This window comes from Capricornis sumatraensis, chromosome 1 (assembly GCF_032405125.1).
Source record: "Capricornis sumatraensis isolate serow.1 chromosome 1, serow.2, whole genome shotgun sequence".
Lineage (NCBI taxonomy): Eukaryota > Metazoa > Chordata > Mammalia > Artiodactyla > Bovidae > Capricornis > Capricornis sumatraensis.
In genome coordinates this window covers 158,892,718-159,181,075 of record NC_091069.1, presented here as the reverse complement: position 1 = coordinate 159,181,075, position 288,358 = coordinate 158,892,718, and the positions used below count along the sequence as shown (strand labels likewise).

Below are 288,358 nucleotides of genomic sequence, written 5' to 3'. Positions count from 1 at the left end.
CTAGCGGATGTTGACAATTTGATCTCTGGTTCCTCTGCCTTTTCTAAAACCCGCTTGAACATCAGGAAGTTCATGTTTCACGTATTGCTGAAGCCTGGCTTGGAGAATTTTGAGCATTACTTTACTAGCATGTGAGATGAGTGCAATTGTGTGGTAGTTTGAGCATTCTTTGGCATTGCCTTTCTTTGGGATTGGAATGAAAACTGACTTTTTCCAGTCCTGTGGTCACTGCTGAGTTTTCCAGATTTGCTGGCATATTGAGTGCAGCACTTTCACAGCATCATCTTTCAGGATTTGAAATAGCTCAACTGGGATTCCATCACCTCCACTAGCTTTGTTCATAGTGATGCTTTCTAAGGCCCACTTGACTTCCCATTCCAGGATGTCTGGCTCTAGGTGAGTGATCACACCATCGTGATTTTCTGGGTCATGAAGATCTTTTTCATACAGTTCTTCTGTGTATTCTTGCCACCTCTTCTTAATATCTTCTGCTTCTGTTAGTTCCATACCATTTCTATCCTTTCTCGAGCCCATCTTTGCATGAAATGTTCCCTTGGTATCTCTAATTTTCTTGAAGAGATCTCTAGTCTTTCCCATTCTGTTCTTTTCCTCTATTTCTTTGCACTGATCACTGAAGAAGGCTTTCTTATCTCTTCTTGCTATTCTCTGGAACTCTACATTCAAATGCTTATATCTCTCCTTTTCTCCTTTGCTTTTCACCTCTCTTCTTTTCACAGCTATTTGTAAGGCCTCCCCAGACAGCCATTTTGCTTTTTTGCATTTCTTTTCCATGGGGATGATCTTGATCCCTGTCTCCTGTACAATGTCATGAACCGCATTCCATAGTTCATCAGGCACTCTATCTATCAGATCTAGGCCCTTAAATCTATTTCTCACTTCCACTGTATAATCATAAGGGATTTGATTTAGGTTGTACCTGAATGGTCTAGCGGTTTTCCCTACTTTCTTCAATTTGAGTCTGAATTTGGTAATAAGGAGTTCATGATCTGAGCCATAGTCAGCTCCTGGTCTTGTTTTTGTTGACTGTATAGTGCTTCTCCATCTTTGGCTGCAAAGAATATAATTAATCTGATTTTGGTGTTGACCATCTGGTGATGTCCATATGTAGAGTCTTCTCTTGTGTTGTTGGAAGAGGGTGTTTGCTATGACCAGTGCATTTTCTTGGCAAAACTCTATTAGTCTTTGTCCGGCTTCATTCCACATTCCAAGGCCAAATTTGCCTGTTACTCCAGGTGTTTCTTGACTTCCTACTTTTGCATTCCAGTCCCCTATAATGAAAAGGACATCTCTTTGGGTGTTAGTTCTAAAAGGTCTTGTAGGTCTTCATAGAACTGTTCAACTTCAGCTTCTTCAGCATTACTGGTTGGGGCATAGACTTGGATAACTGTGATATTGAATGGTTTGCCTTGGAGACGAACAGAGATCATTCTGTCGTTTTTGAGACTGCATCCAAGTACTGCATTTCGGACTCTTTTGTTGACCATGATGGCTACTCCATTTCTTCTGAGGGATTCCTGCCCGCAATAGTGGATATAATGGTTATATGAGTTAAATTCACCCATTCCAGTCCATTGTAGTTCCCTGATTCCTAGAATGTCGACGTTCACTCTTGCCATCTCTTGTTTGACCACTTCCAATTTGCCTTGATTCACGGACCTGACATTCCAGGTTCCTATGCAAGATTGCTCTTTACAGCATCGGACCTTGCTTCTATCACCAGTCACATCCACAACTGGGTATTGTTTTTGCTTTGGCTCCATTCCTTCATTCCTTCTGGAGTTATTTCTCCATTAATTTCCAGTAGTGTGTTGGGCACCTACTGACCTGGGGAGTTCCTCTTTCAGTATCCTATCATTTTGCCTTTTCATATTGTTCATGGGGTTCTCAAGGCAAGAATACTGAAGTGGTTTGCCATTCCCTTCTCCAATGGACCACATTGTGTCAGACCTCTCCACCATGACCCGCCCATCTTGGGTTGCCCCGTGGACATGGCTTAGTTTCATTGAGTTAGACAAGGCTGTGGTCCTAGTGTGATTAGATTAACTAGTTTTCTGTGAGTATGGTTTCAGTGTGTCTGCTCTCTGATGCCCTCCTGCAACATCTACCATCTTACTTGGGTTTCTCTTACCTTGGGCGTGGGGTATCTCTTCACGGCTGCTCCAGCAAAGCGCCGCCGCTGCTCCTTACCTTGGATGAAGGGTACCTCCTCACCGCCACCCTTCCTGACCTTCACCATGGGATAGCTCCTCTAGGCCCTCCTGCTATTCAGTTCAGTTCAGTCGCTCAGTCGTGTCCAACTCTTTGTGACCCCATGAATCGCAGCACGCCAGGCCTCCCTGTCCATCACCAACCCCCGGAGTTCACACAGACTCACGTCCATCGAGTCAGTGATGCCATCCAGCCATCTCATCCTCTGTCGTCCCCTTCTCCTCCTGTCCCCAGACCCTCCCAGCATCAGAGTCTTTTCCAATGAGTCAACTCTTTGCATGAGGTGGCCAAAGTACTGGAGTTTCAGCTTTAGCATCATTCCTTCCAAAGAAATCCCAGGGCTGATCTCCTTCAGAATGGACTGGTTGGATCTCCTTGCAGTCCAAGGGATTCTCAAGAGTCTTCTCCAACTCCACAGTTCAAAAGCATCAATTCTTCGGTGCTCAGCTTTCTTCACAGTCCAACTCTCACATCCGTACACGACCACTGGAAAAACCATAGCCTTGACTAGATGGACCTTTTTAGGCAAAGTAATGTCTCTGCTTTTGAATATGCTATCTAGGTTGGTCATAACTTTAGGGAAGCTCAAATTCACCCTGAAAGTGAAGTCACTCAGTCATGTCCAACTCTTCGAGACCCCATGAACTGGGGCCTACCAGGATCCTCTATCCGTGGGATTTTCCAGGCAAGAGTACTGGAGTGGGTTGCCATTTCCTTCTCCATGGGATCTCCCGACCCAGGGATTGAACCCATGTCTCCTGCATTGTAGGTGGACACTTTACCATCTGAGCCACCAGGGAAACCCAAATTCACCCTAACTATGACATAATACTGAAAGGGAGGTGGGTTTAAGGACATCCTTTTAGCCAGTTCAGATAATTGCTGAGCCTGAATAGAAAATTAACCTTTAAAAATTGTTCATTTCTAGTGGGAAACATACATTGGCACAAACCTTCTGAAGAGCATTAAAAAACTTAAAATTTGAATACTCTATATCTCAGCCATCTCTTAACTGTGAATTTATCTTATGAAAAGAATTAGAGATGTGTGAAAAGATGTACATCTAAGATGCTTTATCAAATTTATTTATAGTACTGAAAACCTGGAAGAGCCTTAATGTCCAACAATAAGCTACTAGTTAAGTAAAATATGTACATTTAAATGATGGAAAGCTGTGCATACATTAAAAATTATGTCATGGAAGACTGTATAGTGACATGGACAAATGTTTCTGATATGTAGCCCAGTGAAAATAGCAAACTGCAACACAGTATATTATAAAAATACTATTCACATATAATTATGACAGACTGAGGTGTACCAATGCAAAATTTTTTATATGAAGCTTGTTGCTATATTCTCAAATCTTTGATTTTCCAATCTACCAATCCAATATGTATACCATCATGCAGGGTATACATATTTTTGGCCTATTCTTTGTTAAATCTTAGTCTGGTCCCCTGATGTTTATAATCCAATCTGGTTATTAGAGTCCTAGGCTCTCTTGTTGACTTTTTTTTTTCAAAATACAGTATTATTAGCTGTCACTGTTCATAATTTCAAGCTTTCTCTCTCTGAACCAACACCCTCTACTCCATCTGCACCAACTCCAAGCAGGGCAGAGGAGAGAAATCCTCTTTTTGTTTCTGCCTGAGAGCACAGTAGTGGGAGAAGGCTTGGTTCGGACCTGGGGCCACCAAGTATTTTCACAGCTCCTGCTGCTCTGGAGTTTCAGTATGAGCCAGATGCATGTTTTCCTGAGACCGTGTTGCATCCCACACTAGCCCCTTCACAGAATACTCCTTCACCGTGTAGGGACAGCTGTGTGTCCTTTCGGCCCACACTCAGGAAGCTCTACACTTCCTACCTGTCCATTAATCTCTGTGCTCCCGTAAGACCATGGGATCTTCTTCCATGTCCTCCTCATGGAGAACTGGGAAAGGCGTGTCTCCTTCCTCCTCTCCCTTCCAGGAACACTCCAAGATCTGTCTGAGTTCTACTAGCATTGATCATCTAATCACCTGATTTCCTGAGTAGGAGCCCCCATCTTTAAGGGTTACATGTCAAATAGCTACCTTGCCCCCCTGAGATGGGATGGGATGGGATGGTAGAAGGGCCATGGAGCCAGGAAGACAATTTGTCATCCCTGAAGGATCTCAGAGAATCATCCTCAGAACTCCAGTCAAGGGTTCTCAATTAAAAAAAAGCTTCAAGTATATTTACATAAGATAAAATGCTCCATGGTAACTGTACAGTTTGATGAGTGTTACCAAATGCAGACATCCATGTAATAATCACAATCAAGATACAGAATATTTCATGGATCCAAAAAGTCCTCTCTTCCCTCTTCAAAGTCAATTGCTGCTCCCTTGTCTTAGGAAACTGCTGATCTGCTTTCTGTCCCTTGAGATTTGCTAGAATTTCATGTAAGTGCTATAATACAACATGTATTTTCTTTGGCTAAGCACAGTATTTCTGAGATTCATCATGTTTTTGTTGTAATTTGTTTCTTTTCATTGGCAATATTTCATTATGTGGATATATCATAATTTGCTCTTCTGTTCACTTGTTGATGGATATTTGGGTTGTTTCCAGTTTGGAGCTATTTCAAATAAAGCTGCAATAAACATTCATGTACAAGTCTTTGTGTGAATATATGTACTCGTCTCTCTTGGGTAAATACCTAGGAGTGGAATGATTTGGTCATAGGATAGTGTATGTATAAATTTATAAAACTGCCCAACTGTTTTCCAAAGTAGTTGTACCATTTTTTTTTCATTCTTATTAGAAGTGCATAAAAATTCTAATTTCTCTACATCATTGTCAATACTTCTTTTTGTCAGTCTTTATAATTTCAGCCTTTCTAGCAAATGTATAGTGGCATCCCACTGTGGTTTTAATTTGCATTTTCTGATGACTAGTGATGTTGAACATCATTTCGTGTGCTTATTAGCCATTTGTGTGTCTTCTTTGGTGAAGTATCTGTTCAAATCTGTTGCCTATTTTTTTAATAGAATTTTTATTTTATAATAGTTTTTTTATTTATAGAAAAGTTACAAAGATAGCGCAAAAGAGTTCCTATATTCCACACACCTAGTTTCCTCTACTGCTAACATCTTACGTTAGTATGTTTCATTTGCTACAACTAAGCCAATATTGGTATATTATTGTTTACTGAAGTTCGTATTATACTCAGATTTCCTTTTTTCTCACTTAATGTCCTTTGTCCTCCCAGGATCCCACCTATGATACTACATTAAGCATAGTTGTCATGTTTCCCTGAGCTCCTCTAGACTGTTCATTTCTCAGGCTTTCCTTGCTTTTGAAGTCTTAACCATTTGGGGGAATATTGGCTAGCTTTTTTACAGGAGGTCCTTGCCTAGAGTTTATCTGGTATCTTTCACATGATTAGACTGGGGCTGTGAGTTTTTTGGGAAAAGACCAGAGAGTGGAAGTACCATTCTCGTCTTGTCAGTCATATCAAGGGTGCCTGCATGCTGTGCCCAGCTGCTTCAGTCACGTTGGATGTTTTGTGACCCTAAGGACTGTAGCCTGCCGAGGTTCCTCTTTCCATGGAATTCTCCAGACAGGAGTACTAGAGTGGGTTGCCATGCCCTTCTCCAGGGGATCTTCCCACCCAGGGATCAAACCCAGGTCTCCTGCACTGCAGGTGTGTTCTTTACTGCTGAGCCACTAGGGAAGCCCCCATATCAAGGTCACATGCTACCAACATAACTGATCACTCTTTTTTTTTTTTTAAACTGATCATTCTTGATGTTAACCTTGAACACATGGCCAAGGTTAGGTCAGCCTTTTCCATTGTACTTATTTTTTTTTCTCTGCCTCCCCTAAGATATTTTGTGGGAAGAAGTCACTATGCACAAACCACACTTAAGGGATGGGGGATAATACTGCACCTCCCTGAGGTAAAGTATCTGAATAAATCATTTGGAATACTTCTGTATGGGAGACTTGCCTGTTGGCCCCATTTATTTACTCATTCAAGCATTTATTTATATCAGTATAAACTCACAGACATTTAGTTTCAACTTTGGATTATATTCCAATACTACATTACTCATTTTGTTGTCCAAACTGTTTTATCAGTAGTCTTCCAGTTAGCTCCTGTGTCCATCTGGTATACCGCCATGACTTTGGTTGTTTGTTTGTTTGTTTTTCCCAAGCACTTCTTTTCTGAAATGACAAGATATATCTGGGAGAAAAGGTTTGGTATATGAATTAATTTGCCTTTTCTCCTACCCACGTGCTTGCAAGACTCAGATCTTCCCATACTCTGTCACTGTTGGATCCTTTCCGTGTGTTCCCCACTCCCCACAGACGCCATCTTTTGTTTGGAGAATGTAGGGCAAGATGTGTAGAGAAACATTTCCTTACATGCCTGAAGGGTGCTTGAGTGGTGTATATAGGGAAAGAGGTTACGGTAATTGGTAGCCCCACGACAACAGTGAGTATAAGATTGTGCATGTGCAGGCACCAGTGTGTCCTGTAGGAACTACACGGTGTGTGTGGTATGCAATACCCTCTAAAGCAAAGTTTGAACAGTGGTACCAAGTGGAGGAATGTAAGTAGGTCAACACAAACAAGTGACTGCCCATTCTGTGTTTAAAAATCTGCAATGGAACACCTCAGTCAACCATTCCAATGTTTAAATAACTTCTTCCTCTGGTTACAATGTATCAGTGGTCAAAAAACTATAGCCCATAGGACAAATTCAACCCACTGTCTACTTTTGTAAATAAAGTTTTATTGGCACACTCATTTGTGAGTTGTTTATGCCTACTCTCACATTCAAATGGCAGAGGTGAGTAATTGCAAAGCTTAAAGAAATACTTCTCTGACTCTTTACAGAAAAGGTTTCCTGACCACTGCTCTATTTCATGACTAGCCTAAATTTTACACAACAATAAAGGGTCATGTTTGTGCATTACAGCCTACATGGGGACAGAGAACCATCTGTCAGTGCCATCTCTTCAAGTAACCTTCATATAAGAAGTCTTAAGTACTAACTTGTAAAATGAAAACTCTGCTTGTCTAATCCCCTTGCTTTGACCTTCTCTATCTCATCTAAAACCAAAATTCACAATTATGCTTAATTGCTAAACAGGCTCACGGGTTAGGAATACATATGCAGAAGCCTAAAATGTTGATCAAATAACTTTCAGAAATTTACAAGGGAGAAAACTTTCTGCTTAACCAGAAGCTGTCAGGCATTTAGAAAAGGGAAGAGCACCTAGGTATCTTGTGGGACTTGGATCTTTTCCACTTATCTGCTTTTCTAAATTCAGGCCTTTGTATTGATCTACAGAAAGGCTTTGGGCAATGGGTGTGGAGAGGTGGAACACAGGGTAACACAGGTGTAACAAAGGCTTCCAAAATGAAATGCAAATTGTGTTTTAAAGACGTGCAACTATTGCAAAACCATGAAGAGATCAGGAAATGTTTTGCTCTACCTGCTTGACCTGGGAGAGTTTTATTTTATTTACTTGATTTTCTTCTATGTACACATTTCTTTTTTAAGAAATGCAGAGACTACTGAGAATGGTTATGAGAGCTCTGAAGGAAGATGAACTGGGAGACTGCGATTGACATATATACATTACTATGTACAAAACAGATAACGAAAGAGAGCCTACTATATAGCATAGAGAGCTCAGTACTCTGTGGTGACCTAAATGGGAAGGAAAACCAAAAGAAGAGGGGAGATTATATGTGTGTGTGTGTGTGTGTGTGTGTATATATATATATATATATATACAATATATAAAATGACTTCCCTGGTGGCTCAGATGGTAAACAATCTGCCTGCAATGCAGGAGACCCAGGTTTGATCCCTGGGCTGGGAAGATCCCCTGGAGAAGAAAATAGCAACCCACTTCAGTATTCCTGCCTAGAGAATTTCATGGACAGAGGAGCCCAGCAGGCTAGAGCCCACAGGATCCCAGAGTTGGACATGACTGAGCGACTCACTTTCACTTTCATGTATACGATGTGTAACTGATTCACTTTGCTCAACAGTAGAACTAATACAACTTTGTAAAGCAACTACACACCAATAAAAGTTAATTTTTCTTAAATAAAAGGGCTAAGTGGCCGAGTAGCTGTTCTAACTTAAGGACAAAGTGGCTGCCTGGGAACTCTGTTGCTCAAGCTTGGCTGAAAGTGTGTTTGTAAACAGGTGGTGTTGTCTCGTGGGAAGACACCCTTTCTGGCCTTGGCTTCTGGTTCAGCCACCCTTGGCTTTGTGACTTAAGCAAATTCTGTCGTCTCTCTGAGCCTAATCTGTAAAACAGGGATTGTGTGTGCCTCGCAGAGTTATTATGAGGATGTGGAATAATAGATGTATGTACAGTGTATCAGTTCAGATCAGTTCAGTCGCTCAGTCATGTCTGACTCTTTGCGACTCCATGGACTGCAGCACGCCAGGCTTCCCTGTCCATCACTCACTCCCGGAGCTTGCTCAAGCTCCTGTCCATCGGTGTATGGCACTTGATAAATACTAGTTTCAATGACTTATTATTTCCAGGACACTGTACTGCTACATACACCAAGAGTAAGGGTGTCAGAGAGTAAAGTGAGATGAGACAGACCACAGGCATTCTGGAATAATCACAGTGATCATCTTGGCTCCAAGAACCCTTTCATGTTTACAGTTTCCTTGGGCCTGGAGAAGGTTAAGGAGAGCCCTGCAATAATCTCGATCCTACTCCCTTTTCATTCCTCCTTCTGCCTGCACAGAAACTCAGGGACAATCATGACAAGCTGCAGACATCCTTGGAGGAAAAGCAGACTCCATCATAACAGAGACTCAGAGCACAGGGAGTCTGCAAGCATGTGATACCCTGGCTGCGCCCAGCCTCTGGTCCCAAAGTCCATTTTCTCTAGCCCCAGGGAAACGATCTAGGATCAAACTCTGAGTTTTCTTTGACTTCTCTTCTGATTCTCTTCATAATGGATGGGCCCTTGGTTTAATCCTGAAGGTGCCCAGGCAGGTCCACATTGTGTTTATCTGTCTCTGAATGGTCAGGAGGCCCCTGAGGTCATGAACTCCAGGTTCCACAAGAGGCCAGACCTGGGGATGAAGCAGCAACAAAGATATGCTGCAGAGTTGAGTCACCAGTGGGATTGGAGTCAGGCAGGGGTGGAGGAGGTGACTGCCTGCACCTTGTGATTGGGGTGAGGATGGTCAAGACTATGTTCACTTACTAGGGCTGCCATTACAAATGGGGCAGCTTCAAACAGCAGACTCTTATTGCCTCACAGTTCCAGAGACTAGAAGTTCCAAATCAAGGTGTTGGCAGGGTCCTGCTCCCTCTGCAGCCTGAAGAGGAGCATCCTTCCTTGTCTCTTCTGTGCTGTGCTGTGCTGAGTCATGTCCAACTCTTTGTGACCAGGCTCCTCTGTCCGTGGGGATTCTCTAGGCAAGAATACTGGGGTGGGTTTCCATGCTTTCCTCCAGGAGATCTTCCCAACCCAGGGATCAAACCCAGGTCTGTCTCTTCCAGCTTTTGGCATTTGTCAGTGATCCTTGGTATTTCTTTGGGCTTTCCAGGTGGTGCAGTGGTAAAGAATCTGCCTGACAAAGCAAGAGACTCATGTTCCTTTCTTGGGTTAGGACAATCCCCTGGAGGAGGAAATGGTAACCCATTCCAGCATTCTTACCTGGAAAATTCCATGGACAGAGGAGATTGGTGGGCTACAGTCCAAGGGGTCATGTCATAAAGAGTCGGGCATGACTGAGTGACTGCGTAAGCACGCACAACACGTGGTATTCCTTTATAGCCATGCTCCATTCCCTGCCACCGTGGTTACCTGCCACTATTCTCCCTGCTCATCTTCATCATCTCCCTGAAACCGAGAAGGACACTGTGGGGCTCCTGGGCCCAGAAGACTGTCTGTATCCCCTGTTTCTTATTTGCAGGGAATAGGCTTCAGCCTCCATGACCTTCCCTGAGTTCCAAAGGGTAGGTTCAAATAGTTGCTAATCAGGGCACGGAAGGGGTGTGCATGATCTGAGCTTTATCAGAAACCGCACCTTGAACCACTGCTATAAAACTCCTCACCAAATGCCCCCAGGTTGGGACGCATAGTTTTGAGGACACGAGCTGCTGTGTCCCCCTTTGTTTGGCAAAGCAATAAAGTTATACTTTCCTACTTCCCCCAAAACTCTGTCTCCAAGATTCCATTGGGCACCAGTGCACAGAGGCCAAGCTTCGTCATCATTCCTTCTGTGTCTGTCCCTGCATCTCTTCTCTTAAGGACAAGCCCTGCGGCACCAGGGCTCACTCTGCTCCACCATGATCTCACCTTGGGGTTTGGGTCTTTGATTACATCTGGAAAAAAAGTGAAAGTGTCAGTCACTCAGTCATGTCTGACTCTTTGTGACCCGATGGACTGTAGAGCCCACCTGCCAGTCTCCTCTATCCATAGAATTCTCCAGGCAAGAATACTGGAGTACATTGCCATTCCTTTCTCCTCGGGATCTTCCTGACCCAGGAGTCAAACCTGGATTGCCTGCATTGCAGGCAGATTTTTTACTGTCTGACCTACCAGGGATACCCTTGATTACATGTGCAAAGACCCAGTTCCCCAATAAGGTCACATTCACAGGTTTAGGGGGTTAGGGCTTTAACTTATCTTTGGGGGATAAGTTTGTCCTGCAATAGGGGGGTGTGAGGGAAGCAGCAGACCAGTTCCTTCCAAACCAATCACTTCTCCCAGTGGGAAGACCTGTAGAGCTTCACACCTTTGACCTTCAGCCAGATTTTTCCAACTGTGGCAAGCAGCACTGCAAACCCCTGAGGGCTCTTGCTCACAGTATAGATTCCTGGGGTAGTGATGTACAGTCAGAAGATCTGCAACCTTAGAATTGACATTTTTTAGCCAACCTGAGAACCACAGCCTTCAGTAAAAAACAAAGCAAAAATTAAAACCAGGATGTTTGCTCTATTACCAGCTACTTTCACTATATGGTGAAGAGATTTCAGATTCTTTTGGATAAAGCAAAGGAAAAAGAGGTTTGAGGAACTTGGTAAAGAGAAAAGAAGACTGAAAAAAGAATGCTGGGTATCTTAAGGGAAAAAACCTCCCTCTACTCTGTTTTGCTAACAATTGGCCCTGGACACCAGCCTTTACATGAGAAAGCCAAGAGAATCATCATTGAGCCGTGTAATTTATCACATCTGCAGTGTTGCTTCTATCCCCATGCCTGTTGGGGGTGGTTAGTCCTGCAGGCCAGGGCCCAGGTTCCCCATTCCTCCAGACTCATGGGGCACAAACTGATCCTCAGTCAGAATACCACCACCTGAATAGGCCCTGCTTATTTCTTTTCTTTCAGGAGAGTCCTCTTCAACCCTTGAGAGGAGGGTTCCAGTCCCAGCACAGATGAGGTGCATCCAGTTGGGAATGAGCCTTATTTAGGAACCCCTCCAAGAGAAGAGTTGCTGCAGCTTGTCCTCTGCCCTCTCTGGGCAACAGAACTGTCATTCAAACAACAGGTGGTGGAGGCAGTGGCAGGGGCAGGGTGGGGGGGTTGGGGGTGGGGGCGGGTAGGGAGTGTGGTCAAACCAGCTCAATACCTCTCCTTTGTAATATCTGAAGATGCTGTTTTCCCTGGAACTTGATGAAAGCAATAAAAAGGTAAACCGAGAGTTACTGAACCAGAATAATGAAATGGATTATTAACCATTCACTAAATATACAACATTTTATAAATAACACAGAGTTATATCCTTAGTATACCTCTGATGCTTCCTGTTAGAAAAGGTTCTGGCCTCCCAAATATATGAAGGAGCCCCCACGTCCCTCTTCTTCAGCCTTCATAGGAATTTAGCTTCCTGGGCTTGTGGCTCTAGGCTAGAGGAGAAATGTATAGGAATGTATTCAGGAAATGAATCAATGGTCTTGAGCAAAGTAGAGAAAAGATGTCCCAGGAAGAGATTTAAAACAGGACCAATAGATTTTGCATTCCCAGGAGGAACAGTAATAGTCACGTTCTGTACAAATGAACAAAGGAAATGGGAAAAGGAGAAGAATTCCATGACCACTCACAGGAGGGGTTGGACTAGGAGTAAAGTTGTCTGTGTCCATCAGGGAAGGAGACTTTTAGGGAGGAAGAGAAACAGCTTTTACGTTTCTACGTTTTAGGCCTAGAACACTGGGATATGGCTCTGTTTCCCACAGTTGACAAATTGATACTTGGTGTACTTGAACAAAGCTGAACTTGAACAAAGGGAGTTAGGAAACTCTGGGCTCCCTTTGTCTCTAAGCCGGCCCGTGGTGGTGGGATTTCTTCAGCTGGAAGTGCTCTTTCAGTGTAAAAAAAAGTGTTCACAGACATCAGTGCCCCAAACTGTTACTGTTTTAAAGAGTTTGTGTTCATCTGTACTTCATATACACTGTGATTTGCTCCAAACATCACCTGTTTTGTGCTGTGCTTTGCTTAGTCTATCAGTTGTGTCTGACTCTTTGCAACCCCATAGACTGTAGACCCCCAGACTCCTCTGTCCATGGGGATTCTCCAGGCAAGAATACTGGAGTGGGTTGCCGTGCCCTGCTCCAGAGGATTTTTCCAACCCGGGAATCAAACCCAAGTCTCTGGCAGTGCAGGTGATCTGAGCCACCAGGGAAGCCTTGTTTTAGTTTCCTCCAAAGTCAAATCTCCATCCTCAAACTACTTCCTCCCATTTAAGACATTTTCTTCTCAAGACTCCTGTAAAATGCAAATATCTTCTAAGAAAGGTAACTCACTGGCAACATTCCATAGTTCGTCAGATTCCCATCAATACACTTCAGTAGCAAGGTCGCAAGAGCACTAAATTAGTCTGTAAAAGAGAGAGAGGTATGATGTGATAAGGAGAAAAGGCCTTCTTCCCAGCAGGCTCCATCCGTGCAGGCATGTGAGCTGCAGAGAGGCTGGCCATGGGTGTACCTACAGTGCTGGGACCCTGGCAGTCGTGGACCATCAGATGAGGGCTGGTGGCAGACGACCGGTGGTCTTGGGAAACACCAAAGATACAATCAATTTAATGGCAGAGGGCCTTCATGAGAAATACTGTTTGGTTTTCATTTCTAAAGGCATACTTTGTGTTTTAGGTACTTTCTAATTTTTTACAATATGGAAGAACATGTTTTCCCTAAGCAACACTATACCAAAGATGACATTGCTCAGGCTGTTAAAGTTGATGTGCAGACATTGTACTTGAAAAGAATATACTTCAGTTCCTTTGCTTACTTTAAGAAGCCTGGGACTTCCCTGGTGGTTTAGTGGTTAAGACTGTGCTTCTACTGCAGGGGGTGCTTATTCGAATCCCAGTCAGGAAAGTAAGACTCCACATGTCCCATGGCATAGTCAAAAAATAAACAACAGCAACAATGACAACAGATGAAGCCCTGAGATGGGCACTGCAGGTCTCCTGGGTTTCCTTTCTTTCTGGGGTGTGATGCTTTCCTCCTTGTTGATGCACACCCTAGCCCTGGGGCTCTTCTCCCTTCTGCGCAGAGCACCCCTAAATGCTTGGTTCCCTCTATCTTTTCTAAATAAGACTGTTTAACCTGAAATTTTATTGTGCATTTTGAATTCTACTTTTTTAAAAGAATGAAGCTAATGACAAAATAGCAACTTTATAGGGCTAAGATGAAATGCACATAAAGCATAGAATAATGAAACAAACACAATACAGTCCCTTTTAAAACTGTCTTTAAGTTTTTGCAGATCTCTGCTTTAGGATAAGTTGAGAAGTTCTTTTCTTTTCTATGTAAAAGTAGGCAGCAGGGCAAGACTGGGAAATCTATGAACTTTGAGCCTAGACAGACATGAATTTGGACCAACTCTGCCTTTTGTAAAGTGTGGTCAGACAAGTTTTTTGTAAGTCCTCTCTGAGCTGTACCCATTAAGCATGGATAGAAATTGCTATGTTGTAGAGCTGTAAGGATTAGAAGTAATTCTTATATCCTAAAGGCTGTTTCAAGGACTAAATGAGTTAATGTATGCCAAGTAATTAGCACTTAGCAAAAACTCTATAAATGCTGTGTAGTCTTACTAAGTTATTAAAAAAAGTAAGATATTCATAAGAAAACTAGAGATGACAAATCAAGTCAGACAATGGAATATTATTCAGTACTAAAGAGAAATGCATTTTATCAAGCCATGAAAAGACATGGAGGAAACCTAAATGCAAATTACTAAGTGAAAGAAGTAAAAAGGCTATTAATATATCCCAACTACATTCTGGAAAAGGCAAAGTCATGGAGACAGTAAAAAGACCAATGGTTGCTAGGGGTTTGGTGTGAGGGCAGTGGAGGGAAAATAGGAAAACACAAAGGATTTTTAAGGCAGTGACAATACTCTGTATGATACCATAATGATGGATACATGTCACTATACCTTTATCCAAGCATGTAGAAAGTATAATACCAAGAATGAACCTTAGGATGAACCATGGACTTTGGATGATAATGATGTGTCAGTGTCGGTTCATCCACTGTAACAAATGGACCACTCTGATGGGGATGTTGATAAGAGGGAGGCTATGCATGAATGGGTCAGGAGGTATATGGGAAACCTCTGTACTTCCATCTCAATTTTGCTGTGAATTGCTCTAAAACTGCTCTAAAAAATAAAGTCTAAAAAACTTAGCCAGACTAGGAAGAAAGAAGAAACAACTGAGCAGTGAGACATAAGGTTGCATTCTTTCCCCCTGAGTTAAGGTCCTGACTTTTCAGCTCTGTAAATCCAGCAGTGGAAGAAAGATGAGGGCCACTGGAGGAGGGAAGATGCAACCTGAAGGAAGATGACAGGAGAGGAAGGGAACACACAGGCTTTCAGGCAGCTACAGTCTCACAGCATTTGGTAATAGCTTGAAATGGAAGATGCCATTATCATAAAAGCATACAAACAAGAAAGTGGAGAAGTACTCATTGTTTTAAAGTCACTTAGTCAATAACATTTATTTTTTTGTCTGATTTTGAAAGTAGTGTATGTTCATATTGAAAAATTAGAATAAAGAGAAAAACACAAAGACAAAAATGAAACTAATCTGTAACAGAGAGAAGACTATCCATCACTTAGGGTTAGTCCTTGCAGTCTTTAATATACAGGTTTTTTCCTTCTACAAATTCAGGCTTATTTTATAAAAGTAGCATATCTACCTTTTCAGTTCATGATATAATGTGAACATTGTCTCATGTCGTTAAATAATTTTCTAGCGCATTTTTGAAAAATGTACTATTAAAATTTTTAAATATGTATTTTATGTTTATTGCTTATAAAAATAGCACAAAAGCAGATTTCTGTTAGATATTAGAAGCCTAAGCCAACCAACAAACAAACAAACCTAATATATTTACTGGCTCCAATCAAAGCATGCATACTCACTTACCAAGCAAAGAATAATTTGACATATGAAAATATAGAGTTCAGAATAATGAACCTACATCTATTCATCACTCTGATACAATTAACAACTCATAACCAGTTTTCTTTTATCCATACACTGTCCACTTCTTCCATCCAACCTTTTGATTTTCCTGAATTTCATATATAAATATTTTAGTATAATGTCTCTCTAGAAGACAGAAGTATTCTTTTAGAAATATAATTGTGATAATATTATCACATCTAAAAATAGTAATAATTCCTTAATATCATCAAATTACATTCAATGTTTACTATTTCCTGGTTGTCATATTTTAACTGACTCATGATCAGACTTGGGTATGTGAGATACTGTAAGAACTCTGAGTTTAAATTTGAAGTATTGATATGAACTCACATGTATTTTTATTTAAAACCAAAACACATTCTCAAAAACTCTGTACATCAAAAAGGCCTAGAAACAATGACTAATCCAGTAGCAAAGAACACTTCCAGTGCCAAGGTTATAGGCTCTCAATATGATTTTCCACTAAGAAAAACTAGTTTCTTGGAGAAATGTCAGATTCCAAGTCTGGGGCAGAAAATGAACAAGATCTTATCCCCAAAAGCAAAGAAAGTGTGCACACGCCCCAGAGTCATGTCCAAAGGACTCAGGAACTAGAACAGCACCGCCCCCCATGAACCAATGATGTGATCATTTACTGAGGATGACATCAAAAGTACTCACAGGCCACTTTGAAAGATAGTAGGAAACAAGCCAATTCAAGAGAACGCATCAAATATTCACTTCCCTTCTCAGTGGCTCAGATAGTAAAAGTCTGCCTGCAATGCAGGAGACCCAGGTTCAATTCCTGGGTCTGGAAGATCCCCCTGGAGCAGGCAATGGCTACCCACTCAAGTTTTCTTGCCATGGATAGAGTAGCCTGAGGTCACAAAAAGTTGGACACGACTGACTGATTTTCACCTTCCTTTACAAATGATACCTTAAGATGAATGGTTAATGAGGAGAAGTTTCTTTTTATATTAAATTCCAACTCCAGATTTAAAAAAAATGTAGGGTTAGAATAGCACCATTTTGTAGGCTTTATATGTAAGGTTTCTAACATCACCAATAAACAAACAAGCAAAACAAACTACTTAACTTCTATTTGTTTGTAATCATTCATCTCTCCAAGCTTGTCCTGATCTCATAGCACGCCCCAGTGACACTGACCTTGGTCACGAGACTGGCTTTGAATAAGAGAATGTGAACAAAGCTGACATAGGCCACCTCCACACAGAAGCAAGTGCAACTGCATGGTTCAGCTCTTCTTCCCCTGAGTTTCTGTCCTCAGCCATGGAAATGGCCAGCACCAGGTGGTGCCTGCTTCCTCACTCTGAGTGCCAGAATGAGAATTCACAGAGAGAAGAAGCGCTGATCTGCAAAAACTGTGAGCAAGATATAGTATCAGCTCGAGCAAGCTGCTGAGATCTGAGGAGTTTGCTAGTGTGGTTTGCTAGGAGTTTGCTAGTTTGCCAAAAGCGTCAAACTTGACTCTGAGCAAGTTACCATCCTCAGCAATGACAGGACATACACAGGTTGGAGCCACATGTTAAATGACCTCATGGGATCAGCTAAAGCCAGATTGAGAAAACCTACATGATAAAAATTCCAGTTTCTTTTAAAAACAAAAAGAAGAAGAAGGAATAAAAAGGAGATAGAATGAAAAGAGACTTAAAGACATGCATGTATTCTATAACTTTAACCTAATAAATATCTTTAATGGGACATCCCTAGATCCAAGAGTGGTCAAGGGGTGACCACTTGCAGGTGGAGGTTGGAGGGTTATGGACAGAATTTTATTGTACCCTAAGTGTTCACACACATACCTCCTTGGCCCTTTGTGGTGGGATAAGTTGAGAAGAGAAAGCAGGTGAACCAGAGACTTTATCTGTACTCTTATTCCAGTGCTACAAATATTAGTGAGTATCAGCCCTAAAGAGGATGGATGGCTAGGGGTGGGAAGGGAAGCAAGCAGCTCAGCTGAGAGGCTCCTGCAGTAACATAAACAAAAAAGACGTGTGGAACTTCCCTGGTGGCCCAGTGGCTAAGACCCTGTGCTCCTAATGCAGGGGCTTGGGTTCCATGCCTGGTCAGGGAACTGGGTCCCACAAGCCACAGCTAGGAGTTCACCTGCAACAATTAAACCTGCCGTATGCCACAACCAAAACTGAAGACTCCGCATGCCGCTAAGACCCGGTACAGCCAAATAAATTTTTTTTTTTTTTAAAAGCAATATGTTAGTCAGGATGGGATGGAATGAGAAATATGAGAAAAAATTCAGGCACCATTACATTGCATGCTGACAGAATCTCCACATCTGAAAAATTATAGTATTGCTCAAACATTCCCAGGTCATGAGATGATGATAGTAACTATATTCAAGAATCAAATTTTAAATGTTGAATTCTGTACCTACTTATGGTTTCAAAGGAGGGAAGTTGGGCAGAAGTGAAAGTGTTGAATCAGGAGAGAACCCAGTGTGACGGCTGCAATAAAGGGTGCCTTACCAGCTGGGTATACACATTGGTAAGAGAAAGCTAACCGTGAAATTATGGTGATGGGGAAAAGGGAATTTTCAGCAAAGGAGATGGAAGGCAGATGGGGGTACTGTGAAATTAAAGAAGGAGGCAGGGTAGTTATTCATAGCTATTCTTCTGTTATACCTCTTAAATATGTGTGCTTCAAGAGTGAATAGAAAGTAATTTGATTTGAAATAGAAAAGCATTAAAGCTTGGAAATATGAAAACATGAGAAATGACCTCAAATTAAATGTGTTTAAAATGGTTTTTAGGGCTTTCTTTGGTCCATATAAGTCACCTTAACAAAACATTTTAATAAAGCGCTTCAAAAAAATAATGGACTTTTTGGAAGAATATGTCCCCACTGATTCAAGGCAAATTGTATGGCTAAAATTTATGAAAATTAATACAGAGCTCCAAAAGCCAGCTCTTTTCCCAAGGTGGATGCTGATTTTTATTCTGTACCAGAGGTTTCTCCCCGTCCCTAGTCAGGTTTCCTTGATCCAGTTCCTGAAATGAGTGACGTCACTGAATGCACTTCTCTAGAGAAGAGGATTGCCATGGTCACCGGCCAACACTGCAGCCCCTGGGGAAAAGTGTGCCAGCTTCGGGGGCAGGTCTTGGGGGCATTGAGACCACCCAAGACACCATCTAATCACTTTCCACCCAGAGACCCATCAGATAGCAACAAAAAGTACACTTTCATCAAAATCAAAACTGAAAGACAGTGAGGCAGCTCAATGCCGAGAATCCCTTTGATGGAGCTGGCACACTCAGACAAAGGTTTGTCTTCCACCCAAGTTGTGAGACTTGGGGCAAATTATGCAGCCTTCCCTAGCTTGTTTCTCCATTCGTAAAATTGGGAAAAAATTTAAATGCCGATTCTGAGTCCTGCTGCTGCTGCTGCTGCTAAGTCGCTTCAGTCGTGTCCGACTCTGTGCGACCCCACAGACGGCAGCCCACCAGGCTCCCCCGTCCTTGGGATTCTCCAGGCAAGAACAGTGGAGTGGGCTGCCATTTCCTTCTCCAATGCATGAAAGTGAAAAGTGAAAGTGAAGATGCTCAGTCGTATCCGACCCTTAGAGACCCCATGGACTGCAGCCTACCAGGCTCCTCCGTCCATGGGATTTTCCAGGCAAGAGTCCTAGTAGAAAATAAATATGATATACATAGAATATATTTACATATGATATACTAGTGAATCACATATTCATTTTTATACTAATAGAAAAAATTGTGTAATGCTGTCCTCTAAGGCTACCTGTAAGTGATGGGTGAGGGCCGTTGTCATACAGAGAAGCATAACTGGTTGCAAAGAGCAGAGACCTTGGAGTCAGGCTACTTTGGGCTACCCCTTATCACTAGAATGGGGTTAAATGAAAACCTACCTCAGAAGGTTTCTTTGAGAATTAATTGACCTAACCTATGAAATCGTCTCAAACAGTGCCTGGTATGCTGTAAGGGTAATAAAACTGTTAGCTATTTATATTGTTTTATTTGGTTTATTCCTGTTTTCTAATTTTTCTACACTGATTAAATATTGGTTTTACAATATGAAAAATGTATGAAGCCTAAAAGAAAGGTTCTTCGTGATATATTGAATATTAACTGTTACTGACAGACATTTTAATTAATTTCTATTCTAAACGAAACTAAAATAATGAACACTGCTAAAGTGATATATCAAACAGGGAACCAGGGCCGTAAGCTTTCTACTACTCCATTCCAGGAAATAAAGCCTCTTAGGAGTGAGGTTTATATATTTGCGTGAGTTTTCGCCACCGTTTTCTTTATCTTGCACTTTGCACAGCGGTGGGCACCTCAAGTCCTGTGTTGTGTACTGCTTTGTTCACAGCCAACTCTACGTAGATGCAACATCAGTATTTCCCCATCAATGGTGGGGGTAACCTTGCTTAGTTGTCCGAGCTGTGCGTGGCTGTTTCTTTTTTAAAGAGTATGAAAAGGCAACAGCAGCTGTCTCACTTACCGGAGACAAACGCATACAAAATGGCGGACTCGTCAGCAACTCCCGACAGACTCTAAGCCCTGTGGACAACAAAGCTCTCCAGAGACCAGACATCTCGGTCACAGCCTCCTGTTGTTAGGGTCACATGCAAACTCAGCACCATCTCCACATTCAGGGCGTCTCTTGCCCGAGGGGTGGGTTCAGGACAATCAACTGCTGTTTTATTCGAAATATTCAGCTGCCTGCGCCAGACCAATATTGAAGAAATTTATTATTTGAATTGTTCAATTCCCTGAGAATTTTCCTCTTACTGTTCAGGAAGAATGAGGAAATGGCAGTGTCACACACAGACAGACACGCGCGCGCGCGCGCATGAGCTTTAGGTCAAATTATCATCAAGAAGCCAGTAGGATACCACTTCAAATGCGCTGGTGCAATCACACTGTCAATCCGGCCACCACACTTTGCAGGTAATTGCAAGCCAGGGGCAAGCCACAAAGACCATTAAATACAGACATTACCGTTCCTGACCCCCATGAGCACCATCACGATAATGAACTAGCCGCAGACTAGGACTCCAGATCACATGGACTATACATTTCACAAGAGCTTTTAAAGTCCAGACTAAGGGAGGAATTCTCCAGGCTATAAAGTTTCTTTGGAGACAACATGAATTCAGAAGGAGAAAGTTAACTGAGGTAAAGCAAAAATAGTGATGGATTTTCTTCTAAATTTAGAGAGCAGAAAGGTTTCTCTCTTTTGGTTCAACTCTTTTTTTCCCCCAAAGTTTCTTTCTGTCCTTCTCCAGTGAGTCTATTAGCATGACTCTCTAAACCTAATTGGCAAACAGAAATAAATGAATCACAGGCACACACCCAAGCATTTTGAGGGAATTTATAGCTGGCGTGTGTACATATGGATCAAAATGGGCATCCTGCCATTGTTGATAAGGACCTTGGCAGACACACCTCAGAAAACTGAGCAAAATTATAATACCATAAACTGTAGAATCACTGAACATTTCAGCATGTATCACAAATAAAGCAATACAGTTTCTATCAGAGGAAATTATTCCTGATAGAGCTGCCAGCCTGTTTTGGGGTACTGGGCATGAAAATGTGAGATGCTAGGCAACTTGCTTTATTTCCATATTTTTAAAACCTTCAGCAAGGTTTTATTTCAAAGATAATGTAAATCAGCACATCCTGAGTTGGGTGGGGACACACTAAGGGGCATTTTTTTAAGAAATACCAATTTTGAGACAGAAATCAAAGTTTAGAGGCAAACAAGTGCTTCTCTGGTTAAAGAAACGTAAGTAGCAGAGTCTCTAGGAGAGAATGCCATTTAACCTATTTCATAAATGCTCAAGAAGTGGGAATACAAAAACAAGTACTTTTAGGGACATAAAGACATTACAGAATTCCCTCATAGCTCAGTCAGTAAAGAATCTGTCTGCTATGCAGGATACCTGGGTTTGATTCCTGGGTCAGGAAGATCCCCTGGAGAAGGAGATGGCAATCCTCTCCAGTATTCTTGCCTGGAAAATCCCATGGATAGAGGAACCTGATGGGCTACAGTCCATGGGATCACAAGAGTTGGACACGACTTAGCAACTAAACACTTTTTATTTTTATTTTTTATAGTTTTGTGGCAGACTAAAACTGAACTGAACTAAAAAGACCCGATTGATTCTGTATGGGACATAATATGATGTTTGAGCATCAGAATGGGTAAATCAAGAGGAAATATCTTCAAGAAAAAAGAGAACAAAAATTACTTGTAAAATTATGACCTGTCCAAATAAGGAATATTCAGTGTCTTTTTTGTACAAAGTACATGTATGGTAATTCTAGAGAAAAAGAAAGGTGCATGATAAAGTTTTCCATGGATGTGGGACCAATGCATGGCTGGAAAATAAGCTCTAGGTGTCATTAAAATGAGAATTAGAAACAAAATGAAAAGTGCTCTTCAACCTTTGTGGAAGTCCTATTGAACTTGCTCCAGAAAATTACTTCAATACTGGACATCAAGAAACCCAGTGAAGCCACTGAGGAGGGAAAATCTACTGGGGGGACGAAAGGCCTGATTCACACATAAGGAGAGACACACATCTTGAATATTAGGATAAGAAGAACTGGATACTCATTCAATGAAATTCTGAGAGGTATTGAAATGCTCCATATGGGCTTAATTCCTATGCTTCCTTTCTGGTTCAAACTTCTTGATATATATATATAATGTTTGAAATTTTTATTTTCTCACCTATTTCAGTCTTCAATCATTAAATCAAACATCTGCACTCATTACTCCAGATAAACAACTCCTTCTAAAGGAATTAAAAATTCCCTAATTCCAGATCTAATAGAGAATTTCTTCTCATTGACTTGATCTTTCTTCCCTGGTCATTTCTTTATTGAAACTCTCTCCGCCCATCGCTACTATAATGCCGCCTCCCTGGTTTCCTTTCTGCCTCCCTCTTTCTTGTCACTCCACCAGCTTCACTCTCTCTATCTGTACCTTCAATTAGGTTGCCCTTGCCTCTTCTGAAGCTGCATACCCACCCATGATCTTCACCATGCCCAGACTTCAATTACAACCTATTCTCCAATTATTTCCCAAATTCTCCTCTGTCCCCATCATCTCTCCCCCTGAATTCTTGATCCATATTTTCAATTGTCCATTGGACAGCCCAGGTGAATGTCCTTCACAAATACAAAGACAACATGCCTAACATCAAACTCCAGAGTTCTCCCTGCACTCCTAACCCACTCCTCAATCTCAGTCCCACAGCCGGAGTTATTACATTGGGTCTTGGGGAGATTACAAAAGACATCTTTCCCTAGGCTAATTCAGCCCTATGCCAGACTGCACCCTGGCACTCAGGGGAGACTTGAGCCCTTACACCTCCTCTGAAGACTGTTCTTGGTGGAAAGTACAGCCTGCATGACTGTTTGAAGTAGGTAGTCTGTATCAGGGAGGGAAAATTTCCCTCTACCTGTCCTGATTCTTTTGGCGTGTCTAATAGTTCAGTTCAGTTCAGTCACTCAGTCGTGTCTGACTCTGTGACCCATGGACTGCAGCACACCAGGCCTCCCTGTCCATCACCAACTCCCAGTGTTCACCCAAACCCATGTCCATTGAGTCTGTGATGCCATCCAACCATCTTATACTCTGTCATCCCTTTCTCCTCCTGCCCTCAATCTTTCCCAGCATAAGGGTCTTTTCCAAGGAGTCAGCTCTTTGCATCAGGTGGCCAAAGTATTGGAGTTTCAGCTTCAGCATCAGTCCTTCCAAAGAACACCCAGGACTGATCTCCTTTAGGATGGACTGGTTGGATCTCCTCGCAGTCCAAGGGACTCTCAAGAGTCTTCTCCAAAACCACAGTTCAAAAGCATCAATTCTTTGGCGCTCAGCTTTCTTTATAGTCCAACTCTCACATCCATACATGACTACTGGAAAAACCATAGGCTTGACTAGACAGACCTTTGTTGACAGAGTAATGTCTCTGCTTTTTAATATGCTGTCTAGGTTGGTCATAACTTTCCTTCCAAGGAGTAAGTGTCTTTTAATGTCATGGCTGCAATCACCATCTGCAGTGATTTTAAGCTGACAAAAACCAGAGTAACAGGAGGGGAAAAAATTGATTTTGTATGCATGGAGGTCTTATAAATATAGGACTCAAAGAAATCACCAAAGCAGGCAGTTTTTATATGTTTTAAACAAAAAAAAATGATACATTCATGAAAAATTGATAGACAACACAGTTTGGGCTTGAGATAGTAACTAATAAAGAAGTAACAAGGTTTGTTTATACAGCCTTCTCAGCCCTAATTTCCTGTCTCTGGTGGTAAGGATGTCTCTCTAGGAAAGGGGGGGGGGGTTCCTTTCCTATGAGAGATTTATTTCTTCCTTTCAGAGGGACAAAGGAGGGTCAGAGTGTCCTTTTTGTACTGGCTGTTTCCTAAATAAATTTAATTCAAAATGATCAATATGTCAAAGTGATATAATTGGGAGCAGCCTGCCCTGAACCCCATCACCTGCCATCTTCTTATCACTCAAAGTTAGAATTTCAGAGTTATCATCTTTATAACTATTCAGGCATCAAAATCTGTCCATTTTATCTTAAAAATAGCTCTACTATATAAGAAATATTTTTATCTAATATACTTGCTGTCACCAGGGCTTCCCTGGTAGCTCAGATGGTAAAGAATCTGCCTGCAATGCAGGGGACCTAGGTTTGATCCCTGGGTTGGGAAGATCCACTGGAGAAGGGTATGGCAACCCACTCCAGTATTCTTGCCTGGGAAATCCCATGGACGGAGAAGTCTGGTGGGCTACAGTCTACAGGGTTGCAAAGAGTTGGACATGACTGAGCAACCAACATTTGCTCTCAGTTCATATAGTTATATTAGTAAGGCTTAATTTCTTATTTGTTAAAATATTAATAAATAAAAATTCTAACATTTTGTTTTAGTCTATCTAGATTGCTATAACAAAATACCATAAACAGGATGGCTTAAATAACAAACATTTATTTCTTCCAGCTCTGGAGGTTGGAGATCTGAAATCAAGGTATCAACATGGACCGGTTCTTGGTAAGGGCCCTCTTCTGGGTTGCTAATTGCCAATTTCTCACTGTATCCCTACATGGCAGAAAGACAGCAGAAGCAGGCTTTCTCATGACTCTTATAAGCGCACCAATCCCATTCTTTAGGGCTCCCCCCTCATGACCTCTTCTAATCCTAATTACTTCCGTAAGACCTCACCTCTTAATACTACTGTACTAGGGGTAGAGCTTCAACATATGAATCTGGGGGGAACACAAACATTCAGTCCATAACATCTTTCTTTGTTGTTGCTGTTTTAAAGAATTTATTTATTAATTTTTGGCTGCATTGGGTCTTTGTTGAGGCACATGAACTCTCTTGATGCCCTGTGGCATGTGGGTTCTTAGTTTTCCAACCAAGCATCAAACCCACGTCCTCTGCATTGAAAAGCAGATTCTTAACCTCTAGGCCACCAGGGAAGTCCCCATAACATCTTTCTTTTCTCAGTGCAGTAGATAACTCACTAGGGTAGATTTATCCCACTTTGGAGATTATGTTTAGAAAGATTATACTGCATAGCATACTGTACAAGATCTTTCTTAAAATTAATTTTTATTGGAGTATAGTTGCTTCACATTGTGTTAGTTTCTGCTGTACAGCAAACTCAATTAGCTATATGACTGATTCTTTTTTAGATTTCCTTCCCATTTATATCACCACAGAGCATTGAGTAGAGTTCCCTGTGCTATACAATAGGTTCTCATTAGTTATCTATTTTATACATAATATCAATAGCAGTGTACAAAACCTTTAACAACCAGCCACAAAATGTGTTTTCAGCCCTGTGTTTTAGTCCTCCGTTCTTGCTCCACTCAGATAGAAGTACTTGGTATTTCTTGAATGAATCCACATGGCTTCCTGCCTCTGTACATTTATACATTCCCTGGTTCTTTCTGGAATCGCCTTACCTCTGCTTTTCCTAATGTGCTCTTCCTCATCTTTCAAATTTTAACTCAAAGGTTACTTTTTCCATCAAACTTCCTCCAATCCTTATTCCACCGTCTCCCACTCCAGCCTTCATATGTTGAAACTCTACCCCCAGTACAGTAGTATTAGGAGGTGAGGTCTTAGGGAAGTAATTGGGATTAGAAGAGGCCATGAGGGTGGAGCCCTAATGAATGGGATTGGTGCGCTTATAAGAATCATGAGAAAGCTTGCCTCTGCTGTCTTTCTGCCACGTAAGGAAGAGTTATCACCTCCCCCTGCAGTGACACCAAAGCTCCTTCTACATGAAATATGTACTGCAACCCTCTCGTGCTAGCTGGTTATTTTTTTATATGACTTTTTCCGCCATTGGATTTTACTCTCTCTGAAGTAGAAGTCATGTCTTATTCATTTTGTATACTAAAGGCTTAGGATTGTTTGACATATTGTAGGTGCTTTGTGAAGGTTGAAGGACTGAATAAACAAAATGGATGAATATTTTAAATTGAAGTTCCCTTTCCCTGTGTCCAAGCAGAGGCTGGTAGAAGGGATTTAAATATTGACTAGATGCATAGTCTAGATATTCTCTAACACACGTAAACAACGTGTGTGTGAGTTTCCTGAGCCATACAGCAAGTTCCCGTTGGCTATCCATTTTACAGATGGTAATGTAAGTTCCCATGTTACCCTTTCCATGCATCTCACCCTCTCCTCCCCTCTCCCATGTCTGTAAGTCTATCCTCTATGTCTGTTTCTCCATTGCTGCCCTGTAAATAAATTCTTCAGTACCACTTTTCTAGGTTTGTATATATGCGTTAGAATACAATATTTAACTTTCTCCTTCTGACTCTCTTCAAACTCAAACAGGGGCTCTGTATCAATCTAGAGGGGTGGGATGGGATGGGAGATGGAAAGGAGGTTCCAAAAGGAGGGGATATATGTCTACCTATTGCTGATTCATGTTGCGGTTTGACAGAAAACAACACAATTCTGTAAAGCAATTATCCTCCAAAAAAAAAAATAAATTAAAAAGAAAAAAATGTGTATGACAGTAAGCCCCTTCTGACTTCAAAATGTCATGTTACACACCCCTCCTCTTCAGCAGGACACCTTCAGTGTCTGCAGAAAGAACTGAGGTTCTGTAAATCCGCATTTATTTTCACCAGGCACTAAATGTGCTAAAAAATATTTCTGTCTCCTAATTCTACTGTTCATTGTAGTGGTTTTACAACATGTACACAAATTTTTGCTATTCTTTTCTTAAAAAGTGAGCCTAATCTTCCTCTCCTTGAATGTGGGCTGGACTTTCAGGTCCCCTTCCAAGAAATAAAATCAAGAGTGGCGGTGGGGGTGGGGGGATGGTGGTGGTGTGAGACATCAGAGTTTAGAATTTTAGATCACAAAAGGCACTTCAGCTTTCCACTCCCTCGCTTGCACTCTCTTGGACTGCTTACTCTGGAGGAGCCAGCAGACATGTGAGGGCATTCAGGTTCCCTGCAGAGAACACCCTGTGGTGTGGAACCCCAGAATGCTGCCACCAGTCATGTGAGGAGCTTGGAAGCAAACCCTCCAACCCCAGTCAAGCCCTCGGATGACTGCAACTCTGGAACTTCTCAACTATACCTTGAGACCCTGACCCACACCTCAGAAACCTTGTGTGACAATGAATACTTGTTTTGTTAAACTGCTAAACTGAGATAATTTATTAGACAGCCAAAGTTAAATAATACATGCATAGACTATCTTTGTTTTGAACAATTCCCAGAATATTAGAAATAGGCTCTCCTACCTCTCTGCAATCCTCTGGAAAAGGCAAAAAACAAAAAGGAACTAGTGTTTGCCAAGGCCCAAAGTAAATTTCTGGAACCCATAACCCATGAGTTGTAATAGCTTGGATGTATTTCTAGGTTCAAGAAGGGCTTAGCTACACTTTTATGAATGATATTCATTTACTCATTTATTCATAAGTCACTTAAAAGCACCTGTTCTGTGTTAGTCACTGGGCCTGATGATGGTAGGATCCTACTTGGTTATCAAGGAAAATGATTTATGATGTGGGGAGGCATCTGGCCCTCTGAGGTTAAGAGAGATGTCCACGCCTTCCTTCAAAGGGCACCAGAGTCACCCTGAGGGAGAGGAAGTGAGCCATGAACCACAGACCAAGAAGAGGATTATTTATGCCCTTGTAGTTAGGGTTGCCGAGTTGATCACTCACTGACTTCTACGTGACAAACCCATGGTTTTCATCTCCACAGCATCCAGTGAAGTTCTCATTTTCAGAGCCTGAGTGTCCCTCTGCACAGTGCTGCAGACATGAAATGGAAAGGCTGCCCAGCATAGAACATCAGCAGAGCTCCAGACCTATAGTCATGCTTTTCCCAGCCAGAAATTTTTAGACACTTCAACAGGAAACTTGTGGCATAGACGGAAAATAAATTGCATCTGTTCAGCAGAGTAAATGGGAGTGGGGGGGACTTCAAAGATCAAAAATCTGTGTAAGAGATACTCTGAGGACCCAGATTATATAAATGCTCGTAAGCTATGAGTGTTTTCATACAGTGCTATTAAGAAACCTGCAATTAAGGTGCTGGAGGTTTTTCTTAAACACACACGCACACATACCCTCGCAGGGAAATCAATCCCCTCTCATAAAAGAACACTGGTAGGTGTTCGGAGCAGTTTCCGTGCCCCAGGCAGGCACAGCACTTGGAGACAGTCAGTCTAACCTGTGGGAAGATACCATTTGATGTACCATCAAGAGCTAGAAGACAGCAGTGCCTCCCTGGGAGCCTGCTACTTCTCCTACAAACCTCAAACCAAGGTATATGGAAGACCCTGCCCCTAGAGGCGGGGGAGGAGGGGAATGAGGAGTGGGGGAGATGTGCTTTTCTCCAGAGCCAGGTAGGGCATTTGTGAGACTGTCCTGCCATCTCCTAACTAGGTAGGCACGTGGGCTTCACACCTGCAGCATCTGGAATCAAGCCGTCCTGCTTCTGTTCAGCTTGGTTCCATAAAGGGCACAGATGGAACCCTGACATTTTAACGAGGCCAATGCCATCACCGGTGCTCTTTTCTCAGGGCTGACTCACAATTACAGTATTTGAATAATTTAGACCCATTGCCATCTGAAAAACAAAAAACAAAACAAAACAAAAACAGTCCAGGCTATTTAACTTTAGTACTTGAGACCCAACCAGAAAAAGTGTGGTGTGGGTAGAACCAGGCGAAACCAGGAAGTCTTATCTTTTCTTTAGGAAATGATTCTCAGGTGTGGTCGCTGGAATAGCAGCATTGCTATCACCTGGAACTGGTTAGAAATGAAAGTTCTCAGGCCCCATCCAGACTTCCTGAAACGAGACCCCAGGAAGGGAGCCTAACCACATGTGTGTTAATACAGCTTCCAGGGGTCTTGGCAACATGAAAGTTTGAAAACCACTGTCTCAGAGGGGTAGGTCATAATCTCATTCTGTGTTTATTTATGGAATCTTACAAATGGTAGAGGAGAATGGATTGGGTTGCATTCAGGTGAGAATTTCTGGCTTCTTGTCTTTCCTGACTTGTCTCAGGAGCCACGGTGAAAAATCCAAGGATACTTCCATCTGCGTGTTAGGGTGATCGCTGCTGTGCAGTTTGGGAGGGCTCCATCAGCAGGTCTTACACTTTCTCAATTTGCATTACACCCAAGTCTAATTTATCCTATTTCATATTGCAATAATGCTTTCCTAAAAAAAGCAGACAAATGCTGTGTACGTTGATATCAGGTAGCTGTGTTTGGGCTGTGAAAGTACACAGAGGCCCACATAGAGAAAAATTTGGGCTAGCAACAAACAACTACTGCTGAACGTCACAGAATCACGCTGGATTCAGGGCAGGGGCAGGCAGAAGATGGAGATGTTATGACGTCATTCTCTTCTGTCACTCAGACTTCATTTAGAAAACGTGGGCCTCCTTCAGAATTAAAAGGGGGGGAGGATCTATAACTTCCACTTAAATAGCCCCTCTGTTTAAGGCTCTCATAGTTATTAAACTAATGTTAGCACAGTACTTCTGGCCTCACCAGTGTAAGAAGCTAAATAACTGCATGGGTACTACGATTATCAGCAACTGGAAGCAATAGTGTCAGGGCATGCAAGAGCCACAAATCAAATATCTCATTGTTCTCCTTGACAGGCTTCCTCTGTTCCACAGATGTCATTAGTCCCAGGGAGCTGACCTGCAATCTCTCTAATCATAACCATCCAGTATTAGAGCTCCAAGAGTGAGATGTTTTTCTCCTAAAGTTTAGTGAAAGAGATTTTTACAATCATGTTTCTTATGCATGGCAGTCAGAAAATGATAAAATGCTGTTCTGAGGTATTTTGAGATGCCATGTAATTTAATACATGACTGTCATCATGTTTTTCATTGGGTTATTTTTCCAAGAGAAGATTCCAGAATTTCTTGTAGGGGGTAATTATCAGCGTACAGGCTATCTGTTGAGCAGCTCTGTAAAGGTGAAGAAGTGGGAGAGGGCTGTAGACTATTAATAGAATAAGCTCCCGGGGAAATAAGCCTTAGTTCTCAACCTCATGAAAGGTATTACCATCTCACTATCTCTAGAATAGGCCTGGAAGACAAAACAGAATTTAAAATTCTGATCTGACTCTCTCAGCAACATTATGATTTCTGTAAATGCTGCACTATAATTTCCCAAACTTTCAGTTCAGTTCAGTTCAGTCACTCAGTCGTGTCCGACTCTTTGCAACCCCATGAATTGCAGCACGCCAGGCCTCCCTGTCCATCACCAGCTCCCGGAGTTCACTCACACTCACGTCCATTGAGTCAGTGATGCCATCCAGCCATCTCATCCTCGGTCGTCCCCTTCTCCTCCTGCCCCCAATCCCTCCCAGCATCAGAGTCTTTTCCAATGAGTCAACTCTTCGCATGAGGTGGCCAAAGTACTGGAGTTTCAGCTTTAGCATCATTCCCTCCAAAGAAATCCCAGGCTGATCTCCCTCAGAATGGACTGGTTGGATCTCCTTGCAGTCCAAAGGTCTCTCAAGAGTCTTCTCCAACACCACAGTTCAAAGGCATCAATTCTTTGGCACTCAGCCTTCTTCATAGTCCAACTCTCACATCCATACATGACCACAGGAAAAACCATAGCCTTGACTAAACAGACCTTAGTTGGCAAAGTAATGTCTCTGCTTTTGAATATGCTATCTAGGTTGGCCATAACTTTTCTTCCAAGGAGTAAGCGTCTTTTAATTTCATGGCTGCAATCACCATCTGCAGTGATTTTGGAGCCCAAAAAATAAAATCCTCTACTTAAGCCCCTATGTCTACTGTGGTAGATCATGTATCAAATAGCTTCCCAAAGCATCTCAATCTCTGTCCTGTTCTCATGTAGTGGGTACAAGATCACTCATGTATGCTGAGTCACTTCAATTGTGTCCAACTCTTCACAACCATAGCCCATCAGGCTTCTCTGTCCATTGGATTCTCTAGGCAAAAGTACTGGAGTGGGTTGCCTTGCCCTCCTCCAGGGGATCTTCACAACCCAGAGATCAAACCCTCATCTCTCGTGTCATTGGCAGGTGTGTTCTTTACCACTGGTGCCACCTGGGAAGCCCATGAGATCATAGAAAACATATATGTTGGTCTCTGCCCTTGGTTCCTGCCATAGAGTTTCTGAAACCCTTGTAACAACCTGGATGATAGGATGGGTTTTCTCTAATAAGATGACTCTGGTTGGGCTTGTGGATGTGGATGGGTCACTGGAAAGGCCAAGACATGATTAGGAACTGGAAATCTTCAGCCCTGCCCCTCATTCTCTTGAGAAGGGAGAAGGACTGAAAATGGAGTTTTTGATTGGTCATGCCTACATGATGAAGCCTCCATAAAATTCTAAAAGGAAGGAGCACTGGAGAGTTTTCAGGTTGGTGAACAGGTGGAACGTCTAGGAGAGTGGCATGCCCAGAAAGGGCATGGATGCTCTGCATCCCTTCCCATATACCTCACCATATGTGTCTTCTCATCTGGCTGTTCATCTGTTACCTTTCACTGCATCATTTGGTATACTGGTAAGCAGAAGGAAGTACTTCCTTGAGTTCTGTGAGCTCTTGGAGCTAAATTAATCAAAGCCAAGGAAAGGGTGGTGGAACCCTCCTTTGTAAGAAAAGTCAGACAGAAGTCTGACTGGTGACCCACTATGTGCAATTAGCTCTGAGGTAGGGTGGGGACAGTCTTGTGGGGCTGCATCAGATGAGCCAAATACTGGAGTTTCAGCTTTAGCATCAGTCCTTCCAGTGAATATTCAGGGTTGATCTCCCTTAATATTGACTAGCCTGATTTCCTTGCTGTCCAGGGGACTTTCCAGCTGTCTTCTCCAGCACCACAGTTCGAAGACATCAATTCTTTGGTGTTCTGCCTTCTTTATGGTCCAGCTCTCACAACCGTACGTGATCACTGGGAAGATCACAGAGTTGACAATGTGGACCTTTGTCAGCTGAATAATGTCTCTGCTTTTCAACACACTGTCTAGGTTTGCCATCACTTTCCTGCCAAGAAGCAATTGTCTTCTGATTTCATGGCTGCAGTCACCATCCGCACTGATTTTGGAGCCCAAGAAGAGGAAATCTGTCACTACTTCCACATTTTAGCCTTCTGTTTGCCATGCAGTAACGGGGCCAGATGCCATGATCTTAGTTTTTTTTTTAATATTTATTCTTAAGCCAGCTTTTTCACCCTCCTCCTTCTCCCTCATCAAGAGGTTCTTTGGTTCCTCTTCACTTTCTGCCCTTAGAGTGGTATCATCCGCATATCTGAGGTTGTTGATGTCTCTCCCACCTATCTTGATTTTAGCTTGTAACTCATCAGCCCTGGCATTTCTAATGATGTGCTCAGTATATGGATTAAGCAAGCAGGGTGACAGCAGACGGCCCTGTCGTGCTCCTTTCTCAATCTTAAACCAATCAGTTGTTCCATACAGGGTTTTAACTGTTCCTTCTTAACTCATACACAGGTTTCTCAGGGGACAGGTAAGATGGTCTGGGATCTTGGCTCATAAAGCATCATAAAAATTCTTGGCTTGTAAAACATCAATTTACCATGGCTAATCAATAAGTCACATCAAAAGCCTCCTCATATGTTACTCTCTTACCAGTCATGTTTTTACCTTACTTGATATGCAGATACAAACCTGTTGTTTGGGACTGAATGTTCGTGTCCCCCTACCAAGTTTATATGCTAAAGTCCCAACCACCAATGTGTGAGTATTTGAAATTGGGGCCTTTGGGGAGTAATCAGGATTAGGTGAGATTGTGAGAGTAGAGCCTTGGTCCCATGAGATTAGTGCCCTCATAAGAAGAGATGCCAGGGAATTTGGTTTCTCTCCTTTCACCATGGAAGGGCACAGTGAGAAGGCAGTCTTTTGTGAGCCAAGAAGAGAGCCCTCACCAGAAACCAACCAGCCTGGCACCTTCATCTCAGACTTCTAGCCTCCAGAACTGTAAGAAATAAATTTTTGTTTAAGCTACTTAGTCTATGGTGTTGTGTTAATATACATGTTTTGGCCTAGTAATCTTTTTATTAGAAAATTTAGTATTCATGTATTTTTTGGCTTTGCTGTGCAGTCTGCAGATTGTTAGTTCCCATACCAGGGATTGAAGCTGAGCCTTTGGCAGTGAAAGTGCAGAGCCCTAACCACTGGACCACCAGGGAATTCCCAAGTATTAATTTTTATTTTGAAGACATTACAAATAACAAATGAAGAAAAAATAAAATACTTATTGATCAATTTGTATATATCAGGAGCTGAAATAACAATAATTATTATTATTATCAATAATATTATTATTACAAATGAAGAAACTGAAGTCTAGAAATGTTAAGTAATAATAGGTCCAAGATCTCTTTAATAAGAATCAGTCAGGATAAACCCCATGACTTGTCTTCTGGGAATGACTATGCTCTTTCCTTCTCATCCAAATCCTCTTTCTCCTGTATTCTAAGAGAACTTAAGTCTGTTCCATTCATGAAACCCTTTATATATTGTCTTTCAATACAGGTATTTGTAAGAAAAGTATATATATATAATCATTGAATATAATAAATACATGGTCAAAATATTATTTTTTACATACCTTTTATCGTTTTACAAGTTGAGACCTTGAGGTCAGGAACTGCAGACCTGAGAAATTATGTCTCTATACAGAGTACCAACAGTTTGAATATTTGTTGCTTGATGAAGAACTTAATTTCTGCTATGAAAAGCTTAAGTTTATAATCATTACTCTGAGTTAAGCTTTTTTATAACAAAGACTACATAAAAATTATAGAACTGTTCATTTTAAAAATTATGAAATAAAACCTTAGTGGAAGACTAAGGTAAACAGTTGGGAATGAGATATTTTGTGAAACTGAGTTATTTTCTCACCATTAAGAATGATGGGATATAGGATATCCAATATGTTCTTGAATAAAGCATATTGAATAATATCAGTATGTTCTCTGAGTAGAAATTTGCCATGTTAGAGATTCTATAAAACTCTTGGTACACTGAGGACATTTGACAGATGTTAATTGTTATTATCACATAAAAATACCAGTGATGAGATTATTAGACATACTGTCTAATCTAAATCCTAGTTAAAAAGAAAATTAACTAATGTAAAAAGTACTTCAAAATTATGTTATTTGCTAAGGTAATCTAAAAGGCTTACTGTATATTTAAATATATATATTTATTTAAATATATTTATACATATAATAACAATTGAGCTAAAAAATAAAAATTCAAACTCTCATTTCTTTAGAAACGATTGGTATCATTTTAGGTGGATGAACACAAGTGTGAAAAATAAAACCTTCAGCTTGAACACTCTGGTACTTTATAAAAAACCACCTATCCTTTGTTCTGACTGCCAAAAAATAAAAATGATTTAGGAGCAAGAAGGTTTGAAACAATCTTTGAGTCAAGTAGTATATAAAAGCAATTATGAGGAGTGGCATGTTCTATGCTATGCGGGAAAAAGTATATAAAAATGTCAAAATAGTAGCAATAAAAAGACTATAAACTTCATCCTCGTGTCCAGTCAGGAAAGGAGAGCTCTTTGTAACAGGCCGTGCTTTGGAAAAGTTAAAGTGCTCTGAGGGTTAAAGACATTATAGGACCTGTAGGACCGGGTCACTACTAGTTCCCAGAAAGGATAAGGGGGAGAACGTACACATGACGTAAAAGTGGTTGTTCTAGAACTTTCTTTCCTTTTCTTTGTACATGAGGGAAATAAAAGGCAGACATGTTTCTTCCGGCCCAGAGAAGCTCCGGATAAAGTACGGGCGCGGCCGCTCGTTCGCCCCTCCGTCACGTTCCTGCGCTTCTCCCGCGCGCGCTGTGCGCCCCTTCCCTCTGCGTGCTTCAGGGCCGCTTCAGAGTCGCCCTCTGTGGACCCCACCTCGACCAGCAGCTGTCCGCCCTGAACGCCATTCTCCAGAGCTTTGCTAGGTGTTGCCAACTAGATAAACAATAAAAGCTAAACTCTTTCTCGCTGATAAATGGCAGAGTATGTTATCCAGACTGAAAGACATTTCATTTTAATGCCTCCAGCCAGGAGGAAAGCGGCATATACATTTCTGCTAAGGTCAATAGAGGAAAACTCTGGGCCTTTGACTTTTCTCCCATATAAACCATTTCACCACATTTTTAAGATCTCCCTGCAGTCATCCAAGATGGAGCCTTCCAGTCTCACTGCCTACTTTCATCAGGAAAGTCCCCCAAATACCCTCTTATATCCTAAGACATCCTTATGTTAAAGATGCCTACACACACACACATATACACACACATAGAGAATTTAATAAATTGAGTCTTTGAGCGTGAGTAGAACTTTTATCTATGTGATTGTATTAGCTTTCATGGCTGCATAACAAATACCAGCAAGAGAGTAAAGCATCATCCACGTATTAGCTCCCATTTCTGTGGATCAGTGTCTGGGTAGGCTCACCTCAGTACTCTGCTTAGGTTCTCACAAGGCTGAAACCGAGGCATCAGTCCAACTGAGTTCCTAATTGGAGCCCCTCTTCAAGCGTTCAGATTGCTGGAGAATTCAGTTCCTTGTAGTTGTAGGGCTGAGGTACCCACTTCCTTGGTGGTGGTCACTTAGGACCATGCTGAGTTTCTAGAGTCCACTCTCAGGTGTTTGCTCTGAAACTCCTCCCATCCCAGCAACAGCTTCCTTCTCATTCATCCCTACTCAGGCTTTTGATCTTCCTGTCTCTTTCACCAGCCAGAAAAAACTCTACTTTTAAAGGGCTCTTGTGATGAGGTTAGTCCATATGGATAACCTCCCTATCTATGGTCAATTGATTGATAACCTTATTTACAAGTGAAAAACTTTCTTTCATCATGTTGTTGTTCAATCGCTAAGTCGTGTCTGACTTTTTGTGACCCAATGAACTGCAGCATGCCAGGTTTCCTTGTCCTTCACTATTTCCTAGAGTTTTCCCAAACTCATGTTGATTAAGTCAGTGAGGCCATCCCACTAGCTCATCCTCTGTTGTCCCCTTCCCCTCCTGCCTTCAATCTTTCCCAGCATCAGGGTCTTTTTCAAAGAGTTGGCTCTTTGCATCAGGTGGCCAAAGTATTGGAGCTTCAGCATCAGTCCTTCCATTGAATATTCAGGGTTGAATTCCTTTAGGATTGACTGGTTTAATCTCCTTGATGCCCAAAGGACTCTCAAGAGTCTTCTCCAGCACCACAGCTTGAAAGCATCAATGCTTCGGTGCTCAGCCTTCTTTAGGTAAAACAACAGCAGGAGTTACGCTGAGAGCAATATTCATAGGGGCCATTTTAGAATTCTGTCAGCTACAGGGATCTCATAGATATTTGCTTATAAAGTTTTTACAGCAGTCTTTAGTTTTGCCCATTTTATGGGTGACTTATGTAGATGCCTTAGCTGTCTCCAATAGAAAAATAACTCTTTAGAGCAGAGATGTTTTCTTTCTCAGTAAATTACTGTGGAAGAGAGACAAGTGAGGCAAAGAAAAAATAAAATATAAAAGGGTGCCATATTTGTTATGTCTAGTCAGACTATAAGGAGATAAGTTGCAGTTTAGGTAAGGGATTCAGAATTATGTATATGGAAATCAAATAATAAAAATTTGCAAATTTGGGTCAGGATGAAACTCAAAAGACACAAAAAGACATGTGATATACTGGATTATGAAACTAAATTTTATCCCAGCTGAAAATTGCAAGCTGGGAGTCTTCCAGGGATAAAGCTGCTAAAACCAGATTGTAAGAAGGGATTCAGAGGATGTGACTCAGGTAGCAGCATCCTTGAAGAGGTACCTGGGTGCTGTGTCCAGACCACATTCCTTGCCTGAACCTGAAGCAGTCCCCTTCCTGTGGTTCTAAGTTGTTACCCAGTGAATGCAACATGCTTTCTCTCTTTTTTCCCAGTTTTACAATCGACAGACAAAATTGTATCTATTTAGAGTATACAGTATCCCTGGACTGGAAAACGTCAGTTTTCATTCCAATCCCAAAGAAAGGCAATGCCAAAGAATATTCAAACCACTGCACAATTGAGTTCATCTCACACGCTAGTAAAGTAATTCTCAAAATTCTCCAAGCCAGGCTTCAACAGTATGTGAACTGTGAACTTCCAGGTGTTCAAGCTGCTTTTAGAAAAGGCAGAGGAACCAGAAATCAAATTGCCAACATCTGTTGGATCATCAATAAAGCAAAAGAGTTCCAGAAAATTATCTATTTCTGCTTTTTTGACTACACTAAAGCCTTTGACTGTGTGGATCACGATAAACTGTGGAAAATTCTGAAAGAGATGGGAATACCAGACCACCTGACCTGCCTCTTAAGAAATCTGTATGCAGGTCAGGAAGCAACAGTTAGAACTGGACTTGGAACAACAGACTGGTTCCAAATAGGAAAAGGAGTACGTCAAGGCTGTATATTGTCACCCTGCTTATTGAACTTCTATGCAGAGTACATCATGAGAAGCGCTGAGCTGGAGGAAGCACAAACTGGAATCAAGATTGCTGGGAGAAATATCAATAACTTCAGATATGCAGATGACACCACCCATATGGCAGAAAGTGAAGAAGAACTAAAGAGTCTCTTGATGAAAGTGAAAGAGGGGAGTGAAAAAGTTGGCTTAAAAACTCAACATTCAGAAAACGAAGATCATGGCATCTGGTCCCATCACTTCATGGCAAATAGACGGGGAAACAGTGACAGACTTTATTTTGGGGGGGGCTCCAAAATCACTGCAGATGGTGACTGCAGCCATGAAATTAAAAGACACTTACTCCTTGGAAGAAAAGCTATGACCACCTAGACAGCATATTGAAAAGCAGAGACATTACTTTGCCAACAAAGGTCCGTCTCTTCAAGGCTATGGTTTTTCCTGTGGTCATGTATGGATGTGAGAGTTGGACTATAAAGAAAGCTGAGCGCAGAAGAATTGATGCGTTTGAACTGTGGTGTTGGAGAAGACTCTTGAGTCCCTTGGACTGCAAGGAGATCCAATCAGTCCATCCTAAAGGAGATCAGTCCTGAATATTCATTGGAAGGACTGATGTTGATGTTGAAACTCCAATACTTTGGCCACCTGATACGAAGAACTGACTCACTTGAAAAGACCCTGATGCTGGGAAAGATTGAAGGCAGGAGGAGAAGGGGCCCACAGAGGATGAGATGGTTGGATGGCATCACCGACTCAATGGACATGAGTTTGAGTAAACTCCAGGAGTTGGTGCTGGACAGGGAGGCCTGGCATGCTGCAGTCCATGGGGTCACAAAGAGCCGGACACGACTGAGCAACTGAACTGAACTGAAGTGTCCCTGGAAAAGAAAGTGTCAGCCCTCTCCAGTATTCTTGCCTGAGAAATCCCATGGACAGAGGAGCCTGGCAGGCTATTGTCCATGGGGTCACAAAGAGTCAACCACAGCTTAGCAGCTAAGCAATAAAGTGTACAGTGTAATGACTTGATATGCACGTACTTTGTGAAATGACTACCACAGTCAGATTAACAAACGCATTCCTAAGCTCACATAGTTATCTTTGTTTATGTGTGTGTGTGTGTGTGTGTGTGTGTGTGTGTGTGTGCACTTAAGATCTATTCTTTTAGCCAACTTCAAGTATACAATACAGCACTGTAAACCTTGGCCACTACACTGTACATTAGATCCTCAAATTTATTCATGTTATAACTGAAGGCTTCTACCCACTGACCAGCATGCCTCCCCTGTTATTCCCACCCCCAGACCCTGGCAACCACCCTTCTATTCTGTTTCTGAAAGGTTGGCTTTGTAAACATTTTTTAAGAGCCCACATATAGATGAGACCACACAGCATTTGTCCTTCTCTGTCACACACAGCAGGCTCTTGACGGTCATCTGTACCCTTTCGTTGGGTGACTGAGTGCGCTACTGCAAAAAAGGATGAATTCAAACAGAGTTCATCTCTTTGTGTAAGCTGCTCTGTAGTCATTATGCTGCTTTTATGTGCTTTATCTACTGTAAGATGTTCGAAGTGGATATGAGCATCCAATTTATTGAACTTATAAATCTGATTTACTAAATTTAGAGGAGTTTTATAAAGATTATAGGTATCTCACATGTTTGTAAGTTTGCCATATCAGGTGAAATACTTGAGAGAATCAATTTATCAAATTGGCAATAAAAGAGTGAAATATCTAAGAAAATCTAGTTCATACATTTTCTAAACGATGTTAACATTTAAAGCATTTAATCCCTCAAATCTATAAGCTGATTGGGCATTAATTAAATAACAAATTAACTGTTTAAAATTATAACACAGTAACAGTTGTAAATATATTAACAAGATTTGTGAGTTAAAAGTAAAGGCTTATATAAATTAAGCTATAAAATTTATACTTTTTATAAATTGAATATTAGCGCAAGCATATGGAGAACTACAACTATGGTCTTCTGCACCAAAAAAAGCAGCTTTGGGTACTAAAAACTCAATTACCATTATTAAACATTGATGAGTAATATAACTATACTGGATATCAATCACAGTAGTTACCATTTATTACCTCCAACTACATATCAGTTCTGCGATATACATCAAATTTATTCTTTTTTTTTGTTTTTGCTCTTTAAGTGTGTTGACAATCTTTTAATGAGCTCACAATATTTTAAAATCTAAAAATATAATTTTACATACTAGTTGCAATTCCTTTGGTCACAAGTAGCAGAAAAGAACTGAAGTCAAATTGTTTCAATAATAATAATGATAACAGCAGTAACAGTGATAAAAGACAGGGATTTGGTGGGTCAAATAACTTAAGAAGTCCAAAGGTAGAGGAGTTACACCACGTGGATCTTCTTTCCAAAAAGGATGGACTGTCAACTGTGAGAGTGGAGGTAACTGTCAGCCACCAGCCACTGGGCATTAGGGTTCCCATAGTCTTGATCTGGGACCACACTCTTTCCGGACAGCCCTGGTCAGTAAGCACAGGTGGATTACCAGGGCCTGAGCCTTTCTGTCAGTGTGAGACTCCTCCAACAATCATGTCTTACTCTAAATCTCCCTGTTGGGTTGGCCAATAGTTTATAAAATCTGCATTGCAATCTGGGCTCCCCTTGCCCAATCCTGAGTTCTTTCCCTTTGCTTTCACAGATGTCACTGTCCAACATGCTTCTTCCACTTTTTTCTTCCACTGGCATTACCCCTAATAAATCCTGGTCACTGGGCAGCTCCATCTCCAAGTTGCTTACTGAAGGGCATGAATGGCCTCTTAGGCAAAGTCTGGCCCAGTAGTTTAGTGATGCCACAGGGCCCACTTTGTATCTGACTCTCTGCTCTGCCTTGCTGAGCGTAGAACTGCCCTAAAACTGTCAGTCTTCATGACAGCACCATGCCACAAGAACCAGCTGGAGCTAACTGCTTTCCTTTCACAACCAGTGGGAGAAGGGAGCATCTTCTGGTAACATTCACATGAGAGAGAATAATTTTATTTTCCAGCTGTTCTTCATCAAACATCTCCTTTATGGCCCTTTGACACAGCTTGAATCATCCTATCCAACCACTGAGACTGTGGTCCACTCCTTCAGCTCCTGTGAGATCAGTTCCAACCAATCTGCAAAGCTGGGAAGCTCTAGGTCCCATTAGAAAGGAGACAGAAAGAATGAATGCTGGGGAGGCAACAATGCATTTCCTTGAGAGGTTTGTTTTAATGTAATTTCTTCTAAGATGATGAAGCAATTCATATCACCCAGGAAAGTAAAATTCTGGAATGGATTCTGTCTTCCACAGATCCATTGCAATTAACCTAATGTGAGATCACCATCAAAGTTGGCTGCACAAAATACTCTTGTAAACATCTGTGCAGGTGTTAGGCAGAACACTTACTTTACTATTACTGGGGGAATGACACTCTTGCACTATTAACAAACTGTCTCTGTTTTTGTTTCACAGACATTGAGCCTCAGGTCACCATAGTTATCCTATTTTCCTCTGGAGTAAGCAGTATGCCCCAGTTTTATTGTGCAAGATTTCTTTATGTGATTCATCTATTTGCAGCTTTTTTTTTTTCTAACGGTGCCATATCAGTTAAGTTTTTCAGTTCCAGATTCAAAGGATAAGCATTCTTGAACACTACCCAGTATCATACCACAGAATTATTCCCGTGAGAGCACTGCTGCTACTAGCCATGAGCTTGAGCTCTAGCGTATACACTGCTAATAATGCAGGCACGCAAGTCAGACGCTGCCACTGGAACTCTGACCACTGCAGTTTCTGGAAGCTGGATGTCCTGGTGCCTCTGCCCACAGACTTGCCAGAGTGAATTCTATAGAGTTCTTCCTTCTCCAAAACACTGGGTTCCCCTTCAAACAGGGGCCAGAGCACCTGATGAGCAGAGCCCACATCCTGAGCCTTGGCTGTAAGGGAACAGCAGGTGAACAGTTTCTACCAATTTCAACTTCTAGAATGGGAGATGAGCTCTGCCTCCCAAGGTAGAAGATTCCAGATTCTGGATTCCTTGCATTTACTTTTGTTCTTCTAAAGTCTGCAGTGAGTAATCCTGAAAAGGATTTTATAAGTTTTCCTTAGTACGTAAAGCCTTTGAGAAAAGAATACACTGGTATTTATATGTCTTACGAGCCAAGTGTCACTCATAATTGTCAACAACCCCATTAAGCTTGGACTTCTTGGGGAAGCTGGTTACAGCATTCAAAGTACATTTGTATTCCATTTTTGTTTTGTTAGTAAGACGAGAATATATTGCCTTTATTAATGCTAAACCCACAGACTTTACAGAGAGTACTTGTCACTATTATCTCACCATTCCTATAAACATTCATCTTGGAAAGATTAAATTCAACTCGGCAGATGTTTATTCAGCTCATAATAAATGCAAGACTTTGTGCTAGGGACTGGGGCATGACAAATTTGCCTTAAACTGTCACGGTGGTGACTACTTATTTTAATTCCTTCATCATAGAAAAATTGAGTATTAACCATTTATGATCTACTTTTATATTTTACTGTCAACTTTCTATTATTTCCAATTCTACAGAAGAGCTCAAAAATCACAATACATTTTTAGAGGTTAATCTTCATTACAATTTCTCTCTTGTTTGTGTTATGAATATCATTTTGAAATCCAAGCAATATATATTTGAAGATAAAATGCAATTGATTAAGATGTTATTATTCATATACTTAAGTTATGTTATTCCTATCATTATTGTGCAAAAAGAACATTAGAAATCCACAAATGTGAGTGTGTGTTTGAGGAGACATATTGTTTACGCTTGCTTGTGTCTAACATGATGTTTAGTAGGTGTTATCAGCAGAGGAGCCTTATGAGAAGACATTGATCAGAGTTCTGTTTCAGTGATGGAGGTTGGCACAAGCCTATAGTATTTGAACTGGCTAAAAAGGTAAAGGTCATGACTCATCTTTGAATTGAGTTTTGAATTGAGCCTCATTGTCAGCTGCCTATTTTTGTCGCTTTATGATCCATTCCTTCAGTTTCTGCAATCAAACAAGCCTGAGTTCCTTCCCACAGACCGCATGAAAAGTGCAAGTGTTAGTCGCTAAGTCGAGTTCATCCCTTCATGACCCCATGAACTGTAGCCCACCAGGCTCCTCTGTCCATGGAATTTTCCAGGCAAGAACACTGGAGTGGGTTGCCATTCCCTTCCTCAGGGGATCTTCCTAAACCCAGGGATTGAACCCGGGTCTCCTGCATTACAGGCAGATTCTTTACCATCTGAGCCACCAGGGAAGCCTCACAGACCACATACTTTTAGGCAGTTATGTAACCTCTGTATATCCTAGTTTTCATGTCTAAAGAGGAACTGAAAACAATACTTTCACAAATGGCTGTTGGTGAGAATTAAATGACACACTGTATTTAAAACTCTTAGTCATATCACCCAGTAATCCCAATCCTAGATATTTACTGAAAAGAAATAAAGATGCATGCCACCCAAAACCTATACCGGATGACCATTACAAATAGCAATGTTGTTGATCAGATATGAATTGATATGTAAAGTGTTGTGTGCAGTGCCAGCTCTGAGGGAGGCCTTTGAGGAGTTATTAGGGTCCTTTCCCACTGGTTAGAATTGCACTTTGAGGAAATCAATATTTATCAGTTTACTATGAGATGACAGGGTTACAGGAGACTGATTTACTGTAACTAGTCTCGTACCCCATTGAAATATAAAGGCGATAGAACTTGTCAACAGAATTAGTAGGGTCAGCACAGTCCTGTGCCCTGGTCCTGCCATTGCAATTTCTCCTTGTGGGCAGGAGATACATATCAGGGTAGACTTAGACATATCAGCTTCCTGGGTGGTCAGGGGGTCAGCAGAGGGAGAGAAGTTAGTTCAAAAGGTCATACCAACCAGGTCCTAAGAAGAGCTCTGTCAATAATTCCTGTTTTCACAATTCACCAGAATCCATATCTTTGTTGAACAGTGTGGGATAAAAACCCATAAAATCTTGTTGGCAGCTCTCCATGCTCCTGCTACTCAGTCTTTCTCCAGATCTGGTTCATCACCCTTGACAGAAGCAACTTTCAGCTGCTCTTTCCTCTGAGATGTTATGCTTATTAAATTTGGTGTTCCCAGGTTGCCTTCACCTCACGAGAGCTAGTATTTCCTTGGCAAGTAGTTAATGCCATCCTTTTAGGGATTGCTTTTGCCAGTTTCACAATGAAAGCACAAGTAAAACTTTGGTTATCTGTTGCTCCATAACAAACCAACCCAAGGAGTAGTGGTGTAGAACAATGGCAATCGTCTTATTATTAACTCTCCTGGTTTGGGGTGTTGAGTAGGCTCAGTCAGGTGGTTTCCCTCAGGGTGTCTCCTGTAGTTACAGTCAGCCAATGGACTGTGCTGGAATACTCTGAATGACATGAGAGATTAATAGGAAAAAAATAAAATTTCATTTTATATATTTATATTGGGACTCTATAAGATATGATAAGTTCTTTTAGAACTAATACCCAAAAAAGATGTCCTTTTCATTATAGGGGACTGGAATGCAAAAGTAGGATGTCAAGAAACACCTGGATTAACAGGCAAATTTGGCCTTGGAGTACAGAATGAAGCGGGATAAAGGCTAATAGAGTTTTACCAAGAGAATGCACTGGTCCTAGCAACCATCCTCTTTCAATAACACAAGAGAAGACTCTATACATGGACATCACCAGATGGCCAACACCAAAATAAGATTGATTATATTCTTTGCAGCCAAGGGTGGAGAAACTCTATACAGTCAGCAAAACAAGACCAGGAGCTGACTGTGGCTCAGATCATGAACTCCTTATTACCAAATTCAAACTCAAATTGAAGAAAGTAGGGAAAACCACTAGGCCATTCAAGTATGACCTAAATCAAATCCCTTATGATTATGCAGTAGAAGTGAGAAATAGATTTAAGGGACTAGATCTGATAGAGTACATGATGAACTATGGACGGAGGTTCGTGACATTGTACAGGAGACAGGGATCAAGAGCTTCCCCAAGAAAAAGAAATCAAAAAAGCAAAATGGCTGTCTGAGGGGGCCTTACAAATAGCTGTGAAAAGAAGAGAAGTGAAAAGCAAAGGAGAAAAGGAAAGATATACCCATTTAAATGCAGAGTTCCAAAGAATAGCAAGGAGAGATAATAAAGCCTACCTCAGTGATCAGTGCAAAGAAATAGAGGAAAACAACAGAATGGGGAAGACTAGAGATCTCTTCAAGAAAATCAGAGATACCAAGGGAACATTTCATGCAAAGATGGACTTATAAAGAAAAGAAATGGTATGGACCTAACAGAAGCAGAAGATATTAAGAAGAGGTGGCAAGAATACACAGAACTGTACAAAAAAATCTTCATGACCCAGATAATCACAATAGTGTGATCACTCACCTAGAGCCAGACAAACTGGAATGTGAAGTCAAGTGGGCCTTAGGAAGCATCACTAAACTACGAACAAAGCTAGTGGAGGTGATGGAATTCCAGTTGAGCACCATCATCAAAGATGATGCTGTGAAAGTGCTACACTCAATATGCCAGCAAATTTGAAAAACTCAGCAGTAGCCACAGGACTGGAAAAGGTCAATTTTCATTCCAATCCCAAAGAAAGGCAATGCCAAAGAATGCTCAAACTACCACACAATTGCACTCATCTCACACACTAGTAAAGTAATGCTCAAAATTCTCCAAGCCAGCAATATGTGTACCGTGAACTTCCTGATGTTCAAGCTGGTTTTAGAAAAGGCAGAGGAACCAGAAATCAAATTGCCAACATCCACTGGATCATGGAAAAAGCAAGAGAATTCCGGAAAAACATCTATTTCTGCTTTATTGACTATGCCAAAGCCTTTGACTGTGTGGATCACTACAAACCATGGAAAATTCTGAGAGAGACGGGAATACCAGACCACCTGACCTGCCTCTTGAGAAATCTGTATGCAGGTCAGGAAGCAACAGTTAGAACTGGACATGGAACAACAGACTGGTTCCAAACAGGGAAAGGAGTATGTCAAGGCTGTATATTGTCACCCTGCTTATTTAACTTCTATGCAGAGTACATCATGAGAAACGCTGGGCTGGAGGAAGCACAAGCTGGAATCAAAATTGCTGGGAGAAGTATCAATAACCTCAGATATGCAGATGACACTACCCTTATGGCAGAAAGTAAAGAACTAAAGAGCCTCTTGATGAAAGTGAAAGAGTTAGAGTGAAAAAGTTGGCTTAAAGCTCAACATTCAGAAAACTAAGATCATGGCATTTGGTCCCATCAGTTCAGTTCAGTTCAGTCACTCAGTTGTGTCCAACTCTTTGCAGCCTCATGAGTCGCAGCATGCCAGGCCTCCCTGTCCATCACCAACTCCCAGAGTTCACACAGACTCACGTCCATTGAGTCACTGATGTCATCCAGCCATCTCATCCTCTGTCATCCCCTTCTCCTGCCTCCTATCCCTCCCAGCATCAGAGTCTTTTCCAATCAGTCAACTCTTTGCATGAGGTGGCCAAAGTACTGGAGTTTCAGCTTTAGCATCATTCCCTCCAAAGAAATCCCAGGGCTGATCTCCTTCGGAACGGACTGGTTGGATCTCCTTGCAGTCCAAGGGACTCTCAACAGTCTTCTCCAACACCACAGTTCAAAAGCATCAATTCTTGGGTGCTCAGCTTTCTTCACAGTCCAACTCTCACATCCATACATGACTACTGAAAAAACCATAGCCTTGACTAGATGGACCTTGTTGGCAAAGCAATGTCTCTGCTTTTGAATATGCTATCTAGATTGGTCATAACTTTTCTTCCAAGGAGTAAGCATCTTTTAATTTCATGGCTGCAATCACCATCTGCAGTGATTTTGGCACTTCATGGCAAATAGGGAAATAGTGGAAACTGGTTGACTTATTTTTCTGGGCTCCAAAATCACTGCAGATGGTGATTGCAGCCATGAAATTAAAAGACGCTTACTCCTTGGAAGAAACATTATGACCAACCTAGACAGCATATTAAAAAGCAGAGACATTACTTTGTCAACAAAGGTCCATCTAGTCAAGGCTATGGTTTTTCCAGTGGTCATGTATGGTATGTGAGAATTGGACTGTAAAGAAAGCTGAGCACCGAAGAATTGATGCTTTTAAACTGCGGTGTTGGAGAAGACTCTTGAGAGTCCCTTGGACTGCAAGAAGATCCAATCAGTCCATTCTATATGAGATTGGTCCTGGGTGTTCATTGGAAGGACTGATGCTGAAGCTGAAACTCCAATACTTTGGCCACCTGATGCGAAGAGCTGTCTCCTTGGAAAAGACCCTGATGCTGGGAAAGATTGAAGGCAGGAGGGGAAGGGGCCTATGGAGGATGAAATGGTTGAATGGCATCACCAACTCAATGGTTATGAGTTTGAGTAAACTCGAGTGTTGGTGATGGGCAGGGAGTCCTGGTGTGCTGCGGTCCATGGGGTGCAAAGAGTTGGACACGACTGAGCAACTGAACTTATAAGATATGAGGCCCAAGGAGAAGTTAGGCAATTGAGGTTTATGTTATCTGATAAAAGGGGAAGGAGATAAGGGTGTAGGACTTCAAAGGGAAGGAAGACCCTCACAAAAGAAGATGAAAAACAAGCAATATTTAGTAAACAAACATTTGCTGGGCCATGTAGATATCATGGGAAGCTGAGAGAAATTTTCACAAACAGACATTACCAGTTCCTCCCTGGCTACCAAACCAATTCATATTCCAGTTCCCGTTATTCTGTGGTTATCCATGATGATATCTCCCTTTCTAGAACAAGTTATATGTAAATTCTTTTAGGCAGGATAATGGGCAAGGACAAAGCTTCTTCTGCATCTTTTTAGCTTGAAGTAATTGATTGTTTTTAGCTCAAAATAATCCCCATGCTAAAGAGACACATTTTGGGGTGGCAAGTTTTGCTCCCATACAATTACATTAATCCACAAATATCCGATTTGAAGACAGTGAAATTCCCCAGGCTGCATGATTCAATGTACACCTTATCATTTAGGGGAACTATTTGCTATTTGTACTAGATAGGGCTTTCCTAGGTTCTCAGACCGTAAAGAATCCACCTGCAGTGCAGGAGACCCAGGTTCAGTCCCTGAATCAGGAAGATCCCCTGGAGAAGGGAATGGCAACTGACCCAAGTATTCTCTCCAGAGAGGAGCCTGGTGGGCTACAGTCCATGGAATCACAAAGAGTTGGATACAACTGAGTGACTAACACTTTCACTTTACTTTTGCACTTTGTACTAGAAACCAGGGTTCAGAAATGGAGAGTTTTACCACATTGATGTCAGTGGGCAAAATCACACCATTTGCACTGAGCACCCCCAACACACACCCACCCCCTTCAGGCCTACATTTGAGGCTTGGAAGAAAACCAACAGATTTAAAATCTTTACACATGGCCACTAAATGTTCTTTAATCTTTGAAACTAAACCACTGAGCACTTGCCAGCCTACTCTTGCTAGGTTTTCACACAGGCTGTGAATATGAGCTGCAGCCATGTGGTGACCTAACCCACATTCTCCTCCCCTAATCTAATGAAACTATGTCTCCTCTTGTCCAAGATAACTGTTAGTAGGGCTGTAGCAACAATCGCTGCTTGATAAGTCCTAAAACAGAGCCTGCATGGGATGTTCAGTGAATTCCCCTGATTATACATCACAGAGGAGACCATAGGAGTCAGTGAAAATTTGCTAAACTGACAAGGCCCATCCTCTGTTGGTGCTATGCTAAACTGTAAGCTCCCCTCCAGCAAATTACACAGACATGCAGTCAGGGAAGACTGTTTTTTGTTTCTTTGAAATTTTATTTATTTATTTTTTAATTATAGTTGCTTTACAATGTTGCATTAGTTTCTACTGTACAGCAAAGTGAATCAGCTCTGTGCATACATATATCCCCTCTTTTTTGGTTTTCTTTGTAGCAGTTCTTCAAGAACAGAGCTGGTTCCTGAATAAATTACCTTGCTGCTGCTGCTGCTGCTAAGTCGCTTCAGTCGTGTCCGACTCTGTGCGACCCCATAGACGGCAGCCCACCAGGCTCCCCTGTCCCTGGGATTCTCCAGGCAAGAACACTGGAGTGGGTTGCCATTTCCTTCTCCAATGCATGGAAGTGAAAAGTGAGAGTGAAGTAGCTCAGTCGTGTCCGACTCTCAGCGACCCGATGGACACTGCAGCCTACCAGGCTCCTCCGTCCATGGGATTTTCCAGGCAAGAGTACTGGAGTAGGGTACCACCTCTTAGCAACACTTAGTTTTTTTCCTCTTAGCTTATTTCTCACCTGCTCTGAACGAGGGATGCCCAGACCAGATACTGTAATGTGGCCAACTCGATCAAAGAGCAGAGTCTCATGGCAGAGAGTGGAGTCACTGGTGAACTCATGACAACAAGCAGTATAACTGCACTTTAATTGGTCTCCATTGTCTAACTCCACAATTACTTTTGATTAGGATATGTTTACAGCAAGAAGAGAGTCTAAGCAATTCCACCAAGGATGATATATATTATTCACATGGGTCTGAAAAATTAAATATACCCTCAGAATTATTCACAACCAACAAAGCTAATTGTTCCCAGAATGGTAATCAGCAATTACATTACAAAGACAGGAAAGGAAACATCCACATTATAGCTTTGCTTCAATGACTTAGAAATTTTCTCACAGGTAACATTTATATACATTCTCATTTAACCCTACTTTATGGCTCATTAAATATTTAAGAAGAAAATTAAAAAGGAAAGAACAGAAAACTTTTTTTTCCAGAAAAATTAAAGAGACTATCACTTCCAGAAGCCAAATTTACAGAGAAAATGCTCTTATTTCCTTTACTTATATATTAATTTATTCAAAACACATTTGTTAAACTCTCACACACTACTGGGAGTAAAATTTGGTACAACCATTTTGGAAAACTGGTGATTTTTATTGTAAAAAAATTAATAAACAGAAACCTCAGTTAAGCCAGAAAACCAGAAGGGGGAACTTTCATGCCCTATGATGACAGCAGAGCCCAATAGGGAGAAGAAAGACTTCTTTCCAGGCAAGGACTCAGCCAATGAAAAGTCATGGATTCTTGGTTTACTACAGTCCCCCCAACTTCCTTTCCCTTCTATAGAAGTGTTCTTTTCCCTTGTGTGGGGACTTGCATGTGATTCACCAAACTGAAAATTCTCTGCTGGTCCCAAATAAACGTATCTTTGCTGGAGGAATATTTGGTGGTCTATTTGCTTCAGGTCAACACCAAGAAAGGTGAAAATATGCAAAACTTATGATTCGTCACTTTTTCTCTTAGAAGTGCAAATACACATGCACCAAAACACACGTATGAGCATGTTCACATCAACACTGTTCTTAACAGCCCCAAACTGGAGACTTAAATGCCCAGGAGTAGACCAAATAAATTATGGTATACTTACACAATGGAATATTGTCAAGCTAGGAAAATAAGTTAACTAGAGCTGTACCTATAACAATACTTGGAAGAATCTTCTGTACAGTAGGAAAAATGATTTTCCCTCTCCCCTTCTGTGTTCTTGACTGAGACCCCCTGTAATAAAAGACATGTTCACAACAGAAAAAAAAAAAAGTTTATTTATATGTATACTTCATGTGTATGAGAGAGATACCCAGGAAAAATGAGTTACTTTCCAAGATGGTACAAACTACCACATCAACTACCATCTTCATCTAAAGACAAAAGAAGGGAGGGACATTTATGAGAAATTATCAGGAAAAGCATGAAAAACAAAGATTTTTTATGTGGATTTAGGTCTTGCCTTCTCCACTGACAACAGTTTCTCATGAGTCATCTGTATCTTCTGGTACAGAGTAGGAGATACCCTTACAGATAGAGATTTCCTTAACAAATGTAAATTTCCTTTACAAAAGGGTAATTTCCCTATTTTCAGAGCTTCTTTGTGTCTGTTGTTTCTCAAAATAATCCTTAAGCCAAAGAGGAATATTTGGGGGTGGCATATTCCACAGCTTCAAGCTTATATGGGATAGGTTGTTGTTGCTTAGTTGGTAAGTTGTGTCTGACTCCTTTGCAACCCCACGGACTGTAGCCCACCAGGCTCCTCTGTCCATGGGATTTCCCAGGCAAGAATAATGGAGAGGGGTGCCGTTTCCTTTTCCAGGGGATCTTCCTGACCCAGGGATTGAACCTGCATCCCCTGTGCATCTCCTGCATTGCAGAAGATTCTTTACCACTGAGCCACCTGGACAGCTGGACTATAAAGAAAGCTGAGCACCGAAGAATTGATGCTTTTGAACTGTGGTGTTGGAGAAGACTCTTGAGGGTCCCTTGGACTGCAAGGAGATCCAGCCAGTCAATCAGTCAATCCTAAAGGAAATCAGTCCTGAATATTCATTTGAAGGACTGATGCTGAAGCTGAAATTCCAATACTTTGGCCATCTTATGCAAAGAGCTGACTCCTTGGACAAACCCTGATGCTGGGAAAGATTGAAGGCAGGAGGAGAAGGGGATGATAGAGGATGAGATGGCTGGATGGCATCACCAACTCAATGGACATGAGTTTGAGTGAACTCCGGGAGTTGGTGATGAACAGGGAAACCTGGCATGCTGCAGTCCATGGGGTCGCAAAGAGTTGGACCTGCCTGAGGAACTGAACTGAACTGAACAGAACTGAACCAAAGTCCATATGCGATAGATTTCAAGATTTGTGTGGAAATACAAAAAACCTCAAATAGCCAAAGCAATCTTGAGAAAGAAGAATGGAACTGGAGGAATCAACTTGCCTGACTTCAGGCTCTACTACAAAGCCACAGTCATCAAGACAGTATGGTACTGGCACAAAGACAGAAATATAGATCAATGGAACAAAACAGAAAGCCCAGAGATAAATCCACGCACCTATGGACACCTTATCTTCGACAAAGGAGGCAAGAATATACAATGGAGTAAAGACAATCTCTTTAACAAGTGGTGCTGGGAAAACTGGTCAACCACTTGTAAAAGAATGAAACTAGATCACTTTCTAACACCACACACAAAAATAAACTCAAAATGGATTAAAGATCTAAATGTAAGACCAGAAACTATAAAACTCCTAGAGGAGAACATAGGCAAAACACTCTCAGACATAAATCACAGCAGGATCCTCTATGATCCACCTCCCAGAATTCTGGAAATAAAAGCAAAAATAAATAAATGGGATCTAGTTAAAATTAAAAGCTTCTGCACAACAAAGGAAAATATACGCAAGGTGAAAAGATTGCCTTCTGAATGGGAGAAAACAATAGCAAATGAAGCAACTGACAAACAACTAATCTCAAAAATATATAAGCAACTTATGCAGCTCAATTCTAGAAAAATAAACGACCCAATCAAAACATAGGCCAAAGAACTAAATAGACATTTCTCCAAAGAAGACATATAGATGGCTAACAAACACATGAAAATATGCTCAACATCACTCATTATCAGAGAAATGCAAATCAAGACCACAATGAGGTACCACTTCACACCAGTCAGAATGGCTGCGATCCAAAAGTCTACAAGCAATAAATGCTTGGGAGGGTGTGGAGAAAAGGGAACCCTCTTACACTGTTGGTGGGAATGCAAACTAGTACAGCCACTATGGAGAACAGTGTGGAGATTCCTTAAAAAATTGCAAATAGAACTGCCTTATGACCCAGCAATCCCACTGCTGGGCATACACACTGAGGAAACCAGAACTGAAAGAGACACATGTACCCCAATGTTCATTGCAGCATGGTTTATAATAGCCAGGACATGGAAGCAACCTAGATGTCCATCAGCAGATGAACGGATAAGAAAGCTGTGGTACATATACACAATGGAGTATTACTCAGCCATTAAAAAGAATACATTTGAATCAGTTCTAGTGAGATGGATGAAACTGGAGCCGATTATACAGAGTGAAGTAAGCCAGAAAGAAAAACACCAATACAGTATATTAACACCTATATATGGAATTTAGAAAGATGGTAGTGATAACCCTGTATGTGAGACAGCAAAAGAGACACAGATGTATAGAACGGACTTTTGGACTCTGAGGGAGAGGGAGAGGGTGGGATGATGTGGGAGAATGGCATTGAAACATGTATACTATCATGTAAGAAACAAATGGCCAGTCTATGTTCGATATAGGATACAGGATGCTTGGGGGTGGTGCACGGGGATGATCCAGAGAGATGATATGGGGTGGGAGGTGGGAGGGGGGTTCAGGATTGGGAACTCATGTACACCCGTGGCAGATTCATGTCAATGTATGGCAAAACCAATACAGTATTATAAAGTAAAATAAGGTAAAAATTAAAATTAAAAAAACTTTTAATTAATTATTACATTTTAAATTAATATTTTTAATTTTTAATTAATATTAAATTTAATAATTTTAAAATATCTAAGACACAATATTTAAAAGTTCTTCTCCCTCTCCTACTGTTAAAGTAATCAGGTTAGGCCTGGTTAGGTAAAAGTCTTAGTCTCTCAGTCAAGTCCAACTCTTCGTGACCCCATGGACTATAGTCCCCTAAGCTCCTCTGTCCATGGAATTCTCCAGGCCAGAATACTGGAGTGGGTAGCCTTTCCCTTCTGCAGGGGATCTTCCTAACCCAGGGACTGAACCCAGGTCTCCTGCGTTGCAAGCAGATTCCTTACCAGCTGAGCCACCAAGGAAGCCCCAAAGAAAGTGAAAGCCACTCTAGGCAAAGGGGAGATGAAAGCAATAAAGTCCTAATTTCATTGAAGTTTACCTTTCTACAAGTTAGTTCTGGGAAAAGTCTGGTCAACAAAAAGCTGAAGTCCAGCTGCCAGCACAAAAGAAAAGTCCCTTGTTGCTATAGCTCACTGCTAGGGAATGGAAATGCTTGTTTTGAAGGGCAAGATCATCTTCTTCTCAGGGACACTCCACAGTTTTCACCACTGCCGACACCACTGCCAACAAACTGTCACTTTGCCCAAGTAGGAGCTGATGCATCAAGATCTTCGAGGACTATTTACATGAGCAAAGGTTCAGTTCACCTCAGTCGCTCAGTCGTGTCTGACTCTTTGAGATCCCATGGACTGCAGCACGCCAGGCTTCCCTGTCCATCACCAACTCCAGGAGCTTACTCAAACTCATGTCCCTCAAGTCGGACATGAGCAAAGGTTAGCCCTGCCCAGACTCAACATTCCCAAGCTGCAGGTCAAACCTCTTGGTATTTAAAGCTGAAACATCCCTTAGCCATAGTCTCTTTCTGCATATTCTTATTGATAAGTCCCCAGCAGTGCTCATCGATAGCTATGCTACTGAGTGCTGATCAACAACCTCAAATGTCAATGACGACATCCTGGTGCAGCTTCCCAGTGTAAACAACATCACCCTTAGGACAAAACAGCTTCATTCTTAGATTAAAAAAGAAAAAACAAAAACCTGGATTTGAAATCATATCAAATCAGTACACAACACATTTGTTTGCTCCATACAAAGAAAGTAACCCTGCCTCAACCAATCAGCAAACGCTATGTACGACTTCCTCGTTCCTCATCACGAAAGCTCTCGACCTTGTTGAATCCTTCCGAGCTCCTCTCTGTCTGCCAGGTTGGATGCCGCCCCATTTGTGGATCGCTGAACAAGAGAGCCTCCTAGATCAGTAAGTTGGAAAATGTTCTGTGGAGAATGGTAGCTGTGATGAATTATTGGAGGCTGAGTATGAAATAACATGAGGATAAGAAACTCCTGGAAGACACATTTTTGGGAAGGAGGGGCACAGTTTCATGGTCTTTACCTCCAGGAACTCTACCAGACTCTAATGGTGAAGAGTCAAGAGAGATCCCCTTTATTCTGGCAGGGGGAGAGAAAGGGTAATCATTCTGAAATATATCTAGAGACCTCCTCTCCTGGGGAAGAGACTTGGCCAGAGCCTTATCCCAACTTGGAAAAGTACATTCTCCTCTTTCTGCCTCACATAACTGGGAGGACAGTGTAGTCAACAGAGGTCAAGGTCTTAAGAAAATAGATTGGGAACACAACAGCCAGGGAGAAGAGTTTGGGATGGGGAAAAAGCTATGCCACTGGAGAAATATTTCTGAAGGTGACTCAAGTCACAAGCTCACTAGGGGACTGAGATTTGATTGGAAGATTATAGAATGCTTTCTGTCTCGCATACCTTAACACCACATCATGGGGCTCAAGTAAAACAGTGGATACTGCAGAAAGATTTGCCAAACGTATACTCTCTCTGAGGAGGAATACAAAGAAGTCAAGAGAGGAGACGAAAACAAGGAATTTGGAACCTCTGACACCTGAAGCTACAAAAAAGATTAAACACACACAACTCTTAGCCAGATAAACAGAAATCTTCATACAGATTCATTTTCTGTATGAATAATTTCTATCATCCAATATAACATGTCCAGCTTTCAACAAAAGGTTATAAGGAATATCAAAAGACATAAAAACACAACTGAAAGAGATGACATAATCATCAGAACCATACCTAAATATGAAACAATGTTGGAATTATAGAATAGGAAACAAAATAACTTTCACTGGGACTTCCCTGGTGATCCAGTGGTTAAGACGCCACTCTTCTGCTGCAGGATTCGATCCCTGATCAGGGAACAAGGATCCTGCATGTCTTACTGTGCATCCAAGAAAAGGAAGAACATAACTGTGGCTAATATTTAAGGGCTCTAATGGAAAGAGTAGACAACACACAAGAACTATCATGTGTGAAATAGATAGCTAGTGGGAAGCTGCTCTATAACACGGGGAGCTCAGCCTGGCGCAAAGTGAGAGGGAGGCTCAAGAAGGAGGAGATGGTTGTGACTGATTTGCATTGTTGCAGAAACAAACACAACATTGTAAAGCAATTATCCTCCAATTAAAAAATTAAAAAAGAACTAACTTAAAACTACCATACAATAAATTTTCATACAGTAATTTAAAAATAAAGTATATTCATATAATTTATCCTCTTTGCAGATTAAAAAAGAAAACCATACAATCTGTCAGTAGATGTGAATAAAAGCACATGATAAAATTTAGTGTATTTTTATTGTAAAAACTTGGCAAAATAAGAAGAAAATTTTCTAAATCTCACAGAAGGTATCTATGACAAGAACTCACAAAAATCAACAGTTGGCATAATTCTTAAAGCATTAGAAGCATTCCCTTTATCGTCAGAAATAAGCCAAGGATTTCCATTACCCTGGATTTTATTAAACATTATACTGGAAGTCCTATACAATACAGTAAGACAAAAAAAAAAAAAAGGTTGCAAAACTTATAAATATCTTTATAAGAAAATAAAATACCATCACTATTTACAAGTAGTGTCAAATTAAATCTAAAAGAATCTACACAAGCTCTCTTAGAGCTAACAAGAAAATTTGGCAAGGTTGTTGGACACAAAGTCAACCACTGAAATTGATTTTCTTCTTATGGATCAGCAACAAATTAGTTTCGGCCCTGGCTGCAAGTTAAAATCCTCTAGGGAAGTTTTTCTAAATGTTAATGTACCCGGCAAATTCATTGAGTCAGACCTCATGCGGGTGGAATCTGGCATCTAGTGGGGAACTACAGGACTCAAGTGAAGAGAAAATTCAGAAATACCTAATTTGGTAATTTTAAAAATAATTATTTTTAAGTTGTTGGAGCCTTTTTTCAAAATCCAGTTAAAGCAAACTTAAGTATATAAAATGTGGACTGTGCTGGCTTAGTCAAGGTGGGGAGGACAGTGTTGGGGCTGGGAAGATGGTGTCCACAGTCCTGCCTGCTCACACACCCTGTCCTGCTCTCTGCCCTCCCAGATCCTAAGTGGTTCTGGACTCCTTGGAGCCAAGTTTAAAAACTTATCATCTGAAAGTTTCAAATGTTTTATTTGGCAGATTCAGAAGTGAAGACCCAAATGCTGCTCATTAGTGCCTAGGAATAGATTAATCGTCTTTTCAGATGTCTAGAGAGAAAAAAATATCACAACAAAGTGCAAGCCTGAAAATGTTCACAAAATCTCTTGTAAAGAGCTTTATAATGAGAGGTCATTTGTCCACATTGATTTAAATACAAAGTCAGTGAAATGGAGATGAACTCACATGATTCCATTTTCAGATCTGCTGTTCTACCCATCAGCTGTTTAGCCAGCTTTTTTCCAGCAGAGGAGGACTAAGGCTACTGTTGAAAAACAATTCTTCTCTTAATATATTAGCTTAAGCAGTTAATTACTGTTGCTGTTTAATGATTCATTTATGATAATTAATGTATTAATTCTTTGTACTTGTACCCTCAAGCAATTCTGTGCAGGAGGCAAGTTTAAAAATTCAACAAATGTAAATAACAAGCAGTAACTGTCCAAGCAGTAGCATTTAAGTGCTATTTCATGAATTATAATATTTCAATTCCATTAAGTTAAAAGGATTAGCTTCCAAGGTATTGTTGTCCTCTGATCCTATTTCATGTTAATTACTCTTGCAATACAAATAGCATTTGCTCAGCATCTTTCTTTCATGGGATCTTTATTCATAGTGATAGCAAGAGTATAAAAAAGAGAGATACGGAATACTCCAATTCAATTAAATTCAACAACTATTTATAGAATGCCTTCTATGTGCTGGATTCTGAGACAGCTACAAAGATAGGTGAGTTTTTATGGTCTGTTTTAATCTTCATGACAATGGTGCAGTTCAGTTCAGTTGCTCAGTCATGTCCGATTCTTTGCTACCCCATGAACTGCAGCACGCCAGGCCTCCCTGTCCATCGCCAACTCCCGGAGTCCACCCAAACGCATGTCCATTGTGTCAGTGATGCCATCCAACCATCTCATCTTCTGTTGTGCCCTTCTTCTCCTGCCCTCAATCTTTCCCAGGGTCTTTTCCAATGAGTCAGCTCTTTGCATGAGGTGGCCAAAGTATTGGAGTTTCAGCTTCAACATCCTTCCAAAGAACACCCAGGACTGATCTCCTTTAGGATGGACTCCTTGCAGTCCAAGGGACTCTCAAGAGTCTTCTCCAACACTACAGTTCAAAAGCATCATTCTTCAGCACTCAGCTTTCTTCACAGTCCAACTCTCACATCCATACATTACCACTGGAAAAACCATAGCCTTGACTGGATGGACCTTTGTTGGCAAAGTAATGTCTCTGCTTTTGAATATGCTATCTAGGTTGGTCATAACTTTCCTTCCAAGGAGTAAGTGTCTTTTAATTTCATGGCTGTAATCACCATCTGCAGTGATTTTGGAGCCCCCCAAAATAAAGTCTGATACTGTTTCCACTGTTTCCCCATCTATTTCCCATGAAGTGATGGGACCAGATGGCATGATCTTAACTTTCTAAATGTTGAGCTTTAAGCCAACTTTTGCACTCTCCTCTTTCACTTTCATCAAGGGGCTCTATAGTTCTTCTTCACTTTCTGCCATAAGGGTGGTGTCATCTGCATATCTGAGGTTATTGATATTTCTCCCAGCAATCTTGATTCCAGCTTGTGCTTCATCCAGCCCAGAGTTTCTCATGATGTACTCTGCATATAAGTTCAATAAGCAGGGTGACAATATACAGCCTTGACGTACTCCTTTTCCTATTTGGAACCAGTCTGTTGTTCCATGTCCAGTTCTAACTTGCTTCCTGAGTTGCATACAGGTTTCTCAAGAGGCAGGTTAGGTGGTCTGGTATTCCCATCTCTTTCAGAATTTTCCAGTTTATTGTGATCCACACAGTCAAAGGCTTTGGCATAGTCAATAAAGCAGAAATAGATATTTTTCTGGAATTCTCTTGCTTTTTCCATGATCCAGCGGATGTTGGCAATTTGATCTCTGCTTCCTCTGCCTTTTCTAAAACCAGCTTGAGTATCTGAAAGTTTACAGTTCATGTATTGCTGAAGCCTGGCTTGGAGAATTTTAAGCATTACTTTACTAGCGTGTGAGATGAGTGCAATTATGCAGTAGTTTGAGCATTCCTTGACATCACCTTTCTTTGGGATTGGAATGAAAACTGACCTTTTCCAGTCCTGTGGCCACGGCTGAGTTTTCCAAATTTGCTGGCATATTGAGTGCAGCACTTTCTCAGCATCATCTTTCAGGATTTGAAATAACTCAAATGGAATTCCATCACCTCCACTAGCTTTGTTCGTAGTGATGCTTCCTAAGACCCACTTGACTTCACATTCCAGGATGTCTGGCTCTAGGTGAGTGATCACACCATCGATGCAGGGTAGGATTTATAGTCTCTATTTTACAGATAATGAAAGGTAAAGAATTAAATGACATACTCACAGCCACCCAGCTAGTAGTGGTAGAGCCAGCATTTAAACCCAAGGATGACTTGCTGGAAAATCTGCATTTTCCTAGTAGAACTCATAATCAAGAGACTCCAGCCAAAATGTTGAAGTAGCCAATGCTTGCCTATGGTCTTCCTGCCACTCCCCATTTTTTGTGATCTCATTTTTCAGTTGGAGCCCATGCACTCTTCCATGCCTTTTCTAGTGCTTTCTTTGTTGATCTTTGGATTCTAAGCACAACATAGAAGCAGTCCATTGAAATATCCTCTCTCCATTAAGTCCTGTCTACTATCCAATAAAAGACCAGTGATGTCCAATAAAATTTTTAGCAATAATAGAAATATTCTATATCTGCACCATCTGATATGGTAGCCACTAACTACATGTGGTTTTTTAGCACTTGAAATGTAGCTAGCGTGACTAAATGACTGAATTATTTATTTCATTTTAATTGATTTAAATTTGAATTTAAGTTTAAGAATCCACACTTGGCTAGTGTCCATTGCATTGGACAACACAGTTGTAAAACATTCTCAACTCACTTTTATTTAAAAAATTTTCCCATGTTTGATTTTCCAAAGCCTGTTCAGCTAGGACACAGTATCACTGCATTTAGTACACTGATGGTAATTAATTTGCATGTGTGTCTCCCAGAAAAAAAATGTTGCATTTAAACAAGGGTATTATGGACATGAAAATGCAAATTTTCAGATGTGATGATAAGACACCTGGGGATTTTTTTTTTTATCACAAGGATCTTTGAATCTCATTAATCCTATAATGTGAACAGCCAGATGCTGGTGCTGCACAATATTTTTTGTCACATTCACCTTTTACAATAATCAAGCAATTTGTATCACATATCTCAATACAGAGTTCAATTCAGTTCGCTCAGTCGTGTCCGACTCTTTGCGACACGACTCATTGCAGCACGCCAGGCCTCCCTGTCCATCACCAACTCCCGCAGTTCACCCAACCTCATGTCCATCAAGTCGGTGATGCCATCCAGCCATCTCATCCTCTGTCGTCCCTTTCTCCTCCTGCCCCCAATCCCTCCCAGCATCAGGGTCTTTTCCAATGAGTCAGCTTTTCGCATGAGGTGGCCAAAGTATTGGAGTTCTGGCTTTAGCATCAGTCCTTCCAAAGAACACCCAGGACTGATCTCCTTTAGAATGGACTGGTTGAATCTCCTTGCAGTCCAAGGGATTCTCAAGAGTCTTCTCCAACACCACAGTTCAAAAGCATCAATTCTTGGGTGCTCAGCTTTCTTCACAGTCCAACTCTCACATCCATACATGACCACTGGAAAAACCATAGCCTTGACTAGATGGACCTTTGTTGGCAAAGTAATGTCTCTGCTTTTGAATATGCTATCTAGGTTGGTCATAACTTTCCTTCTAAGGAATACAGAGCTCAGATGTTTTCAAACATTTGCAAAGTACTCTTCCCAGTGAACATTTTATTCTGTTTTCTGATTTCTTTCTATCTCAGAGCCCAGAAACATAACACCAAATGGAGAACCCAATTTCATGAAAAATACTGCTGCCAGGAGCCTAAAGGCAGCAGCCGCAACCTGTCCTACCCTTGGAACAGGTGTCTGGGAGGTGCAAGGGAGGTGACAAGTGACTCTCCATTCCAGAGATATCACATTTGCACCTCCCCAGCCCCTGCACCAGAGTTACAAAATTGAAAGCTTTCAGTTACAAAAGTGAAGGCTTTCAGAATACAAAATTGAGGAGGAGCAAAGTATATAACAGAAACACCAGCAGACAATAGAAGCTTACCTCATTCCATCAAGAGGCTTTGGGAGGAAAAAAAATGATGCACAGGGCTGGAGGACTGTAGGTCAGGGATCAAACTGAAAGCGGAAATCCAAGGACCAAATAAGACAACTCCACATCATGCCCCAGGTGAGAGGGACCAGGCTCTGCGGAGCCTAGAAAACAATGCAAGTTCTTCAAGGTCGTGGATCTGAGAGTGCCTTGGCTTTCCTGGAGGTTTTCCATCTGACAGCCAGGTGGTCACCTGGCCTTACCTAGTCTTAAAGCAGCCTGACAGGAGGTTGTGTGAGGAACTGCCTTGCCCTAATGCACACAGATATAGTGCAGATCCCTGGATGGGCTATATCCTGTTGGCCTTTAACTTTAGGTAGATGTGAAATAATAAGAAATATACACTGGCCTTTACTCCTGGTTCCTGATAATATTTGGTCTTTGACCCCATTTCCTGACACAGAGCTTGTAAATCCCTTGGAATTTCCCAGATGACAGGAGTATCTTTTGTTCAAATGAGGTGGCTCTGGGTGGGCTCCTGGATGGGGCCTGGTCACCAGAAAAATCAAGCCATGATTAGAAGCATGGAATCAAGATTGCTGGAAGAAGTATCAGCAACCTCAGATGTGCAGATGAGATGGTTAGATGGCATCATCATCAACTCAAAGGACCTGAGTTTGAACAAACTCTGGGAGATAGTGACAGACAGCGAAGCCTGGCGTGCTGCAGTCCATGGGGTCACAAAGAGTCGGACATGACTTAGTGACTGAACAACATCAGAAGCTCGAAACTTTCAGCTCCATCCTCCACCCTCCAGAAAGAAGAGATGGGCTGGAGGCGGAGGTGATGACCCATCATGCCCCCATGATGCAGCCTCCAGAAAAATCTATAAAGTAACTCAAGTGCAGGATGTGTTGCTGAGCACAACCGCATCCTGGAAGGGAGGTGTACTGTAGCTCCTAGGGACAGATGTCTGATACTTAAGACCCTTCCAGACCTGGTTTTAGGTATCTTTTAGTTATCTGACTGTCAATCTGTATCTGTTATTATATTTTTTATAATAGACCAGTAGATGCATTTCCTTGAGTTCTCTGAGCCTTTCTAGCAAACTATCAAATCCCAGAAGAGGGTCATGGAGAGCCAGTTTATAGCCAGTTGGTCAGAAGTACAGGTGACAATCTGGGATTTGCACTTGCTGTCTCAGGTTGGGGCACTCCTGAGTCTCGCCCCTTAACCTGTAAGATCCACATGAACTCCAGGTAAACAAAGTCAGAAATGAATTGTAGGACATCCTGCCGATGTCAGAGTATTGGTCAGTGTGGGGGAAAAAACCCTCAAATCTGGTGGCAGAAGTAGGAGAGTAAAGGCAAACACAGGAGCTGGGTGACATGGAAAGAAAGGTGGGGATCCACAGAAAACAACCAACCAAACACCTCCAAATTTTCACTCAAAAACAAGTCAGGGAAAACCACCCTTGTCAGTGTTTATTCTCAGAGATGTTTTAACTCTTTCATTCACAATCAGTTAGCCTTTACTCTGGGCTCTTCATGTAAAATCACCATGTGGCTCAGCTTTCATTGGAATGAGAGGGCTGCCCTCTGGGAAGAGCATTGAAAAGCATTACAATTTGTATTTCTATCCATTAGAGATGGCTCTTCAGGTACCCAGAGCCTCTCCCTTCAGGGACACAGCATCACAGCATTAAGTTAGCAGATGTGAAGTACCATGATTTCCAATGAAAATAATAGTAATTTGGCTAAGTAAAATAAAACATCTTTTTAGGGAGCTCACAACCATTCATTTTCTGTCTCTTGAAGATGACTTCCTCAGTCTTTTAGGCAGATGGCACATTCTTTGGATTCAACACCAGGGCTGAGAAGAGCGTGCAGTCTCTATTCCAAGGCTGTTTCTTGTAACAGGGCCTCACGGAGCCTTTGGGAAAGGTGACTCTATTGTGTTCACCACATGAACTCTTCAGGTTTTTCTGCATACATATTAAAAAGAGCTTATTCTCCCTGACAGAGCCTTTCTGATTTGACAGAACAGTGTAAGATATGCTCACTCAAGTGAGAAAAAAAGGAAATTGAGGTCTGTTTGTATTTCCTTTAGGCCATAAGTTTCCTAAGCTGAGACATTCACATTTTTGCTCATTAGTGGACTGTAACGATAGCATGAGTTTCTGCATCTAATTAGTCATTTCATTAATTTGTTGGAACCACGATGTTGACCACCAGCCTAATTCAAAAGAATCACCCTTGGCTTCTAGGCTTAAAGAGAGCCCTTGTAGTGGAGAGAGAGAAGATGCACTTGACAAAAAAATAAAAATAAAAATACCTGTGCACTGCCATCACTGCTATCTCCGCTTTGCATTTCTCATATCCTTCAGTCTCTGTCTGCCGAGGTCCTGCCTGAGAAGTGTTGGCAAGGAGGGTGCTCACAACCCCCCACAGGAGCGGGAGGGGACCCGGGTGCCACTATGCTGTGATTTGTGGTTGCTTGGTATTGGGTGAGAGCTTTATCAATGAATTATTGTTTTTAAATTAAATGTACACATTTTAAAATTATAATTTGAATATATGTATTGTGTATGTATAACTATACATTATACATATATGTGTCTGTGTGTAACTATATATATTTTATTTAAAAGACAGTACTCTTAAAAAGGATCACAACTGCTTAAGAACTTTTACCGGATTTATAATCTACATAATGGTGAATATTCAAACTATTTACCTAACAGAAGCAGAAGATATTAAGAAGAGGTGGCAGGAATACACAGAAGAACTGTATAAAAAAGACCTTCATGACCCAGATAATCATGATGGTGTGATCATCCACCTAGAACCAGACATCCTGGAATGTGAAGTCAAGTGCACCTTAGGAAGCATCACTATGAACAAAGCTAGTGGAGGTGATGGAATTCCAGTTGAGCTATTTCAAATCCTGAAAGATGATGCTGTGAAAGTGCTGCACTCAATATGCCAGCAAATTTGGAAAACTCATCAGTGACCATAGGACTGGAAAAGGTCAGTTTTCATTCCAGTTCCAAAGAAAGGCAATGCCAAAGAATGCTCGAACTACTGCACAAATGCACTCATCTCACATGCTAGCAAAGTAATGCTCAAAATTCTGTTCAAGCTGGTTTTAGAAAAGTCAGAGGAACCAGAGATCAAATTGCCAACATCTGCTGGATCATCGAAAAAGCAAGAAAGTTCCAGAAAAACTTCTGCTTTATTGACTACACTAAAGCCTTTGATTGTGTGGATCACAACAAACTGTGGAACATTCTTCAGGAGATGGGAATACCACACTACCTGACCTGCCTCTTGAGAAATCTGTATGCAGGTCAAGAAGCAACATGGAACAAATAGAACCAGACATGGAACAACAGATTGGTTCTGAATAGGGAAAGGAGTATGTCAAGGCTATATAGTGTCACCCCGCTTATTTAACTTTTAGGCAGAGTACATCATGCAAAATGCTGGACTGAATAAAGCACAAGCTGGAATCAAGATTGCTGGGAGAAATATCAATAACTTCAGATATGCAGATGACACCAACCTTATGGCAGAAAGTGAAGAGGAACTAAAGAGCCTCTTGATGAAAGTGAAAGAGGAAAGTGAAAAAGTTGGCTTAAAACTCAACATTCAGAAAACTAAGATCATGCCATCTGGTCCCATCCCTTCATGGCAAATAGATGGGGAAACAATGGAAACAGTGGCTGACTTTATTTTGGGGGGGCTCCAAAATCACTGCAGATGGTGACTGCATCATGAAATTAAAAGACTCTTGCTCCTTGGAAGGAAAGTTATGACCAACCTAGATAGCATATTAAAAAGCAGAGACATTACTTTGCCAACAAAGATCCTTTTAGTCAAAGCTATGGTTTTTTCCAGGAGTCATGCATGGATGTGAGAGTTGGACCATAAATAAAATGAGCACTGAAGAATTGATGCTTTTGTATTGTGGTGTTGGAGAAGACTCTTGAGAGTCCCTTGAAGTCCCAGTCCATCCTAAAGGAAATCAGTCCTGAATATTCATTGGAAGGACTGATGTTGAAGCTGAAACTCTAATACTTTGGCCACCTGATGTGAAGAACTGACTCATCTGAAAAGACCCTGATGCAGGGAAAGATTGAGGGCAGAAGGAGAAGGGGATGACAGAGGATGAGATGGTTGGATGGCATCACCAACTTGATGGACATGAGTTTGAGGAAGTTCCAGGAGTTGATGATGGACAGAGAAGCCCGGTGTACTGCAGTCCATGGGATCACAAAGAGTCGGACATGACTGAGCAACTGAACTGAACTGACCCCCCAAACACATTTTAATTTTTCAAGCTCTTTTAAGCTCTCATGATAAGCATCTGCCCACACCTGGGGAAGTTTTCCTATTGTGTCCAGTCCATCCCAATTCCAGGGCTATGAATAAAAGGAGATTTCATTTTCACAGCTCAGAGAGTTTATTTTTCCTGCCAGAGTTTATTTTCAGAAGCCAGCTCCCACCCCCAGTTTTCTCTAACAATTCATTATAAAAAGCCGACTTAAAGAACAAATGTTTAAGCAGGAAGATTTGGTTGTCCTCATGTTTGCAGTTTTATACTCCCTGTTTAAATTTTCTGGTGAAAGCACAATTAACATTTGAGTCTGCCTAACCATGAAAAAACAGCGATTACTGTTTTTATTGAAAATAATTCCTTTTGGTGTCTTTTCACTTCCTGGTTGCCTAATCCTTCTAAGGTTCCTCTTCTCCATGACAACCCATCCAGCACGGCTTTCTTCCTGCCCTGGTGTTTTATTTACTACATGTAAGTGAAGACTCCTTTATGTGCTGCTTGGTATATTTTTGCCAAAAGGAAAAGAAAAATTGTTGAGGACAGGGACTGGATTATATGCAGTATTTTTTAGAAGCCCATTCAGAATCTAAAACAATCCATGGTACATAGAGGACCCTCCATAAATATTTGCTAAAATGTAACTAGAAACAAATGTTAAATCAAGCTCAAATCCATGAATCACTGTGGCTATTAATCATCTTTTAGGAAGAATTTGAATAATTTCTCAGCTATTGCCTTAAATCACTGAGAAACCATTTTTCTGACTTTTGCCTTTGCTACTCAACCACGTATCTCTCAAATAGATTTTTACCCAAACCCATAAGTCTGGACTTAGAAGGAAATCTTAGATTATACTTCTAGGCCTGTTCAGCAGCAGGATTTTCTTTTCAATGAAAATGTCCAAATTTTTCCTATTTGAAAGCAATGAGATATTCTCCAGCTCACAAATTCATTTGTGACCATATAATAAAATGGGTGCCTGCTGACTGATCGTCCTGGAAGAGAAAACTGGCATTTTGCTGTCTTATATAGTGGCAGTCTCCTGGTCAAATCAATAGCCTTCTCCTGGTACCATCTTGTGCCTTCTGTACTGTGACTAAGAGAAAGCACCCTCTAGGTTCACCATCATCACCTGCTTAGTCGCTCAGTGGGTCCAACTCTGCCACCTCATGGACTGTAGCCCATCAGGCTCCTCTGTCCATGGGTATTTTCCAGGCAAGAGGTGGGTTGCCATTCCCTTCCCCAGGGGATCTTTCCAACCTGGAATCAAACCAACGTCTCCAGCATTGCAGGCAGATTCTTTACCAGGTGAGCTACCAGGGAAGCCACACATTAAACCCCAAATACACCAGGCAACATGGCCCTTCTTAAAGGCAAGGATGATGTCTCTTTCACCCTGGTGTTTCAGGGCAATGTTATTTCAGGTGCTTTCTCTCAGTTATCACCACAGTCCAACCAGTAGTCATGCTTATATCCCTTTTAGAGATGAAATATCTTTTGAATTGGAAATGTAATACCTAGATTCAAAGATTTTAAAATACGTAAACATGAAGATGAATAATTTGGCTTCCCTCATCTCCCACCTACTCAGTTCTCTTTCTCCCAGCCCCTATCCTGCTTGTTGTTGGTTTCTATGAATCCTTCCAGAGTTCATTGATGCATAAAAAGTAAAAAGTGAACATATAATCTTATCCCCTTTGTTTACTAAAAAGAAATGTTAGTATGCTACCATACAGCTTGTGCCTTCATAGTAAAAATTTTAATCCAATCCTACTGGGCTTCAAAGCTCAAAGTTTCTATACACTGAGAAACTGCTTTCTTAAGTACAGAGAAGCTGGAAAAAACATTTTGGATCTTGGTCCATATTTCTACCCGGACAGTCTCCTTGTCTCAGCTAGTCAAAGTTTTCAACTCTCTCTAGGACTGATGATGAGCTGAGAAGTGCTGAGAGGATCATATGAACTTAGCAGAACTTTTAGCTTTGCTGGTTTCGAGGTTTGAATCAGGTATGGTGAAGGCAGGAGAAGAAAAATAAATGATCCATGGTCCAGAATATTTTCTGACCATGATACTTCTATTCAGCTTGCACTCCAATTCAAGATCTGTCTTTTTATATCAAAAGTAGCATGTTTTACTGATGGTAGGATGTCTAGGGTGAGTAATACAGAACCAACCCAGGTCATGGAAGCAAGGATTAGGGAGTAGGAGAGAAAGGGAATTTAACTCTTACTAAACCTGGAATCAAGATTGCCAGAAATATCAATAACCTCAGATATGCAGATGATACCACCCTTATGGCAGAAAGTGAAGAGGAACTAAAGAGCCTCTTGATGAAAGTGAAAGAGGATAGTGAAAAAGTTGGCTTAAAGCTCAACATTCAGAAAATGAAGATCATGGCATCTGGTCCCATCACTTCATGGGAAGTAGATGGGGAAACAGTGGAAACAGTGTCAGACTTTATTTTGGGGGGCTCCAAAATCACTGCAGATGGTGATTGCAGCCATGAAATTAAAAGACGCTTATTCCTTGGAAGGGAAATTATGGTCAACCTAGATAGCATATTGAAAAGCAGAGACATTACTTTGCCAACAAAGGTCCATCTAGTCAAGGATATGGTTTTACCAGTAGTCATGTGCGGATGTGAGACTTGGACTATGAAGAAAGCTGAGCGCCAAAGAATTGATGTTTTTGAACTGTGGTGTTGGAGAAGACTCTTGAAAGTCCCTTGAACTGCAAGGAGATCCAACCAGTCCATCCTAAAGGAGATCAGTCCTGGGTGTTCATTGGAAGGACTGATATTGAAGCTGAAACTCCAATACTTCGGCCACTTCATGCGAAGAGCTGACTCATTGGAAAAGACTCTGATGCTGGGAGGGATTGAGGCCAGGAGAAGGGGACGACAGACGATGAGATGGCTGGATGGCATCACTGACTTGATGGACATGAGTTTGGGTGAACTGCGGGAGTTGGTGATGGACAGTGAGGCCTGGCATGCTGCGATTCATGGGGTCGCAGAGTCGGACATGACTGAGCGACTGAACTGAACTGAACTGAAACTCCCAGTGGACAAGGAGCCCAAAGGGAATCATTTTAAAATGCAAATGGTTGCAACAATATGGATGGAACTAGAGATTAGCATATTAAGTGAAATAAGCCAGAAAAAGACAAATATCATTTGATATTTCTTATAAGTGGAATCTTAAAAAATGATACAAATGAACATTTACAAAATAGAAATAGAGTCACAGTCATAGAAAACAAGCTTATGGTTACTGAAGGAGTGGGAGGGAGAAGGGATATTTTAGGGGTTTGGGATTAAATTATACACACTACTGGATATAAAATAGATAACCAATAAGAACCTACTGTATAGCAGAGGGAAATAGACTCAGTATCTTTTAATAGCCTATAATGAAAGAAGAATGTGAAAAAATATTATAAATTTTTATATATTTCCAACAATCACTTTGCTGTATAGCTGAAATTAACACAGCATTGTAAATAAACTATATTTCAATAAAAATAAAAAGAAACAATTTCTTTCTTGTTGAAAAAAAGTAAAGAATAAAATACAAATCGTATCCTATCACTCTGTCTTAAAATCAATCAATGACTCCCATTATCTTTAGATGAAAAGTCTAAAGTCTTGGGTTCTAGTCATAGTACCCAAGGCCCTTGATTTCTTTCGGGCCTCCTGTGTCCTGACGCTCACACCTCTCTGGCCATGCATAAAGTTCAAGGTGTACTCTTGGCTTCCAATGCCCTTCCATGCCCTTTCCCAGTTAATTCACATTTGTTTTTCAAGAAGCAGATCTGACTTCAACTTCTCCAGAAAACCTTTCCAGACCTTATTCTGGATTTGCTGCCCCTCCTATGCGTACCTGCTGAAAGTTTGCTTATCTAATAACGCCACCCATCACACCATATCCTCATTCTGTTTCCCCTACCAATGGGGAGGTCAGTCCTACACTTAACAGGGGCTTTTTTATAAAGTTTAATAGCCCAGGAACAAGATTTCCTGAGTTTGTACTTCATCTCTGCCACTCATGGGACTTTGAGAGGTTGTGTAGAGTGATTTACCCTCTCTGTCCTTCATTTTCCTCATTTGTAACATTAAATGAAGAGTAGTACCCACATGGGTTGTTCTGATAATTAAATGATATGGTGTAATTAAGTGCTTAGCACAGTGTAGAAAGAGAGTCATTAGCTTGTTCATTTATTTGTTTACTTTTTATCATTTTTTCTTTCCTCTCTGGAATGCAAACTCCAGGAGCACAAGGAGCTTATCTGGTTTGTTCACGGCTCTATTCTTAGCACCAAGAACAATCCCCAGGAGCCCAGTGCATAATTATAGACTGTGTGTTGAATGGATGTATTGATGAATGATGTGTGAGTTAGTCATGGTATGTTTAAGCTTGCAGGCCGTTCACTTTCCTCCTTGCATGATCCCTGGACATATTAGCTGCTCAACAAATATCCGTGCCTTGTTCTTCATGTTGTCAGCCACAGTTTCTTACGTGAGAATGAGACCTTTTGGCAATATCCACATAGAGTTTGGTGACAGTGACAAACATAAGTACAGATATCAGCAATCACGATCTCTCTTTCAGACATGCACATGTGTGCCCTTGCTGATAATGACGACAAGTCATTACAACTGTTTCAAAACAACTCAGAAAGAGCAACTTCCTTGTTATCACTCGTATCTGTACAGATATTGGAATCCAAGTCTTTGTAGAGTTTATAGCATTAACCAGAAATTCATATTTTGTAGTCACTGACATCACCATTGAACAAACAAGAACTCGACATTTTCAGTGTAGAAGTGTATTTGTGACTCCCTTTTCTCTGTAGAAGAAATTTTTTAAGCATCTGAAAGTAAGGAGAGAATCATAAATAAACACTTTGGGGGTGGGGGTTGAGGGCTATTTTTATAAATAGAGTTTGGGGGACATAATTAAATTCATCAAAATTTATGCTTTTTTTGTTCAAGCTAGCTGGCAATGCAGTCTATAGTGAATAAAGAAACCAGTCTTTACTTACTATAGACCAGGCTACTCAATGTGCACATATGTGCCTGTGTCATCTTGAATAATCACTCTATTTCTTACTGTACATGCAGGAGCATTGAACAGGTGATCTCCAAAGTCCTCCTAGTCCTATCCTCTGGGTGTCTTCAGCTGACGCAGTCCTAGCAACTCTACATCGGATGAAACAATCGTGGAATGACTCCCTGATTTGACTCTGTGCAAAAACATAGGAAATAATGCATAAGTCTCTGAAAGCTTTCCAAGTCAATAATATTTAAGAACAATGGGACAAGTGGGACAGACGTTGAAAGCAAAGCAGTTCTCTGTCCCATTGCTTTTTCTTTTAAGTACACACATTAAATTGTTTTAAAATATTATTTTAAAAAACCATGCTAAAGAAGTCATGAAATTTTTTTGTGGTTATCATAGCGAAAGTGCAGAGGAACTAAAAAGCCTCTTGATGAGAGTGAAAGAGGAGAGTGAAAAAATTGGCTTAAAGCTCAACATTCAGAAAGCGAAGATCATGGCATCTGGTCCCTTCACTTCATGGGAAATAGATGGGGAAATAGTGGAAAGGGTGTCAGACTTTATTTTGGGGAGCTCTAAAATCACTGCAGATGGTGATTGCAGCCATGAAATTAAAAGACGCTTACTCCTTGGAAGGAAAGTTATGACCAACCTAGATAGCATATTCAAAAGCAGACATTACTTCGCCAAGATAGGTCCGTCTAGTCAAGGCTATGGTTTTTCCTGTGGTCATGTATGGATGTGAGAGTTGGACTGTGAAGAAAGCTGAGCACTGAAGAATTGATGCTTTTAAACTGTGGTGTTGGAGAAGACTCTTGAGAGTCCCTTGGACTGCAAGGAGATCCAACCAGTCCATCCTAAAGGAGATCAGTCCTGTGTGTTCACTGGAAGGACTGATGTTGAAGCTGAAACTCCAATACTTTGGCCACCTCATGCGAAGAGTTGACTCATTGCAAAAGACTTTGATCCTGGGAGGGATTGGGGGCAGGAGGAGAAGGGGACGACAGAGGATGAGATGGCTGGATGGCATCACCAACTCGATGGACAGGAGTTTGGGTAAACTCCGGGAGTTGGTGATGGACAGGGAGGCCTGACGTACTGCAGTTCATGGGGTCGCAAAGTGTCAGACACGACTGAGCGACTGAACTGAACTGAACTAGGGAAGGGATTCAAAAAGTGGTGGGTGGGTTGGGGGAAAAGATGGTGGAGGGATGGGTTGAAATGACTGATAAGCACTGGTCCAGTGAAACAGGATATAGGTGTCAGCTATGAGGTGTTGGACACATGCCTTGTCTCTCACCCCAGTTTCCAGCAGCCTCATCTATGACATGAGCATAACACCCTTCCTGCCTACCTCCCACACTTCTAGGGAAGATTCCATTTCTCACAAGTTCATGGAAATGCGTTGACATGGTAAAATCTACAACGTACATTTAATCATTCTAACACGGACAGAGGAGGCTAGGGATAAGTAACACTGTACGACATGAACCTTCTGCATAATTCAAAGGTACAAAAACATAGTTGATGGTCTCCCACTAAATTCAATGTTTGTTTCAAGCCTAAACACCTTGGCCCTTGTGACAAAACCTTGGTCACTCTTACACTCAGAGTGGAGTGTGAACCCTGGGGTCTGGAGGAGCACAGGTGAGTATGGGGGGTGGGGTGCCTGGCTTCCAGTGCCCCACAGATGCCTGTGGGGGCCACTGGGTGTCCTCACTGTTGCCACACCAGTTGCCAGTGACCTATCCTTTCTTTCTGTCTGACTGGCACCTTAGACCCTATACCCCTCACCGCTGTGTCCACACATCCTTGGAGATATGGAGGTTTCCTGAGAGGCTGTGTAAGGACCCTCTTCCTCTATTTAACAAATTCTCTCTCTGTGGTCTTCAGATAATAATGGGAGCCCATCTGTCACCCAGTTCTAAGACTGTCTGTCAGGTTCCTATTTACTAACAGGAAGGAAACATCTGTCCATACTTGCTGGTCTCCTTACTGGTTCCAGGGAAATGCCTTCCAGGCCTGGAGGAGTTGTCTTCCCTTATAATCCCTTGTGACAGTCTCCTTCCCGGATTCAGCTTTTTCCCAAAGGCTCCATCATTCCTGGAGGCCTTGGGTTTATTTTGCCTGTGATTCCTTTCCTCTCTTCTTCCTTCAAGATAATGAGCACAGAATTGCCAATCGACATGAAGCAATGGAGATAGGAGTGGAAACTACCAACATGATCATAGAATGTTCAGTTAACATTTTATACAACAAAATATTTTATACAAGTTAATATCCCACTACTGCTACCAACATAATCATGGGTGTGCGTAAATAGAACCAAGTAAGTCGAGTTTGAGACAGTCCCCCCAGCCAAAAAACAAAAAAAAGGTAGAGGTTTCAGAAAAGAAGAAAAGAGAAAATAACATAAGGTCTTTGTAGCATGATTCCTTTTTTTTAAGCAGATCAGTGCTGTGTGTGGGATCTTAGTTTCCGGACCAGGGATCAAACCCACAACCCCTGCATTGGATATGTGCATTCTTAACCAGTGGATCACCAGAGAAGTCCCCCATGATTGCTTTTGAACTTACTGGATTCATGGTGAGCAGCATCGTTTTATCACGTGACTCTCCTGCCTCTCTCCTGAGTCCAAGCCCTTCCCTGAGGCCAGTCTGTAGTCAGAAGGACACACCTGTTTCATGTCCTCAGGTGTTCAGGCGGCCCCAGGTCTGTGACCTGAAAGCTAGCATTCACTGTACCCCACAGGCGTAAGGAGCAAGTTTCCCCCTCCTCCCCACTCCATCCTCACACACCCACTCCAGCCTGTCACTCCTGCTAACCTGTCAGGCTGCGTTTTCAATTACTATCTTTGAAAAATGTCCAGGTGGACCCATTAAATCAATGAATGCAATGAGCTCAACACAAGATGATAGCAATTCTGTGGCCTTCCTTGGGATAATTGGTGATACCAGGGGTGTTAAAAATCTAAGCCGGAAAATCATTGCTTTGAAGGAAGGAAGGACAACTGAGCCATTTTTTTCTATTAAAATGCATGAAATTTAAATAATGTCCCCTTTCTTCTGGGTGCCCATCAACCTTCCATTTTTTATGCACTGAAAAGTCTAAATATTTATTAACCTCAATTTACAGAATTTATTATAGCTGTCTTCAGCCAGGGCATGTATGTGTTTTAAAAATACATGGCACTTTAAAATTAGCATCATTTATAAATAATTAGGAAATAATTGTGTTCTATTTTAAAGATACAAGATACTTAGCTCAATGAAATAACAGAAAAAAAGAGTGGTTCTTGCTGGCTGACCCCTAGTCAGCAGGTTTCTATTCCTTGAATCAGCTGGATACAGCTGGCATCATAGACAAAGCAGAGTCGGTGGCATTTGAGGAAGTGCTAGCTGGCCCGCTTTCACTGGTCCACTGTCAGAGGGAGCCGAGAAAGTCTCCCCAGAAAGTGCTTGTAGCCACGTTCCGGGCTATCTGGTTGTGCTCTTCTGTGAATTCAGAAAGCTGGTTTTGTGCTCTTGTGGAGGTAGATGAGATCTCATCCTTAGGAGGATCACCTTTTCAGGTGGCCACACTGCAAAGATGGGGGGCTGTGGGAGAGGGGAAACTTTGGCCATAATCTCTATAATCACCGTCCTGTTTTTGACCCAGAGAGAGTTGGAATTGATACTGTCTCTGTCTTATTTGGAAGGCTCTGACAGCTTCAGCCTGCCCCTCCCAGCAGATACCTATAAAGATGTTCTGAAATTGCCTGTGTGTGTTTCTTAATGGCCATTTCCCACAAAAACTGCAAGTGATGAAGAGGATGCTATGTCTTTCCTCCCTGTCCCCTTCATCACCATGCTTTGTTATCAACTAACACAGTTTTTGGAGATAATATTACGGGGAAAAAGCCAACAAAGGACTGTAATTTGAAATTCCACCGTGCAGAGAAAACCACTTTTCCTAGGGAATATAGACCGCTTTCAATTTATGCAATCATCTAGTTTTCAAAGGTCTGGAGTAAATCACATTTCGTAAACATTGAAATGCTTTAGATTTGCTTCCACTACTTTTGTATCAGCACCAGCAGTGTTACCATTCCCTTTTAAAAATATTTTTTTTACAGAAAAAGACAAGATCTTTGGAACTATTGAACCACCTGTGACTAGCCACAAACTTTGTACGAAGGACGAAGTATTTTTTTTTCTTTCATGCCTTTAAATAGACTGCTAGCCTCTGCCTTATCACCGCTGTGCAGCTGCAATTAGAATGCAGTAAAGGAAAATGGCACAAACAACAGGGGCCAAGCGGTCGACTCCTAGGATCCCATGGGCAGCAGGACCAGGCGTGGCAGCTGCTGTGGGCTGACTGGCACTCCCCACAGTTTGTCTGCGTGCTGGGCTACTTTGTGTTGTACCCTGGGTGTAAGAGTGTCCAGTCTCTAACATTAAACTTCGTCCCTTATGGAGTAATTTGCATGAAACAATTTTGCATCCACTCTGTGTCCCACAACCTGGTGAACATGTGTATACTCAACAGCTTTCTTTAAAAAAAGGAAAGAAGAAATGCATAGCATACATACCACGTGGTAACTCACTTTTTTGTTGGCAAACGTTTTTACATCCATAAATAAGCACTGCTGCTGCTGCTAAGTCGCTTCAGTCGTGTCCGACTCTGTGCAACCATATAGATGGCAGCCCACCGGGCTCCCCCGTCCCTGGGATTCTCCAGGCAAGAACACTGGAGTGGGTTGTCATTTCCTTCTCCAATGCATGAAAGTGAAAGTGAAGTCGCTCAGTTGTGTCAGACTCCTAGCGACCCCATGGACTGCAGCCTACCAGGCTCCTCCATCCATGGGATTTTCCAGGCAAGAGTACTGGAGTGGGGTGCCATTGACTTCTCCGATAAATAAACACAGACATCATTAAAAAAATATTCCATTGTACGAATCTATGACAATTTGTTTAAACAGCCTCTAATTAAATGGGCATTTGGGTGTTTTCATTTTGGGCTGTAGTGATGTCTCTGTTTCCCAGGGTCATGCTCCTTGATGGACCTACCTCTGGTTGCAGCCCCAACTGCAGTGGTGAAGTGTCAGGGGAGTGCAGACTCACCGGGAGCTGATAGCCAAGCCCAAGGCAGCATGGGCTTTCCAGTGCTGAAGGAGCCCAGAAGCAGAGGAGAGGGCACTGTGCCCCTGCCCCCAGACACCCTTCAGCCAGTGGAGAACTGAGCTGGTGAATAAATGCTCCAAATGCCTGTCCTTCAAGAGGAAAATTCCAGAGGCCCATGAGGGTACAATGCAGGAGGCCAGAATTCAATCCTTCAGTCAAGAAGAGCCCCTGGAGAAGGAAATGGCAACCCACTCCAGGATTCTTGCCTGGAGAATTCCATGGACAGAGGGGACTGGCAGGATACAGTCCATGGGGTCGCAGAGTTGGACACGACTGAGAGACTACCATTTTCAGCTTCAACAGGGTAGGGTGGAGTCTAGCCCCGGGAACCCAAAGTATCCACCTTATTATATTTGTTTTTCCTTCTTTCCTACTCTCTCTCTCTCCTGCTTTTGGGATCATCTTGGAAATAAACTACCTGTATCCAGGTAAGTCCTGCTCTCGGGCTTGGAATCAAAATAGAGACTATGATAAACAGTGACACGTAAAATGTCCTTAAGCGTACATCTTGGCCATTGACTTATCCTTAGGATAAATTCCTAGAAATACACACTACTGAATCAAATGGCAAGAACTTTTAAAACCAAGTTCAAACTAGTGCTCTGTGTAACGGGGCTGCCAAGTGTGAGGGAATTGATTTTATTTTATTTGCCTGTGCCTATTCAATCCCAGAGCTATCATGAAGCCGACCCTTCCATCAAGAAGTGAAGCATTGATACTAACTTCCTGAAGTCTTTTAAGCCACCCTCCCTGGAGGCCCTGCAAATCCCTGCCTTATGCTACCCTAAAATCATGATGAATGGAGTAATTGGAATGCACACCCACTGTCTCCCAAATAGACATCTCACTTTATTGCTTGGTAGTTATTAAGAATGAGTAGTAATTTTGCTGCTGAAAAGACTACTTATGGGGAAAGTAAGAAATAAGAAAAACATTCACTCATAATTTAAGCCACAAGGAAATAAAACCAACCACAAGATAAAATATCTGTTTCCCAATCTTTATATCATGGTAGCAGCAAAAGTCTTAATTATAGATAGTGAAGTCTCTGGATTTTATTTCTTACCCAGCATCAGTGGTAAGAAAAGTATAAAAGTAACTGCTTGGCGTCGTGCAGAAGGAGCTCTATATGCAGGCACTTACACGGGGGTGGGGGTGGGGGGAGGACAGCAGAATCCTGTTGCTAGAGAGAGGACCATGGAAAGACAGTGTCAGCACCAAATTGGATAAGCAACAGCCTTTCCATGAGGAGAACTGCTGAGCATATGTTTGCATGTATAATTTATATAAACACATATGTGATTATTTTTAAAAATAAATGAACTATTCATACATCATTTAAAGAGGCAATGTACCTTTCTGACATCCCTCAGGAAGTCTATTTTATTTTACTTTTGTATTTTTTGGACAGAGAGAAGTTCTATTTGACTTTTGAAGGCAAGTAGTACACAGCATACCAGATTCTAATGTACACTCCCCGCCTTCTTTTTTCCCCTTCTGCATTGTGAAATCTCAGCTCCTCATGAAGTCTATTTTAAAAGGGTATGTGAAATCTTTCTCTTGGCAAACACTTGCAGGTTCCGCCCTCTTGAATGGTTTCCTTAAAAAGAAAAAGAAAAAAATAAAAAGCTTTCCTTGGCCGTGTTTGCCATCAACATCAATAACCGAGGCAAGGCATTCTGACTGCTATTTATTCTGTCATAATTACTATCACGAAACTTCCATGATTACAGCGCTAGTAATTCTGTTGATTATAAATAGCACTAATGCTGTAATACATCAGCAAAGACTGGCAGCATTATGGAGACGTGGTCCATACGCACATGGATAGTTGGACCTTGGAGGATTATAATTGAAACATTTCCCAGAAAGCGTTATCCCCACATGGCCTCTCTTTCCAATCGCTCCAATAAACGCTTCCTTTCAACATTACTACCCTGCTCCCTGCTCAGTGTCTCGGGCCTTCTCGAACGGCCTTCATGCAGTCTGGGCTGCGCTTTGTATTCAAAAGATAATCCCTTGATAGTATATGGGCCTAGTAATGTCTTGGTTTCCTGCATTTGCTAAGAGCAAGGGCAGTGGATTGTGAAAGCACTCTAGACTCAGCTCTATTTCTGTTTTAACAGCGATGTATCTTCCTTTTGGCAAGAGGTTTATTGAGTGAATTCTTGTAGCATTAGACCCTTCTCTGCTGTGAGGTTCATTTGGTTCTTGTTTGAGGGAGGAGGGCAAAGGGTACAATTAGACTTTTACTCAAAATACCCATGTGTTGCAGAGGGACTCTGCATTTACTATGCAATTTCAGTTTTCAGAGTCTTTGCAAAGGGTCACCTGGGTGAAGAGAATTCCCCTGTGGAATGATGTGTTTCCACCTTCCCTGAAGCGTACTCTTCTCTGAGGAATGATGCTTTCCTTTAAAATGGTGTGTACCAAATAAAGCTGACAAATTTCCTGTTTTCAGCTGTCTACCTAGTTCTTGAGGGCACTTTTTTTTTTAAACATAAATCTTTCTTTATTGATTCAGAACTAGAAAAATGTATAATGCAGTAGTAACATTTATTAACAAAGAAGTATGCTTTTTGGAAATTCTCTAGTTCATGGCATGAATGTGTATGAGTCTGTGTATATAAAAACTCCTTTGATTCATCTTAAGGCAAGTTAAAAAACACAGAACTATATAAATTAGTATGCTGGTAATCAAGGCTACAGTTTGATATTTTATGAGGTCATTTTCTGCTCATATTTGGATTCAGTGGCCTTATATCTAGAAGTTTTCAAAGATAATAAAAATTCCAAATATTCTGTTCTGGTGTTAGATCATTTGTCCTGATCTGACGGCACAGAAAAGACGCCACCTTAGGTAAGAACTGAAGACAAGATAATTGTAAAACATGATAAAAAATACACAGACTGTAGGAACTCTTATCCCAACCTTTCTTTCAAAATATGTGTTTATTCTACTTGAAAGAATTTTGAAGTAAATAAATCTTTTGTCTCCTAAGTTTATTTCAGATTAAATTTATATCCTGCCTAAACTTCTAAGCAGGTATATGCCGACCCCAAATAGTTGCAAATTCTGAAGTATATTGACAACTAGCTGTCATGTGCAGACCCAACTTAAACAAAAAGTGGTAGATTTTCAGTCTGTAATTCTATTTTGAAAGGAAGCCAATCGCACTGTGCTTAGTGCTCACAAATAAGTCCTAGCTTATTTGTAGTATAAATTTATCGTCTTAACAAATAAAATCAATCTCCTACCTTACTTGACGGTTCCCCAAGTTGAATAGAGGCCCTCCGGCAAGATTACTGAACATTTTCTAAATAGCCACAGACTTCAAATTCTTGCATTAATTGCTACAAATGTCAGGTAGAGAGATTCTGATTTGCATTTTTCTTAGACCTACTGTAACTATGAAAAGGCTCTTGATGAGGCTTAGAAAGTTGGATGAAAAGTAGAGTAGAATATATCCAGTGACTCCAGCAGCTGCTTAGGCCCCCAGGCCAAGGCAATGAGTTGGTTTTTATTTCATATTTGCTCTGAGTGAAGATCACATGACTTAAAAGAAGGATGTATTATATTGATTCCAATGCTTCCAGAATATTTATATGTCCCTAGAGAAAAGAGGAAGAAAAAGAGCCTTTCTTGAGAGTCACATGGTGCTCACTTTTTTTTTTTTTCAATTTGAGGAGTGTTTGCTCTGTGTGGGGCTCATCTTCAAATCCGAATGATCACAAGAAGATTTGATTACAAATTTAAACACCCCAGAAGGCACAGCCTGCCCAGAAGGTAGGCAGGTCAGGCTGCACTGGTTTGACTCAATCCTCTGGTGGCTCAGATACAACTTAAGCATGATTAAACTTTAGAACAAGATGCCAAGAAGATTGTGAAATCTTCATCCCTAAAATTAGGAGTGACAATCATTTGGCTCAGATGGTTTATGAAGACAAAGGTTTGAGCTGGATTAGTAATTTCTAAATGTTGGTCCCTGTCCCCATGCTGGACCACTATGAGAACACCATTCCTCAGCAAAATGAGAAAAATGAATAATATATCATGTTTTTCCATAAGTTAAATTTGTTCCTTTTTCATTATACATTTTATCTGTAATAGAACTCCCTTTGTTTGTAACATCACATTGTTGCTGGTAGCTGGAAATTAATTTTCCCATGCCTTAGCTTAGAAAAATAAAAAGTAATCAGCTCCATATCAATTCCAATTTCCTTTTAAATGTTTTAATGAGCTTTGAAATCCAAAATTCTGCTAACCACTGGTCTAGATAATCTTCATTCAACAAATGTTCCTTCATCTGCGTGTTCTTATGTCATACAAAGGAAAAATAATAACTTTGTCCCATAAGAGAACGAAAATGATAAAATCACACGACACCATGATAAGTGCCCTAGGTACATTATTTTATTTAATTTTTGCAATATTCTGCAGACAAAGATACTCAAACAAAAGCAGTGAAGTGCTATGCCAGTCACCTCTGGCATAGGATCCCATAACTGACCTGTTTTTGTTCTTATCCTCCTAAGAAAACAAACTATTAATGGTACTTGCAAGAAGGTACTTGGGTCGGGAAGGTCTCCTGGAGAAGGAAATGGCAACCCACTCTAGTGTTCTTGCCTGGAGAATCCCAGGGACGGGGAAGCCTGGTGGGCTGCCGTCCATGGGGTCGCACAGAGTCAGACACAACTGAAGCGACTTAGCAGCAGCAGCAGCAAGAAGGTAGCATGTTACCAGAGAAATACTTGAAAGTTTTAAATGTATTGCTTTTTATGAAACCAAAGCTCGAGCAGTGAGGTAGGTAAAAACAAAAGAAAAGGGTGGATATTATAAAAACTAGTAGAATGCTTTGATGTAGGGAACCCTTTCAATCAGTCAGTTTTCAATAATCAGAGACCATGTATCCAGAAGGCCTGATCTTCCAGTCTCAGCTTCAAGTGGCATCTGCTTTCATCCCCTAGATTCATGTGAGCACTTCTGCATATGCTGAAGCACTAAACAAGAGATGAACAGGAATTGGCATTGAGCTCATTGTGAAGATCAGTTATAGAAAGATAGTAATTTTCTTTTGATCAAGCCACTTTAACATTAATTCCAAATTCAAGATCAAGAACAGGAAGGCAGGTATATGCCAAAGCCATCTGAAACTGCTAATACACCCAATCCATAAGTCACAAAGCCCTAAACTGGATGAGTTGAGTCATCATTTTCACACTACTTTTCATATGTAGAGTGAGATGCCATGGGTAGGGTCTATGACCCCTAAAAGATAATCAGGTAGCTGTTACCATCGAAAGCTAGTATCATGTCTCTCTCGCCTGAAAATCATGTACTGGAGCTCTAAACCCCAGTGTGATAGTGTTTGGAGGTGTAGACTTTGGTAAGTAGTCAGATTTAGATGAGGTCATGAGGGTGGGGCCCGTGTGGTGGGATTAGTGCCCTTATAAGAAGGAAACATAAAAGCACTCTCTTCACTATGTGAGGATGCAGCAAGAACGTGACTTTCTGCAAACCAGGAAGAGAGTTCTCACCACAACCCAGCATGGTGCCCTGATCTCAGACCTCCAGAACCATGAGAAAATAAATCTCTGTTGTTTAAGTTACCCAGCCTATGGTATTTTGTAGGCAGCAGAGCTAAGTGCTGTCCTTAGAACTGTGAGGAGATAACTCAATTGCAGTGGAAAGAAGTAATCAGCACATTTTGACTGAGATTTGAAAAAGGAAAAGCAACCTGATCCCAAGATACCTGAGTCTTTGGGGAAGAGAGGGAAGAAGGGTCTGCATGCCAGATGTCTGGCCTGATTCTGACACAGTTCTGACCTAGAGAGCTGTGATGTCAGCAAGCAAGCAAGGAGTGTTGTCATCATCTCTGACACAGAGAGTGTCTGGGCCATCCCAGAGAGCAGAGACCACGCCAGTGCTAGCTCAGTCTATTGTGATGCTGTGATGGCTCAGCCGAGGGCCAGTTTCCAGGAAAGCCAATGGGCAATAGCAGAATACAGTAGCAGGAATGGTGACAGAGAACTTTAATACCTCCTCCACGATTCCACGGAGAAGGCAATGGCACCCCACTCCAGTGCTCTTGCCTAGAAAACCCCATAGATGGAGGAGCCTGGTGGGCTGCAGTCCATGGGGTGGCGAAGAGTCGGACACGACTGAGCGACTTCACTTTCACTTTTCACTTTCATGCATTGGAGAAGGAAGGGGCAACCCATTCCATTGCTCTTGCCTGGAGAATCCCAGGGACGGCGGAGCCTGGTGGGCTGGCGTCTATCCGGTCACACAGAGTCGGAGACGACTGAAGCGACTTAGCAGCAGCAGCAGCAGCAGCAGCCATGATTCCATGTAGCTAACTCCTCATATGTCATGTGCAGCCTGTAGTCTGAGACAGCTCAGTGGAAGAGGAACACTCAAAAGGGAGATAACAGATTTGTTGACCATCTGGCACAGGGAAACCTAAGCTTGTTTGTATTTTTAATGGGAGAAATAGAGATTTGTGTATGTGCATGTATATATACATGTATTTAATTTATATTTGAGGCTTCCCAGGTGGTGCTAGTGGTAAAGAACACTAGCCAATGCAGGAGACATAAATAGACACAGGTTCAATCCCTGGATCAGGAAGGTCTCCTGGAGGAGGGCATGGCAACCCACTCCTGTATTCTTGCCTGGAGAATTCCGTGAACAGAGGAGCCTGGAGGGTTACAGTATAAAGGGTTGTGAAGAGTCAGACACGACTGAAGCAACTTAGCACGCACACACACACACACACACAATCTATATTGGTACCTTTTGTTTATTGAGCTGTTATAATATAAAGGAAATGTTTAGAAATAATAAAAATATTTTGATATAATAGAAATAAAGGAAAAAATGGCTTTCTTTTTTTTTTTTTAGGACAATCATCAACTCTGACTCTGAAAGTTCCAGAGGGGCAGTACAATGTGGTGCTTCAGAGCCTGGGCCTGGCACCAAGTCCCCTGGGTTGGAACCCCAGCCCTGCCGATTCACTATCTGTGTAACATGAAGCAAATTCTTTTGTCTCCAAGTGCCTCATCTGTTATGTGGATATAATGCTAATGCCTTCCTTCAGGAGTCACAGTGAGCGTTAAGCGTTAAGTATTCAAAACTACACCTTCGACAAAATTCATTCTTAATATTATTGCCAAAACTAGTATTTTATGGAACAAGTTGCCAGGACTCAGAAATAAATCCCTGAGGTCACAAAGCAATTTAGTGTCATTGCTATCACTAGCATATTAGGGTGGCCACCCACCCCCCTTTCCCAGGAGTATCTTGATTTTGGCATTAAAAGTCCTGTGTTCTGAGCAAAGTTGGATATTTGGTCATTCTCCCTGTGATGAGGAGAAAGTCGCCTGGAGAGGTATCAGCTGAAGAAGGTCCTAACCATTGGAGAGATTTTCTTTCAGAAGGGAGCAACATTACCACTGAAGCTGTAACTCCAAATCTGAGTGCCTGGTGTGAGACTCTGATAACAGTTAAGAAAGTATCTGTTGAGTTGTGTGTGACCATACAAAGCAAAGTTTCCCTAATAATGTGTTAGTCTGGTGGTCAGGAATTTTCCAGACAGGCTTTCTATTCTCTGGGTGACTTCTAGACATGCTCATGTGGTCTGGTCTCATAAGCTGGAGTTCTGTCCTGATATTTACCGAATGGAATTCTGAATAATAATCTAAGATTGCATTTGTAGAATATTTATCTCCAAGGAGCTCGGTGTTCTTGGCAGTCATTATTTAATTAATCCTTGCCCTGTCTCTGTGCGACATAGAGCAGGCAGGCATAATTATCTCTGTTTTGCAGATTACGTGACTTGGAGTCGTGCCTGATTACAAGGTGCCTTGGAAAGAGATGTTCCACTCTGATACCGGGTTTGATTTGGTTCCCAATCTTTTTAGGGAGACCGAGACTTGATGTGACTCTAGGGAACCCTACATGAACACTGCAAATGTATTCCATCTCTCTGTGCTTGTCACATGCTTTGTTTGGTCACTGTGTTGGACAGCTTGTGCCCCACAGGCAAGACATTCAACCTCTAGAGATCAGTCAACTCAGTCCATTCCCTGCATGAAAGACGTTCATGCTATCCTTTTGTGTAAACTGTGAGATCTTTACTGACTGATTAAATAATGGATTAATAATTGAGAAATGCCATATAACTCAGCCCACACCTTTGCCTTGGGAGCAGTCAGTCCAAATAGGAAGGGAATCTGTGAGGGCAGGAATTGATTTCCCCATCAGAAGAGCTGGGGTCACAAAGGTCATGATAAGAATAACAAAATGGAATAATTGTCAACATGCACTGAATTCTTAAGGCACACCAAGCATTTCATATGTATCGGTGCTATGGACTCAGTGTTTGTGCCCCCCCAACTTCCCAAATTCAAATGTGGGAACCTAATCCCCAATGTGACGGTACCAGGAGGTGGGGACTCTGGGAGGTGATTGGGGTGAGTGTCCTGATAAAAGATGCCCCCGTTTGCTCCCTTGCCCCTTGCATGTGAGGTCACAGAAGATGGATGTCTATGAAGCAGGCTGCAGGTCTTTACCATATGTCGAATCTTCCATCAGCTTGATTTGGGACTTCCCAGTCTTGGGAAATGTGAGAAAGAAATGTTGGGCAAGTCACCCAATCTGTGGTAGTTTGTTAAAGCAGTCCAAACTGACTCAGGTAACCAATTCATTTAATCCTCACCAACAAGGCAGGAGCTACTTTTTCAGATAAGAAAACTGAGGCACAGAGAAATAAAATAATTTGTGAAAGGTTACAGTGCTAGCAGGTGTCAGCACTGGGATCTGAACCCAGGCATGCTGCCCTCAGAGACCCCAGAGGTAACTACCATGCTTTGTGACAGCAGAGATCAAACATTTCAAAGATAATTTTCTCCTGATTAAATGAAATGCATGTGCTGCCTAAAGGATAAACCCACCAGCCACATGTCTGAGGGATCTTCACCTCCTCTGACTAGTGGGGGGAGGGTGTGACCAGCGAGGAGAAAGTTTTATCTTTCTAACCTGAGCCCAGAAGGGGTGACAGTAATAGGCATAGCAGTAAGTTTGCCAGTATCGAAGGCCTTTCTTGGTTTAACTAGTTTTCCAAACTTGTCACTCAGGCTAATCGGAAATCAACATAATTATTCTATGCCCAGCACCTCCACATTTATCATGGTTTGTTCCAGGGGCACAAGCTCATCATTTATTGTGATGTCAGCTACAGCACCTTTGTTTGTCCTTGTGCAAGTCAGGGAAGGTAGAGTGGGGAATCCAGAGAGAAAAAAGATTTTGGAGGTGCTCAGATAGGAAGGCGAAGGCTGTTTCATTTTGGAATATTTTGCACTAGTTCCAAAAAGCCAGAATTGTCACCATGGGTCCAAGGCACACCCCAGGGTCAAGTAGCCTCTATGAGCATTTGTGGCCACGGGTACAGGGTCTCATAAGCACAAAGCATTTACAATAATGAGAAGTGCATTGATAAAAGCTAGTTTTATGACAATTTTAAAACCTTGGATATCATCAGCAAGGTCTTAAATCAGGCCTCATAGGCAATTCCCTTCCATAGTTGCTTTTTTTGAGGTTGCCACCAGTCTGCTTGGATGAGAACAATTGGGAAAAACTGGTTCCCATTTCCTTTTCATCTTCAAGCCTCTAGAAACTGGCATATCGCTTGCCAATTTGGACATTGCTAGTGGCTCAGCTGGTAAAGAATCCACCTACAGGGCTGGAGACAGGTTTGATTCCTGGGTCGGGAAGATCCCACAGAGGTGGAAATGGCACCCCACTCCAGGATTCTTGCCTGGAAAATCCCATGGACGGAGGACCCTGGCGGGCTACATTTCATGGGGTCACAAAGAGCTGGACACGACCTAGCGACTGAACGACTTAGACAATCAAAAATACCTGAGAGGCGGCAATGGCGTGTCTTCCTGAAGCTGCCTCCGCCTGCTACAGATTCACCAGTGATTCTCCCGCCAGTGTGTTCTATCCAGTCTCCCGTATCCAGTCAGCTGGAGGCGGGCAACGGACGAAGGTGAGGAGCACAAACACTGATCCGGCCTCATCACAAATCTCTCCCTCGACACCAGCTTCCTCATTCTCTGACACCGAACTGCTTTTTTTCTGAGCCAGACTCCCAAGCCTCATGTAAAGGACTGAGCTCCTCCCCAGCTCTGCCTGGATCCCCGTGAGCCCAGCAATTCCTCTGAGGCTCTGGACCCTCACCTTCCAACGCCCTGGTTTTCGCCAGGCTCGCAGCACGGACTGATAGGCTGCGGGAACTGGGGATGGTGCCAGAGCGAGAGAGACTAAGCCCTGGCCTCTTACGAGCCAAAGGAGACGAGCAGTAAAGAAACAATAAGCGTTGGAATTTCAGCACAAGAAGACTGCTCCGAAGGGTCAAGCAGGGTAAGGAGGTAAGAGTGCTGGCGACTGCGGAACGGAATGCAGTTTTGCCCCAAGCCCCAATCTGCTGCCTGGGGCCCCGTCAACGGAAAGAAACATCACACTCCCCTATCTTGACAGGGTCCCATGCCACAGCTCAGGGGAAAATGAAAATGCCAGCCCCTTGTTTAAAATGTATGGAGTTTCAAGATCATGAGAGCAGAGAATTAAACCAAGCTCAGCGCCCTGCACATCTACACAGGCCACCAACCACCACACCTCCACGCCTTGGAGGGACCTCGTCCCATTCCTGTTGGGCTCAGTTCAGCCATCAAAATGTCCCTCTGTCCCCACGAGAGGCATCGCCTGTTTGCCTCTATGTGGCTGGGGGTTGCCAGACCTCTCGAGCCCAGATCCTCTACTCCCACACTGCCCGCCAGCCCCCAACCCGGCCTCCGGGAACCTCGTCCAGCATGAGCTGTGCCATAGAAGCTGGTCCATTTCCAGGTTATTTCGGATTATCGTTCCTCCCTCCCCCAGGCTCTTCTCATTTCCCATTCTCCACTCCATTCGCACCTGCTGCTCCTCGGTCCTGCAGCTGGCAACAGGATTAGGTCAGTGGACACCACTGATGTTAGTATTTGGTTTTGCTTTCAGACCTCTGGGCATAATCCTCCCAGCGCCCCTGAAGGCGAAAGCTCAGAGGATCGCCCACATTGAAAATACGGCTGTAAGGAACCAGCCAGCCTGTCCACTCGAGAAACACTGTCCTGAAGATGCTGCTGTGGGAATATTCATTGGGCTCTTTAAAGGCATTTCAGCACCGAGGTTTCAATGCCATGTTCATCCCTTCTCTGCTCCTGCTACTAGTGAGATGAAAGGGAGGGTATAACTGAGTATGTTTGTTGAATCAACTTCTGTGACAAGAGAGATAACAAATGTGAGTCAGAAAGTGAAAGGAACAGACCTTTCAGGAAGTAGCAGCATCCTTTTTTACTGGCAAGGAACTTGCAGCTGGGTCACGTGGGGAGGATCGGGCCGGGTAAGCTTCTTTAGTGTATAGGAAGAAGGATGATAAGGGTTCCTGCCAGGGACTCACTGTTGTACATGTAGGAAGAAGGGAACTGACACCCTTTCTAGTTTAGTAATAAAGAGGATTAAAAATGTGCTTTCAGAACTCTGTGAGCTCTTTTTTATATTCTATAGCAATAGGAAGGCATATAGATTAACCTGGTTCCATCTTCCCATCACAGAATACCTATGAAAAAAAAAAAAAGATGTCTTAATTTTATGAGTTGGTATGACTTAAGCGTGTTTGGATAATCTGAGATAATGGCCTATTATTTTGGCAAAATATATATATATATATTAAAGCCTGCAATTGATTCCTGCTGAAAAGGAATTTATCCAAGGCACGGTTTCATTCCTAAAATGGAGACAAAGACCTGTGGAAAAGTGCAACCTTGAAACTATGACTTTGACTCTCTCTCCAAGCTGAGGAAGATGCTGGGCACGATGTCAGGATGACGGCAGGAGGAGGAAATGCCCAGCGGGGACGTGGCCACACCTGGTCTGACCCCCAGTGCCTGAGAGTTCCCTGCGCCCACATGCCCTCCATGCCTTTACACTATGTCCTCCCCTTCTCTCAATCCTCCTGTTTCGCTTTCTTTATCTTGACCCATTTCTGGCTGTTCTGTCCTTGATCTTTTCATTCTGTTTATTTTTTATTGGAGTATAATTGCTTTGCAATGTTGTGTTAGTTTCCGCTGTACAACATCATGTATATACATATATCCCCTCCCTCTTGAGCCTCTGCTCCCACTCGCCTATTCCACCCCTCTAGGTCATCACAGAGCACCGAGCTAAGCACCTTGGTCTTGAAACCCTCTCAAGTGTCCACTTTTGTCTATCTGGCTTTAGACTCCTTTCTGGGGAAAGGCTCTTGCCCCAGGTCGTCTGCAACCTCCAGACCCACCCAGGTGTGGAGCTGAGCATTCTTGGATGCTTCACCTAGGGCAGGGGACTCCCACCTATACCTTGCCTTCCAAACAGCACCATCTTTTACCCCGCACCCTCTCTCCCGGCCCTGAGCCAAGCTTGCGGCTTTCCCCTTCACCTCCAGCTCAGCTTGTGCTAAATATTTCTGTATTGTTGCTGTTTAGTCCAGAAGTCATGTCCAACTCTTTGTGACCCCATGGACTGTAGCCCGCTAGACTCATCTGTCCATGGCATTTCCCAGGCAAGAATACTGGAGTGGGTTGCCATTTCTATCTCCAGGGGATCTTCCTGACCCAGGGAATCGAACTGCATCTCTTCATTGCATGTGGGTTCTTTACCGCTAAGCGACCAGGGAAGAACCATGTATACATAGTGCATGGATAAACATCATTGAACAAGAGCAGGCAAACTATTTTCTACTTCTCTTTCCTGGAATAGTTTTTCCAAAAAGTAATTTTTTTTTATTAAGCCCAGATCCTGTGAGTAATGTATGCACAAGTGCTCTGAAAACTATGAAGTGCTGTGTAAACATCAGCTATTATGTTTCATCTGAAAGAATATCTCTGTAATGGCAAGTAGAAATAAAGCCCTCACGAGAGACATACCTACTCACTTTAGCTTTTTGTTTTAGTTTTCTAAAAACATTCTTCAGATTTCAAACACCATTTAATATTTGAAAGTTCCCCTTATCCATATTTTTAGCCGTCTTGATCTTAAGGAATTCCATTCAGCACATATGCCTATTGCATGAGACTAAAAACTAGTTACACCAGAGTATGCGTGATCCCAGATAGGCAGGCTACAGGCCGAATAGAGTGTCTCAGCCTTCTGGTAAAAACCTCCCTAGGATAATTTCCACCGCAATCTCTGTTATACCTGAAGCAACCTCTGATGTAGGGTTCCCAGGACGTGTATGTAAAGAAATACACCCATGGACCTTTTAAGATAACCACTCAGTACTCTGTTTCAATGATTTACCAATTAAAAAATTTTCTCAAATTACTTTTGCTCATTCCGTTTTTATTGATCCAGAATGATACATGATAACAGCACCAGATTTCATTCTAAATCAAGGTTTTATAAGCTCTTTAGTGTTGGCATTAATTGAAATGAGCCTATTTCATCTAAAATGTTTTCTATTGCTCCCATGTCATTGTCAATAACACATTTGTTTGTTTAGATTCTCCATGTTTGTTCAGTACTCTGTTGGCTCCTTCTACGGTCTTATTGAGGTCTGAGTAGAACACACTGAAACATGTTGGGGAGTGTAATTTAGGGAGCCTGTTGCCGTTTTTTTAAAGTATGCAGTGAGACTTATTTTAAGAAGATATTCATAGCGTTACACGTACTATATGTGCTAACAGCTAGAGCTTTTGTGGTGTAATAGTTAAGCCAATAAGGGCGTTTAAATTGGGTCACACTCGACTTTCAGCAGTTGATATTATGCTACCTTGGTATTTTGCATTGCATTTTCACATCACATTCAACTTGATAAAATTAATAAACTTAATAACATTTTTAAAATTATATGTTTCCATGAAAGAAGTCCATCAGATTTAATAAGTAGTTCTTAAGCCTAATTGCCCATTAGAATCCCCTGGGGGATTTTTGAAATTATGCATGCCCAGGTCCCATCTGTGTGTGTGTATGTCTGTGTGTTCAGTCACTCAGTCGTGTCCAACTCTTCGTGACCCCAAGGGCTATAGCCCGCCAGGCTCCTCTGTCCATGGATTCTCCAGGTAAGAATACTAGAGTGGATTGCCATTTCCTCCTCCAGGGGATCTTTCCAATTCAGGGAGCTAACCCATGTCTCTTGCATCTCCTGATTGGCAGGCAGGTTCTTCATCATTGAGCTTCCCTGGTGGCCCAATGGTAAAAGAATCTGCTATTCTTGCCTGGGGAATTCCACAGACAGAGGAACCTGGCGGGCGGCAGCTCATGGGGTCACTAAAGGGTTGGACACAACTGAGCGACTAAACAACAACAAGACCAGGCCCCATCTAAGACCAGTTAATTCCAGATCTCTAGGTCTTGATTCTCAAAGTGCGGTTCCCAGACAAGAACTTCAGCATCACCTGGGAACTCGTGAAGAATGCAGATTTTCAGGCCCACCCAGGACCTACTGAATCATTATGCAGGGGCTAAAGGCAGGCCTGGGGTCCAGCCATCTGTGCTTTGCAAGCTCCCCAGGTTACTCAGATGCTCAAGTTCAAGAACCACTGCTTTAGGTACCAAGTTACCTTTTTAAAAAAGCTTCCAGCGATTAGAATATACATCCAGGGTTGAGAATTACCAGGATGGTAGTGCTGTAGGACTTCAGAGGCATAAAAAAGGAAGAAATTGCTGGAACAGAAAAACACATCAAACTTCTATTTATAGGGGAGCTGCCTCCTACACCCCAAATGCAGTGCTGAGGAGAAAAGCAGTCAGTGTAGTTTGCTGAAGTCATGCTCAGTGACTGGAAGAGAGGCTCCATGGCCTGGGATGGGACACTACCCATGCCTCCCACCCAACCCCCGTGGCCCCCATCCAGACCAGCTCCTTCCGGTCAGGATACAGAGAGAACAATGAGCACAACTGGCCAAGGGACTCAGGACTCACCTACAGCATCAGACAGCATACAGCACCGCCTGGAGAGATTTAACCAGATCTGGGAATTCAACTGCATAATATTTTATTTGAACTTATTCCTAGTAAGTTTGATTGAAGTAAATATTCCAAGTGATTGTCTCAAAGAACATTCAGATAAATACATAATAATGACAAGCCAACAAATACTTCCACTTGATCAAGCATTCAGATAGAATACAATAAATCATTTTCAACAATTCTTTCGAAACTTATCTTAGGAGCAGCTCTTTAAGAGACTGATAACAGGCATGTGGAAAAATGCAGACAGAATCAATTTATACCTTAAGTTGTCTACAATTAATTCCCCTTACTAAATTCTTGGTAATGAAATGTATTAAAAATAAAATATCTATTTAATTTCCCTTATAGTGTATATATATTTCCTAGATGTCAATATAAATTCTATTTTTACTTAGAATTTTTAAGCTTATCGTTGCCAGAATTTTTAAGCTTATCTTTGTCAGGCACTTTAGGGTTAAGTAATTTTTCATTGAAATCACTTCTTTCAAAAAGAAAGGAAGCCTTGTATTTAGACCCTGTATTTTAAAATGTAAAATACATTTTAAGAATTATTTAAAATAGAATTATCTTAGAAAAGAGAAAGAAAATCATTATTAGATTCAAAGTCAGCTCACTGTGGTAAAAACCTAAATTGAAACCTTCTCATTAGTCTTCAACCAGAAGGCCACCTCCTCCTTTGTACTCCGGTTGCATGTTGATGAGATTTTATTTAGGGCCACTTTAAATTCCACTTTGTGTCTGGAAAAGATACCATCTGATGTCTGAATCATCTCTGCTATGTCCCTCTATAAACACCTCTAGTGACATGAAACCCACCCCCTCCTGATACAGAGGAAGCATCCTACTTTTGTTTTGAAGGTAGAAAATTACTTTTCCATGCTGACCCTCCCTTTATCTGTCTTTCTCTTGTCCTCATCTGTCCTGCTTCTGGTCTCTGGTCTCATAAACCCTGTCTAATTCCTCCACAAATATCCTAAACCTTCACATATTGGAAAGTTGCTACCAAGACAAATTTGACTGAGATAAAAGTAAAGGTTTCTACAGAGACCTAAGGAATAAGCTGTAAAAATACAAGCTCGGAATAGCATGAGTCAACAGCCCACATATTTTAGCTCCAATGTACGGAGAAGGAAGTTGAGGCTGAACACCGTGAATGAGTTTGCAGCTCAAGTGCTAGTCAGTGGTGGGACTGAGACTTGAGCCCAGACAGTCTTATGTGAACTTCTGTCCTCTTTCCACCTCTCCACGATGCCACACACTACTCTTTCAGTCTTTTTGAATTTCCAATTTAATCCAGTTAATTATCTTCCCACACCTGCACTCTCGGTATGGTGAACTGTTTACTTGGCTTCCCAAAGCCTCTCCTGTTAGAGTATGATATAGTTTTTAATGACAGACATCATGTCTTTAATTTAGTCTAATATTCCCACAGTATCTTCCACATTAGGCTTCCCTGGTGGCTCAGTTGGTAAAGAATCTGCCTACAATGCAGGAGACTCGGGTTCGATCCCTAGGTCAGAAAGATCCCCTGGAGAAGGAAATGGCAGCCCACTCCAGCACTCTTGCCTGGAGAATCCCATGGACAGAGGAGTCTGGTGGGTTACAACACAAGGGGTCGCAAAAGAGTCGGATACGACTTAGTGACTAAGCAACGGCAGCAGCAATCACCCACACTGACATGTGCAAAATTTATTTATTGATATTCAATGAAAAATCAAATCTTTATTTTGACAATTTACTCTCTGTGAAGCAACAGAAGGAAAAAGGAAATTATCCCAACCTAGAAATGTAAATTCGTTTTTTCTTTTCTTTCTTCTTTTTAAAGTGTTGTCTTACATTACATGTAGTTACTGATGCCAAAGATATGTCTTGGTTAAAAACTTGGTACATTTTTTCCCCTGAAGAAACGAATGCTTAACTACAACACTAGCAAATGCCTAAATATTTTGCAGTTTTTCATTTATTTGATTAAACACACTGCTGATCTTAAGCATGTTTCTCTCTTCCAGTCTTTCTTTCCTCCAGATCTGTCTATAAATTCCTTCCATATACTTTCTCCGTAATAACACGAGTGTCCTGGCCTCCAGAGTCAATTACATACTCCTCGGCACAGTTCAGGGTTGCACGATCCTGCTCATTTATCTCTCTCTGCTCCTCTTGCGAGGACTGCGAGCTCCCCGCCACACAGAGCCATGTGCCCTTCTCCAGGTGCATGCCAAGTTCTCCTGCCCTGAGCTAGCTGTTAAACTCTGCTTTCCTGTAAAACTCTGGAATCGCAGCAGTTTCTTTACTTTCTGTTCTATTCCAAACTACTAAAAAATTTCAAAAAGAAAACCTTCAAACCATAGATTAATCCAGTTCTTAATACGGCTATGAACACTAAAAAGAACATATTTCAATTCCTGGTTATGCCTTCCATGGGGAGAGTGCTGACAATGGAACTGTTGTTGATTGTTTCAGGCTGAGCCTTACTGGTCGGGTGTGATGGTTAATGTTATGTGTCAACCTGACTTGGCAAAAGGATGCCCAGATAGCTGGTAAAACATTATTTCTAGACATGTCTAGGAGGGTGAGTCTTTGAGAGATTAGCATTTGACTCAGTAGACTGAGGAAAGTAGATAGCCCTCAGGAATGCCTTGACAGCTTGAATAGAACAAAAAGACAGAGGAAGAGAAAAGCTTGCTATTCTCTCTTGAGCTGGGTCATCTATCTTCTCTTGCCCTTGGACATTTGCGCTCTAGTTCTTGGGCCTTCAGACTCAGACTGAATTACACCTCCAGCTTTCCTGGATCTCCAGCTTTCAGATCGGGGGAACTCTCAGCCCCTATCATCACATAAACCAATTTGGGGGGTTGTTCAGTTGCTAAGTTGTATGTGACTCTTTGGACCCTGTGGACGGCAGCATGCCAGGCTATATCTCTATCTATATATATATACACACACATATGGGCTTCCCTGGTGGTTCAGACAGTAAAGAATCTGCCTGCAATTCAGGAGACCTGAGTTCAATCCCTGGATCCAGAAGATCCCCTGGAGAAGGGCATGGCTACCCACTCCAGTATTCTTGCCTGGAGAATTCCACGGACAGAGCAGCCTGGTGGGCTACAGTCCATGGGGTCACAAAGAGTCGGACTCGACAGAGCAACTAACATTTTTCATACACACACACACACACACACACACACACTGGTTCTGATTTTCTGGAGAATTCTAAAAATGTGCTAGGAAAAGTCTACTGACGTGGCTTCTTATGAATATTCTGTTCTATCCTTCCACCAAGTGGTGATATTGAGGAGAATGAGGAAAATGCTGCTGCTGCTGCTCCTAAGTCGCTTCAGTCGTGTCCGACTCTGTGTGACCCCACAGATGGCAGCCCAACAGGCTGCCCCGTCCCTGGGATTCTCCAGGCAGGAACATTGGAGTGGGTTGCCATTTCCTTCTCCAATGCGTGAAAGTGAAGTCACTCAGTTGTGTCCTGTTCTTAGCGACCCTGTGGACTGCAGGCTACCAGGCTGCTCCATCCATGGGACTTTCCAGGCAAGAGTACTGGAGTGGGGTGCCATTGCCTTCTCCGAATGAGGAAAATAGTGACAGTTAACTCTTACTCAGGGCTTACTCATTGCTACTATATGCCATGAGTCTAAGCTCTTACTTATATAATTTTATGCACATCCCTCTAGAGGTATGTGAGGTCGGTGCCGGCTTTACAAGAAGACAGGCTCAGACCTGGGTGATGTAGCTTACCCAGGGTCACAGAGTGAGGAGGGACAGAACTGCACCTAAATCCACGTAGCCTGATACAGAGCTCTGGCTTGTAGCCGCCATGAAGCACTGTCTTCCCAGCTTCAAGGGTCTTTGTGCACCCACTTTGGGTAGGTGGGATCATACTTTATTTTCTGTGAGTATCCGATCTGCCCTTGGATCCCAAGGATTCTGGGATGACCTGCCACATTGATGTGCACAGAAGTGAAGCAGGTGCTCAGATGTTGCTGTGGTTTTGCCTGTCTGTTCATGGGAACCGCCTCATGGGCCCTTTCAGACCCCAGATCCCCTTCCCAGAGATCCTAAGTTAATCTGCAATGAGGCAGCCATGCCCATAGTTTTTAAAGGCTGGAGATTCTAATGAGAACCAATGTGGGTCCAGGTTGTCACAAATAAATGGACTAAGACTTTAACTTCATTGACGAGCAGGCCAGCTTCACTCCTCCCAGTGCAGACAATCCTCCAGAAGGGAGCAAGGCCACTAGGACCACCATTCTCAATCTCCAGGCACATTTAACCCCTGGGGGTTAACTCCACGCCAGAGCCCACTTCGCTGGCCCAGAGGAGGGAAGAGATACATGCAAGAGCTCTCAGCAGCGTCCGAGTCCCTGCTGCACCCCTGTCCCGGTGAGGGCCCAACACGCAGGTGTAATCAGAATTTCTTGGGGGATATTCAGAGCAGATCCCACAGCAGGCACAGCTTCTAAATTTGTCCTCAAGAATGATTAATCTGTTTAAGCAAATTCCTGGAGCATAATTAAGAAGCTCTAATCAAGGAAGAAGATTGTTATGCTGCAGCCTCGGGTGCTGATTTGGCGGTAGGCACTCGTGACCAAAAGACCCGAATAACCTAGAGGAGCCGGTGAAGGTGATGGAGCCAGCTCTGCCAGCCAGGTAGGAGGAATGCATGGCTGGAGGCGTCTATGTGGAAGGGGAGAAGGCAGAGGGCTCAGCTGACAGAACCACGCTGAGGGCCATGAGCCTCGAGGTCACACCCCCTGATGGGGAGACCCAGGTTGCCAACAGCTTTGGGAACAGCAGCCGTGTTTGTGGAGGTGGTGTTCTCAGGGGAGGGGAGGACAGGCTGCTTAGCCCCTGAGAGCTTCCAAGGTTGGGAGAGCGAGGCCAGGGACCCTAAGGGAGTGTTAAGGAAAGGGGGGCTGGGGGCTAGGCTGATTCTCCAGCCTGCGTCTCTCTGTAGATCTTGTCTCTGGGACCCAGGAAGTGACAGTGATAGAGCCCTCCCCAAGAACCCCCCAAGGCCTAGCATCACCGTGGGATTCATGCTCCTGTCTGCGCTGGGCAGGAGGGCTACTGCTACCATGCACAGAGTCTTTTTCCTTAATTTATTTGCTTTTAATTCAAAGATAATTACAATAGTGTGTTGGTTTCTGTCATACATCAGTATGGATCAGCCATAGGTATACGTATGTCCCCTCCGTTTTGAGGACAACCCCTCCCTCTAGGTTGTCACAGAGCCCCGGTTTGAGTTCCGAATCATACAGCAAATTCCCACCGGCTCTCTATCTTACGTATGGCAGTGTGTATGTTTCCATGTTACTCTCTCCATATATCCCACCCTCTCCTTCCTACCCCTCAGTCCGCTGTGTCTAGAAGTCTGTTCTCTATGCAACACACGCGTAGGGTCCTGCAGGGACCTTCTTGCCGGTCCCAGGTCTCCGACTGCAAGGACAGGTGGACTTTCCTCTCTCCCCTCCCCTCCCTTGCACAGAAGAGTGCGGTCCACTCTCGGCTGCTGGAATATGCCTGGAGGGACAGTGGGGAAAGCAAAGGGAGAGAATCTTGGGGAAGGCAGGAAAAGGCAGGAGAGGGGTTAATGTTTCTACTCTCATCTCTGTCCCTGGCTTGATCTGCCCCCACCACAGACCCTCCCTACCTTCCATTCAGTCGTTCTGTGCCACCCCCAGCCTCTGGAAAACACGCATCACATCTCGCCTGTCCCCTCCTTGAAGCCAGCTGCCCCAGGCCGGGCCCACATTGCTGATGAAAACGTACAGTCTTGGTTGGTTGGCGCTCTAATTTCCTCTTAACCTGCATGAGGCCCGTTAGATTAACCACTCATGACACTCAGTCTCTTAAGAGAGAAATGGCTTGGAGGGCTGCATGGTCAGCATAGAAAAGATGGTTGGGTGTTTGTCCAGCCCCCTCCCTGCTTCTGGGGGCTGGAGCTCTCTCACCTAGACCTCAGCTAGCCTGTGGGGTCCCTGCAGCTTAAACAGGGGGAGGACATGAGGACAGTACAGATAAGACAGTAAGTATCTTACGGAAGTATTATGGATAAGGTGATGGTATGAACTCAGGCACCGCCATCATCTCCAGCACCTGCTCAATGGCTCGGCCCCCGCTGGTGAATTGTTGTTTAGTCGCTCAGTTGTGTCCATCTCTTTGCAGCTCCATGGACTGCAGCTCCCAGGCTCCTCTGTCCATGGAATTCTCTGGTCAGGAATACTGGAGTGGGTTGTTATTTTCTTCTCCAGGGGATCTTCCCAACTCAGGGATCAAACCTGTGTCTCCTGATTGGCAGGTGGATTCTTTACTGTGCAGCCAACTGGGAAGCCCCACCGGTGAATTATATTCCCTTTCAGGGCACAAGGACATAGTTTCTGAATTTAGAGGCCAGGAGAGAGAAAAATGGAGTCAAGTGCGTGAGGCCAGTGTCAACAGGCTGGAGACATGTTTTCTGGGAATTCAAGGGAGACACTTGACTGGACGGGAAGGAGAACGCTTCCCTTGAAGCAGAACCACGTCTCTCTCTGGAGGTGCAGCCTCTGTCCAAGGACATGGCCCTCTGCGATGAAATGAGCAAGAACAGCAGCCTGAATATCCCTGAGATCGGGGCCTTCCTTCCCACCTCTAGCGCTGGAGTTCATCTTCCCCGTTTTCCAATTAAAGGGCCCCTTTGATGAGCTGACACAGTCCTGATTCCTATTCAAATGTTTTCTAAGGTTTGTTGACTAATATTGAAGACGGATTCCAACTCCCTAAAGAGTGTGGCTACGGGACAATGTCAACAGCATTAATGCTCAACAAACACAAGATATGTTTAACTCAAATATTTAAATACAAATGCTCTGTTTTGGTACTGCGCACAGATGAAAATGCTATGCTGCATATAACTGAGGCGATCCAGTGAGAGACGTCAATGCTATTAAATAACCATAAACGTTTGCCTGGGAAAATCCACTGGGCTGTCATGTACTGACACTGATTTTTTTTTTCCCCAAATTGGTTGTGAGGGGCAACTTGCCTCCTGAATGATGTGTCTGTCCACTCCTACCAGGCCTGAAGTGTGCCCACCAGACACACACAGAAAGCCGCTGGCACTGCGCACCTGGGGCTGGCCTCATGAGCAGGTTAGGCTCTGCCCTGCCCTTCAGACTGACAGCCCAGCGCCTCTCAAGTTCAGAGCCCAGGGAACTCAGCTGAGCAAAACATATGGTCCTGCCTCCAGAGTCTTTGATATTCTTGGCTGGAGCTCACTGAAAACTACCAAGACATAACACCCTGACTTTCCAGGTCAGATGTTCCCAAGGGGAAGGGTCAACTGAGAATTTTAGAGAGGCCTGGAGCTTGAAAAAAATTGTGATTGTTCTTTTTACCATATATTTCAAAATAATATATTAAGATACAAGAGAAGTGCAGACATTTTGGGTGCCATCAACAACACATAAATATCCTCTGCCAGGTATCTTCGCTTTGCCGCCCCATTCCACTGTCCACCTCTCTCTGTCTGGCTCTGTGTCCTGGGAGGCTAAGTAGATGGACTGTTCCAAAAGGTTCTCTTGCTCTTGGCTTCCAATGGGGTTTGACCATTGGGAAACAGAGCAGGAGATGAGAGGGTGGGAGGAGAGGGAAGTCGTGTCACTGTGAGCTGACTGTGGCTCCATCACCTGCCCTCCCCACCTAGCTCTGTGTATCTCCAGGTACAGGACTAGACCCTTCACGTCTGGAAGAGACGGGGCTTACAGGGCCCACTGTTACTAGCTTGAGGACCATGCTACATTTTTTGTGGTTTCCCTATTCCTTGTTCAATAATTTTCTTACAAAACTCAAATTTGCCCTAGGCAATTGTGTCATTTATTTCCAGCTTATGAATTGGTGGGTGGGTGTGCGTGTGTGCGTGTGTGTGTGTGCGTGTGTGCGTATTTAGTCGCTCAGGACACTCTGTAACCTCATGGACTATAGCACGCCAGCTCTTCTGTCCTTGGGATTTTCCAGGCAAGAATACTGGAGCGGATTGCCATTTCCTGCTCCAGGGAATCTTCCTGACCCAGGGATTGAACCCGCATCTCTTGCAAATGTCAAATTATTTCAAAACCATTTCCTTTGGTGCCCCATCTTTGTTAATGCCTTAAGAATATCCTGAGTTTTTTCTTGGGTAACCCAGCACCTCAAATGAGGGCCAGTCTGTGATGTATACAACTTGCCCCAGTATTGGGTCTACCCCTGAAGCATTACACCAGGGCAGATGCACTAAAGTGCAGCCAGCCATGGGCAACCAGGGTTGAAGAACAAGATGGAATAGTCAAAGGCAAAAGAATCAGTACTTTTCTTACAAAAATCCAGAGTAATTATGATTTCTAATTTAGTATTGCTAAAGATCGTAAATGATTTAATTGCAAACATCTACTTAAATAAAAATGATTTGGACTTCAGTTATTGTCAGCTGAAACACTGTAAAGAGCCTAAAACCTGGGAAAGAAAATAGGAGTAAATTATCAAATTTTGTAACATTTGTGCTCACTAGGAAATCCTCCATGCCTGCTCTCTCTCCTGATGCCACGGTTTGCTTCCCACAGAAATGAAACAGAAGCAAGCCCTTGCTCCCCGGTCCAGGATGTGCCAGCCTGCTATTTATTACCTTTGATTTCCTGGGTCAGGGATAGAGATCAGATGACTCATCCTGATTCCAGGCTTAGTTTAGTTATCTCCCCTGGGAAGCCATCCTGGCTCCTTCCACTGTGCTCCTCAGGCATTAAAAGGATTAGTAATTTTATATCATAATTCTCAGATTTATGTCTTTCTGGCTTCCCTACAGGATGCGATTTTGCTGACAGCAAAAATGAGGTCTATCCCCCATTATCTCCCTCATACACCGCAAATCCCCCTCCTCAGTTATTTGCTGAGAGGATGGATAAATGAACTTGTGTGAGAGAGAAGATCTATCACTTTGCAACATAGATTCATTCTCTGATTTTTTTTTTTCCAGATCCTAATAAATGTCACATCCCCAAACCTGATATACAAAAGTGGTGCAGTTTGGAAGTAATTTTTTCCAAATCAAAAATACTGAAGTGGTCTAGTCACACAGGATAAAACCCCACCACCTCTCCTTTGAGGAGCATCAGGACTCTCTGGTGATTATACATTTTAAAACACTCTTTTATATTTGATAGCAAGCAGGAGAATGCATGTAAAATGAGGTAGGTATCCCCCTCAGAGGAGAACTCTGTTTATTTTTACATGCAGTGTTTGCCAATGTTTTTTGTATATGGGCCCATTCAGGAAAAGGAAAAATGTACCAAAGGCTTACTTTTTCCATTCAAAATAGGAAAAAAAAAAATGTCCCCAAAGGAGGGAAATCGTAGGGTTTTTCTTCCACACAGTTACTTACTTTATTAAACAGAAAAAAAACAATGAAAAAATTAACATGACTTTTTAGCCACTAACCTGTTCCATTTTGGTGACATTTGAGAAGTAGACACACAAAGGGGACGTTCTAATTTTTATTTAATTAATAGACTTTATTATCTGTACTGGTTTTAGGTTTACAGAAAAACAGAGCAGAAAGTGCAGAGAAACCCATGCATCCCCTCACTCTTCCAGCCCTTCTGCATCCCCGGCCCCAGTTCCCCTATCATTAACTTCTCGCATTGGTATGGTGACTTTTGTATGATTTGTGACATATCCACTAAAATCATTGTTTACATTAGAGTTCCCTTTTTGTGATGCACATTCCATGGGTTCTAACGAATTCACAGTGTCATGTACCCATCATCACAGGATCTTACAGAAGAGTTTCATTACCTGAATGGTCCCTGTGCTCCACCTATATACCCTTCCTCAACCACCGGTCTCTCGCCGTCTCCATAGATTCGCCTTTTCAGTAATGTCACATGGTTGGAATCGTACGGTGTGGATGTAACCTTTTCAGACTGGCTTCTTTCACTTAACAATACACATTTAAGTTCATCCATATCTTTTCGTGCCTTGATGACTTGTCTTTTACTCTTGAATAATATATTATCACCCTGCTTATTTAACTTCTATGCAGAGTACATCATGAGAAACGCTGGGCTGGAAGAAATACAAGCTGGAATCAAGATTGCCAGGAGAAATATCAATAACCTCAGATATGCAGATGACACCACCCTTATGGCAGAAAGTGAAGAAGAACTAAAGAGCCTCTTGATGAAAGTGAAAGAGGAGAGTGAAAAAGTTGACTTAAAGCTCAACATTCAGAAAATGAAGATCATGGCATCCGGTCCCATCACTTCATGGGAAATAGATGGGGAAACAGTAGAAACAGTGTCAGACTTTATTATGGGGGCTCCAAAATCACTGCAGATGGTGATTGCAGCTATGAAATTAAAAGACACTTACTCCTTGGAAGAAAAGCTATGACCAACCTAGATAGCATATTCAAAAGCAGAGACATTACTTTGCTGACTAAGGTCTGTCTAGTCAAGGCTATGGTTTTTCCTATTGGTCATGTATGGATGTGAGAGTTGGACTGTGAAGAAGGCTGAGCGCTGAAGAATTGATGCTTTTGAACTGTGGTGTTGGAGAAGACTGTTGAGAGTCCCTTGGACTGCAAGGAGATCCAACCAGTCCATTCTGAAGGAGATCAGCCCTGGAATTTCTTTGGAAGGAATGATGCTAAAGCTGAAACTCCAGTACTTTGGCCACCTCATGCGAAGAGTTGACTCATTGGAAAAGAGTCTGATGCTGGGAGGGATTGGGGGCAGGAGGAGAAAGGGACGACAGAGGATGAGATGGCTGGATGGCATCACTGACTCCCTGGACGTGAGTCTGAGTGAACTCCAGGAGTTGGTGATGGACAGGGAGGCCTGGTGTGCTGCGATTCATGGGGTCGCAAAGAGTCGGACATGACTGAGTGACTGAACTGATATGAGTGTACCACAATTTATCTATTTCCAATCAAAGGACAGTTTTGGGCAATAATTTATTTGTTTATTGCTTCCAGTTTTTGGCAATAACTTGTTTGTTTGTTTGTTTAGCTTCTATAAATATTCATGTGCAGATTTTTGCAGGACTATATGTTTTCAACTCCTTTGGGGAACAATTGTTGGATCGTGTAGTGAGCCTGTTTCACTTCATAAGTGACTGCAAACTTCCAAAGTGTCTGTACCATTTTGCATTCCCACCAGCAATGAAAGAGAGTTCTAGTTGCTCCACACTCTTGTTAGCATTGGTGGTGTCAGTCTTTTGGATTTTGGTTATTCTGATAGGAATATAGTGGTATCTCGTGTTAATCTGCAAGTCCCTAATGACATAAGATATTAAGCATCTTTTCCTATGCTCATTTTCCTTGTGTATATTCTCTGCCACCTCTATGCGTTATCTGTTCAGATCACTTACCCACTTTTTAACTGGGCTGTTTTCTTATTGTTGAGCTTTTTGTATAGTTTGAATACAAATCCTTTATCAGATATGTTTACAAATATTTTCTCACATTCTATGGCTAGTCTTTTAATACACTTAAAGTTTTCTAATTTTTAAAGTATAATAGAATTTTAGAATTTACAAAACTTGTTCAAATGTTGTATCTCATTGCATCCACAAAATTATTCTTGGATGAAGATGTTACAATGCCCTCATTAAAGATATAGACACAAAGAGGTGAGATGATCTGATTCTGGTCACATAGGAGTTCAGGGTAGAGAGTAGAGAAGAGGGGAAAGATTTGCTTCGGTCATTGGGATTTGCAGGCTGCCCGTGGTGTGCCGGCCCTGTGCTCGCTAGGAGCTACAGGGCTGTACAAAGTAGCTTCCCCTACTCCCAGCTTGGCTGTCTGACTCCTGGGGATGTTAGCTCTCTGCTTGCGGTGATTCTGGTTTTCAGAGATCTCACATCTAGCATCCTCATCCCACATCTCTCAATGGGTGATTGGACTCAGGACAAGGCAGCCCAAATCATGCCACTTTGGCATATTGATTGTTTCAAATTAAAGTTAGGACAGCCAGTACAAGAAGGACACTCTGACCCTCCTTTGTTCCCCTGAAAGCAGGAAATAAATCTTCCATGTGAAAGGTAGCCTCCCTGCACAGGAGGAAGAGACGTCCTTCCCACCAGAGACAGGAATTTGAGACCCAGAAGGCTGTGTAAACAAAACTTGTAAATTCTTCCTCAATTCACTTTTTATCTTGCCAATTCTTCAAGTGTATCATTTATACATTTTTGCCTGTCTAAAATGTATAAAAGCTGCATGCTTTGGCTACTTCTTTGAGTTTCATATTTTTTAATGAGCTCTCATATGTAGTGAATTAAATTTGGTTTTCCCCTGTTAATCTGTCCTATGTCCATTTAATTATTAGGTCAGTCAAAGAACATAGATGGAAGGAGGGAAAATTTTCCTCCCATCCATGGGGTAACTCTCTCCACCAGGTCTCAGCCTCCTTCCTGGGGTGTCTGTGGTCTGGATCCCATTGGTGTGAAGCTACTTTGAGACAAAAGAGTTCAAATTGTTTTTTCCAGAGTCCGAGGTGATTGCCCTTGAAATACCCTCCCCTCCTCTGGCAAAATGAACAAACAAGCAAACCACAGCAAACAACACCAAAACAAAGACAGTGAAACCGTCTTCCTGTGAGCTGACATTACTGCATTTGGCTCATGCGTGAGCGAGCACGTCTTCTAGGGGGTGTCAATCTCCATCTCACTCTAGTCTCCATCCTTCCGGAGATGGGAACCACACTCTGAGAGTCATGGCACATGGGGGGGTTGTGTGTGTGCTCAGTCCTGTCCAACTCTTTGCTGACTGTAGCCCGCCAGGCTCCTCTGTCCATGGAATTTCCCGGGCAAGGATACTGTAGCGGGTTGCCATTCCCTTCTCCAGGAGATCTTTCTGACCCTGGGATCGAACCAGTGTCTCTTGTGTCTCCTTCACTGGCAGGCGAATTCTTTACCCCTGCACCAGCTGGGAAGTTCCACGGCACATTAGGAAGCTTCCCAAACTCAGTGTATCACTAGCGTAGTAAAGGAACCATGAGGATACCTCTGTACTATAGAGAATCCTAAAGAACAGCACCCATGTACAGGGACCCCATGCCAACTTCTGCCCACCAGGATGCTCAGGTCCGGCCTAAGGCAGTGTCAGGGTCTCCAGGCTTGCATCTTCCCCAAGTCTAGAGATTAAAAGTTCCCTTTCTTCTTGCTCTTGCTGAATCAGATTAAATAAAGACAGCATTAGCAGCACAAAGAATTTAATGAAGTGGTTAATGGTGTGGGTGATGTCAATAGGAGTTTGGCAGCATCTGCGAGGATAATCTGAGAGAAATAATCAAGAGTTGACAACCCTTCTTTCAGAAAGCAAAATTGCCTGGATCTGGTTATACCAGTAGTTATTGGCTTCCCTGCCTGCAAAAATGTCACAGTAATACCAATAGGGTTGTTTACACAAGTGGAAAAAATCTGACTCCTTGATAACATGTTTCAGTTGCAACCCCTTTAATGACACTCAGAGGCCTTCCAGTAAGAGAGAAATTTCCTCCAAACTAAGGGAGCAGTTGTCCGGAAATAGTGCCCTTCCTCACTAGGGTTATTTATGTTCATTGGGCTAATGGTTTTTGTCCAGTAATACATTTAAATTGCTTTTCATTTTACAGTTATGCTTTGCTATCACATTTCAGAAAGTGGCTTCTCTTCCTCTGTATAGCCGGCAATTTCCTCAAGTACGCGATGACAGCATTGTCCTTTTGAAGTCATTTGAAATAGACTCAGTCTCAGCCATCTCTCAGGAGAATATTCTCTGGCTGATCATCATAGCCAAGTGGAAAGTACAGATGAACTTGGGCTGTCTGGTCCTTTCTCTCTCTGGTTCCCCGCAGGCCCTGCAGCAGGGTGATGGCGAGCCTGTTGATGTGGGATGGAGCCCAACTTGCAGAATTCTGACGTTACGTGAGAAACAGGCCCCCAGCTCGAGTGTGAGAAGGGCAAGGACGGAGAGGAGACACTGCAAATGATTTACAAACTGAGTCACACTTACTTGGTATGGATGACAAAGAAGAGAGGGCTCTGTGGAAATGAACACAATTAGGTTTATACAACCTTGTAGCAGAGATTGTTCAGTTCAACTGACAGCTCACGGGATAGTTGGGGGAGAAAAGTATCTCCTTTTAAATCTAGGGGGGGAAAGGTGAATCAGGCTGTGAAATAAATTTGAAGCACATATATAATTCTATTCAAATATATGGGGTAGTAACTGTGATATAAGTGCTATATTAGCTTTATTTTAAAAAACAGAAGTAAAAATTTACACGAAGATGGATCACACTTTTGCCTGATTTTCAGTCTGAGAACTATGTGTATATTGAAGATACAGGCATACCTCGCTTTATTGGACGTCATATATAATGCAATTTTTTTTTAACAAATTGAAGGTTTATGGCAACCCTGGGTCAAACAAGGTATTTTTTTCCAATAGCATTTGCTCACTTTCTGTCCCTGTGCCAAGTTTTGAAAGTTCTTGAAATAGTTCAAGCATTTTCGTTATTGTTACATTTGTTACAGTGATCTGTGATCAGTGACCTTTGATGTTACTACAATTCCCTGACAGCTCAGTTGATAATTAGCATTTTTTAGCAATGAAGTATTTTAAAATTAAGATACGTATATTTTTTTAGACATAATGCCATTGCACATTTAATAAACTACAGTATAGTGTAAACGTGACTTTCGCATGCACTGAGAAACTGGAAAACTCATGCGGACTCACTTCATTGCAGTGGTCTGGAACTGAATCCACCATATCTCCGAGGTACGCCTGTAATGGTTTAAGTTAATATATGAGGTTCACATTCAAGTTTAAAAGTTTTAACCTTACTGTAGAGTTGGCTGGGAAGCAAAGAAAAGGGACCAAGAATGTAAACTGCATTGCTCGTCGGTAGCAGTTTCAATTCAGAAACCTCGGCTCTGCTCCCAGACGCGGAGGACTGCGGTGGTAGCCATTGCTCCTCGGCAGGGAAAGGTGAGCCCTGGGGAAAACCTGCTCCCTGCTCCGTGAGGCGGGCATCTTCCAGGGCCCTGCCCGCTGCGCCATCTTGCCACTTGGTGGGCTCTACCTTGCCTGTGACTGCAGGCGAGGGCCTGCTCTTCCCCAGGAATACCATTCATCAGCTAATTCATGACTCCGTTCATCTTGCCACTAGCAATTACTGACGTTGCTCTCTGCAGTCGGCTCAAAAGCTGGGACAGACTCTGTCTAAAATAGATAGTTGGCTGAGGAGCAGGTGGTGGTGGTCACGGCAGGCAAGAATGTCACACAAAGGCAACTCGGAAGAGAAAAGTGCACACCCGGACCAGACAACCGTTTGTTTTTTAAAAGAAGGCATATGGAATATTGGATGTGTGGGTAGGAGTGAAAGAGGAACCCTAAAATAGTAATTCACATGGATACATGCCCAAACACAGAAGAAAAAGATCTTGGTCTGATTCCAGTTTGAGTGGTGTTCCAAGGGAGGATTGTGGCATGCTTTAGAGACAACCCCTCTGCATTCCCTTTCAAACTTCAGTGCCCATCTGGTGGGTTGGTGCAGGTGTTCGAAGACCCTGTCTGCTGTTGCTTCAATCTCAGTCCTCAGCACACAAGTGCTGCTCAGGAAATGTTGCTTCATATGTGACCCATTCCTTTGAAGTCAGATCTCTGGGACGTAGGGCTTCCCTGGTAGCTCAGATAGTAAAGAACCTGCCTGGGGTGCAGGAGACCCAGGTTCGATCCCTGGGTAGGGAAGATCCCCTGGAGAAGGGAATGGCTACCCACTCCAGCAATCTTGCCTGGAGAATTCCATGAACAGAGGAGGCTGGCAGGCTACAGTCCACACGGTTGCAAAGAGTCGGACATGACTGAGCGACTAACACACAAACACGTACTTTGGGATGTGGGGAGAGGAAGACCAATGAGGGTTTTTAGCAACACAAATCCCACTGACGAGTATTTGGGGGTCACAGACAGACAGCTGATGAACTTTAATCAAACTCTTTGAAAGTTCTAAAACTTCTGAATTCAGACACTAATTCCAGGGCAGTTTCCATATCTAAGAGACAATTTAATTCCTAAAGCAGATGATTTGGAGTTAAAGGATCCTTTCAACTATTAATCCCTAAAATGGGAATATTGATTTGGGTGTGCTGAGGTAAATGTTTAGTTTGAAAAGGAAAGGCACAGCTTTCAGTACATGGAAAGTAATCCTGAAGAATCCTAGATAAGAATAGGTTCTTCCTGTAGTAAAGTTCTCTTTAAAGGCTGAGGATTAGCAAAAAATTCACTTGCCCAATTGAGATCCAAATTGAAATGGTGGCAGAACACGTTAAAAATGAGAATCTTTCCCAATAGACCCGTGGAGAAAGGCATTTGTTAAGTCATTCATCCAGCCGTAAAAACCTTACAGATATTCTCAGTGGAGAAGAAAGAAGGGGAAAAGAGAAAACAGCTTTTGTGAGTGGACAGTGCGGGAGTGGGAAGATGCTGCAAGATGCAAGAGCTGGGACTCAGGTGGGAAAAAGCTACACAGCCCAGCAAGAAGGAGAAGAAAGTGAGGGAGTCCTGCTATCTGGCTCCAGGATCACTTCTCTAACCCTAAAGTGACCAGTTCTCCAACCCTAAGGACTGCAAGGAGATCCAACCAGTCCATCCTAAAGGAGATCAGTCCTGGGTATTCATTGGAAGGACTGATGCTGAGGCTGAAACTCCAATACTTTGGCCACCTCATGCGAAGAGTTGACTCATTGCGAAAGACCCTGATGCTGGGAGGGATTAGGGGCAGGAGGAGAAGGGGACAGAGGATGAGATGGCTGGATGGCATCACCGACTTCATGGACATGAGTTTGGGTGAACTCCGGGAGTTGGTGATGGACAGGGAGGCCTGGCGTGCTGCGATTCATGGGGTAGGAAAGAGTTGGACACAACTGAGTGACTGAACTGAAGGCTGACTGCTGAAACTGTGCTTCTTGACCCTACAATTTCTGACATCCTTAGGCCATTGTGCCAAGGCTGTAGACGTGCTAACTGCACATCAGTCCTGGAATCGGTGTAGCTGGGAGGATCCATACTCTAGGACACACATTATATGCTGTAACACGAACTTTCCTCAGAGATCTGATAAATAAAAGAATTTTATTCTTTCAAAGTAGAATAGAGAATTCCCTGGTGGTCCAGTGGTTGAATCTGTGCTTCCACTGCAGGGGCACAATTTCAAACCTTGGTGGGGAAACTAAGATCCCACATGCCATTAAAAAAAAAAAAAAGAACAGTATCACACACCCATTTTCTTAAGTCTTCAAAATGCAGATTGTCAAGTTCCCAGGTGGCTCAGATGGTAAATAATCTGTGCAACACAGGAGACCCAGGTTTGCAAAATCCCTGGGTTGGGAAGATCCCCTGGAGAAGAGAATGGCTCCTCACTCCAGTATTCTTGCCTGGAGAATCCCAAGGACAGAGGAGCCTGGGAGGCAATGGTCATGAGTTCGCAAAGAGTCAGACACAACTGAGTGACTAACACTCATTCTCCAGTGGTTAAGACTGTGATTCCACTGCAGGAGGCACAGTTCCAGTCCCTGGTGGGGAACTAAGATCCCACATGCCATTAAAAAAAAAGAGTAGAACAGCATCACATACCCATTTTCTTCCCTAGTCTTCAAAAATGCAGATTATCAAGTTTCACATGAATTTGTATGTAACTTCTTGCTGTTTGTTGTCCATGCCCAACTTCATTTGTATTGCATTTCCGTGGATCAATTCTGACCCTGGTAGACCACACACCCTCAGAAGACTGCCTTGTTGGTGCTTAGCAGGTCCAATAGCAGGCATCCATCACAGAACGGAGGAATGACTAGATTGTTGGAGAGGATGACAGCAATTTAATGGACATACCATATGGGTAGAAAACTTTTTTGGAGCTAAAACAAGTGAGGTGAACTAATTTTTATGGGCTTTGAAACAGAGAAGGGGATGAAGCACTGCTTTTATTGTACTTATTTTTATGAATAAAAATTGCACATTGTATGTAGTTTTTGTATGTATACTGTATACTGTTTGTAATTCTATCGTATTTATTCTAACACCACAGTTTTGATCTTGACTGACACACAATACAGGTTTAATGCAGGTGAGGCTAGGCTTCCATATGTTCATATTCTACTTACAAGAAGGGTTCAGTTTTCGAGGACTTGTCAAAATTATCACTTTTATTTTTAATACACTGCTATAAATACCTAAGCCAAGATACAGCATGGGAGAAGTAAAAATTTTAAGTTATTTTATAAAAGGTCATCTAAATTTCTCCAGTATTCATCTCAAAGATTGTATCTTGGAGGGAAAAAAATTTTAAATTTTATCAGTATTGCTTTTCTATTCAATATATTTCAAACAAATGCTTCATATTAGATAGCAAATTATTAGCTATTTTTGCATCTACCGAGTATATTGCTTTTAATGTATTTTCAGTGCCTTCATATTTCTGGAAGATATGAATTTTTATGTTTAATATGTCTTTCATAAGTACCACAGATATGATGTCCAATAGTAGAAAAAAATCAAGACATACTCGAGCATATTTCTTGGAAGTATTTCCATGCTGGTATTAAAACCATTTTGATTTTGGCTTTAAAACCTCTTTTAGACATTGAACTTTTAAAGACCTGTTTGTATGAGCTTTCCCTTTCTCCCTTTTATTCTCCATTGTTCTCAAGAAACTTTCAATCCCCATTTTTTCACCTGACTCTGCAATACACAATCCAGAGACAAAATGACCTTTTGTGAAATTCTCTAGAGTAAGGGATCTCCAAGTAGCTGAGCCTTAGAAGTAGGAATTATCATTTTATCTCTTCCAGCAGAGGATTTCACTTTATGCTTTAATTTCTGGCCTGTTGACCCAGGATTGCAGATTTTTTAAGTCTTTGGGAACCTGCCTTCTAAAGTTCATCGAAAATTTTGTCTTTACTTCTCCCCTAGAAGAACAGATCTCACTCTTAAAAGTCTGGGAGAGAAAATGTAGTGGGGATAGGGTTGCAGGGAAATGTGAAGGACATAGCAAGTTAATAAGTTTTATATGGTTGTAAGTTTTAGCATTGGGGCCTTTTTTCACATTAACTAGAAAAAAAATCATAGAAAGCATGACCTAAATAAATGTTATGAAAAACCATCTTTGATTACTAAAATCTGCTTAGAGAGTGTAAACTTAAAAAGGTCAAGTACAGAGGTACCCAGCGTTTTTAAAATTTCAAATGACCTTCACTCCAGCACTGTGAGGGTCATGGATTTCTTTTGCTTTGGACAAGAAACATACTTTTTGAATTGTGAGGTGATACATAAAATGAATATTTGTGTATATCAAAATATCTGCTTTTAAAGACTGTATCTGAAGTATTTATACATGAAATCACACTTCTGGGATATGCATATCTCAGCTGGGGAATGAAATGGTGGGAAATGGGTGAAATACAGATGAACTGGGAACGGAAGACACACCGGTACTTGATACAGGGTGATGGGCACATGGAATTCAATATGCTAACTTCTCTGCCTTTGCATCTATTTGAGAATTTCCGTATTTCAAAAAGGTGAGGTTCCTGATATATTGTGGTCAACAATTTCACCTTCATTCAGTTTGCATGAAATGCAGTATTAGTTTTAGTTCACTTACTGGTAAGAACCTTGTCATTGTTCAACAGATTTCATGTTCTACCCGAAAGGACAGATGTAATTATATACGTAGGATCATAAAACCACACACATGTGCATATTGTCATCCTTTTTTCTAACTCAACTTATATTCTTTGGCATAGTATTCCCCCTAATATACTTTATTCTGTACAATGCAAAGGAAGTGTGCTGAGTATTAGAAAACATTATTCATTAGGCAGACTGATCTTACAGAAACTCTTAACAGTACTACATACATAAGTGTGAATTAGCTATGTGAAATTAACCTATCACAGGTTTTCCATACCATCAAATCTCCTGAAACACCTCACCCCAAGGTATCAGGGCCTTAGAAGTTCATTTCGGAGATTAAGTTATACTTAGCATCTCCTTTGAATACACTAACATATCAACCTTCAAGCTGGAATAAATATAGGTAACAATTAACACTTAATGGGCATTTCTATTACAATGCCCCACACCAACATATTCATATATATTGCCTTTTTATCCCAGTAGTGGTGTTAAGCGGAGAAGGCAATGGCACCCCACTCCAGTACTCTTGCCTCGAAATCCCATGGATGGAGGAGCATGGTGCTCTGTGGTCCACGGGGTCGCTAAGAGTCGGATACGACTGAGCGACTTCACTTTCACTTTTGCGTATTGGAGAAGGAAATGGCAACCCACTCCAGTACTCTTGCCTCGAAATCCCATGGATGGAGGAGCCTGGTGCTCTGTGGTCCACAGGGTCACTAAGAGTCGGATACGACTGAGTGACTTCACTTTCACTTTCGCGTATTGGAGAAGGAAATGGCAACCCACTCGTGTTCTTGCCTGGAGAATCCCAGGGACAGGGGAGCCTGGTGGGCTGCCGTCTATGGGGTTGCAGAGTCAGACACGACTGAAGCAACTTAGCAGCAGCAGCAGTGGTGTTAAGAAGGTATTATTACCATCATTTAGGTAAGTGAAGTGTGATTCAGAGAGGTTAAGAAACCTAGTGGTAAATGGGTGGACCCACACTTTGGAGCCAAATCTGTCTGAATGCAAACAGCTGTGACATAATCATACTATATATGGGTTTAGGTTGGCCAAAGAGTCTCTGTTTGGGTTTTTCCATAAGATGTTATAGAAAAACAGAAATGAACCATTTGGCCAACCCAATATTTATACCGTGTGTGCACATGTGGACTCATGTGCCATTCCAAAGGGTTAAAAAAAAACAAAATCCAAAACCCCAAGATATCCAAGGTTTTAGGTCTCAGGAACATTCTATTCAGCAAAGCTGAGGTCTGTGTTTATCCTACTGTCTTAATGATACTATTCCAATCATTTTACTGGTTCGGGGAAGGACAGTGTGCTTAGGTCACTTTCCAAGGTGGCTCTTCTGCATGCGGACTGAAGCATTCTTCTTCCTTCTGTAGGGATGACCTCTGCTCTACATGTTAGGGAAAGCAACCAAGGCTGCTCAGACAGTGGTGAATCTCAGGTAGAGTTTCGAGGAGACCGTCGTATGACATTCTAAAATAGCTGAGAGGTCTTACTTGTATTGAAGTATTTTCCTTACTAGTTTTTAGTGGAAATGGTATACTGAAGGTATATACATGATGGTCAGTAGTTTGAACCAAAAGAATATATATATTTAAATAATATCTTTAAAATATTTCAAATTTTTATTAAATATTTTTATTCAGTTTTAAGATCACAGTTAAAGTACTTTAGCATGTTATACACATGACTTACATGTGCAATTTTTAGAAATATCAAATTAAGTATAAGATTTTGAAGAAAGAAATTATATAAATGTGTATATTGACTCTTACTACACATACATCTAAGAAAGCAATAATTCTGTTGTACCATTAAGTGGAAATCATTTATTACATGGCATGTTTACACCAACTCTAAAGAGAACCAAGCCAATTTCTGAAAGCAAAAAAATGAGTGATTCGGTCATGCTGAAAACTGTCAACAGACTTAAGATCCGGTGGTCAAATGAAGCTGTGGTTAATTTTTGACAGGTAAGTAAGCAATTCAAACCTGTGAGAAAAGTTCATAATCTGGTATGTGGAATCTCAGGTGGTTTTTATTCCTTTTTGACAGATTCCTGAGAGCAAGACTTGTTTAGTGCTAATGAAATGAGAAAAATGTTGCCAAGCATATGCTGAGCTCCAGATCACAAACCTCCCCTCCCCCAGTTCTGCTGCTCGGAGCTGAGGCACTAATGTGAGGTGTCAGGGGACGTGACCACCCCTCTGGGGCGGCAAAGGAAGGTCACTGCTAGTCTGTGAAACACGCGCCTCTGTGATTTAGGTTAGAGCTTGTGAGGTAAGACTTGCTGTGCGGTGGGAGGGCATGGAGGCATTGAATTAGGTCTGTTACTCGGTAACCACTTCTGGCCCAAGTTATTAGAAAATCTTTGGAAAGAGTAGTAATGTTCACAATAACTAGGTTCTGTGCATAAAAATCAATTTAAGGGCAGGATCAATTTTGACCACTGGCTGCAACAAGAAAACAGTGGCCAGCAAAGTTCTAAGCACAAGGTTTCTTTTCAATTATTAGCATAAATCATACCACCACAAATAAAATGTGGCCACGAGAGGAAGCTTTTTTGTATGTGCGAAGAAAGTGTGTATTTACGTATTTTTAAGGAAAGCACGGATGGAGGTGTGTGAGGGGAGTCAAACGGATCTGCCTTGTTTACTCTTTTGTTGCTTCTTTTTCTATCATGTGAGAAAGATGATGTCACCAGTGAAAAGGACAGGATTATGTAATATGGGGTATAATAAACTTCACTATCGTTTCCAAAATGAAAGTAAAGCAGTCCATCAAATCCTGAATACTTCACCAGACAGATCTGGTAAGATGAACTGAAAACTGTTTCTTTTTTTTATATTATAAGTATGATGTTAGTCAATCTAAATAAGATACTTTAAAAAAAAAAAAATCCCCAAACTCCAATAAAAACAAAATCCAAGTCTAATTCTTTGGGAATACTTGTATAAATAAAAGCAACACCTAATTAACAATTAGTACACTCTTTACAAGGTGCAAAAACAAGGTCCTATGTGGGGAAGGCTAAATTTTAATTCCCACCTAGCAGTCACTCTGAATACTTTGTAGGTCAAATGTCGTAAAAGCATTGGCTTCTGCTGCCCATTTTCAGCAATACATTGTTCTCTCTGGAGAAGGTGGTTTGTGAGTCTAAACACTGCAGTGGAAAATAGTGGCACTGAAGGTAGAAGCAAAAAAAAGACAAACTTTGGAAACAGGACTTACTGAAATTCACTGTTAAAGCCGAGGTAGCCCATTAGGGTTGGCCTTATCTGAGGGCTCTGTGGAGCACTGCAATCAAAGGGGAGCCTCCTCACAGCACTGCTCACACCCTGACTCCCTTTACAAATGATGACTCCAGGCCTTGCTTGAATTCCTTTTCCCCGGTGAAGTGGCGCTGTTTCCCCTTTGCTGTATGGCCTCCAGCTGCTGGTCTTCAGAACACAGAGGATTCATACAGTAGTGAGCAGGCAGCAGGGTCCCACTGCTTCACATGAATGCCAAACGCCAAGCTTGGAACAGACTTCCTTGACAGCCCTAGCCTTCACCCCGCACTGTATAAACAAAACATGGCATTCGGTTTTCAGCTTACTCCTAGCGCTGTTATCGATTTACAATTTGCTTGAGATTTTACATAGGTGCGAACATTTCCATATGATGAGCCGAAGACTACAGAGTGCAAACAAAATTTTCTAGGACTCAGTCAGGGTAGCATCTGACTTGATAAGAGAATGACGGGGATCAAACAAGTTGGATTCTGAATAACCAGACTAGTTCAAATGCTCCTTTTTGTTCATAGTGTTCCATCACTTTTTTCCTCTGCAGCAGTTTTAAAGGCAGAAACTAGAACATCAGTGATAACATGGGGATGAGTTCAACATGGGTTTGAGGGGGCATTGGTAGAAAGCTCATCTGATGGAATTAAATAAATTTATTCCCAATACTTGAGGGGAAAAGACTGTCAGGATAACGAGAGTATGACATATCCTTTATAAAAAGGGGGGCTTTAATTAATTAGCATTTTTGATCTAAAATCTGGGAACGAACCTAATTTGGGGTTAAGAACCTGTATCTTCAATGTGGCTGTAGGACATTTCTCTTTTTCCTTATCTCAGTATAGTTATCCAAACAAATAAAAACTTAAAAAGGATGTCTTACAGTATTTCCTTTCTTTCACCCAGCTTCTTAGATCTGTAGCTGCAGTTACTATTATATACTCTACATACTTCAAAATTACATAGGAAAATACCCAGAATAACTAAATAAATAAAAGGCTAAGGAAAACTGGAACAGTACTGCGTCTCCATCTGAGACTGAGCATCCACTTCCAGCATCACAGAGAAGGGCTAGGACAATTTTTTTTTTTGTTTTTCAAAAGATTTATATACAGGTTTGAATCCAGAAATTAAGGTTAAAAGCATAAATATTGATAATTTCAACTAGATTCAGAATGGTTTCAGAAAGATATGATACAACAATTTAGAATAAAACAAAGCAGAAGAGCATATTTTGGTTTGCTTGAGACATACATAAGGTGCAACAACTTTTTCTCAAGGATGCTTGTGGGACAAATGTTAGTGTAGATGGTGTTTGCTGGCAGATTAAGGTACACACCATAGCAATATGATTTTCCAAAATAAAAAAGAATGCAAGAAGTGAAATGAAAATGATAAATGGGGGGGGGGAGGAGTTACTACATGTTGGTCTGAAATACTTGTGCTAACAAATGTTATTACCTGAAAACACCAACACCCCTCTCCAGTGGATTCAGGGCATGAGAAAAGCACTATTATTGAAATCAAGACTTTGCTCAGAGAAACAACAAGGCGAGTGTCTAGAGGACTATAAAGCTTTGCAGGATTTCTGCTACTCTCAGTGCCTAACCGCTTAAAAATTAAGCATTTCTACAAAAAGTTTTTTTTTTTTAAGTATCTGAAAACAGTCATATCCAGTAGGTTGCCCTCCACCCCCACCCCTGCCTAAGGGAAAAGCCACTGAGGTTTAGGAAAAGCAGATCAAGTAAGATATATTAATCACATAGAAAAAAGTAATCTTTTGTTTCGCTTCTTTTTAAAAAAAGGTCCCATGAATATACAGCAATCTCTTAAGGAACTCTAGTGAAATGTAATCGGAGGACTGGAAGGAAGGAGGGGGCTCCGGCAAAAATAGATCTATTCTAACGTGTTCTAGAGAATAATAAGTTAGTACCATTGTCAAGGTGCATGTTCTGCACCAAAAAAATTTTTGTTGATTTTTAATTTTTTTGGATTTTAGCTAGTAATTTTTAAATCACTGCTAGCAAGTGGTCCAAAGACTCCAACAGCCACCAACACTAGGACCCAGCAATTTTTAAACATTTACTCTGTGTTTTGAAATTTAGAAAATATTAATAAAACAGCATCATAGTAAAAACCTTATGCTAAAATCTGGGGCTGTTCACCTGATTTATTTCTATGTGAATGGGGTTAAGTTTTTAATCTCTGATTAACCTTACTTACTACTTCATCTTCCTCCAAGTTCACAAGGAATATGCATTTTTGAGGACACCATTCCGAAGTCCTGCTGCCCTCTTTAACTGCTTTAAAGAAAAACCCCCATTCTCTCTATCCTTTTTCAATTCTGTTAGTATGGTGTACATATTTTCCAGCACCGAAACTGAAGTAGTATCTACAACCGTGAAAAGCTAAACCTAGTCAGTACTAATAGAGTCATCTTTTTGTATGGCTATTAGGTCAAATTACGATTAGAAAAAAAAAAATCTTCATTACAATTCAGTCAAGTATAAATAAGAAAGCTAGATAAAACCTTGTAAACTGTCACCATTTAGAGAGCTAATTCAAAAGCTTCAAACTCGAACTAACACTATCAAAATTCCGCCAGTTTGAAAACCAATAAAAATTATTGCTGGAATCCAATAATTAAAATTTGGTAGTTTGTGCTGTGATGCAAGAGTGGGGAAATACTTTGTGCTATGGAACAAATACCCTGTAAAATGTGTAGCCGCCGACTAATTTTGATTTATCACTTTGCATCTGTTGCTAAGAAACAAGACACTGTGAACGTCAGGCGGTGGAGTCAATATGTTGAATGTTCTAAGCCAGTTAATCCACTTGGCACTGGCATATGTATGGTTGGTTTTCTGTTCAAAAGCAACAAAACACAAAAAAGAAACAGGAAACTTGCAGGTGGACCTATGACTGCGAGTCCCACTGTGATCAGGCACATCTCCCTCACCATTTACTCAATACCTCCGTAATCACAAGAACTCAAAATGGCTCTAAAAACCTGCTGTGCCAATTAGGCTGTGCATAGCAATTGCTACCCGTCCAGTCTGTCTGGGATGGATGTAAAAGGTCTGTAGCTCAAAGTCCACATGAGGTGAGTGTCTTCAATGTGTTCAGAATAGTGAAGTAATACTAAGGTCACTTCTGAATAATAGTTTTTTTTTTTGTTTGTCTGTATGAATGATCCATTTGTTACTCAGACCCCTGTGTAAAAACTAAAAAGAATCCTCAAGGCATGAAAACATTTGTAATCTGCAGGACTTTTCCCCTGTCTGGGAAAATATTTGCCACAATTTGCCCCAAGCAAATTCTTCTTGGTCACTCAAGGCTAAGAAAAACAAAAAATTCAGCTTGCAAGAATTGTAATTTTTTTTTCCTCTCTTTCTCTTTTTGCCAGCAAACTACCACTCTGGTGGCAAATATAAAAGTGCAGAATATAGGGACCACGAGGCCGAGCATACACCGCTAACAATGGTACATCTGCCTGCCCGTGCTGCTTGGGGGTCTTTGAACAGGCATTTTAATATTATTCTACAATATAAATGTAGGTATAACCTATTATATAAACCATCTTAGAACTTAAATCTCCATGTACAAAAAAGACTAGGAATATCTAATAATAACTAGTGCAGTGCGTCAGTTTTTGCTTTTTTTGTTGTTTTTTTTTTTGTTTTGAAAGAATAACTAGGTAATATATGAAACTAGTTTCACACTCTCTGGTTGGTAAAAGAGATGCTGGATGAGCTACAGTAAAGGCAGCCTTTTACCAAGTTACCACCTGTTACCATCAAAAGCCTTCAATAGAAAGCAAAGCTCTACATCATCCCGTTTCCGCTCAGTATCAGACAGATCACATCACCCTCAAAGATTCTGGGTTCTGAGAGAACAAAACTGGCCCAGGGTGCCAACTTCTGCTTCAAGTGAATCTGGGCCATGGAGGGCAACAAGCACTTGTTTGCAGTCTGTATTTTCCACCACATGGACTCACTAGCATCCCTCGGTAAAGACAAGGCTAGGGTAGTAGGTAAAGCACAATGTTTTACAATTAAAGGGCGCTTCACTGGTCAGCGCAGGAAATAAGTACAGGAGCCTGTGGCATTTCTTTTGGCTGTCCATCATGAGTGAGTGGAGTTGACCTCTGACCTCTGTAAAACAAGAGGAAAAGAGAGAAATCACTTATTGAGAGTATGTTATTAGAAATAAGAGAGGATGATGAATGACCAACAAAAGCTTTCCAATATATCTTGTTTAACAGATGCTACTGCCATATTACTTATGCCTTTTAATTAAAACTGCTTTAAAGCATCTTTATTTTTCTTTCTTAAGGGTTTCTTATCTCAATTCCTCTCACACAACTCAACAACACTCTCTGCCCTCAAACAAGCACCTCTGCTATGTAGAGACAAAACCTGAGGTACCAACAAATTTGGGGAAATTACCTAAGAAGTAGAAAACTTTCAGTCAAGGGTGATGGTTTCAGGATGGCAATATTCTTTTGGATCTTCTTATATTAAAAAAGGACACATTCCTTTCCTTGACTTGACTAAGGGGGAGGCTATCCTATACTGATAACCTTCAGACTCATTTCTTGATATACAATAATAGGCCCAATTTCAAAATTTAAGGCCAATAAAAGGGTCGGCCTCTGCAGAGAGAAGTGAGCTGTGACCGAAAAAATGAATGAAAACAAAACAGTGAAGCTCTCCTGATGAAAGAGAAGTCTCAAAGGCATACGGAGGGAGAGTGTACAGGGAAGAAGGGGAAGACCAACTCGGAATTTCAATGTGTGAGAAAATTCAGTCATCTTGAGCCAAAATCTACACATATGGAGAAAGAACTCTAGACGAGACTTTAAAAATTCATGGAAATTCTTATCATTTGGACTGGATCTACATCAAATAGTTTATTTTTCTTTTTTTTTTTAATGAGTAGGAAGAAAAATGCCACTTGCTTCATGGTTATAAGAACATTTCTTGGTAGAGTCTACAGAGCCTCTCATTCTAAAAACACAGGATCAGGCACACCTGTGACATTTCCTAACAGGCACATGCGCTGCTGAAAATACGGGGGCATGCAGCAATGTCTTCACTGGATCGACCACTTCAATACAGTATCTTTAGATTATGCGAAATAAGGGGAGCAATTTTAAAATTCAAACTGTGTCTCTCCATAACTATATCCAAGTTTCTTTCTCTTGATGCACAAAAAAGAAAATTAATATAAATATCTATAAATGCAACATTTTGGGATTTCAGAATCCAATGATCACTTAGCTTAAGATATAGGAATTTTTTAGAAAAACAAAAAATCAAACCTCTGGATTAATTGGTTCATTCATGTGGGGATGCTTAAGAACCAACTGTTCAATATGTTCAACTCTTTGTTCAAGAAAGATGAAATTAAAATGGTATTTTTTACTTTTAAGATTGAATATGTAACAATATTACAAAAGCCAAAAATATTTTAATAAGCATTGGAAAAGGAAACATACAAAGAAAGAAAAGTGAAAAATGAAGAGTACAGTAAAAAAAAAGAGACATCAAGGGGGAGAGAAGAGTAGGGTTGATAGCCCAGCTTGTGTGTGCACGTGTACGCTCAGTCGCTCAGTCGTGTCCGATTCTTTGTGACCCAATGGACTGTAGACTCCCAGGCTCCTCTGTCCATGGAATATTCCAGGCAAGAATACTGGAGTGGGTTGCCATTTCCTACTCCAGGGGATCTTCCTGAGCCAGGGATCAAACCCACATCTCCTCCATCTCCTGCATGGGCAGGCGGGTTCTTTACTACTGAACACAAGGAGAGGTATAATGTGGCTGCCACCAAGTGGTGGCTCCAGGTCCCAGGGGTAGGTCAACTGACCGTCCTCAGGGCTCTCTAGGACAGGACGGACGCTTGCAGCACTCCCGAGCAAACGCTAAGACACAGGGGTTCAAAGACTTGGATTCAGATCCTGACTTGGTTTAGCTGTGTGCTCTTGGCAAGTTAATTAACTGCCTGTACCGTCATTAAAATGTAACTAAAAAAGATGTACCTGGCAGACCTGATTTTAAGAATAAATTTAATGAGCTTCTGTTCTTATAAAATTTTTAGTAAATAAATAGGCTCTCAACAAAGGTTAATTTCAATTTCTTCCTTCCTGTGGTTTATAAAACTGTTTTTCTATGTTGGATTTCTGAACCCAATATTAAGATTTCTTGTGACAAGAATGCAAGTAATATATATTTACCCCTAACTCTGTGGACCACCTTCTAAATTATGAACTAGGTGATGCCGAAGCAATAATTAATTAATGTGCAACCCAGGTACAATTACATTAAGCCTGTCCACGGAGAGAAGGCTGGTGACTCTGCTTTACCAGGTAAGGGCTAGAGTTACAATTAACATTCCCCATGAGGAGCTGTCTTTCTGGATGTTGAGAACACTAACCATTTGTTATGTTGATAGTGAAAACTCTAATAAGCAATATTATTCTTTCCAATGGGATGTGTTAAACAAAAAAGAACTTCTACTCAAATCATTTTTTCCTATGCCTCTTAGATAACTTAGGTAGTCACTCATTCATTTGCCTATTCGTCCCCTCATTCCTGATGTTAACAGGGACTAAGGAAGTTGTGTACATGGAGAATAAAACCGGTGCTTTGCTTTCAAAGTGCACTGGAAAGGAAACAGACATCAAACAGTAACTACAGCCCCGAGGGGCAAATGGTCTAAGAGGGGTGTGTACAGAGATTGTGCAGGACTTCAGAAGGAAGACTGAGACAAGAGGACAAAGGACAGACAGTCACTGAAGGAGGAGCAGCAGTTCACTGGGGAGGAAGATGTGCAAAGGCAAGAAGTGGGCTTACGTGGATGGGAGTAGGCAATTGCACATGAACGCAGGGCAGCGAGGGAGGCAGAGGTTAGGGTGGACAGGCTGCCGCTTTCCGCTGCACTGCAAGCCACGGGGGCAGAGGTGGGGGTGTGCAGGTCAACAGTGCAGATGTGTGACCTGTCGCGGCACCAGCAAGGGTGACTGTGTGGTAGCTCTTTCTGAGCTCTGAATTATGACCCCCCGCCCACTGAATTCTTATATGACCTCTTATTTCCACAATTTATGAGGGCACTTAATAACACTCAGGCACATATTTAATTCTTTGTGCATGCATTATGAGTTTGTCCTCTGTGCTCGACTGTGAAACGCCGCAAGCAGAGACGTGTCTGTGTGTTATCCCCCTCAGAGACCTGAGCAGATTTTAACAATGCCTGTCACCATTCACTTGCTATTAGGCACTTGCAGTGTACACATGAAAAGGAATTTGACTTCTTGGAAATGTCTAGAGGCTATTTGTGAGGAAGCACTAGAACTAATATGATAGGTAAAGAGCAAGACACAAAGAAAACTTTCATCAGGGCCTCCTAAACCTGCAGAATCCACCTGCAATGCAGGAGACCCCAGTTTGATTCCTGGGCTGGGGAGATCCCCTGGAGAAGGGATAGGCTGCCCATTCCAGTATTCTTGGGCTTCCCTGGTGGCTCAGCTGGTAAAGAATCCGCCTGCAATGCGGGAGACCTGAGTTCGATCCCTGGTTTGGGAAGATCTCCTGGAGAAGGGAAAGGTTACCCACTCCAGTATTCTGGCCTGGAGACTTCCGTGGACTGTATGGGGTTGCAAAGAGTTGGACACAAATGAGTGACTTTCATTTCCTAAACCAGGATGTGAAAGATGAAAGAGAATGGTGCCTGACCATTGTGGGCGGGTAAAGAAGTTGGGCTGGATTTCAAGCACTTTTGGGATGAAGACTGAAAACCTAAGAAAGGAAAGTCATCTGCAGATAATCCATTTTGAATAAAAATATGAAATACTTGAATTTACAAAAGACTTTCTTACCTTCCCAAATGTCCCACTAAATAGCAGAACACTCAGTTATATACTTAGAACTTAATAACTTTCCATGGGGCTTTACTGAGTTCAAAAGGCTTTCACATCTGATCTCGTCTGATTCCTTACAACTGTGTGATTCTTTGGGGATATCGTTATGCTAAATGGAAGATGAGAAAACTGAGGCCCAGAAAAATAAATGACTAATAAACACAGGTTGCTTAAGATAAATCCAGGCCTTGTGCCTCCCATGAGTCAGATGGTGAGATGCTCTTTTTCCCAAACTACACAGTTCTCTTCCGCTGGAACCACCGACGCCATCCTCAGTGGGGGTGTTGCCATATGCTAGGCCTGGGACACTGGATTTATTCTATAGTACATTTCTATGAAAGGAGAACCACTTACAGCCATTGAACAGAAGAAAAACAGAGGACAGAGAAGTGAATGCTCTTGCTCAAGGTCTTCCTTACAGTTTACAGATGACAGATGCTGCACTCAAACCCAGGTCTGAGACTTGCCTCTAAAACTCCAATGATTAGATAATACGGCTTCTCTCTGCTTTCTCAGGACTCTTCAGAAATGACACTTAGTCACAGAATAAACTATATTCAAAGTAAAATTCTTGGCGGTGTACTCCCTTCTATTTTCCTGCACAGCTAAATAGTAACACGTGGTAAACAATAGTCTCCTGAACCCCAATCATCGTGGAAAGTATCACCAATCACATCAGAGGGGATGAGCTGGGTTTGCATGTCACGGTCTCCACCCATGTTCTGTGAAAGGGGGTGAAGCTGAACGGGACCCCAGGCCCCAGGGCAGTGAGGCTTCCCACTGCTAACCTGTGCACGTTTTCCATGGCGGCCACTTCGGCCAGTGCGGCGAGGCTGAAGAAGGCGGACACGGCCGGCATCTCTGGGGTGCTGCTCCGCGTCTCCGCGGCCTCCCTGTTGTGCGAGCATTCGTCACTGCAGCCTGTCTCAATCACCTTAGGGAGACTCCTCTGCAGCTGTTCCCTTGGTTTGTCATCTGCAGAGGAAGGGAAATTCATCATGAGAGAGGACTGCTCTGTTTTCTCCGGAGAAGGGACACGGAAAACTCAGTGCCAGACAATGTGAAATGAGCTAATATGCTTTCCTGCTCACTTCTGTCATCCATGGAATAGTAAGGCTGTTACAGAATCTCTTCTTTCACGGGAATAAAACTCTTTTATTGAGCTCAGCCACAACCACGAGCAGCACTATGCCCTGAAGCTGAGCAGAGGAGCTGTGTTTTATCCAAGGTCAAAGAATAGGTCAGTCTTGGAGAGAGAGGCGAAAAATGGGCCTTGGTCAGAGTAAAACCCAAGGGACTTCCACAGAGGGGCCAGGGGATGCTGTAAAATGGTCCTGCAAAACTCAACTGACCAAATACTCTGATGATGCCACAGCACGCCTACTATGCATGTTGGGCATTCCTACGCTGAGTTACCAATACTTAGAATGGCCTAAACTAATCCCAGTGAGATTAATCAAGCCCAGTGAGATCCTACACTGTCATGTTACCTTCTGCAAGGGAGACAAAGGGCCTTCTGGTATTTGTGAAGAGGTGGCCAAAATGCTACACTAATACATGGGCTGGAAATGATTGCACTTCATTATCCAGCCCTTACAGATGAGGAGGAGGGGGAGGAATCTTCCTCATTTTTCCAAAAACGGCTTACCTATAGAAAGTAACTGATAAAGGCTGTAAATGTCATATATTAGAACACGACAGTGCTATATGTTTTTCCACATAAAAGGGAACGTTTTCTAAAACCTTTCACTCTTCCTACAAGCAAAACAGAAGCTATAACAATTTATACAATATGAAAATGACAGAACAGAATCCAGATAAAGAAGGAGAGCAGAGCCTGCTAGGCTAATTATCAGGAAAACTAGATTCTAGTCCTTACCCTACACTTAGTAGTTCAATATATTCTGAAACAAACTTCAACCTCTGTGAGCTTCACTTCCTATATAACAGTAGAATTGGGGTCTTTAACATGCTTTAAGGTTTAACAGTCTACATATGCAAAACACAAGTGCATAAAATCCACTAAGTGACTTCTAATTTCTATCTTACCATACAATGAGTCCACCAACTAGATTAACCTAAATCAGATATTTATAAATATCACCCTCAAAGAACATTCACTTAAATTTTTTTTCCTATTTATAGAAGTCCTTATGGGCCTTTGACTTTTTCTGGAAACTGGACTGGGGGAGGGGAGGGAACACCTTCTTGAGGGCTGATAGAATGAGATGCTTTAGGGCTGACAATGAGATGCTGGAGGCACTGAAAGGCAGAAAGGCAATGGCCAACGCCAATGATGCTCTGCTGGTGGAGCACCCCAAGATGTGAGGGGATGCGCAGTGTCACTCTCGACAACATTCCTTAGCCTGGGTCCCTCCAAGCAATTCCCAGAGGCCGCCACACAGCGAACAGATCACAGGCCGCAAATGAAAATGGAGAAATTCACTGTAAGTTAATATCTGGTTACCAAGTAGCCTAGAGAACCAAGAAATCGAGAAGCATTCTCAGGCTCCTTTCAGGGTCTGAAACAGCTGTACAGGATGTGCGGGATAATTGCTTTCTTAATTCAGGGGTTTACACACCTGATGATCCGGCTTGTAATGGCTTAAATAGTGAACCAGGGACTAAGATTCATCCAGTACTTTTAAAAGTCTCAGATCTTTGGGAATTTACATAAGAATCTGTGGTTGTGCAAGCTGAGAAAGACAAGGCAGCTAACAGTACTAAAAGCTACCTTTTCTTCCTAGGAACTCTGGATGTGCTCTTGGGAAAAGACCTATGATTTTAACACAGAGACCAAAGCATGTATGTTTAGAAGTCTGCAGGAAACCAGTTCTCAAGGAGACCCAGAGAGGGAACCCACAGAGCAGACCTACTTTTCGGAGAGGACCCACAGTCGGCTTAGAGTCATTTTCTGGCCACTGAGGCCACGATGGTCCCTTGCTTGCTCTGGTCCTTTCTGTCTAAGCACTTCCTTTTCTTACCCAAAGTACCTCCTGCTGGTGACACCCGGCCATCTGCTGTCCTGACAAGGTGTGTGATCTTGGTTTTCCTTGCTTTTCTCTTTTGGCTGCCCACCAAGGGTTCTTGAGTTGTTGTTGGCTCTGGAGTGTTGGGAATGGATAGGGCATTTTTAACCTTATAAGCAGGCTCTGTGGTGTTTTTGTCTTCTGAAAATATGGCTGCAACAGGACAAACCATATACAGTTACACACAAAAACACAAGCATTACTTGTAGAAGGAAACACTTCTAAATGTCCGACCTACATGAATGAGAACTTAAAAGTTTTCAAAGTACTGAGGGAAAAAAGAAATATTGACCATAATTTTAAACAAATATTTCTTTAAATATTAAGTACAGAATAGAATACCCTCTGTACCCCAACAGAATACTGTATTAAGAGGCTAGTGGAATAACATGTTCTAAGTGTTTGGATCTTGCAGGTTGCAGGGTAGATAAGTGTGTGTAAATATGAATAAACTGTGTCCCAACAGACAAGTTGCACACATGACCAGGATCCCTATTTGAGATCCTTTTGACCAGCTAGTCTCAAGAGGTAGATAAAAGAAGTTTCTTTCCTTCTGAGGATACTGAGTTTAAGTACGTGCTTCTTAAATTTACACTTACATTTGTTTTCAACCTCCAGGTTGGACTGATGAGAAAAGAAATTGTCTGTGAGACCTGATCTTCTTTTATGCATACTGAGTGCATAATAGAAGGATCTGGCAAACACTGATGAAGCTGGCTCATAACAAAACTCTCCCATTGGCAGAATTCAAGGACAAGATAATGTGCTTTAGGGAGATAATTTAATAAAGTACATGTCAGTGGAACTCCCTGAAATGTTAGTTTCAGGTTTTCTAATTCTAATTGTAATACCAGCAGATCACTTAATAGCACACGCTTGTATCTTATTAGTCACTGTGTCAAGAGTAAGGAACACATTTGCCACCAAAGACCTTGCTCTCAGTTCAAATGGGTCAGGAACGCTGTGTCTCTTCATATTTATTTCCTTAGGAGTCTGTCCTTCTCCCTCCCCCCTTAATTTAAATTAAGACAGGAAGATGCAGATATGAGTACAATAAGCATTTAGGAGTATTTCTTTGTAGTCAGGTTTCCTGATTGGGACTGTTTTTATCCCACTGAACTAAGAATGGGACAGGAGAAAGAGGCATCTTTCCATTTTTAACTGTCCAATCTCTTAAGACTGGTCTAGAAACTGTTTTTGACAAAGAGAAGGGGAGTAGGGGTCAGGAAATCAACTTGGAGGGCACCTGGAGGTGCTTATCAAAAGGTGGATAAGAAGGCAGACATTGGAAATAACACAGTATATGTAATGCAGGAAGACAAGGTAAAATAAAAGGAACACAGCAGAAGAAATAACTCAGGGTGTGAAAAATGCACTTATTGATATAAATACTTCTACAGGTTTCATTTAAAAATTTTAATGTAGCTCCCTAATGGGTTTAGGTGTAGCCTTGAGAAAGGAGGCTACAAATCAGTAACAATTTTGCCCTTAAGTATTTGAAACCAGGCTTCCTATTCCAAACAAGTGGGATATCATTTCAATCACATCAAGAGAAAGGATGTAAAGCAGAAATCATATTATGGTTTGTGGCTTGGTCTTACTATATTATTGCATAATAGAAGGCTGTGTGTGGACAGGCTTAAGGTAACAGTTACTTGAAAACAAACAAACAAACAAAAACTATTTGGCAATGCTCCCAAACATCTTTTCAAGCAAGTAATTAAAATTAGGGAGAAGGCTCCTTTTAAATTATAGATCTGACCAGGTCAGTCATGGAATATGAATACTTTGCAGTTTGCTTCACATAGGCCAGTGGTGGTATATATGCATTAAAAAAAATTTTTTTTTTAAGTTTAAACTTCAATGAAAGCTACCAGCAAAATAAAAAGATAATTTGGTTAGAAACACTCCAAAGCTGTTTCATGACTCTGCATTAGCCCTGAAATTCAAGCCTCCTATACAAAGAAGCCAAAATCTGAGTTCTAATAACCTCATTGGATATTCATAAGCTTCAAAAGTATAGTTTCTTATCTAGGCCAATCAGTTGTCCCTTCTGACTACAAGGGGAAATTTGTGATCAGTTGTCCCTTCTGACTACAAGGGAAACTTGTGATCAGTTGTCCCTTCTGACTACAAGGGGAAACTTGTGATCAGTTGCCCCTTCTGACTACAAGGGGAAACTTGCGATCAGTTGTCTCTCCTGACTACAAGGGGAAACTTGCGATCAGTTGTCTCTTCTGACTACCAGGGGAAACTTGCGATCAGTTGTCCCTTCTGACTACAAGGGGAAACTTGCGATCAGTTGTCCCTTCTGACTACAAGGGGAAGTTTGTGATCAGTTGTCCCTTCTGACTACAAGGGGAAACTTGTGATCAGTTGTCCCTTCTGACTACAAGGGGAAACTTGTGATCTCTCTCTGGTATGATCACTGCATTACAGTTGGACCTACCAGACAAAGCATTAACCTCTGCTCTCTTTTCTTCCTCTTCCCAGAAAAATCTAGAACTTGTGGAGATAAGGGTGTAGCAGGACTCCAAAGATGAAGGGTGTATTAAATCCAAATTACTGCTTGTATACGAAAAGAATCAAAAAGGTCAGAGAAAAGGCATGGACACCAGAAAAGGGCTAAGAGGGTTGGGAAAGATGACCTGGTTTCTATGGCAACAATACGGGGCTAATGGAAATACCACAGTCACAGAAGATTCTATTCTTGACTTTTTAATTTACTAACTGTGGGACCAGGGTCTCAGTTTCCTCATGTAAAGATGGAGCTGGATGAGACTACCTCTAAAGAAGCCATCCAGCCTGAAAATTCTTTTCATTTCAGGTCTAGACTCAAGGTCCTGGTAGTGTTTTCTCCAGTCAGCCCCAGTGTCTCAAGGCTGTGGGAGAGCCCTGACTGTGGGGCTCCCTTGACTGTCAGCTTTTTGTTTTCAGTGAGACTTCAGATATTTTCACTTCTTTTCAGTGGTTACTCATTTTCCTATATGTTTTCAGAAGAAGCCAAGGGTATGGGTGCAAAGGGTTTGCAAATGGGAGGTGAATCAAGCCTTAAAGGCAATGGGACCAGGGGATGCTCAGACACCAGCAGCCAAGGAGCTGCGGGGTCAAAGGCAGGTGGCCAACAGATACCAGTATATCATGGGGTCACAAGGATTGGGAAATAGTGAAGGAATGAATCAGGCTGTAGGCAAGTGAAAGATGAAAAAAAGGAAAATGCCCTAGAAGTTCTCATAAGTCACTGTAAAGGAGGCAATGCCATCTCTCCAGATGCTGCCTTCTCTAAACCACTGTCAGATCGAAAAGTAATCACAGGGCCTATAGATCATCCACATTGGAAAAAGGCATCTGGGACTTCCCTGGTGGTCCAATGGTTCCAAATCTGCCCTCTAATGCAAGAGATGTGGGTTCTATCCCTGGTCGGGGAACTAGATCCTACAGGCCACAGGGCAACTAAGTCCATGTGCTGCAACCTGAGAGGCCCAAGGGCCGCAATGAAGAGCTCACAGGCCAGTTAAGACCCAACACAGGCAAATTAGAAGTTTTTTTTTTTTTTTAAAGAAAAACCTTCAATATAAAAAAAAGGCATGTGATGTGATCTTCCTATAGTTAAGAGGAAAAGGGCAGAGTGAGTCTGTCCCATGCTCTGACCCATGGGTGACCCCTAGAACATCTTGTCTTATCTGGTGGCCTACACCGATGATGGTCTTCAGGGTCAGTGCTCAGGGAGAACCCTCTCCTAACACAGAAGAATTGGGGAAAGCAGGTAAGGCTAAGTCAAAGACGTACAGCTGAACTTTGAACAACACAGTTTGAAATATAAGGACACAGGTCCTCTTATAAGTGGATATTTTTACATAAATACATACTACAGTACTGCGTAGTCCACGGCTGGTTTAATCTGCAGATGCAAAACTGCTTATACAGAGGGCCTGGAGGGCTAGCTGTAAAGTTACACATGAATTTTTGACTGAGGGGGTGAAGTGGGGGTTGAAATGACTCTGTTCAAGAGTCAACTACAGCTGCCTGGGACAGAAACAGCAGATCAGAGTCCAGCAACATAAACAAAGAGAAACTTCTATCATCCTCTCCAACTAGCTGGTTAAAGGATCTCAGGCAGGAACCCTGAACACATGTAGAGATTGTGGTCTCCCGGGACACAATTTATCTAGATTTACATACAGTGTCCTCCCCACCAACCTGCAAGAATCAAAACAAAGGCTTAGTGGTACAAGAAAATTAATCAACAGAAACCTCAATTAAACAGTCAGGAGACCAGAAGGGGGAGCTCTCAAGCCTTGCGATGATAGTAGAGCCCAACAGGAAGAAAGACCTTTCTTCTTTCCTGGCAGGGACTCACACAATGAAACGCCACACACTTGATTTACCATAGCCCTCCCAATCCCAGTTTCTTTCCCCCTCTATACAGCTCTCCTTCCTTTGACATATGGGGGCTTGCACACTATGGTGTTACACCCCAAAGTTAAATTCCCTGCTGATCCAGAATATACTCATCTTTGCTGGAGAAATAACTGGCAGTCTGTTAGTTTCAGGTCAACAGTGGTGAGAAACAGGAAATGAAAAAAGCTTAGGGGAACAGCCCAAAGATGTGTACTGAGACAGCAAGGTTGCACCTTTCCCCTGCCCCTCCCCCAACCCCTGCGCTAAACTACTGGAAATGTGAGAAAAGGAAGGTTTTGTCCCCTAAAAACAAATTAGTCATTTTCTCTTTTGGCTTGTAACTGAACACACAAACCTACCCAAGCACTGCAAAACAAGTCCACAGAGCTGCTTTTTATACTCCACAATAATCATAATATACTTTGAGCATATCATGTGAGAGTGATAATGTGAGCTGATTCCTGGAGTAACATTAGGAATGTGGCAATAAGAGACTGTCTTGTTTTCCAAACTCTGCTCCCAAAATGTAGAGTGAGTTTTTTGGTGAAGGAGCATAGCACTTGTACTGTTACCCCAGGAGGCCATTAAAAGCTCCAAAGTCACTAATTCACAGGCCAGTTACAGGAGTCACAATTGCACTGAAATTATTATAGCCAAGTCTGGACTCTCACGGCCATGCGTTACTCTCCCATGAGCTGAAAATGCAGTCAAAGGCTAAATGGAACACAGGAGTCAAATGAATGAGCCTTATCTAAGACCCTGGGGGACTCTGCTAAAGTTAGAAAGCGACTACTCTGAACTTACGAAGAGAGATCAAATTAGCCTGACTTGTGGATATTTCAAAAATCGAACTGTAAACTAGACTTTTCTTCCCTGTAATTACATTTATATATTGTAAAGAAACTAATTTTATGGAGATACCTAGTCTGAGATTTCTTTTTTTTTTTCTTATAAAACATAGTATTTATAATTCCAGCAAATGAGGGCTACCCAGATATGCCTGAAAAATCTAAAATGTAGTGGTCACTGTGCTTTGGTGTTGGTTTCTTCCCTTCCTATTTACATTGGCCAGGCTTCAATTCCTTATCAGGTATTTGAAGCTGATAAGGTCTCCTTAAATTGACTGGAGCTGCTGTTAAGATTCATTTATACAAAAAGTAAATGTGAAAACCCTCTGGAAACATAAAACAATATTAAGTAGTAATCATCCCCCTCAATATTATTACAATTAGAAACCTCTAGCTTAAGCATGAACTTATGACACTGTAACTTGGTGGAAAGATAAACACAGTGGCAGAGGGAAGTCATCTTGGTTTTTCTGAAAATTTTACCTTGAATTCTAGCCTACAGACAATTTTTTTTTTTTTTTAATGATTTGCAAGTTTAAGAAGAGGTTCAGCAATTTTGAATTTTAAAAGCACGGGGAAAATGCTTATAAATTATAAGCTTAGCACTTCAACCTCAGATGTGACTACTAAACCCCTGAAAACTTCTGATATTTTAGGGGAGAAACCTCACAGTCAATTATACTCAGGATGGTGTAGGTAAAGGATAGTGAACTTGAAGTCATCCACTTTAACAGAGTCAGAAGCAGCTAACAGCTGCCTATGTAGCCTCAGTGGAATCAATATTTCAAACTTCTAAAGTCTGCCTGGCCTTTGCCCAGGATAGCCTACACATGCTACTCTGTCCTGAATATGGTTTCCTTTTTCTGACCTCACAATAATCTCCAAGATAAAGTTTTAACAAGGAATGACATGGACACCTATCACATAGTCACCACCTGAACAATAAAATGGAGGAGATGGTATAAAAATAACAAAAAGTCACTTTAGATTACTGGTTAATTCCTAGGGCTCAAACTGATTCCTTTTCGTCTGGCTATATAAAATGAATTTGTACTCTACGCTAAAAGATATGCAATTTTCAGTGCCTGTTCTCCAAAGTTTCACTCCATACACATTAATAATAAATATAATTAAATATCAAAGATAATATTTCCAGCTACACCCTTCTGACTGCCTAGAAGATTCAAAATTAATTTACATTTCTGCCCTCCAAATGGCGGAAATTTAGGGCTTCAGAAAACGGTATTTTCAGCATTATACCATTCACTAAAGGCATTACAGTAACAAAATCATCAAAGTGTTAGAGGAGAGATGAAATGTACAGTTCATGTATTACTGTGCCTTCTCATTTATCCCACCCCTAAACACACATATCCTACAATAGAGAACAAATGTGGAGAGTGAATTCTATGCGGTTAAAGGGTCTGTCCTACCGGAGACCACGCATTAGTGGCAGGTCTGAGATTAGGAATCAGGTCCCCTAATTCCTACTTACTCGCTCTTTTACCACCCTGCACATGCTGTGATACCTCCTTATAGATGAGGCAGGGTTTTCACTGTTTTAAAATTAAAATATTTAGAATAGCATCATTTCAAGAAAAGAGTAATATTGTCTTAAATGCCTCTTTCAGATTCCTCTGATAGTTCATCAGTGCCTTACATTTATCAAATCTGTGCAGAACATATTCTTAAAATACACAAGTGTGAAGGTATATCAATTTAGGGATGTTAGGGTTTAACACTGAGAGTGGCACAACAATTCATATTTTGTTTGCCAGCAAAGTGCAGAAATGATACCCTATAGAGGCTGTGAATGTGAGGTAATAAGTCAGAAAGGAGACATATTGCTGGCATTTTCTCTAAAAGCAAAATGACATAAGAGCAGACATGCAGTTCATGTGAACTGTGCCAACCAAACAACAAAAGTTCACGTTGATGATGAACTCAAATTTGCATATTTTTGACAAATATCTTTAAAACATGAGTGCTTTTTTAGAAACGACTTAGGTCACATGTGTATCTTAATTTTTTCTCTTTCAAGAAAGGAATGAGAGTATATTCCTTGATTCCTTTGGGAATCAAGACACACGGACTTGTTCATCAAGTTCCCCTTTGTAGCCATAAGTAAATAAACCAAAGGGGTATATCAAAAGGATGATCACGAAAATCTCTCCTAGTTTTCAAATGAAGTGACTCCTCATGACACGTTGGAAAAATGTTCAGGTTTTTAAAAATATCTAAATGGAAAAGAGCATCAGTGGGAAGAATGGATGTATGGCTCTTTACCCACCGCAAAATCTTCATTTACCTATAGTTCAATACTTAAGAGGAATTATATAAAGTCACAAATAAATATGACTGTGGGAAATTTGAAATAAAATCTGTGCTTCTAACATTTACCAGTCAATATGGGGCTTTTCTTTGGCTACCAGAAGCCTCAGGGACATTCCCTTTGATCACAATCAGGAGGAACTGGGCAGTGGGTTGGGGAGGAAGACCAGGTCAGGAATCACTTCGGCAGGGCTCCCACATCCAGGAGAGCCCCGTGCCGCTCCATTTGACTTCCCAAGCGCATCCTCTTGCAACGTGAGCTGCAATACTGAATATTTCCAGTTTTGAAACCTCTAATTTGGGACTTCCCTGGTGGCCCAGTGGTTAAGAATCTGCCTTGCAATACAAGGGACACAGGTTCAATCCCTGGTTAGGGAACTAAGATCCCACATGCCGTGGAGCAACTAAACCCGCACACCACCGCATGCCACAACTAAAAACCCAAGGCAGCCAAATTAAAACAAAAATCCCCTCTAATTTCTGGTGACTGTGGTTAAAACTCCCCCTATCACAAATTAAACTCCACATGACGCACAGCCTGACCATTAGTAAGATAAAAATTTTGTCACTTTTGAATAGCTTTTCAGATGTAATATATCCTACTTTTCTATCTATTTATTCAATTAATTTTTGAGAGTTTGATATTGAAACTCCAACTAAGTCTTAATTTATCTACTTAAAAAATAATTGTAATACCTAGTGGAACTATATATAATTTTGTTCTGTTTTTTCCAAGTCTCTGGTAAAAGTGTTATCATATTTTAACAACTTAAAAAACTTAAAAAAGCAAAAAAACTATCAATTTTGATTTGAAAATTAAAAATAACTCAAAATTTAAAAATAACAGGTCTAATGCTGTTGCTTAATTCTGTACAAACTGGTATCTTTTTAAATCTACAAAAATTATGGCATTTCCAGCATAGTCTACCTGAAACGATACAATGAATGTTGCTTCTTTTACCTTCTGTAGGGTGAATGGCGTCCAAGAAGAGTTGCTTGCTTGACCATTTATCCCCACTTCCTAAAAGCAGTAACAGAAAAGGAAAGTGAGTCTCTACTCCTAGTATAGACATATAAACTATAAAAATAAGACAATCCACAAAACCACCTCAATAAAAAAGCATTATAACACAAATGAAACAGAATTTTACTTCAACTATTTAATTCTCAAAACCACATTTGCCAACTAATTAGGCCATATCAGAAATGCATTAAAAGTAAACAAATCTGCATTTTATAAAAACACTGTTGGATAATTTCTATGACTTTAATCGAGATTAACCTAGAGATTGGTTAAAAGATAAAGATAAAAGCTGACATTTTACCTAAAGAGAGATATTTCTCCACTGAAAGCAGAGAATAAATACCAACATACAAAACAAAACTAAGAGGCTGAATGCAGGTGAAAATAAAACCCAAATTAAGTAAAAGGTTGCACACAGGAACACTCAGGCATGTATGTCTACACAGGGAAGACAGCTGCATTTAAAGCCTCATTCCATAAACACGAGGGACTCCACATCTGGCCATGCAAGTAGGATGCAATGGGCATCGGATGGGTAGGCTCATGGCAGTCACAACACTAACATGCAGGAGATGCCAGAGAAAGACTGACTTCCAGGACATGTGGTTGCACTGAACCAGATGGGGAAGTTTATCTTCTGTGTGAGAGAACAGAGGGAAATCTTTAGATGAGCCCTGAAGAGGTTCAAGGGCCCATCCAGACCATGACAATGACACCGATGCTCAGAGCAAAGGGAGGGTAGAGTGCCTGTGTCTCTCGTGCCCTCTGGAAATAACGGTTATGTGACTGAAGGAGGTGGGAAGAGCCCGACAAGCTCAGTATACAGATAGAAAAAAAGAGAGAGAGACGGGTTACGACGTAGGAGTGGAATCCCCCTTGACAAGGATCCTCAAGTGTCAGAGAAAGTATAGAAACCGTGGGACTTTCATATGAATATCAAACTGGGAAGATTTCAGGAAGCAGGAAACGTGGTCCTGCTTTGACGGCTGCCAAACATGAGAAAAAACGAGAACAGTCAAAGAAAATAAGTGGAGAAGAGCTCATGAAGACTAAATTTAAAAATGTACCAAATACAAATAAAAAAAGCCGTTTTAGGATTCATATGGAACTCTGAAACTAGAGACAAATAAGGGATTTGAGTACAGAAGTGGAAAAAGATCCCTCTGTGCAATTAGCTGCAGAGTCTAGAAATAATGAATGTGCTTGCGTCAGAGCTGATGACATTGAAGCAAGCAGAGGGGAGGTAAAGGCGAAGACGGTGCGGTGAAGCGTCACTCAAAGATGAATCCACAATGGAGGTGGCTGAGAAGTCTTAATGGAGCATGGAAGGCACCAATACCTTTTTCCGGAACATTAGGCTTCTCCTTTTTGTGCTTATATTTGCTGACAATTTTGTGGAATAAGTTCTTTTTCTGAGACTGGAAAGGACCTACAGACAATATTAATATAAATATATTTAACATTTACAATGCTTCATAAAAAAAATACTCCATGTTTCTAAACAATTATACCCTCCCCCAACTTGTGAAATAAGCAACCTGATTCACAAGAAATGTCACCTTGCATCTTTTCTCATCCAACTTGTGCTTAGCTCCCTTCCCTAGATTTACTGAAAAACCAGTGAGATTTTCCTTAGAAATGTATCTGACAGAAGCCTCCATTAGGGCTGGGACTCCCTCAGCAGAAACTGCAGATGTAGTGACTAGAGCACACCACAGCCAGTAATGGCAGTACAGATTGTAGTCTGTAATAAACAGAAGATTTTACTTTAGATTCCTAAATATCATGAAGGCAAGGATGACATAGACATTTTGTTTCTCCTAGGAAACTGATCTTCACAAGGACAGCACTTTGAGGATGACTTTCAGGTGGGCCTGATAGCATTAGATAGCTTTACACCCTATTCTGAGGATATTCTAGGAAGAAAAGATTGATTTAAAAATAGAAAAATACTTGTCAAGACTTTTTTTTGTGGAGGATGGCAGGGCGAGGGGAATAGGGAATGGGCAGAAGTCTCAAATTGGATCTTAGTTTGCTCAGATAAAGAAAAGAGACTTGGGATTTTTCAGTCACCATCAGAAATGGCAACAACAGCACTGACCTCCCCAAAGCAGGTTGCTTTCTACACTTTGATGACAGTCCTATGTGAAACTGACAATCACCTTACATAACTCCTGTTTCCTCATGTGTAAATGGGGATAATAATAGTGCCTAACTCACAGGGTTGAAGTGAGGATTTTAAAAATTAGAAGCTCTCTAAGCTGCTCCTGCTGCATCTACCCACCTACCAGGATCTGCACCCACGTGCCCTGTCTTCCTGCCAGAGGCAACTATCTGTGCTCCTGTCTAAAGTATACCATTAAATGGTTTTCATGTTCACAAATATTTGTAGCCGTCATCAATTTGAGGACATTTTCACCACCTCAAATATAAACCTCGTATCCTTTTAGCTACCACACTCCTCCCTACATCTATAGTCTCTGTATCCCAAACTGCCCTGGCTAGAACCTCCACTACATTGTCGAATAGAAATGGTGAGAGTGGACATCCTTGTCTTATTCCCTATCTTAGGGGGAAAGCACTCAGTCTTTTATCATTAAGCATAATGCTGGTTGCAAAGTTGTTTTTTTTTTAATGTCTTTTATCAAGTTTTTAAGTTCCCTTCTGAGTTTGTTGGCTGTTATCACGAAAAGGTCCTGAATTTTGTCAAATGTTCTTTCTACATCTACTGAGATGATCCTGTGGATTTTTCTTTGTCCTTGTCCTACTGTTGAGGTATATTAATTCCATCAACTGGATTTTTGGATGTTAAACCAACCCTGCATTCCTGGGGCAAAACACCAGTTGATTACAGTATATAATTCTTACATGGATTCAGTCTGTTAGCATTTTGTTAAGGATTTCTGTGCCTACATGTGATAGAGAGAGTGGTCTGCAGTTTTGGATTTTCTTGTCTGTGTGATATGTCTGTCTAGTTTTGACTTTAGGGTAATACTGGCTTTCTTATTGGGAAGTGTTCCCTCCTCTTCTAATGTTATGAGCAAGCTTATGAAAAACTGGTATTAATTATTTAAACATTTGGAAGAATTTGGTAGTAAAGCCATCTGGGTCTAGTACTTTTTTGCTTACTAAATTCAATCTGTATACTAGTTATAGGTCTATTTACATTGTCTATTTCTTAAGTCAGGTTCAGTAGTTTGTGTTTTTCCAGTAACTGCCCATTTCATGTAGGCTGTCTAACTTATCAGCATACAATTATTCATAGGATTCCTTTTTAATCCTTCCTATTTTTGTGAGGTTGGTAGTAATGATCCCTATTTCACTTCTGAATTTGTTTTCTTTCTTTCTTGGTCGGTCTAGTTAAATGTTTCTCAAGTTTGTTTCTTTTCAAAGAATTAGCTTTTGGCTTTAATGGTTTTTCTCCATTATTTTCCTATTATTTATTTAATTAATTTCATTTCATTAATCCCCTCTCTAATCTTTATTATTTCCTTTCTTTTACTTTTTTAGGTTTCGTTTGTTCTGCTAACAGTGTCTCAAGACAGGTTAGGTTATTGATTTGGTATCTTTCTTCTTTTTTAATGTAAGAATTTATACCTATAAACTTCCCTCTAAGTCATGCTTTAGCTGTACCTATAAATTTCAGCATGCTATATTTTCATTTTGCTCATCTCAAAGTATTTTCATATTTCCCTACTGATTTCTTCTTTGACTCACTGGTTATTTAGAGTGTGTTGTTTAATTTCCACTTACTTTTGAGTTTTCTGAATTTTCTCCCGGGGTTAATTTTTACTTTCATTCCACTGTGGTCAGAAAACGTAATTTCAATCATTTCAATTCTTTTTGTGAAATGTTCCAGCATACTGTGTGTTCTGGAGACTGTCCCATGTATACCTGAGAAGAGTGTATATGATGCTATTGTTGTATGGAGCCTTCTATATATGTCTGTTAGGTCTAGCTGTCGTATGATGTTCAAGTCTTCTCCTTTGTTAATCTTTGACCTAGTTCTATCAAACCTACTCTTTTTTCCATATTACTGCTCACCTTCTAAAACATTATTGTTCAGGCTTATTTACTGTCTGGTACTCCCACTATAATGTAACCTCCACGGCAGCAGGGTTCTTTGTTTTCATTCAGAGATATATTCTATATGCCTAGAATGGTGCTCAACATGTGACTGATTTTCAACAATATTGTTGCATGAATAAGCAAAGCTCTTAAAACACTGGATGGCATAAATAAAGAGTTCAAGAAATGACAGTTGTTGCTATTATTACTGGTAACATAAAGGTTTACAAATGATTTTTGAGGACTACACCAAGTCATCCTTCTAAATAACCAATAACAAATATTCTGAATTGGGTGGTAGTGGTGTGAAATGGAAACAGAAAACACTTCTTATTTGTATTTTGGGGTAGCGGGGAAGTGAATGAAAAGGGAAAGAAAATAAATTTAACAGATACAAAGACAATATATCATGTGGATGATATACACTAATATTACAGGTATTCTTTACAGCCCATTTGCCATCATTCATATGTATTTTATACAATCCAGGAATGTGTAGGTGGTGCACATGAATGACAGAGGCATGGGCAATCATGGAAAATGGAAGCAGAAGAAAGCAGAAAGCAGAAAGATAATTCTGAGACTTCTCTGGATCATAAGGATGCTAGTGATTTACCCACAGGAAGATAATCTAATGATAATATGGTACAGGCTCACAGGGAGAACGACTTTTGTTCATCACTGTGTACGAGGACAATGGAATCAGGAAACAGTTCACAGAAACAAACTGATTTGATGTATGGAATGGGTTAAGACAGAAGAAAAGAATGCATATTTTCAGACCCAACCATACTCGGAGAAACCTAAAAAATATAATTTAAGGACAAAACTTAATATAGAGCTTGTCAATTTTAACATAAAAAGAGAACATCCAGGGAGGTTTAGTACCCAGAAGAGTTTCCGTAAAGTTATATTTTTAAACAGCCTTGCTGCTAGCCATCCTGAACTATAAAACAAATCTAAGCAAACCACAAGTTCAAATAAAAAGGAAAGTGATAAACTCAAAGGAGTTTGATATGAGGATAAGATACAAGGATATTCACTGAAAAGCAGTAACTTTAGTCAAGAAGTGAACAATTTGACTCCTGTCCACCAGTATGGTATATATGTCTGATATTTTGTTTAAGGAAAATAAAGTCAAAATTTGTAATAAATAGCACATATACTACTATTTTTCCTTAATTATAATTAACATAGAAATGTCCAAGGAGGGAAAAGAAGGTAGGAAGTCAAAAACAGAGAAAAGAAGCTGAGAAGGAACCTTCCAGAGAGCAAACAGATGGCAACTGTCTTTCCATGAACCACCATCTCAAGTTTCCATGCCATCTCACTCTCCCATCTTCCTACCAAACCTCTTGAAAGACAGTTGGTACCAGTTTCCACTTCCTTATGACAAAAATCACTGTTGCTAGCATATAAAGTAGCTTAGGACTTCACTAACATTTTTGGACAGGGTGGCCTGTATTTTGAAGATATCAACTTCTTTTGCATCCCAACTTCACAGCTAGGTAAAAAATAGCAAAGACAAACTATAACCTGAGACAGTAGGAGGCATGCCATAGAGACACTGATAATAACTTTTTCAAAACATTAATGTTGTTCATAGTTTGCTGGAAAATGGACATGTTTTAGCTGAGAAGTATAGTGACACAGAGCCCTTTTATTATTAGTATGGTATGAAGAATTTTCAAGGTCAGCAGGTGAGGTGAATTAAGAGAAGCTTGGTTTGGAGAACTGCAGTAGGAAAGAAGTGTTAGGCGTAACTTGAATCTTGAATGGTGGTGACAATGTCCAGCTTCATGTTTTTAAGCTATAAAAAGAGCAGAGGTTTTATCCTAAGACTAGGCTGTCATTTTGTTAATGAACACATAAGTAATGAAGGGCCAATGAAACAGTAAATACCTTTGTAATAATTTATAGCAAAGTGGCTACTAAACATATGAATCTGTGGACTGTGATAAGTTCAAGTAAATGAGCCACAATCAAGTTAGGATTCATTGAGGAGGAGCCACCTTATTGGGCTAGAAATGCATGCTTTGTTAAAAAACTCAGGATTATATTAGGCATACCTTTTATACCTGTAAATGTGCTGTCACCATGCTTAAGAAAATGTCTAGGGACAGTGAAGACTCTCAAATAGCTACAGGGCAAGAAACAGAGTACTGCCCAACCTGGAAGCTATCACTTCCTGACGGGAAAGGGATGGCCTGATTTTCATCACATCTCAGCTCTTGAACACTATTAATATAGTTAGGTCAGCTCAATCCCAAACAGGGGATTCTGTCCTCAGTCTTTAACATTGCAAACCCGCTTCTTTGATTTCCATTGTGATTTTCAAAAATTTCAATTCTTTAACAGTGGGAATTTGAATCTTGCAGAGTAAGCGTAAATTGGAGAAACATGAGAAAGACTAACAGTATGTTTGTTAATAGGCTAAAAAACAATGTGAAAAGATAAAAGAGATAAGGAAGGAGAAATTGAGTCAAGGGTCAAGATTGGGCATAATTTAAACACTCCAAATTGAACTCAATTAACTTTTTCTTCATGACCCTACTTGCTTGAAAACTACTATTTTACAGAGCACTCTGACTTCTGATACTTTTGTAAAAAGTGCTTCACACATTAACAGTATACTTAAAATAATGTGTCAAAACAAATCTCTTAAGTTATAATTAAATTTAGATTTATAATTCAAAGCTTTCATTTGAATATATACGAGTAACTGTGTGAGATAAACCAGAAAACACTGTAGAAATGGGCTGCTGCAGCTGACCTGCATTGCGAATGAGATAGATAACTTCCTGGATAATCTTAGAAGCAAAGGGAAATTCTATGCCTAAATCATCGATACACTAAGCCTACTATAATGTGGCCTGGACCTTGTTAGAGGAAGGTAGACCCGTTACATACACTTAAGGAACAGGACGGAGACAGTAGAGGGCATGATGGGAAAGGGAAAGACCACTTGGAAATACAGATACAAACAAGACGACCACTGGAAAAATACAAGTATAAACCCAACTAGGTCCTATGATCTTGAGGTATGTAACTATATAAATGCATGCATAAATATTTCTTCTAGAAATTACATTTCATAAAAATTCTATACATGTTATATAACCTGGAGTAGCTAAAAAAAAGAAATACCTAGTATAAGGCAGGGAAAAATACAATAATAAATGTTGAATAAGAAATACAGGAGAAAATAAAATACAGACAAATGTTGTTGGAGAAAAAATGAGGTTTCCTATGAAAACATGCTCCTTTACTAAAGAATTACTGATCTCACTCACAATGTTTGCTTTGAACAATTCATTATGCAAAAATGCAAAGGGTCTAGACTCTAAGAAAACAATCTCCTCTATCCTCTAAAGACCAGGCAATTACAATGCAGCTGGTATGATAATTTCATTAATAACTTGTAGGATAGTACACTGGCACTAATACCAAATTATAATCAACTACAAATACTACTTCTTTAGTTTGCTAAATAGAGAATATATTATTTAATTTGTTTTATTTTAATTGCATTTTGCTCCACAAGTTGGAATGAGCAAAATCTAAGGTCTTGACAGCCTTCTTATTTATGCAATTACTGGTACACTTTAAGAACCAGGGACTTTGTGGCTTGAGAGGCATAACAGAAGAGTTAAGATGATATTGTATGAAGTATAATCCAAAGCTCCAAAAAAGCTATTTCACATCAAAAGAAATACTGTTAATCTCAGTTGGGAGAGGAAAAACATATAACAGACAACCAAGACCCAAGAGAAGGTCTCATGAAAATAGATCCTAACTTCAGGGTTTTATAGCTTTACAAAAATAAATCTATTGTTACAGTCCCTGATAGATAATTCAGCCAACTTCAGAGCTCTAAAATGAATGTCTCCAACGGCAAGGAGTGGAGGAAGAACATATGTCCTGCACATCAATCAATTAAGTTCCATTTTATTAGTTTGCTAAGTCATGTATTTATCAGCAACTTTAAATCCAAGAATTGTGGGGGCTCACGATACCTGGCATCTTTGGGCTCATGGACTGCTTTGCCTATTCCTAAATATCTCCAGGGCACAAGGACTGTCATTTCACTCGGTAATCCATTATGGTGCTCAGCTACCTACCTGTCAACAGGCTGCTTTATTTCTTTCCTACCTATCTTGGAAGATCTCAGAACAACCTTATTTTATTTTCTTAGATGAGCAAACTCAGTGATGCAATATTTCTTTTTTAGTTGTTTATTCACCAGACTTATTTTTATTAACCACAGTGGAAAACTGAGCTAATTCTAAAATCACTTTTACATTCCTTCCCACCTTTTATCACAAAGAGGGCATTTTCCTCACCTTTTCAGATCCACCCTGAGATACAGATCTCCTTGCTTCAGTTTCAGTGTACAGTGGGGGTTTTAGATCTTGATGGAGAAAGGTTTAGGTTTCTTCATAGATATACTTTTTCCCTAGATATATACGTTATGGACTCCTCCAAATCCGTGAAATTATATATACTTGTTACTATTTATCTTTGATCATTCTCCATGATTGCTAGATTTTGACAAGATTTGTGCAAAGATAGATATCATTTTCTATCTATCCATTCATCTATGCATTCAAGCTAAATACACACAAAAAGGGAAGTATTCTGATTTGCCATAGAGCGAGCAACAGGTTGCCTCTTTTACAGGGTAATTATGAGAATGCTGCCATCGAATCCTGCTCAGAATTTGATCCTGGAAACAACAAACCCCCACACTAGTTCTTCATCTCTCAATCACTACCTCTAGAGGAGAGCTACCGAATGACGTTTTCTACCTCTATGTGGAAAAATAAAGGTATACTCACTTGTCTACCAACTTTCAGACCTAAAGTAAACTCAAAAGAGAAGTTTTGTACTGGGAGCAATATTGTGGCTTTGTGTAGGACAGTTCTTCATTGTACTTTAATGTCCTACGCAGGTTAGGATGTTTAGAACTCCAGCCTCTGCCATACAAATGTGCCAGGGGTTGTGACCACTGAGAATGCACTCCCCACTCTTTAAAACCCCTCTAACGAACCGCAGTGTTGCCCCTCATGAGTGCTGAGACTCCCCAACCCCCCAAGCCACACTGACAATTTAAAAAACTTCCTTGATATACACAGAAGAGAATCTGATATTCTTGAAAAAGAATATGTACATAGCACTTCTCTAAATTTAATAAAACCAATAAAAATTATATTGCCAAAGTATTACGGGGAGTTTTGGTTCAATTGCCAGTTAAGAATGTGATCTCCTGACTAGGTGAATGGAAGGATTTCACTGCCCCAGAGTCCAACCTGTTGCAGACACACAGAGAAACAGATGAACTGGGTTCAGCCAACAGTTCCTGCTCAAGAAAAGCTCAGCATTCCCAACCTGAATTATGGAGACAAGAAGGTCGAAGACCATGTATAATTAAGACCTGCATATGGGCAAATGTATAGGTTGAGATGCCCAAGGACGAAGGCTGAAGAGACTTAGGAAGAAGACGAGAAGAGAAAAGAGTAAGGCAGGAACCAAGATAACCCTGGAAAACAACTGAAATTCCAACTCGCCACTGCTTCAACTGCAAACCCAAGTACATTTCTAAAGGGAGCTGCAGACGGTCAGAAGCGGCTTCAGTGACAGTCTGACCATGCTGCAGGAAGGCACAGCACGCATCTAACCTTTGCTGGCTTTAGTCGGTTCTGTGGACATATTTCCAGTCTTTTTCTTTTTCCTTGGGACAGGTACACATTTCCGGTCAAATGTAACAGGACTATACTGAGGGAGGCTGTTGAATTTCTTTTCAAATTCTTCATCCAGCTTTGTTGAGCTAATGAAAGAGGGGAGGGGAGAGACTCAATCAGCACATGATGTAAATATTTAAAAAGGAAACAATCTAAGATATATTTTAAGATATTCCATTTGAAAATGGGGTTCCTTAAGAATTAGGACATTGCTAAATTCTGTGCAAGGACATAAAATATCTTTTTAGAAATGCTTGAGATTTACCAACACAGTTTTCTTAATAAACTCACATGACAGGTTATGTTATTACCTTAGAAAAGTAGAAACATTATATAAAATAGCAGGGTATTATTGAAGTGGAGAATTTGCTGTTTTTTTTTCCATTGGCACAGGAATTTTTTATTAAGTTCAATACAAAGCATATTCCATAAAAGTTTTTCATTCTGAAGATTATCATGTATATGTATGTATATGTATATACATACACACACACATATAGGCAAGTTTATTTACAGAAATTAGTAATTTATATTGATAACTTCGTAAACTTAATTTAAAAAAATTACTGACTCGTTTGTGTGCATGCTAAGTTGCTCATTTGTGTCTAACCCTATAGACCATAGCCTGTTAGGCTCCTCTGTCCATGGGATTCTCCAGGCCAGAATATTAGAGTGGGTTGCCGTGCCCTCCTCCAGGGAATCTTTCTGAAGCAGGGATAGAATCCTCATCTCTTATTGTCTCCTGCATTGGCAAGGAGACAATACTTTATTACTAGTGCCATGCAGCAAGCCCATTAACTAGTTTAGTACTTGATTAAAACACACATTTATCTGGAGAGTCCTGTGGACTGAGAAGCCTGGTGGGCTACAGTCCATGGGGTCACAAAGAGTTGAATAAGATTGAGCAACTAACACACAAAGAAGAAATAAACAAATATTCTGAAGATTAGAAAAAAATTCTGGATAGTTGACCAGGATGAAGACAAAACATTCAAAGAGAAAAGTAAAGCCAGTTTTCCAAGTACACACCAGCAGAGAGGCAACATGACTTTAACGCAAACCACAAATGACTCCAGAAATGCCACCAGCAAAGTTGGGAAATCCTTGGACTGCTGCTGACTGTCTCTACGTAGCCCCTCAGCAATGGCAGTGTGCCTGCTGGAAGCTAGGCTGGTTGCTGGCTTTCATTTATAGTGAGATTTATTAGCTAAGATGCAACCCAAACAGATGGGAGAAGCTGCAGGGGAACTGTTGTGCTTGGGAGATGGAAAATGGAAGGCGTACTGGGAAGAGGGCAGCTTCGAGTACTCACTTACCAGAAGTTAACACGTTAGGCTGCTACCTGAGAAATGTACTTGAGGTGTGTTCACCTAAGACTCTTTTCTCAGTCTTGGAGGAATGTACAAGCATGGGGAGCACAAATAGGACAGTCAGATGATCATCAGAAAGGCCCCCCTGAAAAAGGCCATTATTAAGTTCTAACAAAGCAGTTAAAGGTGACGGCTTGTGGGTGATGTTCCTCCCTCAGTAAAATTTTCTTTTGTCATTTCAGTTAATAAATTATAGTAATGGAAAATTAGGTAACATCTGATACTAATCAGTTGCTGTCAGAAAGCTATCTATAAGATGTGAATTTTTTAGATACTCTGAATAACCAAGAGAAATATGAAAATGTAAGCTGTAACTCCTTAGGTCCCTTGGGACTTCCCCAACCCCCACTTTTTTCACCTAGAATAATTACCTATGTTTTTCTTAAAGAAGTCTATAAAAGTAGAACTGCCAATACAGAGTGAATTTTCCTTGGCTACAGGTAACTAAACAGCACATTTTCTGTGATAAAAAGGTTTACACTACTCATTTAGAAATCTCAGAGAAGACTGACAGATGTGGCATTTTTCACTGCTCAGGAACTATGCTGGCATGTTCCAAATAAAGCAAGCCCAGACAATCTGATTCTGACAGGCCAATATTTAAAGAAGGGAGAGGAGGAAAGACCAGGGTTGTACCACTGATTTAGCCTGCAGAAAATCACACCCCCAGTTAAACACATGTGGCTTCCTAAGAAACGATTAAAACAAAAACACCCCAATCTCTTTTCAGGAACAGATTTCCAAAAGACTGTTTCACTTTCCTTGTTCCTCAGAGAAGACTGGTAAAAACATTCAGGAGTTTCTAATAGAAGCACCAGAGAACTTTTTGCTGGGGAGGCTTCAGGCCTGCTTTATTTATTCCCTTGGGCTTTCACACTGTCTGCAATAAGACCTATACCTCTCTCAGTGTGTAGACCTACAGGACACTGGCAATTCCAGAAGATGGAGAGCACTGGCTCTAATGCTCAATTTTTTTTTTTTTAAATGCTCAATTTTTAAGACAATCCTGCAAATACTTCTGTGCTTGACAATAACAAAGGTGAGGATTTTCATGTCACTGTTTAAGCATAATGTTGGCAAAATAATCTGAACTTTGGACTTTAAAAAATATTAGAACAAAATATATAAAGTTATAAATATATCATCTCAATATAAATAATATTGAGGAATCATCCTCATGAGAAATACTTTCCACCCTCCCACTGTGTAATGAGGGCCTTAAGATTAACCAGACCTCGAAGCATTGTAATGTCCAGTTGACAAAGTACATTATCCCACAAAAAAGAAATGCAAATATTTATGGATAAAACAAATATAATACTCCTAATGCATAAAATTTGCATACCTTTAACATACTTATGAAAAAATATGGAAAATATATTAAAATGTACTTATTTCTATTCCGTGTATTGTTTTCAAATTTGGCTAATGAAAAAGCCAAAGGACAGTACGACTGAACATTTAGATGCTTTCTTTTTTCACCAATATAAAGTATTGCATTGCCTATCAAAATGCTTTATGTTAAGCTTGGTATTAGGAGTCTGTCTTATATAATAAAAAATAAAATAATTCTTAATTATTTTACCTCAATGTATGCTCCTTCTTGATACTGCATTTTAATACATAATTAATTGCTGAAATTTCTCTGTATTGAGAGAATATTCAATCTAATATTTTTTACCTTAGAGCATTAGAACCTGGTTTAAACAAAACAAGATTAGAGGTAGGAACATAATTTTATGTACATTCTCAGCTGCCATTATTTTATAAATGTGTACATAACCTTTACAAATATTATATGAAGTACATAGGGTATATAAAATTAGCAAAGTATAAGCCTGTGATATTCATTGTAAACTTCAGATTAGAACTACATCTTGGCGATATGAAAGGATTTACAATGTCACACCACTAGTACAAGGTGGACCTCAACTGAAACTCAGGCCTAAGTCTACAATCTACACATTCTGTACCATAATTAAAACATGAAAGACACTATTATTCACACACCATGCTAACAGCAGGAATCACATGATGATCTGCATTTCCTCATGAGTTTACTAAGACCACAGTAAGTGCTGACCGAATACTCAAAGAATAAGCTGTCAGTGATTTGTTTACCTTGAAAACTTAGTACTACTGCACGTGTGGTCTGTGCTGCATGGCTGACTGTGCCCACAGGCACTTACCCAAGGACAGAGTCTTCCTTTGGCTTTGTCTTTTTGAACTTCTTGCTTCCACTGGTCCCACTCTGGCTAAATGCCCAGCTTTCTTCATTCCAACACCCTTCATGATCAGACGAGTTTCCTTTTCCTGAGCTTCGTTTCCCTAAGGAAATTCAAAAGAGTGTGCTTGGCACATTGGGATGGAAAGGAAATCATCTTAATTGCTTCATAAGTGACCTTTTGACCCCTTAGGTACTATTTGCATGATGCTATTTGTTAATTATTTCAGAGAACTCAGGACCACCTTCAGTTAACAGAATGTGTAAAAAAGTAACTTACAGACTGAGATCCACAGTCTCATAACGCAACAGGTGCTACTTGACTCATGAGAAAGACTAACTACTATTCACTTTTCCATTGCAGAATCAGCCTGAAGTGTAGACTTGTTTCTAGAGTCTACAGGTCAAGATTCTGTCAACCATACCTGCATGATTCTGAAAATTATTTCCATCAGTTAAAAACCAGACTAAGAGCTCTACACATGCAATACTGATCCTTCAAAACAAAAAATCAGCTGACACCAGTAAAAAGGAAAAAGACTGGAGTAACTTAGAACACTTATATTCTGAGAATTACGTTGAATAGAAACGTTCCTCTATGGTGCTAAAACATACGGTAAAATGACAAATGTATATATTCTATAAACCACAAAGACTCATACAGATCTAAGATACTATTTTGATACTAATGTTCTTTACTGTAGTCTTAACTGCTTTTCAATACCTCTGAAGGAGGAATTCTGCTAGGTTTCCATGTTCTCTTCAGATTTTGAGAAGTCGCTTACCTCTGTCAACATTAGCTCGCAGAGAGGTGAGCATGCCCTCAGACACCAGGGTTTTATAAAGAGCACCTTTGCAAGACCTCTCCGATTTCCGGGAGCCACAAGTCTCTATCTTTCTGTGACAGTCACTGTCCTCAGGCTTGGCCTGTCCTGACAGGGTGGGTGGTAGCGCATCCTCCGTGGGGATCAACGGTTCTGCTTTGATACCCTCTGGCACCTCACCAGAAATGTTCTTGCTGGCAGAAATGCTGATAAAATCTGGAGGTCTTGACTCTTTGGTGGGGTCTGAGGATTTCTCCTTCGACATCTTCTTCTCTCTAGATCTCACTTTTTTCTTTGGTGGCTTGGCATCCAAAATACTCCCCTTTCCGCTGGAGGATGGGCGGGCCTTCTTGCGAGGGGTGTCGCCAAGCTTCTCAATGCCCCAGTCTCCCTTGGCCACAGCCTCAATGGTGTACATGACGCTCTCGATATCTGACTCCGAGGACTGCCTCTTCTTGCAGGCCTTCTTGGGTGTGGATTTATCATTTCCGTGTCGATCCATTTTGTTTTTCTTCTTTTTCTTTTTTAGCTTCTCTGGTTTGCTTAGGGCTGTGGGATCCTCGATGATCATGATTCCATGAGGATGGCATATGTGGTCCTTTCTACTGGGAACATCGCTTATTATTATCTTGCTACTGGCAGAGTAGGAAAAATCAGGGAAGTGGCCACATTTTTGATCTTCCTCTAATTCTTCCTTTTTAATTTCTTTGGGAGCTTCCATTTTTATACCTATTATATCATCCATTCGGAGCTCCTCAAAATTTCTTATTTCCTTAGAATCTCTTACATTTTCCTTAGCTGATTTTTCAAATTCTGCTTCTTTCTGTAACCTGGCTTCATCTGTTTTCTCCATTTTTGTGTCTCTTTCTTCCTTTCCCTTTTCCAATTCTTTAATTCTTCCACCATCTAATTCTTTCGCTCTTATTAGCTTTGATTCTTCCATTTTCACCCCCTCTGATGCCAGGCACATCTAAACAGGTAAACACAATGAGAACAAAACACATTACTGCATACCTGAAATTACCTTAAACTTTTAAATAGCATCCTTAAAAAAAATAATCAAAACAAACTTCAAACTTTACAATAACAAGTCCACTTCTGAAAAATTAACTTATTCAAATTAATAAAAGTTTTATAATATAATCATTCAGCTCTGGAAGAACATACACTCAAATTGTCATCTTCCAGTTTCTGATGAAGCTTTTAGTATGAAAATGAGATTTGGTAAAAGGAGTGGGGAAGCTAGAGTTGTAAGACCTGAGCTTGAGTCCCAATTTTGCTCCTGCTAACTCTGTATCTAGAATGAGTCATTTCAGCCCTCAGTCCTCTGCTGCCTTTGTGAGATAAAAATGATGATGACAGGTATCTCAGAGGACCCTGTGAGGAGTAAGTGAGATGATGCGTGCATGGCAGTGCTTAGTAAATCACCCCCAAACTCTATTCAGATATTTACCTTTTCTTTTTTCCTTAGGGAAATATGAGGAAAATAGCAACAATTTCTACCTAATCACTTGAAATTAGAAATTATAAGATGAAAGCTCTGAAAAGTAAGTAATAGGTTGCTTTCTTTAAAAAACTTGTTAGCAAACTTGATCTGATCCGAACTTACATGGCTGTAAATTCTGACCAGAACTATAATGAAAATGCTTTGCATTGATAATTTATTTCAGCATGACTATACATGTTTTGGCTATCAAATCTCTGTGAATTTGAATATATACTGGAGGAATGAATGGCATACTGTAAGATACATATACTATATCACTTTCCCTAAAATTTGAAAATTTTTGAGTATCAAAACAGATCTGGCAGTAATTCGGTTAGTTTTTAAACTCCCCAAATTTCACATATAGGACATTAAAGGAGAATGTTGCCATTTTACTCTGCAGCAGCTCTAGGTACTTTGAAACTGCAATCTGAAGCTATTTTCAAAAAAGGATATTATAGTTCATTGTCAAATTCATCTTCAATACCTAGGTTTTCACTCAGAAACACTCCCTGTAAGGTGCCCAGGTGCCAGGCCACTAAAGGTATAAGGATCAATAATGCCCATCCCACGTTGTCCTGATAGCCTCCACCCCAGCCCCCCAGCACCTCGGAGGAATTCATCACAGTGACAAGGCTGATGAGACCAATGGCAGCACAGGGATTCTTAGCCATTACTCATTTTATCTACTTTTCACTGACTGTCAATTTAGAGGAAAAAGACTATTAGGGCATGCTGAGCCCCCCACATCAAGTACATGAGTAGGAAACTGAACTGTTTTAAAAGAAAAATCACCATTTTATGGAATGGCAAGTTGCCAGAGATTGTTAACAGCTATAAAGATTTCATTTTTTAAAGTATCCATTTTAAAATGGATAATACATTGAATTAAACATCAGATACCATTTCACCTCATTTTTTCCCTTAGTAATTTCAGGGCATCTCAAACCCTTCCATAAGAATTATAGTATGATTAATAAATCTGGCAAGAAACTGGTGAAAAGGCTGGGGGAACGCAGGTAGAGTGAGGTTTCTTTAAAGAAATGAAGGTGACGAGAGTACCCAGTCCTTTGGGATCATTCATAGGAAAGATCTGAAATACTACAAATTCACAACAGAGCTGTCTTTTTCAGGAGATCAGTTAACTTTCAGGCCTCAGCAAACAGTTATGAAGACTGAGAAGTTCCCTTTATTAGGCCCAACCAGGGAAAAAAAAAATCAAAGCAAAACGTCAAATTAATTCTGTAATATTGATACATTTCATCTTCCCTGTGTACTTTACTCTCAGGGGAGATTTGCTGTTTTTGTCTTAATTTTGAAATAATTTTTATTTTCCTTTCTCAAATATACTAGTCCTTCATGAATCTAACTGCCCCAAATGGGGAGGGACACTATGCTAGTTCTGGCAAGAAGGCTAGAAAGGCATCATCAAGGTAAATTTTATAGTTTTCAAGCACTATCACTCTGGTGGCCTTTAATAAGTCATTTCAGGGGCCTTTGCCACACAGGCCTTGATTTTCACAGTGGTGAACCAATGGTTTGCATTTGCACAGGTTCATCTTAGCAAACCCAATAACACTTTGCAAACTCTATTCTCAGCTTCAATATATTTCAGAATGATGCTCCTTATCACCCCTGATAGAATTCTATAGCTAGGAATGAAATGGAACAAATGCAGACACTCGCTCTGGGGACATATTCCAGGAAATAGCATAATATTTCTTGGGAAGGTAATTACACTGAGCATAGTCAAGCTTTACTTCCTTGTTTCAGGCTCTTAAAAGTTTTTTCAAAAATTGAGCATGCTAATTCTAAATTACAAGGAAAACAATTATATGGCTGGAAATTAAATTATAACAATCAAACAAATAACTACAAATCACAAATCTCACTAACCAAAACCCAAACACACAGAAATCAGACTCAGAGTTGAGTGCTGCTCTAGACTTATCTAATTATCTAATGTTATCTAATTTAACATTCTTCCTAGTATAGAAATTCATTTTACTAAAACACCTGAAAATGAGTTAACCATCATTCGGCACAAAGACAGTGACCATATTAGAGGGCAATAAGAGCAATTCTGTTTGAAAATTTTAAATATTAAGCAAAAATCTAAGGTAACCCTATTAGTCCTGGTTGTTCCCTGAGCCACTTAAATCAATTCACTCATTCTCTCCTGTGACAGACTTTCAAATCCTAGAAGACAGACTTTATGCTCCCATGAGTCTCTCCCCCTGGCAAACTGCTCATAATATGTAAAGGCTTCCTGGCCTTTTAAAAGTTGGGTCCCTTTTATCTAGATGCAGTATGGTCATCCTGAAGTGAGAATGTATTTTATTGAAATGAAGTGGGTTCCTGTGTGAGCATCGTACTTGCCCAAAGCCACACAGTGAGCTACGGAGCTTATACTTAAATCCATATGAGGATATAAAGGCTGAGAAATGGTAACAGTACATCCTCTAGTGAGTTATTGGGGGCAAAAATAAATGAATGTGCACAAATAAAACTCGCAAATAACGTTAAGTCTGGAAAACACTCATCTTTCTTAGATTAAGTTCCTAGCTATCCTGTAATATTCCAGATGAAAAATGAAACTATTTGTCAGTTGATATCAACCCTAATCTTCTAATGGGAACCAAAGATGAACTTGCCCCACTGGTTTTTTTTTTTTTTTTTTAAAACAGGTCAAACTTCTGGCTTGTATTAGGTTTGTAGTCAACTAAAATTCTGGACTACCCACATAACTACACTGGGGAGCTTGGTCTCTGCCATTCAATATGTTTATATTTTTTGTACCTAGATGCAAGATTTTTCACTTTTCCTTACAAAGTACATCCTTTTCAAAGTCTGAATTAAGTTACCTTCCAGTTTGGTCTTATACACATATTTGATAAAGTTGCTTTTTGTGTTTTGGTCCAAATCTTTGGTAATAATGTTGAGTAGGACACGGCCAAAGACACAGCCTTCTGACAAACCTTTAGAGCCCTTTCATCAGGTTGATTTTGAACATTAATAAACTATAGCAACCTAAGAATGTTTAATAATCCACTCTAAATTCCTCCCACTCTGTTTACAAGGACATCGTAAGATGACCTGTCAGAAGTTTTGCCGAAATCTGGACACAGTATGCCAACAGCATTCTCTCAGCCTATTTTTAAGCTTAGGAAACAGAAAATGAGGGTGGCTTGTGCAGCAGTCAGGGACTAAGTACATAAACAGAAACAACGGAAGGCAGATCTGGCCGAGGGAATTTATGGCTTGGAATGAATTGATTACACAGGTTATGAAGAACCGGAACACCCAAACAGGAGATGGTGAGGTAACCCAGGGATTAGCAACAGCAGGCAGGACAAATGGGGGAAGGAGTGCTATGAAGCCCAGGAGCTAGGTTCCTGGTGGAAGACGGACCCATGGTGGGCCACGCTCCTGGGAGCTGGATACACAAAAGAGACGTCGCCTTTGCTTACCTCTACCCCTTTCTCATCCCCTTCCCTGCACAATCCCAGATTCTTTCTTTCTCCCATCCCGCAATTTTTCTGCCAGGGTCTCCCACTGGCTGAATCCAGGTGGAAATCAGGGGACACGGGTACCCAGGAAAGGGAGTCTGCGGCCACCTGGGATATAAGCCATCATACAGGGCACAGAGATCCTGGGGACACACATTAGACAGTAACTTTGTGGAGGGGAGCGGGGAGACTTCCAATAATCCCCAGTTTTCATCTTCTTTTTTATGAGTTCAAATATGATTAGAAGTAATTTTCAAAAGTTTCTAGGAAATAGCGGTCCATATTTTCACATGACATCAACAGAGCCCGGGCACAGCTATGGATTTAGTACCTCTTAGAAGATGGAAATGAGTAGGACATGCCTTAGTGACTCAATAACAAATAAAAAACCAAAGAAGATGCCATCACTCCTAGATGTGAGCAAATTTTGTTACTGAGAGGCCGTTTCAAAAGGCAGGAATTCTAGATCCAGACTGTCCATGACCAAGGACTGGCTCTGCCACCAATTAGTTCCTTTTTTCTAAACCTTTCTGTGCCTCAGTCTCTAGAATGTGGATATTAATACTGTGCTTGCCTTATGAATACTGAGGGGTTCAGCAAATTGCACATGAATAGTACTTAAGTTGGTATCCAGCACTGAGCAAGAATAATGCACTATGACAACCACCCCTTTGGGGGCTAATGCCATGTACGTTAAATGCTGGCTATTATTTGTAGTAATATTCATACTGGTATCATCAATAGCACATCATGGCCCTGGCAGACCAACTGCTCCAATTATTCATTCTAGGGTTGAATGACTCTATACCAAAGGGAAAACCATACCCAACAACATTAGATTCAGGGAGATCGTAAATCAATTATCTTTTAAGAAGCATCTCTTACTGAAGATATAATCAAGCTCAGTTCCCCTTTTGGGTACAAGCATCATTTAGTGACATCTACTTTTGGGTGTATATGTAACACTTCAGTGGGACTCAGGAAAGTGCAAACGAATGACATTATATACACGTATGTGAGGATGTGCACATAGTGGCCACAGAAGAACATAAATCAATGTGAACTCAAGTGTATAAAACTGCACAGGATTAATGTCTGTTATTAATTAGCTCATTTGCCTTTAGTAGAGGGTTGGTTGTTAATCAGGACTTGAAACAGAACATGCCTTAGTAAATGACAATTTATTCTTCTATTATTATCTTAAATAGAACAATAACCTTCTTTAAAAGTGAGAATGGAAAATCATCTGCAGGACACCTGCTGGATGGCACTCCCACAGCTGTACCAAAGAACTTAAAATGTTAATGTTTTAAATCAAATGCTGGGCATAAATATTTGATATCTACTGTCTATTCCCTCAGGTATTATTCTATTTTTAATAACTGTAACTCAGAGTGGGGGGCACAAAATATATCCTGTTCACCTTTGTATTCTCCTCCAAGAATATTCTAGTAGCTTTCAAAATGAAGGCATTCAAAAGATAATTGTGTTGGATTGAATGGTTCATTAGTTCCGAGGTAAATGATGAATCTAAAATGCATTCTGATTAATACCAGGAAAGAGTTACGAGTCTATAAAAAACAATGCTAATTATGACCATGCTGTGGCTTGGCCCAGACCACGATCAAACTGTCCTTAGTTATGGTTCCCAGGAGCACCCGTGAAAATCACTCACCAATATTTTAATTTTACCTCTGACAACTGGAAACACACTGAGATTTATTACTGTTTCGTGTAGTCAGAGTGGCCTGATAGTGATGTGCTAGAAGAAATGTAACTCACTCCCCTGAAAAAACAAAAATCATCATGCTGAAACCCAGATCCTTTGAATGTACATGCTGGACAGACACATAAAAAACTATTCTCTTCAAAATGATTGCAGAGAAAAAAATAAAGATATTGAAATCTTTATAAAGATAAAATGGAGGTTTTTTTTTTAAATTTCTGAGTTCAGAGAGGGTGTCATTTTCAGTTCATGTAAGACCACACCTTAGGCTCAGGGTTTGTTATTGGGGAGTTGCTTTAAAGACATAATAAATCTGTGCTACGACAAACATTTATCTCCTCAAGTCAAGGACGTTTCAAAATGTATTCCTTTCGACAAATGTTAAGATAGATCCACTTATTAATGTGTCCTGCTTTAAAAGACTGAGTGAAATAACCAGTGAAGCATAATTAATCATGTGCACTATATAAGAATACCATAGAAGAAGATTCCCTGAACTAGTACAAAGAAATGTGTATGTAGTTCCAAAATATACCATATTATTTCAGTCTTAATTATATTTTGTCTTTCATTGTCTGTAATCAAGGAGCCAGCTCAATTAAAAACAAGGCAGTGTGAAAACAGACCCACTGACACCAATCAAGAAGTTTCAATTTCAAAATTTCCGCTTTTTAGTACAAAACAAATGTTTTGCAGCCAAGGTATGTTTACAGTGATTTTGTACTGGCTTATTATTTGCCAAAACAGTGTAGACATAACCCCAGGATGACATTCAGCAGTGTTCTTCCAAGATGTGCACCTCTCCCATAATTACATAGAACCAGGATGTTTTTGCCATAAAAATATACTGGCTGATGGTTTCACAGAATAAAGAATAGCATCACTGCTAAGAAAATTCAATTTTCTTTATTATAAAAGATAACTGGTCACACAACAGTGGTCTAAGTGTCTCTCAACACTAAAATCTGTGCGTCTTAAATAGCTTACTATTTGCTTTGCTATAACAACTGGGCCAGGTGGAATGGTGGTTTAAATGCTTATTTGCTATTTCTTCAGGAACTATACCATTTTTAAAGACATTAGATGGGGTGGGGATGGCCTTTGTTTCAAGAGGCCATCTACTGAAGTCTCCTTCAGTGGTATTAAAGGAAGTCGTTAGGTGTGTCGCTATATTTCAGTCCCTACAAAAGTAAACTGGTGTAATTAGAAATAAAATGAAAAGTTTTAGCATAAGGGTTTTCTAAAAATGACTTGCAACTCTGCACCAAAAGGAAAGAAACGCACCACTTTCAAATAAAAGGCCCCTTCAAATACACAGTAATTATATATAGACTTCTGTTTTGTGATAAGCATGTATGTGAAGCCGGGAACTACACATTGAGGTTCTGGGCTTCAGGGGGCTACAGCAGGATGAAGGGAGAACGAAGACACAGCAGAACACAGAAGCAGAGTCACATCTTGATTAAATACCACCTATAATGCCGGTGGTGGGCCGGAGTGCTAACAGGAGGGATGAGACTTCCTACTTTTATCCTTATATAATTTCTGTAATTTTAACATAATTCAGCTTTTCTTACAGTGAGCCATAATTTTCCATAAGATTTAATTTTTAGAGTTACTGTAATAAATTCATTGTTACCCATCCATTTGATTTTCATTATATGTGGTTTTTGCAAGTTAGAATGTAAGAAAAACTAGGGTGTTGAGGCCTCTGAAAACATCTCCTTTTTTTTTAATAAGTAGGGTTAATGAAAACTTTTGCAATTCCCTGGGACCCACCATACCCAAAATCTTGCCTATTACATCGATGAAGAGTGTATCTGGAGAGGTCCAGCATTCTCTTTCTTCAGCTGCACCGTAACAGATGATTTGCTTCACAAATTGTGATAGAGAAGAAAAGCACAACGCAGATGCATCCAGCAATCCTGTGGCGACTGATTTTCACCTTTCCTCCTGTGCTCAGAGGAACATGGGTCTCTGCTTTCTAAACTCGGCCGTCTACCTAGCTGGCCAGCCCCTCATGTGGACTCTGAGTACTGGATGTCCTCAGTTATCTCTTCTCCCTCAGCATGCTTTTCTGCTTTGGGGCTCCCCCCCAGGTTAACAAACATCCAGCTTTCTCACAGTCAGGCTCCAGGATCACTCAAGGCAAACTTCTGGAAGCCCTTCTCCTACACACTCAAGTTCAGGGCTGGAGTGGTTGCTGACTCCCTTCCCTTCCCTCTGACATAGACTCAGTTGTCAAATCCAGCTGGATCCCCTGTACCCTGCCACCCCCATAGCCAGCAAGTGAATCTCTTCAAGGGCTGCTCTCACCACTGCACTCCCCTGCTCCCAATCGTCAATCACCCTTCATTATTTTCAAGTACAAGTATCTTTGCTTCACACTAAACACCCTCCCAGTTCTGACTTGCAGCGACACTCTACCTTCACCTTGCATAAATCTCCCAGCACAGCCCTGCACTCATGCTCAGCTGATTTACTTGTTGTCACCTACCTATTTCATGTCTGCCTGCCTTTGTCTCTTCACTGTATCTCCCCCATCTCTCTGTTTAATTATGCATAAATCACTATCTCCAGTGTGTATGGCTGGTTAGGTAGAAAAGGCCAGGGGCGGGAAGGAATGAACAAGTGCAAATGGATACTGGCCATGACTACTGGACTCAGAGTCTGGACTCAGTAGGGAAAGGAGAGGACAGTGATATTTGTACCACAAACAGCTCTCTAAGGGGACAGCCACTTATCCGCTCTGACCACCGGTTCTCATGCCAGAGGCTGGTCCAGTGTCTCCAGGCCCTCTATATGCATTTACTTGAAATCTATAATTTTAAAGTATTAGCCACTAATTCGAACGTAAGATATAACACAGGTCAACAAATTGTGGGCCAAACAGAGTATCTCTTAAAGCTGGGTGTGGCCCAAAGGCTGCTAGTTTCAACCTCTGTTCCCCAAGAACTCCTTCAAAGAACCATCTGTCTTCATGCTTCCTCCTCAGTGCTGAGTCCCCAGAGCACTCCAGCTGAATTCACTGCTCCGTTTACTGATTTTACACATTCACTTTGGGTATCACTCCAATTGAGCTTCCTCATCTCATTGCATGATTTCCTGTGAAACCACTTGCACCATTAATTTATTTCTTATCTTCTAACTTTTTATATTTTATCTCCTTACAACTGGAGAACAGGTTCCTAGAGGACAGGAGGTGTATACTATAATTTCCTATAGTCCTCACAGTATCTCCCAAAGTATATTCGCAAACAGGCACTTATTTAAGGGTATAAGATGTATCTCGACAGCTGCAAAAGTAGAATCACTTTTTAAAAAGGAAATATCAGCTCCATGTTTTTGACAGCAGTCTTGAACAATCTGTCATCTTATTCAGCCATACACATATGTGTAGGAGTAAGCTGTCTTCCATAGAGCCTTCTATAACGTGCAAACTCCTGTAACAACTAACTTGCACAGTCTTTTATATTTATCTAAAACAAGTGACAGAATAGCATAGTGTTGAAGATCCCAGGCTGTGGAGAGACTGCCTAGATTTCTGGCGATGCTCTAACACTTCCTGTCCATGTGACCTTAGGTGAATCACAAAACTTCTGTCTTTTTTTTAACTGCGTAAAAGAGGAATGATGATAATACTGACCTCAAAGGACAGGTGTGAGAATTCAATGACTTAATATAAAGTACATAAAAGAGTACCTAACACACTGTAGATAACAGACATTGGTCATTATCATCTTATGATAGATAATAAAAATTACTTGCAGATAAAAAAATTAGAAGTAAAATAGTAATACTTTTAGGCTTATGCTCCAGCCCCTTAACTAAGCATTCCAAACACCAAAACTGGATCTGGAGTTAAGGTCTTCCAATACCACTGATGTCAAAAGAAAGCTCACAGGTTATCTCATTGTACATCCATATGCAGGTAGCGTCAGCTGCCTCACTGTTAACAGCATGGAATAGGCTCTCAGAAACAACTGTTTGCTAGAATAAATGAATAAACTAATCCACTTGCTGTACTGAGCAATTTTAGTAACAGATATCTTTAAGTGTAGCATTTTCTTTGCGAAAATGTACAGATAAAGACATCTCTGTGAGTCTCCAACTAGAGCAACTATTATACACAATGATCTCTAGGAGGATGCTCTGCTGCTCTTTATGTGACCTGACCTAATTAATTTCAAAAGGAAAGGAAACATAATACATTATAGTACCTGTACCAATTAACTGATTAACTGAACAGTATGAACCTCATGGAGGTTCAAACATAGAAGACTGTATTTTTCACAATTCCCTGACCTTAGCAGCACAGTGCCAAATCTCCCTTCCTACCTGGAGTAGATTCCTGAAAAATAACTGGAATAGATCCCAGAATTTTCAGGTCTCTTTCAGCTATTAAAAATCCACCCAATTTAAAATGTCAATCAAATGCCTAAAGCAGAGCCTTCTGCTGGAGGATCTCCCAGCTTGGGTACTGGGAAATGGGGAGGGGTCCTCACAATGAGAAGCAGGCCAATCTAAGTCCCTCTCTGTCTGCTGCCAGCCTCTTTCAGTTTTCTTTTTGCCTGTTAAAGTGGGTGTAAGCACAGCAACAAATATATGCCCACCATATTTCTTGTTTTTCTCCAAGAGAAGAGTTTTCTTGTAGGAAACAGCCTGTTTTTGGGAGGGCTCCTCAACCACTCCCCCCATGCCCAGCTGCAGGAATGAAGCTGGGAAGGGTGAGTGGTTAGATCTTGGGTTGGTTCCTGGCCCTTCCTTCACAAGACATAAAGCCACTGGTTGAAAGGACAGAAGAAGGAATGGTGGAGGTAAAAACAACTACCCCTGGTTACGTTTTTGTTCCTACTAACTCCATGTAAGACTGAATGACCTTGGTAGGGATGTCAAGGACAAAGATGATATACAAAATATTTAATAGGCAGGAGTGCTAAGCAACCAGAAGGGACGTGGTGTCAGGGCTAGAACAGGGTGTTGCAGGCCCCCTGCTGTGCCCTCTAGTTGCTAGGATCCCAGTCTTTTTACCAACAATAGGAGGTGTTTTGGTATTTTAGTACTGGGACAGCTGTCCTGGTGCAAACTAGCTGAACAACACTCCTGTAGTGGGAGTTCCTCAGACTGTCAAATGAACGATCAGACAGTCCCAGGCCAGCCCTCTCCCCATGACTGGCGCATGGCCTCTTGCCTGATCAAGTTGAACTACCTTCTACTTGTTCATTTGTCCCTGGAAAACAAATGCATCCTTGCAATGCCAGGAGAGAGAGCACAGCAAGCTGTTCTAAGTCTCTCCTGCTGTTGATTTCCTCTGGTTCTCTTTTTGCTTGGTCAGAGAGGAGAAGGCAGCAGCAATAAATCAACATCTAAGACGTTGCTTGCTTCTTGCCAAACCATGAGAAGACACTTCTTCACTCAGTCTGTAACAGGGTTTCTCTCAAAGCTGTCTTCACTGTGTTTGACAGAGGCCAGGGGTGAAGAAGAGGAAGTACTCTGCTTTCCTCCACAGGATAAGGAGAAAAGCCATGATACTCCAGTGACTGCCCAGCCTGTGACACCCCACCCCTGGGGTTAGGGTGGGGACAAGAAGGAAAACCCCTGGGGTGGTCGATCGGATGGCAGCTGGGTTAGGCTGTCTCTTTATAAATCCTTCGAGAAGATCTGGCCCAAACTGAAGGTGGCTTGTTGGTGGCTTTCCCTCTGGAATGTGTGAATTTAAAGCTATTCTTTAGGATTTCTGACAACAGCAACAATTTGGGCCACAGGAAAAATTCTCTTCAATACCCTGTCATGCTTATCTAAAGAGGTACCTGAAATAATTAAATATTATATTCTTTTCAAGAAAAGATGAACATCAACTACACAAGGAAGAAAAAAATAACTGAGGAAGCATATTTCCACTGGTGATTATTTGAAGATGCTGATTAATCCATTGTGCACATATTTATGTTAAATTACAAACTGGGAAGGCTTTAGGATGTTATTCTAAAACACACTCTATTAGCATAATGGCATCATATTCATGTGGTGCAAATAATAATGTGAGATTTTCTCAGTAAATAATTTTTTACTGACCCTGTGTTATCAAAAGCATATATTTTTACTCAGATCTTATATGAAACTAAGTCTGAGTATAAGCTGATTTGCTATATAATTGCAATAGGCTTACTGCAGTCATTTTACCCCTTTAAATTACGACACCAGCACTGAAACATCTGTTAGACCATAGCATCTGTTTCATATTTGGGATGCATCCCTACAAATTAGAAGAGTGTTCTTTTTAATGAGCTCTGATTTAATGGGGAATCCTTTTTTTTTTTAATGACTGTTGTGCCAAAGAAAGAAAATGAGAAGACAAATTTTCATTGCTCTAGCACCCCCCCACAGCAAAGCACCTCTAAGGCCCATACATTTCCAATACAAAACTATCTAATAAATGTATATTTACATTGAAAGTTAGTTTGTTTTATAGATTGAAAGTTGAACGTGTTAGTTATTCAGTTGTGTCTGACTTTGCGACCCCATGGACTGTAGCCCACCAGGCTCCTCTGTCCATGGAATTCTCTAGGGAATGGGAAGTCATTCCTTTCTCCACGGAATCTTCCCAACCCAGGGATGGAACCCAAGTCTCCGGCATCGCAGGCAGATTCTTTACTATCTCAGCCACCAAGGACAGATTAGTGCTGTTTAATATTTAAAAGATCGTATGTATAAGTTTGTGTATATATATAAACACAATCCTCCCCCACAGGAGGAGCCAAAATGGCTATACACTCATATAATTTAAGAAAAATAATTATTTCTTTCAAATAAATTATTTTGACAAACTATATAGTCTTAGATACTTGACAAATTTATGACCTCATCGTCTCCCTGCTTATGAAGACATGGTTACAACTCTAAAGGCACACTCATTGCCAGATCTTTACCACTTTAGTTCTAACAGAAATAGTACCTTGCTACTGACTTACCCAGTTCTTTTAAAAACTACTCCCTGTGGTCTCCCTAAGTTTTCTAGTTATTCCTAGCCCTCTATTTTGAGTCTGAATTTGTCTTATACAAGAAGCATGTCAGCTTCATGTCAGATACAACTGGGTTAGTTTGTCCCACTGTTTACATACTTTACTGTTTATGCTTCTAATTTGGATCTGGCTGGACTTAGATAGTTAAAATTCCTAAATTTTAATGACACAAGCTACCATAAAATTTAGAAAATGACAGGCTGTCCCATTAAGTTCAATAAACTCAAAATAATTTATCACAAACACACACACACACTCAGAAGAAACAAATGGACTGGAAGGAAGACAGAAAAAAAAGAGAGAAAGTTTAATGAGAGATATTTGGTTACCCATTTTGTACCTCCTAATTTGTTTCACTGAAAGAGAAAACCACTACAACAGTGTCTGGTGCTAAAGACATTTGTCCTACACGTTCCCTTTAAGGCAGAGTGGTCACAATTTGGCAAAGGAAGTCCCCCTCTTGCCCACCCCAGTAACAATCACTTCCGGCGTCTTCTTCCCCGCCTGTCCCCAACAAGTGAGAGTTCTGTCCTTCACAGGCTTTACAAAAACATCTTTTTCACTCAACCAAAGGAATAGTAGCATTTTATATCCATGTCACATCAAATGCACAACTGAGAGATGCTATAAAACCAGACTTTAGAACATGTCATTTGAGTTCTTCACTAAAAAAGCCCCCCAAATTAAAACATCAACTACCTGATTTAAAAGTAGTGCTTTCCAGAGATTTATAGATGTTATTAATATAAGAGAATCAGAGAAGAGGAAAATTACCTAGACCATTTTTCTGGGTTTAGGATGGACTTACTTTATCAATCTGAGAGAGACAAAAACTGACTTTATTTTAAAATACTATCTGTGAAAGGATTTTGCTATTTCCCTGGATAACCTTTTTCAATGCTTGATGACTTTTAGTAGCAAAAGTCCACTTTCCTTAAATTAAAGATGAACCCCTCTCATTGTTGAAAATTATATACAACACACATTATGGTCACAGGTGAGATAGTTCAGTTTAGGTAACATTGTTATGATTAACTTTTTTGTGACTTCAACCACTGCAGATTTATTGCAATGTATTCTTAGAAACTTGCCTCAGCCAGTTGAAAGAGTGCAGACTTTCCACAGCGTTTTACAGGTTCAGCACCACCCAAGTGTGAAGTGTTTGAAGAAATCTATATGAAAAACAATTCATATAAAGAATATTAATTGTGATATCAGAATTTTTGCTCTCCATTCACACCCATTCAGGAATTTTCCTTAGTTTATAAGAATATCATTGCTTTCAAGTGTCAAATAACTTAAATGTGTTAGGTTTGGGATTGTAATTTTGAAACCAATGTTAGTAAATAACCTCAAAAATAGCAACAAAAAAACCAGGTGTGACTTGGATGGCTGTTGGACGATAAGAAGTATGAGTATTCCAGGCTTTAAATTTAACTCTATAACCTTAAAACAAGTTATACATTTCTACTTTCATATAAACACCAACTCAGCAACTGGTCATATAGAAAAGAGATTTAGTGTCATTTCACATTCAACAAAAAGCAATTAGCTAATTTTTTGTTGAAATACATTTGGGATCCCTGTGAAAAGATAGCAACAAGGCAGTCAACAAATATTTTTCTGAGAATTGAAGAGAAATGTGTTAGGCAATATGACAAGACCTGGTGAAGCGAAGTCTTATATAAAATACTAGCAGTAGCACTTAAGAGTATGCTCTAAAGTACAAAGATTAACTGTGAAGACCACAAATCTCAGTAAGCACATCAACATACACACACCATTACATGGTGACTGCATGCTCTTCTTCAAATTTTGTAAAACTGCAACTGGGCACAGTTGCAACAATGAACAGCACTGTCCTATCTCATTTTTATAGGAAGACTTAATTTCTAATTTCGAGCTTAACTCAGTAAAGAGTTGAGAAGGACATATATTGTTAAGGATCTTTACAAAGAAGTCTTCTCCTAGAGAAATTCTGTCATCATTAGAGCAGCTAACAATATTCCTCATGATTGGGAATTCTTTCTCAGTTTAAGACAGGTATTTCTCAGTTCAGTTTAGGAGGCAAATCTGCCTTGTGATGATATCCTTACAGGTGACCCCAGGCCCAACAGGGAATATCATGGAGCTGTCCCCCCAGGAGAGACTGGGGGCTTCATTACTGCTAGAGAAAATTCTCCCTAGAAAATTCTCCCTGCTGAATAAGAGGCTTTTGTTGAGGCAAATATCTGATAAGCCACCTGGATCATTTAGAAAGGGCTAGTTTAAGTTTTAGGGGATTTCTCCTCCTGGGTGCTATCTATCATTTTTGATAGTCCTTCCCTATTCATCCCACTCACTTCCTTTTTCTTTAGATCAACTTAGGGGCTGAAGCTTTCTAAAGATTTTCCTCTGGCTGAATTTTCTCTGATATATGTCACTTCTACTTTTTCTAGACAAGGTGAATTCAATTACTAACCTTATCATTAGACTAAGAAAACAAACACATTTAATACAATTACTAACTTGGGAGTAACTTGACTAGTCACATGAACCCACACTGTATTAATAGAAAGGACATGGCTTTTGTGTGAGACAAACAAGCCTTCATTACTTTTTGTTGTGTGGACTGAAGGAAATAATTAAGACCACATCTTCACCTTCAAAACAGAAACACTATATGCCCCGTATTCCTTTTGTGAAGATGACATGTTATGTTAGTAAAGAGTCTGGCCCAGTGCTCAGCCCATATTATGCCCTCAATCAACAGTACAATTATTAGTTATAAGGATTTATCATTATTAACACTAATAAACTCTTAATACAATCCCCCCAAATTAGCTACAGATTGAAACTAGAATAAAGTGAAAAATTGCAACCTCAAAGGTTAATTATTAAATTTAATAATCTGTAGAATATTAAATTTGTCACATAATCATATAATACCCTCAAGAGCACAATAAGCTCGGTGACGCTGCAACACACAGCTTGACAGTTTTCTAGCTCTTCCACTGGCTCCCCCTGCTGTCGCGTTTATTGCTGTAGGTTTAGACTCCCTGACGCGCCCTGTGTGTGTGTGTGTGTGTGTTCAATACCACAAAGCCTATGTGTGTGTGTGTGTGTGTGTGTGTGTGTTCAATACCACAAAGCCTATGTGTGTGTGTGTTCAATACCACAAAGCCTATGTTGGTGTGTAGGTTCACTGTGTGTGTGTCTGTGTGTGTGTGTGTCTGTGTGTGTGTGTGTCTGTGTGTTCAATACCACAAAGCCTATGTGGGTGTGTAGGTTCACTACCACAAAGCCTGTGCCAAATGACTGCATGGCACACCCAGAGGGTCAGTGAAGAACTTCTGACCACACAGATCCATTACCTGTCAGCTGAGTTCACATGCAGTGTTCTGCGTAGAGGCTTGAGAATGGTTCCTTGCCTTGCAAAAGAAACCACTGCCTAATGTTTAGTAAGCACTATTTTTCCTCAGTATCTAAAAGTATTTTTACCTATCTGTAGGTACAGGGCAGTATTTTAAATGCTCAATGTTGCTATAAGCCTGATTTCCAAAGGATCATGCTGGTAGGGGGTGTATCAATGTATTTTAGCGGCCCAACGTTTCTAGAATCACCTAACAATAAAAATTTCATGGAATGACTCAACAGTAAGATATACTTTCTATAAAAATGCCTTTTGGCTTCTTAACTGGGGGAAGGGGTTGGAACTTATGTTACTGTCTGCAGCACTGGGCATGGCTGACCTTTGTCTTGAGAGTCTTCTCTGGATTTCCAATACTGCAGACTATCTCTAAGGTCTCTCCTTGCTGTTCTTTCTTGGTTCTCCCTTTCTATAGTGAGCCCTTAAATGTCCTCCCTCAGGGTTCTGTCTTAGGGCCCTCTGTCTTCTGCTTTATACTTTTTCTCTCAGTAATCTCATCTGCTTCTAATATAAACATAGCTTATGTAATGCTGACTTGTTATACTATTGTTCATTTCCTTGTATTCTTTTTTTTCCTATTTGAGGGACATCCACATCCTTTCAAGTAAGAATAATATAGCTAAAACATGTCTTTCAGTGACAGGTCTGCCAGTGGAGGGAAGTGCATGTTATGTTGCCCTCCTGGGTAGGGGGCAGTAGTGGGCCATACTGCATGGTAAGTTTGGGGCTATGTTTTTTTATTTTCCTCACATTGGATGGGGCTTGCTAATCTGTTTATTCCACTGTAGTCTCTCCTCTGTCTATTAAATAATGTTCTGATAAACAGGGTGGGTATTAAAAGTATGTGACATACAGCAAAACTGCAAGAAAAATGATCACCCTCGTTAAACTGCTATTTTTATAGCTGCCTGAGGTAGGGGAGCACATCAAGGAAAGAGGTGGCAAAGATCAAAAGCAAATTAGGCAGAAGCCTTCTGGAGTTATAACAGGTATCACAAACACTGTAGTCTGGGAGGAAATGACCAACAATTGTTGAGTGAATAAATGAATCAAAGAACAAACGAACAATATGACGTAATTGGTCTTCCTTATCTTAAAAGAAATATTAATTCTTCCAATAAAACATGGAAAACTTTCATACCGATGAGCTCCAGTGTGAGCATATGGAATCTGTGTCAAGTATAACATTCTGTAACATATTGGGCACGCCATCATAAAAATGATTACTTTAAAACGTAGTCTGGGAGGAAATGACCAACAATTGTTGAGTGAATAAATGAATCAAAGAACGAACAATATGACGTAATTGGTCTTCCTTATCTTAAAAGAAATATTAATTCTTCCAATAAAACATGGAAAACTTTCACACCGATGAGCTCCAGTGTGAGCATATGGAATCTGTGTCAAGTATAACATTCTGTAACATATTGGGCACGCCATCATAAAAATGAATACTTTAAAACTGCACCAATTTGCTTATATCCAAGAGTGACAATACCTTGGAGAGATTACGATTGTATTTACATTAGCAAATGAAAAATCTTCTAAGGGAAGTCTTAGTGTTCAAATGTATCTGTTTAAATTGTCCAGATTAGCTCCCTGTCTTCAAAGTAAACACGCAATTTTTCAACATAAAGGCATACTCCAGGTGTAAGAATCAGCCACTCAGCAGAGAAGAGAATATGTGGACCGGTCATGGCTTTCAGAATTGTTAAATAATGGATAATAATGGATGTTAAACAACTCCCTTCTGGCATTACGTTTGGTCATTAGTCTTCAGTAAATGAGATCTAAACAGTGACAGATGTGTCAATCTACACGTAAACAACAAAAAATGCAGAGAGGAAACTCATTTTGACCAACTTAACGGATCAGAGTCTGGAAACAGTGACGGCTCTTCAGATGGGCCAAGTGGAATCTTGATGAATTACAGCCATCAATATGGAAGGGGAGACAGGCTGAAATGTGAGGAAAACAGGTTCTATACTCTGTATTTCTTTCTATATCTTGTAAAGCAGATATATTTTTCTCCCTTAAAATGTACACATTTATAAAGAACCTACAAGCAAAATGTTCTTTATTTAGTTTCATGGTTCCATGCAGGTTACTTTAATGGGTTTTAAAATTATCAGATTTGGTTCAGAAGGAAAAGATATCCTTCTCAGCTTGTGAGACAGAGACCCAAGACTTGACATACAAGAAAAAATATATTCATTTAAAGAAATGCCCTGGGTTAACTGTTTTTTAAAAAGTGTGTTTCTAGGATAATTGTATTACACAATAAATGACCAACCTCTTCCTGGAGTTATGAAGACTTGTAAATGAAATTAACACTAAGGGTCTCTAAGAATTTTGCAAGCCTGATCTTAAGGGCATTTACAAAGCAAAACATTCTTCAACAGAAAACTGTTGCCTAAATGATATAAGCATTTTTCTCTAAGTGTATATAATAGGACCAAGAATCTCTCAGAAAAGGGATGAGGGTTATAATGTGGCCCATTGGGCAAATTTTTATTATCTGCCCATTTCCTCCTCACTTAATCCTTTCCCTGTAAGTTCCCAGAGATACCAGAAGTGCCTTAACAATGCTGATTTAATAACTTGTGGTAAAAATTACCACCTATAGAGCAGTGATCTCAAACTGCAGTTCCCTAAGAGGAAACCTGTTGAAAATGCAAATTGTCAGTCCCACTGAAGACTTACTAAATAAGAAACTTTGGGGGTAGAGTTCAGCAATCTGTGTTTGAACAAGTCTTTGAGGGAACTCTGATGTGTTTCAAAGTTGGAGAGCCTCTAGTAAAGACTAATTAGAACAAGAATTTCAAAAGCCTTTTTGTTTTCTCAAAGGTGATGGGTGTTTTATGAAATAATTATAAAAGTTTTAGGGATACGATCACAGTAATTATAGGCTATTCTATTTCTACCGTAATAAATACACTCATAGCAGATCTTAGTAGATAATTTAATCAGTCCATCTAGTTAGTATAGCTTAGATTTGAATAAACCAGTGCAATACTCGGCTGACAATATGGTCAGATCATAACATGAGAGAGATTGAAACTTAAGAGTTCTCTTCGGTCAGCTGAGGAAAGTGACTGGAGGTTATATATATCCTTAGAGAACCCTGTATTTTAGTATACTTCTCTTATATAATCATATATAGCATTTACAATTAAATAGCTAAGTACATAATAATTTAATCTGCTTAGGAATTGTAAGGGCTCTTAATTATCAATCTATACAAAATAAAACCAGGAAAAATAATACACAGAGTTTAGATGAGAACTGTATTTGATTCCAAAGCAGAACATTTTATTTTGGTTTTCCATCGTGCATGCCTTCCTCTGTTAAGGCCTTGAAACAAGTCCTATGAAGTTTTGAAATTAATCTTTTTTAAAGCTTCCTCAAATCTTATACATGCATGGTCAGAAATGCTCAGAAGACAAATGCCACTGTGTATAGAGAACTGATATCTGGAAATGTCTTCCTGCACAATTCCTAAGGAAAGAGAGGTTCTTTACTAGGAAAAACAAAAACAAAAAAACTTTCTTTTTGAGGAGTGAGTGTATAGAACAAATTAATTCAAAAGAAGCATGGGATCTCGTTCTCCAGAGTCGAGAGACAGTGGCTGCTTCACCTTCACGTCGCTTCCTAGAGCGGCCCAGGGATTCAGGACACCTAATAAATCTGATGGTGCTATCACTTAAAAACAAGAACCACACTCTGAGTGACAGGACCTGTTAGAAATGCATCAGCTGAGATATGCTATACAAACATTTTTAATTAAATTGAAAACTCTTGGTAAATAATGCATACGTAAATATCAGATGTGTCAAAGACAAGCCTCAACCTTTCTAATATTCATGAGTACAGAATTTAAATATATGCCAAATAAACTGTGTTTGGAAGGAACTGTTTCTAAAAAGTTTGATGGAGCCAATCAGGTACCAACACTAAAAACATTTATAGTCATGTCAAAATTCTTTTTTATCTTTGAAAAAATTATTAGTATCAAGTAAATGGATATCAACGACTAGAGGAGAGCAAGGAAATATAAAACGAAACTATTCCCCTGACAGTGAAAATACCAGCCTGTTTATCATAATGAAAAATTATGATAAAATCTTAATTTATTCAGATTCATCAAGCAAATTGTTCTTAGTGAAATGATACCATTATATGATATTCTGGTTACCACTTTTATAGAATAGCCCTCAACAACTATAGCAGCACTATGACAGAGAAGTCTTACAGATAAGCAAGCCAACTGGTAGGATCTAGTTGTGCTGGTTGACACAAGTGTCCCAAGAAGAAGCAGCATTTAAAAAAACACTGTTAGAGCTAAAAGTAATTTTTTCTCATTTTCAAAGTAAGATGCTGGGTTTTCTCCTGCCAAAAGGATATCATTTTACATTTCATTTATGAAGCACTCTTTATGCAAATGAATAAAAAGTGATTCAGTACATCAATATTAAACAGAACAGTCTTGCTTGTCATTTTCTCTCAACCCTATAAAAAATTGCTTAGTTTATGATATGCATTTTTGGTTGAAATTAATAAAAAGGAAAACGGGGAAAAACCTAAAGGAGATGGTATCTTACTTTTGCAAAAGGGATATATTTTATTATTTGTCACATAGTGCTTATTAGAAACGAGCATATGATTGAGGCCAGGGCTTTTGTGGCAAAATAAAGAATATCAGATTGCCTTCTCATCATACCAACCAAGAAAATGCTCTGCAGGGTGTGCTCTCTCTCTCTGGCTGACAATCCAGGGAAATCTGAGATCCTGCAAGAGTTGACCTGACCTAAGCCTGGGATTAAACGCTAATATAAATACTGGCTGAAGCTACATCACAGTATAATCTAACAGGTCGTATTCACCCTGCATTCACTGTGAGACGCATTCATCAACAACAGCATCTAATTTCGCTACTGGAAAATTTAATAAATAAATTGGAATACTATGACCTTCATGGTGATAATTTTCCTAAGCTTTTAAAGCAAGTTAAAAACAAGGCAAAATGAAATAAATGAAAAACTGTTATTCTGGATGAACTCTTTAGTCAACGTTTATAAAATCTGGAGATGATCTATGATTATAGAAAAGCAGCAGAAAGCAATAAACAGTCTGCCATGTATATTCTGTTAGTAATGGCAAGAGGCATGCCTGAAGGTCTCTATAGGTGACAAAATTCTATTCCAATACTTTCTGCACTCAGTAAATTTTCTGAACCCAAAATATATATTAAAAAAAGCCATACCTCTGCAAACTGAAACAAGGCTGATGCTTGACACTGTTTCGAAGGAGCATCAGGGTGGGATGTACTTGAAGATATCTGAAAGGAAACATGTAATTTTTAAAGCACAAGGACATTTTTTCCATAACAGACTAATAGATCTGCCATATATTTCCCCTGTAGACACTGATAAAGACTAAGACATGAGTCATCACCCTCAATCCCTTTTAGAAAAACAGTATCAATGATAAATGAAGACAAAGGCCATGTTTCTAAAAACAGACGTGGCAAGAAGAAAAAAGACTGAGTTTGGCTCATTTGCCATGTCTCTTGAACGGGTATCAGATGTGTACCAAACAGCAGTTGAGGAGACCTATACTGATAGACTTATTTCAGTGATTTTTTAAAAATATAATATTAAATGTTGGAAGCTGCAAGTAAAATCTCTCTCTTACTTACAGCACTCCCTTTAAGCTGTTCTCTGCTTAGAGGCGGCTCTGAGACTGTGTTGGGGACACAAACCATGCGGGTCAGAGTATCTGGGATTGAAGCTTAGCTCTGCTACTCACCAGCTACAAGACCTTGGGCAGCTCAACTAATCTCTTGAGACTTATTTTACCCAATTGTAAGTTGATGGTGATGATAATCCCCATTTTATAGGATTATGGTGAGAAGAAAATAAGTCACAGAAAACACTGCCTGGTATGGAACCAGAATTCAATAAACTGTTTACTGAATATGAATAGTGTTTTTTTCCTTTATAACACCATGCATCCTCCCACCCACCACTGCCCCCTGCACCCACCCACACACAACCCTCAGATCTCTGACAGTAGATAGGGGATTCTGTTACACCATCCTTGATTCAACTAGGAGAACTTTCATTCCTACCTACTAGTGCTTATTCAAACTTCATTAAAGGTTTCCTCTGAGGGCCAAGTATTTCTAAAGGAAATACTTCTCAAGGATGTTTTGAAGCCAAGCCAGTCATTAATTTGGTTTCAAAGTGAACAGACCTTCTATCTAGCTACAAAATTGGGTGAAAACGAGTCACAAAAGCAGAAAGTATAGGCACTATAAATTCAGCCCATTCCCAGTCCCCCAAAAGTTTCTTCAATTAACTGTGCCCACTGACTCCATCAAAGGCAACTTACTAAGCAATACATGCACCTGGACCATAACTCTTCATAAGAATTCATAGGAATCATTTCTTCATTTTAATCAAATTAAGTTGGTTAGAAAGAGAATGGAGCCAGTTCGTGATACAACATTGAAGCCACTTTTAGAGATAAGGAATAATTAGAAGAGAGAACTGATTGAATTATTGACTCTATTTACAGCTGAAGGCACTAGGAAAATTTTCATTTCACTGTATTTTTTAATCAAACAAGCATTTTTAGAATCAATCTCAGTAAAAAAGATCTCCCATATCCTATTTAACAAACTAGATATATACAAATGGTCATAAATGGCTAAGATAAAACCAAGTACTCTGAAGACACTTGACGATAAATTTGTAGAACTCTTCTTGGTCAAATCATGAAACCTATCATTTCAGAAGACCTCCATATGAGAGCTGTGACAGATTGCAGATATGAATCCATAAAGATGTCCTGGGAATTACAGACCTACAGTCTATCATTTAAACTTATAAAAGTCATGTCTTATTTCAGACATGACTTCTCACTTCTACCAACCCTCCATAAAAGTTAAAGAAAACAAATAGTTTGTGTAAGGGGAAATATATGCCCTTCAAAGTTTAAATCAGAGAGTAAACCAAATAGAACCAGTGGTATAAACCATCTAGATTTCTGAAAAGCACTTCACAAGTTTTTAAATAAAAGGAGGTTTCTACAAATTAATATTGAGTAGAGGAGATTCTGACATGAATAGCGAGCTTCTGAAGAAATGGCAGGCTAGGGTCAAGGGTATCTTTGGACTCTTTAGTTTGCTATACTAACCAAAAAAAGTGCACATGTGTCAAAATACCAAAAATTTCATATGAAATCTGAGAGATTTCACTAGATCTTCAGGGGCTCAGGGATCACTAGTTAAGAATCTCTGCTTTCAAAGCCGGCACTAACATTATTTAATGTGTATAAAACTATGTTTAAAAGGGAGTGCAGACGGAACACTCTACTATATTAAATTCTTGAGGAAACAATATACAAGACAATTAGAATTCATGGCACACCTCACAGAGAGCAGACAGGAAAGTGATAGGTAAGGAGCATTATGTGAGCAAATATATAACATAATATTCTGGTGATATCAGCAGGACACTTAGGCATATTACCAACAATGTCATAAAAGGAATGACCTAATATGCCAGCATGAAAAGTAATTGTCGATGACATGTTGAGAACCACCAGGAAAGGACACTAGAGGAGGAAAAAAGTCTGAAACTAAACATATTTCCTCCTTGTACAAAACTGTACCACCAGGGGCAAACATTAGGAGGGATGACAGTTTGAGAGAAGGTCTAGTGAAAGACAATTCAAATGATCAAGGGAGGGCCATGTGGTTTAACGCTCAGAAAAAATTAATCAATGATGGCTCCATATTGAGTTCCAGGGTAAAAGCAGACATTTGGGGAAGCAGTCTTAACCTTTAGACTTGATATCAAGGATAATGTGCTTTCTACATCATCTGTATGTTAGAGACATACTGAGCCAAACAGGTCTAACATTAAGACATAAGACTTTGAAAACTGCCAACTGTATGCTGAAGTTTCAATTAAGAGCAAAGTGTATGGAAAATAAATAAAACAGGAATGCACTGCCAATAACCATGAGACAATTCTATCTTCTGATTCAATACCTGTCAAATTAACACCTGATAAATAAGTTCTAACAATAATTCAATTATATTCCTAACTTCCCTAGCCCTGAATAAAAATTAGTGATGAGGTTTAAGGGAAATAACATTTAGTATGAGTTAATAACACGTTTATAGAAATATCTTTATTCCTTAATTAAGAGACTCTAGAGTTTCAAAATTTATTTTCCCATTTATGATTATCTGATCTAAGAACGATGAGTTCTTCATTGCTTCAAGTTACTGTCATCAGCCAAAATTGAAGCTCACTTTACCATTTAATTAAGTATAGATTGCAACATGTATATTACCTCAGCAAACTGAAATAATGGTGACTTCTGACGCAATTCAGAGGATTCTGAAACATCAGGCCTGCAGGTGCCAGAGGAGATCTGAAACAAAAAAAGGTGGTATGAGGCATCACACAGATAGCTCCTGAACGACAACAGAGGACAAATGTCACCTAAAACATCCCTATTTAAGGAAGGAATGGTTTTCATTCCCAAATTTAAGGCAGTACTGTGAAAAAAAGACAGTTATATTCTGCAAAGTCTTATACATGGTTTTATAAAGTTTTATATAATCATTCACTTGCTAAATATAATGCCATAAATAGTAGGAGATAGACAAGGCAATGCATTTCATGATGATTAACCAAAGTGAAATTTCTACAATGACGCTCATTTGATCTCTTGGCTTTTTACAACCAAAACTAACGAATATTGACTTTTTCCACATTCTGCATTTTCCCAATATTTCATATCACTTGACTATATGAAAACACAAAAATGAGCTTTGATCATTATAAACCTTTTGGGAAAATAAACCTAAGGTCAAATTTTTGTGTTCCAGGGTTTTCCTGAATTTATATACAAGTCTCAATCTTAGAAAAGTTAGTATTATTTTCCTAAGAGAAATTTCTTTTATAATATATACTTGTATATTATTTACTATATTGGGTAAACATTTAACACTCTAAAATCTTTACTTGTGATTTTCATTATTAACAATAGTTACAGAAACACTACTGACTTAAAAAAAAAATTCTTGCTGTTAATCAAGTACTATTCTCAGGATACATATTTCCTTTTTTACTGAATGTTAAAACTGACTACATTTGGGTGAAATAATCACCTTGGTAGCCTGTAATTCAAAAGTCATATAAGTCATAGCATGTTAGAGGGGAAGAATTTCAGCATCCCTCTGATCTGCCCCCTTTTACAGATAAAGGACATAGGGTGAGAGAGGTAAACGACGCTTCTACTCCCCAACAATCAACGATCGCTGACCACCACAAGACATAAGAACGTGTTTATGCTCCAGCTTCCCCCAGGGCTTTTGTTTAACGCAGAATCCTCAACATTGCCTGGGTGCACTGTAGATACTCAAGTACTTGTTGAATTAACTAAATGAAAATTGATAACATGTCTTTTAAATACAATATCAGTGTGTTCCCTCTCTTTTCTTCCCTGAATAGCAAAGTTAGAGAATCTTAGGGAACAAGTTATCTTTTACTCTAGGGGAAAAATGATAGTTAAAAATACTTTTTAGAAACCTGTTTCTGAAAACAAAATAATCCAAGATCACTGTTTAAAATCCGAAGAGAAAAAATACAGAAGAAAACTCTACGTCTACAATGTTATCTCCCAAAGATAAGCACTGTTAGAATTCCATGTATATTCTTGAGGTTGTGTGTAGAGATATTTTCAACAGAAATGGGATGTTGTACTAGTTACAAAATGTTTGCTTTTAATAGTACATTGATTTTCTTGTGTTATTAAACCTTTCCCTATGTAATTTTAATAACTGCATGTGATTAGATGGTTGAATCTATGGGAAGAGCTGGCAGTGACCCAAGTTATATTCCTAAAACCACAGTTTCACACTGAAGATGTGTTTTCTAACAACGTCACAGACCACTGGACAGAAGCGAGTATTTAAAATTTTAATTGTCACCTTTGGATTTGAAAGAGTAATGGCCACCTTCTTCCAGTGATAAGCTCCATAGAAAAGGTGCAGAAGCTTTAATTAATTTGCCACCTGTGGTTTGGCTGCCAAAGCCTGATTCCCTTGCTGTCCTTAACTATTTGACAACCAGTGTGCCAAGAAGTCCAGTAGTTTTTATTTGCTTTTTAAATATTTGATCCAAGGAGACACAAAATGTACTTTAAAAAGGCCAGCAAATCCTGACATTACTAGCCACAAAAAATTCCTTTCTTGGAAGGAATACGTAAATAAAACTCCATATAGTTTCTGAACAATGAAAAAAATCAATACTGTTCTGGTTTATAAGGAATCCTATGTGTTTAGCCCCTAGATACCTTGGTAAATAATCAAAATTTTATTTTATTTTGATTTTCCTGGGAATTCCCAGGCAGTCCAATGGTTAAGGATTTGGCACTTTCACTGTTGTGGCCTGCTTTCAATCCCTGGCCAGGAAACTATGATCCCACAAGTTGCATGACCAAAAAAGTAAATTAATTTTAAAAAATTGAGGGCAGGACTAAATGAAAATAAGGTGACTTGATATGTAGGTGGCACACATGACAAATCTATAGAAATATTTAGAATTAAGTATATTATCATATATGGGAGCTACCCTATATAAAGTCTACACAATACACACACATTTTTATTTCTGATCCCATGATGCATAAGACAGTTATCATTTATGGGATTAGTTTCCCCATGGCTCAATTAGAGTTTACATTAACTGTAAGAAGAACAGTCAACTTTCTTTTAAGTGCCATTGTAGATAATTTGGCCATCCCTATACATCCAGCCATAAAAGTTTAAAGTTAAATTAAGACCCCCTGCAAATCATTATGATAGATGGTCTTAAGTAAAACTTTCTGCTTATATGAAGAATTCAAATGTGAGTAATTACAAGATGTTTATAACCCTATTTTTTTTTTCCACTCAGTTTTGTCCGACTCTTTGTGACCTCAGGCTCCTCTGTCGATGGAATTCTCCAGGGAAGAATACTGGAATGGGTAGCCATTATCTTCTTCAGAGGATCTTCCTGACCCAGGGATGAACTGGGGCTCCTGCACTGCAGTTGGATTCTTTACCATCTAAATGAAGGAAACCCCTATAGCCCTACACATGTCAGTTGTACTACGCAATCAGAGAAGTTTATGTGAGCAAGTTTGTGCTCCCCATGGACCAGATGCACAGTAAATGCACAGGGAATATCTGTTGGCTGACTTGATTCTCCATGTTTATAAATATGAAGAATCTGAATGACCTGGCCAGGAATCACACAACAAAGACCGTTCAATGGTTAGAACAGCTGAAACAGCCACTGAGGCTACGCATTTTCCTGCAGTGGATAACATCTTCTTTTAAAATCTAGTTACTCTTACTTTAAAGCACTGTAGATTCAGCCTTTACCTTCCGTGTAGTATAATGGAAACAGCACAAAGTTAGGAGCCAGAAGAACTGGCTTACTACTAACCTATGTGGTTACCGGACTTTCTAGTTCACAGAATAGAAGGAGCAAATCAGAAGGGACCAAGAGTTGGGATAAGAAAAAGGAAGAGTGTTGAGAAAGAAACAATGCCGTCAGCAACAAGACACAGAAGGAAAAGACAGAAAAACTGTAGACACAATATGTTTTAAATTTTATTGAAGTATAATTTACTCCGTTTACTTAACCAAAATACTGGGTTTATGATATATGTAAGGGTGTACTGTATAATATGGGGAATATAGCCAATATTTTGAAATAACTGTAAATGGAAAGTAACCTTCCAAAATTGCATTACAATTTTAAAAATATCAGTTACTTAGAAAAGTGGGCTATCACAAAAATTAAAAACAAAAAAAACAAAGTAGATCAAATGGTCCTAAAGTTTCTCCTGAGTGTATTATATTAATATTTATAACTATGATTCTAAGTTGTCAAGATAAGGATAATTATAAAATGTATTATTTATTTTTAAAAGCCAGACATGAATGTGTGTGATACATGCTAGACCTACGTCCACCTAAAAACTCAAAATGTAAAAACGGCCCAACGACATGGAAAATGTACTGAGGTAGAATTCATTCCTGCACGTCTGATAAAAGAGGCATCCAGTGCAAGTGTACGTATCTGTGCATAATGTGAATGTTTGATAAAGAAATCTGGCATTATACTCACACAGAAGGAAGAGGTTATTTCCGACAAAAGGCTCCTATTTAAGAAATGTTATTAGAGGGGCCTAGACCTTGGGGTATCACTTTCCTGTTTGTATTTACAGTATTCTTAATTACTTTTTAAGCGGGATATGGCTAAATATAACAAAATATAGAGATTAAAGGTATTTGTCCATTAATTAAGAAGGAAGAAAAATCCCAAATGAGCAGACATTCAGTAAAGAGAGAAAAAAACTCAAGTAGCTGTTTCTAGAAATAGTTTCTGAAATAATCCATAAAGCCACTAGGTGTTGCTATATGCCCAATAAAGAAAACTGCTAAAGGGCTTTTAAATGCAGTTTTGTTAGCCACATAGGTGTTCAACTTCCCTTAAATCCAATCTTCCCTTTAAATTAGCTCTAATTCTCAACAACCAAGGAAGGGGAATGATTAGTATAATTAAGAATTATGACGAGGTAGTATTTTTCCCACAGGCAAAATGTACATTGTAATAATGAGAAACATAGAAACATGACCCGGTCCCTTTATATAAAACAAAATCAAGCCAGTTAGATGCACTGTAAGTGGTCTGGAAAGCTAGGTTTTATTAAGCCCATTCCTGCTTCTCAAGGCACAAAACCAGTCACAGAGCTGGACTGTGATGAACACACAGTCAGGCAAAGCTATGAAGTGCACTGGTCGTATCTGAGCTCCACATCCCTGCCCTTGCTAATTCAAACATTTATTGATTGATTACTCATTCCTTCAACAAAGAGTCAATAAACACCTAATATGTGTCAGAACAAAGATTGCTGCTCTCTTTTAAGAACCCTACATCCCACCTGTGTGCCTTATACGTCAGGGAATAAAATAACCCTAAGGGGATGAGTCTGGCCCTTAAGGTCCTTGTGGTTCAAGTGCAGGAGACAGCTACACATTAAGAGTAGATGTGCCTGCTGGTGGAATATTATAAGGTCTATGGGAGGACAGAGAAGCAGCCTTCATTCTATCTGGGGGTGGATGGAAGAAGTAAGATAAGTAGCATCTGAGATACCCCTAGAAGGAACATCAGAATTGCGGAAATGATGTGTTAACAGCAGAGGGCAAAGTATGGGTGACGTGCCCTGTGTATCTGAGCATCAGTGTCTTTCCCAGTGTGGCTGAAGACAGATGTCTGGGAATGTGGTGGGAGATGAACTGAACGTTACTTAAATAAGTTTGATGATTAGGTTGAAGGCAATGGGGAGTCAGCCAAGGTCTATAGTCAGAGGAGCAGCATGATGAGAGATGTGTAGTCAGTGCTTTCAGTGAAGTGCAGGATGACTCTGGCTGGGGAGTGACTAGAGGCGGGAGACTAATTAGAAGGTTAAGGAATTAAACCAGCTAAGATGCGGGGCCCCAGTTCAATCAGAGATGGCATTTGCCAGGCCTCAGTAACTACTGGGAACGGTATCAAGGCTGAGGGAGAGGGGCCAGTAAGTGCCAGTGTTTCTAAGGTAAGTTTGTCTTCTTTGGGAGGAGAGGGGTTGTGAGCAGAGGAGTCCCTTTCAGAGTTCAAGTGTAAAGATCTGGGTGACTCTGAGGCCCATGCACCGACTCTTACCCTCGCTCAACCTGGCCCAGGCTTTCCCACAGTTGGCAGTTTTTACCAAGGATCCTTCCATACCAGCATCTGGGTGATCACTTAATTTGCATTTAATATGAGATGTTAAATGGACTTGAGCTTTCAAACACAGGTGAACTCAATGTAAGTATATTATATCCAAGTAAGTCCTTCAAAATCTACTTAAGGACTAAAATGGAGCCACTCTTAATTAAACCTAAATGAGGTTAAGGAGTACCTGAGGATTAAAGAAGTGCACTTGACTGACAGATGCCAGGGCTGGGGTGCAGCTGAAAGAGAACCAGGCCACCCTGGGGATCACACCAAATAGTACCAAGTAGAATTGAGAATTCCTTGAAACTGGAATGCAAATCAAGTCAAGGCATCCTGGGCTGAGAGGAAGGATAAGTGCCGGGTTTTTCTTAGGGCACCAGGGCCACCAGAGTCAAGTTCCCTGTCATTCTAAGCCATGTGGCAGAGAGTACAGGATGAAGTTCAAGTCAGACTCCAGGCCACTTGTATGAAGTGCTACAGACACTGAGAAAAACCAGAGCACCTTCCCGCCTCAGTTTCCCCATTTGACAAAACAGGTACCAATGCTACTGACTTCTTCACAGGACCCAGTGAGGACAGAATGCAGTTGTGCATGTAAACACACTGTTGACAACGACGCAGCAGCACAGGCCCACCCTTCTCCTTCACCCACTGTTCATTCTCCTCTTTCCCCACTCACTTGCTGCCCATTCCCCCTTTCCACCACCTCTGGGAAACTGAGGGGCTCCTCTGAGCTTGTCAGCCTCTGGAGCAATGCGGCCCGGGGACTCACTGAGGACAGGTGCCTGTCAATCAGGTTGGGCAGAAGCACTTCATTCTCTGGCTTTGAGCCCCACGGTTAAGAGATGGCAGATGCTGGGCTGGATGGGCATATTATAAAAAGGAAGGGTCTCTACCCAGAACTGAGAAAGTTCAAAGAGCCCATTTAATGTGAATTTAAATATAAATGTAGTATTTCCTCACTATGTTTAAAAGCTATAAAACTGTGAGAAGGGAATTAAAAGCTTTGAAAAGTGAAAATGAAGTCGCTCAGTCATGTCTGACTCTTTGCACCCCATGGACTGTAGCCTACCAGGCTCCTCCATCCATGGGATTTTCCAGGCAAGAGTACTAGAGTGGGTTGCCATTTCCTTCTCCAAGGGATCTTCCCGACCCAGGGATCGAACCTGGGTCTCCCTCATTGTAGGCAGATGCTTCTACCGTCTGAGCCACCAGGGAAGCCCATATATTAAAAGATTTGGTGGGGGATAAAAGTTGTGAAGAGGACAAGAGTTGGGGGTGGGGTTGGAATTCAGTGGATTTTAGCATCCTGAAGTGGTCAAATATAGCAGCCTAAGACAGGCAGAAGTCACAGTAGCTCAATGTTACCAACAGGTAGTAAAAATAGCTGTCCCACTTCACTGAAATTATAAGAAAGGGGAAATTTTTCAATTTTACCAAAATCTGTATTTGTTTTAAATTTAAAACTCACAGTGTTTTAAACATGGACATATTCATTAATTTAACAAATACTGGTATTACCACCTTTTCTTTATCTCATTTTACCCATCTCATTACTTAATGGAACATATACAAGTTTAAATCCTAGTATAATCACTTTCTTGCTCTATGACGTTAGAGAATTTGTTTAACCTCTCTAGCCTAGTTTCCTCATTTATGAAACGGGAAATAATAAACCAACCTCTTAAGGCTCATGGAAAGATGAAATGAGATAACCAGTGTAAGTGCTTAGTATAGGGCTTGGTCCCCAGAAAGTACTCATGAAATGCCTGTGCATAAAGGTGCAGCTCAGAACACTGCTAAGAGAAGGGGCCGGGGTTGAGGTGAGGTGGGCAGTGACTGAATCACAAGTCGGCTACTGGAAGACTGAAGTTAGTCCCTCTGGGTTCAAATCCTAGTTCTGTCATTTCATAGCCACACAATCTTGAGCAGGTTATTTGCTCAATGTTGAGTATGCTGCTGGTAAAGTATACTATAGCCTGCAGGAGTAATAGCCTGACATTTCAAGTACGAAATGCCTAGAATAAATTATGGTAATAATACTACGTACCAATACTAGAATGCTTTTCAGTAGAGGTAAAAACGTCTTTTTTAAAATTAATCTTCATAGAAGTCTTGGGAGTTAGAGGCAAGTGAGTATTATTAGCTCCATTTTACAGGATGGAAGGAAAATAAAAATGTGACTTGATCTTAACTTTACTGTCATATTTCTTCACGCCAACAAAAGAACTAGGCATCTGAAAATCACAAATTCAGGTCCAATACACTTTCCAAATATCTGAAGGTTTGTCTTCATTTATTCAACTAAATAGATATTGATACCATCAAACCTTTTTATCAGTTATGATTACTCTGCCTAATTTTTCTTATTTTCTATTATTCCTCAAATCATCTCTTCTGTTTCAGGCAAGATGACTTCTGTGCTCACCTAGGTCTAATACTGACCTTTCCAATATTATTCCAAGCTGTTCTATACATTATGTGTTGAATAATCTCCCCTTTCATCTCTGAAATGTATTTCTTCCTGCCTTTATTTTTAAATTTTAATTTAGCTTTATATTTTTATGTTTTATTTTTTTAAGTTAAAAATATAAAACAACAGATTTTCAGTCCTGGAGATTACTTCCAGAAATTCTAGATCATAATACTTATATTTTATTTATTGCATTTCCATCTTCAGAATATAACTCACTGATATGAAACATAAAGGCTTAACTCAATATAATAACTTCCTTCTCCTTAGCTCTTCCCAGAGTTTGTGAACATTATTACTTTGCTTAAATTTTTAATAATATTACTTTTAATTCTTCTACTTTTTCTTTCTTGTTCCTTAAAAGTAAAAAAGAGAAGATATGTTCACTTAAGCTGCTGGACACTGTTCAACAGACCAGCTCTCTGATGTTCCCTGGTTAGTATATTTTAAGCATATATCATATTTTCTCAATTAAAATGCTTTATTTGCTTTTTGATTTATGTAAGTTTACTAAAATCTCATATTCTCTGGAAACACTCCATTTCCTTCACTGTTACGGGGTTATTTCCTAACAAGACTTCTATGCTTACATTTCACTGGGTCTCAATAGAGACAAGCTTAACATGCCATTCTGAGTGTGTGTGTGTGGTGGTGGTGCGGGGGTGGGGGTAGGTGGTCATTCCCCAATGGCTGTCTTGTATACAGACACACCTTAAGAGATATCACAGGTAGAGTTGCAGACCACTACCATCAAAAGTGAATACTGCAATAAAGCTAGTCACGCAAAGTTTTGGTTTTCCAGAGTACATAAAAGTTATGTTTATACTATAAATAGTCTATTAAGTGTACAAGGGCTTCCCAGGTGGCACTAGTAGTAAAGAACCCAGCTACCAATGTAGGAGAGGTAAAAGTCACGGGTTCAATCCCTGGGTCGGGATCCCCTGGAGGAGAGAATGGCAACCCACTCCAGTATTCTTGCCTGGAGAAGCCCATGGACAGAGGAGCCTGGGGGCTACAGTTCATAGGGTTGCACACAGTTGGACACGACTGAAGTGACTTAGTGCACACACCTATGCAAGTGTACAATAACTTTATACCTAAAAAATATACACACCTTAATTTAAATGTCTTATTGCTCAAAAATGCTAACTATCATGAGCCTTCAGTGGGTTTGTTTTTTTTTTTTTTTTTTGATGGAGGGGCTTGCGTTGACATTGATGGCTGACTGATCAGTGTGGTGGCTGCTGAAGGTCGGAGCGGCTGTGGCAATTTCTTAACATAAGACAGCAATAAAGTTTGTCATGTTGATGGACTCTACCTTTCACGAATGACTTCTCTGCAGCCTGCAATGTTCTTTGATAGCATTTTACCCAAAGTAGAAGTTCTTTCCAAACTGCAGCCAATCCTTTCAAACCCTGCCACTGCTTTATCAACTCAATTTATGTTACACTGTAAATCCTTTCTTGGCATTTCAACAATCTTCATAGCATTTTCACCAAGAGGAGATCCCACCTCAAGAAGCCACTTCCTTTGCTCCATTAGAAGCAACTCCTCATCCATTCAAGTTTTATCATGAGACTGAAGCAATTCAAGTTATATCCTTAGTTCCTAATCCTAGTTCTCTTGCTATTTCTAGCACATCTGCAGTTCCTTCCTCCACTTAAGTCTGAAAGCCCTCAAAGTCAGCCAGGAGGGTTGGAATCAACTTTTCCTCATCTCCTATTAATCCTGATTATTATTTTTTTCTTTCTGGTCATGCCACATGGCTTGCAGGATAGCCTTGGGTCCCAACCACTGAACTGCCAGGGAATTTTCTTAATGTTGATATTTTGATTTCTTCCTGTGAAATGCAAAGATTCTTAGTGGCATCGAGAATGGTGGATCTTTTCCAGAAGGTTTTCAACTAAATGACTTTGCCCAGATCCATCAGAGGAATCACCATCTATGGCAGTAAATGACTTTGCCCAGATCCATCAGAGGAATCACCATCTAGGGCAGCTACAGCCTTACAAAATGCATTTCTTAAATAAGAAGACTTAAAAGTCAAAATGACCCCTTAATCCATGGGCTGCAGAAGAGATGTGTGGAATAGTATGAAAACATTAGTCTTGCTGGCACCTACGTCAGAGCGCTTGGATGGCCAGGTGCATCGTCAATGAGCAGTGGTATTATAAATGGAATCTTCATTTCTGAGTAGTAGGTCTCAACAGTGGGTTTGAAATATTCAGTTAACTATGTTATAAACAGACATGCTGTCACCCGGGTGGAGCAGTCAGAATACACACAACATTTATCAATTAAGTTCATTGTTTTATATGGATATGATTTGTAGCATCCCCTGACCCCCAGCTCAAATTACAATAGTAACATTAAAGGTCACTGATCATAGATTGCCATAACAAATATAATAATAACGATAAGTTTGAAATTCTGCAAGAATTGACAAAATGTGACAAAGAGATACAAAGCGAGTAATACGGTTGGAAAAATGGTGCCAACTGACCTGCTGGACGCAGGGTTGCCAAAAGCCCTCAATTTGTAAAAATTGCAGTATCTGCAAAGCACAATAAAATGAGGGATGCCTATACATTTATTTTGCTTCTTTAATTCATATACTCTTTAACAACAAACACTGCTTTTTAAAATTTATCTCAAATATGAAATATATTTCAGTGTATTCTGGGTATAAAGAAAATACAGGACTAACCATTTATGTGAAAAAGAGTCAAACTGTAAATGCAATTTTTATCCCATTTTATTCATCAGAGACACAAATAGTAGCATATAAAAATGCTGCCCTAATAATGCCAAAAATACTGTGGCAGATTTAGAGTTAATCAGAAGACTAAGGAGAAAGTAAAAACTCAGACATCCTTCTTGTTATTATTTGCTCATTGCTATATCAAGAACCTATAATTTCTCTCTAAAAACCCTGAGTACATTATATGTAGATCTACGAAATGTATAAACCAAAGAAACTTTTTAACCTAGAATTTCATTGTTCCTGTAACAGTCAGCCTCTCTACCTTCTGTTGATAGAATTGTTTTAAAAAATAAAACTATTACCTATATTAAATTCTTCATATTAAAAAAATAGGCTTTTGAGGACTTTTTCTATGTGATTAGGTTTCAGGCTGATGAATAAAGGAAAATCTCCTTTTCAGTAAACCATTTCAGAATAAGAATTTTCTCATGGCATTTAAAAAATTCATTACAATTAGACCTCCTCTGTGGAAGAATTTTTGTAAAATGTCACTTTATTTGACTGGTCCTACCCAACAGTTTAAACAGACTTCATGGTAATTGTTCCAAATCTAAGAAGTATCAAATTTCTGTACTTCTTTTCTTATCTCATTATCTTTATAATTTTCTTTTAAAAATATAAGTATGTATTCATTGTATTTTTCATCTGCCAATGTACATAAGCCCCTAAAGTTCTATGACAATGTCTACATATTTGGAATACGACTTCGCATAGAAATTAGGTATTAAATGAAATCTACTGACAGCTATGAAATAAACTCTCAAACTAATTATATTTAGAGACAGCATTATGTTATACAAACTTTGCCCCTTTATTGTTTCAATAGCTCAAGACTATTTTCAATAATGCCTAAATATATCTGAGATGAGAAGGAGGAATTATGAAGAAAGAGCTGTATTCTTAGAAATGGTCCTTAAAAACCTAAGTGCTGGCAACTTCCTTAGTATGAAATTCCTTCTCCTGTATGGTTCACTTCCTTTGGCCATGTAATTTTCTCTTGTTTCTTTAGCTTGAGAATTTTCAAAATGGTTCCCCTTCATCAGAAATGGAAGGCTGACCACTGCATGATTTAAATTGCTTGTGTCAAACTCTGCTGTCCTTATAAGTGGGGAGAAGAGCTATTCACTAAAGAGAGCCCAAAAGACAAATTTTAATACAAAGAAAAAAAAGTATTCCTTTCTCTGATGAGCATTTTCATCTATCTGTAAGTTCTATACATGTTTATTTGTTTACATTTGTTCCTGAAAATTAGAAGGAATGCTAATAGATGTTTGGAAGAAAATTTCATTATTATCTAATCTATTAGAAAAGATGATTCTGACTTTCACAATACAGTGCATTCTTGGAAATCATGAGTCAGACTGTGCTGAAAGTTCAAATGCACATTATTATTCCAACATTCACCTTTGGGAACATGTTTGGGATACTCTATGCTCTAGTCGGAGTTAATCTGATTGCTTTTAATGTGTCATAAAGTCAAATGATGCCAGAGAAAGCTGTCATGTGAAAAAATACAAACATGCTGAATGATGAGTATGCAAAAGTACAAAGTTTCCTTTTTCAGCTAAGTACAATGTAAATAAGTACCGGTCCACCAAATTTACACATTTATTGTGATTCTAAATTGAACAGAACTAAAAAGTTAAATCAAATTGAATATCTGGTCAACTACTAAGGATCCCAAACATAAACTATAAATAATAAAAGAGTTTTGTGATATAAATATGTGGTATCTTCTAAAACAACTATTTGAATATGCTTTAACTGTAATTCATAAGGCATGCATACAACTTAAGAAAGGAAGGAAGAAATATATATGTGTATGTGTGTGTAGGTTGCTCAGTCGTGTCCGACTCTCTGTGATCCCATGGACTGTAGGCTGCCAGGCTCCCCTGTCCATGGAATTCTCCAGGCAAGAATACTGGAGAGGGTTGGCATTTCCTTCTCCAAGGGATTTTTCCCGACCCAGGGATCGAACCCTGGTCTCAAGCGTTGCAGGCAGATTCTTTACCATCTGAGGCACCAGGGAGGCTCATATATGTATATGTATATATATATATATGTATATGCAATAAAATTGCTATTTTGGGTCCTAAGTAGTAATGCTGGTTGGGGATTGAAAAATTTCCATCTCAGGGACTTCAGTGTATAAAATAATGTGAACAGCAGCAGGTCAATACATCTGTCCTCTGCTAAACGGGTTTGGAAAATAGAGAAATTCCATAAAGGCAAACTCTGCATGGCTATTGACTACTACCTGCCTGTCAAGACTATATCTAAGAGTTATTTAGCAAACCCAGCCCAGTAACTATACAAGGGAATAAAACAAGACCAGGGTCATTAGGAGGGTCTGAGTCCTTTTTCATTTTCCATTTTAAAGAACAAGCAATCCTAAAATGCCACATTTTCTGATTTTCAAAAGCAGGAGTTTGGATTTATTCAGGTACCAGAGAGACCAACAGTCTCATGCTTTTTTTTTTAACTCTCACCTTTTCACTAACAAGTCTAAATGAGAACATCACAAAAGCAGACACTGTTATGAACAGAATGAATGACTCATAGGATCCACCCTCTGGACTCCATTACAAAGCCATGGCAAATGCCAATTATCTGTACGTCCTAAGTCTTACACCTGTGCTCAGAGAATCTCAAAATCTGCACCCAGTCTCCGTTTGTGTCCTTTTGGGTTCATGTAACCCAGTCTGTTACTTTCAAGGCATAATACCATGCATATAGAAACCTTAATGAAAATTAAAAGCATAGTTTGCTCATGAGCTGTTAACAGTGAAACTGTAGAATAAACACTGTGAGCAGAACACAAGTCTCTGTGTTATCAACTTCTAGCAGGAGTGGAACAGAGAGGGATAGGGACTGCTTACCTCTGGTGTCCCAAGAGCATGTTCTCCAGCTAGAAGCAGCATGCTCAGGCCTCCCATTTGAGTAGGATCTAAATAAGCCAAAGGTAAGTAAATTATCAGTTCACAATCATGGAGAACATATAACCCAAAATACTCACAAAGACTAACAATCAGAAATCCAACAGAACCACACGTAACTTGTTATAGAAAACTTTCGAACTTTATGAAGCAGTAACCTGGCATATACATGCTTAGTATTCATACTTCTGTGAGCTTTAAAAATACCACTGTTGTCCACCAGTCCAACAAAATACTTTACTCAGTACCACAGCTATTCAGAACATGAATTATCTCCTAGTGCAATGCTTCTTTCCTTACTGCATAGGGAGTTTGGATTAAAGAAACAATAGAGTGCTTATGCTTGTTTTCTAAGAAATTTGAGATTGTTATTCTCATATTGTTATTTCTCCCACATGAAATCAGGGCTTGATAAAAAGAACCAGGTCATTGGAGGAACTTTAGAACAGAAAGACATTTTACAAATGGGCCACCAAAAATTTAGTGGGCTTTGTTCAAATATTCTTTATTTAAAACTTTCAAAAACAAATCTAAATTCAACAGTGAAGTATTTCTGACATCTTAAATCTTAGGGGTAAGGTTAGGCCCTTCCTCAAAATATCTTTTAGCATTTTAAATGAACCCTTTTTATACTACTGAAGGTCTGTGTTTTCATTCCTTCAATAATCAACAGAAGTAGAAAGAGAAACTGGTAGATCTATGACCCAGGATTATATCTAAACAAAGAAAATACAGATAATAAGAAACCTATATCCTTTAAGGTTGTCTGAAATGAGTTACATTTCAGAACTTCAATAATATGTGAAAATGCCTAAGTCAATTCTTAACCTAGTGCTTCTTGGTCCTCAATAAACACATTTTTTATTTTAGTAATCTCTCTACAATTAAAAATGAGGATCAGACATAGTGTTGCCTGAAGACATTCAGGTGCTTCTTTTCTCTTTCATTTTTTATTTTGTTTAAAGGTATGTCCTTAAATCAATCTTTGAATACAAATCTGTCTCAAGAACTCATGAAGCAACTCTGACCACATCTTACAAATGGTCCAACTTTAAAAAAAGAAAAGAATCTGCGGGAGCTTTTTAAAAAAAAAGAAAGAGCGAGCTTAGTAGAGGTAAAATATGTCACCAAATGATCAGGTGTCACAAAATAGCTCCATGTTGGAAGACAGCCTTGTAGGAAGACATGTAGGAACATAGGCTGATTTGCTAAAACAAGGCTCTTTCTTGTTCAGATTCAATCCTTAATTAAATGTTAAGTTTATGAACTATTGTGGCTGCTAAAACTGACACAAATCTATTGGCAAATAAAAATTAAGAGAAATGAACTGGGTGGAAAGTAAAAGCGAACTTTAGTTCTCGGAGCAGCCAAATACTTTTGGAACTGTCATTCTAGAGATAAGAAGGATTGAATAATTGCTTTCTAATAAAGATAAAAAAGTGTTAGTTCAAATTTTTTAGTAAAATATGAACATACGTCCATGATAATCTATTTACGTTATACACGAATATGACTTTGCTGTATAGACACTAAAACACAGACAAGAAATTACCATCATCCTTTATGTTAATTTATACTTATATAATGTTATTTGGATATATAAAAACTATACTTATATAAATAGCATGCATTCCATTCACTCAGAGGACCTGCACTAAGTTAAATTCTGCACAGCTTTTCCTTCTTGGATATCACACATTTGACTGCTTTGGGGTTACTAAAAAATGCACAATGTCATGTGACAAGGACTACAGGGAAAACAAAATAAAATGAAACTCCATGTAAGCTTAAACTGGCCTCTAAAAGCCCTACAGCTTCTTCCTCTAGATTTAAACAGCTAAGAACCATGTTTTAATTAACAGCAAATTAGTTTGCTATCGTTGCGCTAAAAAGGAACACCAGACCAATGTTATCAGCTATATATAGCTTAACAAGGGCTGTGATCATGGATTCCCAACACCCATCACAGGCCCTTATATAATGAGATAAATGTGAGAAAGTTCTTTTCCTTCTTTTCTGCATTTTTTAAAAAGAATGGTGTTTTTAAAAGCTGAGCTGTAAATATGTTGGTTGAAACCTAGGTCCCAATTTGAATTTGTAGGTATAACAAGTAGACCAATAAAGTAACAGAAATAATGCTATAGACAGACATGTTTTATAGCTTTCTGCAGTATTTCTGGTTTGTGAATAGCCACTGTATGCAAAAAACAAACAAAAAACAAAAAAATAAAAAAACACAACCTAGAAAGACTGATCTAGACTTAGAAGTGGTAGAAAAAGCAATGGAAGATACATGCTAATCAAAGGAATTAATTTAGAAGCCAGTCAAAGATATATTCTGATTTGGTTCTGATGACAAGTTCAGATGATTAAGTATTTTATAAAAACTCTTAATGACACAATCTGGGGATTCTAGACACAGCAAGCAGGTTGAAGCTTAAACTGTACAAAGTAACAGCTGAAACAAAGATCTCTATTCTGATTCCTCTGAGTTATGCAAAGCATCACTTTGTAAGCTTACCTAGAATTATACCACAGATATTTACGTAACAATCACCTAAAGACTGTGTTCCCCCAGAATGGCCATGGTGTCAGACGGCATTTCTTAGATTTACACGTGACACCACCACACTGTTAGATGCCACAAGTCACACATTGAACTGTTAAATCTCACTAGGCCTTCTGGCTACTAGTGAAGTGCTCAACTTCCATTCCCAAGCTTTCTATTTTGCAAACTGTTCAGAGCTCCCATTTTGAAGAAAATTTGTTTGTAGTAATGACACGGGAACCCTCTAGCTCCACACCAGTTTCAATGCTTCCATTCTGCCCAGTCTCCCTAATTCATCCTGGAAACTTCTCTTGATTATGGTATTATAATAGGTAGGAAGACAGAACCATTTGCAGGGTGAATATAAATACTTTATTTCGTGGTAATAAATGCTGTAACATTCCTTACCACCCAAAGAATATTAAAGGCTCAGAACAAATGGGACCATCTGGAATGTTCCACTTGCTGGGCCAGTAAAAGGACTGGGATGGCAATTCCCTCGAAAAACCAGCTGTCAGATCCATCCTAGATTTGTGATGGAGTTGTTCATCCTCCTGCCCTCGATGTTTCGTATCCTCAAATGATCTACATAATTGTGGCTTTTAGGTATGCAACGCAACTAAGGTGCTTACAGTGTCTGTTAGTTGCTCAGTCGCGTCCAACTCTCTGCGACCCCATGAACTGTAGCCCGCCAGGATACTCTGTCCATGGGATTCTCCAGGCAAGAAAACTGGAGTGGATTGCCATTCCCTTTTCCAGAGAAGGTGCTTAAGGGGAACAACTTAATAGTGGGCATGAGCGTGCAAGCTGTTTTGTTACATTACAAAGTCCCTGAGCTCCTGACAGTCTCCACATTGTTGTCTGCTTTTCCATATCAATGTCAGGAATCCAGATATTTACAATGGCTCCACCACTTGGTCTAACCCTCCTTTCTTTAATTCTATATACATTCTAAAGCATGTCATACTCCAAAGCTTTAACCTAAGGCACATATTTGCCATTACTTCCTATTGGTCATAAATTTTGCTTTTCTCTCCCTCTCTAGTATCTGTTAAAAATACTGCCTACATGAACTGCCCCAGTCTTAAAGAACAGGGGAAATTAGTGTTTAAACTCACCGGCCATTCCAAAGTTAAGCTGAGGCATTTCTTCAGTCTTTGCTTTCTTGGGACTTGGCAAGTCTCTTGCAGAGTCAGATGGGAAGGCCCATAGTTTCTTTCGCGGATTGACAGTGGTGGGTGCTGGGGATTTCACAGGCTTGTTTGTGGTAGGACACCATTTGTAGCCAGGATTTGCTTTCATAAACGCATCTTTATACTATAAGCAAAGAATAGACAACATATTTTAATTAACACATAGATTGAAAAGGTTCTAATAGCCTTCACCTTACTCCTCTATTAAGATACTGAATTAAAAAAAAACAACAACACTGCTGTGTCTTTCCTTGTAGAAGAACGACAGCCTCCGTACGGGGCTTCAGAGCTAGGACATGAATTTATCTACTAGAAAGTTCATTTGTGGGATGAGGGTTCAGAGGTAACACATTTTGTATCTTTCAACTCTCATTATTCTTTTTTCTTTCCAGTATCCAAATTCAGATCTTCGCCTGATCTTGGTGGAGAAAGGGCGTTGTCTGTCATGTTATTTGTCACGCGTATCTATCTCAAAGTAGGTATCAGATGCACAGTCCAAATGTGAGCCGATACCAGGGTCAGGAACTAGATTCTGCTCACTGCTTAAGTTGGTAAATTAAAAACTAAAACATGCTTTACTGCACAGGCAAATACAGGCAAGTCTTTCAGAGCAACGTAATCAGTTGTACGAAAAATGAACCAAGATCAAGAATGGCAAGAGGACAGGGCAGGGCAAACTGATGAACTTTTCAGTTATTTGCAGGGGCATGTAGAAGAAACAGCCCTGGATACAGAGTCTGATTATCTGGGTTCAAAACCCACCTCTGCTGTTAGTCAGTGGTGGACATTAAACAAGTTGTACAACCTTTCTCAGCCTCAGTTCCTCCTCAAAACTACAAAGTGCAACTGCACCGGATCACATCCTAGGGGTTTGCAATGAACACATGTGATCACTAAAGTGAACATACAGAGATCTGTGAGGTCGTAATTAATCCATTACAACATGGAGGTTTTCAGCCTTCAGTGTCAATATCTTCTTTTCTCCTTTATTTTTCTATGGTTTTCTCCCTCTTTCCCAACTCTGCCATTCTCTTTCCCGACAATAAAATTAAATAAAATATATGTATGCTATTCATGTTCTATTACCAAAATTATGTCATTTGATAAAATATATTGATGTATTCTTCAATGATTATGTTATTACTGCTAGATACCTTATTTAATTAATATGATTTGTTCAATCCTATAATGCTTGCTTTTCAAAATGAATACTGTGTGTAAAATTAATTTAGTATAAGACTGAAACAGCTTTTTAAACTAACCCACTTAAAAAAGAAGTTCCTTTACCCTTAGTGTAAAAAAGGTATATCTGATCGAACTAATAAACATCACTTCACTTTAAATCATATAAATGAGAATTGTACTGTAGACAATATAATGTAAACTTACTTAGTAGTCAATGGTTTAGTATTACCCCCCAGAATTACCCTTAAATTTTCTGAATAATCTTTTTGCTGTTAAACTAAAAGCTGTACATCTGCATACTGATATATAGGTACATGCAGAAGGAAGACACAGTAAGATAAGTTCTACTCTTCTTACAAAAATAATTATAACGGGATACTAAGGCCAGACCCAAACTAGAACTTATCATCACAGAGCAGAGTAAATTTGGGGGTATCAATGTAAAGTAAGAGGTATTCTATTACAAGCACATTCACGTGCATGAGGGCGATTTACATGTTTGTTAAGATGAGGCAGACAAACAGTTTTGCTTGCTGTCTGGAGGTGGAAAGTAACAAATGAAAGGGTGAGATGAAAATCAAAGCAGCAGGCACCATGCATCATCATTTTGTCCCAGCAAAAGGCACATGAGCTTCAACAGTAGGATGAACAGTTATTTGAATAAAAGCCACCACTCTATAAAGTAACAAAGGACTATCAAAGTAACATATCTGTCACAAGACATTTAGAAGAAAGTTTTTGATACTTTTGGTGTTTTTTTTTTTTTTTTTAGAAAAAGTCCCAACTGTGAAAGATACTAGATGGATGGATGTGACTAGATTTCAGATTTCCTGTTTCTAGGTGTCACCTTCTTCCCTTCCTATGTTGTCAATCTGCTAGATAATATAGTTCTTTTCCAGTAAATACTACATCCTTTTCTAAGAATCACTTAGCAATTTGCTTTGATGAAAATCTGCATGTATGATGAAAACAATAATACTGTCATTCTTTGAATGAACTATTACCAGCATTGACTATTCTTAAAAGCACTGATGGTATTAATAAGGGCTAGCTTAAACTAACTTATGATATGCAGCTGTGCTGAAGACAACGTAAAGCAGTGACAATCACTGACCATAAACGTCTCTTTCTCTTGCATTTATTCTACCCACTCAGTCACCTCCATCTCCAGTACTTTATAAGGACTGACTAGATGACAGACACTGATTAAACACGGGGCATGAAAAGAGCATGAATTAGTCTCTGTTTTCAAATTGATTGCAATCCACAATTAGCCACTCAAACATGTTACTTCTTTTAATACACGGTCCACACACCTTCCCCTGGCTCCAGCACGATAACTGTTTTTCAGTGGGTCTGTGAGAAGTGGACATAAAGAAGGCTGAGTGCCAACGAATTGATGCATTTGAATTGTGGTGTTAGAGAAGACTCTTGAGAGTACCTTGGGCTGCAAGGAGATCAAACCAGTCAATTCTAAAGGAATATTCATAGGAAGGACTGATAGTGAAGCTGAAGCTCCAGTACTTCGGCCACCTGATGTGAAGAGCCAACTCACTGGAAAATTTCTTAATGCTGGGAAAGACTGAGGGTGACATGGTTGGATGGCATCACAGACTCAATGGACATGAATTTGAGCAAACTCCTGGAGACAGTGAAGGACAAGGAGGCCTGCTGTGCTGTAGTTTATGGGGTTGCAAAGAGTCAGACACGACTTAGCAACTGAACAACTACTGAAGCTACCTATGTGTAGGACAAATGGCAGAAGACAGGCCTGGAGTATGTGGGGTTTTATGGAAAACAGAAACTGAGAATTCACTATGAGGATCAATACTATGTAAATTAACCACAATATTAATCTTTTATATTCTTAAACTCAATGTAAAACAACAGAGCAAAGGGTTAAGAATAAAGGAGATAAGAGAAAAAAATACCAAACAGCCCTTGTCCTTAAGGAGTTTAAAGCTTAGATGGAGATGTCATAAATTCATGAAAAGACAGACAGGTCAACACAGGCAGTGTATGAACACCCAGTGAGGGTGGAGGGAGCAGGGGCCTCAGGGCATGAGGATGTCTGTCCTTGTAACCCAGCACACACACCATCAGTCATTGGCTCTGATTCGGCTATAAGAGACAACAGAAAGGCTTAATCATTTGTTGTGATGAGGTTATTAGGAAAGGGATCACAGAGAAAGCTGAGTAAGGGAGAAATCAGAAGCGACTATATATAGTCTGGAGCAAACAGCTGAGCGAAACTATTAGCACGCTGGTCAACCATGTGGGCAAAAATCCATCAGCACAAGACTGAAAGGACCAAAGAGACAGGCCCACTCATCTGGATCCCCAAGGGAGGCCTTTCTTGCTGGGGGTAGAGGGGGAAGCTCAGTTATCCTTCACAAACATCAATCACAGGCTATTGGTCCTATCCTTGAGGTAACTAACCTCTTGCTAAAATACTTATTTTCAAACATCTCCCATTAAAATAAAAATTCCCTTACTAAATTCTTTTTTGTTTTGCAGATTTCTAACTGATTAGATAACCTGAGTGAATCTACTTTATAGGCACAGTTCCTGACCTACAGAAGGTGCTTATTAGTAAATGTTGGCCCTCCTCTCTCCAATCTCAACCACCACCAGACTTCATTAGCAATGATAATACACCACTGCTATTCAGTAATGGTATTAAATACATACCCTTGATGCAGTATTTGGTCTACTTTATATATGACAATGGTATTATTATAAACCAAAAGACAGTATTATGTTAATCTTTAAAAAATTGGTTCTCAAAATTACTTTCATAGATCATTAATAAGAATGGGAAATTTGATCTTAAAAAGCACCTTAAGGAGAGATGTACTTATTAATTTTTCTCCAAGTATTTATTCTTAATTGGAGGTGGGGCGGGAGGGTTGGCTCAAAAAGTCCAGCAGTATTTCTAGCTATTATTGCAGTCTAGCCCTTCTCAACAGAGTGAGAGAGAATAATAACCCTGTTGAGGTAAAGTAATAAGGGACCCTGGGAATATCTATATAAATAAAGAGAGCTGATACTGGCGCAAATATGTGAAATATCACCATGATAAAAAGAAAATCTACCACAATTATAAGAGATTATTCAGTAATTACCTTGTTTTTTTTAAAAAAGGCATAATACAATTTAAATTCTGTAACTTTGCAGGGGCTAAGTGAATCTTTAGCATAATAAATTTTGAGATGGCTACTGAATCTGGAGACAACTGTACCTCCTCATATTGGCAGGCAAAAATCACATTATACAGGGTGGAAGACGAGAGGAAGCTATTTGAGAAGTGGCACTAATTAGTACTTCCTTAGTTCTAGGAACCTTTCCTCATAAAATGTTAAAACTTTTCATATAGGTCTGAATTATTCTTACTAGACATTTTAACAGGAAGAAAATGAATCAGACTTTTATATGACAGTATGATGAATTAAATTTATGTATCTGATAGAACAGAAGTATTTTAAAGTATACACTAACCTATGAAACTTTCATGATAAAGCCACTCCAGTAAAAACCATACATTTCAAAAAGTGACTTGAATAAGTGACCAGGGAGTTATCTGGTTCTCTTGCAGAAAAGTCATAAAGGAAATACTGAGTTGGTTACAGATACGGTTGCCTAAATTCCCTGTAAGGATTACCATGGAGACAGTAGTTCATTTCCACATATAAATTTTTTTAAAGGACAATTTCCCTCCCCAATTTGGGTTAAGGAGGAGAAAGTCTATTTAATCAGTTAGCACTAATTAAAAATAAAAATTTCAGAATTTCTTTTAAGATTTAATTTTGGCACTTTATAAAAGGATGGTAGAGGTCTGGGTAAGCAAACATTATCTGCATTTCTGGAAATGCATTAACAGATAATTCATGTACAAGTTGGATTTAGAAAAGGCAGAGGAACCAGAGATCAAACTGCCAACATCCATTGGATCATAGAAAAAGCAAGAGAATCCCAGAAAAATAATCAGCAAATTAGAAAAACAACTAACAATTAGCAAATGGACTGATATTTCTGAAATCAAGTAGTTAGCTCACTTAGTGGAACATCTATTTTGTTAGGAATCATTAATCACATTGGACAGTATCTGCCAAGCTAGGCAAATGATACTTTTAGTTTTGCTGATTCTTATGTTTCAAAGATTAATCATATATTTTAGTAGCACTTCAGTGTGTTAATAGGTTCTAATAATAAAAACAGTAAAAAAATTATTAGGTAAGGAAGTATGAAATACAAACATAAGCTTATCAGGAACAGCTAATATTTCATAGCATTTTAAACTTCATGCCTGGGCACACAATGCCTTACTTGTATCTTAACCTCAACCCTGTGAGGACAGGTATCTTCATTGCCAATTACAAATGTGGAAACTCAGAAGGTCTGAGAAGGGAGAAGGCTACTCAAACTCTACTGCTAGTAATTTGTTGCCTTGGATAAGTCACTTAACTCCTCTGGGCTGCAGTGTCCTCATCTTTAGCTTTCAGAAAATAGTATCTACTTCGTGGGATTATTTTTAGGATTAAATGAGTCAGAACCCTGGAGAGAATAAAGCAATATTCAAAAATTGGTATTATTTCAAAAAATAAACACAAGTTTTTTTTTAATAATAAGAAAGTCCTGACATTCAGAACACAGGAACGGGAAAGGCCGCAGAAACAAGAAATTTGAGAACCATGAAGCCCAAATCTTTGGTTTTACTACCCACCTCTCCTTAAAGTGCTGGGGCCCCAGTTAAGTCATACTCAGAAAAACCCACACAGAGTAAGTGACTTCATTAGAGGTAGCACAAAGTGTCTGACAGAAGAAAGAAATGTCAATTGACAGCTATGGTGTCACTCAAAAGAAAGATTCTTGGAAAACCAAAGCGGAAGTTCCAAAGAACAGAAGGGTTAAGAATCATTTAATAAACAGATGAAAATGTTGACTATAACTCAACTGTTCACAAAACTCTCACCAAATTACAGATTATAAAATAATTCTTGTATGGAAATAACAAATGTAACACTTGTTTCTCAAGAATGTGGGAATCAATGAGGTGCTGCTCTAGCACAGAAGTATGCAGGATGCCACATCAAGCTAGTACAAAGACAAATTCTGTTGAGCATGACACATGACTGTTAACAAAAGGTGTACAGAATAATAATACACAAGAAAATGACATCAAACCTTCTATGGAGAAGAATCCATTTCTGATGAAACCAAAGAAAGGGCATGAACACATTAATTTTCTCTTGAAGAAATATCGAGGAAGAACTGGTCACGAAACCCCATGGAGATTTACGGTGATAATTTTTCCTAGACTCCAGACCACAAGAGACCCCAACATTTACAAGAGGCTATTACAGTTTACTTTTAAACTGTATTTTACTGCATTTGATTCCACTGCTCTTTTATTAACGTACAACCGAGCTTCCAACTTTTCAGGCCAATTTCTCAAGATGTTCACCTTTATATCATCATTTCCTATTACTCACCTACTAACAGCTCAGGCTTCAGGTAAAACTTTCTCGTTCCTGAAGTTGTTCTTATTTTTCCCTGTCTGCTCGTATCCTTGCCTTTCTTCTGAATCCTGTGCCAAGGGACATACCAAATTCTACTAACAACTTCATAAAGCCTTTTCTGAAATATCCCCAACCCCAGCACAAGCAGACTCTTCCCATGAGACCATGATATTTTATAGTTACCATTTTTCACTTCTTACTCAAATTTCTCATCTCAAAGTCATCTAAAGTGAGCAACATATACTACAAGGATGCTAGAAGCAAATAGGAAAGACTATCCCAGGGTCCATAACTGTATGACTGGTTAAGGTACTAACTCCAAACAGCCTTAAGTCCCTGCTCTGAAGAATAGGAACACTCATTGCTGCTGTTTAGTTGTGTCTAACTCTTTGCAACCCCAGGGACTGTAGCCTGCCAGGCTCCTCTGTCCATGGGATTTCCCAGGCAAGAATAGTGGAGTGGGTTGCCATTTCCTTCTCTGGGTGATCTTCCAAGCCCAGGGATCGAACCCAGGGATCCCGACCAAAGGATCTCTTGCACTGGCAGGTAGATTCTTTACCTCTGAGCCACCAGGGAAGCATGAGACATCCACTCTGGAATGAGCTAACTAGTCAATAAATGCATGTGTTCTGTCCCATGCCTAGGCTACAAAGACCAAAGGGGGTATGATAAAAGTCATTCAAAATTGTCTTAACTTCCCAGATCCTCCCCTCTCTTTGGCACTGACTCTATCTGAATAACATGTGTGATCCTCTATACTGACTGTCCATTAATTAATTATGCTTATTAGTTTAAGTGACAAGTAGAAGTTTCCAGAAATGTCCTAGTAAAAAATGCAGACATATATTTGTACATTTGTACAAATGTATACATAAAGATGTCAAAAGGAACAATAATATGGTTTGAGTCTACTAACAGGCAGCTGCAGAAGCTAGAGGCTATGAATGCCCACAACATTGCACCATAAGGCATGCTGCTGAATTTAAGAAAGGAATCCAGGTTATATCCTTAGGACAGTTTAAAACCCTCAGAAAACATGAAACCCTCATTCAACTGTTTTTTTTTTTTTTTCCCAATACAAACCAGCCCTGGGAAACAATTAAAAAAAACTGAAAAATTCCCAAACAGGTACTTCCCCTCACCAGATACACTAATAGAAAATAATCAAACAGCAAAGAATGAGTCAGAGAAAGTTTTAACAAGTAAAAAAAAGTGACATTTCAACTAAGGCTGTAATATTCACACAAAAAAAACACCAGCACAATTGCCTGCACTCTTTTGTAATTTCAAAACCATTTGGTAAGTAGGTAGAAACAAGTATCACTTACGACTAGAAACCAATTGTATAAGGATTTTGAAAGTAGCTGAACCTTCCACACGTGGCACTAGAAGTGAGACAACATTTCATAAGAGCAACTATAAACAAGACAAGTTGTGGGGTGGAAGAGCCAGTTACGTCTCCATTGGAGTAGCTTGTTGAGGGGCGGGGTGGGGGGGGCGCACCTTATGAAATTTAGATTTCATTACTCACCACAATGGCAAATATTGTGAAGTTAATTAAGTGACTAGTAAAGGAATTCCTGTATGAAAATAAGACTTCCTTCCTCTTAAAAGTGGCCACCTGTTGGGTTTTATCAATTAGCAGTATTTGAGAAAGTAAACAATTATTGGACAGGCTGCATGTTACCCAAAAACAGTAATCCAAAAATAAACTCAAGAGTTTAATTATAGGAAGCTTATGCAACTCCCTATGAGGTTTCAGATTAATTGTTTTATCACAGAAGCATGATTATGAAAGGATCTAAAGCTACTTAATGGGAACCTTTTACTGTTAATTACTGTTATGAGAATCGGTTATGAAAATCAACTTTTACTGTTATGAAAATCTCCAGGAGCATTTAAAATCATGTAGATTACTGGAATTGACTTTAAATTTGCTAGATGCTTTACACAGTTAAAATTCTGTCTTTAACAATATAGTTAATTCCTGAAACCTTATGTAATCATTAATTACACAATAACTATGCTAATCATTTATTCTGGATTCAAGTTTCCCTGAACACTGAGTAAGAAATTTTTGTTCCATGTTAGCCTGTTAAGCAACTCAATACAACCACAGCAATTGAAAGAATTATTTTTCTACATACTGAGATGTGTAATAAAATATCTCACTTGAAACTCTGTATTTGTCACCTGCTGGTCCATCTTTTCATAGAACTTAACCAAATGTTTGGGTGGCTGGGGTTTTTCATGAATCAATATTATTTGCAAGCTGTAACTCTAAAGAAATATAGTTAGAATTATTCCTTTCAAGTTTAACCACAATGATATTGCTTTCCTTTCCCCTTACTTGCTAAATCCATTACACAATACATTTTAAATGTACAATGAACTCACACTAATTTAAGATTACTTTAGAAACAGATCAGTAAGCAATTTTTGAATAAATTAAGTCACATTTTGGAACATACATGCCACTTCTCTGGAAAGCATTCCTGTTTAGAAATACCTCTCACCAACTACTGCTTACACGGTGTTTACATGCATGCACACATCATAGTACATCCTGGTCCACTGCCATTCGTTCCTCTACTGGCTTTGAACACTCATGCTGTACTTACTACCTACAGAAACAAATCAAAGCATATCTTTTGATAACTGTGTATATTACAAAATGTTTAAAAAAATTAGTGCTGGAAGGGATGCAAATTTTGTTCCAACTTTCTCTTTCTCACAACATCGTTTTTAAAAAAAGGAAAAAAAAAACCCCACAAAAAAACTGAGACCCAGAAATTAACTCAGATATGGTTACAAAGCTTTTTAGCTTTAGAACTAGATCAAGATTGTCATCTTCACCATGGGCATTCTCTGACAGCAGAAGCTGGGTTCCTAGAAAAACTAAAAACAAAAATCATTCATAATAAATAAATCACCATTCATAAAAATCCATCCCTTGTGTCCATCAGTGCAATACATACAGTGAGAAAACACTTCTTGGCCATAGGTTTCTTTTGGCACCTCACCAGTATTTGCAAGGTGGACTTGGAACTCAGGAATAGGAACAAAGCTTGTATGTCTTCATTTAACACTTGATTCGGGATTCACCTTCTTGCTGCTGCTAGACCTTTAGCGTGGACTCTACTAACTGGGGGATGCAGGATTGGTTGTTCACAGTTACCACAAAGCCTCGTCACTGTAACCCACCTCCTTGGCCATGTCTGTGTATTTCTGCTTTTCCTTTGGATCGAGAACAGCCCACCAATCAGCTAGTATCTTGGTAGCACCTCGGTTATCAAGCCTGGGGTGTTCCTGACGTACAAGAGAGCGATGACGTTTGCAAAATAAGAGAAATGCATTCATTGGTCTCCGGGCTCGCTGTTCTGGTGATTCATCATCTTCAGTTTCACCAGCATCTTGCTCTAGGCCATCGGCCCCAAGAAGTTGAACCTATTAGCAACAAAACAAAAGCCAAAATGTTTAACACATCCTGGATAACTCTCTTTTTAACAATTAGTGTCGGTTTTTAAATTGTATTTTTCCTTAGCTCTATTTAAACAATTTACAAATGAGGGGAGGAAGGGTTTTTAAAAATTATCAACCACTATTTGTGGCTGGTAACCAACTTAAAATGTTTTCTTTTGCTGAGTTTCTATAGCAACCTGTGCATGTTTCTATTACAGCATATATTATTACATTGTTGTTATAATTGCCTGCATTTTTTCCTCTCACTAACAGTGAGCACAAAACCTCTCTTATTTCCCTCATACACAGTGCCTAGTTTACTGTCTTGTACAATATTAGTACCTAACTAACTGCTGGATAAATGATTAAATCCATATAAAGAATTAAACCCATTCCATAGTATATGGGTCTCAAAGCTAACAATATCCTCATAAAGATACATGAATATTGGTTCTGTCTTCCTCCTTTTTGGAAAGTGCTTTTGTACAACTAATAACGTGAAAATGAAAAAAAATCTAATACAGACTAATGTTTCTGTGTACATCAAAGTGAAGCCTCCTACCATAAAAATCAAAACAGACATTTGACATTATTTGAAGGAAGAACTACAAAAGTAAATTTTCAAGTCTATAGATAATCACACATTCTTGTCTACTGAAATTCTATGGTGACAGGGCTTAAACTTTCAAAACTGCTTTTGAATCCTCCAGTTTCCTAAGCGTCTCATTCAAGATCTTCAAGGACTTCCGCAAAGCTCTGATCCTGTCCATTTGTGTAATCCTCATTGCCGCTGTCCTAGTAGCACTCTGACCTATGGCTTCACCTTCCTGCTTTTAATCCCTTATGATAATACTTCCTATGCATGGCTGCAGGTTTAATTTCTTAAAGCACATCTCTGACCACACAATCTTAGAATATAATAGCACTGTTAAGTATCTTCTGAGGCTAAATATGATTCCACCGTATTTCTTGGAAACACTGCAACCAAGAACAGAAGTCCAGAGTGCTTACTAAAACCATTCCTTTAATGCTGTTTCATAGCTAAAATCAAGAAGGATCAAAGACGCTGTTAGACTGCATTATACATACAATAGGGCTGCTGCTGCTGCTGCTAAGTCACTTAGCTGTGTCCGACTCTGTGCAACCCCACAGACGGCAGCCCACCAGGCTCCCCTGTCCCTGGGATTCTCCAGGCAAGAACACTGGAGTGGGTTGCCATTTCCTTCTCCAATGCATGAAAGTGAAAAGTGAAACTGAAGTCACTCAGTCGTGTCCGACTCTTAGCGATCCCATGGACTGCAGTCCATCAGGTTCCTCCGTCCATGGGATTTTCCAGGCAAGGGTACTAGAGTGGGGTGCCACTGCCATCTCCGATACAATAGGGCAGTAGTTCTCAAATGTAAGTGGGCACAGGAATCCCTGGAGGTCTTGTTAAAACACAGATTGTTAAGTCCCATTGCCATAGTTTCGTATTCTGTATGTCTGGAGTAGGCTTTGAGGATTTGTATTTCTAACAAGTTGTGCAGTTATGCTGATGCTGCTGGTCTAAGGATCACACTTGGAGACCATTACTATAATAAGGCAATCAGCTTCTTTTACATCATGTTTATTGGGCAACTGTTACAGACACTCTAAGACAAATCACTAATTTAATCCAACTAAATGTTTTTTAAAACTCTTTTAAATTTAAATTAAGCATTGTATATGCATTTAATTAACCATCAACTGTCTTCAGACACAAGTAGTACAGAACAATCTCAAAGTCAGAGCTACCTGATCTAGAAGTACATTAGGGATTATTACCAGGAGTGAAGGCTACAGATTTATCTTCCTTGTTATGGGTATAATCATTAACAATGACTTGCATTTTCAAGGAATATTTATCTATCATTCTGAAACTGACCAAGAAGTTACAGAAAAATGAGGCGTAAAAATATGTATTATGTAGGTTGAGGAAGTAATTTTATTTTCCCTTCAGAAAAAATAACTTTGATCCAGTGACTAAATTACAGAACTCGAGACAAGAGTTGGAAAAAGAGATAAATAAGACAAGATCCTGGCCCCAGGAGCTCACTGTTTGGGGAGAGGAGAAAGACATAAAAGCAAATAAATTAGAAAGCAGGATGATGACTGCAACAAGAAACCAGTGTGATAATGAAACACTAGTGGATTGGTAGAACAACAGAAAGTCTCCCTAGAAAAGCTTGTCTGGGCTAAATTTTGAAAGACAAATCAGAGTACATAAGGTAGTTGATGGGAGGTTGTGGGGAACTAACAAAGATTAAGGCTTAATGGTTTATTCAGACACTCATACGCAGTTCAATAGAACCAGTATACAAAAGATTAGAATGGAGAACTAGAGTTGTTGTAGAAGAAGGTATGGGGCGTTTCATGAATAATGTGCTTTGTCATTTTTTTAAAAATGCAAAAGAAAAATAAGTGCATTTAATCCTGTAAATGAGTGGTTTCAGACTGTATGACTCAAAAAAACCCCTTGAAGGGGACCAACACAGACTGGAACTTTTTGTTCTATCAAGTATGAACACTAAAAACTTTTTTTTTTTTTTACTTCTAATATAATTATTTTATTAAATTAACTAACTGAAAAGTAAGTAAACAAACAAGTGCATGGTATATAAATTAAATCAAAATGAAAAATTATCTGGACCTTTTTTTTTTCTTTTCCCCAGAGGCCAAGTAACACTCTGCAACAAGCCAACACTAGCACCAGACCAGAATCTGGAGACCACTGCTAGGAGCAATGGAGAGCCATGAGTGGTTTCAGCAGGGCAAAGGCACTGTCAGATCTGTATTTCAGGATAACTCCCATCATTAGTGTAGAGCATGAATCACAGTAGCAAAACTAGCAGCAAACAAGACTAGAGGAATGAATTAAAAGTTTATGCCAGCAGTCCACACAAGAACCAGGACAGGGCTGAATCAAGGCAGTATTCATGAGAATCGAGAATTGGGAACAGAGACAACGCTCACTAATGAGGAAGAAACAAGAGTGACTGGTGTCTTAACTGAATGTAAAGGTTGAAAAAGGAAGAATGTTTCCAACTTTGGCAGCCAGATTCCTTCACACACAACGGAGAACACTTTTTCTCAAATGAAGGGAAGTTATATCCAGTAGGGAGCAGGAAGATTAGTACTGGGTAGACAGAATGTGAGGAGGCTCTTGGCAGAGAAGGCTGCGTTGGGATGATGAACTAATGTACCAACAAAAAGAAGTAAGACCAACAGTGTGGGTGAGATCTCTTGACTGTAGACTAAAAAGAGAAGAGGACTCATTGACTTCATTCTTTTACTAAATAACTGTTTACTGGGCATGTGATACGGAGCAGCCACTGTTCCAGGTGATGCCGGCAGAGCAGTGACCATACAGAATCCCCATCCTCATGAAGCTGAAAAGTAGCACAATCACCCTGTCACTTTGGAAGGATCTCTCTGGCTGCTTTATTGAGAACAGACTGCAGAAGGGCAAGAGCAAGGGAGCGAGGGGCAGAATATAGTAATCTGCACCAGTGCTGGTGGTAGCAGTGACGCTGCTAAACAAGGCTCAACTCGTGAATACTTTCAAAAGCACAGTTGAAAACCTACCGATGGACAGACCAGAGACTTGAGCAAAAGAAAACAAACCAGGTGTCAGGTCTGACCAATCTGACAGCTGGAGTTGCCATTTACTGAGAAAGGAAAGAAAGACGCCGGAGGACGGGGTTTGGAGAAGAACAGAGAAAGCTTGATTTTGAACACATTCAGTCTGAGATTCTGACGTGATATTTAAAGTGGATATGTCAAGTAAATAGTCAGAAATACAAGTCCAGAATTTAGGGGAAAGCTCCAGCATGGAGACAGAAATTAAGAGGCTCAGAGAACATCAATATTTGAGGGTAAAATAATGGATGGATAACAATGGAAGAAACCAGAAAGGTAGAGTTGGGAAGGTAGGAACAGAAATAACAGTGAGTGCTGTCGTGGACATAGGAAACAGCTTCAAGAACCAAGTCATCAATAGGTGCAAATGTGTGAGAAAGATCAATTTAGGCACGAGCATGAAAAGTGAAAGTGAAGTTGCTCAGTGGTGTCCCACTCTTTGCGACCCCATGGACTGTAGCCCACCAGGCTCCTCCGTCCATGGGATTCTTCAGGCAAGAATACTGGAGTGGGGTGCCATTGCCTTCTCCAGGGGATCTTCCCAACCCAGGGATTGAACCCAGGTTTCCCACATTGCAGGCAGATGCTTTAACCTCTGAGCCACATGAGCATAAACTTGGCAATTTCCTCAAATAGGAAGAGTGACACCATTTCTCTGAAAAAGGAAAGGAAAGGATGGATAAGGACTGAGATAAGAGTGAGCTGAGTAGAGAAAGCTGAAGGAGTCATTTTTGGCGGCCTCTATTTTCTCTGTGAAAGAGAAGAAAAGTACAGCAGTGAGGAGACCATAAACAGTATCCAGAGAAGATGTCTGCATAACAGGAAAAATGTTTATAATTCCTGATAAACAGAGTGAAAAAGGGAGTTGACCTAAGTTTGACCCTAGGACAAAAGACTGAGTGGATACTGAAGAATTTTTATAATATTTGTAGTGACACAAAATATGTACTCATTTATTCTTCCATTGACCATGAAAGGTGAAAGTGAAGGTCACTCAATCATGTCCAAATCTCTGCAACCCCATGGACTGTAGCCCACTAGGCTCCTCTGTCCATGGGGATTCTCCAGGCAAGAAAACTGGAGTAGGTTGCCAAGCCCTCCCCCAGGGGATCTTCCCAACCCAGGGATCAAGCCCAGGTCTTCTTCATGCAGGCAGATTCTTAACCATCTGAGCCACCAGGGAAGCCCATTGAGCTGTTCAAAATCTACACTGCACTAGTCACCATTCTGGGCTTTAAGGAAGGAGAAGACAACAGGAAGGGGAAGACCCCTGCTCTACCGAGGTTATACTCTAGTCTGGGAAGACAGACATAAACAAGTACACATGGCAAACAGAAAGAAGTTCAAGGGGACAAATTCCTCAGATGGGGAAGACTTGGGTGTGAGGGACATCTCTGGGGAGGTAAAAGCTGAGGAACAGTCATGCCAAGATCTGAAGGAATGTGTGGCTTTCTAGTCCCCTGCATCACTGTGTAACTTTCTAAGCAAGAGCTGGCTGCTCCAGTGTGACGAGAGGAGGGGGACTGGGAGGGGTGGCTGCACCCAGATGCTCTGAGGGCCTCCAGGATGGGGGCCTGAACAGCTCTGAACCTGCCTGTAGTGGCACGGCTGGGCTGGGAAGGAGGAAAGAGAGGCCAGAGGAGCAACAGGTGGGTGCAAGGTGAACATATCAAATTTTATGAACTCACTTCATTTGACTATTGCCTAAAATCACTAGCTAATTGAGAGAAATACTAATTAAGAAGGATCTGCTTCAGTCTAAATTATTAGGAAGTATGGATACTTTGAGTCATCAACATTTGGGATGAAACTGTAGATAAAGTAGTTAAATAGAATTCAAGTTATACAGACTCCTAGAAACACATTCACTGTACTGCATGTGTTCAGTGCAGTTCCTGAATGAAAGTTCAAACTTAAAACTTCTACAATGAACGGAGAAATTACCTTATCAATATCCTCCTCTTCGTCTTCCTCTTCTTCCTCTTCTGAAAAGTCAAGGAGTTTCTTTGCTAGCAACGGATGCCACTGAAGACACTTGCGCTTTGGTCGTTTTCCGGTCCCTTCTCCTTCTGCTGAATGATCTTTATTTCTATTACTGCCTTTCATTACTGTGACCTGTGGTAGTGAAAAGAAAAAGAGAAAGAGATATCAAAGTAAATTTGATGAAAACTAGTTTATTTAGCTTCCTTAACTTTAACTGGATTATAGTTTTAATGATTAAAATATCTACCAGCTCAGGCATTTACTGGATTCAGTAAGAACTCTAAGTTAACATAATCAAACATTCATTTTAGTGGGCTAATAAAACCTGCCTTTTCTGAAATCTTCTTCCTTCCACTTTATAATTTCAGAACTCAAAACCCAAATAAAGTGTTAAGATAATGATAAGTTATTGTCACCTGTTCATATTTACCCAGGATAGTGTTTCTCAAAGTCTTCCACTAGAGTAATGTGAAAGATGCTTCCCAGGAGAGCAGAGATCCTCCCAGATGTAGGTCTCTCTACATTCTCTGATAGCTCCTATTTTTTCATTAATAATTTATATGAATTTCGCATTCTATACTATGATAAACTTGGAAGAATTAAGTAAAATGAATGCTTTGTAAGAATGAAATGTTTTAGATTTAAAATAAAACTATTTCATAAGATAACATACATTTTTCAAAAACTAACTGCATGCAGCCTCCAAGCATCCCATCCATATATGAAGTCACTCAGTGGGATGAGCACCCACCTGTGATACAAGTCACCAATATCTTTGCATCTCCCTACTACATATGCACTGCAAATCTGCAATCAGGTTCACTCTCTAGACTTTTTTCCCCAATAGATGATTGTCTGAAATAACTATGAATCTGACAAAATCTTTCAGAAACCTAAATTCTAAAGTATTTTTCAATGACTTAAAAAAATTTTTTTTCTCAATGAAACAACTACATATTCATATTGTAAAGGTGAAAATAGCCAAAAAAAAAAAAAAAAAAAAGATGTACCTTGTCCATTATGCCCAGCCCAAAGTTAAACCACACACAACCAGTTTCTTACATGCTTTCCCATTATTATTTAATATTTCTCATTCATTCATTTGAAGTAACACTGATAAATAAATTACTCTTTATACATACTCATGTGAAAATTCACATAATACAGTTAATACCATCAGTTCATGCTGATGACTACAAACACAAATGCAGTTGCCAAAAATCACACAGTGGTGGCCTTTCTGGTCAGTTTAAATTTGCATTGATCCAAATGCTTGGAGAGTGTTATCAATAAACTTTTAATGCTAAGTTGCTAACATTAGGATCCATGAACATACAGTTTCAAGATTCATCTAGTTCTCAAGTCTTCAAAACAATATGATATAGGCAATTTTTTATCTTCCTTCCTTGTTTTTGGGTTTGAGGGTCACATTTAGGTCTTCACTTCAAAATCAAAAAATATTCACTAATGTTTCCTTCTAGAACTTACAAGACTTCATTATTTTAAAAAATGTAAATAACTAATCAATCTGGAATTCATTCTGACAAAGGAATGAGGTGGGGATTGAGCTTATTTTTTTCTCCCCAAAATACCTAACCAACTATTTCAAACCATTTATTAAATCCTCCTTCTTTCCCCCAATCCATGTATATAAAAGTCCATTTCTGGACTGTCTTCTGTTAATAATCTTCCCCTCTGTTTTCCCATCCTTTGACCAATTCTAATATCTTAATGGATAATATCATTCTGTACCTTCTCCTATATACAAATATATCAGTAAACACAGCCACTTAAAACGTCTAAGCTGAAAATTTCATGCTTTAAGTTAATCAGTTTGATCATCCTCATTTTTAATAACCATATAATATTTCAAAATAAGAATGTATTGAAATTTTCTCAATTATTTCATGATTGATAGGCATTAAGATTACTTATTAATAAAATCTTCATTTTAATAATTTTTTAATCTTCATTCTGATAAAATCTTATTATTAAAAGCTGTGTCTAGTAAAAAAAAAAATAAAATAAAAAATATGCGGGAGGGTGAGGAGGGGAGAAGAATACGTTCCTGTGGTTTCCTCAGCAAGAAACTTCTGTTGAGCATCTGAAGCAATTACATGATTCATGTGGCTGCCTCAAGAGTAGAAGTGATTGAGAACTCTAAATGGAATTAGTTATCTGGTATGTTTTTAATAAAGGAACAACAATTTCTTTGAATTGATAGACCAGTTAACAATTCCCAGTCTATTTACAAAAAAAACTTGGCATAGGCAACCCAATTTCCAAAAATATCAACACTGTATGGAGAGAAGAGGAAATAGTCATTTTTGTGGCTTACTAATCACTTCAGGATGAGATGCTTGAGTGGTAATTAAACCCATACTGGGTTTTAATACCCAATATTTTATGATATAACACATTTTTTAAATAAGTAAAAGAAATCAGCAGGAAATTTTAAGTCAGGCAAGCTGTTATCAACTGGAGAGGTCAAAGTGATTGCCAGTGCCTAGAGAAAAATATATCATTTAGATTCAATGATTTTGATTATGCTATTTAATTATGCATGAATGTGTTTTAGAGTATGTGCCTTTGTATATATTTATGTGTAATTTCAATTTCAAACAGAATACAAAATGTCAAGAATCAAATGAATGGATGGTATACGCGGCTTTGGGGTTCAAAACAACCACATTAACCTCCTCCTACCACACTGCTCCGCTTCTTTCCACAAAGCTGCCAGGCCACTATGATACCGTGTCTCCTCTCTGATACTCCCCAAATTAATCTCTCCACCCCCATGAAAACAACAGAAAGATCCTATATTGCTAATGATACCAATCACATTTTCTCCTGAATTACAATTATGTGGGTACATCCTACCTCCATCACTAAGCCTTCTCCTTGATGATCCAAGACTAGTTAACTTTATACACCCAGAAGCATCTGGCTTATCAGAACATCAAGATCGGTTAGTTGTGAGGGCTGCTGTAAGCAACCATATGAAACTCCATGCTAAATTATGGTGATAATTCACTATTTACACACTAGAATGGCTTCAAAATTAACACCTTCTCTTTCATTCCTGTGAATTCAGATATTCTTTCTTGAGTGAAAAAAAGGAGGTCTGACAACTACATTTAACAGTGAATGCAGGCCTAGGTGGCAATGTTCTTTTGGGAGAACCATCGACTACCTGGGCTGTGGGGAAAAAAAGAGTGACAACTAGCAGAGAGTCTAGAATAAAACAGGAGGAAAATAAATATTCTTAGCATGAATAAAATAAGCGAACTGAAGACAGAAAACTTGGGACAAAATAGTCAAGAAAAGTGTGTCTGATCTAATGACCATGCAATACCCCAACTATAAACTAGACACTTCAATAACTTATAGTTATCTGATTACTTTTTAAATCACCATGGATCTATTTTCAAACTGTTGAAAGAAGGCAAGCGTCCATGGAGGGTAGGGGTGGGGGTGCTCCTGATTATCATTCAGAAGTAATGAGAAAGAGAAGAATGAAAGAAAAGGTGAAGAAAAACTTCTGAGAAAAAATAAGGGCAAAGAAGGCATATAATTTTGAGATTTAAGCATATTACTTATTTCAACAGACAGGAGGAGGGAAAATTGTTACTTTTTGACAGTAACAGAGACCTACGTTCGTAACTATTTTGCCACTAAAAACCCCACACATTATACAGTTTGGTTTCTTATTCTGGTAAAAGAGCAAATTAAGCTAGCAATCTACAGGTAATGAATTAAGCAACTGGGGGACTTTATTCAAAAGGGGTTCTTTTTCCTTTCTACATGGCAATTCTAGAATAACTGAAGTCAGGTTATTTTTACTATCAGTGGACTCTGTACTTGAAAGGATCAATATCATAAAATTAGGTTGCTGAGATCAAATGATGGAGGCTGAAGGTCCCTATCCAAATTACAGTAGGCTTTTGAACAACTCAGGTTTGAACTGTGGGCGTCCACTTATACATGAAACTTTTTCAGTAAAAACAGACTATATTACTACATGATCAATTGCTGGTTGAATCTACTGATCAGAGAGCCATGGATACAGGTAGGTGACTGTATAGTTACATAACCCCAGCATTCAAAAGTGGACTGTACTGAACGATATTTATTTATCTTATAAAAATACACCAACCCATGTGTACCCTTTTCTTTGCCAGGAAGAGTTGCCCTAGATACTAATAAGACTAAACCAAATGTAAATCAACTTGGTGATACATTAGGAAAAACTTCATTTAACTATGTTTTTCAAATGCAGCAAGCCCATTCATGAAGACCTTCACTGAGATCACACTTCATGATAAATTTAAGGAAGAAATATCATAAAAGAAACAGTACAGAGTGAATACCACATTTAATAAAACCATGGACACTGATGCCTAAAGGCCTCATTCAGAATCCTGCCTATACCTCTAACTGCTCAGTGTAAAGCTGTTTATCTTGCTGGTCTCTCTTCACATTAACACTATGTTAACAGCTCTACTGTGAGAACACTTTTCATGTAACACCCAGCACACAGCCTGGCACCAAGACAGTTCTCACTCCATGGTAGTAAACCATCCTGACACCCACGGGCTTTTTAGAGGGTTCAACAGACAGCAAGGGCTCACTTTAACGCAGCCTAAGATGCTGTTGGAGAGAGAACATAGAGGACTCCCATTCAACAGTGGTCCATGTTCTTTCATCTCCAGCCTCAGAAACTGAAAAAGAAAGATGCAAAGTTTCTGTTCTTTTGTATGAGCGATATACAGTCAGAAATGGACCCTTCGCACAGTCATAAATTCTGTAAGATCCTCTATTCTATCTTCTTGTCTCTCTACTTGGGCAATCAGTAAATTCTGGCTTTTAATACACTGTGTAAATGTAACTGTGTCACAGGGGTATTTTAGAGTTTAAACTGTTTCCTGAATGTCCAATAAAACTCCATTCAAATCATATTACTGGAAATTCAGACCAAATGAGATAGGGGAAGGTGAGGGAGGCCTATGAAATCTCACTGTTGGACAGCCACACATTCTATTCATAAGTAAACACTCTCCTGGGTCTACCTGAGACTGCTAAGCTTCAGAGCCGTCTCGGGCCTACAGCGAAGAAAATCAGCCCCAAGAAATAGTGATAAAGCAGTAGCTCTAGAGCTTCCACATGAGTTAGGGTGACCTGCTTAAACAACTCTTGCGAGAGTGTTGCTGCTTTCAAAATGCTCCTTGCTGCCATTCTTTCAGGGATCCAGCTGACACAGACACTGGCAGACACCCCAACCTGGAAGCCTTGCTCACGTCCTAAAATTCTTCCATTTTTTGACTTGTGCTTCTATCAAGGCCCAGGTCACATTCACTTCCCTTCTAAAGCTTTCTGTGAAAACCTTAAAGTCAAAATTCATTGCTCTCATTGAATCACCAGTCTATGTCCGATGCAGGATACAGCATGCTTGGGGCTGGTGCACGGGGATGACCCAGAGGGATGTTGTGGGGAGGGAGGTGGGAGGGGGGTTCATGTTTGGGATCGCATGTACACCTGTGGTGGATTCATGTCAATGTATGGCAAAACCAATACAGTATTATAAAGTGAAATAAAGTAAAAATAAAAAGTTAAAAAAAATAAAAAATAAATAAATTAAAAAAAAAAATTCATTGCTCTTTGCTCTTGAGCTTTGATCATACTTGACCTTTTCGGTCCAGCACTTACCATGGTATTTCAGTTAGCTTTATCTATCTCCACCCTCTTCCCAGTAGGTTGTGAATTTCTAATAGGAAGGTGTCTTGGTTTCTTGCATTTTTGTCCCTGGGCCTCAAACTGAGGCTGGTATATAGCAGTTTCTGAAAAGGGTATTTATGGCTTGTAATTTCCTCACCTGACACTTAACCACATAAAACAATTTCCGAAAATGAAGTGTTCCTAAGGATAATTTTTAAAATAATACTAATATACAACTAATATTTATTAATACTATTTGCTTCATACTTGATATTTATTATCTCATTTAATCTTTGTAAGAACCGTTCAGGCAAGTACTAACCACTATGCAACCCAGTTGAAGAAGCTGAGGGTTAAGCCATTTGTCTAGGGTCACACAGTTGGTAGCAGAGGAGCTGGCCAGAGAACCAGGAAGCCTAACTCAAGGGCCCAAACACTTACCTAGGACAAAGCTCCAACATAAAGCCTTGCATCTGTTGACTCACTGGGCATTTTCTACAGGACAAACAGCTTAAGAGCCATGGAACTACCTAAGGGGCACTCTGGGGGGTTGGAAGGTACATACTTTCAAGGTTCAGAGCAGAAGAGCAAGCATACATCTCTGATAACTATAAGTGACAGTTACATTAGACTAACTTTAAAACTCTTTGAAGATTAAAGTTCTACAAGTGCTAATCATTATTTATTGTAATTCTAATGGCAATTCTAAACTGTAGACAGATTAAATGAAAACTAACTCATTCAGTACGGTAATACTCTCATTGTAGAAGCAACTCAGTCACCCTATTCATGCAAAGAGTGTCTTTCAATGCACTCCTTATTGAAAAGCAGTAGCTCTTCAAGTTGAAACTTTAACTCTGTCAAGATGTTATCTACATGCTCTTCATGAATACTAATAAGACACCAACTATTCACATAATGGCTTAGCTACACTGGCAGTCCTGGTCCCTGACCCCTCCCTTCATAAAGGAATATGTGTTCTAAGATCTTTAATACTTACACTTCATGACATTTAGCCTGAGGAGAGCTTAACATGGTTCTCAAAATGCATGCTGCTCTAGGCTACAGATAGAGACAACAGCTACCCTGAAAGAGATAAGGCACCAAAAGAAGTGGCTGAGGGAAGAAAAGCGATTTGCACAGAGAATTCAGTAACAGGCTTGAACGTGTTCCCCATCACACTGCCCTCCCTGCCAAAGCCCAACTCTCTGCTTTCCTGTAATTTTAGGGTGGCATTTACATTCTTTACCATAAAATCCCAAATTCCTGGTCTTCAACAGGTCTAGCATAACACATTTGCCCCTTTTAGTTTCTAAATGAACATGGGTGGTGTTGTTTTTTTTTTAATCCATTTATTACATGGTCAGGGCATAATTATCACACTGACAAGAATCTGATGTACAAAACAAAGCCGATGGGAGCCTCTTCCTCATTTATTCTCCACACAGCTCAACATATATTTATTGATCACATGCTGAGCTACGCACTGTGGCAGTTAGGTGCCCAGCCTTAGCTCTCATCTCATCACCATCTCTGCCGCCTCCCTTCTGCTGGCAGGCAGGTGTCGTCCTGTCTCCCACATCTGCCCTGTGCTTCCTCAGCTCTCCCAGGCCTGCACACTGTACCCCACACACCCATTCTCACTTCCTATGTAAGTCCCTCTGAACTCTCATTTCTAAGGAGCTATTGTTATTTGCCCCAGCTCCTATCTCTCTCCTTCCTGAGCACCATTTTTGACCACCCACATTTAATGTCTGTGCCATATTTTTTGAAACTTGACTGTACAACAACTATCATTTTCCTGTATAATACATGTATAATGACGCCATATGAATTCCTCCCAGAGACCCTGGAGGGTAAAGAACATGCCAGATGCCTTTTTTCAGGATCTGTCAGAGCAAACGTCCCTATGCTAGACAGGGAGTACCTGAGGAAGTCAACGCAGAAACAATAGCTTTCTGCTTTCACATTATGCTTTTTCTTTGCACTGTTTTGCTAGGAGGCATAAGAGACAGAAGGCTTGAAAGGAAAACATGCAGAGAAGGAAAAATAAGAACACAGAGGGTTGCTCAGGAGGAGTGGGAAGAGAGAAGAGAAACAGAAAACTTGAGAAGGAGAAGTCACTTCCAAACAGCTGTCGGTACTAGACTAAAGACATTTTTTCATAGCTTTATTCCATTCTCTGGTCAATGATGTCATTATGCTCTCAAAACAGAATATCATAGTACCTTCCCTTCACTAGCACTCTTTTCCCTTCATACCTGGTCTGCTGCTGCTGCTAAGTTGCTTCAGTTGTGTCTGACTCTGTGCGACCCCACAGATAACAGCCCACCAGGCTCCCCCGTCCCTGGGATTCTCCAGGCAAGAACACCGGAGTGGGTTGCCATCTCCTTCTCCAATGCATGAAAGCGAGAAGTGAAAGTGAAGTCACTTAGTCGTGTCTGACTCTTGGCGACCCCATGGACTGCAGCCTACCAGGCTCCTCCGTCCATGGGATTTTCCAGGCAAGAGTACTGGAGTGGGGTGCCATTGCTTTCTCCACCTGGTCTGCTAATTAACCTCAATTCTGAACTCATCCAACCATTTTTCTTTCCCAGTCTATCCCCAGGTTGCTGGCTATTCCCAGTGTCTGACACTACTATAAAAAGTTTCCAGTCTCAGGTTGATCCTCAGTGTTCATTCATAATCTTTACTTGTCTTAGTCTTATCCAATCCCACGGTACCCATATATTAACAAATTATTGGTCCCTTCTCAAACTTCACTGATAATGAGAATAGTTATATATATATATATGCATAAAACCCTTACATATATATAAAATGCTTATATATATATATATATATATATATATATATATATATATATATATATATATATATAGCTTCCTATGTGCCAGAACATCATGTGAAATGCCGGGCTGGATGAACCACAAGTTGGAATCAAGATTGCTGGGAGAAATATCAACAACCTCAGATACGTAGATGATACCACTCTAATGGCATAAAGTAAAGAGGAACTAAAGACCTTCTTGATAACAGAGAAAGAGGAGAGTGAAAAAGCTGGCTTAAAACTCAACCTTCAGAAACTAAGATCATGGCATCCAGTCCCACCACTTTATGGCAAATAGAAGGGGAAAAAGTGGAAATAGTGACAGACTTTTATTTTCTTGGGCTCCAAAATAACTGGATGGTGACTACAGCCATGAAATTTAAAGATGCCTGCTCCTTGGAAGGAAAGCTATGACAAACCTAGATAGTCTATTGAAAAGCAGAGATAGCACTTTGCTGAAAAAGGTCCACATAGTCAAAGCACTGGTTTCTCCAGTGGTCATGTATGGATGTGAGAGTTGGACCATAAAGAAAGCTGAGTGCCGAAGAATTGATGTTTTTGAACTACAGTGTTGGAGAAGACTCTTGAGAGTCCCTTGGACTGCAAGGAGATCTAACCAGTCAATCCTAAAGGAAATCAGTCCTGAATATTCATTGGAAGGACTGATGCTGAAGCTGAAACTCCAATACTCTGGCTACCTGATGCGAAGAATTGACTCCTTAGAAAAGACCCTGATGTTGAAAAAGCTTGAAGGCAGGAGGAGAAGGGGACGACAGAGGATGAGATGGTTGGCTGGCATCACTGACTCAATAGACATGAGTTTGAGCAAGCTCTAGGAGTTAGTGATGGACAGGGAAGCCTGGCATGCTGCAGTCCATGGGGCTGCAAGGAGTTGGACATGACTGAGCAACTAAACAACTGCTAAACACTTTATATGAATTAATTTCTGTAACATTCCATACACCTCTTGGAGAAAGGAACTATAATGGTCACGTTTTATATAGGGAGCGACTGGGAATGACAAAGCTTAAACAATATGTCCAAGGCCATTCTGCCAGCATGTGGCAGAGCCAGGATTCAAGCCTAGGGCTTCTGTCCTCAGAGCCCAAGCTTCTCCATATGGTCCTTCCCAGTAAAATCCTAGCCATTCTAAGAAATGCCTTTGCCTCCTGGTTAACAGGAAGGTCTACATATGTGGACCCTCCCAAAGTTCTGCCCTGCCTACCAATTTCAAAACTTCTTTTCTTCTGCTTTTTCTCAAAGGCAGAATTTCAAGGCCGGCTCCTTTTCTCCCTCCCAGCCTGTGCTTCTCATCTTTCCTGCTCCGCTGGACCATTAGATGTTCAGTTTGATGAAGTACTGATGAACTCTCACCAGTTGCTCCCAGTAAAAACCTGCTCTTTTGGCCTGGACACAATTTCAAGTCTAAAGCCCTCTCTGAATCCTCCTCCTTTAGCCAGTCCTCTATTTTGGTACAAACTGCCCTCCAGCCAACAGGCCAGGAGACTGCCTAACCCCAAGCCACGGAACTAGCAGCCAAGAAGAACTGGCCTGCTTGGTACTAACGTTGTTCACAGGCTCCACCTTGCACTTCACTTACTGACTTGTTTCCTAATCTTCTCGGCTCTAAAATCCAGGATTAATTTCCTAGAAAGCGCTCACGGCTCATTCCAACTGTGCCACAGGCTCTGGGGTCCTTCTCCACCTCACTATGATTCACGCTTGCATCTTTAATTTCTAGACTCTCAGAGAAAACATATTGTCTCCACCATATCCATGGGGGACTTGCCAGAGCCCACATGGTGCACAAAACCTGGACAAACCTTCCTTTCACAGAAACATCTGGAAAATAGGCACATCTTTTCTACTTCCTGACCACTTCCAATCATTGCAACTGGCTTCTAGCACCGATACCTAACCTCTCACCACGTTCTGTCCCTTCTACAGCCTAATACATGGTCTGTCTGCTCCTCTCCACTCCCCACGCTGGCTTCCTCTCTATGGCTGCACTGACCTCAATTCTCCAGACTACAAATACGTGCTCATGCCCTTCTGCATATGAAATCTCTTCAGCAGTCCCTCTATGTACTCAGGAAGATGTCCAGACCTCTGCCTTCAAACAGCACATAAGATTCCTTCCTGACTTCGTCCCTACTTAGTTTTAAGGCTCATGTTTCTTTGCTCCTTTCTCACTCTTAAAGTTCTACCTACACTGAGCAACATGCTATCACCTGGAACTCACCTCTTAATATCTGCAAGACTGCTCCCTGCCATGAGGCTAGCAGGCCTGCTTCAGGCAGGAGCCTGGATCTCACATCAGCTCCCACTGGCCCTTACTAGTCTGAGAGAGAGGTGCTTCTTAGGTGTCCCCACAACACCCTACACTCAATATCCCCCAGTGAAACAGCGTATGTCCCTTGTTACATCCCTCTTGGCTTTGACAGTTATGGTATAAACTCGAGCCCGCTCGTTCAGTGAAGAGTCTCAGGTTTGCTCCCTGAAGCCTCTTCCTGACACCTTTATTGCTTCTCATCTGCCCCTGCTTCTTTTCTGCTCCTTCCCCACCATCCCTGGCTCTTCCTTCCTGCCTTGTGACCCTCCATCTCAAGAGATTCCTTACACCAAGTTCAAACAGCATTCTCAAACTCCCAAACCAGAAATGCTGACAATTTTACTTGTTTGGAAATACTAGCTTCTAGGCAGCAAATGTTAAAATGACTCAATGAACAATTTTGACCTCATAAGAGAAATAATTACTATTTTCTTTTCTCTTGTACCTATCACTGAACACTCATCTTATATGCACCAGTTTAAATACAGCCCTTTAAATAGTAAGAATGATCATGCATATTTTTACAAATATTTAAAAATATTTATATTAAAACTTTACCAGGACTTCCCTGATAGCTCAGCTGGTAAAGAATCTGCCTGCAATGCAGAAGGGATAGCCTACTCACTCCAGTATTTTTGGGCTTCCCTTGTGGCTCAGATGGTAAAGAATCCACCTATAATGCAGGAGACCTGGGTTCCATCCCTGGGTTGGGAAGATCCCCTGGAGAAGGGAAAGGCTACCCACTTCAGTATTCTGGCATGGAGAATTCCATGGACCATATAGTCCATGGGGTCTCAAAGAGTCAACAAGACTGAGCGACTTTCACAATAACCAAAGTTAAAAAAATTTTTTTTCATTTATATTGACTTAAAAAATTCTAAACAGACCTTTTTATTAGTCTAGATGTCTTTCACCATCCTGATCTCTACTTACAACTTAAAAAACAAAACCAGAAACAATGGTTCCTGTTAACAGTCAACAATCTACGATACCTCTAGATGGAAATCTCTTTTTCCTAAGCTACTATTCTTTACTCTTAAGTGATGGCAAACAATTTTAAGTTACATTTAAATTTAGTTCACTTAATAAAGCAAAACTTCTCCATCTTAATGGTTACAAAACTATTTTCCCGTAACATTAAAAAGAAAGAAATCGCTCTTATTTTAGTAGTTGTAGTGTTTACTGAAGCAGCTTATCCTAGCTTCTGCAACGCCCACCTGCTTTACATTTTGGCACACTAGAACTGAGTTAATTTGTCATTTTCCAGATTACATACTGTAAGAAGGATGTTGCTTATCTTTATATTCCCAAATGCTTGGAATACTGCCTTGACTATATTATGCAATTAATAAAAAGTGCTTGAAAATGCATTAACTAAATGATTTTGTATCAGATTGTGCATTTGCCAAGGAAATTAATTAGAATACACAGGGAGTTATGATACATTTATAGTTTCTGTTTAACTAGAGTTAAGCAGAAAAACCATTTGTTTTATACCTGCTTCACACTTGGTGAGATTTTTTTTTCTTTAAATATTTTCTGACTTAATACACATGATACCAAAGTGCTTACTTGTAGCTTCAGAGCCATAATAGTGCCCTATTCAAAACATTAAACATTCCATCTATATTCTTATTAGGTGTTACACTCCTTTTGAGTGCTCGGTCTGATTGCTTTAACTTCAGTGCCAAGTACTGAATGCTCTTTTCCTTTATTCATGAAATGTATTAAATCCATGGTATTTGTTTTAAAAAGTTCTTCAGTTCACAGAATTAACAACATAAGTTTCTATTTCTATACCATTTGTCTGTTTATTCCCCCTCTCTGGAAAACTACCAAAGAGAGAATATAAATAGCTAGACATTTTAGGACCCGAAATCCATTCTTCCTTCCATTTTTCTTTCAATGCACAGTATGCAAATGGATTATCACCCACAAAGAGTTCCAGAAACACAACTATTGCTGCTTTATTGACTATGCCAAAGCCTTTGACTGTGTGGATCACAATAAACTGTGGAAAATTCTGAAAGAGATGGGAATACCAGACCACCTGGCCTGCCTCTTGAGAAACTGGTATGTAGGTCAGGAAGCAACAGTCAGAACTGGACATGGAACAACAGACTGGTTCCAAATAGGAAAAAGAGTATGTCAAGGCTGTATTTTGTCACCCTGCTTATTGAACTTATACGCAGAGTACATCATGAGAAACGCTGGGCTGGAAGAAGCACAAGCTGGAATCAAGATTGCTGGGAGAAATATCAATAACCTCAGATATGCAGATGACACCACCCTTATGGCAGAAAGTGAACAAGAACTAAAGAGCCTCTTGATGAAAGTGAAAGAGAGTGAAAAAGTTGGCTTAAAGCTCAACATTCAGAAAACTAAGATCATGGCATCCGGTTCCATCACTTCATGGCAGATAGATGGGGAAACAGTGGAAACAGTGGCTGACTTTATTTTTCTGGGCTCCAAAATCACTGCAGATGGTAACTGCAGCCATGAAATTAAAAGACACTTACTCCTTGGAAGGAAAGTTATGACCAACCTAAAAAGCAGAGACATTACTTTGTCAACAAAGAGCCGTCTAGTCAAGGCTATGGTTTTTCCAGTAGTCATGTATGGATGTGAGAGTTGGACTGTAAAGAAAGCTGAGCGCTGAAGAATTGATACTTTTGAACTGTGGTGTTGGAGAAGACTCTTGAGAATCCCTTGGACTGCAAGGAGATCCAACCAGTTCATCCTAAAGGAGATCAGTCCTGTGTGTTCACTGGAAGGACTGATGTTGAAGCTGAAACTCCAATACTTTGGCCACCTGATGCAAAGAGCTGACTCATTTGAAAAGACCCTGATGCTGGGAAAGATAGAGGGCAGGAGGAGAAGGGGACAACAGAGGATGAGATGGTTCGATGGTATCACCAACTCAACGGACATGGGTTTGGTTAGCCTCCGGGAGTTGGTGATGTACAGGGAGGCCTGGCATGCTGTGGTTCACGGGGTCACAAAGAGTCGGACTCGACTGAGCAACTGAACTGAACTGATTACCCACAAGATACGTGGTTTACTAAGACATCCTGGAATATTTTTCTTACAGCCTAATTTTCATAAGTTTGCTCCCTCTGCTGGTCGAAGTTTTATCCTCTAGCATCCTATTTAAATACAAAAGGCAGTGTTTTATACTATAAAGAAAATAAAAACTCCCCTATAAAAAATTATAAATAAAATTCCAAATAAACCTGGAAAGTCACTTAAGAAGCTCTTCTACATCAAAGCATGGCATTAGCTGACTTTAGGGAGAAGCAGTCTTTCCAGTATTGAATTAAAGGCAGGGATTTTCCAATTTAGTTATAATTTTTCCTCTAAGCAAGATCCTTATCTCTACCAAGACAATTTCTCATTAATTCAGCTCTTTTTAACCTGGAATCTCCACAGTACTTTGCAATAAGTGTCTAACCAAATCTTTCCATATTTACACAGACAGCATTACGGAGAGAGTAGGCAGGAGGGAGCACTCTCACTCACACATGTAGTGACTCGTCACGGCAGCAACAGTTAATGGCTGAACACATAATCGACACGGGGCTACAGGGCTACTCATATGCCTGCACTGGTTTTTCCTTTCACCTTTTTTTCAAAGATGAAAGCTGTTTTGCTGACATATCTAAAAAAATTGCTTTGATTTAGATAATAAAGCTCTTTATAATAAGAAACTGGAAGTACATTTCACTAATAAGTTGTAAATACATTTTCTAATAAGAAAAATCAGTACTGGTCTAAAAACTTCCGGGTTACTTTAACTGCTACTTCCCGATCATGAAAGACATTGTGACTTACAAATTGTATCTATTTATCTAATATGACACAGTCCTGTGAAGTGGGTAGAAGTAAGCCCATTTCACAGCTGAGGAAGAGGAGCCTTGCAGAGATTTACGTAATCTCCCCAATGTCACGGAGGGACAAAACAGGGGCACAGCCTAAAGGCTTGGGCTTTAATCTCTAAGCAGAAGTACTTTCTTCCACATGACTGCATCACTGATTTTATTTTTAAATCAATACATTTATTTTGAGAGGAAAAGTAATGCCACTTTATAAGCCTTTTTGAGCATTTGTTTAGTGCCTTAGCATTTACTTAGCTAGAGAATTCCTAAATTTCCATTTATATTTCAAAATAGTCCTTTGTATGGATTTAGACATACTCAATACACTGGGGGAAGGGAGGGATTTGGAGTAAGAAAGCATATGTATCTGCAAATATTCAGTACACTTTACTTCACTTTGCATTTTGTAAATATTGATGCTGCAGCTCCCAGAGTGCTCTCATAAGTAGTTATGACTGACAGTCCATGAGTGCTGTGTCTCTCAAAACAAATATGCTTTACTGACAGAGAGCACGTGAACCTCCATCTAATTATTCTGAGAGGCAGGGTGGAACAAACAACATGACTCCTCAGCTCAGTTTGGCATTCTCCACTGAACACGATAGGCAGGTTACAGTTTAACACATACTATGCTGCTGCTGCTGCTAAGTCGCTTCAGTCGTGTCCGACTCTATGCGACCCCATGGACGGCAGCCCACCAGGCTCCCCCCGTCCTTGGGATTCTCCAGGCAAGAACACTGGAGTGGGTTGCCATTTCCTTCTCCAATGCATAAAAGTGAAAAGTGAAAGTGAAGTCGCTCAGTTGTGTCCGACTCTTTGTGACCCCATGGACTGCAGCCCACCAGGCTCCTCCAACCACGGTATTTTCCAGGCAAGAGTGCTGGAGTGGGGTGCCATTGCCTTCTCCAACACGTACCATGAAAGCCAGTCATTTCCATGAACAACAAAACAGATCTGCCATGTAATCCTAGAGCAGAGAACATCTTCCTATGGTTCTTGCAAATATTTTTAGGAGTAAATGAAAATTCACTGCATATTTAATACAGAAAAAGGTGAACCTGGAGTTCACCCCTGATAGTTTCTCAGTGGTGTGGGTAAATGTTGTTGTTGTTTAGTTACTAAGTCATATCCGACTCTTTTGTGAGCCAATGGACTGTAGCCTGCCTGGCTCCTCTGTCCATGGGATTTCGGTAAAGAATCTGCCTGCAATGCAGGAGACTCATGTTCGATCCCTGGGTTGCGAAGATCCCCTGGAAAAGGAAATGGCAACCCACTCCAGTATTCTTGCCTGAAGAATCCCATGGACAGAGGAGCCTGGCAGGCTACAGTCCATGGGGGCGCAAGAGTCGGACACGACTTAGCAACTACACCACCACCACGACTAATCTGTTCTTGAGAGACAGGCAAATTCCTCCTACAGCTTGTTTGTAGTTCCTCTTGGGAGACCTCCTGATTCCAAGTCAACATTTGCCAATGCAGGGAATATAAGAGATGTGGATTTGATCCCTGAGTTGGGAAGATCCCCTGGAGAAGGAAATGGCAACACACTCCAGTATTCTTGACTGGGAAATCCCATGGACAGAGGAGCCAGGCAGGCTACAGTCCATTGGCTCACAAAAGAGTCGGATATGAAATAGTAACTAAACAACAACAACATTTACCCACACCACTGAGAAACTGTCAGGGGTGAACTCCAGGTTCTGGGACTCCCCCGTCACTGCAAAGTTTGCCAACTCTCACATGGCTTCTCCTACTCTGAGCAATGGCAAAAATTGCCCTTTGAAAATATTGTGAAAAGAACTGTTCAGATCCTGGTTGATTGTAGTATTATTTAAGACTGGAGTAGGGGCTGCAACTTTCCACGAGATGAGGGAACAGGAAGGAAGTCAGGTGGCTGACCACTCCTGAAACCTCAGGCTTGACTTAAGAACTGGGTGGCACTTTAACAGGAAAGTAATGCTTAGGGGGCGCTTCTCTGGTCTCTGAGTGGTAAAGAATCTGCCTGCAACGCAGGAGCCACAGGACATGTTGGTTGATCCCTGGGTCAGGAAGATGCCTTGGAGAAGGAAACGGCACCCCAGTCCAGAATTCTTACCTGGAGAATTCCATGGACAGAGGAGACTGGCAGGGTACTGTCCTTAGGGTTGCAAAGAGCTGGACAGTGACTTAGCATGCACACACGCACGCAATGCTTAAGGGAACACAGAACTGGATGGAACTTTGTTGGCATTCACACAGAAACTGGTCAATGATAACCTCAGACAGGTGTAAAGTGCAGTAACATTTTATGTTTCTTATATCCATTTTTCTCTTGTTTGTAGAGTTTTTGCATAGAGAGAAGATGGGACCAATAATAGTACCGGATTAAGAATAAGGATATCCAACATCTAGCCCTGGTTTTCACCTCACCAAAAGAGAAAGACTCAATACCAGACCTGTTCAAGGACAAAACTGCAACTGAATAAGTAGGAAAACTGTGGAAATTCTTCATGCATCAAAAGCTTGGTCTAGATGACCCTGCAGGCACATCAGTACCACTCTCTGCTATGCTTTTGACCTTGATGTCTCCAGTGGAGACCAGGCTGTACTGCAGAGTTCCCTCTCTCCTATACAAAGGCCTTCACTCCCCTCTCTCACCTCCTACCAGGAAGATAAAGACATAATAAAGCAGCTTTCACAACCCCTAACATAGCCTTTACACTGGTGACAATTTCTTACCTGTCGAGGTGGGTCGTTTAAAAACTGCCAACAGTGATTTTGTATAATTCTTCCCACATTGCTTTTCTTATAGTCTATGCTCACCTCTCTTACCATTAATTAACACTGCATTCTTTAATTTGAAAATTGAACCCAATTTTGAATTTTGTGTATCTTCATTACGTTGTTTTTAATTACTGACATTTTAAACACTTTCCATGTGCTTTGTCAGAATTCCATATTAAGGAAAAATAACTTTTCCAACACTTACACAAGACTTACCAGCATCTTTTTAGGGAATGCATAAGGAAGTTTTTTTTTTTCCTTAAAAGTCAATTTCTAATAGCTTCAAATCCAGGCTATGGAAACCCTTAGTATTTTTTTTTTTTTTACTTTATAAATAATTGAATGTATGTTTTATTATACTTCCCAGGTGGCACAGTGGTAAAGAACACAATTGCCAGTGCAGGAGATGCAAGAGACTCAGGTTTGACCCTGGGTTGAAGATCCTGTGGAGTAGGAAATGGCAACCCATTCAAGTATTCTTGCCTGGAAAGTGCCGTGAACAGAGGACCTGGTGGGCTACAAACCATGGGGTCGCAAAGAGAGGGACACAAGTGTGCACACACACACGTACCTTCTTATGGAGATGTTCAACTCTCAGATACCAGGAGACTCAGACTGCTAACAAGCTGGTTAGGATTAAACCACCTTTGATCTACTTTCACATTTATTAAGAATAACAGAATCCTGGAGAATCTGAAGTAAAACTCTATGCTCTGGAAAACTTGAAGACCACAATATACAGCTCAGACAGGTAATAAATGTGTCCAAATCTGGGACTTTAAAACTTGGGTCTCTTCACATAAATACAAACCATTCATGTGCCAAGAGGGGAACTATCTGCACCACTGAAGAGCTCCCTGGTGATGGAAAGATTAATGGGAATTAGAGGCGCCTGAAACCTTAACAGTAGACAAACAGGGCTGTCCTTGACACCTGAAAGTGCTGAATTGTTAACTGTGCCAAGCCCAGGCAGCTACTGTCACTAGTCTTCCAGTACCTGTCTTCCAGACCATTTAAAACATTTACTTCCTGCCTAAAACTTACCACACGTTTATAGTAATAGAAATCCAGTCATCATATATTCATTTAAATATTTTTACCTAATATTTAGAATTTACAAAGTCAAAGAGAATGCTGTGTAATAGAAACAGTGTGCCCGTGTGCATGCTCAGTCGCTTCAGTCGTGTCCAGCTCTTTGCGGTCCCGTGCACTGTGGCCCAGCAGGCTGCCCTGTCCACGGGATTCTCCAGGCAAGAATACTGGAGTGGGTTACCACGGTCGCCTCCAGGGCCTCCTCCCAGTCCAGGCGTGGAACCGGCTTCTCTCATGTCTCCTTCATTTACCGGTGGTTTCGTCACACCTAGCGCCACCTGGAGGGCTTCACTGGTAGCTCAGTCAGCCAAGACAGCCTATAATGCAGGAGACCCAGGTTTGATCCCTGAGTCAGAAGATTCCTCGAGGAAGGAAATGGTGAGCCACTCCAGTACTGTTGCCTGGGAAATCCCATGGACAGAGTGGCCTGGCAGGCTATACAGTCCATGAGGACTCAAAGAGTCAGGCACAGCTTAGCAACTAAACCACTAAACCCACTACCTGCTAAGTCCAAAAACAATAATAACACTTTCAATTCAGAAATTTACTTTCAACTTCATGAAGTACATTTTTATTGTAAATAAAAGAAGACTTGTAGTTTAAAACTGAAAACAGAATTTTCATGCATACAGTGTGCTTTTTTCCTTTCTGACTTTAATCATACATCAGGACACTATTCTAACTACAACAACTCTATGATAAAGGGAGCATAATTATCCACATTTTACAGAGAAAGCAGCTGAGCTTGGAGGGAAACCTTCCCAGGGTAACAGACAGAAAAGTGGTGCATTGGACACCAGGATTCAGACTCAAGTGGTCCAGCTGCCATGCTACATTGCTATTCAATATGTCTTATCCATTAGAATTTGGGGAAATGATAAATGCTGCAGTGGTAATACATTTTTTAAAGTGGGATTAAACTAAAAAGTCTCCCTTTGAGTCCTCTGAAGGTCAAGAGAGGCTCAGAAGTGAAACATGATAATTATCTTTGTCACCTTTTAACCTGTGATTTTCTTTTTCAAGTGACATGCATCATGTACTACTAAAATGACTTAGTATAGCTTAACCTTGCTGTAAGAAGCATTATGAGTCTGCATTAAAATTAAATCATTGCCTTACCTGGGTAGTTTATAAGGGTTGTATTATTAAACGTCCTTGAGTTCATTTAAAACAATCCAGATAAATACTTTGTTGGGTGGTTCCCCCTCACCCCAACTCTTAGTTGTGTATTTCACAAGAAAAACTTGCTTTACTTAGTATTTCCCAAATATACTGGAGCCCATATATTATGCCAACTTTCAAAATCTCTTGAGAGTCATTTAAGAGGAGTTTTTGGAATGCTAAATCTTAATTTCTCCTCTATTACTACAAATTTCAAATACAGGGTAGGATAAAGCAAAGTATGTGGAGGGTGGTGGGCAACAGGTACAGGAGCTATAACTACTTCATTCATAAATACAACAGGATTTGAAGCACAACCACTAATGAGTTTCTGGAATTCTGTAACTGCAAATCCCAAGTTCTATCTGGAATGCTCCCTAAAAATACGGTGGTCAGAAATAAAAGGCCAGGTATCTATCACCAAAAATGATGAAATTCTTCTAAACACACTGAAAAAGGGACGGGGTGGGGAAAGAAAGGACATTCTTATACAAAAATTGGATTCTACTACTGATAAAATGGAGAGAGGCAAACCAGATTTATCATGGTTGTTTCTAGACACTGGTTTCTACGAGATACAAATTTGGGTTTGCTAACGAAATGGCAACCCACTCCAGTGTCCTTGCCTGGAGAATCCCAGGGACGGGGGAACCTGGTGGGCTGCCGACTATGGGGTCGCACAGAGTCGGACACGACTGAAGCGACTTAGCAGCAGCAATAAAACTGCACAACATTAGAATCAAAAGGGACCTTAGAAATCACAGATCAACGCCCAACAATTTGAAGATCTTGAAAAGTAAGTTCATAAGAGGTTAGGTTTAAAATTAAATAGTCTTATTCTGTGATTTGGTATAAAATTTGGGTTCCTTTTGAGAAAATTATTATCATTACTATTAGGGTTTTTTTTGTTTGTTTTTTGTTCTTTTTTTTTTTTTTTCTTTTACTGAATTACAAACCTGAGATTGCTTTATGGTTGTATTATTAGTAAGACAAATGAGTAAACTGTCATTTGAAAAATTCAGAAATTGCCAGGTTTATTTACAATAAAATAACAGAAAAAGCTCTTGGTTTCTTTCTCTTGTTCCACTTTCAGCCTATGAAATGAACTGGATCAATATAGGAAAAGCTTCTAAAGGGCAACCTTATTCTATTATCAATAGAAGAAGTTGCTGCAGAATGGAACAGCCAAGAAATGATCTGTTTTTAGGCCAACTTACAATTCTTCAGGTCCTTGCTATCTGAAAGAATAAAATAGCTCAAAGAAAAACTACACACCAACAAAAAACCTAGTGGGCACAAAATGTAGGAGCACAAAATCCTACACTGAGAGTTTTAACCGAAAATCAATCAATACAGAGAAAAATGAGGAAAGCTGAATGAAGGATTCCATGGTTTAGGGGGACTTATGCTCAAAACAGTATTAGTCAAAATGCTCTAAGACACAGGCAGTATTTCTGTAAGGCATTACTTACAGCAGATAGCAAGCAATCAGAAAAGTGGAAATCAGGGTCCATTACTCATGGCAGGATAACCTGCATTATCCTGTTACAGAGGCATCACTAACAAGAGCTGATGAAGAAAAACGAAGGCTAAGAAAGGGAATGGTGTTTCTTTTACATGTAATTTTCAGCAAACTCTGATGAGTTGCAATCCTGCATGAGTTTTCTTCCCTCTCCTTCTTTCAATTTCATTTAGAAAAATCATCTAGGTTAGGTTCTTCAAGTGTGACTTTGTAACTAGCCTAATATGGTCCCAAATTATCACCTTCAACATTCCTTGGAGGAAGCACCTGATTAAATACCCTCTGGTTAAGCAGATCAAGGTGGCTTTATGCCGATTCCAAGAACAAGAAGCTGTCAAGCTGACAAATTGGTATCTTTACCCTGTTGGATACCATCTCCTGTCAGGAGGGTTTCTTATTTCTTAAAACTTGCTTCTCCACTTTGGCAGCCTTCTAACAATCTATTTAAGGGTCTGGCTCCTAAACCTTGTAAATTCTATTTTCCATTCTATTTCTCTACAGATTACACCGTTGACCTCTGCTACTGATCTTGAAGGAAGTTATCTGGAAACCATCTGCTGTGACCCTAGCACAGAATTAGAATTGCACTTCTACGAGAGCCAATTTCTAAAATACCTCAATCAGTTCCACATGTTTTAAAACAATTCATTAAAAAAGGATCGCCACTACCATGGTGCTACTCTTTCCCCAACCCTTTGTCCAGAGTCAAAAAAAGATGAAAGGCAGGAAGTAGCCTAACTATCAAGAGGTTCTCCTTTAAAGAAAGATAACAAAATGCTGGAGTTAAAAGTATATTTGTAATTGCAAAGTTACTCTTCCTAAACAATCCAAGTGAAATATCTGCCTTTGATCTTGGAAAAGTATTTTTCTCACTGTTCACAGCTGACAGGGATAGTTTAGTTAGGCACCTCAACTCCCATCTCTGGGAAAAATGTTCCCTGAAATTCAATCATGTCAGTTATTAGCTTCTAGTTGTCAGCCTAGAAGTAGCTGCTTTTATGCTCTGCCACTGCTACTGCCAGTGAGAGTTCTGCCTGCTCTGATGATGCGACAAGCTGTCATGGTAACAGCATCCATCTGACCACCTGGCAGACCCTCAACTCCCTCTGTGTGATGCTGGACTATTGTAGAGAGTCATTCAGCATCTCCTTGGACAAGGACCATTATCAGTAAAACGTATGCTGCAACTATGAAAAAAAGTCTGAGGACCTTAAACCTAAACAGAGTCTAGGGTTCAGATTCTAAAATGAAATCTATTCTCGACCTTCTACATTTTCTATTTTGGCAAGAGTCTAATGGTAATATGTGGCTCCAATAATGCAACAAGTGTATTTTAAAACAATAAAAATATTCCTAGTGTCCCCATGGTCCATTTTAAACAATTAGGGGACATAAATACCATATTATGGTGTCATTTATTAAAAAATATTTTCTTTAACAGCTACTGGTTGTGGATCTTTTAATACAAGAAGGAGAGAGTAATATGTTAAAATTACAGGGTTAAGCTCCTATCCTTAGTAATTAATAGCCCTTAAAGTTCAGTTAGTAGAGAGAAAGAGTAGTGTCTAACTGAACCCTATGAAAGATATGTACTCCCAGGTTAAAAGAACCCTTTACAACAATAGGACTTTGGAGGCAACGGGGAACATCTTCCATGGAGAAGAATTATGCTTTTAAAGTTCACACATACATGTGGTGAATACATGATTACACACACGCACATACACATACACATATACTCTCAAAGTGTAGAACTCATAATACTGATAGATACTAGAGACTGCTATCTGAACTTGGATAGTAAAGTATCCCATACTTTCATAAAATGTTTTCTTTGAACATGGCCCCAAAGGCCAAAAGTCTCTAACTTTTGAGACTCATCTATAAAGTCAGCATTCAGTATATTGCTGACTGGTAGGCTGAGTACTGAAGAACTGATGCTTTTGAATTGTGGTGCTGCAGAAGACTCTCGAGAGTCCCTTGGACTGCAAGGAGATCAAACCAGTCCATCCTAAAGGAAATCAGTCCTGAATACTCATTGGAAGGGCTGATGCTGAAGCTGAAGCTCCAATACTTTGGCCACCTGATGCAAAGAGCTGGCTCACTGGAAAAAACCCAGAAGCTGGGAAAGATTGGGGGCAGGAAGAAAAGAGGGTGGCAGAGGATGAGATAGTTAGATAGCATCATCGACTCAATGGACATGGATTTGAGCAAACTCTGGGAGATAGTGAGGGACAGGAGAGCCTGGTGTGCTGCAGACTATGTGGTCATAGAGAGTCAGACTTGACTTGGCAACTGAACAACAACAGTAAAGCTGATAGCTAAGCTTTGAAAGTAACATTAATCACCTTAGCATGGTGTAACTCACAGTACCTGCAATAACATCCCAGGAAGCAGAATTAAGCAATGATAATCAAGTGTCATTCTGCCTGTCAGCGTCAGGCAAATGTTGTCGTTAATAAATCCTTACAATATCCTAGCAAAATAGCTATTTTCTTTTGCCTGAAAAAGCAAACTGTGACTCCCATCCTTATCAAACAGCAGTGTTTTACAGATACACAGGAAACACATACAGAAAAGCATAGATTTCTACACTGTACAGCTCCACAGCACATCACATCGTGAATCCCACCATCTTTCTGAAATATAAAATAAAACACTAAGCAGAAAGAAAACCCTTAACAAAAAAGGGCATAGGAATTAGATAATTAAATCAAGAAATTTAAAAAAAGGAAAAAAAAAACCCACCTTCACTTAAATGCATTTATAGTGACATAGTCCATGATTTCAATCTTAGAAAAAACAAACTGTAAAGATGTATCTATACCTACAAAAGACACTGGAAGGAGAAATATCAAACTGCTTTGTTCAAATGGATATGGAGTAGTATAGGTACTGAGGGTGATTTCCATTTTTGTCTTCATGCTTTTCAGTGTTTTTGACATGTATTAAAAGCAAAAAAGAAAGTCAATAAAGTATTTTAAAATCAAATATTTTAAATGTAATTTAACAGAGAACAAAGTGGCAGACTTCTGAGGTACAAAATCAATATACTGCAGTGGAAAGTCATTTTCTTTCTGATCCTGCCTGTGACCATGTGACATCTTTTCACACTTGCTCAAAATTAACTGCTTCGCTACATAATGACTGCAACTACAGCAAATGGACCTTTTTGTAGGTAATTCAATTACTGTAGAAGATTTTACAGTTTGAATATTAAGAAGTGAAGCATACGTTTGACTATATACAGAGAAATAAAGCAGATGCTCAACATACCATATGCTAATTAAGAGTGAATTTTTAAATTTCACTATCTATTTATCTATCCCAGAGGCATCTTAGCTTATTAGCCATTGCTCTGGGTCTAGTTGGGAGGGCAGTGTTCTGTCTCATTTCCAGGTAACATAAGGGATTTCCATACTGTGATCAAAGGCCAGAACTGGTTTGCTAGAATGCATTCCCTAAGCCCCACAGTATTTTATTCACAGATCTACTGTGACATTATCAGCTTGGAGAGTAATCTTCACATCTTCCACACTTGACTGACGTATACAGACTACCAAGAATGCATCTAATAAATGAGAAATGAATGAACGAGCTGTCCTATACAAATAACTAAACTTGGAGACAAATGTCAGAAATGGCTCAAGAAGTCACAGTGAATCATATGTAAACTCAACATAAAACACTGAGAGAAAGCCAGTACATGTTCCTTCCTTATGAAAAGTTACTAGCAACTTAAAGCTTCTTTCTTTCCTTCAGTCCCTGCTCACCTCATCCATGTTCCTAACATCATCATGAATGAATGTATTCAACATCTGCTTCTAAAAAGAAAGGGATGAATTCTTTTTATCTGTAGTATGCTTATAAAACCTGAGTTTTTTCCTCTTAACTATAAATTATCTTTTGGATACCATTACACTGCACTGTTATGAAGAATGTTGAATGCGTGTCATTTTATTTTGCATTTGATTACATTATCAGTAGTGGCTAAGAACATGCTTTCAGGGCAGCCTCCTCCATGATCTCGATTGACCTGTATAGCCAGCAGGTGTTAGATTTGGGTAATTTATATCTACAGCACTCCTGTTGCTAGCTTTACTCTGAGACTAAGAGATACAAGTTTACTCTCAGTTAAGTCACTGAGTAAAACTATCCACAAGACAATTTAATGAAATAGGAACTGTAGAAATCTCCAGAATTCCTACAGGATTTATAGTACCATCCTTATTCTTTATGCATGTGGTGTGCAGCCTCAGAATCTGAAGAGCAGAAATGTCCAATTACTTATCTGGTTTTGCTCAACTTACAGGACTATCCTTTACTGTAAATCAGCATTTCTTAGTGAGGATGCTTTTGGCATTTTGGGTGGGAGAGTTCTCTACTAGGCAAAACTGTTCCACTCCCTGCTGAGTCAACATACATTGTAGCTCCTTTCCCATTGGTTCATCCCCACCCTCAATCTCAGATAGTAGAATTCCCTAATCACCGAGACAAAGTCCCGCAGCTTTCCAAACACTCCCAAGGCAAGGGGTGGAGGGCAGTAATATGAACCACGGCCCCCTCAATTAAGAATCATTGCTCTACATAAACCCAATACATAAAAATTCACAGTGGATACAAATCCGCCTGCCAATGCAAGGGACACAGGTCCGATCCCTGGTTTCCACATGGTGTGGAGGAACTAAGTTCCTGTGCCACAACTACTGAGCCCGTTGCTGCAACTACTGAAGCCTTCGCACTCACAGCCTGTGCTCTGTCTGCAACAACAGAAACCACCACAACGAGAAGCCCATGCACTGCAACGAAGAGTCGCCCCCACCAGTCACGATTAGAGAAAGCCTGCATACGGCAACGAAGACACAGTGCAACCAAAAAACCATGAAGTTTTAAAAAATCCACATTTAAAAAATAATTGTTGCTGCTGTTTAGTTGCTAAGTCACCGCTGACTCTGAGCTACCCCACGGACTGCAGCACGTCAGGCTTCCCTGTCCTTCACTGTCTCCAGAGTTTGCTGAAACTCATGTCCATTGAGTCAGTGATGCCACCCAACCATCTGCTGTCCTCCTCCTCCTGCCCTCAATCTTTCCCAGAATCAGGGCCTTTCCCAGCGAGTCAGTTATTTTTATCAGGTGACCAATTGGAGTTTCAGCCTCAGCATGAGTCCTTCCAATGAATATTCAGGGTTGATTTCCTTTAGGACTGACTGTTTTGATCTCCCTGCAATCCAAGGGAATCTCAAAAGTCTTCTCCAGCACCACAATTTGAAAGCATCAAAAAACACCCTAAAAAACAAGCCTCATAGGGCTTTCCCTGCAGTGACTATTCATTAACACCTGCATCACACCAAGCCCACTCCTCACATTTTCAGGAATATGCAAGGCTCACATACACTACTTAAAACAAACAAACAAACAAACAAACTTTATATTCGGCCAGTTAGCAATGTTCAGGTGAACAGCGAAGGGACTCAGCCATACATATCCATGTATCCATTCTCCTCCAAACTCCCCTCCCATCCAGGATGCCACATAACATTGAGCAGAATTCTATCTGCTAGAGAGTAGGTCCTTGTTGGTCATCCATTTTAAATACAGCAAACCTACAGTATACTCTTAAGGCATCATTTATCAGCTTGATTCTATGTGACCTCTGATCATTAATTCTCACGTCATAAAACTTCTGTGTGAGTTAATATTTCTATGTCTATTGTGCTGATTACATATGAGCTATCTAAATTGATTTACCCTTGTCAGAACAGGTTTCCTATAAATATTACAATGGCCTCCTATAAATGTTTCATTAAATAGTTGTTTTCGTGACTTCCGTCTGAAAACCCAGTCTCCTTCATGCATGCAAGCCCTAAAATCTGGTAAATGAGTCTCCCCTGGCACGGTGTGGTGTGTGTGTCCGACTCTGTGACCCAAGCCCATGGACTGCAGCCCGCCAGGTTCCTCTGTCCATGGCATTTTCCAGGCAAGAATACTTTAGTGGGCTGTTATGTCCTCCTTCAGGGGAATCCTCTGGATCTAGGGATCAAACCCTTATCTCTTGCATCTCCTAAGCACTGGCAGGTGAATTCTTTACTGTTGCACCACTTGGGAAGCCCCTGCTTAGGGAAAGCTCTAGCTAATGGAAAGCCAGCCCATAAATGTCACCCTCAACTCTGCTCTGCAAACAACTTTTCTCAGAACCAAACAGTCCCATGTGGCCAACGAGCAAGTCTGGCCTTCTTGGCCATCCATTATCCGAAAATAGGACTCATTTGTCAGTGACTGACCGCCTTCTGTAAACAGTAACACTGAGGGGCAGGAAGTACCTGAAATCTTAAATTACACTCTGCTTTACACTTGTTCCTCCCAGGCTTTCTTGATTCCTGGAACTCAGGTCCGACTCTCTTACTGGTGCTGTTCATTGCTACCAGACTATCCACTTTAAATGCCTGCCCTGCATCAAAGCCCAGAAATTTTTATGAGCCTAAATTCTGGATAATACACATCAAATTATTCCCATGGCCTATATATTTGAAACAAGTTAAAAATTATGTATCTTTGTGTCATCTTCACAAAATATTTGCTATTGGCATATTTCTTGTCTACATTTTAGAACTTTTACCATGTCCAATGAAAGTTCTGGGCTTCCGAGGTGGTGCTAGTGGTAAAGAAACTGCCTGCCAGTGCAGGAGATGTAAGAGATGTGGGTTTGATCCCTGGGGCGAGAAGATCCTCTGGAAGAAGGCACAACCACCACACCAGTATTCTTAGCTAGAGAATCCCATGAAGAGAGGAGTCTGGGGGGCTACAGCCCATAGGGTTGCAAAGAGTTGGAGTTGACTGAAGCGACTTAGCATGCACAGTGTCCGATAATGAATTCAGTAAAGAAAATCTGATGATATTGATATCAATATTAAAGGAACCACACATATTTTTAGTCTTTTATTTTTTTAAATGAAACCCTGTAACACAACTTTGAAAGAAATCCCAGACTGCCCTGCCTAATTCCATTTTGCCTGTATCTAGTGCATCATGTGATCTGGCAGAAAGGTTAACAGTGCTGATGCTTATTTTTTCCTGGATTCATAAACCAGGATCAACAAATAATTAACTCTCTTATCTGGTTCAAGTAACCTCTCTATGCCTTGGCATCCTCATCTACAAAAAGGGGAACAACAGTCCTACCACACTGTGAGGATTAAACAAATATGTTTGTATGTGTTTGTGTGTAAACTACTTAAGAGTATTGCCTTAAATAAGTGTATATGTATGAACCTTGCACAGAATAAGTATGTATGAGAATTTGCTATTATTATTATATCATCACTATAATTAATCACAGAATATAAACATTCAAATCATCTTTATTTCATTAACCTCATATAGTCATAACACCTTGATTATTTAACTTATATGCAGAGTACATCATGTGGAATGCCAGGCTGGATGAAGCACAAGCTGGAATCAAGATTGCTGGGAGAAATATCAATAACCTCAGATATGCAGATGACACCACCCTTACAGCAGAAAGCAGAAAAGAACTAAAGAGTCTCTTAATGAAAGTGAAAGAGGAAAGTGAAAAAGTTGGCTAAAAACTCAACATTCAGAAAACTAAGATCATGGCACCTGGTCTCATCACTTCATGGCAAATAGATGGGGAAACAATGGAAACAGTGAGAGACTATTTTTTTGGCTCTGAAATCACTGCAGATGGTGATTGCACCCATGAAATTAAAAGACCCTTGCTCCTTGGAAGGAAAGTTATGATCAACCTAGACAGCATATTAAAAAGCAGAGAGATTACTTTGCCAACAAAGGTCTATATAGTCAAAGCTATGGTTTTTCCAGTAGTTGTGTATGGATGTGAAAGTTGGACTATAAAGAAAGCTGAGCACCAAAGAATTGATGCTTCTGAACTATGGTGTTGGAGAAGACTCTTGAGAGTCCCTTGGACTGCAAGGAGATCCAACCAGTCAATCTTAAAGGAAATAGGTCCTGAGGACTGATGTTGAAGCTGAAACTCCAATACTTTGGCCACCTGATGCAAAGAACTGACTCATTTGAAAAGACACTGATTCTGGGAAAGATACGTAGAAGGTAATGGCAACCCACTCCAGTACTCTTGCCTGGAAAATCCCATGGATGGAGGAGCCTGGTAGGCTACAGTCCATGGGGTCGCGAAGAGTCGGACACGACTGAGCAACTTCACTTTCACTTTTCACCTTCAGGCATTGGAGAAGGAAATGGCAACCCACTGCAGTACTCTTGCTTGGAGAGTCCCAGGAATGGCAAAGCCTGGTGGGCTTCCATCTATGGGGTCACACAGAGTCGGACACGACTGAAGCGACTCAGCAGCAGCAGCAGCTGGGAAAGATTGAAGGCGGGAGGCTGAGGGGCCAACAGAGGATGAGATGCTTGGATGGCATCACTGACTCGGACACGAGTCTGAGTAAGCTCCAGGAGTTGGTGATAGACAGGGAAGCCTGGCGTGCTACAGTCCGTGGGGTTGCAAAGAGTCACATGACTGAGTGACTGAACTGAATAAATTTATTCAATATTGAGAACATATCAATAGATGCTGTGCTAGGCTGACTCATGCTGCTTTAATGTAGTGCTCTTATTAGTAAAATTATAAGTAAAGGAATACCTCTGCATTTCAAAATTCCATGAGTTAGAAAAATCCAGGGGGAAACAAAAATATAAGCATAAGCAGTGGGAGATTAGTTTAAAAGGAATAATATGAAAATTCTTTTATTGACATGAAGAGCTATGAGACAAACTGTTAAATGAAAAAAGGAACGGGTTCATAAGATAAGTGAAAGTGAAAGTGAAGTCGCTCAGTCGTGTCCGACTCTTTGCGACCCCATAGACTGTAGCCTACTAGGCTTCTCTGTCCATGGGATTTTCCAGGCAATAGTACTGGAGTAGATTGCCATTTCCTAAGAAGACTGTAATTTATTTTATAAAATATGACTTAATATATATGGTTATATACGCAAAGAACAACAAAAAAAAGAATCCTGGAAAAATAAGCATTAAATTGTTCACAATATTATCTCTATATAACAGGACTGAGTTTTTCTTCCTTTGTTAAGTTTTTGGCAAGTAAAAATAATTCAAAAACCAAAAGTAAGAAAACATGGGGTATCCTGTAAGCTTTCATAAAGAATAAGCTTTTAAAAATACTCATTGGCTAAACAGAGGTTAACCAGATCATTCATAAATTTGTATGCAAAATGCAGATAGGATTATTAGTACATTTATAATTAACTATTTGAAAACTAAACTCAAATATCACATATTTTCCACAGGATCAGTCCAGTGCTTCTTAGAACCTTATCTTAAAAAGAACTTTGGAACCACACCAAATACATAATTTGAAACTGTTATAAGCACAATATTCTACATCTGGCAGAAAACAGACATTAGTTTCTAACTGATGGATATTCTAACAGAGGACCACTTTTTTCTATTTTTTTTTAAATAAAATTAAGAACTTAATATGGTTAGCAAAGCAGTCTTCCCCCTTTTACTAGTATAGGTTACCAAAGTCATGTGTTTGAGAACATGTCAGGGATGATGTAGAAACTTTCCTTACAGTGAGTAGGCAACATGACAAAATCACTGATAAAGCTTTTCACTTTAGAGTTAAAGTTCTCCTGAGTCCAGATATTCATGAACATCCAGCCTTCAGATATTTTCTGTTTCAATTATACCCTCTGGTCAAGACAGCTGCAGGGCTGATTCTTAACACAAACAGAAAGTGCCATCTAGTGGATGCTTTTATCAAGATTCTCTGCTTACACTTACATGCTGTCAAGTAATCTTCAGAAAAGCTACTTGGGTAGTCAGAAGGTACCAACTTCCAGTTATAAAATAAGTAAGTCCTGGGGATATAATGTACAGCCTGGTAACTACAGTTAATAATACTAAATTACATATTTTAAAGTTTCTAAGAGAGTAGGTCTTAAAAGTTCTCATCACAAGAATACTATGTGTGGCTGCTGCTGCTACTGCTACTGCTGCCAAGTCGCTTCAGTCGTGTCCGACTCTGTGCGACCCCATAGACGGCAGCCCATCAGGCTCTACTGTCCCTGGGATGCTCCAGGCAAGAACACTGGAGTGGGTTACCATTTCCTTCTCCAATGCATGAAAGTGAAAAGTGAAAGTGAAGTTGCTCAGTCATGTCCGACTCTTCGCGACCCCATGGACTGCAGCCTACCAGGCTCCTCCGTCCATGGGATTTTCCAGGCAAGAGTACTGGAGTGGGGTGCCATTGCCTTCTCCAACTATGTGTGGCAGTGAATGTTAACTAGACTTACTGTGGTAAGCATTTTACTATACAGATATATATACACACACACATACACACACACATATACTGAATCATTATGTTGTACACCTGAAACTAATATGTTATATCTCAAACAAAAATAGCTACACTGTATGAGAAAATTGCTATCCCTTATAGTACCTCCTCACCAGTTACTGAACTGACCTGGTTTATAACGTATCATTTTTTAAAAAACACAACTCTGACTGATAATATTGATTATATATCTCAAGATGTATCTCTGCCATCGCCACAGAGAAGAAAGAGTCCAATTATCTTCTAGGTATTCCAGGATCTATTAACGATACCATACATAAGCTAGAAAGGAGATCCAATTTAATATGATTTTATCATTCATTTCAGTTGATAACAATAAAATATTAGCATTACTAATATTACTATAACTTCTGCTCTACACTATATGAAAACAAATTCACTTGGTCTAAATAAGCTATATCTGGTATTTAGAAATCAGCAGCATTTCCAGCAAAGCATTTGTACAAACTGCAAAGGCCCTTGTTTGCCATCAGTGATGGCAGCAACACAAGTTATCACCAATTAAAATGAAATTAATGAAAAGAATTAAAGTGAAATAAATACACAATTGAAGTAAAAAGCTGAGGTATCTAAGTGTTTACAGTTTTAGTATGTGATAATTCAGATGAAAGGTTAGGGCTAGACTTAAACAGATGAAATCCATTTTTTAAAATATCCATGAAAATATCTATCTAAATTTTCCTAGTTATAGACTAAGTATTTTGCCTTTGGAAGCAGTCTGTAAGTATTTTTAAAAGTTTCTAATTGTCTAGATATTTTCAGATTCCCATACTATAAAACAGATAATCAATTTATTTGGAGAACATTATACTCTGATGAAATGGAAAGCTCTGACTCAAAAAACAGTTATTTACAACCAGTTATAACTGACATCTTCAGGAAAATTTTGCATGTTTTACTATTGTTTCTGGGTATCATATTTATGGGATAATTTACAGGATAATTTCTGTCAAAGGAGTCACTCTTTTAAAAATGAGATGCTTTATTTTACACAATGACAGGGACTGCAAATTCAGAATCAATCCTGGGAGGTCACTGCATCCTCCAATCTACAGATGAGGAAAACCAAGATCCACAGAGGTCAAAGGCTAGCTCAAGTTCACCAAATGAATTAATGGCAGAGTGAGGATCCAGCCCTCTTAGTCAAAAAATTAGAACTCTTTCCACTATAACGCTCAGACGGTAAAGCATCTGCCTACAATGCAGGAGACCCTGGTTCAATCCCTGGGTGGAGAAGATACCCTGGAGAAGGAACGGCAACTTACTCCAGTATTCTTGCCTAGGAAACCCCATGGACAGAGGAGCTTGGCGGGCTACAGTCCATGAGGTCACAAACAGTTGGACACGACTGAGCGACTAACACTTCTTCATTGCTTCTTCCACTATATTGCACTGCCTTTTTATTTTTCTTCAAACAGAAATGGAGTGTTTCCATTAAATTCTTAAGTACTACAGTTTCATTTTCAGTCTAAAAGGTCCACATGGTAACTGCTGCTGAAATGTGCGTGTAGGGCAAAGAGGAGTGTTGGAACTGTGAGTTTCCTCAGTATCATCAAAGAAAATACAGTGGGGTCGGTGCAATGCAGCCTCTATGGAGAGATTTACACCAGCGATTTCGAGGAGGGGATCAAAAGAAGAGGGAACAGACTCAGCAGTTACTGAAGTGTGAGCCATTACTGTTTACTGAGAGGGTAGAAGAGTGGCCTCTTGCTCCCACCAGCATGGTCCTCAAGACACCATCTCTTCAACAGGTGCTCCAAAGTGAGATCCGGGAGTTCCCTGGATAAACAGAAGTGCAGGGGCTAACTTACTTAAGAAAAGTTCTAATTCCTCTCAAAACTGTTACTTTTACCTCTCCTATCTCAGAGTAAGCATATACACACCATACAATCTTTCAGCTCTGAATCAGTTGCAATTTCCAGGATCTGAATGAAACTTTTATCTGCGGTCTTTCTGTCATATTTGGAGCAATTGATGCTTCTGACTTTTAATCTACGGTTAAGAATGTCCTTTTTGTTACTACTTTGCTATTTACCTTACTATGCATAGGGCCACATTTCTGATCCAGAAAACACAAAGTAAGTGAAAGTCTGAAATCGTGGACACAAATACTGAGTCTAAGTGGGAGCATGCCTCGGCTAACTCACCTAAGCTCTGAATCTCCACTGTCTCCATCTGGCTCCAAAGAGGCCCGTCTAGCTCTAAAATTTTTCTAAGGCTCTATTTCTTGAAAACACTCTACAATAGACTTCAACAAAACAAAACCTATCTGGCCTGTCTTTAACATTGCATCTTCAGCAAAGGCGTTAAACAGAAGTCTGTGGAGTGTAGTGATAGGACCAGCTCTTTTTAAAAGAGGTTCTTTGTCGTTTACAAGTGAATTGCTTTTGAGAAAGTCTCTGTGGACATCTTACTTTGGCTCCTCCTCTATACAAACTGCTGTGGGAGCCTAAGAAAAGCAGCTTTCAAATGTGCAAGTGCATAGATTTGGTGTTGCTGCTGCCAGGCTGCCACGGCTGCCAGGGGACCGGAGTGAGTCAAAGCAATTCTACACATTGCAGGCCTCAAGGTCTTCCCTCTACTTGGCAGCTATACACTGGGATCAGTCATCCAGCTAAATGTCAAGTGTCCCAAAGTCATTACTGGTGCAACGGGTTCCAGTCTGAAACTTTCAAAATGATATAACTTTCAAATAATTACAAAGGAGATCTTTTTATGTTAACATTATAAATGTGGACTAATTTGTGAAAAATTAAAAGGGTAGTGAGACCATGACTCAGGAATTACACAATGTAACTGTTTAGAAAAACATTCACATGAACCTTTTCTGGATCAAAGGCATTACTGGTACTTATTAAAGGAATCAAATAGAATCAACAGGAACTATTTTTAAGGCTACTTGCACAGTCTGAGAATTCTCAAAGATTTACATCTGAATTGCCTCATTTTCGTGCTCCTGTAACACTTGTTCCCAACTTTTAAGGCAATTACAGATGATTTACTTACAGGCTTTTTTCCCTTGAAAAATGTATCTTCATAAGTATTATTAATGTTTTTGTCCAAAATACATCACATGCAAGCTTGAATGCATTTTATTTTTCAAAAAGGAGAAGAATTAACTTTACTTTTGTGGTCACACCCCTCTGTAAAAAGCAGTTTATTTCTGCCTCCAGCATAAATGAAATGAGGACTGTCACTGAAGACAGGTGTTCCTTCACAGACACTGTTCTGAAGAAGCTATCAGATTTTAAGAAGGTACATATTTAGGTATCAGGAAATGTATTTTATCAAATAGGCTTCTTGATTTTGAAAATAATTCTGCATATAATATATAACACTAATTTTTGAAACAGTTCATAGTAGACTAACATCTCAGTATTTCTAAGAAAAAGATTTGAATTTTTTTTTTAGGTCTTACTAATAATTTGTTCTCTTATCAAGAGCAATTTGTAAAAAGGAAAATTTTATTGTGAAGAAGACACATTTTGATCTAAAATGGCATTATTTTTATTCTCCAACAGCCTGACAATTTTTAAACTTTTGGCTATGCTTGTAGCTTTGTGGGGAGATTATATTACCCAAAGAGTAAATGAATAATACAACTCTTATGCTTTGGAGGGTTGGGGTGTGGTGTGGGTGGTTAACAAAGCTAATACCCCAGGGCTTTAAAAGAAATATAGAATAGAAGTTTACTATATACAGATTTTAAATGACCATTTTATCAGAAATTGAACTTTTGGACACAGAACATAAACATTCTCTAGCTTACTTATTTGAATCAAACAAATCTCACTGCCACTGCACCCCACACAAAGCTGTGTTACCATGTAACTCCTTGCATCACTTTCAGAAGGAATGTTTTCTCTACCAACTTATTCTCTTCTCTTCCTCATCAAAATTCTACTAAAACATCATAAATGTGGAACTCCTCCTATCAACCTCTATAACTTGATTTAGTAATACTCATATTTATTTTGAACTTCCACTTTACTCTCATTCAAAATCACAGATTTACAGAGTTAGAACAAACTTTAAAGATCCGGTTTAAACGTCTCATTGAAAGAATAGGAAATTCAGGTCCAAATGAAGAAATCTGCTCAGGAACTTGCACAAGGTGTAACAGTCATTCCTTGGGTTAATTTTTCATTCTAGATTGAGAAAGTCTACAAGTTAACATTTAATGATAACTAAAGTTTATTCATTTAATATTTTTTAAAACAAGAAACCTAATCACTGACACTTTCAAAGTGTAAAAGTTTCATTAAAATTCATGTCATTAAATTTGCTTCATCAAAGAGACCAGTAGTCATTCCACATTCAAAACAAATATACTGAACAAATATACTGAGAATCCACTGCTTTGCCAAGCACCCTGGGGAAAAAGAACAATATATAAGAACTAAGAAGGAATACAGACCTATGAGAAAATTCATTATAAGATCATTATACTACCCTAGAAAGGTTTAATAAACTCAACGTATCATATTCCAATAGACTATAGAACCAAGTTTAAAAAAAAGAAAACAACAATAATCTATATTCTTCATCGGTTGCAGGTACTTTTCTATACCGGCCCCTACTTCAACTTGTAAATAATTTACACCTTACACTGAGCGTGTATCCTATATCTCAAGAAACTAGTGACAGTACAGCATAACACAAACACAAAAACACAGTAAACATTCCATAAAGCTTCTACCTGAACTACAAAACATTTTCAGCCTAAGTTCTTTCCACAAAATGCCACATTCAATGAAGCTTGAAAACTTCAGCCAGGTAATCCTAGATCTTCTTTAACTTAAAATATCATTTTGCATCACATGTCTCTATAAAGCAGCTAGCACTTTTCTACTAACTAATAGGTCAAAACAGCTGTCTGGGGAGGCTTACAAATAGCTGTGAAAAGAAGAGAAGCAAAAAGCAAAGGAGAAAAGGAAAGATATAAGCATCTGAATGCAGAGTTCCAAAGAATAGCAAGGAGAGATAAGAAAGCCTTCCTCAGCGATCAATTCAAGGAAATAGAGGAAAACAACAGAATGGGGAAGACTAGAGATCTCTTCAAGAAAATTAGAGATACCAAGGGAACATTTCATGCAAAGATGAGCTCAATAAAGGACAGAAATGGTATGGACCTAACAGATGCAGAAGATATTAAGAAGAGGTGGCAAGAATACACAGAAGAACTGTACAAAAAAGATGTTCACTACCCAGATAATCACGATGGTGCGATGACTCACCTAGAGCCAGACATCCTGGAATGTGAAGTCAAGTGGGCCTTAGAAAGCATCACTATGAACAAAGCTAGTGGAGGTGATGGAATTCCAGTGGAGCTATTTCAAACCCTGAAAGATGATGCTGTGAAAGTGCTGCACTCAATATGCCAGCAAACTTGGAAAACTCAGCAGTGGCCACAGGACTGGAAAAGGTCAGTTTTCATTCCAATCCCAAAGAAAGGCAATGCCAAAGAATGCTCAAACTACCGCACAATTACACTCATCTCACATGCTGGTAAAGTAATGCTCAAAATTCTCCAAGCCAGGCTTCAACAATACATGAACCATGAACTTCCAGATGTTCAAGCTGGTTTTAGAAAAGGCAGAGGAACCAGAGATCAAATTGCCAACATTCGCTAGATCATCGAAAAAGCAAGAGAGTTCCAGAAACACATCTATTTCTGCTTTATTGACTATGCCAAAGCCTTTGACTGTGTGGATCACAATAAACTGTGGAAAATTCTGAAAGAGATGGGAATACCAGACCACCTGACCTGCCTCTTGAGAAACCTGTATGCAGGTCAGGAAGCAACAGTTAGAACTGGACATGGAACAACAGACTGGTTCCAAATAGGGAAAGGAGTACGTCAAGGCTGTATATTGTCACCCTGCTTATTTAACTTCTATGCAGAGTACATCATGAGAAATGCTGGGCTGGAAGAAGCACAAGTGGGAATCAAGATTGCTGGGAGAAATATCAATAACCTTAGATATGCAGATGACACCACCCTTATGTGAGAAAGTGAAGAGGAACTAAAAAGCCTCTTGAAAGTGAAAGAGGAAAGTGAAAAAGTTGGTTTAAAGCTCAACATTCAGAAAACAAGATCATGGCATCTGGGCCGATCACTTCATGGCAGATAGATAGGGAAACAGTGGAAACAGTGTCAGACTTTATTTTTTGTGCTCCAAAATCACTGCAGGTGGTGACTGTAGCCATGTAAAAGACGCTTACTCCTTGGAAGAAAAGTTATGACCAACCTAGATAGTATATTCAAAAGCAGAGACATTACTTTGCCGACTAAGGTCCGTCTAGTCAAGGCTATGGTTTTCCCAGTAGTCATGTATGGATGTGAGAGTTGGACTGTGAAGAAAGCTGAGCTCCAAACAATTGATGCGTTTGAACTGCAGGGTTGGAGAAGACTCTTGAGAGTCCCTTGGACTGCAAGGAGATCCAACCAGTCCATTCTGAAGGAGATCAGTCCTGGGTGTTCATTGGAAGGACTGATGCTAAAGCTGAAACTCCAGTACTCTGGCCACCTCATGTGAAGAGTTGACTCATTGGAAAAGACTCTGATGCTGGGAGGGATTGGGGGCAGGAGGACAAGGGGACGACAGGATGAGATGGCTGGATGGCATCACCAACTCGGTGGACATGGGTTTGGGTGAACTCTAGGAGTTGGTGATGGACAGGGAGGCCTGGCGTGCTGCAATTCATGGGGTCACAAAGAGTCGGACAGGACTGAGCGACTGAACGGAACTGCATAGGTCAAATCTTCCCAATACTTAGTTTTCAAATTGTCGCCTCAGAATAAGAACAATCTTTCTCAAAGAACCTGAGCGAAGAATTATGTAAGAAAACACAAAATACTTAGTGCACTTATTTTCCACTTGGGGAGCTAAGGTGAAGAGATCCTTAAGGTTTCACATAAGTGACTCTAAAACATCTGCTCTACTTCTGAATTCAACATTCCAGACATAAAATCAATTTCATCTAAAAGTAATCAAGCAGGAGGCTACATTTCTGATTTGCCTAGTTTTAATTATGAGTTTTGTCAATGGTCATATTTTGGTGTTTAGGACTTTTCTCAACCATTATTAATTTTTCAGTACCCATCAGGGATGAAGAGTCACAAGTGAAAACTTCTGAAGGTATATGATTTTCATGAAAACGGTCTCAAAAACAACAACAACAAAACAGAATACTAAAAGTAACCTGGATTTCTAACTGAAATACAATCTATTCTTTTAATATACTTGTCCATGGTGAATATTTTAGTCATGCCAGAGACTTATCAACACTCTCTTTCTCCCTAAATATTTACAGCAACAGTCTCTCAAGGAGACAATCAGTTTGCAGTCCTACATGGATCTAATAAAATGTGTGAATAGTTTTATACCACTGTACTCAATTTTACAGTTCCTAAAAGTCTTTGGGGACATCATTCTCAACATGCTTCTGGCTTTGTCCATTTCATTCTTTGGATTGATTTTCTTCAGTGAACTAAAGCATTCATCACTTGTTACCAAATAGCACACACATAAAATTACAATTCTTTTTCCCATCTTGTGAAGAGTATTGAGATACATCCCTTGTCACGTCAATCTTGAGGTGACGATTCAATGTTTCCCTTTGAGGATTCAGGAGAAAAACAGGAAGCATATTATCACTTAAGATTAGTTATTAACAGCCACGTTGGTGTTTAGGTTCAAATCTGTCCAAATTTCAACATAAGATTGCACTATATATGAACTCAAGACTTCAAGTTACAGACAGAAGTTCTTACTACAGCAGCCAAAACCAAATCTGAAAGCTTATTTTTATTTCCTTACACTACTCAAATCAAATAACTTTTGTTGGGCAACTGCAGACAGTCAGCTGAGTCAATGAACATATTTCAGACAGCTGCTTCTTGTTTGTGAAAATGAAAATGTTTTTGCTGAAGGAAATGCAGGTTATACAAAGAGAAATAAAAATTGAGATTAAAAAGAAAGGCCTCCACTTGGCACAGTTGGAGGATGAAACAGAAAAATCTCATTTATACATATGTAAATACATATGTAAATCTCATTTAACCAGGAAGTAACTAACCAAAATTCCTCCATTAACCGTGTGGTGTGGTGTGGTGTGGTGTGGTGTGGTGTGGTGTGGTGTGGTGTGTGTGTGTGTGTGTGTGTGTGTGTGTGTGTGTGTGTGTGTGTTGCGGGGAGAGGGGGTGTCAGGAGGAACTTGTTTTAGAAAAAGTTAAAAATTATACAAGCTACTTTGTTTAAATGACTTCAAAAAACAAAAACAAAAAATCCCCACAACAACCTTCCAGAATATTTTAGGCAGGAGGTGAAGAGTTTGTTACTGTTGTTACTGCTGCTGCTGCTGCTGCTGCTGCTGCGTCACTTCAGTCGTGTCCGACTCTGGGCGACCTCAGACAGCCTCCTACCAGGCTCCTCTGTCCCTGGGATTCTCCAGGCAAGAACACTGGAGTGGGTTACCATTTCCTTCTCCAATGCATGAAAGTGAAAAGTTAAAGTGAAGTCACTCAGTCGTGTCCAACTCTCAGCGACCCCATGAACTGTAGCCCACCAGGCTCCTCCGTCCATGGTATTTTCCAGGCAAGAGTACTGGAGTGGGGTACCATTTGTGGGCAGTTCATTAGATGTCTGTATCTTCTTCAATTTTCCCACCTCTTCTATATATTGTGTGTTTTTTAAACTGTAAAATAAGTGTTAATCTTTAGAGTGATGACACCAAGATCATTTTCCCTTTAAAAAAAAAAAAGTTTCACTAATTATTGCTAAGAAATTCAGTTGTATACTAACATTTCTAGATTGATTTACAAATATTAAAACTTTTCTAGCTACTTTCAATCAGTAAGAAAAATTAACCAAAACATTCTTTTCTAAACAACTATTCCGGTTTATGCTATATTTTATTCTAGGAAACTGGGACACTTATTTCATTTGCTATATACCAAAATTACTACTTGGTAGGAAATATCTCTTCCTATTTATTCTAAAGTGATATAAAATATCACTGACCCAAATTCTGTCAATTGATATTATCCTCTAAATTATCAGAAAGGAGCCATTTTCCCAAATGCTGTGATTGAGAAATAGCTAAATCTAACAATATAACATCTTTATCAAACTCAAACTCAGGTGTACTGACATACATATGATTATATTAATAAGAACATTCAAGAATATCATCCTAATTTGGATCCATTTAATAATTCCTAAGAAAAGAGTCTATGGTAAATCAAATCAGGAATAAAAAGTTCATCTGTTCTCCATTTCATGGTTCATGAGTCAGAGCAAGGGCGTAGGAAAGGCTGGACTTGGCATTCGGATATGCCTGGCTATGAAACTTTACCACTATTAGTTATCAAATTCAAGGTCTTCTCCATTCACTCATCTATAGAAGTAGATTGGTGTTTCCTTCATAGGATGGTAAGAATGGAAACAGATGATATGTAAAATCCCTTCTAGAATGTCTCACATATGTTGACTTATATATTTCCTTTAAAAAAAAAAGCATGAATGAATGTATTTTTTCTACAAGTTCTTTGGTACCACCTCACCCCAAGAGATGCTTACAGTAACTTCTAAATGATCATCTCCATTTCCATCTCCAATCTCTATCAGTAGATTTATTCAGAGTGAAACGTGAAGCCTTTCATTCTGTGAATTCAAACTCCTCAGTGGCACTTCTCAGTCTTCTTCCAGAACTGAATTCCTCAAACAGGCATTCCACACCTTTTGTGTGCCCTCCCTGCCTCATGCCTAATGCTCCCTAATTCTCCCCACAGAACACATAAAACCTGGCCCTAAACTTCCACTGACTTTCTCTATATCCAATACCCAGAAGATACACTCAAGCCTTGGCTTCCTGCATTTGAGTACTTCCTTTCCTTCTTTGATTTGCCCAGGGATCCCTCATTTTAAACTGCTCCTTTTCTCTTCCTCTCTATGCAGGTGAAAATAACATTCCCTTCCTCCAAGTTTCTTAATTCCCTACAACATGAGCCAATTTCCGTGTGACCTTCTGTTACTGTCTTGAATGATTATTTAAATCTGTCACTCAGCCTCTTATTGTTTTTACCTTCACTACAGACACATCCACAGCACCACCATCAGCCTGTTAACCACTGATGGTGAGTCTTACACAGAAAGTGTCTCGCTGAAAATGACAGGCTTAAATCCTCTAAGGTAAACTTCTTCAGGCTCGTCCTCTCCATAACTGTTAAGTCACCAGAAAAATGCAAAGGAATAAACAGGAGAACACAATCCCATCACAATGTCACTCATTCTTTCTATAATAAATACATAGAGTAAAAGAGCCAGAACCTCTCAATGAAAACTGTCTTGGAAATTATTTAAATGCAAATAATTTTAAACAGATGACCAAAAAAAGAAAAATCTCTGGTACGTTTTTTAAAGTTTGAAGGAAAAAGAAACAATCCTTGAATAAGTTCCAGTAAGAGCTGAAGAAAAGCTGTGTTGATGAGCTTTAATCCCGACAGAACAGCTGACTGGATGATTCCATTCAGTGAAAATCACACTCGCTCACTCTTGCGTTGGCACTGAGATCTAGATGTTCTCTGACTCAAGCGCTCCAGAGCACCCATTTCCCGAAGTCCAGAGTGGTTCTGCACAGCTGAAAGATACTAACTGACGAATATACAAATCCTGTGTTTACAGGGCAGCTTGAAACACAGAAAGTGTAGGGCTTCCCTGGTGGCTCAATGGTAAAGAATCTGCCTGCAATTCAGGAGATGCAGGTTCGATCCCTGAGTTGGGAAGATCTTCTGGAAAAGGAAATGTCAATTCACTACAGTATTACAGTATTACTGACTGGTGAATCCCATGGACAGAGGAGCCTGGCAGACTACAGTCCGTAGGACTGGAAAAGAGTCAGACATAACTTAAGAAACTAAACACCACCACCCAGGGTATGGGCTAAGTAACAGCAAATAACTATAAATGGATGAAAACAGCAGCCAAGATTCCTCTGAGCTCAAAACAGACCTTACATTTTGCTGTACAGCAGAAACTAAAAACAATACTTTAAAGCTAATATACTCCAAAAAATAAAAAATCACACTCACACACACAATAGGCCTTATAACCTAAGGGCAATGATGCCATCATTCAAATGAGACATGGTGCTTGGCGAGCACAGCGAAAGGGAGTAAGGTATCCACTGCTAAGCTGCTAAGTCACGCCAGTCACGTCTGACTCTGTGCAACCCCACAGATGGCAGCCCACCAGGTTCCTCCATCCCTGGGATTCTCCAGGCAAGAATACCGGAGTGAGCTGCCACTGGGGAAGCACAAAAGCGATGTACAGAATCTAAGGAAGATTTTTGTGGGAGAAACAGTTTGGCACCAATACAGAAGAATATTATATTTAGTGATCGTTAACAATATGATGATGCCTCAGGGAGCTTCCTGGGAGTGCTGAGCCCTCCAAACAATTGTCAATATTAAAGTGCTTCTGCTCTATTTTCTGTTCTATTGATTAAACAAAAAAAGACTCAGTGATTTATTTTTCAAATTTAGGAACACCCAGTGTTTTAGAGATGTGGATTCTGCAACTAAGATAATGAATGGAAATTAACTTCAGGAAAAAAGATTCATTTCTCATTTTTTCCCCCCAAATTACAGACCCATTGAACATTTCACTGTTTTTTTACCCAGATATAAACTCCCACACAAAATATTGCTATTCCAGCAACACCTAAATTTAAATGTAGTCATTGAATTTAAAACTATTTTAATAAGATGCTTTTTAGTAATACAGATAAATCTGTATTTTGTATAATTATACGAGTAATTACATAAAGCTCTAAGTTGAACTAGCTTTGATATGTATTACTAAATTTGCTGTATGATAAGATATAAAATGAGTAAAAATACAGTTTAAAATTTATTTAATTAAGCATTTAAAAATTCTTCTTCCAAGACCATTCAGTCTGAAATCTGTACTAAATGCATTTCCTAGTTTCCACCAAAGGAAAATTCTGTATCATTTGTTTATATACATTTATAAATTTTCTACAGTATTTAAACATGATCCAACTTTCCAACTTATTAACACAACAGCATATTTTTAATATTTGCTGCAATGTAATCATTATAAAATGTATAGTTCTTTCTCAAAAGACATTAAAATACTAAATGAGTGCTGTAGGTTTTCAGAAGCACTTTCAAGCCTGTCTATATTAATAAGATAGCCTAAGTGAATTAGTATTATAAAAGAAACTTATCACTAAGTTAAAATATTAATGTGAATACTTAATAGGTCAAGCCTTTTACATTAATCTGAGACAATATAAGAGTGGTTAGAGTAAGCATTCTCCCATCAGTGAAGTTTTCATGTCTGACAATTTCTCCCACTGTCCCCTTATAAAAGCACAAAAGAATGTTTCTCTCCTTGTATTTCTGAGGAACAAAAAGTAATCTGTTCTTTCAGAGATAGGATGGTAGTCACCCTTCTTTCCAGAATAGAGTATTTGGCATAACATCTTTTTGTAGAGTTTTGTTAAGTAAGCAGTTAGGAGGCGTGACTTATCACAGGTAGCATGGTTTCTGGTTCCTCATGGCAGGGATGTATGCCCACGCAAAGTCATGTCCAACTCTTTGCGACCCTATGGGCAGTAGCCCACCTGGCTCCTCTGTCCATGGGATTCTCCAGGCAAGAATACTGGAGTGGGTTGCCATTTCCTCCTCTAGGGGATCTTCCCAACCCAGGGATTGAATCCATGTCTCTTAGGTCTCCTGCACTGGCAGACAGGTTCTTTACCACTAGTGCCACCTGGGAAATCTCCAGTGTTGTGTATGTGTTGAGGCTGGAGGTAAGATTGAAGGTTAACAACTCCAATCAAAGTCTTTCAATGAGTTTTTAACATTAAAAAAAAGATTATTTATTTACTCCATTTAGAATTAAGTTAATGTTATTAAAAATAAATCCTCATTTAAAAATCTTTTCCCTCTTTCATTTTTTTAGTTAGAAAACTTTTCTCTTGCCTAACTCTCTTCTTAGCGTAAAACCAGCCTGACTCACATGAGATTTTTCACAAAGCAGATCTGTAAAATCATGACAAGATTAGATTTTTTATAAGATTAAAGCCTCCTTAACCTTGATTAATGGTCAAATAGCTCTCTGGCCAAGATCCTCTGGAGTGACTGGGCAGTGTTTACAATTCACGGAAAGTTAAGACAGTTTATGCCTGTTGCCCCAGGTAGTCTGCTCTCTGCCTTTGATCCATGCAGTTCAGTGGTACTCACAAAATGGAACTCTGGACAACTAATAGACACAGAAAACAGCAATCATGTGAAAATCTGAAGAGTCAGATAATTCCTTAAAAGGGGTTTGAGCACAAATCCATCTTAGAGTGAGAGTCCCTTCAACACCTATGGGAAGATGGACCAAAGGCAATGAGGGAAGGACTCCAGGTCTCACTCCCATTAACTTCGGGTTGAGGAGTTCCTAGCAAAGAAACCACGGGAGAAACAGGCAACTGGCTGCCAATATCAGGTGAAGACAGGTCCATCGACATCAAGGAAGGATCCAACAGTTAAAACCAACACTGACTCAACGATGGCAGCTGGTGTATGAGAAGACACGTGAGGTTAAATTGTAATAGCAAGTAACAGAAGATAGGAGAGGACACTCTGCTCAGTCACGGCTATGGGGCTTGGGGAAGAGGACGAGAAGCAAAAGGCCAGGACTCAAAGCTCTGCACTGAACACCTGGGCTGTCTGGTGAAAGAAAGTGGGAAGCCAAAGGCATTCATTACACTTTCTCAAAGAAAGATAAATGTAATCTTTCTCTGGGACAAATCAAACCAAACAACAAGAAGGGAAGTTTGATGTATGCTCCACTTGCTATGGTTACCAGAGGCAGGAACTGGCAGGTTGCTGTACACAGGTGAGTCTAACGCCTGGTAAGGTAGGTGGATTCAGGCTTTGGTAGTGGTGTCCAGAAATCCCAAGAGAAAACTATCAATGTATTTCATTTCAATTGGAGACAGAGTACAAAAAGTTTGGAGTCAAAAGGATACACTGTTCTACCACTCTCATTTTGCAAAAACAGAAAAACAGAGTGAAGCTCAAGAAGAAATGACTAATTATGGTTTACAAAGCTATCCACATGCAGAACTGTTGACAGTATGCATGATTTTTGCCCATTGTTTTTAGGGTAATTATTATTGCTGAGCAGGGAAAAGGCATTTCAGTCCTTACTCCATTTACATTTTTCCTTTCTTCATTCAATCAACATCTGTTGAATAACAAGAACTAGGCACTAGACTGGAACCTGGGAATCTCCCCTGGAAAACCATGGGAAATAAATGTAGCAGATCATAGTACCAAGTTTGACAACAGGCAAAACAGTGAGGTCAGTCAAACTAACATCATGGACCACCAAGCACAAAATTAGGAGGAACTATGATATGAAAATTGGCATGGACTGTGCAAGTATAATCAGATACCAAAAGAACCAATGGCTGAGAACTACAGAAGTAGGTAAAGGAGAGAAAGAGGGAAAGATTAGCAAATGCAAGTTGTCACTTACTCAAGCTTTTGGGACTTTTGCAAAAGATGTGTACATTTCCCTGCTGAAACTATTTTTAAAAATTTTAGTCAGGAATAGCTGGTGATTTTCATCTAATATAAAAGAACATGACATTATTTTGACATAGCTTTCCTGGGAGAAAGAACTTAGCTGGTAAACATACCCAGCTATTTCAGGATGTCTGGACTTAACCGGGTTTGAGAAAATGTGTAAGTGACAATTGGAAAATGAAGAGAAATAAAAGCAGCTGATGCAGAGGATAAAACTCATTTTTAAAAAAGTCATCAGGATTATTGTTAAAATGGTGTTCTGGACAAGTTACAAAATTCTTTAAACAAAAATTTAGTGATTTTAAAGAACTATATAGGAGATATGGACTTCCCTGGTGGCTCAGTGGTAAAAAATCTGCCTGCAATGCAGGAGACGTGAGATGGATCTTTGGGCCGTGAGATCGATCTTTGGGCTGGGACGATCCCCTGTAGAAGGAAATGGCAATCCACTCCAGTACTCTTGCCTGGGAAATTCCATGGACAGAGGAGCCTGACAGGCTACAGTCCATGGGTTGCAAAGTCAGACAGGACTCAGTGACTAAACAACAATATATGAAATACACAATGAAAACACTTAAACTCAGCTAGAGGGAGGATACATGTAATAAGTTCTGTAGAAATATTTGCCACGATCCTATAGAGTTTCAGGGTGGGTTGATTCTGCATTTATACCTATGAACATATATCCTAGAGAAATATATGTGTTAAGATGCATAAACAGGACTCTCAAGACTTTTTCTTTTGCAATTTTTTTTCTCATAACATAAACTGAAAACAATCTAAGTAGCCATGAAAAGAAAGTGGGTAAATAATGGAATTATTATTTATTATGGAATAAATACTAGATAAGTATGAAAATGTGGAACTTTCATACAACAAAATACAACTGTGATCATAAATGAATTACAAGTATAAGAAGGGTGATTCTCTCAAACATGTTGAGTGGCAAGATAGGTATTGCAAAAGAAAACATTTATTATTTAATATAAATTTCAAAAAGAAGCAAAACAATGTAGGGGATATATAAAATATGAAAAAACTATACAGAAAAATCATAGGTATTGCAAAAGAAAACACTTATTATTTAATATAAATTTCAAAAAGAAGCAAAACAATGTAGGGGATATATAAAATATGAAAAAACTATACAGAAAAATCAGCAAGTGATAAACTCAACACTCAGCACTGTGGTGGTGGTTAAAGAGAGTTGATGGGATCTGGGCTAGGCATAGCTCTGTTTCCTAAGTTAGTGGTAGGTACTCAGTTATTCAAGGTAATGTTATTTGTATCTTATTCACATGTAATAAATAACCCTTGCATGTATAGCACTTTCTAAATACTATGGAGTTAATTCTATTTTAAAAAGCGCTCAGAAAATTAATACTATATTTAACAAACTATTTTTAAAGGTACTTTTTAAGAAGCTACAAGTACCTAGCACATACTCAGGACTATAAAAAATTATCTCTAACTCACACAACAACTCTTTGAGGTAAATATTTTACCCTTAGTTAACATAGAAGGAAACTGAGATTTCTGTTTCATAGACTGCCCAACATTAAACAGCAAGCCGAGGCGAGATTCTAATCGTATCCAACTGTGAAAGCCAGGGTGTCTGTACGTAGGACTATCTAAAATACAACAGCACAAATAAATTTCCAACACAAACATGAAACTGTCTTGTTACACTGAAGTTTACTATTTTCATACCTCTTAGCATTTATAATGCATCCCTAGACCATATTCTAATAGTTTCTATTAACTTTATGTCACAGTACCTCAATATTACTTCATAATCACAATTTACCATTAAACTCTCTAAATTCTAAAACTGGTAACAGATACCATGTATGCTTATGGAAAGTCCTAATTTAGCTGTACTTCTTTTCATACCCTGACTTCTCTAAGACTGGAAGTTTAAGGAAAGTTAGCTGTCGGTAGGCTGAAACTCTTTTCACTACCCTTGGGACTCACTCAACAGGCAAGGAAACAGGCTTGCCAAGTCCCACAGAAATTACTCACTTCTACCCTCTTATTCCTCAATCTTTCTTCCAATAATACTTCAAAACCTAATTTTAATCTCATGCAGGAAACCTGATTAATATCACCTGGTTTTCTAACAACACAACTCACTTAAATAATTATTTGTCAGCTTTTTACTTCATTGTTGTCTTTATTTGCATGTATCTAGCTTGCAAGAGCCACTGCGAAGTGTTTACAAGGTTATTTTCTCAGAGCTATGCCCTAACTCATTCTTCTTTGCCCAAAGCACCATCAACTGTGCTCTGTAAACAGTAGTCACTTAATAAATGCTGATTGACTTACTACAGTGGAACAATTCGCCTCTGGTTTGTCTCAATAAGCCAGTGAATCCTCCACATCTACAAACATGCTGGAGATGATACCAGGTACTGTTAGAGGCTTGGGGTCTTCCTGAGGGTGCCTGGGATAAGAAAAACACAGAGAGAGACCAAAGACAGTCAGGAGAAACACAGAGAGAGGGAACATGGAAATAAACAAGAGGATAGAACAGAGTGAGAAGAGTCACAAAGTCAGCAGTTATAGAAAGATTAAGCAGTCAGACATACTTAAGAGACAGGGCGGAGGTCAGTAATTTGAACTTCGGTTTCAAGTTGGAAACCACATTTTTTGTATCATTTACTCCTGTAGTAAGTGCCTTTGTGTTACTAAATTTATGATATAATTGACCACTTCAAAGTTATTTCTAAGCTTTTTATGAGCTTATTTATCTTTATTTATTAAAATTCATCTTTACACAGTAGCATCTTTGGAGACACATCTACACAGATAAAAACACAATTCTCAAATTAACCTAGCAGTAAATATGGAAATATTTTTCCAATTCTTCAACTTAGACAATGGTTACTTCAGAGAGGTAATGTGACTTGCCCAAGGCCACAGGCAAGAACATAATAATTGGGGCCACAAATCTAATTCCAAACTCTAGGACTTTTACTGACATCCTATATTCTCTACTACAAATGAATCATTTATAAATCCAAACTGTTTTTACAGAATAAAGTTCAAACTACACACTTAAGATAAAACTATGCGTTCAGACAATGAACTGCTGAGGTTACTCACTAGAATAATTTTAGAGCTTGAATTATTTAAAAAGTCTATCAGAAAAAATAAAGCAAAATGAAACTACATCAGAACGATAGAAAATTTCAAACAGAAATAAAACTATGCGAACAGGCACTGACAAAATTTTAACATTTTAAAAAAGGGGCTAGAGTTAGTTCATTGCTTTTACAACTATAATTTCAAAATCTTAATGATTCAACAAATTTCAGCTGAAAGATCAAAAGTTCTATATTTCAGTGAGTTCTTACATCTAAATATTAGTAAACCTATCTCAAATGTGTTCTCTCATGACAGTGCACCTAAAGTGTATACTGCAACTCGACTTCAGAGTACTACATATAGTAGAAATAATTTAATGCACCTCTTGGTAAGCATTGCATTTTCTCTTGAGATATACTGATGCTCTCCTAAATAATGCCTTTTTGCAAGCAATCAATTGTAATCAATTTTCTGTAATTATCAGCAAAGCTCCTTTGATACAAGTGAAATAAGTATGTTAATGGATTTCACAGCAAGACACAAAAATAAGAGACTTCTATTCAATCCTACATCAACATTTTCCCATGTTCAGCAATTTTTTAAATTGCCAAATCAAGTATAGTACTGTTCTGCCCTCTAGCGACAGGCTAGGGTTTGTTAACTACATGTTTTTTGGATTTTTGTCTTTGCTTTTCAAACAATACTTAGGATTTTTAAAAATATATATGACAGTACTTTTTCATAACTGAATAAAGGAACAAAAGAACAAAAGAAACTGGTCAATTTTAATATATGGCTTGTGATATACAAGTCAGGAAAAATATAATTTCTTCTCATAGGAATAGTACACCTAAGAACTACAAACGAAAAGTATCATTTATTTCAATATTTATGCATATTTTTATGAAATTTGGAAAGGCCAAAAAATTCCATTCAATTTCTTTGCTAAAAGCTTTACAAATTTCGTAACTATAAATCCCAAATTGGTTAATTCTATTATTTGAGCCTGAGACATCAAGGCAAGTGGCACTACATATACCATACATAGATGAACAATTTTCTAATAATCATAGTAGAACAAAAATATGCTTAATACAAAACTGCACTGAATATTATTTACCTTTAACTGTCCAAGTGGCAGTTTAGGATTTTCCTGAACCTCAGTGTTGTCACTAAGAGACTGACTGTCACTTTATACCTGGAAACAGCTGAGACACAATCATTACACAGAGATTCACCATGGTATTTTGACGAAGGTACTTCTTTCCTTCTTAGTTTCTCTTGCCATATATACTCTTGCAAGGATGTAAGGCATTTCCAGAACAGGATTTCTACTCTCACCAATCCCAAACATACTACTTCTGTGTCAATACTCTCCTGTTATAAATTAATATGACATTTGTACATGTGAATGTAAAAGGATACCTGGACATGTGAGGGCAATCTGCAGGCAGACTGAGGGTGCTGTTAGGAGCACAAACCCTAAAACCAGATTCCCAGAGCCTGAATTCCAGCTCTGTTTCAATCAGCAGTGTGACCTCAGGCAGATTATTTAATTTCACTGTGTTTCAGTTTCCTCAGGCACAAAATGGGCATAAAAAGAGACACCTATCAGGAGTAATACTTTATGTCTTCAGAGGTATTTGAGTTACACAGGTAAGTATATGAGTTTATCCAATCCAGAAAATGTATATTTAAGATTTATGCATTTCAGTGAATGCAAATTTTACATCAAAAGAAAAAAGTTGGACATAAATGCTGAGCTAAAGTCAATAATATACATACTGAAGTATTTACGATATTTGCAGTGATGTCTTTACTTTTTAAATGCATCAAAAATGAATTTATGGATGCACAGACTACAGAAAATGTAATAAAATACGTAATAAGTAAAATGTTAATGGAAGAATCTAGGTAGTGAGTATAAACGTACGCTATTTGTCTCGTTTCAAAATAAAATGTTGAAGGAGAAATATAACTGATGTGAAGAATAAATAAGGGAATTAAATATGCAGGAGATTGCCTGACAATCAACGGTAGAGAATGACAATACGTTTCAGCAAATGAAAATTATCTAGTCATCCCAAGTTGGAAGAAAAAATGAAGAAAGTAATGAGGCATTGGGCACCCAAACTGGAGTGAGCAGTTGCCACCAAGAGTGTTAAAACTCAAATTTCAAATACATCTTTAAACTGCACAGGCCATGTAGAGAATATGGTCTTTGAAAGTCAGAAAGAGCTGACCTGAATCCTGGCTCTATTTCAATTAGTCAAAAAGCTCACACAATTTATTTAAATGTTCTGAGCCTCACTTCTCTCATAAATGAAAAGAGTAAAGATATCTGCATCTAAGGGGCCACTGTGACGATTAAACACAGACACACACACTTCTACATAAAATGCAAATAATAACTACTACAGTTCTTTAAAATTATAAGCATTATTACTACTCTTAGGTTGAGTCTTTTATATCCTTACAACTATTCTCTGCAGATGGAAACGAAAGTAACTATGTATTTGGATTCTAACCTAGAAATCTCATATGCAGGTGGCCCTACTAATCCAAAAAGCTTTCTATGAGATCTTTATTAAAACAGAAACCTTTTTTAAAAGTAAAACTGTACTTCTTGTAAAAGAAGAATTGGCAATGACAAGGAATTCATTTATCATCCTTCTATAATGCCAATTATATAATAAATGTAAGCCCCTATGGGTGAGGCATTTAGGAAGTATGTTTGATGATGATGTATTAAAGAAAGTAACACTTAGCATATCTGAGGAAATGATATTAGCATCTGATCTGAAGCAATCTTAGGTAACACGTTTAAAGAAAAAAATATTAAAACTATATTTATTGAAGATGAGTTCTATGTTCCCAGGGAGTGGCTCTGTAAGTTAGTTTAGATCCTTCCATGAAGACTGGCTCAACATAGAGTTTCATATAAAAATCAAAGCAAGAAAGTGGAAATGAGAGGGGGAATATTTGAAACATATAAATACTTTCTGCCTTGACTACTCTGCAAAAACTGCTTCTCCAAATTTAAGTCAAAACCATGTGAGAATGGCTATCACCAAAAACGTCCACAAATAACAAATGTTGGCGAGGAAATAGAGAAAAGAGAACCCTGGTACACTGTTAGTGGGAGTTTAAATTGGTGCAGCCACTACAGGGAACAATATGAAGGTTCCTCAAAACACTAAAAATAGAATGACTGTATGACCCAGCAATTCCTCTTCTAAGTATACAGCTCCCCCAAATAAAAACACTAATTTGAAAAGACACTTGCACCCCAATATTCACAGCAGCATTATTTACAAGAGCTAAGATAACAAAGCAACCCAAGTATCCGTGAACAGATGAAATAAATAAAGATGAGTTATATATAGTATGTGTGCAAACACACACACACACATACACACACGGAATATTATTCATCCATAAAAAAAGAATGAAATTCTGCCAATAACAATAACATAGATGGACCTAGACAGTAGAATGCTTAGTGAAATAAATCAGAGAAAGATAAATATTATTATCACTTATGTGGAACCTAAAAAGTAAAGCAAACGAATGAATGTAATAAAACAGAAACATAGATACAGAAAACTAGCGGTTACCAACAGGGAGAGGGAAAAGGGAAATGGCAAGAGAAAGGTAGGTACAAACATAGCTACAGCGGCTACAGTAATATACTGTACAGCACCAAGGACATAGCCAACATTTTAAGAAAAATTCAAATGGAGCATAATCTATGAAATGTGTACATGTGCACTCAGTTGTGTCTGCCTCTTCACAATCCCATGGACTGCCAGGCGCTTCTGTCCATGGAATTTTCCAGGCAAGAATACTGGATCAGGTTCCCATTTCCTTCTCTAGGGGATCTACCCAGACAAAGGGATCAAACTCAAGTCTCTTGAGTCTCCTGGACTGGCAAGCAGGTTCTTTACCAGCTGAGCCACTGGGGAAGCCCAGTGTAAAAAAATATTAAATCATTTGCTGTATAATAAACGTTGTGAATCAACTATACTTTAATAATAAAATTAATTTTAAAACTACTTTCTCCAAAGGACCCATGGAACACCTAACCCAAACACCTTTTCTTTTTTTTTTTTTTGGACAGGAAATAGCATTTATTGGTGAGCATGATTAAGGAGGGGGAAAGTGCTGATGCTCTCATGAGTGCAGGGCCCGCCAATTGTCCAGGGGACCACACTCAGGGGTGTATTTAACCCCACAGCCATCCTGGATGGGCCGCTTTTCTGCCACCATGTTTTCAGATTCATTCTCATTAAACTTAGAAAATCTTCACTTCTTGGAGACGTGGATTTTCTGGCAGCCAGGAAATTTGAACTTGGCCCAGCAGAGGGCTTCAATCACATGCTCCTTGTTCGGCAACTTGGTGGAGATGGACATGACGACTTGGCAAATGTGAGCCCTGACGCTTTCCAAAGGCACCAGACATACCTGTCTGGAGTCTATCCGCTCCAGCACAAGACAACATCTTGCTGATGTGGATAACGTGGAAAGGGTGGAACCGCACTCGGATGTAAAAACCATCTTTGCCACAGCTTTTCGCCATGTACTTGCTGGCACAAATACAGGCAGACTCCAGGGCTTCAGAGGCGAGCTGCTCATACTCATCTGACACCATGTGGCCACAGACAGTGGGAACTCATCCACGTTTGCCTTCTTATGCCTGAAGTAGAAGATGGACACCTCGGCAGAAGCGGGACTTTGGGTACGGCTTATTCTTACAATACCGGTAACACCAGGCAGGGCGGCGATCCATGGGAACACCAGGATCTTCAGTGGAGTGCCAAAGGGAAAAGCCCAAACACCTTTTTAAAGCATTAAATGTCTCTTATTTTTTTCTTGAAAACTCCCACCTTCTTTAGCACTACACTCTATTGCTTTTTCCATCACAGACCTGATTGTTTTTCTTTCCTTTATACTTTTCTTAACAAGTAGGTGTTTTCAAAGAATCTGTCTTAGCCTTATTTTCTACTTTCATCAATTTTCAAAGATTCAGCTTTACGACCTCTCTCTTAAGCTATACCTATCATCTTCAGCTAGAATCTCTTCCAAACTCATAAATAACTCATAAACACATCCTATACATAATCACAGATATTCTCTTTGTGTTTCAAATCCATTCCATCCCATCCCCTCCCACATATCAGTTTCTATTATTATCTCTCTACTTCCAGTAGTAGTATTATCTAAACATCTACAACTTATATTAAAAACCTATCTCTGACTTCCTTTTCAACAAGCCCCACTGCTTTCCTTCCCTCTTAAGATTCCTCTACACCCCCAACATAAGTTCAATCTGGTGCTAAATTCTGCACATTAGTAGTTTAGTTCAAGCGACAAGACAGGGTTTGTATTCTCTGAGAAATTCTTAGAGTGAAAGCTAAATTTAAAGTCACTAAAAACAGACAGAAACACACACACATCAATAGTGGCAGGCATCAGACATTTGAGAAAATCATTAAAAGAGTCATTAAAAGTGAGTATCTATTAATTTTTGCTTGCAAAATGGGAAAAGACTTATCTGATTTGGTGAGTTGGATACCTCAATCCAAAATATTTTAAGACACATCAAGACAGGGTACAACCTTCATGTCTCCTACAATGATCCTATTAACAACTCTCAAACTCTATTAGAAAAACAAGTTTCTTTTTGCCTGGGATGTGCTAAAGCCCCTCAAACCAAACTTTCCAATGTCTATTTCTTTTTCCTTTCAATCCATCTCATTTTTTTTCAGTGGTTTATCTGCCTTGAAAAAAAAAAAAAGAAAAGAAAAAAAGTAAATTCAGCCTGACATTCAAGACCCTCTTACATCTAGCTCTAGACCAAAATTCCCATTTTACCCTTACAAACATTCCATTCCAATAGCAAAAGGTGTCTAGGGCACACCTTGAAGACACTGTGTATTTGGATCCAGTCTACTCGAACACAGAAACTGTCATAATAAAGCAAGTTGCACAAATTCTTTGGTTTCCCAGTGCATATAAAAGTATGTTTACACTATAGTATAGTCCAGCAAGTGTGCAATAGCATTACCCCTAAAAAAAGGTACATGCAAGTATTAAAAAATACTTTATTGCTTAAAAATGCTAACCAATCTCTGAGCCTTCAGCAAGTCATAATTTTCTGTAATAGTAACATTAAAGATCACTGATCACAGATCATTATGAATATAATGAATACAATAATAATAATGGAAAAGTTTAAAACATTGCAAGAATTACCAAAATGTGACAAACAGACATAAAGTGACAGCTGTTGGGGGAAAAAAAAAAAGATGGTGATAACGTTGCTCAACACAAGGCTGTCTCACCTTCAATTTGCAAAAAATGCAGTATCTGAAAAGTGCAATAAACTGAGGTATGCCTGCATTCCCCTTCTCCAGATTCTATATTTATTCCTCTGTGTAGTCTTCTCTGATATCCTACCTGGAATTTAAGCTCTTCCTCAGAACTTCTGCTGCTGCTGCTAAATCGCTTCAGTCGTGTCCGACCCTGTGAGATCCCATAGACGGCAGCCCACCAGGCCCCCCACGTCCCTGGGATTCTCCAGGCATGAACACTGGAGTGGGCTGCCATTTCCTTCTCCAATGCATGAAAGTGAAAAGTGAAAGTGAAGTCGCTCAGTCGTGTCCGAGTCTTAGCGACCCCATGGACTGCAGCCCATCAGGCTCCTCCGTCCATGGGATTTTCCAGGCAAGAGTACTAGAGTGGGGTGCCATTGCCTTCTCCACTCAGAACTCTTAGTGAGGTTTATTTATCTATCTATATTCTACCTAATTAGTTTGCCTTCTATTATCATAATGTGACCTTGACAATGTCTAACACTTGGAACATAGTAGTTCCAGTAAGTATTTATCAGATGAATAAGAGGAACAGAAAGTATGTTACTTTTACCTTTTAAGTAAAACAATTTTTCCAGTGAGATTACTATAGGCAGTTCAGGTTCTAAAAAAAGAATTCAAGAGCTAGAAAAAGAGTGCAAACACTCTTCACTCTTACAGGGGAGCCAGAAAAGTTTAGAATTTTGATATACAGTACACTAATAGTTGAAAAAGTACATAATTCAAGTCTATAAAATCCATAGTTTCCATAAAATCCATAAAATCCATGCATGTTTAGAAAAATGCACCTATTTGACTAGAAAAGGGTAAAATTGCTATAAAAAAGACCACAGAAATATCCTAATACAAACATGTTAACTTACAGAGAAGCTTTTTGAAGGAACCAAGGTATTTTCATAGACAGTCCTAAATTATCTTCAAAACCAGTTGAGATATGCTAATTATAGAGATAATAAAAATAAATAAATAAAAGTTACCAGGGACAAAGAACAAAACTGTAATGCTTCATGCTCATGAAAATTACTAGAAATAAAAATACTTTCTTCTCTTGGATCAATTAATTGTGAAATGCTAAGCCAACAACCTAAAATGAAGGAGAATCTTGCTCCTCTAGTTTATGGATAAACTAGTAAAATAAGGTCATAATAAGGTCACACCTGTTTAAAAGTTTTTAAATTTTTTAGCTAGGTTGCAATAATCAATTTACAAAAATAGCTCTCATACTTTAAATTTCATTAAAAATTCATAATATGGCTCTTTGTTTTATTAAAATAATTATAATCTTTGAAGAAAACTGTGTAGATTATAAAAATGTACTTTTACACTTAAATAATTTACTTTTTGCTTCAGATGATAATTTTGTTAATACCAACACTGCATGAGGTGATAATATTCTTAAAATAACTATACCTCACTGAATGATAGATGACTTATCTCCTAATACTTTCATATACTTGAGCTTTGATTTTGGTTTAATAAAACTGCAAAATTAAATTGGGCAAAGTATAAATAAACATCTATTATGATGGCACAGGAAATATTTTAAGGTATTTAACAATATAAAGAGTAAATGTTATTCTTTAATGACTTAAAACCAATCCTGTACTCAATAAAGACTTCATATAACAAAGTGCAACACAGTGAAGACATTGCTCTCGCTGTGAATAGAGATAATAACATGCTTGAAATTCCATTTCAAGGAACAGTTAAAGCAGTAAAAAAGTCAAATACCACTTTGACCTACTGGTCCATTGTGAGAACAAACACATTTTCTTAGCAGCCCTGCCCTGTTCTGGGGTTGGCAGTGTAACCTCCAGCACTTTTAATCTTCGTAAGAACTTTACACAGACCATATTCACCCCGTTACAGAGACGAAGAAAAGTAACTTTCCCACAGTACAATCAGCAATCAACTGAGTTGGATTTAGTCTTGTGTACAGTCCATCTGACTCCAGAGCCCATGCTTCTGAGATCAAATTACAGGTGAAAAAAGTGATCCATTTAAATTTGTCTTCTATAAGGAAATCTTTTAAGTTTCTACCTATCTACCTATCATATTAATCTCCAGGAAGCAAGAATGAGTATTAGGCAGTTGACAATCTAGCAGTAAGAATCTTTATACACCTTGGGAAGTAAAAGTTCTAAAATATTTTTTTTTTCCCACAGGCACATTATAAATTCTAATGTATGGAATATTTTATTATAAAAGGAATAATGGGTTAAAAAATTCTGATGATTAGTTCAAAATTGATAAACAGAAACATAATTGGCACACCTTTACCATCAACAAGATAGATTTATGTTATGTCAGCAATAAAGAAAACCAATACCCATTATCTTAACAGGAAAAACTTTCAAACCTGAAAACTATCATTCCTTTAAGTATTTATGCTACTAAATGGACTGAAAGATGAGCTGTGCATGTATGAGTGCTAAATTGCTTTAGTCATGTCTGGCTCTTTGCAACCCCATGGACTGTAGTAGGCCAGGCTCCTCTGTCCATGGGATTCTCCAGGCAAGAATACTGGAGTGGGTTGCCATGGCCTCCTCCAGGGGATCTTCCCAACCCACAGATTGAATCTGCATTGCAGGCTGATTCTGTACTGCTGAGACACCAGGGAAACCCAAGAGATGAGCTGTAAGTGTCAGCAAATGGCAGAACAAAATGACTGACAGAGGAAGAAGTTTGTATTTAAACAGGGGATTGACACTGGCTGCTAATTTCACACTTTCCTCTATCGTCTCTTTGTATAATACACCTATTTGATGAACAGGCATCTCTAACAATACTGGAAGCACAGCAGGTATTCACAAACTATACTAAGCACATGATTCAGAGAATCAGTTCGGGCCATCTGGGTGGTGTCTGAGGGCTTACCTTTCTCTGCACATGGATATATCTCATGTTTTACGGGTTTCATTCTCTCTAATTTAGTAATTAGTATAGCATAACTGAAAATGCTTGGGACAGTGTTCACCAGTTAAATGCTACCTTATTATTTAAGCCTTGTTCAGAAGCCAGTGCCTCCCCATCTAATTGACCTTTCCAGAAACCTGTACACTGTTTATGCCTTTGGTAACTCAACACCTTAAAACATTACATTCCTGAAGTGGAATACTTTTGCCTCAAAGAGACACTTGATAATAAATGGCCTTACAATAAATGTTAAGGAAACACTGAAATAACTACATAACTCATCTGCTTTTTAAGATCAGCAATATAACCATGCCAGAGGCAGAACAACTGAAAATCAAGCAGAATACAAAAGTTTATAAAATCAAAACACACACACACATACACACACAAACCAAAACACAATGTTCTTCTCTAACATCTTTATAAATTTGAATATAGAAATATCCTAAAAATAGTACCCCCTCCAAGAATAAAACATCTAAATGTAGACTTAAGTCAATCTTTCTAGTATGAATTAACTAAATACAAGTACCATACAGTATCTCTTGTGACCCAGCCTGAACCAGTTTGCCTTCCTTGTATGTCAGAACCTTCACATGCACTCCACTCAAAAGGTCACCAGCAAAGTGTTAGGGAAGTACTTGGCAGAAGGCTTACAAGTCCTAATAAACTCTTCTGACTCAATGTACCCTATGAACAATACAACAGGTACCCAGAAATTATTTTGCTGCTCATTTTAAGTTCTTAAGCTCACTAACATTTATTGATTATAGGACTAACTGCAACTTAAAGACTTATTTATGAGGAACACTCCTCCCCCTGAACTAAGACTTGGAAGAATAATTACCTCCAAGTAGACCTGGGGATGCTTATTAATGTCAATATCAATGGAATATACAATTAATAAAATGTGAACTCCTGTATTACTAATTCACCAAATATTCACTAAACAAGTTCCATGTGCTGGACACCATTCCTGGGTTTGGGGGATACAGCCCAAAACAAAACAGACCCTCTAACGTAAGGGCTTCCCTGGTGGCTCAGAGGTTAAAGTGTCTGCCTTGCAATGCAGGAGACCTGGGTTCGATCCCTGGGTCAGGAAGATCCCTTGGAGAAGGAAATGGCAACCCACTCCAGTATTCTGGCCTGGAGAATCCCATGGACAGAGGAGCCTGGTGGGCTACAGTCCACAGGGTCGCAAAGGGTCAGACACGACTGAGCAACTTCACTCACTCACTCACTCACTCAATGTAAACTTAAGGCTTTAGGTTTCTTGAAGAGGTTACCTGAAAAAATTACATGTATTCATTCATATATATTTACACTTATCTGTGTATGCACAGAATACCCAGTAAATATAGTATGTATTTTACAGTAATATGCATAGAAATTCTGAGAGCAATGTTATGAGAAATTTCATCCCATTAGATCCATTTAGATCCAGAAAAACATGACTACACTAAAACCTTTTGACAGTGTGGATTATAACAAACTGTGGAAAGTTCCTAAAAGAGACAGAATACCAGACTACCTGACTTGCCCTCTGAGAAACCTGTATGCAGGTCAAGAAGCAACAGTCAGAACTGGACATGGAACAATAGACTGGTTCAAAATTCGGAAAGGAGTACATCAAGGCTGTATATTGTCACCCTTACTTAACGTGTAAGTAAGTTAAGGCTTACTATTGTCAAGGCTTACTTAACTTATATGCAGAGTACATCATGCAAAATTCCAGTCTGGATGAATCACAAACTGGAATCAAGATTGCCAGGAGAAATATCAATAACCTCAGATATGCAGATGACATCATTCTAATGGCAGAAAGCCAAGAGAACAAAAGAATTTCTTGATGAAGGTGAAAAAGAGTGAAAAAGCTGGCTTAAAACTCAACATTCAAAAAACTAAGATCATGGCATCTGGCCCCATCACTTCACGGCAAACAGATGGGGAAAAAGTGGAAACAGTGATAGACTTTATCTTCTTGGGCTCCAAAATCACTGCAGATGGTAACTGCAGCCATGAAATTAAAAGATGCTTTCTCCTTGGAAGAAAAGCTATGATAAACTAGACAGCGTATTAAAAAGCAGAGATATTACTTTGCCAACAAAGGTCTGTCTAGTCAAAGCTATGATTTTTCCAGTACTCACACAGGATGTAAGAGTTGGACCATTAAGAAGGCTGAGTGCCAAAGAGATGATGCTTTTGAACTGAAGTGCTGGAGAAGACTCTTGAGAGTCCATTGGACAGCAAGGAGATCAAACCAGTCAATCCTAAAGGAAATCAACCCTGAATATTCATTGGAAAGAGTGATGCTGAAGCTGAAGCTCCAATAATTTGGCCACCTGATACGAAGCACCAACTCCTGGGAAAAGACCCCGATGCTGGGAAAGACTGAAGGCAGGAGAAGGGGACCACTGAGGATGCAAAGAGTCGGACATGACTGAGCAACTGAACAACAAGATTCATTTATTTTCCTGGAGAAACACAATTCTCTGTAATAGAGATCAAAGGGAATATGGACTTCAGTATAAAAGTAATTTATCTACCTTTCAGAGTAGTAATAATGGATGAAGTGGTCATGTCTCAATTTATTTGTATTGTCTTTAACTAGCAAATTTAATAATCAGACTGAGCCTATGCAAAATAAATACAGTGCTAAAGTTTATTACATATAAGGCTTAAGTTTGAGTCATCTGTAAATAGCTTTAGAGGGAAATCAAAATCAAAAGTAAATAAAAGGTAAAATAATAACTTTGAACCAATTAACTGCAATCCACAAAATTAGATCAGTCCTGAAGAGCTTATCTTCTAGTCTGTAAACACACAAGGTGAAGAAAGAAATTACAAATCGATTTAAAGTTATTATACAAAGAGAGTCTCAAAGGTTTGTTTCATTATGGTATATTTTCTCTTTTCACATAGGTATCAAATCATAAGACATTCAAATTATTCTAGTGACACAGAGCACACTTTTGTTTTTAAGTTCAAAAGTAGAACTAAGAGTTAAATTGAGCCTTCATCAATACGATTACTAATCCCAAACATTCACCAACTGAAAGTTTCTCCTATGTATTAGAAAGAGGTACTACAGAGATGTTCAAAGAATTGCATTTAGACTATTACTTGAGAAATTCAATGATTACCTAACCTAAAAGCTAATATCAGAGGAAAGGAGGAAAAGGAAGAGGATGAAAAAAGGAGATTAAAAAAAGAAAGAGAGGGAGGCAGGAAAATTAACAGGGAGAACAGGAGATTTAGGACTCTGTTTTGGCTTTTGCTGGCTTTATTTCAAATGCAGAATCTTTTCTTTCTGTTTTCCAGAACCTTTAAGACTATGCTATTTTCCTGCCGAATAAAGTAAAAGAATATAGCCATGAAAAATATGAATTGGCTTGATTATAGTAAGCAGAAACGTATCTCAAAAAGTTAAGTGTCTTCTTCTTTGACCTAATTTCCAAATACATTCCATATCAAGTCAACAATGAATATACATGGAAATCAATTTTTACAATGATGCTATTCCTCCATCATACAAAACACTCTGATTTTCAAGTTCTTTGATTTGATTTCTTCCCTTGAAAGACATTCTTTTTTAATACACAGTAACTTCAAAGTGGAAGAAATATGAATTTAGTAATTTCAGATGTCTTCCATTCCAAAGATTCAAAGATAATTCTTAGAATCTTAGATGATACAGTAAACCAGATCTTCTTGTTTACAGATTAAATAACATAGAATTTTTTTTTTAACGTTCTCTTCTCTCTGGCACAGAAAAAAACAAATACCTCTGGTATGAACTGAATTGGCTGCCCTCAAATTTGTATAATGAAACCTCAGAACCCAGTGTGATTGTACTTGGAGACAGACCCTAGAAATAGGCAAACATTAAGTAAGGTCACTAGGGTGGGGCCATTATCTGATAGAACTGGTGTCCTTATAAGAAGGGGGAAGAGGCCAGAGCACACAGAGAAAAGGTCATGTGAGGGCACAGCAAGAAGGCAACTGTCCATAAGCCAGGAAGAGAAACCACACCAGAAACAGAATTGTCAGCACCTGGACCATGGACTATAAGCCTTCAGAACTGTTTAAAAAAAAAAAAAATCTATTGTTTAAGTCGCCCAGTCTGTGGTATTTTGTTACAGCTGCCCGTCTCTAAAAATGAAAATACTCTATTTTTGAAATAGTTTCACTCTATCAGTGATCCAGCTGAATATATAACTGGTAGTTGTTAAAATGATGATCCATTTAGAGAAATACTTGGGACAATTTGAAAAATAATTTACCCCCAAATTATTTATATGTATCTCTGTGTTATTCTAAATTAAATTATCATTTAGAAATAACATAAAGCTTTGAACCCTAAGAGATATCCTCTGCTGACCTGAGTCTGAGTGCGAGGGGACAATGCCAACAGAGAAGTCACCGAAGGAATTTTAAAAATCTCAGCCTCACTGGAAAACAGCAGCATAGAAATCTTGAAGAAGAAATGCTGACTCTTTTGAAACCAAACAGCATTTGCTCTACATGCTGAAGAAAATTTCGGTGGCACTCTCTCTTGTTCTTGTGCCATGTGAGATTATAAAAAATTGTTTTTCTTTGATGCCAACCTTAAAATTCAGAGACGAGGCCATACAGCCACATTTGGCGATCACTCTGTTAGGACTTCTCTGTTCTCAGTGGCAAGAACTGATTAGCTCACAGGGTGACTAGTACTTCCACAGGATTCACTTTTTCAGATAAGGATAAAGCCACTTTTATTTTTCAATAAATCTGTAGGATACTTATACATCAAGGACAATTTTTTACAACTCTTGGAAGTGTGTGTTTAAATATAAATATGCAAACATAGTTTATACATACACATACTGTAATAAAAGTATATTATAGTGCATCCAAGATTATTGAACTGTGATCACGTTTCTTAACTACCATTTCTTGAGAGCATCCCACGTGCCAGGCATTGTATCAGGCACTCAACTTAATTTCCTCATTTCATTATCAGCACTCCATGAGGTAGAGATCATTATCCAATACTAAGATAAGAAAACAAAATTTCACAGAGGTTAAATAATCACCCAAATTCTTTCAACTTAAAAGTTCCAGAAGTAGGATTTATGCCTAAGCTTGTCTGAATTCACAGATTTCTAAGAATGCTCCTTTTCCCCAATCTTAAGGAACTATAAACTAACAAACAAAGCACGGCTTATAGTATAATCCTCAATATTTAAATCATGTTAATCCACACAGGTGTGGTTGCAACATTTTATAAAACTTGTGGGATTAATCATAACACTAGCTGAGGAGTTCAATATGACTATCAATTTTCTACGAAGTATAGGACAGACTAATGCAATCACTGTATAGTGAATACGACCTCGGGGTACACTAGAAAACTCGTATACATTAGAAAACCTTATAGTATGTATATTCTTTCTCTCCAGAATCATTGCTGAAATTGACTTTAAGTAGAAGCACTTGATTACCATTACATGGTAAAATAATTATATTACTACTGGTAAAAACAAACTACCCATTCTTTTATGCTCTCCCTCTATATCCAATTGGATGTCTGTCAAAAGTCCTGTAACCCAGTAAATACAGGGAAGCATTTATTATGAGGATCATTATTTCCCATATCAAACTCTGTACTCAAACCACCGAGGGTCCAGTCTGCAGTAATTTTCTTTCATTTTAAAGCCAATTTATAAAACAAGAATATAAGCTTAATATAGGGTGTATTTCCACTTATTGCATAGTATAAAAGTGATAATGTTCAAAACTTATGGAAACTCTTGAAATGAATGAACTCCTCATTCCCTAAAACTTGTTCACAGATAGGTTTCAAAGTTCAATATGTTCCATGTACCACATAGAAGTTTCACAAATAATTTTCCACGTTAAACAGATTTTTACAGGACTTCTGGAAGCTTAACACACAAGGTGCATTCTGTCTGTCTAGAAAAGCCCGAGATAGGATTGATTATCCAAATATTACCCTTAAAATAGGCATTGTGCCTCCCTATCAGCATTCCCCTACACCACTCCTCTTTAAGAAGCCACTCCTATTTTATGACATGAGCTGGCCATGTGACGTGCTTTAGTCAATGAAATGTTAAGAGGCAGTGACATACACGGCCTCTAAACGGCAATTAAAAGAGCCCAGATTCCTGGCTCCTTCTGCCATAAGACTTGTGCACCCCAGAGAGGCTGTCCTTCAGCTCTGGTCCAGGAATGAAGAGGACATGGAGCCGAGTGGCAACAGATTCATCAGGAACACGAACATGAGTGAGAAAGGAACTTTTACTGCTACAAAACACTAAGATTTAGGGACTCTGTTTAATTAAACAAAGCTTTGCCTAAGCTGACTAAAACAGCAACATTTCCCAGATTTACTGAACCCTGGGAACCATTTTGCTAGGTAACATTTTCCAAGATTTGTTTCCTAAATTACTCCTGATTTTGAATGGCATATTTTCTATTAGTTAATACTGTACTTATGATGAACATATATGTATACTAGAAGTATAAAGTGTCAGTTTTCTTAAATCTTATCAGCATTTTCTGTCAGTTTCTGCTTACAGTCAATAAAAATACTTTACTGAAGTAATCTAATTAACATTCAGATATCAAAGATCAGATGGCTACTTAAGACTGCCATATAATTGCATATTAATGATTTAGTTCTCTGAATAGGTAATATAAAAGGTCCTGCTTAATTTTCTATATATATATTCATATTTAGAAAACTCAGAATATTGCCACAAATTTAATTTTCTTTAAATCTCACTATTAGAATTAGTAATTGAGAACATATTTGAAATTACAGTATAGATATTCAAATTTTCTGTAGTCTATTCTGCTGACCCAGTAAAACCACAGTCAATGGTATCCTAACTGCCATTCATAAATCCAGAATTTGTATTTCTGACTTATTATGCCTTAAAGGATAGTACAGAAAGGAGGAGAAATAACTAAATCTCAGTCTTTTCACTGGCAATAAGATTTTGTTGGCATTTCAATATCCAAGTAAACACCCTTACAAGTTAATGGCATTTATGTGTACAATGCAAACAATCCTAGACTGTAACATTCAGAAGAATGGTTCAGAGGCCTTATCATATAAAATCATAAAAGCAACATTCAGTCATATATTTACTAAAACAAAAAAGCACACATAGATTTTCTAGACAGACCTAACAGGCTATCAAAAATACTTAAGAACAGAAAAAACACTTAAGTTTACCATGAACTGAAAATTTGAAGAATAAGTGCATGTCCTGAAAATTGCAACTAAACAATATTTACTATTTTTGTTCATTTTATGTCACATTCCTTGGTCTTATAAATCATCAGTTCACCATAAAGTATTCAAACATCAGTAAACCAATCACACGTTTTTATTCCCAGACTGAGAAAACTCTATGCATTTAAGTAATCATTATTAAAATTAATCCTAAAATATTCCAAAGGAAGCAGTTTTGAATACAACTTATGTACAAAAGGACAGAATTATAGTATGTGAGTTTCAAAGTTTGATATAATTTGCCACATGTATATATTTTAAAATCTCAACTTTTCTTCATTGTGTGGTTTTCATATTCAAAATAGTTTTATGGTACTGCTACACCCGCTTCTATTATTTTTAATCATTTTTTTAAGCTCCCATAATGCTTTTTGATACTGATTCACTTTCCATTTAATGCCAAAGGCAATACAAAAAGCTTTGAGGGAACAAACCAATGTAATATTTACTAAGACATGTATTCTCTAGATAACTGGGGACTTCAATAAATTGACTTTTTACCAATAGCCCATTACATTGGAGAAACAAGCCAGGGATTCTGAAATAGTTTTTAAAAATTAATTACTTTAAAGGAAAATTTAACTTACTTGATAATAGAGATTAGATGTCACCTTTAAAATACTAGCAAAATTGACAAGTTAAAAATACACAATTATCACACTTCCCTGATCAATACGGAAGGTGAATCCATCAGATGCGAAAAAGTTGAGACCAGCTCTGATACCACATAGCTCTTGACTGCTTCACTGCTTCCAGGTAAATAAGTAAGATGCACCATGGGCCTGCTCTTACCGGTCAAGTCAAGACTTTCCATTGTGATGTCAATGGAACATCAGTAACTTCCAACTTCTGTGATGCAGCAGGATTCTGTGGAGGACCCATAGCAAAGTTATTAAAATGGTGAGCTAGGAAGCCCTTTCCAACTACACTGACACTTAGTCTCCTTTAGCAAAATCATCCCTAAATAAGATGTATTAACAGCCAATCAATCAAAATCAGGAAAATGATTAAACATCCCTGGACTAACAATACTGAGGAAAAAAAGACCTAAAGTATTTATTGTCAACTTTAATTTAACAAAAAGATGATTACTAAAATTACTCAATGGGAATTCTGAGGCCAAAGTTACAGAGACAAAGAATTACAGGCAATTCTTAGTTTGCTGACTAAATTCAGGTATAGAGTTACAGGCAAATCCTCTGGAAAAACATGGAATTACAATGACATCCTGACTAAAGTCAAGTTATTTGAAATGACTGGTTCAACCAAACCAGTTAAAGCTTAACCACAATTAAGCTATGGTTCAGATGCTTATATTTTATCTTTTAAAGATGAGTGAAGCCAAGATAGTTCTTTTATTAAGGGGTGGGGGAACACATACAAATAGAGAAAAGCTGTTATAAATTACTTTCTAACTACATATGATGAAATAAATGAGGTCTGGAATCAAGTGTACAAATTAAATAAAATTTTATATAATACTGCAAATATAGACATATACCTAAATTATCATATTTTGTGAAAGATTTTATTTGTAATGTTTCCAATTTATTTATTTTTAAATTAGTTTATTTTAATTGGAGGCTAATTACTTTTACAATATTGTAGTGGTTTTTGCCATACATTGACATGAATCAGCCATGGGTGTACATGTATTCCCCATCCTGAAACCCCCTCCCACCTCTCTCCCCATCCCATCTCTCAGGGTAATCCCAGTGCAACGGCCCTGAGTGCCCTGTTTCATCCATCAAACCTGGGCTGGCGATCCATTTCACATATTGTACTATTCATGTTTCAGTGCTATTCTCTCAAATCATCCCACCCTCGCCTTCTCCCACAGAGTCCAAAAGTCTGTGTCTCTTTTGCTGTCTGGCATATAGGGTCATCATTAATATAGACATATACCTAAATTGTAATTTTTTTTAAATTAAGCTATTTCAGTTTCTATGTGAGACACATTCATTTAGTTTCTCAAGTGCTTCATATGGCAATACTAAATCACACTCAACTAAGAGAGAATTTCCTACTCCCTTGTGTATTATGACAACATATTTCTTTACAATCAGTAGGCTACAACATACTTCGGAAACTGGGTATCACTTACTGGCTTACTGCATGATCAATATTGTTAGTCATTTTATGTGTTAGCTAAAGTTTTCTTCAGCCACCACAATATGGAAGAACTCGCTCTTATACATTAAATCTCAAAAATGTGTAATGATTCATTTGAGTAATCCTAACTAGATGTAGATAATTCAGCTGTCACCCAATGCTACAGAAGAAAACAATAACCAGAAAGAATAAAATATTAAATGGTCTTACACGGATTCTCACAAGACACTACTGATTTATCCACATTTTTTAGAACAAGGGTATGGATGGAAGAAGAAATCCAGATCTCTGAAGAAAATTACACGGGACACATGAATACTTTCAAATTAAATGCTTATGTTGTTACGAAGGAAGTGTACAATTCCAATAACTGATTAAATAAATGGTATAAAAGTCTCTCAATTATTATAAACTAAATCGCTAACATTAAAACTGCTATTTTAAGAAAATGACATACACTATCTCATATATTTATGTCCATGCTTTTTCTTCATATAAATTTATAAAAGCCACTATCAAGAACCATTAAAAGAAAAATTATGAAATAGGTAAAAATCATGAATATCTATAAATAACTATCAAGTAAATAAACTGGTATAAACTTTTAAAAAATGAATTTAATTCATACTGCCACAACTGGGAGAGATGATACCACTCTTCTGGCAGAAAGCGAAGAACTAAAGAGCCTCTTGATGAAAGTGAAATAGGAGAGTGAAAAAGCTGACTTAAAACTCAATATTCAAAAAAACTAAGATCATGGCATTCAGCCTCATCACTTCACGGCAAATAGATGGGCAAACAATGGAATCAATGACAGACTTTATTTTCTTGGGCTCCAAAATCACTGCAGTTGGTAATTAAAAGACGCTTGCTCCTTAGAAGAAAATCTATGACAGACTTAGGCAGCATATTAAACAGCAGAGACATCACTTTGCTGACAAAGGTACATATAGTCAAAGCTATGGTTTTCTAGTAGTCATGAACGGATATGAGAGTTGGACCATAAAGAAAGCTGAGAGCCAAATAATTGATGTTACTGAACCGTGGCACTGGAGAAGACTCTTGAGAGTCCCTTGGACTGCATGGAGATCAAACCAGTCAATCCTAAAGGAAAATCAATCCTGAATATTCATTGGAAGGACTGAGGCTTAAGCTGAAGCTCCAATACTTTAGACACCTGATGTAAAGAACTGACTCCTTAGAAAAGACCCTGATGCTGGGAAAAACTGAAGGCAAGAGAAGAAGGGGACAACAGAGAATGAATGGTTGGATGGCATCACCAACTCAATGGACATGAGTTTGAGCAAGCTCCAGAAGTTGGCGATGGACAGGGAAACCTGGCGTGCTGCAGTCCATGGAGTTGCAGAGTCGGACATGACTGAGCGACTGAACTGATACTGCCACAATTGGGAGAGGAGGGTCCAAAATTAACTTTGATAGGGTGGGTTTAATTCTTGGCGTGCTACAGTCCATGGGGTCCCAAGGACTAGGACATGACTTAGTAACTGAACAACAACAAATTTTTATTTTAGTTTGGAGATTTGCTTACCTTTTAGTTTAAGAAGTGAGTGCAGGCTATCTGAGAAATAAAGTATGTTATGTTCTATGTATAGAAGTTCTGTTAGGAGCTCAAAAACAATCTATCACTAATCTTAAGGTATGTTTACTTATTTGTTTCTATAATCAAATATATACCCCCCAAATAGAACAAATCTATACTTTACTTTGATTATTGTTCAAGAATTTATCACATGGGATGTAAACATCTATGGATAAAGTGGGCAAGGAGAGGAAGGAGGTTGATTACACTATAACCAGTCAGGATTTTAAAACTCAGGATAACACAGAAACCATGCTGGACTTAACTAACTTAGGACAGGGCAGCCAAAGAATCAGCCAGGGAATAAGCCACAGTACGGAGGTCAATTCCAAGGCTGAAGATCCTGCCTGAGACAGACTCCCTTTGAGTTCTGAGCCACACTGAGACTCCAGATTTTATCTGGCTATTACAAATGCCCACACGGTAACTTCAGAAAAGCAGTTTCAGCACAAGCTGTTCTGTCTGCATTTAAGTTACAAGGTGACTTCATAAAATGTTCTGATTTGATGGAAATGGGCAGCTGTGTCAAGTGTCAAAAGGACAGGTGGGCAAGAAGGGGAAATGTCTAAGGGGGTGGATACAGTCCTGCAGAATGGTGACTTGTGTGTGTATGCCCTTAGGCCAAAGTCACGGGAGATTTTCAACTGAGCCACCCATGCCTGTCTGTGTTCTCTGGGTCACACGGTGCTTCCTCTCAGCCTTCCCTTTCACCCAAACAGGGCCTTGGATTCCCAACTCCCAAGGACTTCAGTCCCAATAACTCATTAAGGACCTGCTCCTTTTCCAAGGCCCATTTCCCACCCATGAAACTGCCCCACAGGATGTACACCAAGCCAGGACTGACCTGCCACAGCTCAGGATTCCCTCTGAGAAACTATCACGGCAGGTGGAGTGCTAACTTTAAATTATCTATGATTTACCTCTTAACCACAAATAGGACATCTAACTTGGCATCTGAAAAACCTATCATAAAGATCTGGCCTAAGCAACCGTTAAAATATCCCAAAGCAACTGGCTTCTTGATGGTTTACACATTGCCCCTTGGGGTACTATGTTTTGAAAGCTTATTATACTAAAAAAAATGAGATGCCACTTTTTACAATGCGATAGGCTCCCTCATTAGTGTTAATGTCCAATGTAACATTCAAGGCATATCATGGCAAAATCCCATTCTAGGCCAACATTGTATGTTTTGCACCCTGATGTCACTACAACCTAGTTAGTGCAGAATAGACTCCAGGCAACCATGCTGCCCACTTACATGGAAGAATATTTAATCCCCATGAAATGACTGCTTTTCTGATGTTTTCATCAATTCTCTGGGTAATACATTAAGCTTTAACTAACTCATTTTCATACATAACCCTAATTCAATCAAGCTCAATAAAAGTCATTCTGAACTGCAATTATTTGCCAAGGAACAACTGCATTCAAATGAAGAAAAAAACAAAAACAAAACAAAACAAAAACTTGCTGGGCCTGATACAACGCATGGTACAGACTGCCTCTCAATTTATGGAGCCAGAAACAACAACAAAATTAGCCAAACTGTTAGAGAAGGAAATAATATTTTTCCTCATCTTCCTGAAAATGGAACATTCATGCTTTTACACTGGAAGAAAAGCAAAATGGAGACCCAAGAAAGCAGATTTTGAAATTATTGTTTTCAATTATGTTTATGCTCTGAAAGAGGCTGCATTTCTAGTCTAAGAGTTAGTATGACCTCTGAAAGTCAAAACTAGTCCAAGTCACAAATAACACTCTTAACGTCGGCTCTTTCAGTCAGTCTTCCACTGGCTTTCTCCATTTTCCCAACAATACGTATTCCGATCTCCACTTTACAAAGTAGGTGCTCTCTACAAGAGTTTTCCTGTCTTAGAGCTACTTCCTCAATTCACCCTTTCATAAACTACATGTTTACAAGCAAAATGTAAATGTTGTTTTAAAAACAAACGCCAAGCTCTTACTTCTATGTAAATGTATCATATTTGTAGTCCAAAGAAACTCATTAACTAAAGCTTTCCCAGACTTGTGTGTGCATAAGGCCCCCTACTCACCCCCAAAGTATTTAATATTTTTTTTTCATCTCCTCAGTAGTACTACCAGGCACACTGCAAAATAATATACTTTCAATATAATATACTGAAAACGCATACCAGCTGTTATGCCATTTTGGTCACTCAATTCCACAACTGAGGTCACTGTGGTATAGCAGAGGACAAAGGATTTTTTTTTCTAAAAATGATAAGCTCTGGTTAAATCATTTGCTGAAATAAATTACCTTTATGCAGACAAAGATAAATGCTTGGAAATATATAATACATATGCTTGTTTTAAAAAGGAGTTTTCTATTTTCATAATTCTTATTGTCACTGTCTTCATTTTATTATTTTATTTTATTAAGGTATGATAAAAGACAACACTTTTGTTAAAATCACCCACCTTGCCTGTCTTTACAGCTGAAGCTTATTTCACAGGCATTCCTGCTCAGGCACCAATCCTTAACAGAAATTACAAGTGTCAGCTACACTGAAAATGGAAATTTCTAAAAAGAAAATGCAAATCTGAAGTATCTTTGTTATCACCTTCCCACCCCCACCCTTGCATTTCCTCCTGACCCAGAGTCTTTCACAGTTAACAAATCTTAAACATATTTAAAAAAAAAAATAAAAAAGCAAAACAAGCCTTAAGAGTTCACTAGATAGCAATGGCACCCCACTCCAGTACTCTTGCCTGGAAAATCCCATGGACAGAGGAACCTGGTGGGCTGCAGTCCATGGGGTCACTAAGAGTCGGATACGACTGAGCGACTTCACTTTCACTTTTCACTTTCATGCATTGGAGAAGGAAATGGCAACCCACTCCAGTGTTCTTGCCTGGAGAATCCCAGGGATGGGGGAACCTGGTGGGCTGCCATCTATGGAATCGCACAGTGTTGGACACGACTGAAGCGACTTAGCAGCAGCAGCAGCAGATAGTAACAGTAAAGCAAAGGAACTATTAATGCAAGTCATTACCATCTGCGCATCTGTTTGGAATTCCCAAAAAGGTGCAGAAAAACACCAGTAGGCAGAGAGAGAAAACTCTAGCATTCATTGTTAGACCTCCTAAAATAACAAGATGAAAGATTTGGAAATCCTCTCCCCTTCAGGAGTCAGTATTGACCAGTTATAAAACTATGCTTTAAAAACTACCTTCCACCTATCTACATGCCAAGAGCACAAAGATGCAAATAAGATTGCTGTTTTCTGGAAGCTAATGATCCAGACAGGTAATCACACTCACTCACACACACACACACACATACAGAGTTACACAATAACAGAAAGAAATGTGTAATGTCAAAATGGTAAGCAGAGAATTTCCCCAAAGTTAGATTGCACAAGGAAATCTTTATATATAGGAAATGAAGAGGACGGAGAAGGGTGTCACGAGCACAGATCCAGACGGGGCTTAAGTTCATTATGCAGGAAGGAGCAGGAGGCAGATCTGGGGTCACATCAGACAGTGGAACATGAAATGTAGGCAAATGAGAGTAATGCAACTTGCCCTTCTTTCTTTCTCTCTCCATAGTCTCATCAACAGTAGAGCACAGTTAGCAGCATGGTGTTCTGCAAAGCATACTGACCTTAGGGGCCAAACTTGTATCCCTCATTCACTTACTCCCCTGCCACTGTGAGCCAATTCCTGAGACTCTCTGAGCCTTCACTCCTCATCGACAGAAGGATAACAATTCCTACACCTCAACAGGTTGCCTTAAATTATTAGAAGATGTTATAAATACAAAGGGTTTGGCATATAGGAAGTGCTCAATATATGTTAGTGAGGTCACTAGAGTTAAAAACTATGTGGGAGAAAAGCAATAAAAAAAGTAACATTGTGAATATGCTCAAGTTTGCTTTGAATATTCTCAGTATTTGAATAGTAAGTAAATTGCTAGTGTTTCAAAACGTAGATTTTGGTTTAAGTAGTTTTAACATATGTTTAATTCTGACAGTCTGAACAACCACTTTTTACTCCTGCCAATTCAAGCTACATTAACTGATTTGATAATGTGGACATTTTATTTTAATGTTCCTTTGCTGTTAAGACTGTTGTTTTAGGGACCATGGTGCACCTATGAATTTCTGCAGTTTCCATAAGTAGAGGTGGAAAATGAGCAGGCATTAGTCTAGTCAGATGGCCCTGAATGCCTCTTTTATGCTCTTGTGAACTATGTAAATGTGCCTCTGACCTTCTCAGGCAGGGGAAATTGCACATTTAAGGCAGAAAGTGTTTCCCTTCCAGGAAGAGTATAGAAACATGCTTGCCAGCAGCTATATGAGGTACACTGACAGGGAACCCCCAGGTACTTTGGGAAGATTCATTAGCTCTATCAAGCCACTGAGTTGGAAAATTAAGGTTAAGATAATCCCAGCCCTGTGGGATATCACATATCCACATTACTGTGGCTTGGTCCAAGCAAACCTTGGCCTACACACCTGAGGAAGTAGACTGTATCTTCAAGGAGGGATTCTGTGAATGAAACTCCCTGGAGGAATCTCAGGACCACCTTGTCCTTTGAGGTAAGAAAGGATTCCTTCAATCAGTAATCATTCACAACAGACAGAAAATCATACTCTTAACTTAGTCCAAAGTCAGTTGATTAAAAAAAAGGAAGTCAGTTGTGAGCAATTTACATAATTTTAAATGGAAACATTCAAAAAACATTCTGTTTCAAGAAGGACACTGATCTTTCCCTTTTCTCCTGTATTACTTAAATTGCACAAAGACAATTTAAAGAAAAATAAACATAATGTACAATTCTGTCATATAAAAATCGCATCTCTATTAAAATTTATATTATGTTATTAAAAAACCATACTATCCAAAAAAAGTCCTTGTCCCTTTCAGGTGTGCCTAAAGGATATCTAGCAAGTAGTTTTGCAGCAGAAAGACTCTAGTTCCAGATATGTTGATTGCAAGAACATTTCTGTTCAGTCAGTTCAGTTGGCTCAGTTGTATTTGACCCTGTGACCCCATGGACTGCTGCACACCAAGCCTCCCTGTCCATCACCAACTCCCGGAGTTTACTAAAACTCACATCCATTGAGTCGGTGATGCCATCCAACCATCTCTCATCCTCTGTCGTCCCCTTCTCCTCCCACCTTCCATTTTTCCCAGCATCAACGTCTTTTCCAATGAGTCAGTTCTTCGCATCAGGTGGACAAAGTATCGGAGTTTCAGCTTCAGCATCAGTCCTTCCAATGAACATGCAGGACTGATTTCCTTTAGGATTGACTGATTTGCTCTCCTTGCTGTCCAAGGGACTCTCAAGAGTCTTCTCCAACACCACCGTTCAAAAGCATCAATTCTTCAGCGCGCAGCTTTCTTTGTAGGCCAGCTCTCACATTCATATATGACTACTGGAAAAACAATAGCTTTGACTAGAGGGACCTCTGCTGGCAAAGTGATGTTTCCGCTTTTTAATATGCTGTCTATGTTGGTCGTAACTTTTCTTCTAAGGAGCAAGTGTCTTTTAATTTCATAGCTGCGGTCATCAACTGCAGTGATTTTGAAGCCCAAAAAAATAAAGTCTGACACTGTTTTCCCATCAATTTGCCATGAAGTGATGGGACTGGACGCCATGATCTTAGTTTTCTGAATGTTGAGTTTTAAACCAACTTTTTCACTCTCCTCTTTCACCTTCATCAAGAGGCTCTTTAGTTCTTCTTCACTCTGCCATAAAAGGGTGGTGTCATCTGCACATCTGAGATTATTGATATTTCTCCTGGCAATCTTGATTCCAGTTTGTGCTTCATCCAGTCCAACATTTCTCATGATGTACTCTGCATAGTACAAGTTAAATAAGCAGGGTGACAATATACAGCCTTGACGACTCCTTTCCCAATTTGGAACCAGTCTGTTGTTCCATGTGCAGTTCCAACTGCTGCTTCCTGACCTGCATACAGATTTCTCAGGAGGCATGTCAGGTGATCTGGTATTCCCATCTCTTTCAGAATATTCCACAGTTTATTGTGATCCACACAGTCAAAGGCTTTGGCATAGTCAATAAAGCAGAAATAGATGTGTTTCTGGAGCTCTCTTGTTTTTTCCAAGATCCAGCGGATGTTGGCAATTTGATCTCTGGTTCCTCTGCCTTTTCTAAAACCAGCTTGAACATCAGGAAGTTCACGGTTCACGTATTGCTGAAGCCTGGCTTGGAGAATTTTGAGCATTACTTTACTAGCATGTGAGAGGAGTGCAATCATGCAGTAGTATGAGCATTCTTTGGCATTGCCATTCTTTGGGATTGGAATGAAAACTGACCTTTTCCAGTCCTGTGGCCACTGCTGAGTTTTCCAGATTTGCTGGCATATTGAGTGCAGCACTTTCACAGCATCACCTTTAAGGATCTGAAATAGTTCAAGTGGAATTCCATCACCTCCACTAGCTTTGTTTATAATGATGCTTCCTAAGACCCACCTGACTTCACATTCCAGGATGTCTGGCTCTAGGTGAGTGATCACACCACTGTGATAATCTAGGTCGTGAAGATCTTTTTTATACAGTTCTTCTGTGTATTCTTGCCACCTCTGCTTAGTATCTTCTGCTTCTGTTAGGTCCATACCATTTCTGTCCTTTATCGAGCTCATCTTTGCATGAAATGTTCCCTTTGTATCTCTAATTTCCTTGGAAGAGATCTCTATTGTATTCCTCTATTCCTTTGCATTGATCACTGAGGAAGGCATTCTTACCTCTTCTTGCTATTCTTTGGAACTACGCATTCAAATGGGTATATCTTTCCTTTTCTCCTTTGCCTTTTGCATCTCTTCTTTTCAGAGCTATTTGTAAGGTTTTCTCAGATAACCATTTTGCCTTTCTTTTGCTTGAGGATGGTCTTGATCACTGCCTCCTGTACAATGTCACGGACATCTGTCCTTAGTTGTTCAGGCACTCTAACAGATCTAATCCGTTGAATCTATTTGTCACTTCCACTGTATAATCGTAAGGGATTTGATTTAGGTCATCCTGATATGAAGACACAAAGGAATCTGTTCAAAAGCGATCCACAGTGAAGTGTTAATACACTACCTTTTGAAGTTATTTATTTACAAAGCAGTTACTCCTAGAACAAATAATACTATATAATAATTAGCTACGTTAAACCAGAAAGAGCCAAGAAACTGCCTGTAGAGGAAAACAGAGAAGTCAATTACAATCTTTCCACAGCTGAAACCAAGAGGTTAAGTGACTGGACAGAAGGCATTCAGTTAGTGTGTGGCCAAGCTGGACAACTCTCTGTGATTCCACACTGCTTGCTGCCCCTGTAGGATATGATGTTAGCCCTGACTCGAGACCCCGTTCCATCGTGGAATCCCAGAAAGCTGAAGGAAGTCAGTCTTCACTCAGTTCAACCACACAGCAAGCTAGACGCAGAGCTAGCCAGAACCAAGGGCTCCTGCTATTGGTCTGTGCACTATCCCTAGGCACAATGCTCCCTTCTGGGCTGTCGTCAGTCAGTTTGATCTGACGGCAGGTGGCTCCAGATCAGATGATGTTAGATCCCTACTCTTCCTCTGTTCTTCCACTGTAGCAACATTTCAGGGCTGTCAGAGAATGCTTCTTGGCTCTAGAACACTTTCCCCTTTCTAGTCTGAACACATCTTTTAGTTGCAAAAATAAGCACACAAAAAATTTGTGCTTCTGAATACTCTTATAAATACCTATAGGAGTGAGCGTCCCTGATGGTAAAGTGGTTAAGAATCCACCCACCAGCACAGCGACACAGGTTCAATCTCTGCTCTGGGAAGATGCCAGAGGCCACATATGTTCCACAGCTATTGAGCCTGTGCTCCAGAGCCCCAGAGTCCCAGCTACTGAAGCCTGCATGCCTAGAGCCTGTGCTCTGGAACGAGAGAAGCCACCACGCTAAGAAGTCCAAGCAACCATAGAAAAGTCAACGTAGCAACGCAGACCCTGCACAGACAAAAATAAATAAATCTTAAAAAAAACTTTAATAAAAAAAAATATATATATACTTTGGAGTAAAAAGTTAATGTTTGTTTATGTGGGGGGAGGGGGAGCATATAGAAACTCTATACTCTCCACCCAGTTTGGCTGTGAACCCGAAACTTCCCTAAAAAGTAAAGCTTATTATTTTTTTTAAAGCTGTTGTCAATTTACTTCATTTTAACAATTTTAAAATTATATACACACCAGCGAATGACAGGCCAATAGCAGTTGAGAATTTATAAACAGTAATTCTCCCTTTAAATACTCACGCCCACCAGAAACACCTAGTAACAATTAAATTTATGTCCTCCATTAAACCTAACCCCATGCCCTACAACATCAACCTCTGTACAGTGTACGTGCTTCACTGATCACTAATCCTCATTAAATGTCTCTGCTCCTTCAGCAGTCATTTCAAGTAATGTGCAATATTTGGCTCAAACTAAACCAATTCAAAAAAAAAAAAAATCAAAGGAAATATTCTCCTAGTACTCCCACTGATTTGACAGAAAAAGGATTTATCCTTTGTGGCTAATTCCAGCATAGTGACCCTCAGAAGTCAGTGTTATACAACCACAGAGGCCACCAATCACACAGGTCTCAAGGTGAATGGTGACATGTATATACGCCTTGCAAACATCTGTATTAGTCATGGCTCTCAATCCTGCAAGTAAGTATTTTGAAATTTTAACTTTTTTTTTATAATTAAGAAAATCAGATTTTGTCATTTCAAGTTAAAAAGCAAACTCCCTGTAGATGCCTTACTTAAAAGGGAGAATAATCAGCCACAGAAGTGTGTTTTTCTATACTGGTTTTTCTTAAGCAGAAATTACAGACATACATGTTTTTGCCTGCAAGGTATATGTGTATCTCCCATTTTCTGGAAACAGAACATTGGCTTTTAGGAAAATACTCCACTTTCTCAAGGTCCATGCCTGGAGTGGGACTGACCTAATCCTTCTCAAGCTACAGGGATAGACGTATAACCCAGGCTTGGCCCATCAGCTTATTTCATCTTCTGGAATGAGAAACGGGTGTGAAACCTGGATCAGGACACAGCACACAAAATAACAGGTATGTGCAGATAGATACATTATTACTACTGTCTGAAATGAGAGAAGAAAAGAAAGTACAATGGCTGGCAGTTTTGTTTTCATAAGAGGAAAAGAACATGGAAGTAGTGGATCACACATAAACCTCCTGAAAAAAAAAAAATGAAAGGGAATAATGACTTATTTTACTTTATTTGAAATCCTAATTTCAATCAATTTATTTTAAAAATCTGGCACATCATAACATTCAGTAAGTCAAAATCTTTAAATTTTCAATCTGTACTTCTATAGCACCAATTTTCTTTCAATTTATATTTCCTATAAAGAGAAGTTTCAAGTTTCAACAAAACTGAAAAACTAAATAATGTGACTTCTAAAACCAATTCTAAGGACATTTCCATTACGTATGCCATTATACTTCAGTGGATACTGGCACACAATTCATTCTCCATACCTGAAATTATTTTTAGCCTCATATTTAGGAGGAAAAAAAAAACATGGAATAGTTAGGAATAGAGTGATTTGCTTTAGTGAGTTACCATACATATTTCTGGAAAAAACAACCAACTTTTAAAGAACAAAAGTAAAATATAATGACACGAAAGCTATTCTGAATATAATCTTTAAATCTGTTCTATGATTCTGCTTTGTTTATTATTTTATTCTTTAGATTCTACACATAAGCAAAATCATATAGTATTTGTCTCTGACCTATTTCACTTAGCATAATATCCTTTAGGTATCCATGTTGTAATGAATGGCAAATTCGGTGAATGAATTTCACATTTGTTTTTTATGGATATGTAGCATTCCAGTGTATGCATGCATGGTGGTGGGGGGAGGGTGTTGAGATCTCTTCTTTATATATTCATCCATTGATGGACATATAAGTTGTTTCATATCTAGGCTACTGTACACAATGCTGCAATGAACGCAAAGATGCATATATCTCTTCAATTAGTGTTTTTGTATCCAGATAAATATCTAGAAGTAGAATAACTGGATCATATGACAGTTCTGTTCTTAATTTTTTAAGGAAATCTCTATACTGTTTTCCAAGTGGTTGCACCAATTTATATTCCTACCAACAGCATATAAGGGTTCCTTTTCTTCACATTCTCTCCAACACTTCTTATTTTTTTAATAATAACCTAAATACAAATTTTAAAGGGAATCTTCTCAGCAAAATAAGGTACTTTTATAGATAGAAATAGTCACAAAAAACAAAGAGTTGGGTGTCACACAGTATATTGGAAATTATTTTCTTCATAAATCCTTCATATCATTTTTACTTGACCCTTACCATTCATAAATATATGCAACATGTTCACATATGAACAAATACATACATATGACCAAATCTCAACTCCCAAGTGCTGAATTCTACTGCAACTCAGATTCCAGAAGGTGCTTTCTATAATTTAAAAGCAATAACACAAGCACTTGTTTCCTACTTTGGAGTAACATGGAAACAAAGAAAGAATTATCATTTAAATGTAAATTAAGATCTAGGATGTATTTCCAAACGTTAGCTACACCAAGGAGGCTTTTACAGGATTCTGTAAATGTCAAACTCTGCTTCAACAACACAATTAAAACTGAACTTCAATTACTCTACTTGGGGTCACAGTACCTGGAAGAAGAGTAATTACATCTTCTGGAATGTGGTTCACAGTCTTCAGTGAATCTAAGGACTTCATATAAGGAATTTCTGGGGATCCTCAAATTAAAGTCTAAGATACAGACTTGAATAGAAGTCTATTTATCTATAATAAAATCTGCAATACAATTCAACACTGTAGCTAACAAGATAGTTTTAAATAATCAATAGCTTCCCTTTGTCCCATGCTCCACTCCCATTTTCCTTTCTCCCTTCATTTTACTGACATTTTTTTCTTCCAGTTTTACTGAAATATAATCAAGATATGGTACTGTATAAGTTTAAGGTGTACAGCACAATGGTTTGCCTTACATACATCATGAAATGATTACCACAGTAAGTTTAAGGAACATCCATCATCTCACACAGATATGAAATAAAAGAGGTAGAAAAAAATTTTTTCTTGAGAAGAGAATTCTTAGTATTTGTTGTGATAACTTCCATTGTAACATAAATCAGTGTTAATTATATTTAGCATATTGTACACTATTTCCCTAGCGCTTATTTACCTTGTAATGGGGAACTTGCACCTTTTGACTACTTTCATCCAATCCCCCTCCTCCCACATGTGGTAACCACAAATCTGATTTCGTTTCCTGAGTTTGTTTCTTTGTTTTGAAGTACATAATTGAGCTACAACACTATGTTAGTACTTGCTACATGACACAATCATTATGTCTACTCATTTCAAAATAATCACTATGCTAAGTCAAGTTGCTAGATATCCCCATGCAAGGATATTAGTTACTGACTCTATTCCCCATTCTGTACGTTTCATACACATGACTCATTTATTTTGCAAGTGAAAGTTTGTACTCATCTCTCTCACCTATTTCATTCCTCTCCTCAACTCTCTTCCCTCTGGCAACCACCTCCTTGTTCTCTGTACCTGTACCTCTGTTTCTGTTTTATTATGTTCATTTATTTATTTTTTAGAATCCACATATAAGTAAAATCACATAGTATTAGTCTTTCTCTGTCTGACATATTTCACTTAGCATAATACCCTCTTGGTCCACCCACGTTATTGCAAATGTCAGGATTTCATTCCTTTTTATGACTAATCCTCCACTCAGCTACTCTTACGTATTTAGACTGGCGCATACAGTCCATTTGCGTTTAATGTAATTAATAAAATATACTTACTGTCATTTCATTAATTGCTTTGGGATTGTTTTTATAGTTCTTTTTGTTCCTTTCTTTTTTTGCTCTTTCCTCTTGTGATGTGACTAACTTTAGGATCATGTTTGGATTTATTTTTTTGGTATGTGTATCTAGATTTTTGGTTCGTGATTACCATGAGATTTATGTATAGCATTCTATCTGTATTTGTGATTACTTTAAGTTGCTGATTTCTTAAGTTCATACATGTTTCCACTGCATTTTCACTGCCCTCCCCACCCACAATGTTTACTGTTTCTTACACACTTCACACTTCCTCTTTTTGTATGCTTTAACTAAGTACTGTAGATACAGATGATTTTACTCCTTTTGCTGTTTAATCTTCTAAACTAGCTTTGTACATGGTTGATTTACTACCTTTACCCTATATTTGCCTTACCAATGAGATTTTTCCTTGTAATCTGCATGTTTCTGGTTGTTGCCATGTCTTCTATGATAAGAGAAGTCCCTTTAAGATTTCTTGTAAAGCTGGTTTGGTGGCACTGAACCCCGCTGGCTTTTGCTTATCTGTAAAACTTGATCTCTTGATCAAATCTAAATAAAAGCCTTGCCAGGTAAAGTATCCTTGGTTGGAGGTTTTTCCCTTTCATTACTTTACTTAAATATATTGTTTCACTCCCTTATGGCCGGCAGAGTTTCTGCTGAAAAATCAGGTGACGGTCTTATGGGAGTTCCTTTGTATGAACCTGTTGCTTTTCCCTTGCAGCTTTTAATATTCTCTCTTTAATTTTTGGTATCTTAATACAGTGTCGGAGAAGGCAATGGTAACCCACTCCAGTACTCTTGCCTGGAAAATCCCATGGACGAAGGAGCCTGGTAGGCTGCAGTCCATGGGGTCGCTAAGAGTCGGGCACGACTGAGCGACTTCACTTTCACTTTTCACTTTCATGCACTGGAGAAGGAAATGGCAACCCACTCCAGTGTTCTTGCCTGGAGAATCCCAGGGACGGCGGAGCCTGGTGGGCTGTTGTCTATGGGGTTGCACAGAGTGAGACACGACTGAAG

The 288,358-nt window shown here is 39.7% G+C and overlaps 1 protein-coding gene and 1 pseudogene across 1 annotated transcript; both read right to left on the bottom strand.

The window, feature by feature from the left end:
• Window positions 1-116,893: 116,893 nt before the first annotated feature.
• On the bottom strand, window positions 116,894-272,583 carry BBX (BBX high mobility group box domain containing). Its single transcript, XM_068979246.1, has 15 exons — window positions 272,545-272,583; window positions 205,746-205,916; window positions 199,887-200,129; window positions 189,904-190,102; window positions 186,181-186,248; window positions 172,600-172,680; window positions 169,496-169,570; window positions 161,915-161,995; window positions 147,042-148,050; window positions 146,222-146,360; window positions 142,600-142,748; window positions 132,791-132,850; window positions 124,205-124,402; window positions 122,009-122,195; window positions 116,894-117,456 (listed from the first exon to the last, which is right to left on the bottom strand). The coding sequence occupies exons 2-15, from the start codon at window positions 205,905-205,907 to the stop codon at window positions 117,369-117,371; spliced, it is 2,739 nt and encodes a 912-aa protein (XP_068835347.1). The 5' UTR covers window positions 205,908-205,916; window positions 272,545-272,583; the 3' UTR covers window positions 116,894-117,368.
• Window positions 259,333-259,948, bottom strand: LOC138084462 (large ribosomal subunit protein uL16-like; annotated as a pseudogene).
• Window positions 272,584-288,358: the final 15,775 nt, after the last annotated feature.

Excerpts from the sequence above, each read along its gene's own strand:
- BBX (XM_068979246.1), bottom strand. The coding sequence starts at position 205,907 with ATGAAAGGCAGTAATAGAAATAAAGATCATTCAGCAGAAGGAGAAGGG. Across the intron at positions 172,681-186,180 it reads ATGCTCTTGGGACACCAGAG|ATCTCCTCTGGCACCTGCAG; the intron begins GTAAGCAGTCCC and ends TTTTTGTTTCAG. Across the intron at positions 146,361-147,041 it reads GCGAGCTAATGTTGACAGAG|GGAAACGAAGCTCAGGAAAA; the intron begins GTAAGCGACTTC and ends GAATTTCCTTAG.